This window comes from Molossus molossus, unplaced genomic scaffold (assembly GCF_014108415.1).
Source record: "Molossus molossus isolate mMolMol1 unplaced genomic scaffold, mMolMol1.p scaffold_m16_p_18, whole genome shotgun sequence".
In the NCBI taxonomy this organism is placed as follows: domain Eukaryota; kingdom Metazoa; phylum Chordata; class Mammalia; order Chiroptera; family Molossidae; genus Molossus; species Molossus molossus.
The window spans coordinates 7122938-7411295 of NW_023425353.1; positions in this window are offsets into that span (position 1 = coordinate 7122938).

A 288358-nucleotide genomic window follows, 5' to 3' on the forward strand; every position below is an offset into this window, starting at 1 on the left:
ATACCCTGTTTATGGATTGAAAAAATTAACATCATTAAAATGTCCATATTACCCAAAGCAATCTATAGATTAAATGCAATCCCCATCAAAATACCAACGGCATACTTCACAGAATTAGAACAAGTACTTCAAAAGTTCATATGGAACCAAAAAAGACCTCAAAAAAGTCCTCAAATAGCCACGGCAATCTTGAAAAAGAAGAACAAAGTAGGAGGGATAACATTACCAGATTTCAGGTTATACTACAAAGCCACTGTAATCAAAATAGCCTGATACTGGCACATGAACAGGCATATAGACCAGTGGAACAAACAAAGAACTCAGAAATGGACCCAAGGCAATATGCTCCATTAATATTTGACAAAGGTGGGAAGAGCATACAGTGGAGTAAGGACAGCCTCTTTAATAAACTGTGTTGGGTAAATTGCACAGCTACATGCAGAAAAATGAAACTAGACCATCAACTTACACTACACAAGAATAAACTCAAAATGGAATAAAGACTTAAATGTGACTCATGAATCCATAAAAGTCTTAGAAGAGATTGTAGGCAACAAAATTTCAGACATCATACGCAGCAGAATTTTCACTGACACATCACCTAAGGCAATAGAAACAAAGGAGAAAATGAATACATGAGACTACATCAAACTCAAAAGCTTCTGCACAGCGAAAGATACAATCATCAAACGGAAAGGCCACCCACTGTATGGGAGAGCATAATTGCCAATGATATATCAGATAAGGGGTTAATTTCCAATATATATAGAGTGCTCATACAACTCAACAAAAGGAAAACAAAGAACCTAATTAAAAAATGGGCAGAGGAACTAAATAGACACCTCTCAAAGCAGGACATACAAATGGCTAAGAAACATATGAAGAAATGCTCAACATCACTAATCATCAGAGAGATGCAAATCGAAACAACAATGAGGTACCACCTTACACCTGTCAGAATGGCCGCCATCAACAAATCATCAAACAACAAGTGTTGGCGAGTGTGTGGAGAAAAGGGGACTCTAGTGCACTGCTGGTGGGAATGCAGACTGGTGTAGCCGCTATGGAAAACAATATGGTGTTACCTCAAAAAATTAAAAGTTGGACTTCCATTTGACCTAATGATCCCACTTCTAGGAATATACCCTAAGAAGCCTGAAACACCAATCAGCAAGAATGTATGTACCCCCATGTTTGTAGCAGCACTATTTACAATAGCTAAGATCTGGAAACAGCCCAAGTATCCATCAATAGAGGAGTGGATAAAAAAGCTGTGGTACATATACACAATGGAGTACTACGCAGCTGTAAGAAAGAAAGATCTCTTATCTTTTAAGACTACCTTGAGGGACCTGGAAAGTATCATCCTAAGTGAAACAAGCCAAACAGAAAGACAAGTATTATATGATCTCACTTATTTATGGAATATAATGAACATAACAGTCTGAGGAATGGGGTAGTCCCAGAGACATGGAAGTGAGGTACAGACTGACAATCTTCAGAAGAGGGGTGGTGGGGGAGAGATAAATCACAGAACTTATATGCATGTATGCATGAGCAATGGACATGGACAACAAAGCGGGGGACAGGGCAAGGAGGGAAGGGGAGGGGGGAATCAGTGGAGGAAAAAGGAGAAACATCTGTAACAAAAATTAATAAAAAAAACAACAACAACAACAAAAAAACACAGAAGATGTCTAAATGCTAAGGGGAAGGAAAGAGTTCATAAACCACCCCCCAAAAAATAAGAAGAAGAAAATGCTTAGGAATATACTTACCAAAAGGAGTATAAAACTTACAAACTAAAGGTATAAAACAACATTCAAAGAAATTAAGAAAGATATCAATAAATTCTAGGTTTACAGATCAAAAAACTTAATAGTATTAAGATAGTAATCTTTCCCCACACTGTCTATGAACTCAGTGGAATTCCTGTTAAAAGTTAGCTGCCATTGTTGCAAAGGCTCATTCTCAAATTTGTCTAAAGTGCAAGAACCCAGAGTAGCCAAAACAATCTTTAAAAAGATCAATGCCAGAGAACTTACACTTCCCAATTTCAGAACTTACTGTAAAGCTACCATATTCAAGACAGTACATGTGCTATTTCATAAGGATTAAAATAGGGATCAATAAAATAGAATCAGAAGTCTGGAAACAAACCCTTTCATTTATCATCAATTGATTTTTGACAAGTGTGCCAAGAAAATTCAATGGGGAAAAGATAATCTTTTCAAAAAATTGTCCTGGGAAAATTGGATATCCACTTACAAAAGAATAAAGTTGAACCCCTTTCTCACACCATACACTAAATTAATTGAACATGTATGATATACCTACATTTAAGAACTCAAATTATAAAAGTTTAGGAAAAAAAACATAGGAGTAAATCTTTATGATATTGGATCAGGCAATGATTTCTTAGAGATGACATAAAAAACATAAGTAACAAAAGAAAAGAGTTCATTGAACTTCATCAACATGGAAACCATTTAGGCTTCAAAGGACACCATCCATATAACCCATCAAATGAAAAAATATTTGCCAATTATATATTTAATGAGGAACTTGTATCAAGAATACATAAAGAAATCTTACAACTCAATAATAAAACTATAAATAGCCCAGTGGGTAAAGAATTAGAAAAAAAAATTTCTCCAAAGAAGACATACAAATGAACAATAAGCACATGAAAACAATGCTTAACATTATTAATTATTAGAGTAATGCAAACCAAAACTACAATGAGATGCCACTTGACACCGACAGAGGTCTAAAACACACATACAAACATAGCAAGAGTTCGCAAGGATGTGGAACATTGGAATACCGCACACACTGTTCGCAGGATTGTAAAATGCAGCCACCACTGCGGACAAGAGTCTGGCAGATCATCAAAGGTTAGCATAGAAAACTTTGCTTAAACTGGTGGAGAAGGTAAACCCCGTGCTGGCCTATCCCATGATCACGTCTTCATTACAGCCCAATTGTCGAACAACAGACCTGGAGAGTTATGTGAAGACTAGCTAAACAGAAGTTCAATAACTAAGCATATAAAGAAGAAACCACGTTGATACTGGTCCAAGAGGTAGAGACAAAAATGGTTTGGCCCCAAACCATGTGTGACAGTTGAGAATTCGGGGGAATATCTCCGCTGCAGAGGTCCCTTCAGAGGAGTGAGGGACCCATCCACACACTGGGCTCCCCAGCCCAGAACAGCAGTGCAGGGAAGAGGTGTCCCCACAACAGCTGTCTGAGGAAATCAACAGGGATTCCGCCGTGGTCAGTGTGGCTCAGTGGTTTGAGCGTTGTCCGGTACACCAGAATGTCGCCAGTTTGATTCCTGGTCAGGGCACCTGCCCATGTTTCGGGCTCGATCCCCAGTGGGGGGGGGGGGGTGCAGGAGGCAGCCAATGGATATTGGATGTTTCTCATTCTCTCTCTCAAATCAATACAAACATATTTTTAAAATAAAAGAAAATCTCCAGGGATTCTGTCCATCTGGGTGAGACAGAGGCTGTTGGAAACCAGGCTTCCTTTTAAAGGGCTCATGCATAGACTCATTTGCTCACAGGCATTCACCCTGGGCCCTGGTGGGGGATGTCAGAGACATACAGGTAGAAACCGAGTCATGTGGCTTCGGGGTGGGGACTGGAAAGACAGCTGCCATTGTTCCTGTGTTTAGCCTTCCCCACCCCCTCCTTGACCAAATCTGAATCTGCTTTAATCTGACGAATGCCACTTGGCCCACTCTGGTGATTCTCTAAAACCCTGCCTTAACCAACTCACATACTACCCAACGCTCTTTCAGGCTGAGCTGCACAGGAAGCTGGATGGTGGCAGCCGACCTCAAGGTGCCCTTTCGCTGAGTGTCCCAGGCCCCATGCTGGTAGCAACTGGCCTTGATTTGCAGTGTGGCCTCCCCCACCTGCTTCCAGGCCAGCACAGCTAGCTACCAACCATAGATCACTTTGTAGCGTTCCTTCAGGTAGGATTTCCACATATAAAATTTCACCTACATGTGGAATCTAAAGAACAGTATAAGCAAACAGAACAGAAACAGACTCATAGATACAGAAACCAAACTGATGGTTGTCAAAGGGGTGGGGGTTGGTGGACGGGTGAAAAAGGTGAAGAGATTGAGAAGTAGAAATTGGTGGCTGCAGAACAGTCATGGGAATGTAAAGTCAGCACAGAGAGTATAGTTAATTATATTATAATAACTATGTGTGATGTCAGATGGGTACAAGACTTATTGAAAGATCACTTTGTAAATTATATAAATGTCTACATTAAGCTATACATCTGAAACTAATATAAAATATAATTGAATTTAACTATAGTTGCAAGATTTTTTTAATTTTTGAAAAAAGTTAATCAGTTTTTATATGACCCAGCAACTCCATTTCTAGATATATACACATGATAAATGAAAACTATCACCTGTAGCTGAATTTTCATACAGCATTATTCCTAATAGTCAAAAAGCGGAAACAACCCAAATAATCAAGTAATAAATGAATAAATAAAATGTAGAATACTCATAGAATAAAATATTATATGACCATAAAAGGAATTAAGCATTAATATATGCTCTAACCCAGATGCACCTTGAAAACGTTGGGCTAAATGAAAGAAGCCAAATGCCAAAGGCTGTGTTGCGTGAGTCCATTAACATAGACTCTCTGGAATAGGCAAATCCATCCAGACCGAAAGCAGACGAGCGGTTGCCAGGCGCTGGGAGGGCAGAATGACGAGTGACTGCTGAAGGTACCACATTTCTTTCGGGGATGCCGAGACAGTCCTGGATAGTGATCATGATTGCATAACTCTGTGACTATGCCAAACATCGCCGAATTATACAGGCTTAAAAATAAATGTTATGGTATGTGAATTATATTTCCATAAAGCTCTCTTTTAAAAATCGCACTCACAAGACTATACTTTTAGAACACAAAGGTGAAAATTAAAAAAACAGCCTCGCGCCCAGCCAGCGTGGCTCAGTGGTTGAGCGTCGTCCCAGGCACCGGGAGGTTCTGGCTCCATTCCCGGTCAGCGCACCTGCCCAGGATGCAGGCTTGATACCCAGTAGAGGGTGTGCAGGAGGCAGCTGATCAATGTTTCTCTCTCGTTGATGTTTCTCTCTCCCTTTCTCTCTCTTTAAAAAAAGGAAAAAAAAATCAATAAAAAAATATTCTTAAAAAAAAAAAGAAAAGACTTACAACTACCTCATAATTTAAAAACTCTCCTAGGAACAATTTACTATGCTCTTGTTTGTATTTTATTATGTGTATTTATTATTAGTTATAATTTACATAAACATTTCACTTTTTATTCTGATTTTTTCACTTTACATTAGTTCTAAGTGACTTTGTTCCTTTTTCTACCTTTTACTTAACAGTTCCTCTATTTGCAGTTTGATCTGTTTCCATTTCTTTGCTATTATAAAAATGCAGCAATAAATATCTTTATGTATATAGTTTTTCTCAGTAAATTGATTATTTCCTTAAAGTAGTTTTTTTTTAAGTAAAGTGTTAATGCTATGTCAAAGGCTTTGAACATTTCCTGATGCTGGTGGATATTGCCAAATTTCCTTCCCAATGAGTTTCTCTGTCATTTCATTAAGTATCGTGTAGCCAAGTTACTGTTTGTTACCACTAATATTATTCCCAGGATTTTCTGCAGCCCCACATGTGCAAATGCGTGCCAGGCGTTCAGGAAATTGGCCATGTGCCACTAAGAGGGTGAGAGCAAGCATGGAATTGGTTATGAACAGGTGCGTTGCACAATTGATTATCCAAGCCTCCGTCTCTTCTGTAATGAGTCACAGGCTCTTCACAACAGTCACGTTGCAGAAAGCGCAGCACTTAGAGCCAGGAAGGCATGGGGTGCCAGGATTTAGGAGAGGATGGAAGTTAGGAATGAGCAGAGGTGGAGAAAACAGGTCAGAATGTCATTTTGGAGCAAGTCTGTTCCTGTGCTGGGGACTTCACACCATGGCAATTCCCTGAATCTCTTCCTGCGTAAGAATTTAAATCATCCGAGTACAAGCCTATTCTTTTAAGGGGCTCTGTAGTTACTGAGAGAACCTGGTTCCTTTGTGCCAGCTGCCCATGGACTTTGGAAGTCACCTTTGGAAGACACCCATGCCACCCCTAGCCAAGAGTTCCCTATAAGCTGCTTTCATAAAGGAGAGTTTGGCTATTGACCTAAGTTTTCCTGGCCATGCATATCTTCTGATGGTCCACAGGCTTCTTCAAGGCTAATAAATACGCCATTTCCTTACTTCTTTCAATGCAGAACTGAGTCTCAGACCCCGTTCTAGGTGGTCCACCAAAAACAAATGGTGGTGTCAAACTGAACAACTGGCATCTTTTGCAACATGAGCTTTCAGGGAGAGAAACTTAAGGCAAATCACCAGCTGGCACAGCCCTCTAATTTCTGACAGATGTATTCATCAGTTTTTCATTTCCACACACCCACACCCTCGCTTCGGTCTTGCTTACATAATTTATGTGCTTCGTTCATAGTTCACATTGGTTGAATCTCCAGGGTGGATTCAGTTAGAGTTTTGATTGACTGATATCCAAAGTAAAACTCAGTCTAGGACAAGTCTACATTTCTACCATAAATGAGATATTTTGCCTGTCCCTGCTTTCATTCACTTATAATTTGAAAACCTATGGTTCATATTTTTATTACCATCACAGCTTTTTGGGAAGGTGTTATAATTCATCCATTAATTCCCTTTGTTGATAATGTACTCATCTGGCATTCTTCATGTTTTTATTATTATTATTATTTTTTTTATCCTCACCCGAGGACATTTTTCCATTTTTTGTTCAGGTAGAGTGGGAGGGAGAGAGAGGAACAGAGGGAGAGAGAGAAACATCGATGTGAAAGGAACACATCGAGTGGCTGCCACCCACACGACCGACCAGGGCCGGGGACAAACTGCAACCAAGGTACATGCCCTTAGCGGGAACCGAACCCGGGTCTCTCTGGACCGCAGGCCGACGCTCTAACCGCTGAGCCAAACCAGCCAGGGCTTCTTCATGTTTTTAGAATCCACATCTCATTCACTTCAAACTTTTCATATTTTTCTGCTAACAAAAAATCATTTTCAAACTCTAATATAATAATAATAATAATTATAGTCATATTATTTTTCATGGTACCTCAACTTGTTTTTCATTCATTCAACAATTTTTTATTAGGTGGCTACTACGTTCCCTGCACTGTGCTGAGCACTGGGGAGCCAGTGGTGAGCAGAAATAAATCATATTGCTCCTTCCATGGCACTGAGAGTGTAGTAGAAGTGCCAGTGAAGTATATAAGAATGAGATCTTTAGAAATTGTGGACAGCCCTAAGTGCCGTGCGGAGGAGGTATGTGGTGTTAAGAAGGTGTACGAGAGGAGGGTATGACCTGATTAGGGAGGTCAAGGAAGTGACATTTTCTGAGGATAAATAGGAGTTATTCATGTGAATAGGGGAAGAAGATTAGAATGTCCCAGGCAGAGGGAACAGTCTGTGCAAACTCCGTCATAGGAGCAGGTGTTCAAGTGGCTGAAGTACATGGAGGAGTGTGCAGGAGGAGGTTAGTGAAGAAAGCAGTGGCCATATTAACGTTTGTTTTCATCCTAGGAGCAGTTACACTGATTTGTCTTAGAGTGGTGAATATTGATAATGTGTAACTGTTAGACTCATTATCTCAGCTATTGATTTTGCAATATCCAATAGCAAGTATGAATTTTAAAACTCACATGGCTTAAAGTAGTTACCCGTATTATTCTTGCTGTATGCATGTGATGTTTCTTGTGTTTGCTATTGAAAGAACTATTTTAAAATACCCAGTGATGCTTTAAGATTCTGTTTCTCTACCTAATCGGTCCTCCTGGTGCCCCTCACAAAGCTTCATGCAGAATGGCGAGTGAGAAAGAGAGTTTGAGGGTGCCGGAGGCCACTCCTGGGAAGGAGTCATTACGAGAGCCACAAATTCACCCACAACTTCACTTCTGATGCAACAAAAGAAAAAGAGTGGAGCTATGAGCATGTTTCAAACAGAAATATATTTTCCTCTGTGAATCATTACTGCTGCTTCAGCTGACTTCTGCCTTTTTTAAATGACTCCTCCCTTTCACATGCGCTCTGTTGGTGTTACCTGGGTCAGGTACAGAGAATGTAATGAGAGTAGCCAGTATGCCCACCTGTTTTGAACATCTCTCCTGCCACAGGAATGTGAGAGTGTGAAACATCAAAGCATTGTGATAGACCCTTCACCCTGTGTTAAGAGCTAATTGTTTTCCCAGAGTACTGGGAGGCTTTATAGTAAGTTGGCTAAAACCTGAGAAGGTAGGTAAGCTCATTTCAGCTCTGCAAACCTTTACAGGATAGTTTCTATGTTCAAGACGCTGTCCTGTGTGAGCCGAGAGATGCAGAGATGGATGAATGTGCTACAGCTCCAGTCCTTTTGAGGAACTTTCAATTTCCTGCATAATCTACCTAATTCACAACAGATGTGATATTTACTGTAGACATCAGACATGTGGAGAGCTTTGGGAATGAATGACTGAATGAAAGAACTCTGTTTGTAGATATGGTTAATAGTCAGGTGTCTTAGTCCCAAACCACTTATATTTTGACCAAATTTGCTTGACAATATCTGTTGAGTGCCACGTTCTGTGCTACGTGCTGAAAATAGGAAGGTGAGACATCTTGAGGAGCTCACGGCCCAGTGATGAAAACATAAATAGATTACTATCATAAAATGTGGCAACTATAACATCAGAAGTACATGTATTATTTTAAAGAAGCACAAGGAAAAAGCCTCAAGCCTAGGGTAGACCTGAGGTCATTTCTTAATAGAGTTTGTAGGAATGGATCTGAAGAAGGAGTCGGCAAGAGACACGTTGATAAGGACCTTGAGTGGGAAGAGAGTGTGCAAAGACACAAAGAAGTAGAGTGCATCTTGTCTGTGCAATGAACAGTCATTCCTGATTCCATAACTGTCTTCTTCTGGAGGAGATGCTCAACAAGTTGCTTATAGGAAGATTGTAAGCTGACTTAAAGACTTTGGATATTGTCTTGTTGGGCAGCTATGAGTTGATCAATCCACATTTTAGAGGAAGTGTAGAAGGGAGGGATCTGGAGGCAGAAGACCAAGATGCAGGCGAATGCACCCACCAAGCAAGAAGACGTGAGGGCAGGACTAGAGTAGCGATATCAATGTTGCTGCCCATCTTTTTTACTATCCAGGGCAAGCATAAGAAGAAAGGTTTTGTTGTTTTTCTTTTTCTAAACTGACTGTCATAATACACACAAATAAACTATAGCATGTGTTAGATTCTTCAGAGATTTGCTCAGTGTAGTTAAATTTGAGTGAGTTAATTCTCTAAGGGAACCAGGATCACACTCAGCTAGTTATAAGCACTGACAAGGTTTTTACTTCCCATCTGCAAAATGGGGATAATAACAGTATCTTCCTCACAGGGTTGGTCTGACAGTTAAATGACATGATGTCTGCAAAGCATTTGACACTGCACTGGCCCATAACAGACATATATTAGGTGTTAGTTATCTTTATTGGTTCAATGGATAGTTAATAAGCATCTAGTCTGAGCCACCAAACCTTAAGGCAGCCAATAATGTCATGAAGAGAACAGACACCCAGCTCCCCTTAGTCTCATGGTCATTTGGGAGAAAGCAACAGAGAAAAAAATGATTATAAAAATGGGACAAGTGTTGCCCTGGCCAGTTTGGCTCAGCGGTTAGAGCGTCGGCCTGTGGTCTGGAGAGACCCGGGTTCGGTTCCCGCTAAGGGCACGTACTTCGGTTGCAGTTTGTCCCCGGCCCTGGTTGGTCGTGCGGGTGGCAGCCACTCGATGTGTCCCTTCACATCGATGTTTCTCTCTCTCTCCCTTCCTCTCTCTCCCTCCCACTCTATCTGTACAAAAAAAAAAAGGAAAAATATCCTCGGGTGAGGATAAAAAAAAAAAAAAAAAAAGAATGGGACAAGTGTAAATAAATGGTATGAGGAGGATGCTAGAGGTAATAGAAAAGGGACGAGGGCAGATTTTTCAGGGAAAGGGCCATGTGCACCTAATCACAAAGAATCAGTAGGAAGAGCTCTGGCCAGTTTGGCTCAGCGGTTACAGCGTTGGCCTGTGGTCCAGAGAGACCAGGGTTTGGTTCCTGCTAAGGGCATGTACCTTGGTTGCAGTTTGTCCCCGGCCCTGGTTGGGTCGTGTGGGTGGCGACCACTCGATGTGTCCCTTTCACATCGATGTTTCTCTCTCTCTCTCTTCCACTCTATCTGAACAAAATATCAAAAAATGTCCTCGAGTGAGGATAAAAAAAAAAAAAAAAAAGAATCAGTAGGAAGAGCATTCCAAGCACTTGCATAGAGCCTTCCTACCCAAAGTGCTCTCTGAATCAGCAGGGCACCTGTTAGCAACATAGAATCTTGGGGCCCATACCAGACCTACAGAATCTGTGTTTTAGCAAAGTCCCAGGTGACTTGGACCCATAGTGAAAACTTGAGGACCAGTGCAAAGATGTAGTTGTGAAAATTTAGATGACAAATACAGAATGTGTTTACTTGGTGCATCTAAATAACACATCTCTAAAACCAAAATAAAATAGGTGAGAAATTGGTATTTTTCCCTTCCATAATTAATGTAATGAGCCAAATTACACTTCAAAATGAACCTATATAATTAACCAATGAATCAAAGAAGTTACAAATAAAATTGAAAAATACTTTGACATGAATAAAAAATGAAACATACATATCAAGCTTATAAAATGCAGCTAATGGAGTTCTCAGAGGAAATTTTATTGCTGTAAATGCTGATAATAAAAGGGAAGGAATGTCTCAAGTCAATAGCCTAACTTTCCATATTAAGACACTAAGAAAAGAAGAGCTAACTAAATCTAAAACAAACAAAAAGAAGAAAATAAAGATCAGAGAAGAAATTAATAAAGTAAATAATAAAAAACAACAACAAAAATTAATAAAACTAAAAGTTGTTTCTTTGAAAATATCAGCAAAATTGACGAGCCTCTGGCTAGAATAATAAGGGGAAAAAGTGAAGACAAATTATTAAAATTAGAATGCTCAGAAAAGTACAGGGAACATAGTAAGCGCACACAAAAATTGTTGAATAAATGAATAAAAACTAATTTGAGTTATCATAAAAATACTATTGTAATGATTACCATCATATTAAAGTTTCAAAACGATTCTATGTTAGCAGATGAATATGACAAGTTTGAAGTTAATGAAAGAAAAATGCTGTGAGACAGGATTGTTGGAGCAGAATGTCAAACAATATATTCAGGAATGCAGATCCTTGTTTATGGGCAGAAGACTTAATATTCTTAGGATGGCAGTACTCCCCAAATTGATCTTTAGATTCAACAGAATTTCTATCAAAATCCTCAGTGGACTTTTTTTTTTTTTTTTTTTTTACAGAAATTGGCAGACTCATTCTAAATTCCTATGGAAATGAAAAGGACTCAGAATAATCCAAACAATCTGGGGGAAGAAGAACAATGCTGTAAAAATCATACTTTCCCATTTCACAGCTCACTACAAAGCACACACAGTAGGGTGGTATTGGCCTAAGGGTAGACATAGATTAATAGAACAGAACTGAGAGTCTAGAAAGAAACTTATATATACAGTAAATTGATTTTTGACAAGGGTGCCAAGATAATTCAACAGGAAAAATATAGTCTTTTCAAGCAAGGATTCTGAGACAATTGGGTGTGCACCTGAGAAAGAATGCACCTGGATCCCTTCCTTACACCATACATAAAAATAAACTTAGAGTGAATCCTGGACAAAATGTAAGAGCTATATATATAAAACATGTAAGAAAACATTGGAGTAAATCTTCATAACCTTTGGATCAGACAGTGCTTTCTTTGATATGACATCAAAATCACAGCTGACAAAATAAAAGAAAAAGTGCATTTCATTAATTCAAATATTCTTCAAAGGGCACCATAAAAGAGTAAAAAGGCAATCCAGAGAATGCGAGAATATATTTACAAATAATATGTATATGTGATCATGGACTTGTCCAGAATATATAAAGAACTCTTGCAACTCAACAATAAAAAGACAGCCCAAATGATAAATAAAAGATCTGAACAGATATTTTTCTAAAGAAAACATACAGATGGCCAAAACGCACGTGAAAAGACACTCAGCATCACTAGCTACTGGGGACATACAAACCAAAACTACAATAAGATACTATTTTACCCCACTGGGATGGCTAAAATTAAAAAAGGTAGGTAATAACAAGTGTTTGTAAAGATGTGGAGAAATTGGAGCCCTCATACTTTCCTTTTGGGAAAATAAAATGGTATAGCCACTCAGAAAAACACTTCAGCAGTTTCTCAAAATGGTATAGATGGCCCTTGACCAGGAACCCAAGACCCTCCAGTGTGTGAGCCGACGCTCTAACCACCGAGCAACACTGGTCAGGGCATGACTCTGTAAATTTAAATAAATTAAATTGAAAATTCAGTTTCTCCTTTGTACCTGTCAAATTGCAGCTGCTCGATGGCCATTGGGTTCAGGACTCCCATGCTGGGCGGTGCGGACACAGGGCCAGCGGTCAGGAAGTTCTCAGCTCACTTAGAGCACACGCTGTAAAACTCTCACTGGGAACCTGAACGGTGCACACAGCTCGGAGCACCTGCATCTTACTGTGCCTGGTTTCATGAGGTTCTCGGGGAGGTTAAGTACCTGTGTGGACACAGCATTTTCTCAAACCACAAAGCTGAACTATTAAATATCAAAGTAATGTCCTGCCAGTCCCTCACTGAACTGAACTGGATTTTCATTGTATTTGACGGCTTGATTTACGACCTACCAAAAAGTAAGTAGCACTGGTTTTTGTTGGCTCTGCACTGCTTTCACCTGAGAAATAAAAGATTCCATAAAAAGCTCTTAAAAAGTCCTAGTTCTTTCTTAATTACATCAGAACAAACAAATGATTATGACCCGACATAGTAATAGTTAAGCCATAGCCAGCACTTGTGAGGCTCAGGAGGACACTGACCCCGAAGGACAGGGAAAGCTAATGTCACGTTGAATTCGAATGGACGGGAAGGCGGGCAGGGGGCCGAGGACGCTGAGGGCAGGCCCGGGCGCCTGGCGCAGGGACAGCGGGGGTCTGCCGCCTGCAGGAGGTGCAGCCACGTTTGACGCAGCCGCCTCGGGACAAAGGCCAGTTCCTGGGAAGCCCTCCCAGAAAGGTCACCACACGCGGTGGAGGGGCAGAGACTTCGCCCGAGACACGCGGCCTTCATCGGGCCACACGCCATCACAGCTGGGCTGCGAACATCGAAATCTGCCACCCCAGCTGTCACCGCCGCTGTGTTTCTAACATACCAACACCTGGCACCTCCCAGGTGCTCTCCGACTACGAGGTATTGCCTCGGCTATAGCGGCAAAGCGAGGCAGCAGCGAGCGCATCCCACGTGGCTGACAAATGGCTAGTGTCAGTTCCTTGGGACATTACCATGTGCCCCTCCTGAGGGGACCGCGCAGGCGGATCCCCTTACAAAAGCAGCCCTGGTCAAAGCCAACAGTGCTTGCTGTCGCCAGAGACCTCCGCTCCGGTCACACCACCTCCAGCTTTGACCTCTCAGCAACAAGGAGCCAACATTATTGATGGAACCTCCCTTCCCCTCTCCACCAGGAAGATTCCAGACGACTGGGTCCAGGACAGGATCCACAGGTGCGCTGGTGGCACTTGGACAAGACAGCAGATGTCGTATATACATACACAGCAGCACTGGTAATCACTAACAATGCCATTTGAAGGGGGAAATGCCTTTCTGCCTTGTATTGTAATATTCAGTTAATTTTTCACAAATCCAAAGTCTGCTTTCTTTTTCCTTCATATTCTCCTTGAATTTGTTAACATGGCAGAGTCACGAAAATAGCGAACCTTTATTGGTTTCCACGTGAACACAAGCTCTGCCACGCCCTGGCTGTGTGACCTTGGCACACACTGTATTACTCTGACCCCAGTTTGATGTAGTCCCATGTGTTCATTTTTTCCTTTGTTTTTGTTGCCTTAGGTGATGTATCAGTGAAAATTCTGCTGTGTATGATGTCTGAAATTTTGTTGCCTACATTTTCTTCTAGGATTTTTATGGATTCACAAATCACATCTAAATCTTTTATCCATTTTGACTTTATTTTTGTTTATGGTGGAAGTTGATGGTCTAGTTTCATTTTTTTTTCATGTAGCTCTCCAATTTTTCCAACACAATTTATTAAAGAGGCTGTCTTTACACCACTGTATGCTCTTGCCAACTGTGTCAAATATTAATTGAGCATAATGTCTTGTGTCAATTTCCAGGTTCTCTGTTCTGTTCCATTGGTCTATATGACTGTTCTTATGCCAGTACCAGGCTGTTTTGATTACAGTAGCTTTGTAGTGTAATGTGATATTCGGTATTGTGATCCCACCTACTTTGTCCTTATTTGTCAAGGTTGCTGTGGCTATTCAAGATCTTTTTTGGTTACATATAAACTTTTGAAATATTTGTTCTAGTTCTGTTAAGTATGCCATTGGTATTTTGATGGGGACTGCATTGAATCTATAGATTGCTTTGGTTAGTGTGGACATTTTAATGATGTTAATTCTTCCAATCCATGAACAAGGTATATGCTTCCACTTTTTTATATCTTCCTGTATTTCTTTTTTTTCAATTCCTGTTGTTTTCTGCAAATAGATCCTTTACTTCTTTGGTTAAGTTTATACCTAGGTATCTTAATTTTTTTTTTTTTTTTTTTTTTTTTTTGCCATAATGGTAAACAAGATTGTTTTTTTAGTTTCTCTTTCTGTGAGTTCATCATTGGTATATATGGATGCCATCAATTTCCTGATGTTAATTTTGTATCCTGCTACTTTGCCAAATTCAGTTACTAAGACTTGTAGATTTTTTATGGAGTCTTTAGGATTTTCTATGTACAATATCTTGTCATCTGAAAATAATGATAGTTTCACTTTCTCCTTTCCGATTTGGATCCCTTTTATTTTTTTCATGGCTGATTGCTGTGGCTAAGACTTCCAGTACTATGTTAAATAAGAGAGGTGAAAGTGGGCATCCCTGTGTTGTTCCTGTTCTTAAGGAAAATGTTTTTAGTTTTTGCCCATTCAGTATGATGTTGGCTGTAGGTTTTTCATATATGGCCTTTATTATGTTGAGATATGATCCCTCTATGGGTGCTGGATTTTGTCGATTGCTTTTTCAGCGTCTATTGATATGATCATATGGTTTTTATCTTTCATTTTGTTTATGAGGTATATCACATTTATTGATTTGTGAATATTGCACCAGCCTTGCCTTGCATCCCTAGGATGAATCCCACTTGGTCATGGTGAATAATGTTTTTAATGTATGGCTGGATTCGATTTGTTAGTATTTTGTTTGGGATATTGGCATCTATGTTCATCAGGAATATTGGCCTGTAGTTTTCTTTCTTTGTAGTGTCTTTATCTGGCTTGGGAATTAGAGTTATGCTAGCTTCATAAAACAAGTTTGGGAATCTTACTTCTTCTTGGATTTTTTGGAATAGTTTGAGGAGAATGGGTGTTAGTCCTTTGAGTGTTCAGTAAAACTCCCCCATGAAGACATTGGGGCCTTTTTTTGGGGGGGGGGGAGTCTTACATCTTCAATTTCCTTAGTTGTTATTGGCCTGTTCAAGCTTTCTGTCTCTTCCTGGTTCAATGTTGGTAGACTGTGTGTATTTACAAATATGTCCATTTCGCTTACATTGTCCAATTTGTTGCCGTATAATTGTTCATAGTATTTCCTAATGATCCTTTGTATTTCTGTAGTGTCAGTTGTTACTTCTCCTCTTTCATTTCTGATTTTGTGTATTTGGGTTCTCTCTCTCTTTGTCTTTTGGTGAGTCTAGCTAAGGGGTCATCAATATGTGTATCTTTTAAAGAACCAGATCTCTGTTTTATTGATACTTTGAATTGTTTTTTTTTTTGTCTCTATGTCGTTTATTTCTGCTCTGATCTTTACTATTTCCTTCCTTCTACTTGCTCTGAGGTTTTCTTTTTGTTTGCTTTCTAGTTCTTAAAGTTGTGAGGTTAGATAGTCTATTAGAAACATTTCTTGTTTCTTGAGGTAGGCCTGCAGTGCTATGAACTTCCCTCTCAGAACTGCTTTCACTGCATCTCATAGATTTTGTGTTGTTGTGTCTTCATTTAAATTGGTTTCAGGAAGTTTTTAATTTCTTCTTTGATTTCCATGGTAACCCATTCATTATTCAATAACATGCTATTTAGCATGAATGTGTTCTAATGTCTTTGCATGTTCTTGTTGCAATTGATTTCTAGTTTCATGCCATTGTGATCTGAGAAGATGCTTGATATGATTTCAGTCTTCTTGAACTTGTAGAGACTTAGTTTGTGCCCTAACATGTGGTCTATCTTTGAGAATGTTCCATGTGAACCTGAGAAGAATGTAAATTCTGCAGTTTTGGGGTGTAATTCTCTGTAGATATCTATGAAATCCATTTGGTCTAGTGTTTCATTTAGAGTCTCTGTTTCCTTGTTAGTTTTTTGTCTAGAGGTTCTATCCAGTGATGTGAGCCGGGTGTTGAAGTCCCCTGCTATGATTGTATTGCTATTGATTTCTCCTTTGAAGTCCTCCAGAAGATTTTTAATATATTTTGGTGCTCCTATATTGGGTGCATATATGTTTACCAAGGTTATATCTTCCTGTTGGATAGATCCTTTTAATATTATGTAGTGGCCTTCTTTATCTCTAGCTATGGCCTTCATTTTGAAATCTATTTTATCAGATATCAGTATTGCTACCCCAGCTTTTTTTCCCTTTTTGTTTGCTTGAAAGATTATTTTCCATCCCTTCACTTTCAACTTTTGTGAGTCTTTTGTTATGAGGTGGGTGTCTTGTAAACAACATATATATGAGTCATGCTCTCTTATCCAATCAGCAACTCTGTGTCTTTTGATTGGCGCATTCATTCATTTACATTTAAGGTGATTATTGATATGTACTTATTTATTGCCATTTTTGTTTAGTGTGGTTATATTTTTCTTCCTATTTCTTCTGCTAATTACAGTAGCCCTTTTAACATTTCTTGTAGTGATGGTTTGGTGTTAATATATTCCCTTAGCCTTTTTTTTTGTCTGGGAAGCTCTATATTTGACCTTCTATTTTGAATGATAGCCTTGCTGGATAGAGTAATCTTGGATTCAGATCCTTATTTTTTATGACCTTGACTACCTCATGCCATTCCCTTCTGGCCCGTAGTATTTCTGTTGAGAAGTCAGGTGAGAGCCTTATGGGGGTTCCTTAGTAGGTAACCTGTTGCTTATCTCTTGCTGCCTTTAGTATTCTCTCTTTGTCTTTAATTTTTGGCATTTTTATTACTGTGTGTCTTGGTGTGGACCTGTTTGGGTTCTTCTTACTTGGGATTCTCTGTGCTTCTTGAACTTGAACGCCTTCTTCCTTCACCAAGTTAGGGAAGTTTTCAGTCACTTTTTTCAATTCTAACCCTTGCTCATTTTATTCTTCTTTGGGAACTCCTATGATGCAAATGTTATGTTTTCAGTTGTCTCACAATTGTCTTAAGCTATCTTCCTGTTTTTAAATTGTTTTTTCCTTTTGGTTGTCTGAGTGGTTGATTTTTTTCTACCCTGTCTTCTATTTGCTGATCCACTCCTCAGGTTTGTCTACTCTGCTAGTTACTCCTTCCAATGTGTTCTTTATTTCTGCTATGTCATTCTTTCTTTCCTCTTGGTGGATTTTCATTTCCAGATGGTTGATTTTCAATGTTTTTATATTTTTACTCATGGTGTTGATATTCCTACTCATGCTGTTGAGCTTCCTCAAGATCATGGCTCTGAACTCTACCTCTGATAACTTGCTTAACTGCATTTCATTTATCTCATCTTCAGTAGAGTTCTCGTCTTTCTTCATTTGGGATTTGTTTCTTTGTTTCACCATTTTGGCTATCTCAATGGGTTTTGGAGCCTGCCAAATATTCCCTGTGGGTGTTGGTGTTCTGCTGTTTGTGGCTCCCTCTACTGGGTTTGGATGGGCCTGGGTGGGCCTACGTTAAACACTACCGTCAGGTCTTACTTTCCTGGGTAGATTTTTAAGCCCAGAAAAGGTTCAGTTATCCTCTAGCTTTCTGCCTGGAGGCTATTGGTCTCAGTTACTTGATGAGCCTTGGGATGTAGCCCTCAGCTCACTAAAAAAAAAAATCTCTCAGGTGTTCAGCATATGAGGATTTCCAGAGGGTGTGGCAGTTTGTTGGTTGTTAATGAGCCTCAATTTGCATTTCTTTGGCCCAGCTGGGTGAGGTTAAACCTCCAAGGGAGGGGCTGTTGCTTCTCCCCAGAGCTCCAGGAAGAAGCAAAATGGCCACCATCTTGTGTGGTCATGACTCAGCAAAAACTCTGAGCGCCCTCCAAATCTGAGTGTCCCCACTCAGTTCAAGTCCACTGTGCTCTCCTTCTGTCAGAGCCCAAGGGGAATGGCTTTAGCTAATTTAGTGCTCTGTCCTGGCCCTCTGTGCTGTGGAGCTGGCTTGGAATTTTAACCCCAAGGGAGCTGCTCACAGCTAAAACAGCTATATTCCATGGGCTCCCAGCCCTCTCTCTCGTGCCTCTGCAGACCTATCAGAGAGCTCACAGTTTGATAACTGTAGGTAAAGCCCAGGTGTGCTGTGAATTTCCACAATCTTAGTCAACCTTTGTCTTAATCTTGATGCCAATGGACTAAATCAGAAAAAAGTCACAGTTGGGGAAAGTATGTCTTCTGAGATTATTTTGGAAAGAAAAACTACATTGATATAAGAACATATGTCAGTAATATTTATGTTTTATAAGATTATGTATATAAGTTTTCATAATACTTGGAAGAGGTAAACTTTGCCATCAAGTAGGTTCTCTCATCCTGTCTGGTGTATTTAGCTCTAGATGGAATTGATCTGAATCCTTTGATATTTAGCCTTTCACCATATGAACTGACCATTTTGCACAGCTAAGGCCACTGACCACAGGCTTGGAAGTGACATCATCAAGTTGCAAAAGGAATGAACCCTAGAACAAACAGAAATAGGCCAGGAGTAAGTTTAAAGAATGTGGTTTGGTGGCTTTTTGAGATCCAAGGAGTATAAGATGAGGAAATGTGGTGAAAATATAAATACATTTCAGGACTCAAACTGTGTATTTCAAATAAGGAATGTAATTTTTTTGTTCTTCTGTAGTGATAGGCCTGCAACTAGAGACTATAAAATTTGATTAGTTGCCAACAAAATAATCCAATAAGCTTTATGATAAATTTTGATGCAACAAAGTTCCTTTGAAGATTTAAATTAATCTAAAATTCTTTTATTAATAGGTAAGAATTACATTACATTTGTTGCTGACCTCCTTGGGGTTGGTCTGTAACTAGATTTCAGTTAAATAACAGAAGAGCTGTTTAATAATCCTGACCTTTGGAGTCTTCTATTGGATGGTAAGGTCCTTACAGGCACAAAAGAGATGCTGGATCCTCTACAACATGCATGCTACAAGTCTCTCTTCAAGGAGTTGAGTTGAAACTCAACTCTGTCTTAAAAATTTATATGAGGGAAATGTGTTTTCAGGAAAAGGAGGTCTTAAGAAGCATCTACCCAATTTCTCAGTGATTTCTAAAACATATCTTTATTATTTAGAACCTTAGAAACTCTGACACAAATAAAATACTCAAGGACCCTCCAGCCTTAATTTTACGGATATGAAATAAGGTCATCGAGAGGAAGTAACTTGTCCTAGTCATGGTACTTTTTGTGGTTAAGCTGAATCTAGCCGTAAGGTCTTTTGATTCTTGATTCACTGCTCAGTTCAGTTAATGAAATGAACAAATGAAGCTTGGGGGACATATTTAATATGCTATGTTTCTTTAAAAAAATATGACCATATTGACTTTCATCAGCAAATTTATCTAAATCCTATCTGATCAGTTCCCTTTGTGACCAACAGAGTGCTTCTGCAAAGTGACTTGAAATGTGTGTAGTTCAGTACTGACTTGTCTAGAGAATAACTGGACATGTGATTTTGGTGGACACGTTAGGGTAATATGGTGACAAGCAGCTGGAACTGGACAACTTAGGCCCAAAGTGAGTTTGTTGAGAAATATCGCTCACACAGAATCCAAGCAACAGTTAAGAACAAGACCCATTTTTCCTTCTGAAAAAAGATGGCGGCAGGCAGGACCAGAGGGAGGGTGAGTGTGTGAGAGAGTGAACTAGTGTGTGAGAGAGTGTGAGTGAACGTGAAGGTGGATGACCAAACTCAAGCAGTGCAGAGACTCAGAGCAGAAGGTTCCTGTGCTGTAGATGGGAGCAGCCAGCTACCTGCAGTAAGTGGCTCTTCAGGGCACTTCTCCCTGCACCACAGGGAGGTCCCACCATTTTGGAAGATCCCGGGTCTTCCCTGGGAGGAGGCAGTGGAAGCGACTAGGGCCCAACAACCTGAGCCCACCAGCGTACCTGGCACCATCTGACCAATGGACACTGTGTCAACACAGACCAGTGCACAGTAGTGGAGCTGCCACGGTGCCAGTCATGGAAGCCTCAGACAGCTGGGATCCCAGCACCATCCCCCATAGTAGCAGCCCTATCGGAGTTGAGATATACCCCCAGCAACAGAGGCTAGGGAGCAGTCATCTATCCCCAGGCAAAAGAAGCACAGACCAGCAGCTGAGAACCATCCCCAAAAACTACAGCAAAAGCTGAGTAGGAGTTAAGCCCCACGGGGCAGTAGCACTCTCCAGAACCAGTGGCGGGACCTGGGGCTCCACAGAGGCCTGTGTGGTCTAGCAGCTCACAAGAGCAGTGGGAAGCCGGAGCCTGAGAGGTGTGATCCAGCTGCCTGCCCACAGGACCTGCAGGATGCGGGGGCACCAGAGAGGCCTGTGTGACCCAGCAGGGACTGTGCAATCTAGTTACCCACAGGACCTTCATGGTGCTGAAACACCAGAGGACTGCGCAACCCAGCAGGGACTGTGTGATCTAGTTACTGGCGGGACCTGCAGGGTGCGGAAGCACCAGAGAGGCCTGTGTGACCCAGCAGCCCATAACATAAGCATAGAGCCGGGTCCCCAAAGGGACTGTGCGATCCAGTTACCCGTGGGACATGCAGAGTGTGAGGGCACCAGAGATGCCTGTGTGACCCAGCTTCGCACAAGAGAGGTGTAGAGGATGTGAAAAAGGAGGCAGAATGAATAGAAGCTACACAGACGATCTCCCAGGACCAAACGGGAAATACAACTAAAATAAAGACAAATCCTCAGAAAAAAAGCAACATAAAAGCACCAGGACAGGACCATATAACCAGAGACACTGGTAGAATATGCGGAGGCGTGAGAGGGTGACGGGCTGGGAGCCCAGGGACAGCAGCAGTCTTAGCTGTGAGCAGCACTCTTGGGGAATAAAGACCAAGCGCACTCCACAGCGCAGAGACCCAGGACAGAACTCTAAAATAGCCACAGCCACTCATATAGGGGCTACCGCAGAGGGAGGGCAGACTGAGCTGGAACTCTGTGGGGACAACTGGGATTTGGAGGGCCTCAGAGTTTTTGCTGAGTTGGGCACAAAGGACATTGGCCAGTGTGCTCCTTCCCAGAGCTGTGGGGAAAAGCAGCAGCAGCAAACCGCCCCCCCCTTCCCTAGGGAGATTCAGCCTTTCCCAGGTGAAGGAAGGAAAAGAAAATTGAGGCTTATTAACAACCAGCATCTATCCCACCCTCTGGAAATCTTCTTATGCAGAACACGAGGGCTACATTCCAAAGCACTGAGTAAATGAGACTACTGGCCTCCAGGAAAAAGCTAGAGGATAACTGAACCTTTCCTGGGCTTGCAAATCTACCCAGGAAAAAAGACTTGACAGTAGTGTTTAATGTGGGCCCACCCAGGCCCATCCAAATCCAGTAGAGGGAACCACAAACAGCAGAACACCAACACCCACAGGGAAAATTTGGCAGGCTCCAAAACCCACTGAGAGAGCAAAAATGGTGAAACAACTAAACAAATTCCAAATGTAAGAACAACAGAACTCTATCAAAGATGAGATAAATGAAATGCAGCTAAGCAAATTAGTAGAGGTAGAGTTCAGAGCCATGATCTTGACAAAGCTCAACAGCATGAGTAAGAATATCAACACCATGAGTAAAAATATAAAAACATTGAAAATCAACCATCTGGAAATGAAAATCCACCAAGAGGAAAGGAAGAATGACATAGCAGAAATAAAGAACACAATGGAAGGACTAACCAGAAGAGTAGAGGAAGCTGAGTACCGGATCAGCAAATTAGAAGACAAGATAGAAAAAAATCAACCAATCAGAAAACCAAAAGGAAAAAAACAATTAAAAAACAGGAAGACAGCTTAAGAGAACTGTGGGACAACTGGAAACATAACACACTTGCATCATAGGAGTTCCCAAAGAAGAATGAAATGAGCAAGGGTTAGAGAATATATTTGAAGAAAGTGACTGAAAACTTCCCTAACTTGGTGAAGGAAGAAGGCATTCAAATTCAAGAAGCACAGAGAGCCCCAAGTAAGAAGAACCCAAACAGGCCCCCACCAAGACTCATAGTAATTAAAATGCCAAAAATTAAAGACAAAGAGAGAATCCTAAAGGCAACAAGAGATAAGCAACAGGTTACCTACAAAGGAACCCCATAAGCCTCTCAGCTGACTTCTCTACAGAAACCCTATAGACCAGAAGAGAGTGATATGAGGTAATCAAGATCATGAAAAACGAGGATCTCAAACCAAGACTACTCTATCCAGTAAGGCTATCATTCAAAATAGAAGGTCAAATAAAGAGCTTCCCAGACAAAAAAAAAAAAAAAAGGCTAAGGGAATGTGAATATATTAGCACCAAACCAGCACTGCAAGATATGCTAAAAGGACTGCTGTAATTAGTAAAAGAAACAGGAAGAAAAATATAACCACACTAAACAAAAATGGCAATAAATAAGTACATATCAATTATCACCTTAAATGTGAATGGTTTGAATGTTCCTGTAAAAAGACACAGAGTAGCTGACCGGATAAGAAAACATGACTCACATATATGTTGTTTACAAGTAATCCACCTCACAACAAAAGACTCACATAGGTTGAAAGTGAAGGGATGGAAAAAAATCTTCCAAGAAAATGGAAAGGAAAAAATACCTGGGGTAGCAATATTCATATCTGATAAAGTAGATTTCAAAATGAAGGCCATAACTAGAGACAAAGAGGCCACTACATAATATTGAAAAGATCTATCCAACAGGAAGATATAACCTTGAAAAACATATATGCACCCAATATGGGAGCACCAACATATATTAAAAATCTTCTGGCCGACTTCAAGGAAGAAATCAACAGCAATACAATCATAGCAGGGGACTTCAACACCCGGCTCACATCACTGGATCGATCATCTAGGTGAAAAATTAACAAGGAAACACAGACTCTAAATGAAGCACTAGATCAAATGGATTTAATAGATATCTACAGAGAATTACACCCCAAAACTGCAGAATTTACATTCTTCTCAAGTGCACATCGGACATTCTCAAAGATAGACAATATAATAGGACACAAACTAAGTCTCTACAAGTTCAAGAAGATTGAAATTATATCAAGCATCTTCTCAGATCACAATGGCATGAAATTAGAAATCAATTGCAACAAGAACAAGCAAAGATATTTGAACACATGGAGGCTAAATAGCATGTTATTGAACAATGAATGGGTTACCATGGAGATCAAGGAAGAAATTAAAAACTTCCTGAAACCAATGAAAATGAATACACAACAACACAAAATCTATGGGATGCAGCGAAAACAGTTATGAGACAGAAGTTCATAGCACTACAGGCCTAGCTTAAGAAATAAGAAACATTTCAAATACATTATATAACCTTGCAACTTAAAGAACTAGAAAGCAAACAAAAAGAAAACCTCAGAGCAAGTAGAAGGAAGGAAAAAGTAAAGATCAGAGCAAAAATAAATGACATGGAGTCAAAAAAAAAAAAACAATTCAAAGGATCAATGAAACAAAGATCTGGTTCTTTGAAAAGAAAAACAAGATTGATGAACCCTTAGCTAGACTCACCAAGAAACAAAGAGAGAGAACCCAAATACACAAAATCAGAAAAGAAAGAGGAGAAATAATAACTGACACCACAGAAATACAAAGAATTGTTAAGAAATATTATAAACAATTATATGGCAACAAATTCGACAATCTAAGCAAAATGGACAAATTCCTAGAAACACATAGTCTCCCAAAACTGAAGAAATAGAAAACTTGAACAGACCAATAACAACAGTAGAAATTGAAGATGTAATCAAGACTCTCTCAGCAAACAATAGCCCAGGCCCGGACGGCTTCACGGGGGAATTTTACCGAACATTCAAAGATAACTAATACCCATTCTTCTCAAACTATTTCAGAAAATTGAAAAAGAAGGAAGACTTCCAAACTCATTTATGAGGCCAGCATAATTCTAATTCCAAAACCAGAAAAAGACACTACAAAGAAAGAAAACTACAGATCAATATCCCTGATGTACATAGATGCCAAAATCCTGTACAAAATACTAGCAAATCGAATCAAGCAATACATCAAAAAAATTATTCACCATGACCAAGTGGGATTCATCCCAGGGATGCAAGGCTAGTACAATATTTGTAAATCAATAAATGTCATACTCCACATAAACAAAATGAAAGATAAAAACCATATGATCATATCAATAGATGCCAAAAAAGCATTTGACAAAATCCAGCACCCATTTCTGATAAAAATGCTCAGCAATGTGGGAATAGAGGGATCATATCTCGACATAATAAAGGCCATATATGAAAGACCTACAGGCAAAATCATACTGAATGGGCAAAAACTAAAAACATTTTCCTTAAGAACAGGAACAACACAGGGATGCCCACTTTCGCCACTGTTATTTAACATAGTACTGGAAGTCTTAGCCACAGCAATCAGACATGAAGAAAAAATAAAAGGGATCCAAATTGGAAAGGAGGGAGTGAAACTGTCATTATTTGCAGATGACATGATACTATATGTAGAAAACCCCAAAGACTTAGTAAATGAATTTGGCAAAGTAGCAGGGTACAAAATTAATATCAAGAAATTGATGGCATTTTTATACACAATGATGAACTCACTGAAAAAGAAATGAAGAAAACAATCCCATTTACCATTGTCACAAAAACATTAAGATACCTAGGACTAAACTTAACCAAAGAAATGAAGGACCTATTTGCAGAAAACTACAGGTCATTGAACAAAGAAATAGAGAAAGATATAAAAAAGTGGAAGCACATACCTTGTTCATGGATTGGAAGAATTAACATCATTAAAATGTCCATACTACCCAAAGCAATCTATGGATTCCATGCAATCCTCATCAAAATACCAACGACATACTTCACAGAACTAGAACAAATGCTTCAAAATTTCATGTGGAACCAAAAAAGACCCCAGTAACTACACCAATCTTGAAAAAGAAGTGCAAAGTTGGAGGGCTCACATTACCAGTTTTCAAGTTATATTACAAAGCCACTGTAATCAAAACAGCCTGGTACTGGCACAAGAACAGGCAGATAGATCAATAGAACAGAATAGTGAACCCAGAAATGGACCCAAGACAATGTGCTCAATTAATATTTAACAAAGGGAACAAGAGCATACAGTGGAGTAAGGACAGCCTCTTTAATAAATGGTGTTGGGAAAATTGGACAGCTACATGCAAAAAATGAAACCAGACCATCAAATTACAAGAATAAACTCAAAATGGATAAAAGACTTAAATGTGACTCATTTTTATAAAAATCCTACAAGAAACTGTAGGCAACAAAATTTCAGACATCATACACAGCAGAATTTTTACTGATACATCACCTAAGGCAACAGAAACAAAGGCGAAAATGAACACATAGGACTACATCAAACTCAAAAGCTTCTGCACAGCAAAAGAAACAACCACCAAAATGGAAAAGCAACCCACTGTATGGGAGAGCATAATTGCCAATGATATATCAGATAAGGGGTTAATTTCTAATATATATAGAGTGCTCATACAAGTTAACAAAAGGAAGGCAAAGAACCCAATTAAAAAATGGGCAGAGGAACTAAATAGACACCTCTCCAAACAGGACATACAAATGGCTACAAGACATATGAAGAAATGCTCAAAGTCACAAATCATCAGAGAGATGCAAATTAAAACAACAATGAGGTATCACCTCACACCTGTCAGAATGGCTGCCATCAACAAATCATTAAACAAGTGCTGGCAAGGGTGTAGAGAAAAGGGGAACCTAGTACCCTGCTGGTGGGAATGCAGACTGGTGTAGTCACTATGGAAAACAATATTGTGTTACCTCAAAAAATTAAAAATTGAACTGCCAGTTGACCCAGTGATCCCACTTCTAGGAATATACCCTAAGAAGCCTGAAACACCAATCAGAAAGGATATATGTACCCCCATGTTTGTAGCAGCACTATTTCCAATAGCTAAGATCTGGAAACAGCCCAAGTGTCCATCAGCAGACGAATGGATAAAAAAGCTGTGGTACATATACACAATGGAGTACTATGCAGTGTAAGAAAGAAAGATCTCTTATCCTTTAAGATGACAGAAAGGGACCTGTAAAGTATTATCCTAAGTGAAACAAGCCAAGCAGTGAAAGACAAATATCACATGATCTCTCTTATTTGTGGAATATAATGAACATAACAGTATGAGGAACGGGGTTGTCCTAGCGACATGGAAGTGGGGTACAGACTGACAATCCCCAGAAGAGGATGTGGGGGGGAGAGATAAACCAGAGAACTTATATGCATGTGTGCATGAACAATGGACATAGACAACAAAGCTGGGGTAAGGGTGGGGAGGGATGGAGTGGGGGTATCAGTGGGGGGGGAAAGGAGAAACATCTGTAACAAAAATAAATGAATTAAGTAAAAAAGAAAAAGAAAGAAAGAAAGAGAGAGAGAGAGAGAAAGAAAGAAAGAAAGAAAGAAAGAAAGAAAGAAAGAAAGAAAGAAAGAAAGAAAGAAAGAACAAGACCCAGAAGGGGACACGCCAGGCTAGCTCTAGGATCTAGAGATCTGGGTAATAATCAAACCAACACCTTCTCCAAGTGATATGCAGTTTGTGTTAATGTTAATATTTTGGTGTTTTTTTTTTTTTGGGGGGGGGTGTTGTTTTGTTTTGTTTTGTCCTTGTATTACTCTGCTCAGATTTGAATTTCCAAGGGGATGACTCCAAGTGACATAGTTCCAGTCATCTGTCTGCCCCATGACGTCAAAACAAAAAGGTACATCTTGGGAGAATGGGAGGTTAGAGGCTTCAAATGGAGTTTGCGGTGCTGTTAACAATGGAAGGGCTAAAGGGTGCTGGGCCACAGGGAGCACCACCTCTGTCCTTGGCGTTCCTTCCTGGTGGTCATACATCCTCGTGGTAAGGCCTCTCAAGGTTCAAGCGTCCTCAGTTCAAACACATCTTTTAGTAGATAGGGCATGAGGACAGAAAGTAGGGCATGTCTTTATGTCCTTTCCATCACCCTCTGTCCTCTCTGGTGCCACAACATGGACTTACGAGGCACTCATTATTTCATTGACTTGGACTGAACCACTTCAACTAAACTCATCCGTCTGTTAAAGCATTGGTTAGCTCATAGTCCTATGGATTATTAGGGCTGAGAGAGATACTTCATAGGTGGTTGAAGTAAATACTGTAGACTCCATGTAATGCCATGCAATGCCGTGTAAGCAGAGCATGTAGTGTGGTAGCATCACCTTTATCATTGTTAGGAGGAATTAAAGTACATGTTCATGGAAGCATTGCTCACAACAGCCAAGATATGGAAGCAACACATGTCAATCAATGAATGCACGCACACACACACACACACACACACACACAATGGAATATTATGCAGCCATGAGAAAAATAAATAAAATCCTGTTATTTTCAACAAGGATGGACCTAGAGAGTATTAGGCCAGAAAGAGAAAGACAAATACTGTATGATCTCATTTGTATATGGAATCTAAAAAACCAAACTGGTATAAGCAGTGTGTAGAATGGTGGTTTCCAGGAACTATGGATGGGGAAACTTGGGAGATGTTGGTTAAAAAGAACAAACTCCCACTTATTAGATGAATAAGTTCTAGAGATCCTATGCATGGCACGGTGATCATAGTTGACACAGTATTTTATGCTTGAAAGTTGCTAAGAGTATATTTTACATGTTTTCACACACACACACACACACACACAAAAGGCCTGTAATTATGAGATGTGATAGAGGCATTAGTTAATGCTACGGTGGTAATTGTACTGATGCTTCAAATCAATACATTTTACACCTTAAATGTACACAATGTTAGATGTCAATAATATCTCAATAAAGCTGGGCATGGTAGAAGCAGATGTCCTTGGCCCAGACTCCCCAAGTTTGAGTAAATTGCTTCACTAACCAGCTGTGTAACTTTAAGAAAGTTATTTAAACTCAGATTCCTCATCTGTAAAAATGAAGGTTAAGTAATCAATTTTCTTGTCATGTGGGATCAACAATTTAATATATGAAGAATGCTTAGAGTGCCCAGTTGATGGCAACTTAGTTGTGATCATCACACAAACATTCAGACTGCATTGAAGTTTTGATAAAGAGGGGTTGCTTTTTCCAGCTACTGTGGTCCTTGTTGGGGTGGTGGCAGAAATGCACTGTGACAGTCAAGACCATGTTCAGTACACTAACTGCATTGAGGACATGTGCTAAAGGCCTGCTCTCCTTGTGTCTCTTAAGCCCTTCTTCAAATATTGCTTTTGCAATTTTTACCTTCTTTAAAAATATGAAACATACAAGCAGACTCAACCAAACTCAAAAAGGGTCTGCATGTCTTTCTTTCTAAGGGTTTGAATCTGCATGTACAATGGCTACACACTTAATCAGGAATTTTCTTAAGATTATTCACTGCCCATTGATCAGTTTTCCCCCTTAAAAAGTGACAAATGGTGATTCCTTTTAAGTTTGGAAGAGGCCAGCTTAGTCTGGGCCTTCAGTCACTGTGCTCCGGAACGCGAACGCCCAGAATGGGCTTCAGCTGCCTCGTGTTGCTCCAAGGTCGTGGGAAAGTCGATGTGGAGGCCCCGGGTGATTCGTCATCACCTGAGAAGCAGTGTGACATCGGGCCCAGCGTTCCCACCCAGGGCACTCGAATCCTCTGTCTGTGGCATGATCCGCTCACAGGTAAGAGCAGCAGGGACTGCAGGGACCATAATAGGTGGTCACGCCTGGGGTCACGGCTGTCTCCAGCTGGTGTAGTCTAAGTGATAGAGTTGTTTGGGCTTCTCAACCCCGTTTTGTGTCTGTGTCCATGAAGCACCTTCCTAAGACCTTCCTCCTTCTTCCTTAGCCTCTCCTTCCCATGCATTAGCAGTCAGGGCTGCAGGAACTGCCCAACGAATCCCGTATCCCGGGTCCAAGAACAGCCCATTCTAAAAGAAGGTGTGCAAATGGCTTTGGGCGTGTCCATGTCCTGTAGACTTGTATGCCTATGGCAGATTTTACATGATGAATTTCATCACACAGTAAATGTTCTTATTCTCTCAGAATTGGTGTTTGACGGATTTAAGTGTCTTCATTAGTGGTTGGCATGGTGACTTCTATTTCCTCCCCTTTGTCTAGCTCAAAAGAGAGAGCCTTCCTGGAGCCCCAGAGAGGAAGGAAATTTTCAACTTTCAAGGCAGAAAAGTACCAGGCAAGTATCTGAAAAAATTCCCTGGAAAAGGTACCTAGAAAAACACCTTCATGCCTTCAGAGAAAAGGCCCTGCTCTTCTTGTGTGGGTCTCTCTCCCTCTCTCCTCCCTCTCTCCCTCCCTCCCCCCCTCCCTCCCTCCCTCACTCCCTTCCTTCCTTCCTTCCTTCCTTCCTTCCTTCCTTCCTTCCTTCCTTCCTTCCTTCCTTTTATTCGCTTAATAAGTACTTACTTTCAACTTCTATGTGTCCTCCCTGTACTAAGCGCCTGGTAAATAGAATCAAATAATGTCCAGTCCCTGCCTTCAGTTTGCCTAAGGGCAGGCAAGTATACTGATAGTTACAACATGAAGAGATTAAAGCCTTGATATTCCAAGTGTGGTCCCTGGGAACTTGTTATAAATACGGAATCTCAGTCCCAGCAGGACCTACTAAATGAGAGGCAGCGTTTGGACAACATCCCTGAGTAATTTGCAGGCAAATTGACATGCTGTTTGAGGCAGCGCGATGTACCCTGTAGAGCTAGGGCACAGAGGGCACGTGGGCAGAGCGAGGCAGAGCCTCTGGACTCGGTGCCCTGGCCCCGCTCCTCACATGCACAGCAGCTGGGCCCTGGGACACCCAGCGGCAGCTGCGTCGTGCTGAGGTCAGGGCAGAGCGGCCAGTGGTGCTGACCGCAGGTCACAGCTGCAGGGATGTGCGTTGTGCCGCTTTAGGTCCGGTGCCGTGGCCCTGAGACCAAGGACAAGCATTTTGCTCGTCCGCAGAGGGAAAGGGAAATGGAGGCCAGGGATCGGGCTCTCTGAGTAGCCCATGAAGCAGGATCGATCCCATCATGTGTGTTTCTCTGATTTGTTTTCTGGTGTAGCCTTCACTTCTAACTTTGGGAACTGGATGCAAGCCATGTACCTGGCTCCCAAACACTCACTGAGGGGAGACATGAACCTGCACAACACTTAGGGAACCACAGCTCCCCTCAAGCCCAGTTCATGGCCCCCTAAGGTTCACATTCCCCAGTTAAGAATCTCTGACTCACAGAATTGCTGGATAAAAGGATAAGTATGTTTCTGTACATAGTGAAAGGTTTTATTTTATGGCAGAAGCTATGCTGAGTAAATTGCATACATTATGTTGCTTACTCTTTGCAGCAACACTGCCTGGTAGGTCTATCATCACCATTTTACAGACGAGGAAACTGAAATATAGAGGGGTCATCAAATTGTCCAAGGTCGTACACTAGCAGCGGAAACCAAATGCCGACCGGCGTGACTCCAGCACCCGTGCCCTTAATCACGATGCCTGCTGTCTCCCCAGAATGAAAATACTAACCTTAAAAAGAAGGCAGCAGAGCCCTGGCTGGTTTGGTCGATTGGTTGGGCATCACCCCATGCACTGAAAGGTTGCAGATTAGATTCTCAGTCAGGGAATATGCCTGGGTTGCTGGTTCGATCCCAGGTAGGGGGCATGTAGGAAGCAGCCAGTCAATGTTTCTCTGTCATTGAAGTTTCTCTCTCTCTAAGAATCAATAAAAAATCTTTTTTAAAAAAATAAGGCAACAGATGTATTTAATACCACTATATCATATATTTAAAAATGGTTAAAATGGTAAATATTATGTATCTTGACCACAGTAAAAATAAAACGGCAGCAATCAAGAATATACCTCACAAAGAACAAGATATTTAGAAATGTTCAATGTTTCCAAGTCTCTCTAGACTCTTTGATTCCTCATCCCTTTTTCTAGAAATGAAATACAATAACCAAGCCAAAATGTAGGCAGTTCTGCCCCTTGGTAGCCACAGACGGAAACGCGCTGTAGGCTGCGCAGGCTGCGCCAACACGGCCCCGTGGAGCCCCTGGGCAGTGCTGTCAGGAGAGACCCTCAGCTGGTGGTTACTTTCCGCGGTCTGGGACTTCACGTATTCATGCAGGCCTTGCAAGGTATAGAAGTTTTTAACAAATATCATTGTTCTTTATTCCATCCTTTTGTACCAATATGACAAATCCTGTAGAATAGCAAACTGTAAGGCTCCCGGAGCTAGGAGCTCTCCGAGCAGTGGTTTAAGGACACAGCCTCTGGTCAAACCCTGCATCTGCTTCTTACTCGTTCAATAATCCGGGGCATGTTTTAGCTTTGCTATGGCTTTGTTTCTCTACATCTGTAAAATGGGAATATAGTAATATAACCTTTCTGTGGTGGGAGGATTTGAACAAGATAATACAGGTAAACTATCTGTAGAATGCCTGCTCTATGCAGAGTGAACTCTTAAATGCTGATGTTGGTGATGATGATATTCAGATGCTACTCAGAGTCTGAGGAGTCTCCTGAATTACCTTGGCATGGCATCTCACGCCATCCCTCTGGCCGTGACCTCTGTGGTATCTTTGTTATTGACAGAAGTCCCTTTTCGGTGTTTGGAGGTGTAATTGAAGTGCATTGAAATGTACATATTTAAGATGAATAATTTGATGAATTTTGAAATATGTATATACCCATGAAACTATTGCCACAATCAAGATAATAAACATACCCACCACCCCTAAGAGTTCCTGGCACCCCTTGGTCATCCCTCCTGCCCTCTCTCCACCCATGATTCTCTCCAGGCCACCACCGACCTGCTTCCTCAAAGAGTAATCATAAGGCATATTGAAGCATACTGCAGTTTCTCTCGCAATTTCTACCTGACCGAGCGTATCATTTTGCTCTCCTCTTGAATTTAATTACATATTTAGCTTCTCTTGAAAATGGGAGAGGTTTTTGATGGATAGGGGTTCTGCACAATAACCTTTTAAGATCAATAAATCAAACATGTCAACCTCTCCTCACTTTGAACTCCTTTGAGTCATCCTGTCAAATTTAGCAGATTCTACTGCCGTTAATTGGGTTGCTTACTATGTTGAAAATAGTCCTTTACTTACCCAATACATTTTTGTTTCAGTATTGCAATACAGTATTATCATTTTAGAAGACATTTTAGGCAACTATTAAGTGTCCAAGTTTCAGGTAAGAGGCAAATGACAATACACAAGCGAGGATAATTATGTCATAATTTATTCCTCTTCCTGGAGGGTTTCTTTCAACATCGGTTGTAATTCACATAACAATTTCTAAAACAGTAAATGTGTAAAGAAAGATTTGTATCTTACAGCCCAAGAAAGGTGCTAATCATAAATTCTCACTTGATATTGTTATTTAGCTTTTGTATTGTTTAAATTATTTTCTTCCTGTTTGAGAAGAAGGACTATGTTATATTTCTTTGTGCTCCCTGGATGGCCGAACGTATTGCTCAGATACGTATGGACCCCAGACTTGCGTACTGCCTCAGCGAGAAAGGAAGGCAGGCCTTACGTCGTCTAGTCCTCTCGCACAGCTCATGCAGAGGCGGGCAGAAGAGAGGGCTCTTGCCCTGGTTCATGTAGTCTTTCCAGAGTCAGGACTTGATTCCTGGTCTTCATTCCCACTGAGCGCCCCCTTGTCAGAGGCGGGAATGGACGTTTAAAAATCTCCCCTTGAAATTCTTACATGCACTAAAGTTTGACTTGCTACACGCAGGATTCTCAGAATTTACACCCTTGATCTCTCCAGTTTCAAAAATTCAAAAGATGCAGCAGACATATGAATATAATTGCTTATAATCTTGCTGAGCCACTGAGTGCAATGGTAATACAGGCCACAGAACTAGTATTTGGACACGAGTCAATTACCTAGTGACTGAGGCTTACTGATCACTCTAAACCACATTTATACCTGCTGCCTTCTCTCCTGTTCATTCATCCAGTCATTTATTTAAGGCCCTCCTTTCAGCAGGCACAGTTCTGATGCAGACACTGTAACGAGGATGTGGTGCTAGACGAGACGGGTAAACTTCCTGGCTCCGGCTGCAGAGGAGAAAAAAGAACCAAGTAAACAGGTAGTTCATAGCACAGACAAGCAATACTACAATCCAGACTTCAGTAAAGATCGTGAAGGAAAATCATGAAAGTTGTATTTATCCTGAAACTTGAAGGATAAGCAGAAATCATAGGTGAAGAATAACTTCCATCTGATGATGTAATCTCAATATTTAATTTGGACACAAACCCAATGTTTACTAGCAATATTTAATATTGACTCATACCACATGCTTCTGAAAATGAATTCATCTAATGCATATATTCCAGATATTGCATTCTTGATGCATAAAAGACTCCAAATAAATATTTCACGGGTGCCTTGGGAAGGAATTAATTGTTCATGATCTAAAGCCCTGATTGTGTCCTCTGTATCCCCAGCCCCACCTCAGCACTGGCCCAGGTACTGGAAGTCCAGGAACTTGTTAGTGTCAGCAGAAGCCGTGAATGCTGTCCCCTGACGCCAGGCAAGCTGCGGTGCCCTCCAGAACAGAGGCTTTGGGAGACTCCGATTCCTACTCCTTGTGAAGGCTGAGGGTCAGCCCAGTACTCCCCCGCCTCTCACAGAATTTCTTTGAGTTTCTTCCCAAGGAAACTGATTTCTTTTATTTCTGCCTCCTTCACGTATTTCGCCTAAGTTTTGTTATTCTTCTAACCTCTCCCTTTGAGGAAAGTGTTAGTTTACTTCTCGAGTAAATATTTGGATGGAGGAATTTAAATTACATACTTGTTTTCTAGGCTACTGGACTTGCAATGCACTTTAGTCTTTAAAATTTGAGGTAGAACATTCTTAAATGTACAAAGACATGAATGTCAGAGGTACAATGTTCTTCAGAGTCCCCTCTAACTGCTGGTATTGCTGTCACCCCAGGTTCTGGAGCCAGTTTCCTGGATTCAAATCCTGCCTCTGACATTGTATCTGCTCTGTGACCTTGGGCAAAGCACTTAACTTCTCTATGCCTCACTTTCTTCATCTGTACAATGAGCATGATAGCAGTAGGGTTGTGAGAAGGAAGCGGATGGGATGAGGTGGTTTATGTGAAGTGCTCAGATAGTTCCTGGTGAAGAGTAAGCCCTCAGTAGGTTAGCCGCTGTAGCTGATTCGGTGCTCGGCCCTCTGCACTGTGGAGCCAGCTTAGGATGTTAACCCGAGGGTGCTGCGCACAGCTAAGACCGCTGCTGTCCGTGGGCGCCCAGCCCCCCGCTTGTACCTCTGCAGACCTACCAGGCTTGATTTAGTGTCCTTTTTCTGTCCCTTGTTGTATGGTCGTCTCCAGCTGATTTTCTGTTGCTTTTTCCCGATGATTTGTCTTTGTTTTAGTAATTCCAGTTTGGTCCTGGGAGATGGTCTGTATAGATTCCATTCACTCTGCCGCTATTCTTAAAATATTATTTTAAAAGACTAAATTTTAGCTGTGCCATACAATAATTCGTGCACAAATAATTTCAGATTCTTTAGACATGATTGTTAGATTTGCCAAGAGTGCACCTAGACTTTGAACAAGAGGCAGTTCCTTCATGTACATATTATTTAAAACTTAACAATAGCAATAATAATAAAACTCATAGCTTTTATTCTGTTTACATTTTACTTTATTGGTTTTGCCTCTTCTCCCAATTCCCCACTAAGAATATATGACAAACATCTCTTTAGGACAATCTATAGAGATCAAATGCAATCTTTTTTATTTTTTAAGTTTTAGAGAGAGAAGATGGGGGAGGGAGAGAGAGAGAAACATCGATTTGTTGTTCCACTTATTTATGCATTCATCGGTTGGTTCTTGTATGTGTCCTGACTGGGGATCAAACCCTCAACCTTGGCATATGGAGAGGACACTCTAACCAACTGAGCTACCACCCAGGGCTCAAATGCAATCTTTTTAATGACTATGTGAAGTTTGCTTAGATTAACCACCTCACCTAACTCTGAATTACAATATTGATTTTTTTTTTTTAATGTTAAACCAACCTTGCCTTTCTGGAATAACCTGCTAGACCATGATATAGAATTCATTTTATGTGTTGCTGGACTCACTTTGCTGGGATTCTGTTCAGGATTTTACATCTATGTCCATGAGGTATATTTCTCTGTAATTCTCTATCTTTGCAATATCTTTGTAGGTTTTAATAACAGGGTTGCGCTAGCCTTATGCATTGGGAAGTATTTTTTCTACTCTATTTTCTAAACTAATTTGTATAGGGATTGGTTTGTAAGAGGCCACTTAACTCTGAGTTAGACCCAAGATGCTAATGAGACATGCGTTACCTGAAGGAGGTATAGCTCCTCCGTGCCTTCCTGTTCAGTGCCAGCCCGCCCGGAGGACAGTGAAACGCAGTGTGTGTAAGCCAGAGCCCAGCAGCAGTGCAGGGGACCATACTCTCCTCTGGTGTGTGCTTCCTTAATGCATCAAGCTTCCTTCCTGTTCCTAATAAACCTGTTCTTTCTGGAAACTGTTTTTTGATCTCTATCCTGAGAGGAACAAGAAACCGCCTACTGTCACCAGTATTCTTTCTTTCTTAAATCGTTGATAAAAATTATTAATAAAACTATCTGGGCTTGAAGTTTTCTGACAATGAATTCAATTTCTGTAGTAGAAATAAAGATATTCAGATTTTGTTTCATCTTGTATTACTTTTAGTAAGTTGTATTTTTTTTTAATCCTCACCCGAGGACATTTTTTCATTTTTTGTTCAGATAGAGTGGGAGGGGGAGAGAGGAAGAGAGAGAGAGATAGAAACATCGATGTGAAAGGGACACATCAAGTGGCTGCCTCCCACATGGCCCTAACCCAACCAGGGCCAGGGACAAACTGCAACCAAGGTACATGCCCTTAGCGGGAACCAAACCCGGGTTTCTCTGGACTGCAGGCCAACCCTCTAACTGCTGAGCCAAACCGGCCAGAGTAGTACATTATATTTTTAAGGAACTTGTCTATTTCCCAAAGTTGTTAAATTTTATGAATTTAAAATATGTTTATAATATTCCATAAACATTCCTTTAATGCCTAGGATCACACACACACCCCAGTCAAGTTAATGATATGGCTTTGTTAATTTTCCCTATTGTGTGTGTTTTCTATTTCATTGATTTCTAATTTTTATTAATCTCTTTCTCCTATTTACTTTGGGATTATTTTCTCTTCTTTTTCTAGTTTATTAACTAGAAGTTTAGAGCATTGATTTTAAGCCTGCATTCCTTTCTAATACAATCATATAAAGCTATAAATTGTCATTGAAGCATCCCTTCAGGAGGACTCCACATATTTTGATAATATTGGACTTTTATTATCATTTAGCAGAATTTTTCCAGTTTTCTTTATGATTTCTTCTTTAATAATTGAATTATATAGAAGTGTTGTATTTAATTTCAAATATTTGGGTTTTATATAGTTTTTAAAACTAATTTCTAATTTAATCAATTTGGTCCGAGCAAACATTATGAATGATTACAATCCTTTTAAATTGGTTGAGACTTGTTGCTATGGCTCAGCAAATGGCTGTGGCATGTGGGTAAACACATGCGCTAAAGAAAAAGAGTGTCCTGCTGTTGTGAGGCATGTTCTAAACTGTCAACTAGTTTGCCCTGGCCTGGTGGCTCAGTTGGTTAGAGTGCCGTCCTGTGCACCAGAAGGTTGCTGGTTGGATTCCAAGTCAGGGCACGTACCTAGGTTGTGGGTTCCATCCTGGGTCATGCTAGAGGCAACTCAATGTATCTCTCCCAAATGGATATTTCTCTCTCTTTCTCTCCTCTCTCTCTCTTTCTCTCTCTCCCCTCCTCCCTCTCCCCCTACCACTCTCTTTCTCCTTCTCTAAAATCAATTTTGAGAAAGTGTCACCTAGTTCATTGGGTTAATATTATGTTCAGATCTTGCACATCTCTACCAAATTTCTAATGTAATTGTTTTATCAGTTGCTAAAAGAGGAGTGTTCAAATATCCAACAACAACAGTGGATATGGCTAGTTCTCTTTGATTCTGTCTATTTGCTTCTTGTATTTAGATACTCTTATTAGGCATATTTACATGTGTGAGTGTTATGTCTTCCTGATGAGTATACCCTTATATCATCATCATCTGTTCTTATTTATTGCTGATAACTCTCCTCTTGAAGTCTACTTTGTCTAATGTTAATATGTTAACTCTAACCTTCTTATGCTTATTCTTTATATGATATATCTTTTCTATCCATTTATTTTACCCTATCTTTTTAATTTTAAAAGGTGTCTATTGTACACAGCATATGGGTGGATTGGTTTTCTCTTTTTATCCATGTTGACAAATTCTGCCCCTTTATTGAATTGTTTGGTCTATTTAAATTTAATTGCAGATATAGTTAAATTTACATCTACCATTTTACCATTATTTTCTCTTTGTTCTCTTTGGTTTTTTCCCTCTCTACCGTCTTTCCTGCCTTCTTTTGCATTAATTGAATATTGTTTTATAATTCTATACTAATTTGTCTATTGGCATATTAGCTATAGCTCTTTGTATTTTTTAGGGTTGCTTCCAGGATTACAATATACATTTTTAACTTTCCACAGTTACTTAGAGTTAATATTGTATCATTCCACATAAAATGTAAGGTAAGAATAATGCAATATTTATCACCCAATCCTCATCATTTATACTATAATTGTTATATGTACACACATTATAAACCCTGTTCTAATTTTTTATTTTTATTAAATGAATATATGTATTTTGAAGAAAGTATAAAGAAAAAAATAGTATTTTACAGAAATTAATAGAAAAAAAGATGATCTCAAGTGCTCTTCAGTCCCTCTTGACCTAAATTACCATCTAATATCATTTCTTTCGATCTGAAGAACTTCTTTGGCATTTCTTGTGGTGTAGGTCTGATGACATCAAGTTCTTTTTCATTCATTTGAAATGCCCTTACTTTACCATCAATCTTGAGGAATATTTTGGTTGACTCTAGAATTCTGGATTTTTAAGAACTTTTTAGTACTTTGAAGAGTTGTCCTATGGCCTCTATTGTTTGTGATGAGAAGTCAACAACAAGTTAAATTATTCATCTATAGGTAATGCATTGTCTTTCTCTGGCTGCCTTTAAGATTTTCTCCTTATTTTTAGTTTTCAGAAGTTTGACTGTAATATGCCTAAGTATGGTTTTCTTTGTATTTATACTACTTTTTGTTTGCTGACATTCTTGAATCTGTATACTTGTGCCAAATTTGGGGAAATTTTAATAATTATTTCTTTTAAAATGCTTGCCCTGTTCTTTCTTCTTTAGGGACTCAAATTACACATATGTTAAATAATTTCATATTGCCCCACATATCCTAAAGATTTGTTTTTATATTTTTTCCAGTTACTTTTCTCTCTCTCTTTTTTAGCTTGAACAATTTCTACTGATCAGTTCCAAGTTCACTTACTTCTTCTTCTGTCATCTCCAATATGCAATTAAGCCCTAACAGTAAATTTTTATTTTAAATATTGCATCAGTAATAGAATTTATATTTCATTCCTTTTAGCTTTTTTGAGGTATAATAGACAAAACTGTAAGATATTTAAAGTATACAGCACTATGACTTGATATATGTACATGGTATGAAAGAAATCTGCCCCACAGAGTTTATCAACATATCTCTCCCCTCACCTAGTTACCTTTTTTGGTTTTTTAGGGAGAACATTTAATTTCTATTCTCTTAGAAAATTTCAATTGCACAATCCAGTGTTATCAACTATGGTCACCATGTTGTACATTAGCTGCTCAGACCTACTCACCTTATAATTGAAAGTTTCTGGCCTTGTATCAACCTCCCCCCATTTCCTTCCCCCCAGCACCTGGAAAACACTTTGTTATCCTTTGTTTTTATGTATTTGACTTTTTAAAAATTTAAGATGCCATGTATAAGAGATATCATGTAGTATTTGTCCTTGTCTGGCTCATTTCACTTGGCACAATGCCCTCTAGGTTTATCCATATTGTCACAAATTGCAGGATTTTTTTTTTTTCTAAGAGTGGATAATATTCCACTATATACATCACATTTGCTTGACCCATTAACGAGTTGACAGACATTTAGATTGTTTCCCTATCTTGGCTATTGCAAATAAAGTTGCAGTGAACATGGGAATACAGATATGTCTTCAAGGTAATTGTTTTGTTTCCTTTGGATGTATATCTAGAAGTGGGATTGCTGGACTATATGATCATTCTATTTTTAATTTCTTAAGGAAATTTCAGACTGTTTTCCATAGTAGCTGTATCAGTTTACATTCCCAACAAGTGTGTACAGTGTTCCACATCCTTGCCAACATTTGGTACCTCTTGATTTTTTTTCTTTTTCTTTTTTTTTTTTTTTCTTTTTTTTTGGTTAACCCTCACCTGAGGATATTTTTCCATTGATTTTCAGAAAGAGTGGAAGGGAGGTAGAGGAGGGGGGGAGAGAGAGAGAAACATCGATGTGAGAGAGGCACCTGGATTGGTTGCCTCCCACATGCATCCCCATAGTAGCCAGGGATCAACCTGCAGCCCAGGTATATATCCTTGACAGGGAATCCAGCCCAAGACTCTGGTGCACAGGCCAAACCTCTAACAACTGAGCAACACTGGCCAGGGCTCTCTTGTTTTCTTGATGATAGCCAACCTAATAGGTGTGAGGTAATATTGCACCTCTAATTTGTATTTCCCTGATGATTATTGATGTTGAACATCTTTTTATGTTCCTGTTGGCCATCTGTATGTCTTCTTTACAAAAACATCCACTTAGGTCCTTTGCCCATTTTTAAATTGGGTTATGTAATTTTTCTTGTTTTGTTTTGTTTTTGGTTTGTTCGTTTTTCCTATGGAGTTGTATGGTTTTCTTGCATATTGTGGGTATTAATCCCTCATCAGATATGTAGTTTGGAAATATTTTCTCCCATTCTATAGGCCACCTTTTCATTCTATTAATGGTTTTCTTTGCTGAGCAGAAGCTTTATAGTTTGGTGTAATCTTGCTTTTTTGTCTTTGCTGCCTTTGCTTTTGGTATCAAATCCCAAAAAAAGCATTGCCAAGACCAATTTGAAGGAGTTAATCCCTTATGTTTTTTTATATGAATTTTAGTTTCAGGTCTTATAAGGAAGTCTTTAATCCATTATGAATTGATGTCTGGGTATGGTGTAAGATACTGGCCCAATTTTATTCTTTTAAATATGCCAATCCAGTTTTCCAAACACCATTATTGAAGAGATGATCCTTTCCTCATTGTATATTCTTGGCTCCTTTGTTGTAAATTAATTGAGCATTGATGCATGGATTTATTCCTGGGCTCTCTATAGATTGTTTTTCTCTTGAGTAGATCATGTTTTCTCATTTTTTCAAATGTTAAGAGATTTTAGCTAGCACTGTAAACACTGTAAACTATATTCAGAGAGACTGTGCTTTCTGTTACGTTCCTCTAGATAGTATTGAACTTTTTTTCCTAAAGTGGTCTTCAACCTGACTGAATTGCTCCTGCAGTGGCTGTCTGCTCTGCAGTGCGTTGTGGCTGAAACCCTCATGAGCTCTTCTGCAGCCTCACCTGGGCTTCTTGGAGTCTGCCCACATACGCAGAGTTCAGGCGTCAGCCAGAGATGTGGGCAGAATTTATACACAGTAATTGGTGCTCTCCCTCTTTGAATCTCTCCTTTCAAAATTTTCATCATTTTCCATCACCTGTAGCTGCTCTGAACTTTGTCCTCTGGTCCTTCAAGCCAAAAGGACTACAAATGTTCTATCTGAATTTTAACCACTTAGAAAAGCACAGACTAATGCCTGCCATCACGCTGAAAGATATAAAAGATCAGGAAATCCACTGGGTACAATTCCCTTCTTCCAAGTGATGATTCTCTGTGAATGTATCCCTGCATTTTGTCACTCTCCATTGCCTCCAGATTCCTGCTTTTTATGTTTATATTTATGACTGAGGACTGGTCTGTTAGGAGCTACCTGGTCATTAGTAGAATTAGAATCTGTGTATTTACTCTTGATACTTTTTAAAGTTTATCTTCTGTTATCTATTCACTTATCTCTATGTTGAAAATCTATATATAACATAGTCACATTTCCACCCTGGCCATTTTGGCTCAGCTGTTAGAGCATCGGCCCGTGGTCCGGAGAGACCCAGGTTCGGTTCCCGCTAAGGGCAAGTACCTTTGTTACAGTTTGTCCCCAGACCTGGTTGGGGTCGTGTGGGTGGCAGCCAGTCGATGTGTCTCTCTCACATCGATGTTTCTCTCTCTCTCTTCCTCCCTCTCTCCCTCTTGCTCTTTCTGAACATGAATGCAGAAGTGTCCTCGGGTAAGGAAAAAAGAAATAAAAATAAATTAATATATTCACATTTCCCCCTTGTTGTGGCACATTCTTTAATTTTATTTCTCTAATCATAACAACATCCATGGAACAACTGCCAAACTCCCAACAGCCCAGTGAAATGATGATATTCTCACCAGTGGAAACTTAGAAATAGATATTCAGATAGTGTTTGGTTCAGATAATGTATTCAGTGCATGAGTGGTCTTGTTCTGTTGGCCAGCTGGAGGGTAGGATCACTTAGTCTATTCTTATAGAAACACATATCTTTCTGTGTCAGGCAGTCAAGTTCCCAAAAATCATTGTAAAGAGTAGTATGAAATACACATGAAGATAATGTTAATCTTTATTGAGTTCTGTCTCTACAACTTGTAAGTTGTGTGATCTTGATCAAGTGGTCCTCAGTTTCCTCATCTGCAAAAGGGGAAACATTTTATGGTTTTTAGCACTTAGTATACTATTATTAAATGTTAACTGTGTGTGGATATATATGTATGTACGCATACACATTTTATTATGTAGCTTGATTACACTGGTGGATTTGGCATAGTGAGGATAACTGAATTCTGTGATAATCTGAGTTCAGACTCTGCCACACACTGCACTCTTGACTGCTGGTCCACTAGAAGAGAGTTGATGTTATATTATGGTATAATATATAATGTGATCTGATGATACAGTATTACAAAGGAGAAAATAAATTGTTTCCTCCCTTTGGAAGTGAATTAATGTAACCTGTCACTGGGGACCAGAAGAAAGGGATTCATGGGCTCTTTGATCTCCCCTCTCACTGGTGCTGGGCCAAAGCAGTGGGTGAAGAAGTTCCATCTGTTTGGTTTGGGTTGCAGAGCCCAGAGGAATTCTGGGAGGCTGGAGAAGACACTGGCTTGGGGCCTCTCTGGAAGCTGAAGACTCCTGTTGGCGCTGTCACAGAATACAGAATACCTGGAGTTACCTTACACGCTTTCCCACACCATGGTCAATATTTTCATAAAATATTTAACTACTAAATTAAATCACTAATTTCTGGCTGTATATAGTATTAATCAGTATACATTTCACATTGCCTCTTTTAAAGGGAACAAAGCAAGACCAAGATCTCTTAGTTCTTATAACCTTAACAATTTAGGAAAATAGAAGTCATTCTGCCAAAACATCTAAAAAACTTCTATTATAAAATAATTTCTGATATTAGCTTACATGGTTAGAATAGGCTGCATGTCTACTAAGCAATAATAATACTACATTTTTATTGCAACCTATTTCTTAAATGATCATCAATAATTATGTCTTACCTTTTATTATACTTTTCAAAGGAGCTTCTTAAGTTAGCTCCTCCTTACAACCTTGAAAAAAAAGATAGGACAGGTACTATTAGGATGGAAACTGGCAGGTAAGGAGACAGGTTTCCTCCTAATTCAGAGAGGACTCAGTAGCTATGCCAGATCTGGGACACTGTCTCCTTCAGGTCACATAAATTAAGCACAGTGTTTTGTCTCCTGGAGAGATCCTTGTCATCTACATTATTTGTTACTCTTTATAAATTTTATGGTCTAGCATTCCCTTTTTCTTATGGGAATGGAAATAAATACTATATAGAAAATACAAACAGACACAAGAATAAAATAACCTTCTTAATATTCAAGATATATGTCAGTTTTCTACATTTTTCTTCTGTACATAAATAGAGGGACATAAATTTATTTTAGCAAATTGGAATATTCTGTAATACTACCTCTTTCCACTTACTGTATTGAGAAAACTTTTCCAAGTCATTATAAGTTCTAAAACATGACTCTTAGTGGCTCTTTAATATTCCATCATATGAATGCACTAAAATTAATGTATTTAATCTCTATTGTACTTTTATTCACTATAGTTTATGCTATTACTGGTAATGCAGTATTGAACATTCTCAATGCACAGCTCTGATATTTCCTCAGAATAATTTTATCAAAGTCAGTTCACCATATCAAGAGTTGTCTGTGCAATTTTAAACACTATCTTATATGGCGTTATTAATAGACAAAGGTTTGAAGAGTTTACCAGCTACAAGATCCGGGCCTTCCTAAGCTCTTACAAAGCACATTGACTCCAACGCTGTCTTTCTGGTTCTCAGATTCACGGGACAGGGGTAAAGACTTACATGACCTAACCCCCAAAGTATCATCTATACATTACAAATGTACATTAAAATGATTAAATTGATCAAACAACAAGTGTTGGCAAGGGTATGGAGAAAAGGGGACTCTAGTACCCTGCTGGTGGGAATGCAGACTGGTGCAGCCACCATGGAAAACAATATGGTGTTACCTCAAACAATTAAAAATTGAACTTCCATTTGACCCAGTGATCCCACTTCTAGGAATATGCCCTAAGAAGCCTGAAACACCAATAAGAAAGGATATATGTACCCCTATGTTCATAGCAGCACTATTTACAATAGCTAAAATCTGGACAAAGCCCAAGTGTCCACCAGTAGACGAATGGATAAAAAAGCTGTGGTCCATATACACAATGGAGTACTATGCAGCTGTAAGAAAGAAAGATCTCTTATCTTTTATCTTTTGAGACTACATGGAGGGACCTGGGAAGTATTATCCTAAGTGAAACAAGCCAAGCAGAAAAAGACAAATATCACATGGTCTCACTTATTTATGGAATATAATGAACATAACAGTCTGAGGAATAGGGTAGACCCAGAAACATGGAAGTAGGGTACAGACTGACAATTCCCAGAAGAAGGGGCGGTGGTGGGAGGGAAGAGATAAACCACAGAACTTATATACATGTGTGCATAATCAATGGACATGGACAATAAAGCTGGGGACAGGGTGGGGGGGATGGGGAGGAGGGTGTCAATGGGGTAAAAAAGGAGAAACATCTTTTATTTTATCTGTAAAATAAAATTTAAAAAATAAAAATATAATAAAATGATTAAATTGAACTTGAATGTGTTTTGAAAATGTTTTGATATCCTTTGAGATAACTGGTGAGCAACGTGCCAAAACCAAGTTTGAGAATTTCTGTCCTCGGGCCCCAATGTCACCAAGGGTTTGGGCTTGTGATTTTGCTAAATTTCTGAAAGGATTCACTTTATCTTGCTAATTTCCAAAGTGTCGCATTTGGGTGAACTGTGCCAGCAGAGGTGAGCACGCACCCCCTGCTCAGTGCACAGTCCAACGCCGGTTCTCAGGGCCTCGGCACTGCTGCTACAATTCGGGTGCTTTAACATGATAAGAGAGCCAAAAGCTTGACGTGGCCAGGCAGGTTCACAAGATAGATGATGACCATTAAAACATTGTGTGGTTTGTTTCACTTGAGATAAAAACGAGAGATTAACTGAGCACGGAGTGACAGAGGTGACATCGAAATGACCCCCGTCCTCCCCACAAGAGCAGGTTCAGTTTGTGGCATGCCGGTCGTGTGTTTTGGGGACCTTTCGTGGAGGATGGCAGAAATGCACTGGCATTAGCTGAAGCAAGAACGAAGGATTGTGATGAAGGACTGAGAGGAAGCTGGCCTGAAACTTGAGCTAAAATGAGAGCCTCCAGCTCCAGAAGAAATCTGGGAGCCTTCTCCAGCTCTCATTTCTGTGTCAGCTTTGTGTTTTAGGATTATGTGGTGCCTTTTGTATTTCTGCTACAAAGCAAACAATGGCCACTAACACTAGCTAGATTTACATGTCTGCCATTCAAGAGACTAGATGAACTGAGGCTGAGATTGCTTAATCCTTATTTTAAGTTTCAAACATGCTGTAATTTATAATAGCAAGAATAAAATAACAAGAATAAAATACTTAAGAATAAATTTAATAAAAGATGTACAAACTTGTCCTCTGAAAACTATAAAACATTATAAAAATAATTTAAAAAGATCAAAATAAATGGAAAAACATCTCATCTTTCTCCATTTTATCATAGATCTGAGGCAATATTTGTCAAGATGGTAGTCTCCAAGTGAATCTACAGATTCAACACAATCCCTGTCAAAATCCTAGATGCTAGCCTAGCAGTGTTGCTCAGTGGTTGAGTGTTGACCCATTCACCAAGAGGTCGCCTGTTTGATTCCCAGTCAGGGCACATGCCTAGGTTGCAAGCTCGGTCCCCAGTGGGGGGCATGTAGGAGGTGGCTGATTGATGTTCTTTCTCATGAATGTTTCTGTTTCTCTCTCCTTCTCCCTTCCTCTCTCTCCTAAACCAGTAAAAAGTATTTTTTTTTAAATCCCATATGCTATCTTTGCAGAAATTGACAAGCTTATCCTAAAATTCATAAGGGAATACAATGGACCCATTATAGTAAAAAACAATCTTGAAATAGGAAAACAAAGTCAGAGGACTACCTTTCCTGATTTCAGATCTTATTACAAAGCTATAATAATAAAGACTGTGGTATTGGCATAAGGCAGACATGTAGATCAATGCAATATAATTGAAAATTCAGAAATAAACCCTTACATTTATAGTTAGTTGGCTTTCTACAAAGGTGCCAAAGCAATTTGATGGGAAAAGAAGAGTCTTTCAACAAATGGTACTGGGACACTCACATACAAAAGAATGATGTTAGATCCCTACATCACACACACACACAAATTAACTCAAAATGAATCAAAGCCCTAAGAGCTAAAATTATGGAATTCTTAGAAACAAATATGTGAGTATATCTTTGTGATATTTAGGGATTGATTTCTTTATGAGACACAAAAAGTACAGGTGACAAAAGAAAAAAATGGATAAATCAAAACAGACTTTTCTGCTGAAAGAAAATGAAAAGACAACCTACTGAATGAGAGAGAATACCTGCACATTATATACCTGATAAGAGACTGGTATGAAGAATATATAAATAACTCTTACAATTCAATAATAAAAAGACCCAATCAAAAAATGTGCAAATAATTTAAATAAACATTTATCCGAAGAAGATAAGCAAGTGGCCAGTAAACACATGAAAAGTGATCCACATCCTTAGCTGTTGGGGCAATGCAGATGTAAACCACAGTTAGAAGCCGCACCACACCCCGGGAGAGCTGAAATGGAAAGAGGAGCAATAACAAGCGACGGTGAGAAACCCTCGTGCTTTCGCGATGGCCGTGGACAATGGTGCTGCCACTTTCCAAGCAGCTTGGCAGTTCCTCAGAACATATGATTCACCAAGTCTACCCCTCAGGTAAGTACCCGACAAATAAAAATGCACGCCCACACAAAAACGTATATGTGAATGTTCATAGCAAGTAGCATTACTCACAATAGCTCAAAAGTGGAAACAACCTACATGTTCATCAACTGCTGAATAGATAAACAAGATACAGTAAGGATTCAGCCATAAAAACAAATGAAATGTTAATATATGCTACATCATGGATAAACCTCAAAAACATTATGCTAAATGAAAGAAAGCAATCACAAAAGACCACCTACCGTATAGCATGATTACATTTTAATGAAATGTCCAAAATAGGAAAATCTGTAGAAACAGAAGGTAGCATAGCAATTGCCTATGCCTGGGGGTGGGGGAGGAACAGGGAGTAAGGGGAGGGACTGCTCATGGGTATGGGGCTGGGTTTTGTGATTGGTTTTGTTTTGTTTGAGTGATAAAAACGTTCTAAAATTGATTATGGTGATGGTTGTACACTCTGTGAATATACAAAAAAACATTGAGTGGAAAAAAATTTCCTAGGGAAGAATTCTGAATGCCTTAGTTTGGTCTATGTATCTACCCCTAAACCCTTCAGCCATGGCCAGAGGAGAGAAGTAATGTTTTGTGAATATGTCTACTTTCATAAGTACATGGATGGAAGGACAGGGAGGGGAAGGGGCAGTTTTCTAAAGGAGCTGCCTGTCTGGGTGGAGAAAACAACAGATGACTCATAGCTACATCCCCTCAAACACAGCACACTGGCAAATAAATGTGATACATAAAAATACTTGTAATTTTATTTTTAAATTAAAGTTTACATTCAATATTATTCTGTATTAGTTTCAGATGTACACCATAGTAGTTAGACAATCATGTACTTGACAGAGTAGTGCCCCTGATATCTCCAGTACCCACCTGGCACCTTACATAGTCGTTACAATATTATTGACTGTATTCCCTTGCTCTATTTTACATCCTGTGACTATTCGGTAACTACCAATTTGTACATCTTAATCTCTTCACCTTTTGTACCCAGCTCCCCAAACCTTCTCTCTTCTGATATGAATTTCTTTTATTATTTATTTATTTAAGTCCTCACCCGAAGATTTGTTTTCATTGATATTTTAGAGAGAGAAGAAGGGGGAGAGAGAGAGAGAGATATCAATGTCAGAGAGAAACATCAATCGGTTGCCTCCTGTAGGCACCCTGACCAGGAGTCAAACCCACAACCTAGGCATGTGCCCTGACTTGGAATTTAACCCTCATCCTTTTGGTGCATGGGATGATACATTCCAACCAATTGAGCCACCTAGCCAGGGCTGAATTCCTTTTATTAAACTCTCTGATTTGGTCCATTTGCAAGGTAGTTAGAACTTGATTCTTAAAAACATTATCAGATATAATAAGCAATACCTTGACTTACAGACAAGTTTGACTCCCTTTTATTTTCTTTAGTCTCTGAAGAGACATTTTAACCAAAAGTTGTAAGTAAAGAGACAACTGACATTTGCTTTACTTGCCTGTCCTCTCAAACATAAATATTCCTATGTAAAATGCCACCTGTAGACTGTGACCATGGCCCATAAATTTAATTACTAACCTTTAATTCATACCTGGCAAAATCAGTTCTTGAAGTATCTAAGCTAACCAGGCTTTTCTGACAATGCTAATGAATTGTTCAGCAGTTACCTTTGCCTTAATTACTCTTGCACTACATTACATTTTCCAAATGTCAAGAATCCTCTTCTGGAAAAGCAATAAATCATTCCTACATGGTGTTAGTTGAGAGCCTGCTTTTCCCTCTGCCATTAAGTTGAAATTGATCATTTATAACTGCAGTGGTACAACATCATGAAGAAAGTACGTTCAGTGAAAATCATAGCACACAAACAATAAGGAAACTTTTCAGCACTTTCTTTCTTCACCTGAAATGAGCCAGGTGCTGTCAGATGCTGATTTTAAGGGCTTGCTTGTCCATGATAGCATTTTCTGAAACAGGAGCTCTGAGGTGTCTACACTTCTAAATTTCTGTGATCTAAGCAGCATAAAACCACCATCTTATCAGAAATCCAATTAATCATGTGCTGTAGAGTCAAATCCCCCAAATGACTACTTTTTTCCTGATACTTTTCTCCAAATTAATATATATATATATATATATATATATATATATATATATATCCACAAATACTTCTGAGAAAATCGAAACTAAAACAAAAGAAGAAAGCACAATGCTGAGATTCAGTAGCAGGTGGAGACGTATACCTAAATTCAAAAGATGACTGTACCACTCACTGTTTGCATGAGGCTGGGTGAGAAATTTAACCTCTGTAAACCTTACTTTCCTTATTTGTGCTCTGGACATAATAATGGGTTAATGCCACTAGAGCAATGGTTCTCAACTAGGGGCAGTTTTGCCCCCAAGGGGACATTTTTCAATCTCTGGAGACAGTTTTAATGGTCACAACTGGGGAGGGATATTTCAAATGGGAAGAAGCCGGGAATGATGCCAACATGTTACACTGCACAGGACAGCCCTCATTGCAAGGAAGCATCCAGCCCAAAGTGTCCACTGTAGGAGTGGAGAAACTGTTCTAGAGTAGTCCGCCAGCTCCTACACATGGGAAACCCTCACTGACTCATTGCCAGGGTCGTTTTGGCTGGTTTGCCACTCTCATCACAGATACAAACGTCCTCTCTCTCCTTAGCAGATTGCTCACAATCCTTAAATGCAATAAATATTCTACCTGTAAATAATATTGAAATTATTTTCTTAATAATTATAGTAGGTCTTTTTCTTTCTAGACTGTTCAGTTTCTTTGGATGATCTCATCTCAAATAGTGATTGCTTCTCAGTTTTAAAATTGTCCACCACATGCCCTGGCCGGTTTGGCTCAGCGGTTAGAGCGTCGGCCTGCGGTCCAGAGAGACCCGGGTTCGGTTCCCGCTAAGGGCATGTCCCTCGGTTGCAGTTTGTCCCCGGCCCTGGTTGGTCGTGCGGGTGGCAGCCACTCGATGTGCTCCTTTCACGTCGATGTCTCTCTCTCTCTCTCTCTGTTCCTCTCTCTCCCTCCCACTCTACCTGAACAAAAAATGGAAAAATGTCCTCGGGTGAGGATAAAATTGTCCACCACAGATAAACATATGAATCGGTTTTTTAAATCTCATTTAGTCTTTTGAGGGTAAATTTTTCTTCAATTCATAGAAGCTTTGAGCTGAATCACAGGATGATAAAAATCTTATATGCCATTTATCTAATCTGACACATGAACTAGAACATGGTTGGTTTTAAAATAATTATTCAATGACAACAAATCAGCAGCTGCATTTGTTGACTCCGGCTTAGAGGGTCTCTCACACTTGGTTGGAAGCTAGAAAAGCCAGTGTCCCTGGGTCCCCCTGTTCAGTTGGCTTTCCCTGTCACCGTCAGTGAGCTGGCCTGGACCGAGCAGGTCCACACTCGCACGCCTGCTCTGTGCCGCGGGGCCGCTGCCTCTGCACACCGCCTTCGCCAGGCTCCCTTCCAACTGGCCGCGGGCTGCATTAGCCCCTAATAGGTGCCGACAAGGGAGAAAACAAGAGAAAGGGAGACACCAGGGTCTCTCTTTCTCCTTCTCCCTCTTCCTCGTCCACGGTCCCACCTCCAGCCAGGTGGGTTCCTGGATTCCGGCAGTGCCTCCTCACCTGGCCCTTCAGCCCTACGGGCAGTGCAGTCTGTGCTTCCAATTTCACTAACCCCGGCTTCTTACCATCCTAGAGTCAGGTCTTCCAACATCTTTTTTATAAATTAATTTTTCCCATGTTGGATGTCTTTCATTGTGCTTATATTATTCCAGCCTAGCCCCCAAAAAAGATTAGTTTAATGAAGTCAAGAACACACCTAACATGTGCCCAGCTCTGTACTGGGCACTTTGTATAATTACCTCCCTTAATCCTTAAATAATCTCATGGGTAGAATAACAATCTCTGTTTTACAGATAAGGCATGGGGAGCGGGCAGAGCAGTACAGACTATGGGCGCAGAGGACGGAGGTGGCATTCAGCAGCAGGTGGCAACTATGTTGGAACTATGTGTCTGAGTTCAAGTCCCAGCTCTGCCACTCTGCAGGTGGGTGACCGTGGCTGCTTTACTTGATCTCTTTGTTTCTTTATTTACAAAGTGGAGCTAATCAGAGTTTCTACTTTAGATTGTTGCCATGAAGACTCAGTGAGTTCATCGTACTCAAGAACATATAACAGTCCCTAATCTAGAGTCCCTAATAAAGAGTGTTGGTTAAAATGTTACACCCAGTCTGCTTGATCACAAGCCCGGCACAGCTGCTCCAGCTGTCTGGAGCTCTCCAGACTTGCTTCTCCGAGTGTGGCCTGCAGGTGTCTGAGGCAGGGATCCTGGAGGCAGGGTGAAGGCATGGATGTGGGGGTGCAGGGCAGCATTCCCCGGAGAGGCTCTCACGGAAGAGAGAGAAGCAGGTGTGGACGAGAAAGGGGCCTCATCCTAAATCTCGCAAGCTCAGGGGAGGCCTGCATGGTGGTCTTACCAACCCAGAGACTGAAAGTAACCACATAGGAGGGTCTGAACATGAACTTCCTGACTACAAGTGAGTCGTGAGGGTGGTCACGTCCTCGGCCTGTGGCTCCCTTGACAAAGGTCAGTCTTTATCATAAGTGAGCCTGTCAATTGTCTTTCTGTATCTAAGGTAACATACCTTTCAAATGTCAGAGCAGAGACCACTCCCTACATTGTTACCTTGTTCCCCAAACACCATCTTCACGTGCTGTCAATGTTCATTATATATCCTGTACCCACCAATGTGAAAGAAGTATGTGTCTATTTGTTTTATTTCATTTTATTTTTTGGTTAATTCTCACCCAAGGATATTTTTCCACTGATTTTTTTTTTTTTTTAAGATAGAATGGAAGGGAAGGAGGGAGGGGCAGAGAGAGAAACTTCAATGTGAGAGAGACACATCATTTGGCTACCTCTCCCATGACAACCCTGACCAGGGCCAAGGACTGAACCCGCAACACAGGTATGTGCCCTTGGCTGGGAATCGAATCTGCAATTCTTTGGTCTGAGGGCCGATGCTCTAACTTCTGAGCCAAACCGGCCAGGGCATATTTGTTTTACTTTTCATCCAATCCCAGAGATTTCTCCAGTTTGCTTTCTCTCACCCCTTTAATCCACCACCAGTGGATTTCTCCTTAACCCCCTTACACCTCCTCCTTTGATTCTCATGTGTCAAATAAACTGCAAAACTGCCATTCTTTGGAACATTTTCTCAATCTGTTGAGATTTTGCTTCCTGGCAATTGTCGTCAGCTTGACTCAGATAAACTCATAAAAATCCTCTACAGGCCTGGACGTTTCTTACGCCAACAGAGGACAAGGTTAGGATGTGGATTTTCAGGTCAAGTCTGGCCTCAGCCCGACCCCATTCTTCAGAGGCGCTCTGAGGCAGAAATTGCACCCAATTCTGCCTTGGCTTTCAGCCACGTGTGAGTCACTGGACGCCGCCTGCGGGGAGTGGGGTAGGCAGACCTAACCCGTGCGGGGCAATCCTTCCGAGACTTGAACACCCAACACAGAACCGATTCGCTGAGAAGGAAAGCATAGGCCTGCGGGAGTCACTCCAGCGAGGTGACCCGCTGGAGGGTCTACAGCCCCGGCATCTCCTGCCAGCTTGCTGAAGACACACAGGACCCATGTCAGACCTTCAGGAGCAGAGTCTGCAATTAACTAACCCTGAGTTTGCACGATCAAGACTGAGAAGCTCCATTTGAAGGCAGTTGAGAGTGTGTATGAATGAAAGTCTTCAATATCATAACCAACTCAAAAAGTTGCAATTCCTGTTCTAGTTATAGTGTTTGGTAAACCACAATTACAGTGTTCCTTTTAACAAAGTGGATGAGGCAGCAACATGTGTCTGAAGAACCACAAATAGGAAACCAAGAAGCAGATGAACAGCTACAGTAACTCAGGGCTAACATTGCAGAGTTTTCTAGAAAGTGTCCGGGGGCTCCCTGGACCATGTGAATACAACATGCGAGGTGTCAGCAAAGCTTCCTGGGTCTGGACTCTGGTCGAGCCTTGGAGCAGCTGTCCTTGAGCTTCACAAAGACTTGAATCCATCTTGTTGAAGATATAACTCTCCCTGATGTGGGGCCAACTAAAAGCTACAAAATGCCCTGGAAAGAGAGATCTAATTCAGAGTGGTGATGCATAGAATTTTACAGAGAAAGCAGGTGGCCAACATTTTGGATCATGATGTTTGTGAGGTCTAAGCCATCAGTATCGCTTGCCAGGCCTTCATACTTCAATAAGAATTTAGTGGAGGGAATATTTGTCTTACTCTTACCTCCTAATCAGCCAGAATGTCTCCGTACTTTTTATAGTAATATTTCTCTACTGTGTGCTTTTTGGAAAATGGTTATGCATGTGTGGAAGAAGTTACATGTGCTCATCCATGTCAGTTTCTCATCTCCTTCCTGGGCACATGGTTTAGATGGGGGCATATGACTAATTCTAGCCAATGAAATGTGAATGGAAGTAATGCATAAAATGTGCTCACAGAAACGCTTAAGAATTGGTGTGATAATCCACATTTTTCGCTGATGTGGTGACTTAAAGCCACCTGTTGATATCGTAGTGGTTCAAGTTGAAGAGCATCTGCTGCCCCAGCTCACTGCACAGCTTCCCCTTCACGGGAATGTTGTTTGCTGAACCACCAAGTTTTCGGAGTTGGTTTTTTGTAGGATCTTATAGTAATTACCCTGATTAATACAGCATAAGCAATCAATCTGAAGGAAGAGTGGGAGCTAAAATATTAAGATAGTCTAAGATTGGTGTATTTGGAGTCAGAAGACCCAGACTCAAGTCTTGGCTCCAACACTTACTAGATGTGTGACATTAGGAAAGCCATTAACTCTCTCTAGTTTTAAGTCGAGTTAGATTGAGCTACATAATTGCTACGATCCTTTTTTTCAACTCCAGCATTCTGTAGTTCTCTGAAGCGCATCACATGTTTTCTCTTGTCAGTGTACAGCTCCTCCTCTTCCACACTCTGCTGAATTGTTGTGAGGATAAACTCGTGTAGATCCAAGTACACGCACTCCGCAAGCCCTGCAGATCTTCTTCATCAGGAGCCATGGCATCAGTTCCTACCGGTACAAACTGTACGGAGAAGTTCTGTCAGTTCCTAAGCCTGATTTAGTCATCTGCCCCATTCACAATGGAGTCTTTCAGAGAAGCCATCATTGTCACATTGAGGGGTCTGCCCAAAAAAAACAGTCCTAAGAAACTATTTTTGCTACCAGTAAATAGATAATTTCCATCTGGGTTTGACCTCAGTGTAGAATCTACCTGCAATACTGGAGACCAAAGTAGACAGAAGCTGAGAAATGTATTCTCTCTGCAATTTCAGGAGTTACAGTGACCTGGAAAATTGCTGCTTAGTAAATTACTTGTGTGTAGATTTATCTGGGGGCATCAAGTTTCTCCAGACCCTCCCTATTGCTATTGCTATGACATCCAGTCTCCTCTGTCCACATACATGCTCTCTGCTTTTTCTTTCTGCTCTTGCCTCTGACATGTAGAGTTCAGGACAAAGCTCAGGCTGCAGTGGACAGCGGTGCCCCCTCCTTTGAGAGGGAAGGCGCACATTTGCGATGTTTGGAGTGAAACCTAGGTTAGTGTAGGTTTTTTAAACACTGAGCCCTGAATATTGATCTGAGGAAAAAATATCAGGGGACTGGAGTACTACAAGGGAGAAAACTGGGGTGAGGAAGATGTACACTGTTTGTGAAATGACTATATAGTCCCAACTTGGGCCATCTTTTCAGAGTTCTTCTGAAAACAGGGTGCATTTTCTTTCTCGCTGCTGCCTGTCTGCTTCTGCTTTTCCTCCCTGGGGCAGTTCCCCCAGCTGCCCCTGCTCCCCTGCTGCTTTGAGATGAATTGTGCAGGGCCTGCTGTTTGTTAGGCACCTTTTCAGAGGAAAAGTCCTTTGTCACAGCCTCTGGGCTTCACTGCTCACATGCATATTCAGCAGCACCAGAGAACAACCCTCCATCTTACGAGGAAATGCAGTTGCTACTGCAGGGCAGACAGAAAATAGATTCTTCTCATCTTTTTCACAGTGGGTGAAAGTCTGTGAAAAATGGAGGAGGCAGCACAAAGTACTGGTGGAAAATAGAAACAGACTGATGGTTGCCAGAGGAGAGGGAGGCTGGGGACGGGATGACAGGCAAAGGGACTGGGCAGTGCACACTGATGGTTACAGAACAGTCAGGAACGTAAAGCACAGCACAGGGAATGTGGTCCATGGTGTGATGACGGTGCATGGGGCCGGTGGGTACTGGAAGTATCAGGAGGACCACTGTAAAGAGTGTGATTGTCTAACCATTATGCGCTACACCTGAAACTAATAGAGAATGACACTGAACGTAAACTGTAATTTTAAAAAATACTGCTGAAATGATTGGTGGGTGTTGTTTGCTTTTGGTCCTTCTGTTTTGCCTTTCAAAATTGAATTGGAACCTAGGTGCTTCTCTGTTGTTCCTTCTCAAGCGTAGAAAAATAATAATAATAATAATAATAACTACTAAAGTAAAACCGAACATTTTTCCTACTAAGTCACACTGAAGGAAACATTACTCAAATTTTATTTCTATATTTTGCATCAATTTGTTCTATACTCTCTGAGTTCCTTGGAGAGAATTGTAACATCTATTGAAATAGTTAGAACTAAAGTTTAATCTTATTTTTCTTCTTTGGCTTCAAGGACACATTTTTCCTGATTTCTTCTTTTCCCATATTCAACAGACGTTGAAATTATTTTTCTGTCACTACTGCTTCCTACCATTGTTTGTCTCCTAATGTGAGTTTGCTGCCTTCCTGTTCTTTCTAGGGACATCTCGGTTTCTTTCTTCTTTGAAACAAATTGCTTTGTTCTGCCTTCCTTTTCTGTATAACTCTATTTCCCAATTCCTTATTTTTCTTTACTTTTTTCTTCCCAATTTCTATCAGAATCCCAATCAATTCTACTTGCTTTGACCCCACTGGCAGTCGTCAAGAATAACAATAGAGTACAGAATAACAAAACAGTTGGTTTGTTGACTAAGTAAAATGTATATTTCTTGAGGGTGACATTTTCCCTGTTCCTTGGTAGCACTGGGGAAGATAAATGTCATTCCCTGAAACCACCCATCATGATCTTATTCTTGGTAAAATATTACAAATTTCACTTGATGATAAATTAATGAAAGCCAAAATTGCTTGAAAATTCTTCCATCTGGAAAGCGGCAGCTCCCGTCTGACCTGAGGGCCTGCGGCTGCCTTGACCAGCAGACGCTGGCGAAGGCTCGGCTGTGCCAGCCTGAAGGCTCCGGCCGAGCAGACTGGCGACTCTGCGTGTTTTCTCTTGGAACACCCACTTTGGGGGCCATAAGTCACCCTGAAAAGGTCTGACTGCCCTCGAGCATGCTGAGAAGCCATGTGCAGGTGTGGCTCAGCCTTCCGGACGGTCCAGGCACACGAAGTGAAGCCAGCGTGGACCGCCGACCAGCCTGGCTGCCAGCCAGCAGCATGCAGTGACCTCAGTCAATGCCATGAACAGCAGAAGAACCATCCTGTCAACCAGCCCACATTCCTGACCCATAAAATTCTGGAATATAATAGAATGCTTGTTGCTATGGGACTGTGTTTGGAGTGATTGGTCACATAGCAGTCAATAACTGGAACGCTCTTCGTTCTGCCAGACCTCACCATGGACTGGTGGGCCTGAGGGACCTCCAACAAAACACAGCTCTTCCCTCGGGCCGACATGGTGCCAGACAAGCAGCCAACCAGCCAACCACATTTCCTCCTGGTCACTGGAGCCAAAGGAATATACTCTGCTTAGCCTGAAGCTACTCTGCCTAATTTGAACCTCAATCCATAAATTCAATCTGCAAATAATTAAAATTTCCTTATTTTTCGCAATCAGCTTTAAGGTTTTAGTCCACTACATGTGTCGTCAGGGAATCCTTGCCTTTCCCTGGGACCAGTGCACTACAGCCTGGCTGTCTGTTCTGCATGTCCTACAAGCTTAGAATGTTTTTTACATAATTTGTTTGTTTGTTTGTTTGTTTACAGCCCCACCTGAGGATATTTTCCATTGGTTTTCAGAGAGAGAGAGAGAGAGAGAGAGACATTGAAGTGAGAGAGATACATCGATTGGTTGCCTACCACACCACTCTGACCGGGGCCAGGAAGAGACCTACAACCAAGGTACATACCCTTGACCAAAATTGAACCCTCAGCTCTTTGGTCCATGGGGGCCAATGCTCCAACGGCTGAGCAAAACCATCCAGGGCTGTTTTTTACATCTTTAAAGGGCTGGTTTAAGAAAGCAACAAAGAAGAATATGCAACAGAGACAAAATGTGGTCTGCAAAGTCTAAACTATTTGGTGTCTGAACCTTGACAGAAAAAGTTGGCCAGCCTTTGGTAAAGGCAGGGGTTGAAGCAGCCTAGAATCTTCAGTTACCATCCTTTACGTTTACAGCCTCTGAGCTACTGACCCTCCTGCGTAGGTAACAGGTGCCAGCGCACACACCACATACCACTTTCCCACCTGGACGTTCCCCTGGGTCTTGCAGCTGTTTCTGCTGCTGCTGCCCACATGGCCAATCATCCAGCTCCTCTTGTTCCGCACACGGGAAACTGTGGATAAAGCCCTTCTCAGACTCACAGGCATTATTCCCAGAAACTCCATGCACTACATCACACACTCTCCACCCAGACGTTGTATTTCTTTTCTAGAATACGCTGCCAATACCATGTCCTAGTTGGGAAAGGGGACATAGGTCCCTCTGCACATACTCTCCCAGTCCTACCTGCCAGTCCTACTTTCCCCCTCGACTCCCTGAGCGAGAAAGGGAAGAGGTTCAGAATGCCATCACTGTTCACTGCGACCCTATCAAACGGCAGGCATTGTGCTAGGCACTCCAAATACACCAGGGAATACAACAAAGATCCCTTCCACAGTTTTAAAAGGAGGCAGACAATAAACAATAGGAAAAAAAATGAATAACTAAAGTATCTGTATACTAAAAGTACATAATAAAAGTGTGTATTAAAAATGGAATAGAAAAAGAACATATCCACAGAATAAGAGCATTAGGTTGGGGATAGGGAGTCCCCGGTCAGGACTTATTGAAAATGTGATTTGGAATAAACCCTAAAGGAGGAGCATGAAGGAGCCATGTATATGCTGGGGAAGCGTATGCTGACATACTCGGTCAACAAGGGGAGCCTAGCAGAAGTGGACAGGAGTATGATCAGATTGAGAGCACATGTGTGTCACATCTTGCGGCCATTGCTAAGGACTCCTTTGGCTTCTGTGGGGAAACTGTGCAGGGTTTGGAGCAGAGGGGGCAGCCTGACCTGGCACAGGCTGCAGGAGGAATCACTTCGCTCTGGTGGCAGCACATGGACGGGCAGGGGTGAGGAAGAGCAAGAGCAGAAGCAGATACTCCTGTTGGGAAGCGATTGCATTAATCTAAGCAACATATTTGGACTCAAGTTGACAGCAGTAGAGATGATGAGAAGTGCTAAGTCTCACTATTTCCGACGTTTCCGAGATTCCACTATTTCCCCCTTCGAAGTTTCTCTCTTCTCAGCTCAAATATTATTTTATAGACTGGAGGTCTTGCTCTTAAATGATGGTTTAGTCCCTCAGATCTGTGACCTAGGCCCTGAATTATTGTCCTTCCCCTCAAGACCCAGGTTTTTACGTCTCAAAGCCTGGAAAGAATCGCCCTTTTCACTGCCTTCCAGGGAACAGACCCCTTCCCTGCCGCAAGAGCCCAGAACAGCCTCACTGCAGCTGGACCGATGAAAGCGGCGAGGCCGAGCGCAAAGCAGGAGCGGCGAGGGGCAAGCCACTGATTACAGTGTCGGAAATATTGCCAGCCCTCTCCTTCGCTACAGTACAAAGAGACATGATTGTCTCAAGATATGCTTGCTGTGAGGGGACTTGGCTTGTGAAACAATCTCGCTTTGCGGGAACACCTAGTCTTTGGTGACCCACAGCACCTGAGGAGGCCACAGAATAACTAAGCCTCTTTGGACAGGGGAGAACCCGCCAGCACTGGTGACGAGGGTATGTTGGCTCAGTCTTTGGATCCCGAGTTAGCAGTAAGCATAGGTTAACTAATCTCTCTTTGATTTCTACCACTTCTTTTATCCTACCGTCCCATTCTCTCTGCCCCCCCTTCTAATGCTTAATCCTTAACTTCTCACGTCCTCTATGAGCCCCACATCTGCTCAGTACTTAGGCATCAGCCCAAGGTCAGGGGACCTGAAGGCAGCAGAAGCCAGCTCCACGGCAAGCCTCTCTGACTCGGAGTCTGCTCAGAGTGTTGGGGTACGTACCTCTTCTTATATATAATCAGCCGTTCTACTGTAACGTGCTCAAGTGCGATTGTCTTGCATTTACCTGTCTTGAAACTCACCGGCTTCATGAATCTGTATCTTATGTCTTTCACCAGATTTAGAAAATGTTGGGCCATTGTTTCTTCAGATATATTTTCTGCTTCATTCTCTCAGTCCTCTCCTTCCAATTATACACGTGGTATCTCTTTGGATTATTGCTAATTTTTTTAATCCTCAGATAAATTACTTTCTATTAATCTATCTTCACGTTGGCTGATTTTTCTGTCATTTCCAATCTGCTGTTAAGACCACCCAATGAATTTCCTATTTTAGATGCTATATTTTTCAGTTCTAGAATTTTCTTTTTTTTTAAAAAAAAAGTTTTATTTTGCTGCTGATATTCCCTTTTTTTTTTTTTAATGAAGAGCATATATTCCTTTGTGTCCTTGAATATAGTTATTGAGATGCTTTAAAATTCTTGTCTGCTATTTCCAGTACCTGATTCATCTCAAGTTTGGTCTTAGTTGATACTCTTTTCTCTTGAATATGAGTCACATTTTTCTGTTTCTTATTATTATAGGAAAATTTGGATTTATAGATAAAAAAGGGGGGGGGTTCTACAGAAAGAAACCTCATAGGGTGATCTGATCATAAAATCCTAAATGGGCAGGTTACACTCAGGCATATAACTTCTTTAGTAAAAAGCTTGTCTTTGTCTCCAGCAAGCCCTGTTCATGTTTTCGTGCATCTAGGTTAACACCCCTTTGAAATAAGCATAGCCAGCCTCTAGGAAGTACATAATCTTGTTCACCCTCCACGTTGCTTTCTCCCACCTTCATGAAATATTAAATTTCCTCCTTAATTTCAAATGCATAAAATAAATCCCAAACTGTTGTTCTCTGGAGCATTTGAAATCTTGCTTCCCAGCAATTGTCATCAGTTTGGCTCAAATAAATTCTTATAAAAATTTTCTACAGGCATGAACATTTCTTAGGCTAACAGATTGTTTGCTGGATTTTGAGAATGATTCATTAAAGAGGCTCTGGATTCTGTTATATTCCTTTGAAAACTATTGATTATGTCTATAAGCAGAAAGTTAACTTTGCTGACCTCATAAACTGCAATTTTTTCCCCCTGCATGAGCAGCAGCTGAAATCTTTTCAGTCTTTTTAGCTTTAGCAGGATTGCTTGGAGTCTTTCCCATTAAGTGACTAGGGGGTCAGCCTAAAATTGTGAAAGTATTTATACTCAAAATTTGGGACTCCTTCTCTGTATCTCTCTCCTTTCTGTGATATCTCTCCCTCATTTTCTAGCTGTTGTTCTTATCCTGAACTCTGACATCTGATTTTTAAACCATTCACTGCAGGGCTTTCTCTCTGAGTTTGAGTTGACTCACATAGCAAACTAGGGACTGCCCTTAGGCTGAGAACCATAAAAAATGGGAACCCCAGTAGTTCCATTCCCTTCTTTATCAAGTGTCAGCTCCCATACAGGATCTGCTTTCTTCTTGTTCTCCCATGCCTTTAGACACAGTTTTCTTTGGTTTGGTCAGGGGTTATAGTTGTTACTTCCAGGAATGGAGAATCACTCGAACATTACCAAAGTGGAGCCCTACCACTATTTTTGTAAGTCCTCAGTTACTTCTCTCTCTTCCATTTACTCCAGAGCCCATTGCCAGGAGCTTTGCTACTCATTGTGTGATTCCTGGACCAGCACCATTGGCCTCACCTGCATTAGAAATGCAAATTCTCAGACTCCATCCGTGATCTACTGAACTAGAATCTGTGCTATCACAATATCCCAGGTGATTCATATGCACATTGAATTTGAAAAGCACCTGCATAGGGCACACTGAGGGGCACATCATGGGTACTTGGCAAATGCTAATTGAAAGAATAAATAACTAAATTGTTCAGCTAACATTTACTAAGTGAGTATATGTGCATTAAGAAATCTTTTTCCTCTCTGATTTCAATATGAAAATATGGTTCTTGTATATTTTCCTCCTAAGAATATTCTTCCTAAACTGGTGAGAGATTTGGTTGGCAAATATGCATCTGAACAGTAAAAAAGATATTTTCAAGTTCCATCAAAAAAGGGAAGATATGATCAATGTCAGTCAATGCATTTATAGGAGAACTAGTATCATGTGCGATGTAACAGAAATGAGAAATTTTATGAATCAAATCTTGTCTACTTTAAAAATTTCCCCCAGCCTCCAGGCAGTAGATGAAATTCTCCCTGAAAAAAATAATCTTCTGCCCCGATCCATGCATAAATTCTTCCCGATGAAAGCATTCTTCTTCATTGGCAAGGAAAGCTGATGATAATTATGGGCCCTGGCAAAGCAAATTGTGTCATAAAAATATTTCTGATAAATGTTTATGATTTAGAAACTTTCAAAATAATTTTCAAATATAGAACATAAGGAAAGCTTGACACAAACCAAATGAATGTATTCCCTTTATATTTAAAAGTAATTCTACATGATTAAATATTTTTCACTCTTCTTCAGCTAATGGTAACTCTTGAGGTAATCTTATATATGGCATTCTTTAAAGAAAAATCATAAATTCGAAACATGCAAATGGAAAACAATACTAGTAAACAAAAGTACTATCAAATAGTAAAAAGTTGCAAATAAAGTAGGAAAAAAATTATCAAGAATAATTTGAAACACATACTCAGAAAAGCAACAAAAACAAATTTGTGCACCTAGACTATGATAATTATTTTGTCCACAGACATAAAAATATATCAAAGTTCTTATCCATAATGGAATTAATTAGTTTAACATCTTCCCTCTGTTTAAGTGATCAGTAATTCCTCCTACCACATAGTAGGGAAAAGCTAAAGTGTTTATTTTTTCACCTATTCTGGGCATATAATGATATTAAGTAAGTGCTGATTTGTGAAAATGACCCTTCTAAATAAAAATAAAACAACACATTTAATAACAAACCCTTTGGGAAAAAAATGTCATTTTTATTTGAATGTCAAAATAAATTCTCTTCTTGATAAATAGATGGAGTAGCTATCAATATTTGAAATCAGCTAATAATTGGCAGCTATGAATTCTCAGATCGAGGGGGGAGCAGAAATGGAATTACTACAATAATGGAGAAATAAATGTCAACATTAACAGGATATTTTTTCAGTTTTTAATTGAAGTGTGCATTAGGATTGGCCAAGAATATTAGTTACCTAATTGTCCCAATTTGTGCAAGCTTCAGCCAGATCCCAGGAGACCGAGTGCTGCCAGTGAACTCGTGTTCTTTCACAGTCAGAGAAAAGCATTTCGGGAGACTCACATGTGGGAGACGAGGGTTAGTGGTAAGATTCATCAGGGTGGAAATGGAGGGCTGCCCCTGGGTGCCCAATGCCTCATCTCCATCCATCCAGCCATGGACAAAATCCAGTCTTGTCTTCATCGAGCCCCCAACCAAGGCCAGTGTCCGAAGGTTCTGTGCCAAAGGTCCAGCACCAGCAGTCTCAGTCCCCATCCTTGTAGCTTAGCGCTACCCTGCGCTGTGCTGCTGTACCCAGGCTCCCACTTGGAGCCTGCATTTGGAGTCCCTGCGGCTGCCAGCTGCTAGGGCCACATGGTTGCTATGGAGAGAGAACCGGCAAAGGAACACGGGCAGTGCATATTATGGGAGAGAGAGAGCTTCTTTGTTAAGCTGGGATTGTATAATCTCAGGCTTGGGAAGGACCAGGTACTCTCTTCAAACTAATTAATCAACTTCCCAAGCTTTCATGGGCTTCTAATGGGTCCACTCCCTAACCAATCTCTTTCTTAGATGTTCAGGACTGTGTCTCTTGCCCAGTAGGATCATTTTCCCGGGCTAGACTGACAGACCTCTGTGGTCACCATCTTGGCTCCTATTGCACAGTGCTTACCTCCCTCATGGTCTAGGCAAGTGAACCCAGAAAACTGAAAAGCTGGTCCTTCCTCCCTGTATGGGAGAGGAAAGGGTGTTAATCCCCTGGCGGGGGGGGGATTGGGGGGTAATGCTACCCATACCCTGGAGTGTGTGAAGCTGAGCTCCTGGTTAGCAGCTTAATGCTCTCTAGTTGGTTATGCTTAATAATGTCTGATTCCCTTTGCTCCTTCCTTTACTAGGATTTAGCTACCTGTGCTAACACAGGGGTACCATATCCCTTCGGCTTCTCAGTGGGATCACTGCTAATGGAGATACAACCCATTTCTATGGACTCTGCATGGCAATGGGGTGTTCTGAGCCAGACACTCCTTGGTTTCAATCCTGGCTCTACCATATATTAATGATGTGAACTTCAGCAATTTAATTAACCCTTAAGCCTCTGTTTCTTCATCATTAGAACCAGGAGAAGTTATAATCTCCCTCATGTCATAGGACTGTTGAAAGAATTAAATGAGACAATTCATGCAATGTCCTTATTATCGCACTTGACAGAGAATAACTTTCTACAAACGGTTCCTGCTCCTCCTCTTCCTCCTCCTCCTTCTCCTGCCCCTTCTTTCTCACCATAATAGGAGTTTCAGGGTGTCAAATCTGCTGCATCTAAATTCGGTTGGGTAAGTGGTGCCAGCCACGACTCTGTCCCACAGACTCCGTTTAAGGACGGGAGTGTTCTAAGCCGTGCTGCCCAGTATGAGAACCACTAACCACACGTGGCTAAGGGCACTTGAAGTGTGGCTAGGAGAGCCGAGGAGCTCAATTTTAAATTTAAGTAATTTAAATACAAATTTAACTAGTCACATGTGGTTAGTGGGCACCGTGTTGAAAGTGCAAATCTAGAGTAAGGATTACAAACTCAAGTGCAGAGAGGCGACACAGATGGGTGAAGGGAGTCGAGTCGGCGGGAGGGTGCGGGGGAACCTAAGGGAGTCAGCCAACAGTAGCCTCAGCCAGGGCTGCGGGCAGGGTGTCCGGCTGTTCTGATGATTCAGAGGAAGCCAGAGGTGCAACTTTTCACTCATCTCACTATTCTTTAAAGTATCAATTCATCCTAACAATCTTGAGCACTTCAGGCCAAACAAACGTATGTGCTAACCAGATGCAGGGCACAGAACATCAGTATTCAATCTCTAGTTTAGAGCACACCCTAAAGACATGGCGAGGTCTCCAAATTAGACTGTCCAGAGGCAGAGCAGGAGCATCGGCTGGCTGCATGCAGGTCCGCGGTGCAGGGAGTGAGGCTTCCTGAGAACCCCCTCCAAGAGGGCCTCCCTGCCTCCATCAATCTTCAGAAGCTGCCTCAGTTCGGGCACCTCCCTTCCACATGTTTATAAGCTGAAATCAGCTGGTCTCAGAAGAACTTTGCAAAGACATTGGTGTTTCCTGGTCCCGCTTATCCCCTACACTGGCTGTCCACTGGTGTTAGCACCTCCCCTAGAGAAGAGAGTGACAGGGACAGGTCAGGCATTACGTTTCAATCCTTAGAACTGTGGCATCTCCCACCGATGGGAAATGAAGAGGATCCTGTTCTGCTGGAACACGAAGCTCCTGGAAGCTGGTAATGGGGTGAAGCCACCGGAGTCTTCACCGCCAGTGTGTTTCTTCATTCACTCACTCACCACACAAATGTCTGTTAGAGCCTCTTATGTCCGACTCACCAGGGTCACCTCCCTGCTCGCCACTCGGTGTGGAACATGGGTCAGCGCTCAGCCTGGGCTCCGCGTGGGGGCTAGAGAGGCAAAGGCAACAGAGCACAGGAAAGAGAATCTCTGCAGCCGGGCCTAGGATTCCGATCATCCACCTCCTGTCTGTGCGGCCTTAAGCAAGAGACCCCGCAATTCTTAGTACTTTATTATAAAGTGGGAAAATAGGATTACCTTCCTTATAAGTTGGTGGGAGGGTTAAGTGAGAAGCGCATGCAAAGGCTGTGGCATAACTACAGCAAGGCCTCGATGGAAACAAAGCAAACAATGAGAACACCCCGCCTGACAAGGGGAGGGTGCAGCGGGGGCGCCTCCCAGCCAGGCACTTTACTTTGGTTGTACGGAGAATTGCTTGTGCAGGCTGGTAATTAAAAGCTTGCTGGCTTTTAGTCAGTAATATATTGTTTTAAAATTCTCTGCAGACACTGCCCTCTGTCTGACGCTCGCTCCCAGCCCGGACCAGCAGCCGCTCTGACTTACCCCTCGGGAGGCCTGCTTTCTGAATACCCATAACCTTGGCTTCCGTCCTTCCTGGACTCACAGGCCAGTCGTGCACATACTGGTGAGTTGAAAATAGACTCCATACAAGTATTGTCTTCTACGACACAGGGTGACCGTCTTGTACCAGTTTGCCCAGGTCTTTTCCCAAGAAAGTCCTATGCCCCCTCAGTCCTGTATAATGGGGACAGCTGGTTGCACACTCACGCACACCCGTGCACAGCCACACACAGCCACGCACACCTGCACACAGCCACGCACACCCACGCACACCCGTGCACAGCCACACACAGCCACGCACGCGCACACACTGTTTCCAAGTGTGGCTGTCATAGGCCTTACCCAGGGCTCCTGGCATCAGCATCACACAAATAGCTCCTCCGCCCACGGCCCAGCTCTGTCTGCCCAGACTCACTGAACTACACCTGGAAGTGCAGAGCCAGCAACCATCGCTCACGCCCTTTCTCTTCTCCTGTGCTTTGATGTGCCTGCTAAGGGAATGTTCAACACTCCAAAGGAGGCCCAGGCCAAACCGATCACTGAATAATTGATAACAGGCCTTTGTACTCACATTCTATTTAGATTACTGTATGAAGCAGGTGACAGGTGTTCAGAGAACATTACCCAAGCTGCCTGTTGCCAAGAACATCCTGAGACCAGCTGGGTAAGGAGCCCAGAGGAAATCCCCGTTGTAATTTAATAGTTCACAGGGCTCTGGGTTTGTGAGGATTGCAATGACGAATTAAAGTGATAGTGACCACCCAGTTAAGAAGGGCCTTGTGCTTTTCCCGTGATATTTCTGCACTTACTATTTTGTTCCCAAGGAAACTGCCTCGGGGTGATCGAAATGAAAACTTTTTTTGCAAGGGGTGTCTGTCGCCAGTTACCAGGAGAAACACACAGAAGGGAGAAGCCTGCTTTGAAACACCCACTGGAGGTTGTGCTGGTTTAGGAGTGGATTTGCTCCACATCCAGATGTTTAAGGAAAATCTTAAAATGCAACTTTCAGCGTCACAAGTGGACACTGGCCCAGAGCGGCAGAACGTTCTCCTGACTCCTCAGGGTCCATGCTGCAGGTTCACAGCTCAGCTCTGCAGAGGCGACGGAGACACCACCTTGCTCTAGGTTCTGAAAGTCACTTTCAGTTGGCCTCATTCTTTGAGTATTTCTCCCCTGCTTTCTCAGAACAAGATGGGGTCAGAATGTATGCATTGGCTCATTCAACCGACATTTATTGTGTCCCTACTGTATACAGCACACTGTGAGACCCAGTTCATTTAGTCTTCCTCCCATGGTGCTTCTGCAGCATCCACTGTGCGCGAGTCCTAAGCGAGGCAGTGGGGACATGTGCTGCTCCCGGAGCGCCTTCCACGGGGGCCGAAAGCCCTCCGGGAGATACTTGCTCCGGAGGACATCACGTAGGTAAGGGAAGTGTGAGAAGTGCTCAAGTAGGGCAGTGAAAGAAAACGTTTGAGCAAAACCTTAAAAATGCCGAGTGAGCCCGGCTGCTGTGGCTCAGTGGTTGAGCATCGGCCCTGCACCAAGGGGTCACCAGTTTGATTCCCGGTCAGGACACATGCCCAGGTTGTGGGCCCGATCCCCAGCGGGGGGGGGGGGGTGCAGGAGGCGGCCAATTGATGTTCTCTCTCATCGATGTTTCTCTCTCTCTCTCTCTTTTCCTCTCTCTAAAATCAACAAAGAAAAAATATTTTAAAAATAGAATGCTGAGTGAATTGAGCAGTGGGAATTGGGGCGAGGGTGTTCCTGGCAGGAAAGGGGCTGTGCAAGGCCTCCCTGCAGACAGAACTGCGCTGCTGAGGCCGCCGTGAGGACTCGGCTTCGCGCCCCGTGAGATGGGAAGCCTTGAGGCTCTGAGTGAGGACGATGTGGTCCGAGCCAGGTTTTCCCGGGATCTCAGGCTGCGGAAGTGCCCGCAGGGAGAGGCAATGCCAGGGAGGACGACACCCTTCGAGCCGTGCAAGCATGTGATTGGGGAAAGCAGACCTGTGCGGTATTGGGTTTAAAACACAGCAGAATGGAATAATGAAAAGCAAGCTGAGGAAAAAGGGGTCAACTCTATTAGGGAAGACTACTTGGAGGAGGTGGCCGTAAAAAAGACATTTTCTGCTCATTCTTTTCAGACTTCTTCATTCCCTCCTCTTCCTGGTCTTCCCTCTCTCCATGTGTCTCCTTTCTGTCTGTCTGTCCTTCGATGACATCACTTTCTTCGCCTCAGGGAAAGTCAGCAGTTCGTGGAACACCGACGTCTGTGTCAGCTTCACAGCCGGACTTTCCACCCTCAGATCTGCCGGGACTGGTTTCCCCTCACACAGCAGAGCTCAGTGCTCTGGGGGATGTTTTAAAGAAGGTTGTAAGCACTAGAAGATGAATTTTGGTGTCCAAATTATGACAGTTCGTTACACTGATTGAAACACACTTGAAATGAGGGGTTTGGAGTGGAGCAGGAGTGTGGATAGACAGAGGCGCAGAACGTGACGGTGTGTGGGCTGGGCAGTGGGCCCGGAGGGGGGGCCCTTCTCTCCACTTCTGGGGGAGACCGTCTCTTAAAAAGGTTTGAAACTTATTAGACCATTCTCATGAAAAACTGCCATCCATTGTACTGTTTGGTATCTTTTAGAAATTATATTTTGAAAGTCTTTTTGTTGGGAGTTGACCTCTGAATAGAATGGTTGGTAAGCGTGAACATTTCAGGAAACAACTCTTTCGAACATTCGAACAGGATGGTGCAAGTTCTCCTTGCCTCTGGGTTTCCTTCGTGATGCCCCAGCTCCTGCTTTGCCCACGTAGCTCCACACACCGCCTTGCAGTTTGACCGTGTGTATCTCACGGAGGCCGTGGCAAGTGGCTGGCACTGTTCGAAGCAGTTCTAGAATCAGGGGGACCGTCACCGGGGTCAGCCCGTGGTGCGTGTGTAACAACTGTTTGTGGAATTGATCTCTGAAGCAATTTGTGTTCAAGTGTCTGCTCACAACCAGACTTAGTCTATTGGTCCTTAAAAGAATGGAACACTAGAGGTCAGTCTTCACATTGAGAAAGAACAGAAAGTTCCTGACACTCTGAAATAGCCTTTTCTATTGAATAGCGAGGAAGTCATATTAGAATAACCTTCAAATATATTATCTAATTTCTATTATTAATGCAGCTCAGGAGTGTTAAAGTCATCTCGATATGCAGTATATAAGTATACGTGTGTGCATTTCCATACAGTGTATGGTAAGGATTATATCACAAATTTGACTTTATTTTTAAAGAATACCTAGTAAGATATCGTTTAGCAATTTTGAACTCAAATTAGGAGATAGGTAATTGAAATCCAAACCTAAATAGGTTAATTACACTCTCTGCAACACCCCCCCCCCCCCCCCCCCCCCCAGTCCAGAGCACTTTAAATGCTCCAGCAGGGACTGGCTTCTCCTGCTTCATAGGAACCCTCCTTCCTCTCCAAGGAATGGCCGTGATGGACTGAGGTCCTGGATGCCTCAGCTTCTAGATAACCAGCCCTTTACCACTGTTTGCCCCCCAACAGTTCTCTCTCCCTGAGTACTGTATTTGGACTTGCATTACCCAGCAATGCACTGTCTTCTCTTCACACAGACGACACCTACCAGCATCCCACGGTCTCAGACATGCATATTTTACCTGCTGAAATTACCTGCTGAGAAGAATGTTTATGGTTAGTTCTGCTAAAGCCGAGACAGCATACTAAATTCACCCAAAGATATTTCTTATTCTCTTCTAAAACTATTTCAACAATCTCCCTTGAAGAAACATAATTATCTCTATTCTATAAGTACAGATCAGAAAGAGAAACAAAGAGTACTGTAAACAGCAATGTTACTTAGGACAAGAAAAAAGTAGCGTAATAGTTACTTTAATTGCTCAGAAAGATGCTTTTAGAATATAAGGCAAACTGTGCTTGCTAATGCTCTGCAAGCTACAGACGGGGAAACACCTGACAAAGCGCTGATATCTAGAATATATAAAGATCTGTCAAAACACACGGGTCAAAAAATAAACAATTCAATTACAAAATGGGCCAAGATATGAACAAACATTTCACGGAAGAGGACCCCTTGAAAGCATACAAAACCATGTTCAACACCATTAGCCATCAAAGGAATGCAAAATACAATCACGTCTACAGCACTGCACACCTGTCAGAATGGCTGAAAGAAAAGACAGCGACGAGGGCAGCTGCCAGAGCAGGAGAGGAAAGGCGTCAGCGCACTCTGCTGGCTGCCGTGGGCCGCTCCCTCTGCGAACGAGCGTGGCCGTGGCCGTGGCCGTGGCCGTGGCCTTGCCGAGGTAAGGAAACACGTGGCCCCAACACTGAACTCCTAGGCACTCATCCCGAAGCAATGAAACTTCTTATGGGCTCAATGTTCGTGTCCCCTGAAATTCATATGTTCAAGTGCTACTCTGCACTGGTATGGGGCGGGGGGGGGTCTTTGGAAGGCAATGGGATTAAGGTGAGTTAATGTTCCTCTGTGCTGTCCACCTGTGGGCACAGAGAGAAGGTATCTTGGCAGTCGCAACCCGGAAGACAGCCCTTACCCAACCACCCTGACTCCACAACTGTGAGAAATAAGTATTTGTTGTTTATAAACCACCCAGTCCATAGCACTTTGTTATAGCAGCCTGGACAAACTAAGACCTTACCTTCACGCAAAAACCTGTGCATGTGTGCTCGTGGCAACTTGATTCGCAACAGCCCAGACGTCCTTCAGCAGGTGGGTGGAGAGACAACCCGGGTCCGAGCCTGCTGGGGAATTCTAGCCCGCAGTACAAAGGAACAAATGATTGATACAACAACACCTGGGGTGAATTTTCTAGGGGTTATGCTAAGTGGAAAAACATCAATCCCTAAAGTTTATACACTGATGATTCTATTTATAGAACATTTCTGAAATGGCTAAACTTTAGAAACTGAGAACATATTAGTGGGTTTCAGGGAGATTGGGAACCACAGGAGGAAGGGCGGAGAAAGGTGAAAGTAGTTGTAAAAAGACACCGGGGGGTCTTTGTGGTGATGGAGCAGTTTGATATCTTGACTGTTGTGGTGGACACAGGAACCTACACAGGTGGTAAAACTGTACGGAACTGAGTGCACACATAGAGAAACACGTGAGGCCCAGTAAAACTGGAGAAATCTGAGTGTGACGGGGGATTAGCTCCACCTCAGGGGGATTGTACCAGAGTTTTGAAAAGTGTAACATTGGGGGAAATTGGTAAAGAATACATGGAATTGGTATCATTGTATTATTTCTTATAGCCAAATATGAATCTTTATTTATCCCAAAATAAAATTTCAATGAAAAACATATATGAAACATTGGTGAAACAATTCAAACAGTGCAGCTTAATCCTTGGAAATGTAAGTCTATCTTTTTTTTCCGCTTCTTCAGACTTAAATTTCCTATGATAATACGTGCACTACGGCAGCTGAAGAGGGACTCGAATAATCCGAGATAACAGTTTCCTAAAGCAAAGAAAAAACAAGTAATTTCCAAAGTAGAAATTGGTTATTTGAACAACTGCCACCAAAACAAATGACAGTGTTGGAGAAGGAAAATGATAACGCGGGGCAAGAACAAACCTCTCGACCGTCCTGCTCTCGGGCTCGCCAGGCCGTCGGGTGAGCCGTGAGGAGCGCTGCTCAGCGTGTCCGTTCGTTTCCAGGAGGGGCACAGCGCTGATTTTCATTCCGCCCTTTGCACACCAAGTGCTTGCATGCACGGCTACCGCTTTTCCTCTCACGTTACTACTGGGTGCAGAGAAACGCAAAGACGTGTAACTGGGTAGAAAGAAGCTACTTCTCTACATAACATTTTATTGTTGGTTTTTAAATTAAAGACGACTAGCCTGGCCGGTGTGGCTCAGTGGTTGAGCATCGACCCACGCACCAAGAGGTCTCCAGTTCGATTCCCGGTCAGGGCACATGCCCAGGTGTGGGCCACATTCCAGTGGGGGTATGTGGGAGGCAGCCGATCAATGTTCTCTCTCACTGATGTTTCTCTCTCCCTCTCCCTCTCCCTTCCTCTCTCTTTCTAAAAAATAAATACAGAAAAAAATTTTTAATTAATGAAGACTAGGACTCATTCTGGGTGGGGGACAATCTCAGAGCTCACTAAGGATCTTTCCGGTTGATGGAGTGCCGTCTTCGTACAAGGCAGCAGTGACCGTCCAGTCCTGGAGGGAAAAGGACGGCTTGTCCACCGTCACAGTGCACGAGGGGCACCGAGCTGAGCGCTGGGATTGCCCAGCAATGTGTCACGTTCTCGAGGCTGCGGCAGGGAGCGGCTGACCCCAGGCCTTCTGCTAGGATGACATTCACAAAGCTTCATCCCATGCGCTCTCGCTGCGTTTCATCAAAGGCTCACACAAAAACCTATCTAATCTGTCAGGAGGGCCAATCTAATCTGCCCTATTAACTGTGTTTATGGAGGAAAATGTCTTGCAACATTAGATATCATAAAACTCAACGCATGAGGCAGATGTAAAATGTTCCTGAAATTGCAAATATTGACCAATCTCTTTTCCTTCCCAAGCAGATAACTCGGGACACCAGAAACACAGCAGCTGTCATCAGTGAAGAACAGAGAAGCACATGGTGGGACTGTCCCCCCACCACCCCCACGTACTCTGCAGTGCCCATCACAAAACTGAAGCTGCCTGGGAACATTTTATAATACAGCATATGCCTGTTTAAATGTGTTTTCAAATTTATATTGGCCACTTCAAATTCACATGTAGGTGAGTCATATCTAAAGCCTCAGTCAGACACCTCCCATACCTCATGTTGTTTCTTAACTCCCAACCAAATTTCTCTCAAAGTGGTGCCCTTGCATCCAAAGGACCTGGGCACTTGTTAAAGATGCAGGTTCCCAGGCCTCGCCCCAGACCCCCTGAATCAGAATCTCTGGGTCTGGGGCCCAGGACATGACACTGTTAACCAATCCTCCAGGTGGCTTTTGAATTGCTGCCGCCCTACCAAATCTTTAATAATGTATTAATAATTATGGTCCAAATACCATAAAGCCATATATATATATATATATATATATATATATATATATATATATTAAAATTTAATCCTTACCCGAGAATATTTTTTTCATTGATATTTTAGAGAGAGTAGAAGGGAAGAGGGAGAGGGAAGAAAGGGGAGAGAAACATCAATGTGGGAGAGACACATCAATTGGTTGCCTTTCAAATGACCCCAACCAGGGCCAGGGATCTAACCTGCAAACCAGAAACGTGCCCTTGACCAGAAATTGAACCTGAGATCCTTCAGTCCAAGGACTGATGCTCTAACCACTTTATATTTTCATAAAGAAAAATAACTACATTATCAAAAATTAAGGTTTTTGTGACCCCTATTAAGCCTAATAAGAACATGTATTTTTGAAATACAAGGGATTAATGGGGTTGTTGTTAATTTTACTTGTTTTGGATTTTTTTCCACTTCTGTTTTGCTTTACTTAAGATCTTTTCTCTAATGAGCAACAGGGCAGTTTCAAAACTCTTAAAGTACTAAAGAAAAGAAGTTTCTTCAGCTCTGGCCAGTGTGGCTCAGCGGTTAGAGCGTCAGCCTGCAGACCAAAGGATCTTGGGTCCCTTTCCCAGTCAAAGGCACATACCTGGGTTGCAGGTTCAATCCTGGCCCTGGTTGGGGCCATGCGAAGGCAACCAATCGATGTGTCTCTCACGTGGATGTTTCTCTCTCTTCCTCTCTCCCTTCCACTCTCTCTAAAAATCAATGGAAAAAGATCCCTGGGTGAGGATTAACAACAACAATAAAGTTTCTTCAGATCAAAATGCAAGTCTCAGGAGAGAATGCAAGCATCACCGTCACGTCTGCTCTAAATGATAGCTCAAGCCCCATGACCACATAGTCCTGAGCCAATGTTTTCCCGGACATTTTCCAAGAACGCCAGCCACTGGGCGTGCACCACCGGGGAAAGGTCTCATTTTCCCAAATATGTTTGCAAATTGCTCCACTCTCTCTCCCGCCCCCACCCCAGTGCTTCCGAAACTACATGTGCAGACAAAGACTCTGAGGAGTCCTGGGGAAAGAAGCTGGCTTGACATTGGTCAGCAAAGCAGTTTGCAAGCTTATCTGTCCCCAGGCTTCCCCTGAGCAGCTCCTCGGCGCAGGCACAGTTCAAGTTTATAATACGCAATCCTGAATGCTCTAGAGTTAAGTTCAATTTCTCTACCTGTCAGTGAGGTAAGATTGCCCTTCACCCTCATCTTTTTTTTCTTTTTTAATCCTCAACCGAGGACATTTTTCTATTTCTTGTTCAGATAGAGTGGGAGGGGGAGAGAGAGAGAGAGAGAAACATCGACGTGAAAGGGACACATCGAGTGGTTGCCACCCGCACGACCCAACCAGGGCTGGGGACAAACTGCAACCGAGGTACGCGCCCTTAGCGGGAACCGAACCTGGGTCTCTCTGGACCGCAGGCCGATGCTCTAACTGCTGAGCCAAACCGGCCAGGGCTTTCACCCTCATCTTTTAAAGTCAGGCCCTTGGTCCTCAGTGGCAGGAGCTCAAGAGCTCCCCATCCCACGGTCAGAGAGCAAGCTCGGCGCCCATGCCACTGGCCAACAGCCTGGCAGAAGCAGATGTCAGTGTGCTGGTTCCAGACTGGAATCTGTTCTCTCTCAGGACCCCAGGGCACAGGAGACTTCCCAGTCTCCCTTTCTAGAAGATGTTAGCTCGTCTTTCTAATAAGTCAGAGACTTCTGTCGAACGTGCTCCCTGTTCCACGTGGTCACGCAGGGCAAGCCTTTGCAAAGCCCCACAGTGGCAGTTCTGGAAGCTGACCTGTGAAACGCTGCACATCGGCAGTCTTTCAACACGTCAGCGCAGAATAATATTTCTCCTTAAGTGACTAAGCTGCTCTGGGGTCCAAGAGCAAGACCTTCCCCACTGACACCCCCTTGGGTTTCCAGCTTTTGTCAGTACCTCTCGGTCACACGGTCCTGCTGCCTGGAAGATGATGCAGCCCCGAGGGGCACACGGTGGGCACTTGTTGGATTGATGCTGGAGGAGCGAATGGGCAGAAAGCGACAACGACCCACTCACAAGCTGCTCAGTGCAGATCATCTCTGTGGCCCGTCGAGACCATGCCTGTGCCGCTCCTTACCCTTTCATTCCTGGGCCGGCCAGCCTCCCGAAACCGGGGCCATATTCCAAGGCCCAGTTGCTCTAGGGCAGGGGCAATGGCAAGATCTTCTCCAAGGACCCCTAGAAAACTGTGTGTGGGCACCTAACTGAGGCCTGTGGCCAAAAAAACTGGTTCTTGGCCCGTCAGTCACTAACGCAAAACCAGTACGCAGAAAAGCGAGTTATCAGAAGAGGGCAAAGGAGGACGCAGAGGAGAGAAATGTCCACGGAGCTGCCAAGATCTCCAGTCTTCACGCAGCCAGGCTCTCTCTGGTGCCTGGGTCGTGCCCACGCCCTCGGTGGGGTCCCAACCTGGTGAGGCCTGGCTGGCAAACTCAGGAAGCAGCCCCACATTTCCTTGGAATCTGGGCTTTTTAGCTACGACCAAGAGGACTTTTGTCAGAGTAAAGGGGAAAGTGGCAGAACCAAGTCGCCCGTGGACAAGAAGACTCCAGGGAGGGTGTGTGTCTGGAGGAGCCTCCAAGCGCAAGTCCAGGTCCCAGAGAGAGGGGCTCTGAGTGAACACCGAGGGTGTGATCTCACTAAATGTTGGGTCGAACGAGTGGTTGAGCATCCCTGCTCGGCGGCCCCTGGTACCAGCAGAGCATCACCAGTGAGCAAAGGTGTCTGTCTCCTCACCCAGGCTCCTGCACAGCCTTTGTGTGTGGAGGGCTCCGTGTGGCTCTCGTGGGAGAATAGGGAGAGAGCCTGTCCCCGAGGAGCTGGCCAGACTCCTCACAGGGCAGGAGGTAAGGCAGCCGCCGCCTCCCAAGAGCTCCCTGCTCAGGAGACTAGTGCTTAAAGCTACTCACACAGCACGGCAGTGAAAGTGTCTCCTTGGACTCTTGTGGGGAGGATTCTGGGGGAGCTGGAGGTTCTGGTGAATGAAAGTGAGGCCCAGAGGCTGAGTCGTGTGTATTGCAAAAGAGACATTGACTACAGGTGACAGGACCTAGGGCCAGTCCGCTTGGGCTTCAGGGCCTGCTGCTCTGTGTCCTGGGCAGGTCCACACAGGTGGGGAAATTAGCATTTTAGAGAAAATACTTTGAGAGGGGAGATGGGGACTCTGATTATAAAATCAAAGAAATTCGGAAGTAAGATGGAATGAAGGAGACTTTGTTTAAATCTGCCCTTTTACAAATAAGGAAACGGATGACGAACAACTGTGTCTTTTCCCAAGCAATAGCACCGGGTCCCAGCCCGTATCAGCGAACCTGCCTTCGCCCCGGAATTTCACCTGGGCTCCAGGTTTCGAGGAGGCCCATCGTGGAGTGGAATAGCAACACTGGAAAGCCCACCACCAGGACAAGAGCCTGTTGCTCTGGAAGTGTCAAAGCCCAGAGTCACTGGCCTCCAGAACGCGGTGCCTGTTCCAGACACAGCCAGAAACCACCTGCCAACCCACGGCCAGGACTCTGCCAGAAAACCGCCTGGGCCTGCAGTGCTGGCCAGGGGGCTCATGACGCACCCTTGAAGTCCATGCCTCTGCTCAGACTCTGAGCTGCCCACCTTAAAACCTCACCTGGGTTACATCAGCACAAGCATAGCCCCTCTTCCCCGTGTGAGCTGCTCCACGGTAGTCAGTTGGAACGAGAACCACCTTTGGTAGTCAGCAGCAGGGATTGAAGAGTCTGGCACAGAGGACCTTCAAGGACTCATGCTAGAAGGGCAGGGCAGTCACCTTGGTCTCAGTCTCTGGAGCCTCCCCAAGCTCCTGCAGCCACGTGGGAAGGGGCAGTGGGAGGCCGTGGAAACCTGCCTGCTACTTGGAGCCTTGAAAGTCGCCACGGCGTCCTGTTATCAGGGGGAGACATTTGTACAGTCCTCGTTCTTTGATAGTCTGTGTCTGAAACATTGTGTTAACCCTGGAGAAGGGCAAACACTTAGTTGTGATTGCGTGGTCCCTGTAAGAACTTCCAATGTTTGATGAACGGAATACAAATATTGATTGGAACTTGTCAAAGTTGTGGTGTGTAGAATAAGAAGCAATGATTACCAAGGTTCTTCGATTTCTCCTACTCAGAGTAGGTGCGTAGCAGTGTTTTGGCTAGATGTAAATATGTATTAGCCTTACTATTAATGTTTGTTACAGGGGACTTGTTACTGTTTGAGTTCCAAAAACCTAGTTATAGTCTAGGTTCCCAGTGTGTCCACTTCAACTCATGGGATGTGTTCCCTGTGTAAGTGATTCTCTTCCAATTTGAAACAGCATCTGTGGCAAATGTCAGTCAAGGTAAAACCATATTATCACATCAAAACATGCTGTAATCAAGGTCATAGACCAAACACATGCTTTATCTTTCATCTACTAAGGTCTTGGTGCCACTTAGAACAACTGTTGTGACTACTGGCAGACACAGCTTAAGGTCAAACAGAATAAGTACATGGAGTACTTACTTGGTCCATAAATCATCGATTTGATAATTGATTCCATTTTCAAAGAAAGCTCCTTCTGTGGTTAAATGAACATGAGATAGGTCCCCTTTGCATAGTTACAACCCACAGTATTTTAAACTGCATACAAGACCCATTTAAAATACATGGGTAATGCCCGACCAGTGTGGCTCAGTGATTGAGCATCGACCCATGCACCAAGAGATCACCGGTTCGATTCCAGGTTAGGGCACATGCGCAGGTTATGGGCCCGATCCCCAGAGGGGCATGCAGGAGGCTGCCAATCAATGTTCCCTCTCATCAATGTTTCTCTCTCTCTCTCCCTCTCCCTCCCTCTCACTCTAAAATCAATAAAGAAAAAAAAAATACATGGGTAAGACTGCATTAAAAGAAATAAAGAAGTTGAGTTTGGGGGTTAGAGCTTGGTTTTGTGAAACAGTCAAGCTCTTGAGCAGGCACCCCACCTGCTGCAGACAGCACGTGACACTTCCCATTCATTCGCCCCAAGCAGAGCGGTGACCAGTGAAAGATATTCATGAGGTGGAAGAATTTCAAAGCAATAGAACTTAAAAAGAGCCAGTATAAGAGTTGCCTCCAAAGACTAAAAGTCCGAGGAGGCCATATGTGCTATTTGGAACAGGCATCCCCCTTCTTCAGTTTGGGAGGCTCCAATAGTCATCTCCAGACCATATGTGCTCAATGCACCCTACCCCCCCCCCCACTTCCTATGATAGCAGCTCCAGAAATCACCCCAAGGGGAAACACTGACCAAGCCCCAGCAGGCAGTATCAGGCGGACCATAGCTTGGATGTTACTGGGGCAGGTCATAAAGCTGACCATTTACAGCAAAACTCCCCCATTCGCATGCTCAGCACTTACCACGTTGGAAGCTAGCCCTCCCACACCGGGTCAATGTGGGCGCAAGTGCCTACCACCTTTTAAAATCCCAACTAACCTCTCATCCCACATGTCACACCAGGCCCCTCCTGAACATCGGAGTGTGCTGCGTCCGCGCCTGGGGGTCTGCCTGAATGCCTGCGGAGAAGCCATGTCCCCTCCCCATGCTGACCAGGCAACTCCCCAAGATCATCTCTGTAGAGCAAGGACACTGAACCTCGTTTTAACCATTCCTAGGCATCTGCCAAAATCCATTCTAGAAATCCTAAATGGAAAACTCTAATTTTCCCATTTATGGTTCGTGTGAAGGGAGTGCATTTCTGCTGGAAATAAGTTCAGGGTGCAGTGTGGTATTTCCACTTGTTTCTGGAAGAGGACAGGCTGAAGAAAGAGGAAGAAACCAGTTGATGCAGAATATAGCTGTTAGCACCTCCTCCCGGCCGTGCCTGCGCCTCCCCATGAGGCTCTGTAGCAGGAATGCTTACAACATGCATGGAGTCTGCACCCCGCCAATGTGCCCTTTGCTTGGGCAGCCGTGTCCCTGGCCACAGGTATCCCGGCATTCTGCAGCTTTTGGATATTAATGTGGCATTTTTCTTTTAGTTTTAGAATCGTATTTTTGGCATCTGAAGTCTTAGGTCCTTGATGCTAAGGAAGGTCACTGCAATTCATTTTTGTGTAGAAAGTTACACTGATCCTAACAATTCACTTTTACTAAGTTGGCCAAAGAGGAAGAAAAAGAAAGCACATCAGTGTGTAATATACTCATTTTGGAAAATGAGGATAAGTTAAGCATCTGGTTAAAGATTATGATCCCCTCCTCACCATCCTAAGAGGTACTATTACTGATATTATTGCAGTCACCTTAAAGCAGATAATTTAACCCAACGATCAAGAAGCCTCACAAAGGGATTCCATAGCCTAACAAGGAGATTAAAACAAAAAGAAAGATCCTAACTTACTGCTCGACCCTCCTCCCCCAAATCTTCTAGGAAAACATTGTCCATATAAGAATGGTAGTGATAATGAGCATTTCTAGTCCTGAAACTCTGTAATCAATTACCTTTGCAGACATACTGTTGTGAGTTTCACAACAGCCCTGAGAAACAGGCTCGGGGACAGTAATTTTTTACAAATGAGGAAAGTTTAGTCGTCATGTTTAGGATCATCAGATAATTGGCAGGATCAGAACTCAAATCCAGACCTTTCCATGTGTGATTTCAGTGCTTTGTCCTATTCTTGTTACTGCTGTTTAAGAAGCAGAACACGGGCCCACTAAATCGTGAGTCTTCGAGAAGAATTATATGTGAGGCGAAGAGCACCTTCGAAACGCCTGCCTGTCGGGAGGTCATGAAACAGGCTTGTTCTCCTCACTGTGCCTGTCAGCTGCGAGCCTTCAAATTTGACAATGTCGTAAAGGAAGGAGTAAGTTAGACTTGTGATGCTGTGGGCCTTTTCAATACCCCATTGTCCCTCGGGGGACAGGCCAGGCTTTGTCCGGCGGGGCGTTGCTCGTCCGCCCAGGCCCTGCAAGGCCCCGCTCCTCCCAAGGGCTGTGGTCTTGTTCCTCCACAATCAGGGCGACAGATCTCACACTCAGGACGGCTGCCCACTCAGTCCCCATGCGCGGATTCTTCTGGAAATGAATGTCGGCTCACCACCACCCCCTCAGGAAAAGAGCAGCTCAGGCTTTGTCGGGGGAGAGGCTGGAAACGGGGCTTGTGGAAACCGCACTGTGCACTGAGCCCAGACAATCATGTTCTGTGGCACTGCTGTTTGATGTGTACCGACAGGAATTAATCATTTTAGTGAACAGAATTGCTCTTTGTTATGTAAACTGTGTAAAGTCCGCTTCATATGACCTTTGCGTTGAGAAATCCGCTGTTCAGAACTGTCCGCTTTCTGTGGGCATCAAGAGTCCTGTGGAAACTTCTGGACCCACACGGCCACTTGACCTTAGAGTTTGTACCGCCGCTGGGTTGAACGCCAAGCCAAGCGATGATGAAAATGCTGTAAAATATGTACACACACAAGTCCCAGTCCCCAAGAATTGTTTAAGTGGAATGAGTGTTTGTTTTCCATTCCTCCCTTTCATTTGCTGGCATCTTAGATAGCCAACCCCTATCAATGACCACAACCCTGAAAACACACCATTTCTAGATTAATACGCTCTATTTACATTATATCTATCTGGTTCTGGCGTGTGTATAAATCTCGTCCGTTGGAGAAGATAGTTTGGCCTGGGACTGTGTGCTTTTAGATCAGATATTTACAGAGCAAATAAAGTGGAGTCCCACCAATATCACCACCTCCCAGACCCCTGAAGAAAGGGTTTCCTCTCCCTGTGGCTCCCCAGCATCTCTGACGTGGCCTGAGCTGGCTCCTCTAGTCTTAGCCAATAGATCTATATTTACAAAAATCAGCTCACCACCATTACAGAGAGACCAGGAGGCTCCATTTTCTCAGAACTCATTTTTTAGTCTCTTTCTGCCCCTGGGAATCTTGAACAACATAACCATCGCAAAGACCCACCACAACTGGAGTTAAACAAATTTGTCTCCTAGTCTGTCCACCTCCTAAAGTTGGCTGTGAATTAGTCAGCTCCTATGCTTCCCACAAGTATGCACTTAATAAGCCCATTGTTAGCTCCAAACTGTTTAGCTACAAATCTTCCAAGGCGGCAAGGGCGAGCACAGTACATGAGGATCTCACGTGAAAGAAAGGCACTCAGAATCACACCTCTGCTACTTCCGTGCCATCTGTGTGTCCCTGGGCAGGTGTCAAGGTCTCAGGGCCCTTTCCCGTCTTGCAGCAGAATGAAGTGGGGTGGAAAGGAGAAGCCCCCACGCACAGGTCGGCAGAGTTTCAGCACGTGGCACGGACAGGTGCTCAGCAAACGGTGCTAACATTACGATTGTTATTGTAACCACTGTCCCTCCTTTTTATCGTTAATATAAAGTTCATTTCCCACATAGTTTTCCAGAGAAAATTAGGAAATCAGGCCAGGAAATAGGTCATTATTCTTTTTAGGATAAGTAGATCTATAAGTGCACTTCGGAAAGCCCATTGTCATCAGTAAGAACACATGTCAGAATGTAATCAGTTGTTTCTTTAAAGGAAAGGATAACAGAGTGAAAAATTACAAAAGCAAGGTATTTAGCCCCTGATACTCCTTTCTTTGGGCTGATAGAAAAAGCCCTTGCTAGTTTCACACAAACTTATCTGCCATCTGAGTGCAACAAGATTAAAGTTCTGACCTGTACATTTAGCACAGTTGATAACAGCACGAAGGCAAAGGGACACCGGGCGGTGGTGCGATGTTTGTCAAGCGCACGGCCCCCTGGTAACCCTAGCTGGGTCTTCAGTGTTCCTCACTTATCAGAAGCTGATAGGGACCCAGAGCACGTGCTCCCCAGCGCAGGGGAGCCTGTGGCAGTTCCAAGTAAAGGGCACGGCAGGCACTGTCTTTTGAAAACGTATCTGTCCGAGTATCTGCAAGCCCATCGCATGTTCGCTGGTGACCAGGTAATCTGAACTGGTGGCTTCCCGCAGACAGGAGGTAACTGCAACTCCCTGGCCTGGGAGGGGAGAGCTTCTCTGATTCAGTGTGGTCACTGTGCCCACTGGTCCCTGAGCGGCCTCCCGTTACGGAACACAGAAGTCTGCCTTGCCCGTGGACAGCCTGCGCGCGGGCAGAGCCCTGCAGGGGTCCCCGCCGGAACCCGAGTGCGGCCTGCACAGCGCCTCCCGGGGCGGGGAGCACCTGCCAGTGTGACGGAGACTCTTCAGTGCCGAGTTTCTCCTGAGTCCACTGACGGCAACAACGTGCAAGCAGATGTGTTTGAAACACAGTTAGAAAAAAGAATCAAAATTGAATTTCTTTTCATTGATTTTGAAAACATTTGTTTGTTTAACACAGGGAACAAAAAGAAAAATAGTATATAATCTAACTTCCCAAGAATTCCTCTGGGCATGATTTCTGAAGATTTCATCCAGCTGAATGCACATTCAGGGAAGTGTACAAATCAGAAATATACAGTTTGATGAATTTTCACAAACTGAACACGCCTTTGTTGTTGGTACCAGCGCCCAGGTGCTGAAACACTGTCAGCCTCCCAGAGGTCTCCCCCACTCCTTGGCATGACCCACGCCCAGGGCCAGTCTGAGCCTGGGATCTCCCAGCATAGATTAGCTTTGACTGGGCATTTTTTCTTTAATTAACAAAAATAATGTAGCTATATTGGTAGAAAAGATTTTAAGAACAAAAACATAAAATGAAAAGCAAAATCCTCTCTCCCTACCCTTCTCCCTAAACATAACTTCCACAAGTAGATCTTTGTTTTGTTTTTTATTTCTTTCAGGAAAATGTTTGTGCTGTTTGCTAGAATCATTTCCCCTGCTCCCTCTCCGTGTTCCTTCAGTTTCCACGCACAGATCATATGCACACACATCGTCCGTGTGCTGCCTACCTTCTTCGTACCATTTCCCCAGAAGTGTGGTGCAGATTTCATGCCACTGTGTTAAAGGTACTTTGGTGGCAGAGGAAAGTGAGGTCCAGGCTGAGAAGGGACATGTTATAATTTGTAATCAAGTAACTTGTGTTAATTAGTAGGAGGGAAGAAAAAAAAGGGGGGCACTTTTTTCTTTCCGTAAAAAAGTAGATAAAGTCCCCAGTGGTGAAATCTGCCTCTTTTCCAGCCGTCTGGGCCCTGCCAGAGCAGCTCAGAACAAGCCTCCAGTCCGCGCGAAGAGCGTGATGCCTGCGCAGCAGGAAACCCCCCTTCACTGGGGGGACCGTGTGACCGCTTGTGGAAAAGCCTATTCCTGAATTATGGTATTTGTTGGTCTCGTATTTCATTATTATTTAATATTTTCTTTGCTATCAAGTTGAAAAATGAAAGCCTTTTTCCCCAAAAACAAAATACCTACAGCTCACCTAAGTTTCCTTCATGAGATGGCTTAACATCATTTTTCTTCAGCAGGAAAATTACCATCTAGGGGGACATTTTCCAATAATGCAGACTTTAAGCCTGTAACTTTATTTGTATTAAATTATATTTTTCCAATAGGTGTCACTGGTGTGTTTAGCTAGAGTTAACACATCCCCAGCGAGGGGAAATTGTAGGCTTTGAAATAGCTGCGCTTGCCAGTCACCAGCCACTTCCTCGCACACCCTGAGGCCGCACCTCCCACAGGCTTGCCTGGTACCTGACTAGCGGTTCAGAAACGAGCCCTGGCGTCCAGGTAAGGAACAAAAGATGACACAAAGAGAAACTAGATTACCAAGGAAGAGCCTTTCCTTTGTCCTTTAGTTTGTTCAAAATAAGATTGATATCTGAAATTTAAAAGCTCGGGTTGTTTTATATACAACTAAATGCAGCAAAAATCTAACTGGCACACGGGTCACCTTCCTGAAACGCAGGTTTGACGTGAGTGTCCAGAAAAAGCCACGCACTTTGCTTGGTCCAGGTTTCATTTGCCAGCTGCAGGTGCCCGGCCTTCTCCCAGAGGGCAATGTGTCGGATGATGTCTCAAGAGAAAAGATTGCCCTCCATTCCAGGCCACTGTATGTCATGCTCTCAGGAAGACTAATTTCCACCACTTTCAGTGATGTTGTAAACAGGAACTTAGAGCTCCTCTTGCATATCAGGGAATCTGAGACGTCTGCGGACACTTGAATTGTGTGCAATATAATCCCAGTTCCTTCCCTATCTCACCACGGAAGTGTCATCTAAACTCTGCTAATTAATCCATCTGCAAAATGGAATTCAATATAACTTCTGCTCCTTTATTACTTAAGGGTAAACAAAAACCCCAATATTTTTTTGACTTTATTTTTATCATTGACACTATTACAGATCCCCATTTCCCCTCTTTGCCCACCTCCACCCAGCCTCCACACCCCTTCCCTCTGACCATCACCACACTGATGTCTGTGTCTGTGGGGTATACATACATGTTCTTTGGCTAATTCCTTCACCTTCTTTTATCCTATCCCCCATCCCTCCCCTCTGACAGCTGTCAGTCTGTTCCATGAATCCAGGCCTCTGGTTCTATTTTGTTCATCAGTTTGTTTTGTTCATTAGATTCCACAAATAAGTGAGATCATGTGATCTTTGTCTTTCTCTGACTGCCCTATCTCACTTAGCATAATACTCTCCAGGTCAATCCATGCTGTTGAAAAGGTAAGGGTTCCTTCTTTCTTATAGCCACATAGTACTCCATTGTGTAAATGTACCACAGCTTTTGTATCCACTCGTCTACTGATGGGCACTTGGGCTGTTTCCAGATCTTAGAGATTGTAAATAAAACTGCTATGAACATAGGGGTACATATATTCTTTCTGATTGGTGTTTTGGGATTCTTAGGATATATTCCTAGAAGTGAGATCATTGAATACGAAGCCAATTCTATTTTTAATTTTTTGAGGAAAATCCATACTGTTTCCACAGTGGCTGTACCATTCTGTAGTCCTACCAACAGTGCACAAGTGTCCTCTTTTCTCCACATCCTCACCAGCACTTGTTGTTTGTTGACAAGCCCCGATATTTTTAAAGCACCAGGCTTGAGCTGTGAATAGTTTTATTTTTCATTCTGTTTTTTATGCTTGAAATATTTGATAACTAGACATTAAATAATTAATTTTTAATAAGCATCACTAAGTTTGGAAGGAAAGGCCAATATATAAATTTAAGATAACTTTATTAGACTTTTACTCATCATAAGAGTCATATCTGATAACTATAGAAAAACTGGAAAATTATGTAAAGTGGAAATGGAGGGGCGAAATTGCCCACCACGGGAGAGACACCCACAGCGGCACTAAGCCTTAACCCTTCTGAGCACTGTGACTGGCCCTCCACAAAGGTAGCTATTAGAGTGCAGCAAATAAATCAAATACAGTAGATTGCAGAAGCCAAGGAACAGGCTCAGCACCTTTTTAATCCACTTAAATTGTTGAGAGTGTTGCATTCGGTGAAAGATTCAACTAGATAAACTGTTAGGATACTTTCCAAAAACTGATTCTGTGATGTTATGCCTTCATTCAACAACTACTTAGTAACACCTATTACCTGGAAGACATTGTGCTGGGTCTGAGGATACCCATGATGAACAAAAGCAGCAAGAAGACAGGCATTGAATTCATTCCTTAATTACAAATATAATAAGGACTGTTATGTTGTTGTGAGAGAGCAGGCAGGGTATCTGACATAGTTCAGAGAGCCAGGAAGCTGAGCTTTGAACGCTGGAAGAGCTTTGAACTATATAAATGGAGATAAGAGAAATGGAGAAGAGAAAACAGTCTGTGCAAAGGCCCTGTGGCAGAAAAGAGCCTCATGTCATCTGAAAAGAAAGCACCATAACTGGAGTGAAAAGAGCACAGAGGATGTTACAGATGACATTAGAGAGTAATCAGGGTCCTCTGGATTATGAGTGAACTCTCCAGGTTAGCTTTTATTCCAAATAAGGTGGGATTCACTGAGTATGAGCAGGGTGTGCCTGCTGTTCAGATTGGGCTTCCACGCTGAGGCTGAATTAGATGATGACGGAGTGGATGTGTGGAGACTAACAGTCTGCTGAAATAGTTAAGGCAAGAAATGATGGTGGTGGTGATAGGACTTGATGCAATTGAATATTGCTAAGGGGGAAGGTAGTAGAAAAGATCATTTCCAGCCCAAATGTATTAAATCAGGTGGTTGATGTGTATATTAATTTCCAGGGAACGTGTCTTTCTTCAGTCAGCAAACATCAAGCCCTTGTTATTTCAGACACTGTTCTAGGCACAAGCAATACCGCAGTGAACAAAGCAGGCAGATTCCCAAAGTACCTATGAAATAATATCAAGAAAAAAATTAAACCTGGTGTCAATAAACTACAGCCATGGCCAAATCTAGTGTGCTGCCCGTTTCTGTAAGTTACGTTTTACTGTAATACAGCCGCACCCATTTGTTCATATATGGTTTATAGCTGCTTTCACCCCGCGATGGCAGAGCTGAGCCATTGGGACAGAAAGTGTGACCCCCAAAGCTTAAAATAAAGGGTTTGCTGCTGGGCCCATGACAGGAAGTTTGCCAGCCACCAACAGAAATCATCTGTGCACTGATCTTACCTTTGTGTCTGATTTGTTACCTGTGAGAAAACGAGCCAGCCTCCCTGACTCGGTTTTCCCAGGTGCAGAGTAGATGGTACGCCTGTGGGCAAACGCAGAAACTGTCAGTGAGGGTTTCAGATGACAAGGCGCAAGAGACCTGATAGAGGACACGTCATGAGAATGTGCTATTTTCATTCTAGTCTCGACCTAGTTTTCCAACCCGATCTCACTCCAGCTTCTAAGAGCATTTTCTACTCCAGCAACTGAAACCTTCCTCACGTCTGTGACCTCGTTTTTGCTGTTCCCTTTCTCTTTAAGTCTCTTTCCAGAGTTTACTGAAGTCCTGCCCAGCAAGGTCTTGAATGAAATCTTTCCCAGTTGACTCAGCCAAATTCCTCTCCTTTGTCCGATGCACCTCGTGCTAGGTCTGCCCTCCCTTGGAGGCTCACCCCAGTTTGCCCTGCAGTTCTACTTCTGTGTCTGGTTATTACGCACGAGCAGAAGGGACGAGGGAGTGTAACCCGCTGGTGCCTGCAGCACCTAGTGCTTCACACAACACCTTGTCCCAGCAAATGTTCAACAACTAGCCATTGAGCTCAACTAAATATATACCTAACAGTGGTTTCACGTTTTATAGTTTATTCCTAAAACTAACCCCTCCATAGGAAGGAGGCTGTGGAAGGTGAGGCTTCCCAGCACCCTGAAGACCAATGTACCAACGGCTTGGGAAGATTCTCCACCAGGATGCAGAGGTCACACCTGGTGACCCACAGGTTGAGCCCAGACTGCAGATCTGTTCTCCATGGCTTGAGCTCTGTAGACGCAAGCAGGAGTATGTTTCTTTTAACTGAGTTACCAACATCTTAAAGTGAAAACATTTTACAAAAAAAAATCTGAATTTCTTTTTACTTTTAGAAGAAGCCTGCATTCCCTTATGGTAACAATCTGCGCTATATTTTAGTTTTTAAATTAAATTTCTTGGGGTGACATTGGTTAATAGAATTATATAGGTTTTAAGGGTACAAGTCTGTAATGCATCATCTGTATATTGCATTGTGTGCCCACCTCCCAAAGTCAAATCATCTGTCACCCTGTGTTTGACCCCTTTGCCCTTTACTCTCCCCCATCCTTCTTCCCTCTGCTAAGTGTGATCTGTGTCTATGAGTTTTTGTTTGTTTGTTTTTCTTATTTGTTCATTTGTTACTTTCAGTTTTATATCCCACATATGAGTGAAACCATATGATTCTCAACCCTTTCTCTGATTTATTTCACTTAGCATGATAGTCTCCATGTCCATCCATGTCACCTCAAACGGCAGTATTTCGTCTTCCCCTATGGCCCAGGAGTGTGCAGTGAAACCCACCCTCTTTACGTGGAACACAGGCCTCAAACTAACCAGGGTCCCCACTGCTCCTTGCGCATGTCTGACGTGTGGCTCAGCACACTGACCGTCTCTCATGCTACTTACTCCACTCAGGTCTGTTCACTGTCAAAAACAGCTGAGAGAAAAATGAAGTATCTCTTTTACCCACATTTTAAATAAAACAATTGAAAATAACCTGAGAAGCAGAGTAGCTTATGATTAAGCTTCTGGACTTGGGAGCCAGACTATCTGGGTTCAGATTCTTGTGGCCCCTCTTCCGTAGGGATGCCAGATAAAATACAGGAAACCCAATTGAATCTCTATTTCAGATAAACATGGAATAGCTTTTAGTATAACATGTCCCATGTATTGCTGTTTGTCAAGTCCGCCAACCCTTCCCCAGCTTGCTGTGTGGCATGTGCGAGTTCGCTTCTCGGCACCTCTGTGTCCTCACTGGAAAGATGCCGATAATAAGCAATGTTGTGGTAACAAAATGAATGCTATCTGCTATCACTATTAGTTTTGTGAATTTTTTTAATTGAAATTTAATTAACATATAATATATAATAAATATTGTATAAGTTTAATATATACAATGTGTTGATTTGACATGTACAGGGTGGGGCAAAGCAGGTTTATAGTTGTGAATATGTGAAAGAGTTTACTCTTGTATTATTACTTATTAATTATTGTATTATTTTTCATACAAACAGCTGTATATATTGCAATATGATCATCACCGTAGCATCAGCTAACACCTCTATCACATCACAATAATTATCATTTCCTTTGTGTGGTGAGAGCATTTAAGATCCTGTCTCTTGGCAACTTGGAAGTTTATAATACAGTATTATTGGCTATAATCATTGTGCTGCACATTATAGCTCCAGAACTTCTTTACCTATATGTTATAAGTTTGTGCTATTAAACAACATCTCCCCAATTCCCCCACCCCCAGCCCCTAGTGCCCACCATTCCACTGTTTTTACGAGTTCAACATTTTAATTTATTTTATTTTTTCATTTGTCAATTACAGTTGACATTCATCATTATTTTATATTAGTTTCAGGAGTACAGCATAAAGGTCAGACATTTATATAATTTTCAAACTGATTCCCCTGATAAGTCTAATACCCACCTAGCACCGTACATAGTTATTAAAAATATTATTGACTATATTCCCTGTGCTTTAATTTATATCCCTGTGACTGTTTTGTAATTACTAATTTGTACTTCTTAACCTTTTCACCTAACCCCTCAACCACCCTCTCCTCTGGCAACCATCAGTCTGTTCTCTGTATCTATGAGTCTGTTTCTGTTTTATTTGTTCATTTCTTTTGTTCCATATAAGTGAAATCAAAAGGGATTTGTCTTTCTCTGCATGAATTATTTTACTTAACATAATACCCTTTAGGTCTACCATGCAGATGCAAATGGTAAAATGCCATTCATTTTTATGGCCGAGTAATATTCCATTATATATATATGCATCACTTCTTTATCCACTCCTCTATTAATGAGCACTTAGGTTGCTCCCATATCTTGACTATTGTAAATAACTCCATTGAATTCATGTTTTGAGTTTCTTCAGATAAATACCCAGAAATGGAATTGCTGGGTCATAAAATAGTTCTATTTTTAATTTTTTGAGGAACCTCCATACTGTTTTCCAAAGTGGCTGCACCAATTTGCAATCCCACCAACAAGCGTGAGGGTTCCCTTCCCTCCACATCCTCACCAACACTTGTATGTTGATTTATTGATGATAGCTATTCTGACGAGTGTGAAGAGATATATCATTGTGGTTTTAATTGGCATTCTCTGATTATTGGTGGTATTGAGCATCTTTTCATATGTCTGTTGGCCATCTGTATGTCCTCTTTAGAGAAATGTCTATTCAGGTCCTCTGCCCATTTTCTAATTGTATTGTTTTTTTGTTTTTGTTTTTAGTATTAAGTTGTGTGAGTTCTTCATAAATTCTGGATATTAATTCCTAATTAGATGTATTATTGAAGAATATCTTCTCACCGTTAATAGGTTGTCTTTGCATTTTATTGGTGGTTTCCTTTGCTGTGCAAAAATATTTTAATTGTAGGTAGTCCCATTTGTTGATTTTTTCCTTTTGTTTCCATTGCCCAAGGAGTTATATCAGAAAATAATATTACTAAGAGCAATGTTAGAGAGTTTACTGCCTATTTTTCTTGTAGGAGTTTTATGGTTTCAGGTCTTGCATTTAAGTATTTAATTCATTTTGAGTTAATTCTTGTATACGGTGTAAGTCTAGTTTCTTTTTTTTTTTTTTTTTTTTTTTTGCATGTATCTGTCCAGTTTTCCCAACATCATTTATTGAAGAAACTGTCTTTAGCCCATTGTATAGTTTTTGCCTTCTTTGTCATGAATTAATTTGACCATATAGGCATCAGTTTATTTCTGGATTCTCTATTCTGTTCCAATGATTTTTGTGTCTGTTATTATGCCAGTACCATGCTGTTTTGATTACTATAGCCTTGCACTATAATTTGATATCAAGTAGCATGATACCTTTAACTTGATTCTTCTTTCACAAGATTGCTTTATCTATTCAGGGAGTTTTTGGTTCCATATAAGTTTCAGGATTATTTGTTCAAGTTCTGTGAAAAATGCCATTGGTGTTTTGATAGAAATTGCATTGAACCTATAGATTGCTTTGGGCATATAGATAATTTCAATGTTAATTCTTTCTATCCATGAGCATGGTACATACTTACATTTATTTGTATCTTTAATTTCTTTTTTCAATGATATTACTTTCCAAATACAAGTCTTTTACCTTCCTAATTAAGTTTATTCTTAGGTATTATTTTGGATGCGATTATAAATGGGATTGTTTTCTTAATTTCTCTTTCTGATAGTTCATTATAGGTATGTAAAATGCAATCAATTTCTGAATATTAATTTTGTATCCTGCTACTTTATTGAATTCATTTATCAGTTCTAATAGTTTTTTTTGTGGAATCTTTAGGGTTCCCTTTATATAGTATCATGTCATCTGCAAATAATGACAGTTTTACTTCTTCCTTTCCAATGTGGATGCTTTTCATTTGTTTTTCTTATTGGATTGATTTGCCTAGGATTTCTAAGGCTATGTTTAATAAGAGTGGTGACAGTGAACATGCTTGTCTTGTTCCTGACCTTAAGAAAAGTGCTTTTAGCTTTTCTCCATTGAATATAATGTTAGCTGTTGTTTGTCATATATGGCCTTTATTATGTTGAGGTATGTTCCTTCTATGCCCACTTTGCTGAAAGTTTTTATCATAAATGGATGCTTTCGTGCATTTATAAATTTGATCATATGATTTTTATCCTTTATTTTGTTTATGTGGTGTATTGCACTAATTGATTTGTGGATATTGAACCAAGATTTCATCCCAGGAATAAGTCCCACTCCTTCCTACTAGTCTTGACATGGTTTCTTTTTTATATCCTTAAGTACAGAACTTTAATTCAACTAGTCTTTGGATGGTTCTCCAGGTTATTTTTCTATAATTTAGTTGTAATTTTCAGGTGATCATAGAAGGAAGCAAGCACAACGTTTACCTGCCATCTTAATTGTAACAGTGAGTTTAACTTTTTTAGATTCCACATATAAATAAAATCAAACAATATTTATCTTTCTCTGTCTTATCTAACTTAGCATAATGCCTACAAGGGCCACCCATGTTGTTGCAAATGGCAGGATTTCCTTCTTTCTCATGGCTGAACAATATTTCATTGACTATATGCACCACATCTTCTTCATCCATTTATCCATTGACAGACACTTCTGTTATTTTCATATCTTGGGTGTTGAGAACAATACTGTAATGAACACGAAAGTGCCAATATCTCTCTGAGATCCTGTTTCATTTACCTTGGAGATATACCAGAAGTGGAATTGCTAGATCATAAGGTCATTCTATTTTTAATTCTTTGAGGACCCTTCATACTGTTTTTCATAGTGGCGGTACTAATTCACATTCTCACCAACAGTGCACTAGTGTTCCCTTTCCTTCACATCCTTGCTAACATTGTTATCGCCTGTCCTCTTGAAGACAGCCATTATAATGGGTGTGAGGTAATACTTCATTGTGGTTTTGATTTATATTTCCCTGATGATTAATGATGTTGAGCATCTTTTCATGTACCTCTTGGCCATTTGGATGTCTTTAGAAAAATGCCTATTTAGTTTCTTGCCCATTTTTTAATTTGACTTTTTGGGCTTTTTGTTGTTGTTATTGAGCTGCATGAGTTCTTTATGTATTTAGGATATTAACCTCTTATCTAATATATGGTTTACGAAAATTAGTTTTTTTCTAAAAAGCCTATTTCATTGGGATAATGAGGAACATGTCTATATATTTAATAATCAAAGTATGTCTGTGTTTAAATATATAACTTCAGGTGTTTATTCGGGTAATTAACATCAGCTGCCACTCTGGGCAAAACTTAAAAAATCTCAGTGGCCCAACAATAAAAATGTCTGTCTACTTTGCATGCTGTCAGCATAGATCAGGAGCCATGTCTCTCTCAGACGGAAGATGTGACCTCCAAAGTCACCACAGCTGAGGAAGAGGAAACAGAGGTGGGCCACCAGCTTTAACAACCTCGACCTAAAAATGATACAACAGCTTTCCTGCATAGCCTGTTGGCCAGAACCAGTCACATGGTCCTGACCTAACTGTAAGAGACCTGAGAAATATAAGGGAGCACACAGACTATCTGGTGAGCAGGGGCTGTTTTGGCCATAGGTGCCATTATAAGGCAAATGTTCTCTGCCTGACTTTTTATATTACCCATCTGCCTGCTGGAGACAGTTGGATTTTCAACTCTAGCATATGCAATAGAGTCAACGTCAGAAGACCTGTGTTCTAAATCTGTTCTTCCTCAAGCCAGGGAAATGTACCCAGAAGATTTTCTTTCCTTTGGAGAGCCATCTCCTCCTACTATTGCTGGAGAAGCAAGGCGATTGTTTTCTCTTCCTATCAGGAGCAGGAAGTTGTTCTAAGTTGAGTTGCTTATGTTGTTGATTTGGAAACTTTGAAACAGTATGTAAAGTCAAGCAGAAGAGAAGGGGACAGTAAAAACTCAATTATTCTGATTAGGGATCTACAGGTAGGAGAAGTAGTAAGGCCTTTTAAATGTGTAGTGTGTAAACCACATCTCATTTTTCATTTTGGATTTGGAACTACCCTGATTTGAAGAATAATCTCAGAAGACAGACAATTGTCTACATAGATCCAATCAGTGGAATGAATCCAGGTATTTGCCCAAAATGGAATTTCACCCAAATCAATTCAGGCCACAGTTTTATATTCAAAAGAATGTCAGGTCAACTAATATAGCCAAGCATTGGCTGGTCTAAGGGGCCCAAGGCCAGTGTCAGCTCCTGGCTGCCAAGGTTAATGAGGCTAATCTCATCTTAAATGGAGCCATGCACAGGGAGGGGAAGAGAGACGAGCCTGTGATGAGCGACGAGGCTTTGCCAGTTACATCCAACGTGCACAGCTCATAAATCAGAGAATATTTTCTGATCTGAAAATCTGGATTTGCAGCTTGGTGATTACTTTTAGATAGGTTCTGAGAGGTTACAAGTAGAGACTTGAAAACACAATCAAACCCGCAGAGCAGATAAGCCATCTGTGTGTGCTCAAAAAAACTGAGAAGTGAATTTAATCTTTACACTCTTTGAAAAAGGAGAAAGGTGCTGTTGGCAGGTCCATAAAATATGTATGACGGCCAGGGTGGCAGAGACGCACAGCTGGGAAGAGAATCGTTTACCCTACATGGCAGTCTGCCTGGGGCATCTTCCAGCGTTTCATGAGCCAGTGTTAATCCTATGTGCCTATGTCCCGGTGACGAATAATCTCTGTAAAGAAAAAATTATTTTCCACAAAGATCACAGATTTGTTCTATGACTTGTCATTATCAATATTAGGAGGCATTTGCTAGATATTTGGTAAAGTCGGGGAGACTCACAGTTTCAGAAGACTATGACCGTCCTTCACCTATCCTGTGATTTACATGTTTCCCAAAACCCAGAGCGCTCTGACAGTCCATGATAATAACACAGCATCCCAGTTATCCTCCTAACAACCTCAAGTGAGATTCAGCCAGACCCTTGTAATTCCTTTTTATTCTCAATCACACTACAGTTAAGAAACTTTAAAACTATATTCAGTGAAGTTAAACACTGGCTACTAGGTATCTAACAAACTAAGACTTTCCTCACATTTTCAGCTCTTTGCTTCTTTCAAAATTAGATGTTGTTATATCTGGTTAAGGGAAGATTCTGTGATGAGTATCTCGCTTTCAGATAGTCTCACTTAGGCTATCCCACTTTTGAACGCTAGTTATCAGTCTTTCCAGTGATTCTGTGATGTTATCAACATCCTTGCTGCCTAAATCAGAGTTAGTTTCTGTTGCTTGCCACCGGAATTTCTGCTTGGCACATTATCTGTCCAGCCTAGAACTGGGGTTGTTTGGGTCTACGTGTGCCTCCCCAGTGAGACAGTAACATCTTTCAGGATGGGTTAGCTTAATGTGTGGCATGTGTCATAATGCCCAGCACAGAGCCTCAACTTAAAATTTAACAGTTAAAAATGTGTATTCACATCACCTTGGTTAAAATGCAAGCTTCTTCCCTGGCCAGGTGGCTCAGTTGCTTGAAGCATAGTCCTGTGCACCAGAGGGTTGTGGGTTCAATTCCCTAGGGCACATCCCCAGGTTTCAGGTTTGCTCTCCAGTTGGGGTGCATAGCGGAGGCAACCAATCGATGTTTTTCTCTCTCTCTCCTCCCCCCTTCCTCTCTCTGTAAAAATAAATAAAAACATACACTCAGATGAGTATTAAAAAATAAAGCCAGCTTTTCCCTTTACTAACTACATGACCTTAGACAAGTTCACAACCTTTCTAAGTCTTGGTTTCCTCCTGTAAACTTATGAACACTTACCGGTTTTAATGCTGAAAACAGGGCCTGGCATAGAGAAAGCATTTCTAAGTATTAGCTATTACGAGTACAGCAATATTCCATTATATTACTCCCTGTTATGTTCATATTATGTATTATATATACATAGATGGTATAATTATATACTTTATTATATATTAGGTGTCTGTGATATAAATTACATGTTTGTACTCTATGTATCATGATAACATAGTTATTATTATAAGTATTCAATAAAATAACTGTTTAATGGAATTTAGTTGTTTCTCAAATTGTAAGCTCAATTCCAGTTTACACTATAATGTGGTTTGCTTGTTTGTTTTTAAGAAAAATTTTCCTACCCTTGGTTTCTTTTAAAATCTATGCTTAAAAAAAACTTTATTTTGGAGGGAGGTAATGATTTTTAATATGCAGGTTATTAAAATGCCAGCATGGAGTTTTCCATAAGATGCTAAACTTTTCATCCTTTACCCAAGCATTCTTTACCTAGTTGAAATGTTGTTGAACTTTTCTTACTATCAGGGTGTTTTCATGAAGAATCCGTGTATTTCATTGGCCTGGATATGCTTCTGTGGACCGGTTGCATTTTCCATGAAGTTGTAAGAGCGATAAAGTCATCGTTTTACCCAGACCTTTCTACTTGATCTCAGCGTGCCGCCGACACTGAGATTATTCTCCTCTTGCATTTCTGAAGGACTCTGTGCTTTTCTTCCGCAGAGCCCTTCGTTTGATCCCTGAACCTACTCTCTGCCACGGGGTGGTGTTGCCACCACCCTCCTTCCTCCTTGGCATTGCAAAGGGTTCCTTAGAACTTCATCTCCACCGCCTTCTCAGTGCTGATGTCAGAAATGTTCTTCTGTTGTATTGAGAAGTTTGCATCCCTAGATTGAAGTGATAACACCTCAACTTTCATATCATCACAAAGGCAACCAGAGACTGGTTTTGTTTTTATTATATTCTGGAAACGCCCTGGTCCCCAAAAGAGTCTCATCCTGGAACTGCTATCATTGAAGGAGATTCGATTTATCTGTTCAGTGGTTAAGAGGGGACGTATACTGGGTAAGATTTGCTCGGAATGCTGGCCTCGGTCAGAGATAAATTTAACACATCCCCCCATGAGTAGAAGCCAACAGTCGCAGAGGGTGAGATTCTCCGCAGAAGATCAGTGCTCTTCGTTATTTCAAACTCACTGCACCAGTCCTTGTGCAGGTATCAACACAGTAAGTTTCCCAGAGACCTCTGACGATTGAAGAATATTGTGACAGGAGGGAGGGAGGGAGAAGTTGTAGGGGAAGAAGTTGGTTAAGCTGTATCTGCTACCTCAGTGTCCTAGAAGTTTTCTCACCCAGTTCCATAAATAAGGAAACAAAAGCTCAAAGAAGCCCAGTACCATTCCCTTGGTCACACAGCCGGATTGTGCCAGAGCCATTTGGTGGCCTGTGAAACCTGTGCCCTTCCCGCTCATCTACCCACCGTCCCTCAGACGGGAGACGGGGCGGGGTAGCCAACCAGGGAGCACGCTGTTCTGACCAGTCGAAAGACCCCTTTCTGCTGTTGTTCACATCTGAGACAATATGTGAAGGTGTCTGTCCATCTACCCAGGTGGTCCACATCTCAGTGTCTGCCCCGGAGAACTATTTGCACAGCGGTAGAAAGAAACAGGCATTGCGCTAATTGTGAGATTTTATGTAATGTGCAGAAACTGGACACAACACAAATGTTCACTAATAATGGAATATATCAATAAATTCTGATAAATCTATACTATCAAAGGCTATGCAGATAAGGTAAATCTATATAGAGAACTAAAAATATCTTAAAACACATTACACGAAAAAAATCAAGTAGCAGAAACATGTGTGTAGAATGATCACATATCTAGTAAAGAAAAAAAGATGAATTTAAAAAATTTTTTAATATATGAAAGATAGCCAAACCCTATAACTCAATTATGGGGAAATTCAGAAGAAGGATTAATGATTCAAGAGGAGAGATGCGTTACTGCCGGCTGGGGCTCGGAGACGTACTAGACAAAACGTGGTAGAAACAGAACACGGAACAGTGACTCACACCATAAGGCTTAATTTCTTAGCAAGAAGTCTGAAGCGAGCTAGTCCTAAGCTGATTCAGCATCTCAACAGTGTCAGTAAGGACACCAGCTCTCTGTCCTCCCCAGCACACCTCCACCTCCGGGCAGATCGCATACTGTCCAGTGCGGCAGCAACAGCTCCGAGCATCCCAGCCATATTCAAGATCAGGAAGCAGGAGGGACCCAGGGCAGCCAAGAAAAGGAAGAGGCTTCTAATGAGGAGCAGTCTTCGCATCTCTGAACAGACTTTTAGCAAGACATCTCCTCTAGAAATTTCTTCTTTTAGTTCATTGGCCAGAGTTAGGTCTTAAGTACACACCCTCTGTGCCCCCGACCCAGGGGAGCACTTTGAGTAGGGTTCTGGCTTTCCCATCGTCCTTCATGGAACCCTGGCTAGGAGTAAGGACCTGTGTGATACAGGGAGCATCAGAGGGTCTGCCACAGCAGGTTGCATGGAAGAAACAGGACTCAGGTTGGATTTGAAACAATGGGGAAAAGAAGATTTATTGGATTGTCTATCCAACATCACTTTTCTAAGAATTGTCCCTCATCAGCTTCATGTAGGAGTTGCCAAAATTATACAATATCCCTCTCCAGAGGCATTTCTCACTGTCTTCCTCTTATTGAAGCTCATGTGTAAGCATCTTACTCCTGGTTGGCTGTCAGTCTGATGCTGTAAATTGTCTGTGCTCAGTTTTCAGCATCAGTCAAGATCCCAGTGGTTTTATCAGAAAGAATTTAACAGCAAACATTATTAACCATGTGTAAGAAAACAGAACGGCCGAAGGGGACACTAGGCTGGGAGCTTGCTACCTCCCCAAGTGTTGGGAGGCGGAGGAGGTTTAGAGGAAAGAGCTAAGAAAGAGAGGGGAGGGGAGAACAGGGAAGGGAGGGAACATAAGAGGCTGGGGGAGGAGCCCCACATCACTGGAACTAGTCTTTTGAGGAGGGGGCACTGCTGGTGCAGGTGTCTCTGAGAGAGTTTGACACACCTGGTTCTGGCTGTGGAAAAAACCGCAACCTAGAACCAGCTCCTGCTGCTGGAACCAATGGGCTCTGCCAAGTTGAAAGTCGTTGCTAGAGATCTGTGCAAGGCAACAGCAACAGCAATCAAAACCAACAGGAACAAGGCCTTCTCCCTCCTCCTTCTTCCCATCTTCCTCTAGTGCCCCCTACTGGTGAACCTGATAAAAAGCTGCTGGCCAAACAGTGGTGGGACTTGCAGCCCAGCCTCCTCACCACAGCAGAGTAGAGAAGACTTGGAGCTTAGATAGCTTAAAAATCAGCACATCCTTTATTATTATTTTTAGCACATCCTTATTAAATGTAGACAATAATAGAACGTACTGTTCGCATTATTTTGAGGTGTGAGTGACATCAATCATGAGAAGTCATTAGCAGGGTGCCTGGAGCCTCGTAGGCGCGCAGGAAGCATTGCTGGGTGCAACTGCTACTCATTTAACAAGTGTGTGCTGTGTGCCTCACGTGTCAGGCACAGATCCGAGACCGGTACATACAGCGGTGACTCGGGCCAGTTCCCTGTCCCTGTGGCACTTGCATTCTAGTGAGCAGCGCCCCGTAATGGGCAAGATCATTTCAGATAGTGGTATGTGGTGTGGACATAGTAAAATCGTCCTGCAGTTGAAAGTTAAAGGGAAGAAGTTACCAAAGATTCGGTGGTCGGCCGATAAGAAAATGAAAAACAAGCCACAGACAGGGACAAAGTACTCACAACATCCACCTCTGATAAAAACTTGTATTCAGAATATAGAAAGACCTCTCAAAACCCATCACACACACACCAAAAAAAAGTGACCCATTTTTATATGGACAAATAATTTGAACAGACAGTACATCAAAGATGTGCAGATGGTGAATAAGCACAAGAAAAGATGCTCAGAAGGAAAGATAACCAATAGTTATCAAGGAAATAAAATGAAAACCTCAATGAGATTCTATAACACGGGTGTTAAAATGCCTTTTTAAAAACTGAGAAGATGGCTGATGAGAATATAGAATGACGAACTCACACACAGTGCTGATGGGATGCAAAATGGCACAATCTGGAAAATATTTTGACAGTTTCTTATGCAATTAAACATACACTAACTTGCCCTGGCCGGTTTGGCTTAGCGGTTAGAGCGTCAGCCTGCGGTCCACAGAGACCCGGGTTCGGTTCCCGCTAAGGGCACGTACCTCGGTTGCAGTTTGTCCCCGGCCCTGGTTGGGTCATGTGGGTGGAGGCCACTCGATGTGTCCCTTCACATCAATGTTTCTCTCTCTTCCTCTCTCTCCTTCCTGCTCTATCTGAGTAAAAAATGGAAAAATGTCCTCGGGTGAGGATAAAAAAACAAAAAACAAAAAACATACACTAACTTTCTGAACCAGCAATTCTGCTCTTAGGTACTTAGGAAAACAAAAACTGGGACTCACACAAAAACCTATATGCAAACACATATATATTGTATTCATTTGCTTTATTCATAAAATTGGAAATAACCCCAAATTTTATCCATCTGTTGAACAGATAAACAAGCAGTGGTATAGCCACCCAGCGAAGAGTCCTCAGCATAAAAAGGAACTAAGTGCCGTAGAAGCCACGGCACGGCCGAACCTCGCGTGCACGATGCTAAATGCGAGAAGCAGGTTCAAGAGGCTCTATCCTGAACGGTCATTCTGGTGACATTCCTGAAAAGGCAAAGCTGGAGGGACAAGCAGGCGAAGTGGCTGGCAGGTTGAGAGTAGGGGCGAAGGTTGACTTCACAGGGGCTGAAGAAACTGGTCCGTGCCTTGATTGTGGTGACGGTTACACGGCTGTATGCATTTGTTAAAGCCCATAGAACTGTACACGGAACAGGATGAATTTTACTGTATATCAAGGCCATGACTGAATGTTTGCGCGTCCGGAAAATTCACACATTAAAACCGAATTCCCAAAGTGGTAGTTGTTGGAGGTGGGACTTTGGGAGGTAACTGAGTCCTGAGAGTGGAGCCCGCATAGATGGGATTAGCGCCCCTGTCCCAGAGGCCCAGGAATGCTCCCCGTTCCTTCCATCACCTGAGGACACAGCAAGAAGACCGGCGGAGGAAGCAGGCCCTCACCAGACACGGAGTTGCTGGCACCTCGGACTGCCAGCCTGAGGAATTGTGACAAGTACATTTCTGTTGATAAGCCACCCAGGCTATGCTTTCTTGCTGTAGCAGCCAGAGTTCACTAAGACAATCAATTACACTTCAGTAAACCTGACTGAAATAAAAACAAGAAAATCCCCTCCCCCACTCTTCAAATGAAGGGCGAGTAGTAGGTAAGGCCTTTCTGAGGGCATGACATTTGAGGGAAGGCCTGGATGACAAATGCAGCAGAAGGAACAGCAAGGACGAGCCCTTCGGACAGGAGGAGGAAGGGATGTGGAGGAGAGCCTGTGGCTGGGCAGTGAGCAGAGGCTCCTCAGGAGGGCTACAGGTTTGGAAACAAATAATAATACATTCCGGACGCTCGGTTAAATTGCAATTTCAGGTGAGCAGTGAGTAATCTGTAGTAGTGTAAATATGTTCCATGCAATATTTGGGTTACGCTTAGAAGAAACACTTACTCTGTTTTCCTGGAATTCAGGTTTAACCGGGAGTCCTGTTTTTACCTGGCAACTCTTCACCTAGGACGCGGTAAGAAGTCTGGATTTGCTTCTGTCTACAATGGAAGCCAAGGGGAGGGTTTTCAAAGGCGCAATGGGATGATCTATGCTTTACTGAGCTGATCTGACGACTGTGGAGAGCGGCTAAGGAGAGGAAAGCGCAGCGTAGCTGTCCGGGAGGGGGAGGCGCAGGCCCAGCCGAGCTGTGCTAGACCTGGAAAAAGTGATGGATTGGGAGACACACTTTGGAGATAAAGATCCGAGGACTTGCTGCTGGGTTGTGTGTGGCTGGCAGGGAGGAAAGGGAAAGAGAAAAATGAAAGATGCTCCTAAGGTTTTGGCCTCAGAAACATCTATTAGCTCATTTGATATTTAACTGATTCAATCCTCACTATAATTTAGGGACTTGAGAATAATGGGGAGAGGTATCCCCATTTTACAGATGAGAAAACTAAGGCACTAAAGGGCTAAGTCGGGTGCCCAAGGTCATTCAGATAATAAAATGCAAAGCCGGGTTTCTAGTCCAAGCAGCCTGGCTTGAGTCCATGCTCTTGATCGCCATGCTCTGCTGTCTCTCAAGTATTGAGCACATCACAGGTGCTTGGTAAAGAATTGTTGAATCAGTAAATGAATGAATGACAGGACGGGTCTATAAATGCGCGTTCCAATACTTCTCTGTTCACTTTTATACAGACGGCCACAGTGTCCTTACGCACGCCAGGCACATGCTTTCCCCATTCTCTGCACAAATGTTCATCTTCCCTCCATTCTTCTGGACATCTCTTACACTGATGTCGGGAGTCATTGAAAGAATTCCTGAGGCCCTGGCCAGGTGGCCAGGTGGTTGGAGTGTCATCCTGTATATCAAAGAGGTTGCAGGTTCGATTCTCAGTCAGAGACATACCTAGGTTAAGGTATGTCCCCTCGGTCGGGGAGTGTACAGGAGGCAACAGATCGATGTTTCTCTCTCTTTCTCTAAAAATCAATAAACATATCCCCGGGTAAGAATTTTTTTTAAAAAAAGAACTCCTGGGGGGTGTTTTTAAGACTTAAACTGTTATTAAGTGGAATTGAGAAATACTCTTTCGCAATGCCCCAAGCAAATTGGCACATGCAGTTAAGTCTCAAGTCCAAGGAGGCCAAATAGTACCAAATTCACGTTGAGTCTGTCATCAGCTGACTTTGTCACTGGATGTTCTCCTCACTGGAGAGTGCACTGTGCAGGTGAACGTCTCCTGCTGCGGCCCGGGCACCTGGTGGGAGGCCTCCTGCATGGTGGGGAAGGCTGCTGCCCGGGTAGTCAGAGACCTGGATCCCAGAACGGCTCTGCTCTGGGACCTCAGCAAGTACCAACTCCTTTGTGCTTATCTTCCCCGTCTGCAAGATGGGTATAGCAACAGCGTCGACCTATGCACCAAGAGGTCGCTGGTTTGATTCCTGGTCAGGGCACATGCCCATGTTGTGGGCCAAATCCCTATTGCAGGGCATGCAGGAGGCGGCCAATCGATGTTCTCTCTCATCAATGTTTCTATATCTCCTTCTCCCTTCCTGTCTCTAAAATCAATAAAGAAAAAAAAATTTCTTTTTAAGTTCCTTGCCTGGACTTTGCCCTGGTTCTCACTGTCCAGTGTGGAGAAGGGGCAATGAAACTATTCTTAGTGCCATCCATTACCTCTCTCCTTCTTCCCTTGGCTTCGGAAGCCCTGTCATAGAATCCTTCCCACTTCTCAAGACAGTGGACAAGGTTCATCTTGATGTGTTTAATGATATTCACAAGATCTCTCAGCTCTGTGGTGTCCCCCACCTTAGATTCTTCCTCAGAGGAAGTGCACGCCCAAGGACTTGTATGCTGACCGCCACTCTCAGCAGCAAGTAAGTCCACCTTTCTACTCAGTTCACTGAACTTGTAAGTGAATCAAATGTGATTAATTAAAGAATATTCAGATATTAAATGTCAAGCTAGGACAGGGGGTGGGTTTATAATGTTGATCTTATTGCTGAGATATGCTGGCATCTGGGTGGTGAAACCACCAAGAAAATAACTCCCCAGAGAGACATGTCTCAGCATCTGCTTGCACCATCGGCGGGGCACAGATTCTTCCTTGGGGCAGCATTATTGAGGAAAACAATCTCAAAGAGTAAGTTATAGCCAACACAGACCATTCCTTAGGAAACAAATGAGCCTACTTTGAAGAAATCCCTCAGACCTAAATCTAAACACATGAGACAGGTAGAGTGGGGATGTTTGTTTAATCGACAAAAGGGTTTTCATTTTTAATTTAAAAGCATTTTTTCTCCTGGAATTTGTTAAAGTGTGAACTACTGAGACCTATTTAAATATGATCTTATCCACATGAAAAATTTCCCTCTATATCCTGCCTTTTGTACTGACCAGCTCAATTACTTTGTCTCATGGTTTGCAAAATAAGGGGCTTGGGAGAAATAATTTCAGAATCTCGTCCAGGAGCAAAATCCTACCTTTGTGGGGCTGCAGAATGAGCAGTGTGACATGTTCATTTTCTCCATATACAATTTTCCTTCACCCCCTTTCTCATCTAAGCAGATAGCAGTGGTGGGCTTCTGAGCTCTCAACAACAGTTTGTGGCAAGACAGAAGGCAGATAGAGCCTCTCTTTCTTGAGGGCAGAGGCAAAGAGGGAAGGGGTCGAGAGGGGCTTGGAGAGGCATGAAGGAAATGGGTCCTGTGGGGCCAGCAGCAACAAGAGCCAGGGTTCCACTTCCTGGCAGTGCCCTGAGGAACGGCAGAGGCCCAGAGAGCATGGCTCAGCAGAGCATCTTAAGCAGGCCAGCACATGAGCCCTATTTCCCAAGCTGCACAATGAAGCAGCCACAAGCTTCGGAACCAACCTGTGTGGATGGGGCAATGATATCCCCCAGACCACCAAAGGTACCCCGACTAAGGCTCAAGGGTGAGGAACCCCCAGAATGACTGAGATAAAGACTCCTCCCAGTATGACAAGACAGGGGCTCAAAATCAAAACCGAATGAGCTTAGTTATATCAAGATAGGTGATACTTCAGGAACACCAAATATATGCGCCGAGTTCGTACTCACTATATATCTGTATCACAATATTTACAATCTTTCATTCTTTCTAAATCTTCTTCATTAAAATTTCCCCATTTTCTGGTCCAATAATTTTATTTCTCTTTTTTCAAAACTACACTGCATGAAAGAATGTTGAAATTATTCCCTCCAGATCTTTTGTAAAATGTTTTTTAATTGATTGATTTTGAGAAAGAGTGAGAGAGAGTAACATCGATTTGTTGTTCCACTTATTTATGCATTCATTGGTTGTCTCGCGTATGTGCCCTGACCGGGGATGGAACCTGAAACCTTGGCATATCAGGACGATGCTCAAACCACTGAGATACCCGGGCAGGACAGGGCCTCGTTCTTTTTATCTGAGAACTTAAGGGTTTACAAGAACACTATGGGGCTTCTGTAGATGCTGCTGTCTGGGAGGCTTGGGCATCCACTGCTACTTGTTTAGTTCAAGGTGCACTGTGGGAGCTGTTGGGACTCCATTCACCCTAAAGTTTTGTAACTGCTGTATGACTTTGGAGAGATCAGTTGATATTTCTGAGCCTCCATTTTTAAGATTAAAAGAGGGAGTAGGGTAGAAGAGAGGTGAACCCTCTCCAGGGTTCCCATGAATGGCTGGGCAGACTGTGCCTTGCTCAACGATGCCCAGCTAAGAAGGCGAGTAAAGAACTAAGTGCCACCCGCCAATCGCTCATCAGCCCTGTGCCCTGTGTCCTGGTGGTAACTGCCTTTTCCTTCCCACACAGAGAACAGCAGGAGCAAGCTGGGCCTGAGTCTGGCTGCACAGCCCAGCTCCCATGTGTCTGTGATTCCCATTTGCTAAGCCTTTTCTTCTAAACGACTACTTCTAGTAATTGGGGGGGGTGGGGGGAGGTTCTTCTCAGAACCACATTTATTAAAATGTTTTTATTGACTTTTTTTTTTTAGAGAAAGAGGAAGGGAGAGAGAGAGAAACATCAATGTGAGAGCGATTCATCGATTGGCTGCCTCCTGCACGCTCCTTCTGGGGATGGACCCTCAACCTGGGCATGAGCCACGACTGGGGATGGAAAGAGACTTCTTAGTCCAGGGACCAGCTCAATCCACTGAGCCACACCAGCGGGGCTCCAAAGCACGCTTTAATATATAGAGAGAGAATATCTACATTCATAAGAAATGTGTTTCCATGTCAGGCAGAGCTTCCAAGGACCCCAAAGATATCTGCAGAATAGATGTTTCTTTATTTCACCCTAATTAATTGATATGAAAAGTGAACAGAGAAGTTTGTTCAGCAAGTATGACACATAATCCTTGTCAGGTCTCTGGTTAGCAGGGATTAAAAGGAGAACCGAGATGGCAGGAATTTCGGCCAGCTAACGTCTCGGGGAGAACGCCCTTGTGGGGAGAACGCCCCTGTAGCGGTGTCTGAAACGCACACTGTCCCGCCACGGGCTGGGGCGCGGTGCTGCCTCCAAAGGCCTCGTGCCTCCCCCTCGCCCCTCGCCCCTCGCCCCTCGCCCCTCGCCCCTCATCCTGCAGCAGCTCGGCCCAGCCGGGGTTGCTCCGAGCCCTGCAGTCACTCACCCATGACCAGTGTGGCCGAGGTCCTGGTGGGGGGCGAGCACCTCCAGCGGCCACCGGCTTGAAGGCGGTCTGCCATCGGGTGCAGCAGGCGCTGGCTGGCCCTTTCCCCGGAACCGGGCGCCTGCGCCAGCACCTCCGCGCCTCTCTGTGCGGGGCCAGGAGAGGCAGCCTGGGCCCCGAGACCGCAGCCGCCAGGGTCCCGGACCGAGGGCACTCGGGGTTCGGCAGCGAGCCGGGAGGAGAGGCCCTTCCCTGCGGTCCCGCCGGGAACCTTTCGGTGCTCTGGCTGGAAGTACATTGAATTAGAATCATGATTATCATTTAATTTCTCCAACCTCAGAGCTATTTTCTTTTCAAATATATCAGGGGCCAGAAAACGTTCAAAGAACTGGGGAAGCCCATTCCAAAAGCAGGAAGGTTAAAGAGAAAGTCACGGGGTGAATACTACTACTACTATAGTTCATAATCATTACATCATGTACGATGTAATGTGTTACATACCTTCACACAGAATGAAGTATGTGCTCTCATATTCTCAGAGTAATACTAAGTTATGATAATATTCAAGATGTTCACAAATCATTTTAATAATGTTAAAAAATGGAGGGACATTCCAAAATCAGAATGTTCTGCAAGGAGAAGACAGGATGAAAATAATTACTTAATAATTATTTTATGATATTTTATATTTAACATAATTACATATAATATTCTGTATCAATTATTATTTTATATGATAATACTATATATGATAGAAACACATTAATTATTATTGTTCATATTGTTATATTATTGAAGATAGTATTTATTGATTGCTTACCAGACATTGTGCTAAACTCTCTGTAAGCATTATAGTATTTAATTTTCACAATAACCCTATAATGTAGACAGTGCGGTTTTTTCATCTTTAAATTACAGTTTCATTGAAGTATAATTCAACATACCATATATTTTAGTCATTGAAAGTGCATAATTTGGTGGTTTTTAGTATATTCACAGAGTTTGCAACCATAACCACAATCAATTTTAGAACATTTTCTTCACCCCAAAAGGAAACTCCATACCATTAGCAGTGACTCCTCACCACCTCCCCGCCCCCGCACTAAACAGCATGAATCTACTTTCTGTTTCTATATAGTCTGGACATTTCACATGAATGGAATCATACCATATATGATCTTTTGTGACTGGCTTCTTTAACTGAGCCAGTTTTTAAGGGCCATCCATGTCGGAGCATGTATCAGTACTTTGTTTTTATTATTGTATTCGTTGTATGGATAGACCACATTTTGTCTATTCATTCATCAGTTGATAGACATTTGGGTTGCTTCTACTTTGGGTCAGTTATAAATAATGTTGTTCTGGGAATTCATGTCCACGTTTTTTATATCCATGCTTTTATTTCCCTTGAAGGTACTGTGTTTTTACCCCATTTTACAGGTGAAGAAACTGAAGCACAGAAATGTTAAGTACCTTGACCACAGACAGTAACATGGCTCTGAGACTCAAACTCAGTGCTGGCTGATGTTCTGTTGCCCTCAAGTTTATCAAAGGTGAATATGTGTAGAGTGGGGACTCGTGTCCTGTGGGGAATCTGGAGAGACACTGAAGAGAAAGGCAGCAGGAAGAATGTCTGTGCAAGCTGAGGATGAGCTTTCTCCGCTCAGCCCGCTCAGCTAAGCCTGGAGCAATTGCCAAGAGAGGGGTGGATTGCCCTTTGGAGATGAAGGAGCCTCTGTGGGGATTTTTAAGACAGAGCAGGGATGGATGTCTCACTCCTGGGAATGGGATTTGGTTTAAGGCTGTCCAAATGGCAGCCCTCATTCTGCATCTGGTGTCCAAATGGTGTGAAAGGGGCCAGGCCAAAATTCAGACCTCCTTTACCCCTTTTCAGCCCTGACCCCACCCCAGCCATCCTAGCCTGTTTCCAGACCCCTGCCCCACACAGCAGGACCTCCCAGATCTCCTCCCTGTTCAACCCAGTCCCTAACCTACCCCTCCCTCTGGCTCCCACTTGGATTTCTGCAGAAGGAGCTGGCTAAGGCCAGCTGAACCAGGGCTGGCAAGTTGGGTGGGGAGAAAGGTGATGGAGTTCAGGGAGGGAGGGAGAGGAAAGGGCCAGAGAGTCATTTCAAAACACCGAGGGAAGGGTAGGGTGTTGGGAAGAGGATCCACAAAGCCTCCCCAGGGGAGGTGATGTTAATCAGAACATGTGACTATAAAATGAGACCTCAGCACTGGTGTGACTTATGGAACCAGTGTCATTTGATATATTTCTACAAGCTATGGGCTTTCTTCTTAAACAATGCTACCAAAGAACAGATCCTGACTCTTGCAAATGTTATTTTACCAGTCATAGAAAAAAACAAAATCCACAGGCTCTTTTTGGGGAGCTTTAGTTATGCAATGTAGTGGAAACAGATGACCCTGAACAATTTTCTTAACCTTTCATAAACTCAATTTTTTTTATGTATAAAGTGAGACTATAACTAACAATACCTCCTTTGCACAGCTATTGGCAGGATGAAATGATACAGTGTGGCACTTCTCAGTATATATTCTTAGCAACCACACTTCTGCAGGTTGTTGTATGTGGGAGCAAAGTGGCTTTACCAAAGCTGAACAGGGTCCATTCTCACACTGCTTCTCAGAGCATTTAATATGCTGACCTGCATTATGACTATCTAAGAAGAGCTCCTTTCTATTGCATTTTGCAAATTTATTTAACCATGGACATTTCTGGATATAACATTAAGGGTAAAGTTTGCAAGCTGGCGGTCCAAATCTGGCCAACAGATGTAGTTTTTTGGCCAACACTGTGTTGCTCTAAAAAGTTTTCTATATTTAAGTATGGTGAGATTTCACTCATAAATTGCAAGATTTCACATAAAAATTAACTTTTCAGCTTCTCTTGAAAAGTACATAAATCAGGCCAAGCTGGGTCCTCCTTTCTACATGGTAACACTTGGCCAGAATGGGTGGTGGAAGTTCTGCGGAGCCGTCCACTTTAGGAGGGACATGTGCCCTTCGCTTAGTCATTGCCCCTGAGGCATTCCAGTTTGAGACCCCTGAGAGTCTAGCGCTACATAAATGCTAGGATAAACAATGTAACATGGTGAGTTTTGCCCACACGCACCTTCATTACAAAGTTGTAGAACATCTGCTTATTATTCATATTCATGCATTACTGGGTAACATAGTATGTGCATTATGAAGCATATACCAAGAATAATTGAACAGAATGAAATTAAAAGTAAACATAAGTGAGAAGTGTCACTCTTCCCTTCTCATCATGTGAAGGCCACAGCTCCTCACATGGGGTTGGCACAAAGTTGTGGCTCCGTCATGGTCATTCACTGTCATTCATGGTCATAATTATCAGTTGATGGATGTTAAACTCCCTTGTTAAAGAAAAGTTGAACATGGAACCACCGTCTTTAGCCAAACATTGAGCTAAATGTCTTGTGTATCTGAGTGCATCAATTCTCATAAGGAGATTGTGAATTAAGTGCTATTTTTCTTTTACGATGCCCTTAAGAGTTATTTTTTCTTTCTTTTAATTATGCCCACTACCGTAAACAACAGTCTTTTGAACCTAGGCTGTGCCTGAAATACTAATGTAGGTAAAGAGAGAGATAGGTGTACATTTGTTTCAAATGTTGATGTAGGGCTTGCTTTAGCCAGAAGAAGCAGAAAAAATTGTACAACTTAAAGGGACTCTTCAAGTCTCGAAGCAGCCACACTCCATTGGTCCCCAAGAAAATAATAGTAACTGCTTGTAAAGTCAGCTGAGACTTTTAGATGAAAAAAACATTTTTATAAAGTGTTATTTATTATGCCGATTTGGGGTTAACTTTTCGATGTATCAACCAACCTCATCTTCCAAAAAACTTTCAAGATAGCAAAAAGCATTCGGTTTTCTTCTTCATAAGATCTAGCAATGAGCAGAGGGAAGCAATTACCACTGGGCAGGGACGGCCTCCCCTCCCCACCGCCCACCAGTGCATTTTCAGGGACCCATTGAAGACCAAAGGAAACCAAATGTCCTGTGCACCGCAGTGTTGCCAGTCAGAACTGAGGCTTTGGGCGCTGTTGATCGGGGCAGTTGCGGAAGCAGCCATTCCTAGGCCATCTTAGGACATGGACCCGGTCGGCACGATGACCTCATGGTCAAGACCGTGGCTTGTAAAATCACTCCCTGGGTTCTATTTCCCACCCTATCACTTACTAGCTGGATAGCCAGGGCAATGACTCAACATCTCTGGTCTTCGATTTGCTCCACTCTGCAATGGGAATCATAATCGGCACCTCCTTCATAGACTTCCGAATGTAGAATGTACAGAAAGTGTTGGAGGCAGTGGTCAGACCCCCAGAAAGTGCGTGTTACTTATGGCATTGCAAACAACCAGCTATTTCTCTTGCTTGCACCCATGACTCCATTATGTAAAGTTGGGGTTGGAAACCTCTTTCTGTAAAGGGCCAGGTAGAAAATAAGCTCAGCTTTACAGGCCATGAAGTCTCTGTCGCCACTGCACAACTCCACCTTTGCAGCTAGAAAGCCTCCGTAGACCATCAGTAAGTAAATGGGTGTGACTAAGCAGCAGGAGGCCACTAGGAGAACCAAGTGTTTAGCATGTGTCCTTCAGAAGGACCGAGGTAAAGGAGCCCAGGTTTGTATGGATTTAAAGGAAATGGGAGAAACTGAGCATCCACACACACACACACACCAAAAAATGTGCAAATTTTTGCAGAACAGACAGCCTCAGGCTGCTGGGGTGGGGAGGGGCTTGAACCCGTGTTGATGCAGCATCACATACCGAAGGTGGACTCTGCTCAGAGTGCCACACTCCTGCTACCTGTTGCTGCTATTCCCAGTGCTCAAAAGGCCTAGCCTCGCAGGAGCCGGCAAACATCTGCCCCAACCAGAACTTGGATGGTTCCCTAACCATCCCCTCTAGGTACTCTAGGTTGTGCACGCAGAGAAGGCTACGTTCTCAGAAGCTTGCTGAAATCTTCAAGGAAGGGCACTGGAGAATACCTTCTAGCTTTCTTCTACCAACATTCTCTGCTGTGGTTTCCACCCATGGCACGAATTCGATTTCCCCAGCACCTCCTGTGGGGGGAAATTACCTTCTCAAATGGTCACTTCCTCTTGATGGTGACCAGCCTGTCTGCATCGTGCCCGTCCTCTTTGTCTCCATCTTTCTCTGGAAGGAGAAAACCTCTCTTCTCCCCACAGTAAAGCTCTTCAGTAGACAGCAGCATACTTTCCCAGAGTGAGCCCAGCAACAGCAGCTTAGAAAATGCCCTACCCATGATGTCCCTCTTTCTGCGCAGTCTGCCTACGTCCGCAACAAGGACACCGAAGGCCCTGGACGTCTAGCGGGGAACAGTCTCTTTGTGTCAGGAAAGGGCCACCAAAATGGACTGAGGCTTCTTGTGGTAAGATGTCCCTGCCGTCCACCCTTGGGCCTTCCTGCTTCCCCCCAGCTGACACTCACCATCTGGCATATCTCAGGTTTGAGGACTCTCTCTTGATACTTGAAAATATATCTTCATAGTGGGATGCTGGACACAGGCTATCGGTGGTTTGCTTACCGATGGTGAGAGTTTGGTTTTTGTTCTTTCCGCTTTGGCTGCTGGGAGGGTCCCGCAGTGCCGGGCTGACGACGGAACTGGAAGCCCACCATGAGTGGGGATGGCAGAAGGTTACAGGGGCCCGTGGAGCATGGATTCTGGTTCACTGGATGTGAGCTCAGGTAACAGTTACACTGAGAAATGTCCAAGAGATCATCTGCCCATCCTCCCCGCTGCCCAGACAAAAGCTCTCCTTCTCCAAGCAAAAATAATAATAAAAGAGATGCACTTTTCTTTAAGCAGAGGTTCTCAGACTGAGTGTGCCTTCGAAGTATCCAGAATGCATTTGACAACAAAGAGAGGACCAGCCGAGCCCCCGGTTCAGCTGCAGGGCCTGAAAGCTCTGTCTGGGACAGTACGTGGCCCGCCCGGCCCTCCTGGGTCGTTCTGTGGGGGAGTTAGAGCCACACCGAGAGACACACTTGCTTAACCTGAGGATGGAAATATCATGGACTAACTCTGAGACGTGATCATTCAGGCCTCGGTGGATGTTAATGACCTGTGTTCAAAGGGTCGTTCTCCCCCAACCAACTCCCAACCAAACAACCTCTACAAAATTCTCCAAGGAAACCAACATAGAAAAAATCTAAAGATTCAAGAAACTTGAACCTGTGTGACTTTCTTTTTTTTCTTGTGGCAAGAGGAAGGCAGGAGGAGGTAATATTTCTCCATCTTCCAGATGCATCAATCCACACAGTCTACAAAGCATTTTCACACATATTATCTTACTTATTTTTATCAGAGCTTCTAGATCTGAAGTCCATGCACACCCATGAATATGCAGATATATTTCCCAGTGAATATGAACTTGAATGGAAAATTTTTCTGCTAACTGAAATTTAGCATTTTCTCTAACTATGAATGAGAGCAACAAACCACAGCCCCAGTAGTACCTGTGATTTTATCCCCTAATGAAGTCACAGGTGTTTTCATGTCACATCACTGCTGCTACCAATATCTGAACATGGCATGTCACTAGTTTGAAATCATCATAGTCTTTAGGTCTAGTGTTAAATCTTGTTATTATGCAAGAAGAAAAATACTTTTCTTTCTATATTAATTAATTTTAATACTTCGATCATTATATTTTAACATGGTTGGATTTATTTTCCATTTGATGTATTTTATACATGTAAAGACACAATTCTAAGACGGGATCTGGCGCTTCCTGCACTGCCAAGAGCTCTGTGGCGAAAATGGAGAGAAGGTTAAGTCCCCAGTCAGGTCATCGCAATGATCCCTTGAAGCTGGCAAGGCAGTTACTATTATCCTCTTTCCAGGGAAGAGGACGCTTAGGGGAGTCAGGTGATGTGTCCAAGGTGGCAAAGCTTCTGGACAACCAGACTGGATTAAATCGGATGTGCGGGGTTCCTTACTGACCACAGTCAGCGGCGTGCAGAGAACCAGAGGCCCCCTCTGTGTGGTAGCCAGCACGAGTTGGAGCTCTGGGTTGGAAAAAAACATTGAGAAATTCTTGCATCTGGGGAAGACTTTAGAGTAATAACTGGAACAGCCAGGGGATGAGCAGCAGCAAAGAGCTGGGCCTGTCAGGCTGGGGCCTGGTGATTAATTGGTGCAGGGAACACAGCCAAGAGCAGAGAAGCCACACCAGGCCGCCATCCATTTGTCCATGCCCTGGGGTCAGAGATGGAGCAACTGGAACCTTTTATAAAAGAGGAGAGGGTGGAATGTAGCCTTCTGGGGAGTTCTGCAAGGAATTCACAGGTGTTTTCTTATTGTACTTCCCCCTCCCTAGGGACCTCTGGGTGTGTGGTTAGCAGCAGGGGGTGTGGCTTGGCTGCGCGCTTGGCTGAGCTCTGCGCTCTTTCACACACTCCTCCCTGACTCTGTATGTGTTATGGGCTGCAGTGGCTTCCACTGACAATTCAGAAGCCACATTCAAGTCTAGGAGCTGGGTCCCTGGGAAACTCGGTGGGTTCTTCATCCAGCGTCAACAGGTGAATGTGGAGGGGCTTGGTCTTGAGGGGTCAGTCAGTAGGGTCACTCCAATCTGGATCGTGAAGCTGACCTCTTCACTAATCCGTAGGTCACTGCATCTGAGCAATTCTGAGCTCTGGCTTCCGGAGAAGTTCAGAAAACTCTCTCACCCAAGGAAAGGAAGCTCTGGAGCTTCGTTCAGCCCTTCTTCCCAGTGCAGTGGCGGTGTGAGTGTGCTGGGCATGGCTCTCATCAGTGCTACTGATGTGGAAACACGGCTGGTGGGGAGTCATTTTCCCCAACAGTCATTTGAATTATGAAATGATAGAAAATTTGGGAAAGTTATTTTTTTTTTTTTAGATTTTTTTTTAAATTGGTTTTGAGAGAGAGAGGGAGGGAGAGGGAGATAGAGAGAGAAACATCAATGAGAGAAAAGAACATGGATCGGCTGCCTCCTGCACACCCCCTATCAGGGACTGAGCCTGCAACCTGGGTATGGGCCCTGACCCGGAATCGAACTGGCAACCTTTCGGTACATGGGACAATGCCCAACCAACTGAGCCACACAGCCAGGGCGGAAAGGGTTTTTTGAAAAACAAAATAAGAGTTTCTTTTAGCCTCACCACTTAGGAAAACCAGTATTAATATTTGGGTGTCTTTTCTTCTGGACAGAGAAGGGAACAAATAGGCAACTTTCCTATGTCCATGGTGTCTAGGAAGCATGAAATGCAATGATTGGGTCCATGAAAATCCCAACTGATTAGTAGGATATTATGAACACAGGGTTCTACTGCATCGCCATTTGGTACATGCAAAATCAGATTCAGAAATACAGAAAGTCTTCCTTCTTTCTGTTTCCCCTCTGCCGTTCTCCTCCTGGGATCTCAGCTTCATCTTCCATCCTGCAAGCTGCCACGGTCGCACACTTAGTAAGTGGCAGAGCATGAATTCGAACTCAGGCCGTCTAACCTGAAGTCCATCTGGGCAGGCTGTATTTCCCAAAGATGACAGCACCAATATATATCTCATCTCACATGGTTTCTTACAACATATAATGATACTCCTCCATCAAGCAGTAGGGACCTGTGTTCCTCACCTTGAACCTGAGTGAACCCTTATAACTGTCTGGACCAACAGAATGTGCTGAATGCAACATTGTGTGATTTCAAGGCAAGATTATAAAACACAATACAAATTCTGCCTAGCTCTCTTTCTGTCTTGAGACATTTCCTCTTAGAATCCAGACATCGTGCCTCAAGGAAGCCCATGCCACATGGACAGGCCTTGTGTGGTGTTCTGGCTGACGACCCCAGACAGGCCCCGAGTCAAGAGCCAGCATTCGCCGTCAGACAGGTGAGGCATGAGACAAATGGGCCTTTAGATGATTTCAGTGCCCACCTTCCAGTCCTCCCTCCGAGGCTCTAGACCTCGAAGCAAAGATGGTCTGTGCTTTCTGTGCCCTGTCGGAATTCCTGACCTACAGAAATTATGAGCAATAATAAATGATTACCATTGTTTGAAACCACTAAGATGTGAGGTGATCTGTTGTGTGTCCAGAGGAACTGGAACACTGCTCGTAACTCCTACCACAGGCCTAGGACGCGCTCTCGGCGACGCTCCGTCCCCACCTCGGTCCTGGCCTGCGGCTCGTCGCCAGCTTGAGTTTGCCCCGAGGGAAACTCCCGCAGGTTTTTCTTGGTCCAACTCCATCAGAAGTATTCCCAGTAGGCATTCTGTTGTAGCTTACATTTTCACATTTTCCTCTGTTTTTCATAAGTCTTTTGTTGGGGAATCAGAAGGGGCTGCCTCGGAGCCTGCAAGCTAAATGCCATTTTAAGCCAGATGTTGAATTGGACTCTTTGAGGAAAGATGTAGCCAGTTCTTCCAAAACAGTTGACTCAGACCAGCACTGAGCTGTGTCCAGATGAGTGTGCCCAGTGAAGAGATCCTGTACAATTTTCAGGGGGAGCGGAAATGTGCCACGGACTAGAAGTCTTGACCGTATGATTGTCTCTTTAAAAAGAAAGTGAAAGGGGTGGGGGAATCAGAAAGCCAAGGGAAGAATGTGAAGGCTCAGGACTAGGTGAGAAAAATCTTCGAACATCAAATGTGATTGCAGGAGAGATCCGGGCGTTGAAGGGTTTAAACTATGGCCTGTGGAGCTGTCTCTACCTCAGACTTTTGGACATGTTTTTAGAGCTTTTTCCTCAGATACAAGCATGGCTCCCTCCTTTTTGTCCTTTGCTCAACTTCCTTGTACAATATCCATGGGTGCGAGTACAGCTGAAACAACTTGGTGGGGCAGTGGAGAGCAGAGATGGTGCCAGGTAAGTTCACCACTAGCCCATCAGAAGAAAAATGCAGGCGCCAGGTTCTCGTGGACTTTAAAGCCCAAATAGATACTGTAGGTGAGCATCTACAGGGTGTCCCAAAAACTGCTCGCAGGTGTCTGTAGATTCTACTACATTTTGAAAATGAAATGTCTTTTAATAAACACTAGCTTTGTGATTATTCAAAGTTGTGTATATATTTTTTGGGATACCCTACATTCGTTTATGTTATATTCAAGGTTGAAAGGGTGTATTTCTCAGTCAACTGCCTCCTAAAATTCTGTATACATTTTTATCCATATTTTATACTCCCGTTGGCCATAGGCTGGGAGAAAGAAAGAGGGGGAAATAGAGGAGATCGGAAGATCACAATTAAACATATAAGTAACTTAGTTTGATTTTTAGAAAATTAAATATTACACTACTGGTTCAGGGTTGTCCCCCCCCCCCAAAAAAAAAAAAAACCAACCAGACGGCACATGCAGAATAAGACTGTTTGAGGAGGTTTTACTTGCGAAGGGCTGACTTCCAAGGTGGCAGTGGGGGACAGCAAGGAGCAGTGTGAGAACAGCAGGGGAGAAGTCCTCCACCAGAGCCCGACGGGGGCGGGGAGGTTCTGGAACTGAAAAGAGAGTCACATGGAACATCTTCCTTGAGAGAAGCTGTGACCAGTTGAGGAATTCTGCTATAGGGGCCGAGAATGAACAGCCTTTTGTCTGCTGGAACTTTCCATTGGCTCCACCCACCTGGAAGTCAGAGGTTCAGGAGACTACAGAACCGGTCCATAGAGACCAGCTGGTGGGGTAGACAGCAGAGCAGAGGGGGCAGGGGATCTGGGAGCAAAAAGAACAGACCCAGCATACTTGCCACCCTTAACTGTGAGCTTCCAAAATCAGAACATGCTTGGTTAGACACAGTAAGGCCTAAAAAGTCTATATCCAACTTTAAACCAAATACAGATTTTAGAAAGGCATTTACAAGAGCCTAAGGTTTATCATTCATCTTCTTGGCTCAAATGTAATTGGGTGTGTAGCAATAAACTCTATTCCTATTTGTCCCTGTGTGGCCGGTCTTCATGGTAATAGCAAATACACATTAAACTCCTGGGCATTGTGCCTTAATAACTGATCCTTTTAAAACTTAAGTTCAATAATGTCTCTCATCTGCTAACCATGCCCTTCCCCATAGCTGGGGGTAAAAGCTAGAATCTTTGCAATGGCCCACAAGATTCTAGATAAGCTATTCCTCTGAATTTATAGCTACTCCTCCAAATTTATACCTACTGCCCTTTCCTTTGCCCACCTGGCTTCAGCCAAACTCATTCAAATACAGCCATCATAATCTGCCGCAGGACCTTTGCACTTATTTTCACTGCTTTTCTCCAAATATAAACATGACTCATTCCTTCATGTTTATAGATATATGTTCAAATGTTTCATTTAGAGAAGCCTGCCTATAATGCTGTAAAACAGTAACTACAGCAAAATGTGCTTTCCAAAAATGCCCACACCAATATTTCCAGTCCCATATGAACTTCCAGAAACTCGCCACTGCCCAACAATAAGTGGAGTCTTTTTCCCTCCCCTGGGGTGGCACTTGGGACTGCCTCAACAAATAGAATGTAGTGGAAATAATGCTGTGGATGTCTAAGACTAGGTCCTAAAAGGTTATACAGCTTCCTTCTGAAGGTTTCTCTTTCCTGGGGCCTTTGCCCTTGGAACTCAGCCACCATTCTGTAAAGAAGCAGAGGCCACATGAACACACCACATGAAGGTGTTCCATTCAACTTCTCCAGCTGAGATTTCGGACCCTAGTCAGCATCAGTCACCAGATCTGGGAGTGAGTAAGCTATCAGATGGTTCTAGCGCACGGCCTTCAAGCTGCCCAGCTAATGCCAGGAGCTGTGTATAGAAGCTATTTCTGCCAGACCTACCCACATTGCAGATTCATGTGCAAAATAAATGGTTGCTTATGCAACTGGTTTTTTGTGTTGTTTTTTTTTTAGTAACTTTTTATACAGGCATAAACTTAGAACACATTTTTGGTGCCAGAAGTGAGATATGGTAGCGACGAGAAACCTCAAACATGTGGGAAGGGTGGTGGGTAAAAACGAAACAACCTTAAAGAGAGTTGTAAAAGCTGAAGGATCTTGAGGCGGCCGTTAAAGGGAGCCCGATAACCTTCATAAAGCTATCAGCGAGGCGGAAAGGAAGGTAAAGAAAATGTTATGGGAAGCTGGGGAAAGAAAATTCTTATTATGTAGTGAGAAAAATTTTAGCAACACTGTTCTTGCAGCAATACAGAAAATTAAAGATGTACCTAATTAGCTGGATGATCTAACTAAAAAGAATTCAGGCAGAATATTTTCATTTTTTGTCTTTATTGATTTTAGAGAGAGAAGAAGGGAGAGGGAGGGGGAGAGAGAGCAAGAGAGACAGAAACAGCGATGAGAGAGAACACTGAATGGCCGCCTCCTGCAGCCCCCCCCCCCCCCCCCCCCCCCCCCCAGGCATCAGGCCCACAGACTGGGCATGTGCCCTGACCAGGAGTCCAACCGGTGACCTCTTGGTGCATGGGTCAACCACTGAGCCGCACCAGCGGGGCTCGGGCAGAATATTTAAAGTGCTTTATGGCCCTGGCCTGTTTTCTCCGTGGTTAGAGTGTCGGCCTGCAGACCAGTGAGTCTCAGGTTCGATTCCAGTCAAGGGCGTGTGGCTCAGATTCAGTTCATTGCCAGCCTTGGTGGGGGTTGTGCAGAACACAACCAGTTGATGTGTCTCTCTCACATAGATATTTCTCTCTCTCTCTCTCTCTCTCTCTCTCTCTCATAGATATTTCTCTCTCTCTCTCTCTCTCACACACATAGATATCTCTCTCTCTCTCACACATAGATATTTCTCTCTCTCCCCTCCCCCCCCCCACTCTATCTGAAGATAAATAGAAAAATATCCTCAGGGGAGGATTAAAAATAAATAAATAAATAAGAGTGCTTTATGGCTTCTTCCCATTGTCTATGATAAAATAAGAAAATAGGGAGATGACTTAAAAAAAAAAAAAGAATTAGGAAATATAAAGAATCCAGAACTTGATGGGTTCAAAAATAAAATATTTTCTAATTTCTAACATCTCCAGTATTCTCAAATTAAGAGAGAGCTTCATAGCAAAAATTAAACCCAGGGTCAGATCATAAGATCCTTTGTTAAAACATCAAAAATATCCAAGGCAATGCCTCAGGAATTATTTTGCTGAGACGAAAGATCTCTAACTCTGCTTCCCAGGTCCTGTTAACCAATCGAAGTTTTAAGAATCTAATAAGTGCTGTCTTTCGGCAGTTTTATAGGAAACCCACTGTAAAGAAGGGCTTTTTTGACAATGTTTGTGGGTGTAGCTATGTCTAGTGGAATGCTTTCAGAATGTATTAACTCATCAGAAAAGCACAAGGTTTTTAAAATAATTATACCAGCTTAGATGGAAAGAAAGATTTCATCAACATTTAACATGCAGAAAGAAGACTGAGAAAACCATTCAGCTAAACAATGGGCCACGTTTTGGGGAAGAGGAAAGACGATCTGGAGGACATACCAAGCGCCGTGACGAACCCTGGCCAGGCAGTAGCACCGCATCTAGTCAAGGCAGCGGCCATACGATCCCCGCGGGATTTCCGAATTGCTGCGCATCCCTGTGTGCTTCTCATCTTCTTCATTCAAAGACAAGGGTCTACAGCAGTTACTCTGCACATGTCTCACCATTATGTGTTGTGGGTGTGTAGATGTATGTATATAAACAAATATACATTAGATATGTATCTATCTATGCCGAATTGTTTCTTTTAAGATCTAATATGCTTTATTAAGTAATCATGAATAAGGCAGCATCCCTTCTAGCAATTAGAAGGTGCTACCCCAAATTTTTTCTTAAATTCACAAGTCTTAAGATCACTGGGAAGTGTCTGTGGAAGCTCTACTTAAGGATAAACCCAAGGAGCTTCGGTTGTATGTGAACATGACCTCCATGGCAAGGGCCTGCACTGTAAGCCTGACCTTCAGGCCATAATGAGGTTCGATTTTGCAGATCCCAGAGAAGAGAGTAGGCTTTTATGCATATGACAGGAATATGATTTACTGTAGCCAGAAGGCAGACTATGGCAAAGAGTATTTTCCTAAAATGACCATAGCAGGGTTTCTGGCCCCATAAGCTCTCTCATAACCTTGCCACTTCCCATCAAGAAGTGAGGCTTACTTACCTCGCTCTGGGTGAGCCTGAGAAGTGACACGCTCATACATAAGTAATTCTAAAATGTTGAAACACTTGAAAGCAAACCAAAATAAATAAGGATATGTTTATAGATAGAAAGACTTAATGTCATAAAAGGATTAATTGTCCCTAAATTAATCTATAAATTAAAAAATGTATAATTGTCATTTTAATAGGCAGGACTTTTCTTGGAAATGTCCAAGCTGATCCTAAAATTCACATATAAGAGGAAACAGCTATAAAAAGACACAGTAACTAATTATGAATAAGAATCAAGTGAAATGTAGAGAGAAATATTTGCACTGACATATATCAACATTAAAACGTTATAACAATGAAACATTGTGGTCTTAGTACACAGACAAATGGATAGACCAACAGAACAGATGAGAGAATCAAGAGGTACCCTCCCGTATATATGAATCCTTGATTTATGATAAAGGTGGCCATACAGTGCAATGGAGAGATGACTATCTTTTCAAATGGTGCTTGGACATCTGTATCCATATGGAAAAAATTAAATCATATCTCTTCTCCATTCCAAAACCTAATTGTTTAGGTAAAACTATAAAACTTTCACAATAAATGGAGGATATCTGAATGACTTCAGGATAAGGAAATGATTTCCTAAATAAAACACACAAAACACTAACTGTAAAAAAAAAAAAAAAAAAAAGATGGATAAAGTTGACTACATTAAAATCGAACTTCCATTCACCCAAGGACACCAAAAACAAGGTGCAAGAAACTCACCCTTAGGGAAAATATTTGTAATGCATGCAAACCCACAAAGGGTTAGCATCCAAAATACATAAATAACTTCTTCCTATTACTAGTAATTAGGAAAATGCAAATTAAAACCAGAATGAGATACTATTCACAGACCTCAAATTGGCAACAATTTAATCTGTTAATATTGAACGTGACTGAGGATCTGGCGGTGGGGGGCGGGGGCCGGATTCGAATGTGCCGATGGTATTGCAAACTGGTCTGTACAGAGCAATTTGGCAGTATGCAATAAAATTGAAACCACACATCATATATAACTCAGCTTTTCGACTTCATATACACAACTGACTATGTCCTGAAATATTTTAGGAGACATTATTTGTTATTTGAAAACAACTTAAATGTTTATCAGCTGGAAAACAGAAAAACCAATTGTGGCTTATTCATACAATGGAGTGTTTTTTAGCAGTTAAAATGAGGAAGCTAAAGTACACATACAACCAAGGATGAATTTCTAAACTCCAATTTTCAGAAAAAAATTAAGTTGTAGATGAGGCAAGCAGAATGATTCACTTATAGAAATTTTAAACATGAAAAACAACACCATAATTTATGATACTGCATGTGTAGTGAAATATGTTTAAACAGCCTTGGGAATGATAAAAACAAAATGCATCTAGAGAAGGAAGGGACTAGGAACAGAGGTGTGAAGAATTTCAAGGGTATTTGTGATGTTTTATTTCTTTAAAAGGAAAAAGGGGTTTGTGGCAAGTCGTTAAGATTTCGTAAGTTATGTGTGGTGAGTGGGCGCTTGAAATATGGTCTCTACCCTTTTCTGTTGACAAACTTTTAAAAAGCTTAATGGGAACCACAAGCCTCAGTGAGTTCATTTGGTTTGCTGCCTTATTTGTGGACCGCGTAACGCATTTGGTACACAACTCCGGCTGAGAATGTTCTAAGGTATGTGTGGCATTCTGTTCGTGTTGCTCCCCGGAGTCAAGCCTACACAGCATCAGTAACTCTTCAGTTGTAAATAAAATGAGCAGTCTGGCTGTTCTCCCCTTCCTGGCAAAGGGGTTTCTTTTCACTCTGTCACCAGAAAATTTACTGGCAACCAGTCTAATCTACAAAAGGAAGATACAATGTAATCAAATTATCTGAAGACCACAAAGAAAAGGAAAAGGCAGCGTACCCACTATGGTTACTGCGATCATATTAAACAGCAAATTTCAGTTTTCCAGAATGAGAAGGGAGGTTGAATTATCAGAGAGGACCATCAAGCCCTGAGTGAGGCTCTGGAAACTTGACTATGAAAAGTCTCTAAGAGATCTGTCTTCTCCAAGCCCGCCTCTGTTCCTGGGCTCAGCGCTCGGTTCTAAGAGGAAGGGTGATATGCATCAGGGTTGGGCCTGGTTGTCTGGAAATAACAGCAAGCAGACAGCATTGTTTTGCCTTATTTATTTATTTGTTTATTTTTAGATGGACAGCCATAGATATACTCTTGGGTTATAGTCCCTAAAAGCAGACCCTAGAAAAGGGTTTATGGAACAGTAATTAATTTGGGGAGGAAATCCAAGGCAGCACAGGGAAGGAGAAGGGGAGAGAGACAGAAAATGTGGAAAAGATACGAAAGGGTGTGCTGTTCTGGGCAATCGGGTCTTAATTATGCTGGAGACTGAGGAACTGTGCAGAACAACCCTTGAAACTGGTCTACAAAGCACAAGGAAGCAGGAGCATGTACCCGCCAACTCCCCACTGCGGGGTGTGCTTGGGGAAATGATGCCTCGTGCTCAGGGCTGTCCTTCCTGTGACGAGCCAAGCAGGCTCCTGTGGGCCACAGGAAACCCTCGGCCAAGTTCAGAAGCCAGCTGCGAGCCAGGGACTGCACCCCAATCCCATGGGCAAGGGGATCTGCCAACAGCATCTGCAAAGATCTCTCCGATAGAGCACACCGTGTCACATTTTCCAAAGCACCGGACAAGCACCACCACTTGCTCGGGAGCCGGTTTTAGTTGGTTCTGGTTCGTGGAGCTAAATAGCCCTGAATCAAGTGGTGAGAGGATTCTGCCTATGTCACTTCTGTGCCCACCCTATAATTATCCCAAGGAGAAAGTCGCATTTAGGTACTAATTGTTGTGGGCTGGAATGTGTCCCCCTCCCCCATTCATATGTTGAAGTCCTGGCCCCCAGTACCTCAGAATGTGATTGAATTTGGAAATAAGGTCTTTCAAAAGGTAATTAAGTTAAAAAGAGGTAATTAGAATGGGCCCTAATCCAATATGATTTGTGTCCTTATAAGAGGAGGTTTGGACACACACAGAGGGGACCACGTGGAAACAACCGCAGAGAGATGGCCATCTACAAGCCAAGGTAAGCCTCAGAAGGCACCACCACGCCAACACCTTGTCTTAGACTTCTAGCCTCCAGAATTGTGAAAGAATACATTTCTGTTGTTTAAGCCACCTAAGCTTTGATACTTCGTTATGCAGCCCTAGGAAACTAATACCCTATGTATGGCTTCATTACAACTCCAACACTTGCTAGCTCCCTGGCCAGCAAAGATAGCCTCAGGCTCAAAACGTTTACTGAGGACCTCAATTGGCTAAAAAGTACTAACATTGTCCTGTTTTTATTGCATTTATTTTTTACATTTACCCTCAAACTACAGCAAGTCGTACTATCTGTTATCAGCAACAATGCAAAGTTTTCTTTTTAGATAAATGTATTTAATCTTTTAAGCCAACCAATTTAAAGAATGGCATGAAGCAAATAATAGAACCATAAAGATGGGTGAAGGCTGGGTCACTCCATGAGCTCTAGAGCAGCATGTTATGATGGATGAAAAGAGTGTGACCTTGGGCAAATCACCTAAACGCTCTGAGCTTCAACTCCCCTATATTGACCTTGTAGGATAATTCAAATGGGATAATATTTGTCAAGTAACAAGCATTCTGCCTAGAGTTAATTTTAAAATGTTAGTCTCTCTCTGAAATATTTAAAAGAAAATATATTTTTTAGAGTTGACATTCAATATTGTATACAACATCATGTTTAGACATTTATATAACTTATGAGTGATCCTCCCAAATAATTCAGGTACCTACCTGGCACCACACATAGTTATTACAATATTATTGACTGTATTTCCTATGCTATATTTACATCCCCATGACTATTCTGTAACTACCAATTTATACTTAATTCCTTCACTTTTTCACCAAGTCCCCATCCCCCCTCATCTGGAAACAGTTTGTTCTCTGTTTTTATGAGTTTGTTTCTGTTTTGGTTATTTATTTATTTTGTTGTTGTTGTTTTAGATTCCACATATAAGTGAAATCATACCATATTTGTCTTTCTCTGTCTGACTCATTTAGCATAATACCCTCTGGGTCCACCCATGTTGTCACAAATGGTAAGATTTCATTCTTTTCCATAAACAAGTAATGTTACTATATACATATATATACATATATGTATATACGTGTATACATACACGTATATACATGTATATCACTTTTTCTTTTTTTATTAATTAATTTATTTATTTTTGTTACAGATGTTTCTCCTTCCTCCCCCCCCCACTGATTCCCCCCTCCCCCTCCCTCCCTGCCCTGTCCCCAGCTTTGTTGTCCATGTCCATTATTCATGCATACATGCATATAAGTTCTGTGATTTATCTCTCCCCCACCACCCCCTCTTATGGGGATTGTCAGTCTGTACCCCACTTCCGCATCTCTGGGACTACCCCATTCCTCAGACTGTTAGGTTCATTATATTCCACAAATAAGTGAGATCATATGATACTTGTCTTTCTCTGTTGCTTAGGTATATCACTTTTTCTTTATTCTCTCATCTATTGGTGGTCATGTAGGGTGCTTGCATATCTTGGCCATTGTATATAATGCTGCAATAAACATAGGGATGCATGTATCTTTTCAAATTAGTATTTTGGATTTTTTCAGAAGTGGAATTGCTGGGTTATATGGTAGTTTTATTTTTAATTTCTTGAGTAATCTTCATATTGTTTTTCATAATAGCTGCACCAACTTGCAATCCCATCAGCAATGCACAAGGGTTCCCTTTTTCTGGTATCATTGATCTTTTTTATTGTTGTTGTTTAAGACTCTATTTTGTTTATGTTCGTTCTGGACTTAATTTTTTTTTTCTTTTTTCTTTTATTCTCTTTGGACTTTGTTTGTTGTTCTTTTTCTAGCTTATTTAGGTGTATGTGTAGTTATTTATGTGACATTTTTTATGTTTCTTTTTTTTTTTTTTTTTGGTACGTGCCCCTAGCAGGAACCAAACCAAACCTGAGACTCTCTGGTCTGCAGGCCGACGCTTCAACCGCTGAGCCAAACTGGCCAGGGCATGTTTCATGAAAGCCTGTATTGCTATGAATTTCCTTCTTAGATCTATTTTGGCTGTGTCTCATAGATCTGGGATCATTGTGTTTTTATTTTAATTTGTCTCAAGGTACCTTTTGATCTTTTCATCTTATTGTTGATCCATTTATTGTTTAGTAGTATATTATTTTGCCTCCACATGTTTGTGTGCTTTTCAGTTTTCTTCTTGTAGTTGATGTCTAGTTTCATAGAGTTGTGGTTGGAGAAGATGCTTGATATGATTGCAATCTTTTAAAATTTACTGAGACTTACTTTGTGGCCCAACACTGGAAAAGTGTTCCATGTGCACTTGAAAAGCTTACTGCTTTGGGGTGAAATGCTCTAAAAAAATCAATTCAATCTATTTGGAATAATGTATTATTTAAGGCCACTGTTTGTTGGGTTTTTTTATCTGAATGATCTAACCATTGAGGTCAATGAGATAATAAAATTCCCTACTATTACTGTATTACTGTTGATCTTGTCCTTTATGTCCATCAGTACTTGCTTTATACTTAGGTGCTCCTATCTTGGGTATATAAATGGATTGATCTCTTTATCATTATGAAATGTCCTTCTTTGTCTCTTGTTATAGCCTTTATTTTAAAGTCTATTTTGTCTGATATAAGTATTGCTACCATAGCTTTTCTTTTGTTTCCCTTTGTAAGAAATATCTTTTTTCACCCATTTACTTCCAATCTGTGTGTGTTGTTTGATTTGAATTGGGTCCTTTGTTGGCAGCAGTTTTATGAGTCTTGTTTTCTTATCAATTCAGCCACCCTATGTCTTTTGATCAGAGGATTTAATTAATTTACATTTTAAATAATTATTGATAGGCATGTAGCTATTGCGATATTTTTGACAGACACTTCTTATAATACTGGTTTGGTGGTGATGAATTCCTTTGGCTTTTTCTTGTCTGGGAAATGCTTTATTTCTCCTTCAATTCTAAATGATAGCCTTGCTGGGTAGAGTACTCTTGGCTATAAGTCTTTGTTTTTTGTCACTTTGAATATTTCTTTCCAATCCCTTCTGGACTACAAAGTTTTTGTTGAGAAATCAGCTGACAGTCTTATGGGAGCTCCCTGTGTGTAACTAACTGCTTTTTTCTTGCTGCTTTTAAGATTCTCTCTTTGTCTTTAAACTTTGGCATTATAATTATGATGTGTCTTGGTGTGGGCCTCTTAAGATTTTTACACTCTCTGTGCTTCTTGGACTTGTATGTCTGTTTGTCAAGTTAAGAAAGTTTACTGTCATTTTTTTTCTTCAGAGAGGTTGTTGCTCCCTTGCTCTCTCCCTTCTCCTTCTGGTACTCCTAATGATGCAAATGTTGTTGTGCTTGATGTTGTCCCAGATTTTCTTAAACTATCCTCATTAATTTAAATTATTTTTTCTTTTTCTGCACCAATTGGGTGTTTTCTGCTACCTTGTCTTTCAAATTGCTGAGTTGGTCCTCTGCTTCATATAATCTGCCATTAATGTCTTCTATTGTATTCTTCATTTCAGTTATTGCATTCTTTATTTCTGACTGGTTCTTTTTTTATGGTTTCCATCTTTTTGTGATCATTTATTCTTTCCCTATGTTCATTGAACATCCTTATAACCAGTGTTTTGAACTCTGTATATGGTGGATTGCTCCTCCATTTTATTTAGTTCTTTTTCTGGAGCTTTGTCTTGTTCTTTCATTTGAGACATGTTCTTTTGTCTACTCATTTTGGTTATCTCCCTCTATTTGTTTCTATGTATTAGGTAGATCTTTTATATCTCCCAGTCTTTGGAGGGTGGTCTTATGTAGTGGTGCACTACATAAGTGGTGCACTGTTCCTGATCAACTAAGTAGATGATCCAGGGTTGTTCCTTGTGTGGGTTGTGTGTACCCTTCTGTTGTAGTTGAGCTTTGATTGATATTGGCACATTAGTGAGTGAAATTGACCCTCTTTTTGACTGGATATGAGGACTGGCTGTGACTACAGCTGTTGTATGAGGGTTGACCCCACAGAGAAAAATTCACTTAAGCAGGGCTCAGGTGCCTACTGAGTCCACCCTTTGGGTATGTCATTTGTGAAGCTGATTAGAAGTGTTTTGGTGAGGTCTGGAGCTAGCAGTAGGTGTATTGATTCTGGGGCCTCTTGGGAGGGGCTCCAATTAACATCAAGGTCAGCTGCCACCTGTGCCCAGTCTGGGGATACGTGGTAGGAGCTACAACATCATCTGTGGTTGTTAGCTGTCTGTGCTGAGCTGGAAGGCACCTGGAAGAGGCTATTCTGTGAACTGAGGCCAGCTGCCACTAGTGCCAGGTTTGGAGTTGCTTAGAGAGAGGTATGGGGCACCCAAGGCCAGCTGCTGCTTGTTTTGGGTTTGTGGACCTTTGAGTGATTCTAGAAAATTCTGCAGCATGAGCAAAGACAGGCAGCTTGTGAGGAATAGCCACTGAAATAAGTTAGGGCTAGTAGAGTGGAGTCTCAGGGGATCACCAGGATAAGGAAAGCAATATTATCCAGGCTGGTGAAAACTTAGATTTGACACTCACCTGCACCTGCAAGCCAAGGGATAGGGAAGGAAGGAAGAGCTCAACAATGAAACAAAGGCACCTGACAACATTCCTATCCCAGAGAGAGCTGCCTCTCTAGCCGTCTCCTTGAATCCAGACATTCAGTTCCTCCCCATATGTTTCTAGCACTTTTTGAGCTGCTGTCCCTTTGCCGGAGCTTGGGTAGAATGTTTGTGAGCAAGTGAATCTTTGCTTGGGTCCTTTAAGAAGACACCTGGGTTTACAGGAGCTCTTCATCTCACCTGGGTGAAATTCTCACTGATTTTCACAACCAGATGTTGTGGGGACTCCTCTTCCTGGTACTGGTGGTTCAGGCTGGAGGCCTGATGTGGGACTGGGGCCCCTCACTCTTCAGAGGGGACCTCTACAGCCAAGATATTCCTCTCAATTCTTAATGTCACACATATGTGTGAAACCAGCCTTTTCAAGTCTCTACCCCTCCTACCAGTCTCTATATGGCTTCCTTATATCTTTAGTTATAGGATTTCTGTTCAGCTAGTCTTTAGGTGATTCTGGTCATTGTTCTATAATTTAGTTATAATTTTGATGTGGTCATGGGAGGAGGTGAGCACAGTGTTTACCAACTCTGTCATCTTGACTGGAACTTTGGATATATAATTTTTTAATGAACCTTACGAAATCTATTAATCCAATATTAGAACACTTCTAATCAGATATTAATCAAATTTAGTTTGATTTTCTTTACTAAAGTCCCTTTCCCATCATTTAGTCCCATCAAAAGAAAGTTGGTGCTTTTGATGTCTTTGGAACTGCTCAGCCAGTGTCTTCTGGATGTTGGGAAGATCAAATGAGGAAGCGAGGCATGGAGGGCTATGAGAAAGTTTGCAACACAGATGGAATGCTGAGTTACCACTTATGGCCTGTGTAGCTGTGTTAATTGATTTGTGTATCTTAGTTATATTCCTTGAAATGAACCACAGTGCTTAAAACTACAATTTTTCTATGGCTTTTTCTCTTAATATGGATAAGTGGTCACAAGTTTCTTATCCAAACAGTAGAGCAATGGGGGTCCTGAGTGGCATTCTCTGGTGCCAGAGATTATCAGAAAAGAAAAATTCTTCATCTCAGAATTCTTAAGACCTAAATGAAAGAAGGTAGTTTGATTCGGTGTTTTTAAAACAGTGAAAAATGCCAATTCTGAATACAATGTCGTGTTTCTTTCATGGAGAAAAGAAAGAAATCCCCCAAAGTATGAGTTATTAGTGGGTTTCTTTATTGTTAGGATATTTTGTTAAGTTCTTCTTTTCCTCTCTTAATGCTGCTACTTCCTTCACGGGCGATACCGAAGGTCTGGCGCTGTGTCCTGAGAAACCCTTACCCGCTAGTAGCATCTTCAGGAACATTGTTTCCATTTCTACCAGGGAGGCAGCTCCTTTCTGACTATGCCGCCTGGACTGAGGCCCTCAGGAAAAGGAAAGGGTGGATACCAAGGTGAGGAGAGGATACAATATCAATAACAAAGTTCTATCTGGCCTTAGGTTATTTATTTATTTATTTTTAATTAATCAAATCCTGCCAAGTGGTAGATTCCTAAAGAACAACAACAACAAATGAACAATTGCAATGAAAAAAGGAAGTCTATACCCTCTTGAAGATTCTATCCTAGCACATGATGTTAACCTCTTCTTATGCTGTGGACCCCATGGCAGTTTCATGAAGTCCACGGATCCTTCTCACAATAGTGTCCTTAAATGCTTAAAATAAAATACCTAGGATCTAAAGAAAAACAATTACAACTTGTAATACTGGGTTCAGCCCGTATTACTGCACAGTCTATTAGCAATAAGTAACTTTAAATAACACAGTTTAATAATTATCTCAATTATCATATGTATTTGAACTTATCTTGTCTTTATTCATAGACTAGATGCCTATCCTTGTTAAAAAGGTCATGCAGACTTGTAGAGAATAAAGAATTCTCATTTGAACTGTTCAGTCTTTTTTTTTTTTTAATAGAAACAACTCACTCCTTCTGTGTATTGATTAACATAGTAAGTAGGATTAGAAAGCAATGAGATGTCTGAGTCACCAACCTAAGAAATCCTAGTTTCAGCCCTGGCTGGTGTGGCTCAGTGGCTAGAGTGTCAGCCCATGGACCAAAGGATCATGGGTTTGATTTCTGGTCAAGGGCCCATACCTAGGTTGCAGGTTTGATCCCCGGTCCTGGCCAGGTACATGCAGGGGGCAACAAATTAATATCTCTCTCTCTCTCTCTCTCTCCACTCCCTCTCTCCCTTCCACTCTCTCTATAAATCAATGGGAAAAATATCCTTGGGTGAAACTAAATAAATAAATAAATAAATCCTGGTTTCACCATTTGGCTGAATGCCCACCATGCGTAGAGCTGATATCTGATTGGCCAGCTCTCTGCGAGCATCTCTAAACAGAAAGGCGTCTATCACGTGCCATCTATTTGTAAGCTTATGATGAGTATAAACAATATTTCAAAATATTGTGAACAACTGTACTGTGATAGGAAACACATTTCTGATTTCTAATTATTCCTAGCAAGTGGCACATACTTCTAAATCACGTGGGTCACTGTCTGTACTCAGTTGAAAGGAATGCTTCGTTTCAGTTAGATGGTAGTAAAAATAGGATAGGGTTATTTTCCTACACAAGGACCTCTGGACTTCCATGTTGACCTGAGGTAAGAACCTCTTGTGGGAAGGCAGGAAGTAAGTAAATAAATAACATGCCAAGTAGGAAGAGGTATAATTTAAAAAGTGACACAGGTAAGTAGAGAGAACCAAGCATGGGGTGGGGAAGACCTATTATTTTACATCAGGAATACCACTCTAGGCTGATATCTGAACAATGATCTGAAGGACCAAAAAAAGTGAGTTCCACGACTATCTGCAGAAAGAACGTTCTAGGCAGGGTAAGCACCAAGTCCCACCTCTTAGACCTTGTAGATTGTGTCAGTCAAGGTTCAGTCATGGAAGCAGAACCTCTATGAGTATTTTGGAATAAGCACTTTATTATAGGAATTAAACTTTACACATTCATGGGAGGAGCAGAGGAGGTAACAGTCTGGAAATGGGTATTGGCTGTCAGAAGAGTCACCAACCAGCCCTGCTGTGTGTAAACAATCCAAAGATGGCAAGAAAGGGGTCTGCGATCCGCCTCATCCAGCTACTGTGGTGGGTCCGGAACGAGGACCTGGAAGAGGAGTCTATGAGAAGCTGTAGCCTAGACATAGCCACCACCTCTATGTCCACGGACAGGCATCGGGAAGTGAACCTGGGGCAGTTGTTGATCAATAGCCAGGAAGAACTAGACATGGAGCAGAGGAAAGGGAAGAACACCTGGAATCTACTGGACACATCTGTGTTTGTCCTTCACAGTCTATGACTGCAAAGACCTTCAAAGAGTAATGGCCACTGTTGTGCTCTCCCTTCCAAATCATGTACAAATTTCTCTTTGTCCAACTCTGGCCCAGAACCATTCGGGAAAGAGGATTCCAGAAAAAGTAGTTACAGCTTAACCAAGGTGACAAAGTGCAAACTAGCACGTATGTCCAGGTAAGGGCTTGGCTTTTAATGGGGAGATGGGAAGCCACTGGATGGTTTTGAGCAGAGAAATGTATGATCTCAGTTACAAGAATCTCTCTAGCTCCAGTACTGGGCACAGTACTAACAACAATAATTACTATATGTTTTTGCAACTGATCACAATTCTCTTGACAAATGCAAAAGGTTTTTCTTTTCTTTCTTTTTTTGAACCAGGATAACCCCAACTGACACAAGCAACTGTATCTGCACAAAATCTCTGGAGTTCTGAATTTTACTATCATTATAGTAGCATGGAGGGTGCTTTAAGGTAAAAGACCTACAGCTTGAAGAAACTGAAATAGTACAAAAAGAATTAACTGGTACAACCACTGTGGATGCAGCACTTCCATTACTGGGAATGTTCCAAGGGGAGTGAAGTCACTATGTCAAAGAGATACCAGCACAGCCAAGTTCATTGCAGCATGGTTTACAATAGCCAAGACATGGAAGCAACCGAAATGTCTACTGATGAACGGTTCAAGAAAATATGATATGTATTTGTAATGGAATACCATTCAGCCATAAAAAAGAAGGAAATCCAAACATGTACAACAATATGGAGAGACCTCGAGGGTGAAATAAGACAGGCACAGAAAGACCAATACTGTCACTTGTAGAATCTAAAAAAATCCCCAATGAATAACAAATTAAAATATTTATTTATTATTTAGTACTTTTTTTTTCCTTGGTATGTGCCCCTAGCAGGAGCCGAACCCGGGACTCTCTGGTCCTCGGGCCAATCACTGAGCCAAACCGGCCAGGGCTATTTAGTACTTTCTATGTATTCAGTACTAGGGCACTATCCTAGGCACGTAATGTTTGAGCAAAGCAGACAGATTTGCTGCCCTTATGGAGATTACTTTGCAGTAGAGGAGACAATAACAATACTTTGGTTACACAGTAGTTCTAAGTGCTTTGGGAAAATAACCGAAGCAGAGTAGGGCACTCAGAAGTCCCAAGGAAGGAGAGGAGAAATACTGCAGGATCAAACCAGGTAGTCGGGGAGGGAACCCTGGAGGAAGTGGGACTGGCAGAGGCTCGGAGGAGACCAGAAGTGAGCCATGGGGTACCTGGGGGGGAGGGAACAGCTACAGCACGGGTTCCACAGCTGGCACCTGCCTGGCAGGTTCTCAGCGAGGAGCGAGCGACGGGAAAGCACAGGGATGAGGTAGCAGCACACTGGGGCCAGAGCCTGAGGCTGCAGCGCGGTCAGAACCACGCTTTCCCCGGTGTGACATCCTGAGTCACTGCAGGACTCAGAGCAGAGAAATAACAGCACATAAAATTGTTGACACGTTTTAGGAATTTTTACCCTGTGAATTCACTTTCATATGTTAAATTTTGGAACTAAAATGCAGAGGTACCCTAAGCTCGTCATTGTTTCCAAATTTAAATAAGAAGACCCAAACCTCCCCTAAAGGAGTAATAAGAATCGAAAAGGAAAACAGGACTGTGAGCAAGTCAGCGATATGGATCTCGGCGCCGCATGCCCAGGAACCGGAGCCGGCTCACCTGAGGCCTTCTTCACCTACGAAAAGGACCTCAAACGGGCTGAAGCGACCTTGCGGCAGGGTCTTCTGAGGTTTGTAATTAGGCCTGACTTGGATCTGTGGGCCCAGAAATACTAAGTGGGACTTCCCAAAGTACACTTGTTGATTAATGATAAAAGGCCTCCCCGTTCTGTTCTTTGGTAATAGGAAAACCCCCATCTCTAGATGCTCTAATCTGCTGGTTGGAAGAAGTGTCCTTTATCACACTGGAAAAGCCCAAGGAGAAAGACAACAGCCCTTGTGAACCCTTGGATTGGATGCATCTAACTGGAGTCAGCCTATAACGTTGACTCCGCCAGGTCTGTAACCATGACTCCAGCCACTCAGTTGCCGTGTTTCCTTCTTCCTTCTTCGAATGGTCACAACACTAGACTCTTCAGGATGGAACCAACCCAAACGATGTCCTGAAGGAAGAAATAAACCTTTCCAGAGAGTTACTTTCCAGCCCTCAAACTACATCTCAATTCAGAGCTAGAAAAAAAATTCAGCACAAACTTCATTTATGTGCAAGGGAGGCAAAACCTGCCATTAAAAGTAGGTAAAAAAATAATAATAATATAAATAAAAGTACCATTTTGGAAAGAGGTGGAAGAGAGATTGCCCAATACTTGGAATACACAGCCAGCCTACGTCCCACCACAGATACAGAACACTGCATGCGGTCCTCCCCCGGGCACTGTGATGAAATTCCCTGTGGAGTAAACACAAAGAGAATGAGCATCAAGACCCAACAGGACTGACTCGGCTGGAGTCAGAAAAGGACTGGCAAGCTCACAGCAACATCATAATACTGGTCACAAAATACTCCCTACGGCTGCCAGTTTCCAAAAGTGTAGCCAGAGCAAATCAGCATGTTGAAAGGCAAGCACGAGAGCCTCAGACAATGGGACTGTTTTGAAGGCTCAGCACGTTCCCCAGCTCACCTCCAGAGGTGTCGCGATGGTGAGAAAAACGAGGGTCCTCCACGGGGGGAGCGACAAACCAGAAAGGTGGCAAACCTCAGGGTAATTGAAAATAGCACTCATTATCTTTCCAATTTTTTAAAAGAAGTACTGAACTAGGCCCCTGTTAGCTAACGATTTACAAATCCAGGCCAACATCCAACATCCAACTCCCAGCCAGCTCCAGGAAGCTGCTCTGCTAATTTTGGGAGAGGAGCCTAAAGAGCTGGAACCACCTGGTTTCAGGGTTACTTGGGGGCAGCGAGTGTGCTTGACCTGGTTCTTTCAGGGCCGTAAAATAATAAGCAGCCCTCACTCACCTGGGCCGTATTGCTGGATGATAAACTCCCCACAGTATCCCTGCCCTGGGGAAGGAAAGCTGTGTTTTCCTCGTTAATCCCTGAAGTGAGAATTGCCTCCTTACTGATTCGGTCCAGAGGCTGATCGAAACACTGTCCGGGCAGACAATAAGCTTTGTTCCGCTGGCAAAACCTTTCCAGGGGACTCGCAGTGAGGACGCGAGGACCAAGGCTTCGGAAGCCAGCGGAGGGGCCACAAACCCAGGGCCCTCACAGCTACCCCCCTCTCGAGCCGCGGGGGCCAGGGCAAGCTGCTCCTGGCAGCGACATTGCCCAGCACCCAGCGAGGGCCCTGCCGTCACCTTCAGCAGAGGAACAGCGGCAGCATCTCTCTTCCTGGATTTGGTAGTCAGATTGGAATCTCCCTAGAACTTCGGTCAAGTTGGAGAACTGAGTCTCTCCAAAAAAAAACTTACGCACAAGAAGTCTGTGAGTGGAAGTGGCTGACTTCGATTTGAGGCCCCTCATAAACCACAGGATTATCCCAGGCCTAAGCACAGACACCAACACCGGGAGAAAACAACGATTTCCACAGAACACCTCCATGCTGCCTACAAGCTCTACCCCTGTTGGCTCGGATTGACACAGCTCCTTACAAAGAGGCTGCCAAGTGCCTGTCTGGTCGTGGTAGGGGTGTGGCCCAGCACCCCCAGTGCCATTCTAATAGGTCTCACCTGTAAGAAAGAGCAGCCTCGACCACGAGCTGAATAAACTAAGATAGGGGCCCAACCTCTGGCCTTTATGTATGAACACCCAGCTTTTTTCTTTATACATTTTCATTGACTTGCATTGTAGCACTTGACCCAGAAACAGAAGCTCGTGTGGCCCAGTGCCGTCAGTCTGCTTTGCGAGACGAGTGGCCTCCTGTTCATTGCAGTAAGAACTTGGTGTGTGAACCCGAGCAGAGGACAGAAAGTGTGAGGAGGAGGAGGGGGAGGGGGAGGGGTCATCCTGAACACTTCTTAATCACCGTAAGCATAATTTCTCCTGTCAACATGTGATTCACCGGATTCCATAAGTCACCTAATCCACCTTTCTCAGTTTACCTGGGAGGAGATTAAAGGACAAAGAGGGAAAATAACTTGTCTAAGGTCACACAAGTTTATGAGTGTGAACATCATGCAAAATTATTCCCAGCTACTAATTTGCTTATTATTATTTAATTTCCTGTTTATTTTTTCTATGGGAGTTGATTGACAACCCAAAATCTGTGTTTAAGGAAAAACCTGGCATGTTATAGTAAAAAATATAAGTGGAGGGCGGGGGCTTAATCAAATCAGCTGCTTCCTATCTGTCATGGCCTGAAACACTGCTGCACCAAGCCCTGGTGACCAGCTCCGCCCTGGGTGACCAGACAGCCCTGGGGTTCAGTTGCAAGGCCCAGGACAACGGCCTTACTCCCACTCCTCTCTCGCTGTTTGGGAAAGAAAACTCCGGAGTCAGCTCTCTACTGTCTTACTGAGATGTCATTTCTACCTATGAGGATTCTTTACTGTAATAGAAATCAGACTTTTAAATTAGAAAGTCACTTTCCAGAGTATGTGATGGTGGGGCTTCCGTTCCGTGGAGAGGGAGGGCCCCGGGTGTCTGCACGCGCCATCCTCATTCTCCTGTGGTCAGGCTGCCGGGGAACCCACAGGGACATGACGAGAAAACACCGTCCAGCCTCGGGGTCGCTGTTGTTGCAGCAGTTCATCAACATTGTGTGCAGCTGGAAAAACTTTCCCTCACGCTTTCTCAATTCGTTTTTTTCTTTTTTTGTGGTTAATCCTCACCTGAGGATATTATTCCATTAATTTTTAGAGAGAGTGGAAGGTAAGGAGGGAGGGGGGGGAGAGAGAGAGAGACATCCGTGTGAGAGGGACACATTGATCGGTCAACTCCTGCATGCACCCCAACTGGGGACAGGGATTGAACCTGCAACCCAGGTTCGTGCCCTTGACCAGGAATCAAACCTGAGACCCCTTGGTCTGTGGGCCAATGTTCTAACCATGGAGCCACACCAGCCAGGGCTCTCAATGTTTTTAACATCTTTCTTTTGGAGAAATCTCTTCAACTTCCTGTCCAAGTTCATGAAACATTGTCGCTTAAGGGAGCCTCCATCATGTGCATTTGGGGTTCCTTATTTAAAATAAATTTTAAATTCTATATTTTATACACATGTTGAAGAAAACAGTTGATGTACATCAGGGTTGCTCAACCGCAGCACTACTGACATTTGGACCAGATAATCCTTTGTGGTGGACAATGTCCTGTGGACTGTAGGATGTTTGCAGCACCCCTGGCCTCTGGCCTCCTGACTAGATGCCAGTAGCACCCTCTCTTCCCAGCTGCAATAATCAGAAGCATCTCCAGGCAAGTGCCCCCTGAAGGCCCTGGTTGAGAACCACTGATGTGACGTGTTTCAGAAAGATACCCAGGACAAGGCGAGCTCCACAGAGCATGGACCGTGTCTGTTTTGTCAACCACTGTATTTTTCACATAACAGATGTTTACATATGTAAAAAATACATTTGTTGATTGAATGAAGAATGTGTGGTGTGAGGAGAAAGCCTTGGGCGCAGGGCATTCAAACATTCGTTTGTCCCTCCCAAGCTATGTCATTTGTCCAAGTCACTTTACCTCGTGAAATCTTAGGATCGCAATAGGTGGTGCTGAAAAAATCTTTACCTTGACTCCACTATCTGGTGAATTTCAGTCATTTGTGCGAAGATATTTCTAACCTGTGAAGTGACCTTCAGACCTGCAAGATAATGAAGGACAAATGCCTTGAAGTAGATGCTGAACTCCAGAGTAAGACCCAGATCAACCTAGAATAATGGTTCCTACTCACCGTGTCACCAGGACCTGTAAGCCAAGTTCGGTTTGGTCGTAAAGTAAGATAAGGACAGAGGAAGGAATGGAGCCAGATTGCACAGCTCTGGAAAACCAGACGGATGCATCGAGCTGAGTAGGACAGTGCCTACTTGTGGTTTCTTCACACAACACAGATGGTCTACATTGACCCAGGTGCTAAAGGAAAACTGTGGGTTCCCAAATAAAAGGATTCAGTAGCAGTCAGGAATTAAGACACTTAGAAGCTTTTACATTGAAAGACTATCATTACCCCACTCCCCCTACACAAGTCAATTAAAAATGATATACTTGTGTACATGTGTAAAACACAAAGTCTGCATTCTCATTCTCTCCCTGAAGCAGCCAGCTTTGCTGGAGGCCTCAGGGCATGACCAGTCCACCTGCAGGAGAGCCCAGCAGGACTTGGTAAACATTGCACAAAGCACAGTCAGGGACAGGTTCTCCTGGGAAGGAGAGATGCTGGGTCACATGTGTGGCGGTTGTCGGAAGTTCTCAGTGGAGAGTTTGATGTCCTTCTGTGTGAGGTCCCTTTAATAACACACTTGGTGATCCCAGAGCCACCTAGAGTCAGACACCGATGAGCAAAAGGATGAGACGCCATATTGCAAGTTCTGCAGCAGCAAGGTTGGGCTGCGGGAGGGCCTGGCCCACTGTGTTATGAGTAGCCTCTCTGGCTATGTGAGATGAAGAAGGGGGCCCTTGGCTTTTATGCCTCAGCTTCCTCCCCAAGGAGGAAAACAGTGCTGCTGATCCAGCCTAACCGGACAGCTGTCATAGGAGGCAAAGACAATGGGAACCTAGCATCCGTTTGTTTGTCTACATTTATTAATTGGTTGTTGTATTAGTCAGGGTTCTCCAGAGGAATATAACCAATAGGATGTGTATGTGTGTGTGTGTGTGTGTGTATACTGATTTTTCTGTTTAAACGTGTAATGCATGCTCATTGCAAAAATTCAAAAATTAAGTAGTTACCACTAGGTTACTACTGTGAAGGGTTTGAAGATGTATCTGCAGATTTATTCTATGACTGTATTACTATGCATGTGAAAAGCACGAATCATCATCCAGTTGCAGATTAGCAATCGTCATATCGCTAAGATTGCCCAAGAGGGGTGATGAAGGCAAGGTTTTGCAATGGTGTCTAATTATGCTAAGTGAAATGAGCCAGTCAGAGAAAGACAAACATCACATGATCTCACTTATGTGTGGAATCTAATGAACAAAATAAACTAACAAACAAAATAGGTCCAGAGGCCTGGGTGCATGTAACAAACAGATCTCGGGGGGGGGGGGGCATGAAGAGATTAACCAAAGAACTTATATACATATATGCATAGCCCATGAACACAGACAATAGTGTGGTGACAGCCTGGGGTGGGTCACAGGCCGGGCGGAGGTAGGCAAAGAGGGGAGGATGGGGGACATCTGGAATACTGTCAACAATAAAAAATATACATATCAAAACAAAACAGAAAGCAGTCCTAGACAGCAGCGGCAGCGTGCCCCGACGTCATCAGAGCCCGCCTTCTGGCTCAGTGCTTCTCCATGTCTCCCTACCCATACAGTCAAGACCTGTCACATTCATCATTATGTAGTCTTTCCAAATGAAATATAACACTCCTACCTAAATCCTTTGCTTTCCAAGTCAAACTTCTAATAGTCCACAGTCTCTCTCTCTCTCTTTTTTAAAGTCCTTATATGCTTCTTCTTTTTCCTGTGCATTTTGTCTGGAACCAAATTCAGCAGTGCGGGGGAATTACTGCCATGCCGAGGAATGATTGACACAGGAGTGGTCCCTTGTGATCAGCCCACACAGCCAGCCCCAGGCATGAATAACCAGGTTAAAAAGAAACCACAGAAATATGTGTGTTGCAATGGCATTTTATCTTTCTTTGTCTTATTGAGTATTTCCAAAATTTTGGTCTTTTATCCACCATCTTCACGATTTTAGCCATGCTTTCATACCACTGATACTATTATTTACTTAATATTCTAAAAATCAATTCACTGTTTTAACTTAAAGTTGCCTTAAAACTTTTATCATTGGCATAAATGAAAGGCTAGTATGATGATGTATGTGGAAGAAAACTGCAAAATAAAAATATGACTATTAATTTTTTAAGTGTATTAATATAACATCTTTTCCCCAGTTTAGGAAAACTGTTTTTATTTTATTTTTTTTAATCCTCACCCAAGGATATTTTTCCATTTATTTTCAGATAAAGTGGGAGGGAGGGAGAGAGAGAGAAACATCGATGTGAGAGAGACACACGGGCTGGCTGCCTCCTGCACGACCCTGACAAGGGTGGGGGACTGAACCGCAACCAAAGTACGTGCCCTTGACTGGAATCGAACCTGACACTCTTCGGTCCGCGGGCCGATGCTCTAACCTCTGAGCCAAACTGGCCAGGGCAGGAAATATTGTTTCATTTAGTAATACTAGATTATTAATGGGATTCTAGATATCCATAAGAAAACTAATTTTAAAGAGAAGTTATCAGAAATATGGGCTCTTCAAGGCTTCCTGAACCCAAGTTCGGTGATTCGGAAAAATCGACCCACAGCACTAACCATGCTTCCTGCTGCATAGACGTAGGTGTGTGCACATCTGCAGTCATAGACTCTCAGAACTGGGAGCAACTCTGATCTAACCTCCGTCACAGAGGGGCCTGAGGAGAGACTGCCGCTGTTTCCCTCCCAGGTCACTGGCAGGAGGAAGAGGCCAATTCCCCTGCCCTCTACCCTCTAGTCTTCCCGTCAACTACCAGGTGTTGGTGTCAAGCCCACCTAGTGTTTCACTTGTTCACTGCTGTGTAATGAACTATCCCCAGAGCCTAGTGGCTTAAAACAGCAGCCATTTCATTTCCTCCCAATCCTGTGGGTGAGAAATGTGGGCAGTGCTTGGCAGGATGAAGCTACTGGTCCACAGGGCATTGACTAGGGTCGTTCGTTCAGCTAGAGATAGAGTTGGGCTGGAAGACCAAGAAGGCTCATGCACACTTCTGACACCTCACTGCTCCTGCACATGGCCTCTCTCCCCACGTGGTTAGCTTGTGCTTCCTCGCAGTATGGAAGGCTTAGGACAATCAAACTTCTCACATGACATCTCGTTGCCATGAGCGTGAGAGAACATTCCAAGACAAGCAAACGTGGAGACTGCAGATCTTTTAAGACCTCCCTCATTCTTATCGGTCAAAACTAGTCATGGAACCAACCAAAGTTCAAGGTCAAGAGAAATCAACCCTACCTCTCAAAGCCTTCTTGACTCCACCCTTGGGTTCAAACCCCAGCTCCACCACATGCCAGCTATTTCTCCTTAGACAAATTGTTTCACCTCAGTTCCCTTGTTAGGAACAATGGACATAATAATCATTATTTACCCAATTGGATTGCAGTGAAGATTAAGTAAGATAGGCATATAAAGAGATTAGCACGATGCCAGGAAGACAGTAAGTGTTCAACAAAATTTTAACTGTGTCCTTCCCTACTTACCAAGAGCTGACTTTCTTCCAATGTTATGAAGTCTAGTAACCTCAGTGTGTTGAGAATTGTGATCTTAGGATGGAATATTCCAGCATAATAAAAACACTATCTACCAAAATGTTAAGCAAAAAGGAATTGTCCTCCGATATCACTCTTCCGGCCATCCCAGACTAAACCTGTGTCCAAGCCAACACCAAGGCTATGAATTGAAAGGTTTATCTTCAAAAGCTGACCTTCAAACATTCCAAAGGTCTGTATAAGAAAACAGAACCATGGGGCAGGCCTCAGCTGTTTGAGTGTGATCTCCAAATGATAATTTCATTGGTCGGTATGTTTATTCCAGCTCCTAAATCTGCTTTGTGTCCTAAGGAGAATGGACCCTGCAGATATTCCCTCTGCTTGCATTCAAAGCCCAGTGATTTTATTAAGCTGAGCTAATTATTAATAGAAGAATAATTGAAATTTTGCTTGATAAAGAAGTGTGTCCTATACACCAGAAGAGTAGTTCTCCACTGGGGATGCTTTTCCCCACCCCCCAGGAACATCTGGCAATGTCTGAAGACATTTTTGGTTGTCCCAAAAATGGGAGAGGGAGTGGCTTTACTGGCATCTAGTGGGTAGAGGTCAGGGGTGCTGCTACATGTCCTACAGTGCACAGAACAGCTCCACACAGAGAATTCAATGGCCCTAAATGTCAGTGGTGCTGAGGTTGAGACACCATTGCAATGCAATTTGCTTTAGGAATGGAGATCACATGTGTATGGTGGCAGGCTAACTTGGAATCCCCTCTCGCCATTTACTGACTGAAGGACCAAATGAACTTAATTTTTGCTTGATCAGGTAAAATCCACTGTATGGACTCAGAAGCATGTGTCCAAGGGCACGAGGTATATTGTGGGAAGCTGTGTTTCTCCCTAAGCACATACTCCAAAAGGGTGGTCTTTTCAACAATTTTAAGATGGCTTGTAGATGATGATGAAAAGATGCGAGAGGAGACAGTATGAAAGCAAACCCAGGCAACAAGCTGAGAAGGTAAATGAGGGTAGCATTGTTTCCACACTCTTACTGCCCCACCCCAGCCCCACTCTGTTCCAAAGCAGGATGTCCTCCATCCCAGGACCTGCGTGGACTTCTGCTGGCGCCCAAAGAAGAGTGCCAGAGTGGAAGTTCCCTACTGGTCTCTGCACCCTCCGGCATCTATAGGATCGTGGCAGGAAATGGCTACTTATTGGTTATTGAATGAATAAAAATTTTAAAAAGTGAATCAGCCACTCAGCCAAATAAGCAAACAAGCAATGTATTAATTGCTTAATAAACCAGTACTTCCCCTTTCTTACACTGCCTAAAGCAAATGTATATAATTCAGATTGGAAAATTTGGAAAAGCAAGTATATTTTGAAAAATACAATCAAGGGGGTATCAGGGGGTAAAAACAACTTTTTAAAAACTGAGTGAGGGTCCAGCTGGTGTGGCTCAGTGGACTGAGTGTCATCTCATGGACTGAGAAGTCCCAATTCAATTCCAGGTCAGGGCACGGGCCCGGATTGTGGGCTCGATCCCCAGCAGGGGGCATGCAGGAGGCAGCCAATCTATGTTTCTATCTCACATCGATGTTTCTATCTCTCCCTTCCTCTTTCTCTAAAAAAATTAACAAAAACATTTCAAAAGTAAAATAAAAAGTGAGTGAGGGAATGCCTTGCAGCGATGAGCACGGATGCACTACTGACACATGTGACACACGGATGCATTTCACAGAAATCCCGGTGAACGAAAGAAGCCAGACACAAAAGCATATTATACAGTTCAATTCATAAAGCAGGTTTTCTCAGCCTAGGTGTTAGTGACATTTGGGACCAGGTAATTCTTTGAGGTAGGGGAGCTGTGCTGTGCATTGTGGGATGTCCCCAGCATCCCTGAGGGACTTGATGCCTGCAGCGCCCACTCCTCAGTTGTGACAGCAACAATGTCTCCAGGCAGTGCCAAATGCCCTGAGAGGAGGACCCCCTCCTTGAGTGCCCTGATTCAAAGTAACCTGTGTTAGAAGAGGGTAGTGCCAGGGTGGGGGCCCAACAGGTGATTCCTGGGGGGCGCTAGTAATACTTTTTTGTCTTGGTGCTGGCTAATTTTGTGTTTTCACTTTGTTAAAAAATTTTTATTGAGCCAAATATTTATGTCTTTTGCACTTTTCTGTATGTGTAAAGTTTGCTTGGGAAACAATGAACAAAGCTTTGAGGATAAAGAAATTTTAGCTGCTGAGGGTTTGGGCTGATGGAAGACTGTGCGACACTCTAGCATTTTCTGACAATATGTTTACTTCTCAACATTTGTTGCTATGTCCAAAGTTTAAGTAAGGTTTTATAAAATGTAACTTGAATAAGAAACTTCCCGGCTCATCTGTGGAGGCAGAAAGCGGGTGGGAAAATGAAAGTGTGTGACCCCCAGAGTTGCGGGTCAGCACGTCCTCTGGGCAGCCCCGAAGCCTGGCACCCAGCCTCCGAGGTGGAGCCTCACACACATTCACTGATTACATTGTTGAGATTATCATGAAAGCCTTCCGTTTGTCAGATTTCCCTTCCTTGCTGTGCTAACTGTCAGGTTCTTGGGCTGCTATTGTCCCCCTTGTTCTCACAGTGAGTCATTGCTGGGACGAAAATAAAATCCTTCTTTGAAATGTCTCTCTTGATACACTGGGTCCCTTTAGACTTGTTAGGGCCCAGAACTCCTATTGAAATGACCTCTGAGGACCTTGTCAAATCCTTTTCTTGTTCAGGAATTTCGCTTTATCTAGTATTGTTTTAAATAAATAGACCAATGGCTGGAGCCTGAACACATTTTCGCTCTTTAGGGATTATCTTTGTAAACATGGTGATTTTAATTTATCTGATATCGAAGTCGTTCTGGTTAAACATCTTTGCTGAGGAAAAAGCAAAGGCCGGCCCCGCCGGAGTGGCTCGGCTGGCTGAGCATTGTCCTGTGCACTGAAAGTTTGCAGGTTCAACCCCCAGTCGGGGCACGTATGGAAGGCAACTGGCTAATGTTTCTCTCTCTCCCTTCCTCTCTCTGACCATGTCCTTGGGAGAGAATTTTTAAAAAGAACAAGAAAAACAAAGACCAGAGTGGTTTGGAATACTCAGTGCTCTCTTTTTCGGAAATTCCCTAAGGGAAATTCTCTAAATGTTCCCACCCTTTATTTTATCCATTGGCAAACTAGGTTTTGTGACTCAGTGCCTGACCCAGAATTTCACTGAGCTCAAGACATACACAAGCATAACTATACAAACCAAGTGTTCTTTGAAGGTTTTGATTCCCAGTGAGATACTGACAAGCCACAGGATGAGCTATTCTTGCAGGGAAAGTAGCCCATGCGTCCTCTGGGCTTGTATCTCAGCTGTGTTCCCGGAAAAGGACCATCCGTGTGGCCACACTGTCCTTGCTCTGGGTTTACAAGAGATGGCACAAAATCTACTCTTTCATTCTCTTGAGGCACAAAGTTACCTCCCTTCTGTAAAGATATACAAAATCCAAATTTATGGAACAAGTGAGAAGTTGGAGAAAAGAATCATGCCTCCAAGTTTCCCATCTCAAAGTGAAAACGTGAAATTTCCTGACTTAACACAAAATGTGGCCTATTAACAATGGAAAGGTGATGGGAACGTGTCCCAAGACCACATCTTCTTTTGAACCAAAGACTTATTGGACTAGTGAAATAGCAGTTACTATTTTAGCAGCCAGCAGGAGTTCACAAATTACTATCAGCAGGCCGAATGCAGCCATGCTCATTTATTTATGTGATGTCTGTGGCTGCTTTCGAGATGCAATGTCACAGTTGAGTGGTTGTGACAGAAACCACAAGGTCATAAAGCCAAAACTATTTACCATCTGCCCTTCACAGAAAAAGATGTGCCCATCCTGTGCTATGCCTAAAAAGTTTTACTTGAGCTCAGAATTGTATTATTTTTTTAATTGTCAGAATTACGTTGTCCTTGTTTTTAGTTTTATTCTTAAATAATAAAACTCCTGAGATGTGTCTGTTTACAAGGTTCCCAGGTGGTAAAACAGCAAAACAAAATAAAGACAACGGTAACATCATAATACATCAATATGTTTCTGTAAAAGATGATCCTTCTTGCTCTTGGATATATTTGTCCTAAAAGATGCTCCGTTCTACAAAATCAGAAACACTCAGGACATTAGAATCTTCAATTTTCGCAAACCCATTATGGTTTGAGACTTCCTCAGAGGTTAGACTAGGTCCCCAAACTCCTCTGTCTTTTGGACAATTTTCTGTTTCCCTCTCTCTGCTTGTGATGCCAACAGGGCTTGTGTTTGGAGGTCAAGACAACACATTCTTCCCATCAACTGTCTTAAATCTCCCCTGTTCTGACCACCAGCTTCTCCAGGGACATAGACCCTTCCCAGGCCCAGAGCACCTTCATGGGATTAGGAAGAGGGGCTGTTCTGAATGGGTGAAAACGGAACACCAAGCTTAGACGTGCTTTCTGCTGAGCTATGCAAGGAATGGGAGGCTGGGGCGCGTGTGTGCAAGGGCCTAATACCTGGAGGCAATTAAGACCATGATTGTGCTAGACAGCTGCATTAAACTCTGCAAACAACCCACCCACTTTTATGAGGAAAAGCTCAAGGCAAACAAGCTATTTCCTTGAGACCTGTCTCGTAACTGATAGGTGTTTGAGCACTTCGTCCGCCAGTGGCCTCTCCTCTGGTACCAGTTCCTCTTCTGGGCCAGGCTCAGTACTAATCCCCTCCAGGGTGCCCAGAAACCAAAGGCCCTCCTCTTAACAAGTCACCAGGAAACTTAAACAGATTTACTCTTCTTGTGCACGTGTCAACAATTATTTGAATCTACATTCCCTGGGCACTTATCAAAACTGTGACACAGTCACATGTTGACAATCCCTGTCACTGGCAGGATCTGGGACTTCCTGGAGGACAACCACTTCCTCACCTGGGAAGGTCGCCTCATCCTACACAAAGCCTGGTGCGTGCCGGTGGGTGGAGAAGGGGCGCATCAGTTCGTCCACTAACCAGAGCACGAAGAGCAGCCGCCCTTTGTTCTGTGGGCTGGGGCAGAGGCTGGGGCGGAGGCTGGGGGAGGCTGGGACGGAGGCTGGGGGAGGCTGGGGGAGGCTGGGGCGGAGGCTGGGGGAGGCTGGGGGAGGCTGGGGCGGAGGCTGGGGGAGGCTGGGGCGGAGGCTGGGGGAGGCTGGGGTGGAGGCTGGGGCGGAGGCTGGGGGAGGCTGGGGGAGGCTGGGGGAGGCTGGGGCAGAGGCTGGGGGAGGCTGGGGGAGGCTGGGGCGGAGGCTAGGGGAGGCTGGGGGAGGCTGGGGGAGGCTGGGGCGGAGGCTGGGGGAGGCTGGGGTGGAGGCTGGGGGAGGCTGGGGCGGAGGCTGGGGGAGGCTGGGGGAGGCTGGGGCAGAGGCTGGGGGAGGCTGGGGGAGGCTGGGGCGGAGGCTAGGGGAGGCTGGGGGAGGCTGGGGGAGGCTGGGGCGGAGGCTGGGGGAGGCTGGGGTGGAGGCTGGGGGAGGCTGGGATGGAGGCTGGGGGAGGCTGGGGTGGAGGCTGGGGCGGAGGCTGGGGCACAGGCTGGGGGAGGCTGGGGCACAGGCTGGGGGAGGCTGGGGGAGGCTGGGGGAGGCTGGGGCGGAGGCTGGGGGCGCTCACCAGCTCTGGCAGAAGTGTGTTGGGCCGAGCGGTCCTCTCCGCCGAGGGGCAGTGCAGGTGGGGGCACCACGCACAGCTGCTCTGAATTTTGCTTGTGTGGCAGTGGTTTGGGGCCAAACTATTGCACTTTTTGCAGACTTGGCCCCATATATGGACATTTTTTGGACGTTTTTTGGACCAAAGCTCTCTGCTCAGATCTTTCCCGCCACTCTGGCTGCGTTTGTCCCAGTCATGTCACTGTGGGTTGAAGAAAATGCAAGACCTTGGGGGAGATGAAAGGACATCTTCAGGCAAGATGGCCCGTGTGGCAGCCCCACAACTGCGGCCCAGGCCCGCGATCCTCGCCAGGGCTGCGAGCCCCCCCCCCCCCCCCGAGTCACACGGAGTTATGTTGGTATAGTGGCGGTGATCTTTAAAGAAAATGTTATTTTCAAACGAACACATGGGAGAAAGCATTCTTTCCTTTGGAGCCCGGCCCCTCCCCGCCGGTGGCAGCGTGACTGAGCCGCACTCCACCCCATCTGTTCCGCAGCTGCCGAGCGCAGAGCAGAGCGGCTGGGACACTTCCTCGCATTTGGCTGCGCCAGGCCCGGGTTGCTTATACGTTGTTTTTGGCACTCAGTTCTCTAAGCTCTCAGCCTGTTTTCAAGTAAGCCCCTGAGATTTCCCTTTTCAAAGAAAAACATTCTCTACATTCCCATCTTCATTTGGGCATAAAGAGGCGAGTGTTGTTCCCTTTGTCTCCAGCTAGTGTTTTTGTTCAATTTCACAGATGTCTACTGGGCACCTACCACATGACCCTGTGGGCCGCGGGAGTCGGTGCCGAATGCAGCACAACCCTGCCTTCGAGGACCGCATGAGCTGTCAAGGGACATCCCAGTGAACAGCTCATTATAACCAAATAAAATAAGTATCTGTAATGCATAAGTACCCAGGTGCTGACAGAATAATTAATTCTATTTGGGGGTGACAGAGAAGGCTGAACTCAAATGGAGGTTTTAGGGGATAAATAGAAGTTTGCCAAGCAAAGGCAAGAAGGAGGAGGAGGAGGAGGAGGAGGAGGAGGAGGAGGAGGAGGAGGAGGAGGAGGAGAAGAAGAAGAAGAAGAAGAAGAAGAAGAAGAAGAAGAAGAAGAAGAAGAAGAAGAAGAAGAAATTCATATGTTGTATTTTATAACTTATAATAATGTATATCTATATCCACTCCCATTTATTGAGCACATATTATGTGGCAGGCATTCTGCTGAAGGATGTACACATGTCATGTCATCTATTTTTCACAGTAATCATTATAATAACAGCAAACATATTTCTAACACTTGCTGTATAACAGGCACTGACCCAAGCACTTTATCTATAGACAGAGATGGAATGGGATGGTATCTCTGGACTTTTCTTCATAACTGTGAATTACTACTTTGAGAATCATCAAGAGGAAAATATTCGACATTTTTCAGTGGTCCCAAATTTTTACTATGTCTAAACCATGCTTAATATACAGAAGAGAAAAATGAATGAAAAAAAGAGGAAGGGAGGAAGGAAGGGAGGGAGGGAGGAAGGGAGGGAGGGAGGAAGGGAGGGAGGAAGGAAGGAAGGAAGGAAGGAAGGAAGGAAGGAAGGAAGGAAGGAAGGAAAGAAGAGGGAGGGGAGGGAGGGAGAGAGGAAGGAAAGGGAACGGAAGCAAAGGGAAGGAAAGGAAAGAAAAAGTAAAAACAAAAGAAAAAGAAAAGGATGTCCTCTTTTCTGCCCTTGGTAAGATGCTATAATGAGCTTTCTCATGATCTTTACCCAAACTTCATAGACTCTTCCTGGGAAGGGTCTGCTAGCATCAGGTTGTATTCACCCCTGGCTAAAGCCAACCCTCCTTGGCGACCATCTGGAGTGAAGTACTGGAACCAATATTGTTCTGTAGTTGATCTACAAGACAGTCTGTGACTTGGCTTTGGACCTAGCTGTCCTTGTATATTGGTGACTGTCACCACTAAATCTGAGAAGTCTGTGTGGTACTTGTATGACACACATTGGAAGGATGCCCTGGAATGATGAAACGAGGGAAATGTTTCACGTAGTGACAGCCATTTATTTTCTGTATATAAACCATTTTCCTAGGTTTTTCTCTTCTTCATCCAACTCCAGAGTATAAAAATGAAGTAAAATAAGACTGCCTTCATGTCACAGAAAAGGACAATTCCATGGGAGACAATAGTCACTCAACTGGTAGCTTGATGTCATATGCCCGTCAGTTGATTAGTCCCAACTTGGGAACCACCAAGTTAAATATCCAGTGGCCAAACCAAGCAAGCAGGGCACTCTTTAGAGAAATCTCATGGCACCCTCAGCAAAACCCTCTAAAATTCAGTGAAGTGTCGCCAGGTAGACCCACTGGACCAACTATTCTTCTGAGAGAGTTTGCCAACCTATTTCTTTGGAGAAGCGGCAACCTGTAGGATTAAAAATGACTGACCTATTTTCAAAAGCCTGTGCAATGAAGTCAGAAATTTCCATAGTGTCCGTAGCCACAAAAGAATAGGCCTTGAACAGAGAGTCCTGCCTCCAGATAACCTAAACAGAGACCAAGTCAATCTCTAGACTCAATCAAAATGTTTTACTGGCTTGGTTGGATAAGAAATATCAGTCCAGCATACCCTGTTTCCTGTGCTTCCTTTATTGTGCTTCACAGATGTTGCATTTTAAATTTTTATTTATTTAGTTAGTTAGTTAGTTAGTTAAAAGAGTTTTTTATTGATTTTTTAGAGCAAGAGTAAGGGAGAGGGAGAGAGAGAGAAACCTCAATGTGAGAGCAACATCATTCAGCTACCTTGTGCACATCCCCTGCTGGGGATACAGCTCACGACCCAGGTGTGTGCCCTGACTGGGAACTGAAGCAGCAACCTTTCTGTGCATGGGACAACACAACCATCTGAGCCACACCAGTCAGGGCACAGGTGTTGCATTTTTTTTAATTGAAGGCTAGACCCTCTGTCAGCAAAAAGATTACCACTCTCTTTATCGCGATACTGACTTTATCGTGGTGTCTGTAACACCGTAATTCTGAGGTCTGCCTGTACACAGATCTGCCCCTTGCCTCTTTTCATCAGAAAATCTTCCCATGTCTCCACAGAGGGCAAACAAGGAGCTGGGGATGGGAGGAATCGATTTTCAAAAGAAAAAGCAAATATTATTTTTAAAACTTGTTTTGTTTGCTTGTGGTTATATTCTGGGCAATACTATCTTGGCTTTGGGTTTTTTCTCCACATTTTAGCTTTTTATACTGTTCTTTGTTACCATTTCACTCTACTTTATAGGATTATGATGTACCTCGGATGAACAATCCCACGAATCTGAGTTGCTCGAGGGCCCACAGGCTCACCGCGAACCCGGGCTCACCGCCGCACGCAGTGCTCTGGCTCCCAGGGAAGCAGATGCGTCCCCGAGAAGAGGCCCGCAGCTCTGGGAACGAAGTCTCTAAATATTAATTGAGGTTCTCAAATGTGAGCTCTCACTGCAGGCTCCAGACTCCCCCAGAATGAAATTACATTGAACATTAAACATTTTCCAGAGTTCACCTTCCACTTTAAAGAAGAGGAAGAAAATTGTTTTGGCAATGCAGATGTCTATTAGTACACACATCAAGAATAATAAAGGCACGTCTTAAAAAAAAAAAAAAAGAGGATGTAGAAAACAGCTCCCAGAGAAGTAATTTTTCAATTTCCTTGATTTGTTTAGTGGGAAATTGCCCTCCAATTTATTATAATTTGAAAAGACAATGAATTCTTCATTTGGAATTAATATAAAAATGACTAAAATGCATCTTGCTTGTTTCAAAATTTACAACCTGTTTGGATAAAGCATTTTGAGTCATGGATCACTGTGAAAACCTAAGACTTAGTGAAGGCTGGTAATGCTTTCCATATGGTTTTCCCTAAATGATAATTATAGCTCATTCTGAACTACAAATTATATACACTAAAAATGTTAATTTAATTTAGGGTTATTGACTGGATATTTTTTTTCTGAAAGCAGGTGTAATAGGAATTACATTGTCTGAATATTGTTAGTAATGCTAGACATGATGAATTGGTGTAACCAGATTATTCCTGAATTTGACTTTATTTTGCAGATTCTGCTTGCAAATGTTCAGCCTGGTATGCATTCTCAGTGATTTATCCTGAACGAATACAACATTAATGAGGAAAATGAAAACAAATGCCTCCCATGGACTGCCCAATACGGCTGTTTGAAATGGAGCATCTAGGAGAGCAGACGAGTGTGGAAAACTGCACGCAGTCTCCCTGTGACTGCTTGGAATACCGTGATCAATCAGCATTAACGCAGAGACATTAATAAGTATCAAAGTTGAAATTAATTGCAACCTCTGACTGAAAAGTACTCACTTATAACCTTTCAGTGAGTTTCTGTAATGAAATATGGCAATGAATTAGCCATGAGAGCCTGGACAAAGGTGCTTAATAAGAAAAACCGCTCGTGTTTAAAACCCAAGTTCTTCTCATGTTTACTTTAGTGAGTCCGCCTCTTCCTTCGCCTGCACCTCCCCAAATTGCCTTTTCATGGATCCATCACTGCTTGAAATTTGCAAGGTGTCAGGAGCCTTAGGAATCGTTAGAGTCTAGAGGCTCTACAAAGTCAGTGTTCTGCAACCAGACTGCTTGGACTGGCACCTGGCTCCCCAAACTTGTACCTGAGACCTTGAGAAAGTCCCTTAATCAGTATAAACCTCGGCTTCTTCATCTCTCAAATGGGTATAATAATAAAATATTATAGGTAGATATTGTGATAACAAAAAAACTCATCATAGAATCTGATACCTAAAAATAATCTCTAAATGTTTACTTCCTTATTGTAGAACATTTTAGGGTGCATTTTAAAAATGTAGATTTCTGGGTCCCTGCTTTGAGAGATTTCAATTCTTTAAATGTTAATCAGGGTCCAGATATCTGCATTTTGGGAAATATATGTGTAAGGTGGTCCTGAACCACACTTCAAGAAACACTGATTTGGTTCAAGCCCGTTGTAGAAGATGAGAAAATGAGTCCTAGAGGGTGAAATGCTTTTGTCAAGGTCACATGGCTAGTTAGTGATCCGCCTAATAGTGCTCCCAGGTCTCTGATCTTCTTCTCCAACAGGCTCTCCAATGTAGCCAATCCATGTACTGAACCTGGAATGTGGAGATCTTAACCAGAGCGCACATCAGAAATGCCTAAATAATCTTTTCAAACACTCATGCCTGAGGTCCAGTCCAGACCTGCTGAATCTGATAAGTGGCAGATCTCAGACCTGAACCCTACGGTCCCTAACTGTTTCATAGTACCAGGTGGTCATCTCGTATTAGCTTCTCATGCTCATGTCAGGTTGGAGCTCAGAGCACGTAATTTAACTCATATTTGACTCACTTTTCTTTCCTGATCACATGGGTAAATCATGGTATGATAATAGAAACACAAGTTATTGAATGTAAATATATATTCAGTTTATTTCCCTTTCCCTCCCACTAAGGAAAACGCTGGCATTGGCCCCTGCCCAGGCAAAGCATTTTGCCACTCCGCAGTCTCCTGTGGTCTATAATGTACACACTGGGATAATCCGGTGGTTCTCAAGCGGGTTGCTTTTCTCTTTACTGTTGACAGTTATTCCGATGTCCCCCGTTTTCCTCCTGTTGCCCTCTTCCACCCAGCCCGCGGCCCACCCGAGGCCTTCACCACAGTATTGTCTATGTCCACGAGCTATGCATATATGTTCTTTGGTTAATCTCTTCACCTGCAAACCCCTCTCCTCTGAGATCTGTAATCCTGTTCCATGCATCTACGCCTCTGGACCTATTCTGTTCATCAGTTTATTTTGTTCATTAGATTCCACATCTAATTGAGATCATGTGATATTGGTCTTTCTCTAACTGGTCTAACTGGCTTATTTTGCTTAGCATAATAGTCTCCAGGTCCATCCATGCTGTTGCAAAGAGTAAGAAATTCTTATTTTTTACAGCTGCATAGTATTCCATTGTGTAAATGTACCATAGCTTTTTTTTATCATCTCATCTACTGATGTGCACTTGGGCTGTTTCCAGATCTTGTCTATTGTAAATAATACTGCCATGAACGTAAGAGTGCATATATTCTTTTTGATTTGTGTTTCAGGATTCTTAGTATATATTCCCAGAATTGGAATTGCTGGGTCATAAGGCAGTTCCATTTATAATTTTTTGAGGAAACTCCATACTGCTTTCCACAGTGGCTGTACCAGTTTGCATTCCCACCAGCAGTGTATTAGGGTTCCCTTTTCTCCACATCCTTGCCAGCACCTGTTGTTTGTTGATTAATTGATAGTAGCCATTCAGGTGATATCTCATTGTAGTTTTCATTTGCATCTTTCTGATTAGTGATATTGAACATTGTTTTATATATCTACTGGCCAACTGTATGTCCTCTTTGGAGAAGTGTCTATTCAGGTTCTTTGCCCATTGTTTAATAAGATTGTTTGTCTTCCTGTATGAGTTATTTGCATATTTTGGAAATTAACCCCTTGTCAGATGTATCATTGGCAAATATGTTCTCCCGTACAGTGGGCTCCTTTTTCACTTTGTTGGTGGTTTCTTTTGCTGTGCAGAAGCTTTTTAATTTGATGTATTCCCATTTGTTTATTTTTTTCCTTTGTTTCTCTTACCTTAGATGTGTCAGCAAAAATACTATTACATGAGATGTCTGAGATTTTGCTGCCTACATTTTCTTCTAGAATTTTTATGGTTATGCAACTTATACTTACGTCTTTTATCCATTTTGAGTTTATTCTTGTTTGTGGTGTAAGTTGGTGGTCTATTTTCATTTTTTTGCATGTAACTGTCCAATTTTCCCAACATCATTTATTAAGACTGTCTTTATTGTATGTTCTTGCTTCCTTTGTCAAATATTAATTGACCATATTGGCATGCGTAATTTTTGGGGTCTCTGTTCTGTTCCATTGATCGAGATGCCTGTTTTTGTGCCAGTATCAGACTGTTTTGATTACAATGGCTTTGTAGTTTGATATCCAGTACTGTGATCCTTCCAACAATGTTCTTCTTTCTCAAGATTGTAAAGCTATTTGGGGTCTTTTTTGGTTCCCTATAAATTTGGGGAATATTTGTTCTAAGTCTGTGAAATATGCCATTGGAATTTTAATAGAGATTGTGTTTAATCTATAGATTGCTTTGGGTAGTGAGGGCATTTTAATGATGTTAGTTCTTCCTATCCATGAACACAGTATGTACATCCACTTGTTTATATCTTCCTCTATTTCCTTTTTCAATGTCCTATAGTTTTCCAAGTACAGGTCTTTTTTTAAATGTTTTAATTGATTTTTTAGAGAGAGAGGAAGGGAGAGAGAGATAGAATGTAAGAGGGAAACATCCATCAGCTGCCTCCTGCACGCCCCCTATTACAGATGGAGCCTGCAACCCAGGCATGTGCCTTCTATGTGTCCACAGTCCTCTTTGTTTTGTCTCCATCTGTGTGATGACACAGAGGTGTGTGTGAATGCTTAGTCAGGCTCTGCAGGGCCTTTGAGAAAACTGTATAAATATCATCATGGATATTCCTAACTTGTATACATTTTTACCTATAGTTTGACTATTTTAAGATACCTCATCCAGCACTACCTAAGGGTCTGTATGTCATGTGTTGTGATTTAGGAACTCAATTATCCAAAAATATCTTAGGACATCTCAGGGCACAGAAATTTGCCTCGAGGAATTTGCCTATTTAATGAGAAAGGTAGCAAGCGGATTCCTCCCAACTGCAAGCTCCTCTGAAATCAAAGTTTTCATAGTGTTTGAATTGAGTCATATGTCAAGAAAAACACATTGCATTCCTTTGCTGTAAGACAAACACCATATGTTAAGTTTATTTTTCAGTGGTGGATAAGAACAGGGATACCATGTTCCAGTCTGAGAAAATATTGATGCCAGGGTGTCAGTGAGGCAGGTTAGGGTTTAATTCATACCTGCGGATTAAAGAATGAAAAATGAACCCACATCCACAGCCTGACATCTGTGTAAATTGTGCACAGGGATGGAGGCCTGTCTACCTTCCTTAATGTTCTCGGGATAAAGTAAATACTGAAGGGCTTGACGTCGTTCCTAAGCCTAACAAAGCTGGCACAGCTGGCTCCCAGATGCTCCATTGGGTGGGTGGAAGGTCCTGGGGCAGGGGAGACAGAGCAGATGCCTTAGAGTTTAGGGGACTTAGGAAAAATAGTGGAAAATTCTGGCTTTTACCCAAGATTGCCCTCATGCACAACTAAAAGTGGATGAAGTTGGAACCTGGGGTGTCCCATCACTTGTCCCCTTTCTGGCTATTTTTCCAGCCAATTCCCCCTTGCATGTCCCATCCTTCTCTCAGTGTTCACGGTTTCTTTTGGTAAGATCATCAAATGCAGTTTAGAAGCACCTCTAAACCGAAAAATGCATGTTCCTTACTCCTCAGCTCTTCCCTGTCTCATACCCATCCTAACCACATCTGGGAGAGGAGATTTGGTAGCATGTGTGTCATAGCAAACAACTGAAAACATTTAAATGTCCAGCAGTAGATAAAAGAAAGCATAATATTTTCATATTGATTCTGAGGTTTCTCATTTGCAAAAATGGGACCAAAATTGGCTGCTTGTTTTATGGAGTTCCATGAGGATTAAGTAAGAACAATTCTTAGCAAATAGTCGGCAATCCATAAATCATAGCTATTATGATTTTATTAGTATTACATGGAATACTATGCAGCTGTTAAAAAGAATGATCGATGTTTTTCTGTAACAACTAATATTAATGGCAAAAAAAAAAAAAGTGCAAAACTGTGTTTATTGCAGAGTATGCCATTAAATTTTTAGTTTTATATTCATAACAGCATCAATTACCTACCAAGAATATACTTGATCGGATTTCAACTCTCATTTTGACAAGCCTCTCAGACATTTGGTGGACCTGGAAAATAAAAATGTACAGAAACAGCATATATATATATATATATATATATATATATATATATATATATATATATTTAACCTCACAAAACAGTATTACACCATTTCTTTGGATATACGTCAAGAAAAGTACAGAACAAACTCCCAAAGAAGTGAAGTAAATATGGTTTGAGGGGTTTTGTGTCTCTTTGATCTCAAAAAACTGAGCCGATCTGCATTGGGGTTGTAGAAAGGAACAACTGGAGTCTTATCTCTAATGTTTTCATTCCGTGTAGGAATAAATACTCATGTTACTTGTGCCATTAAAAAATACTTTAAAGTACAAAGCGTATCCCATTCCCAGTGCTCACTTTGGCCAAGTCACGTGTGTTTTCCCTGAGTGGCCGTGGTCAGAACCTTTCGACCTCAGAATAGGAGCACGGTCAGAGACAGGTGCCTCATCTGCAGCTGAGGGACCCGGGGCAGAGGACGGGAGGTGACTTGCTCAAGGTCACATAGCAGGGGCAGGTGCGTGAGAGGGAGCAGCCCCGGGTGGGGTGGGGATAGTAGTTGGAAAGAAACCAGTGAAACTGCAATCAGCTAAGATTAACGGGCGTGTGCGGATGTTGGAGGAAGAGGGGAGGAGTGTGAAGGATGTTGGTAAGTTTGTAGCAGAGATCCACAAAACTAAAAATTTGTCGTGCACGTTCCTTCCCACTGCTTCCTGGGGGGTTTGCATGGGTCTGCTCACCTTCTAGGGCCTCAGGTAGTGTGAACACTGAAAATAGCAAAAGGAGAATTGAAAAATAGCCAGAAATTCAGAAATCTTTACATTAAAAAAGACTAAAATTCTCTTGAAATAAAACAGCAGCTCCAGCCCTTGCCGGTTTGGCTCAGCAGTTAGAGCGTCGGCCTGCGGTCCAGAGAGGCCCTGGGTTCGGTTCCAGCTAAGGGCACGAACCTCAGTTGCAGTTTGGTTCTTGGTGCAACCACTCGATGTGTCCCTTTCACATCGATGTTTCTTTCTTCTCTCTCCCTCCCACTCCATCTGAACAAAATATGTCCTCGGGTGAGGATAAAAAAAAAACAGCAGCTCCAGACGCAGGGCAGGCATCGAGAGGGGCCAGCCTGAGGGAGTGGGGCAGAGCGGCGGGGTGCATGTCTTGGGGGACACAGCGAGAGCTGGGTGCCCTCAGAGACAATGGACGAAGGGGGAAAGAGGACTTGATAAGGTTCCTGTGGGTTGGGGATGTAATGGCCTCTGTGCAACATTTCAGGACACGTCAGTAAGAATCTAAACTGCCCTTCAGTAGTCCCATGGTGTTGTGTGGGAAGGACAGTAGCCAGACCTGAAGCGCAGGCTGGAAGTTACACTGCCGCTGGAGAGGGAGGAGACAGGACACTCCAGTATGTCAGTTGTTTTCCAGCGGACCGGAGCCCTCCTCCAAATGGTGCCTCTCAACCATCCCTACTTTGCTCGCAGGCAACTGTCAAACGAAGGTGGTGCTCACACAAAGCCCCAGAGGAAACCACTTATTTTCCCAGTGCGACGAGAAAGGGATTTCGTAACAGCACCAATGGCCAACCAAGGACACACTTGCCTGGCTTTTGATTCTCATCTCAAAGAGCCTCTAAGACTTTCCATAAAATTAGAAAAGGAAAATGAGCAGAAACAGCATATGTCAAATCACCATGACTTGAAGGATCACACACACACACACACACACACACACACACACACACACGAGAAACAAAGACACACGGTCTGGGTTTGTGCTGGCAGAGTACCAGATGGGGGACTGAGGGACTTACTACATTTGGTCCCTGTTGAAAGAAAGTTGAGGGGTTTTCTGCTTTGTTATAAGTACCCACCACAGAATTTTGGTTTTTCTGTTTGGGCTACGTCGGCCCTATGAATGGGTTACTTATGCTGCATTTTCTAGACTGATCAGAATATGCATTTGCCAAAGATTACCTGGGTGGCACCTTCCTATAAGAATGGAAGTGATTCCCCTGAATCCCGCACACGTTGAATGAAGAATAAACAGCCTTGTTGAAATTTGTCTGTATGGCCTGGAATGCTAAAGCCGTTGGTTTGCTTGCTGTAGCGAAAAAATATGAGAAATATTTAATCTTTAAAAATACACAATGGTATCGTAATTTTGCTACAGGTTCAAAGAAAGCACAATATAACTCAGTATATTTAAAATGTAATGTCATTGTATATTTTCAAAATGCAAACAGAGAGTCTGATGAATAGCTAAAGAGCACCAGACCATAGCTTATCCTTATAAAAGTATCTCCCATGAAAGTTAACCATATCTCTCAGAACATTCTTAATATGCTCCATGGCTAAATGTGTAGACAACAATTCTGTAGAAATGCATGTGCCTACCTGGTGTGTGGTCTGTCAAGTCAAAGTGAGGGTTACATAGACTTTAGGTGTCCAGCCTTTCATTTCTGAACAAGGAAACAAATCTATAGGTTCAGTTTTTCCAGATCTCTTATATACCTGTGGTTTTAAAAAACCTATTTTTTTATATAATATTTCTTTATTTTTAAAATAACTAAACCAGATTATTTATAGTGTATCTTTATCTGTTCTCATCTATGCCAGATGCTAGTTTTAAAAACTAATGTAGAATTTGTACAGTGTGTGTTTAATGCAGATACAAGTACCAAAGGCACACCTGGGGGGATTTTTCCTCTTGTAGAGTCTGGAAGCGAGCAGCTGAGCCCCACCCAACAGAACTTTCTGGGATGCTGGACATGCTCTGCTATCTGGGCTGTTCGATTCGGTAGTCACTAGTAGCTAGTGAGCACTTACAAATGGAGCTGGTGGGGCTAAGGAACTGAATTTTTATTTTATTTTCATGAATTTAAATTACAATGTCCATATGTGGCTCCTGGCCCCCACAACAGAGTACTAGCGGGTTGGCCTGGAGAAGATTCGTGTTCTTTCACCCTACTGTTTCCTTGGTATGGCTTCTATGCTCCAGGTCGCCTCATGGCCCAAGATGGCTGCGAGAGCCACAGCATGAATCCACATTCCAGACAGCATAAAGGAACGTGGACAGAAAGCTAGTCCTGTCCCTCTTAACTGTTCTGCACAACACTTGTCATTTCTAGCTTGCCCAGAACTTAGTCATGTGGCTACACTGAGCCACAAGGAGTATGGGAATGTTCTGTTTTGTGTTTTGACTGAGAAGGAATTTGAAGACAGGTGGTTGGCAATCCCTGACACAAAATTGTATGAAGTCCACCATTCCTATCCATCCCCTATCCCCAACTCAAATTCATTTTTAGTCCTTGAAGATAACTGCCATTAATAACATTGTGTATAACCATCTGGCAAATTCATTTGTATGCAAACATACATACTTTTATTTTTTTACATTTTTCTCTTTCTATGTACTCTTCTACAAATTACATTTTGCATTTTTTACAACATATCTTGGATGACTTTGAAATATATATATATATATTTCTGCTTTCTCTGATATGCAAAAAATTCTATGAGAACAGGAACTGTGTCTACTGTGTTCATTCTGTGCCCTACATACGTAGTAGACATTGAAAAAATTCAGCAGCATAATGTCTTCTTTTGGGGTATAACCATAATTTAGTATTCTTTCCTCCTAACCCAAAATAGCAAACACCCCCATGCCACACCCCAAGAAAAAATTAGCTTTGTACTCTGAGAAAGTTGGATAGGTAACTAAAGTAGCTACATTGCCGCTAATCCAGTTTCTTAACTGTCTTCTCAGTCAACTGCAAAAATAGATGGTCTCTACTCTTGTGATTTGATTCAGTTGTTATAACAACTTAAAACTATGTCTGGATGTCTGTTACTCCACCCAGTCAGGTATGCATGGCCTCAGAGCACCAGTTAAGAGGAAAGTCAAACTAGAGAAAAATTCTCTTAGGAAGAGAAAGAAATCACTTCTTTGTGTTTCCAGACATTCTGAGTCCAGATACATGCTGCAGCTGGAGAAAAATGGTTAGGGGTGCGGCTTACAACAGGAGTGCCGTGAGTGGCTGTTCTGGAAGGCTCTAACCATCCCCAGCTGTGCCAGTCCCTGGCGATTTGGTGTGGAAAGTGTAGTTGAAGAAACAGAGACAGTTTGACAAACAGGAAGGAAGCAACAGCTTAGGAATCAGACCAACCAGGGTTTCACTCGTGGCTCAGCCCCTTCCTAATCCTGTGACACCTAGTAAGTTACAAAATGTCCCTGAGGCCTGGTTTCCTTATCATTAAAGGGCCGTAGTGCCCCTTGCCTCCCCATGTTATACGGGATATCCCACATTTCCTGGTACACAGCAGCACTCATGCAGTCAGAGATGGACATGTGGAAAGTAGTCATGTGTTCGCAGAGCACGGGAATGGGTCCTAAGAGCCAGTAGGTTGGCGTCAGGAGAGAGAACTTCCCAGCTGTGGAGTCTGGTATCAGTACTGGATACTCAGGCTGTTACATGGCCTGAGATGGAATGCGTTTCCACTTCCCTCTAACAGTGTCCTCTCTGGAACACAGTCCAAACCTGGGTGGCTTTGTCCTCACAGATTTGGTCACAGTTGGTGTCAGAAGCATGTGGAGACCAGTATAATAGTATAGTAGCAGCCCTCTAGACCAGAAACTCAACATCCCAGACTCCAATCTAGAAATATTTCTAAATCAGAGTTTTACATTGATCATCTCTATCAGAGATACTAAGGGATGCTATTTAAAGATGCAAATTCCTGGGGCCCAACTAAGCAAGAAGAATAAAAAAATCTATAGGAGGATGGGGTCCACAGTCCCCAAATTTAACAAGCTTAGCAGGTGATTTTAGTGCACAGGAAAATTTAAAAACTAATGTCCAATAGGGATTTAAATTGAACAATAATTAAATTGAATAATTAAATACTTTTTAGAACCTAGCTTGTTGACACAGTTGACTGACACTAGAATACAAAGATGGCCCTCCCCTCAAGGACATGTGAACAATACATTGTCATGAGCAGGATAGAGCTAAGTAGGAGGTCAGAGAAATAGCAGAGAGGAAGGAGTAATTAACTGTCGGGAATTGCTAAAGGAGGATTAAAATAAAACAAAAAGTGATATCTGAACTGGACTTTGAAGGATGAATAGAATTTGACCAAGTTGCCAAGATGACACAATACAAATTATAGGGCAATGCCTCTCAGGCTTGACTGCATATATGAATTGCTTGGGGATCCTGTTAAAATGTGAGTTCTCACCCATTCTCCTCAAACAATTTCAAAAAATTCAGGAAGAAGGAAGACTTCCAAACTCGTTTCATGAAGCCAGCATAATTCTAATTCCAAAACCAGAAAAAGACACTACAAAGAAAGAAAACTACAAGCCAATATCACTGATGAACATAGATGCCAAAATCCTGAACAAAATACTAGCAAATCGGATCCAGCAATACACCAAAAAAAGTATTCACCATGACCAAGTGGGATTCATCCCAGGGATGCAAGGCTGGTACAATATTCGCAAATCAATAAATGTGATACACCACATAAATAAAATGAAGAATAAAACCCACATGATCATATCAATAGATGCCGAAAAAGCCTTCGACAAAATCCAGCATCCATTTCTGATAAAAATACTCAGCAATGTGGGAATAGAGAGATCATATCTTGACATAATAAAAGCCATATATGAAAGACCTACAGCCAACATCATACTCAATGGGCAAAAACTATAAGCATTTACCTTAAGAACAGGAACAAGGCAAGGATGCCCACTTTCACCACTCTTATTTAACATACTACTAGAAGTCTTAGCCACAGCAATCAGACAGGAAGAAAAAATAAAAGGTATCCAAATTGGAAAGGAGAAAGTGAAACTGTCATTATTAGCAAATGACATGATACTATATGTAGAAAACCCCAAAGACTCCATCAAAAATTTACTAGACTTAATAAATGAATTTGGAAAAGTAGCAGGATACAAAATTAACGTCAAGAAATCAATGGCATTCTTATACACCAATGATGAACTCACAGAAAGAGAAACTAAGAAAACAATCCCATTTACCATTGTGGCAAAAAAATTAAGATACTTAGGAATAAACTTAACCAAAGAAATAAAGGACCTATTCGCAGAAAACTACAGGTCATTGGAAAAAGAAATAGAGGAAGATATAAAAAAGTGGAAGCACATACCCTGTTCATGTATTGGAAAAATTAACATCATTAAAACGTCCATACTACCCAAAGTAATCTATAGATTCAATGCAATCCCCATCAAAATACCAACAGCATACTTCACAGAATTAGAACAAATACTTCAAAAGTTCATATGGAACCAAAAAAGACCTCAAATAGCCACAGCAATCTTGAAAAAGAGGAACAAAGTTGAAGGGATCACATTACCAGATTTCAGGTTATACTAGAAAGCCACTGTAATCAAAACAGCCTGGTACTGGCACAAGAACAGGCATATAGACCAGTGGAACAGAACAGAGAACCCAGAAATGGACCCAAGGCAATATGCTCAATTAATATTTCACAAAGGTGGCAAGAGCATACAGTGGAGTAAGGACAGCCTCTTTAATAAATGGTGTTGGGAAAATTGGACAGCTACATGCTAAAAAATGTACACCTTACACAAGAATAAACTCAAAATGGATAAAAGACTTAAATGTGACTCATGAAACCATAAAAATCCTAGAAGAAACTGTAGGCAACAAAGTTTCAGACATCATACGCAGCAGAATTTTCACTGATACATCACCTAAGGCAACAGAAACAAAGGAGAAAATGAACACATGGGACTACATCAAACTCAAAAGCTTCTGCACAGCGAAAGATACAATCATCAAAACGGAAAGGCTACCCACTGTATGGGAGAGCATAATTGCCAATGATATATCAGATAAAGGATTAATTTCCAATATATATAGAGTGCTCATAAAACTCAACAAAAGGAAGACAAAGAACCCAATTAAAAAATGGGCAGAGGAACTAAAGAGACACCTCTCTAAACAGGACATACAAATGGCTAAAAGACATGTGAAGAAATGCTCAACATCACTATTCATCAGAGAGATGCAAATTAAAAAAACAATGAGGTATCAGCTCACACCTGTCAGAAGGGCTCCATCAACAAATCATCAAACAACAAGTGTTGGCGAGGGTGTGGAGAAAAGGGGACTCTAGTACACTGCTGGTGGGAATGCAGACTGGTGCAGCCACTATGGAAAACAATATGGTGTTACCTCAAAAAATTAAAAATTGAACTTCCATTTGACCCAGTGATCCCACTTCTAGGAATATACCCTAAGAAGCCTGAAACACCAATCAGAAAGGATATATGTACCCCCATGTTTGTAGCAGCACTATTTACAATAGCTAAGATCTGGAAACAGCCCAAGTGTCCATCAGTAGACGAATGGATAAAAAAGCTGTGGTACATATACACAATGGAGTACTATGCAGCTGTAAGAAAGAAATATCTCTTATCCTTTGAGACAACATGGAGGGACCTGGAAAGTATCATCCTAAGTGAAACAAGCCAAACAGAGAAAGACAAGTATCATATGATCTCACTTATTTGTGAAATATAATGAACATAACAGTCTGAGGAATGGGGTGATCCCAGAGATGTGGAAGTGGGGTAAAGACTGACAATCCCCATAATAGGGGGTGGTGGGGGAGAGATAAACCACAGAACTTATATGCATGTATGCATGAACAATGGACATGGACAACAATGCTGGGGACAGGGTGGGGTGGGAGGGGGGGAGGGGAATCAGTGGGGGAAAAAGGAGAAACATCTGTAACAAAAATAAATTAATTAATTAAAAAAAAAATTTTTTTAATGTAAGTTCTGTTTCAATGAATCTGGTGTGATGCTGATGGTTCATGGATCTTGCAAAACTCTACAGGAGAAATGCCATTAGTAATAATACATCAGACAAGATTTCTGTTCTATCTATAGTGAAACATAAATTACACAATATGTTGATGTCTATTGACTCCTATTTTATGGAGAATAAGCTGACCTCTTTCCATCTGCTCAGACATATCATTAACCATCGTTAAATAAATACATTCCTTAAACGTTCCACCCTGGACCCTGCTATATGGAGTTGCCCATGTAAGAAACAAGTCAATCCAAATCCCAACATCAGCAAATCTAAGCACTTGGTAAACTCATCAGTAAATTTTAGTAGTTACTGTTTTTTGCGCTTTTCTATATCTTTTACCCTTATTTCTTTCACATTAGCCTCAGATTTACTTTTTTCTTTTTCTTTTATTCTGTCCCCAAGTTAGGGAACAACAGAACGTACTTTTTCACATACAAAGTCACAGTGTTCTTTAGGTCTCTCCTTTATGATAAATCTTTGTGGAGCTGCCAGAAATTGACTCCTTGTTTTCTTTCTCTTCCAAGCAATTTCTCCTGTAATTGTAGCTTACACTCTCTCAGGCTCCAGACTACCCTGCCAACTGCAGGCAGAGTGTGGACACTGTTAATGAGCCCAGACTTTGAGGTACACAATCCTAGATTAAAGTCCTGGCTCTGCACTAACTGTGTAACTTTATGCAAATTACTTCAGCTCTCTGAGCCTCCATATCTTCACATGTAAAATGGGGAGAATAGAGTGCCTGTCTCATAATCTTTCTGAAAGGATTAAATCAGCAATTCTAAGTAAAGGGCATAATGCCTGGTTCATGACAGTTATTCAAAAAAAGGTAGCTACAAAATCATCAGACTCACCTGCCCTACTACTATGCCCCCCCCCCACTCCATTTTAGTTCAATCCCTTTGCCGACCCAGATGCCCTAAACACCCTGAGCGCCCTGCCCCAGCCTCCTTCACCGACCACTGCTTCTCTTACCCAGACAGGTCTGCCCTGTTCTGCCTGAAGCCACTCCTGCCTGTGTATTTCTTCCAAAAAACTCCATCTTCTCCGCACAGAAAAACAAATACACCCACACACACCACATGTTTGCTGTCTCACCATGTTTCATCAGAAGCTTTGAGGACAGTCACAACAGGGGAGAGGAAAAAGCCTAGAGAGAAAATGTGCTTCGAAGCCCTTGCTAAGGAAAGTGTGGTCATGACAAACCATGTACACGCAGGGGTATAACTGAGAGTTTTCTCTTTGGGGTTTGGCTTTGGGGAATAAGGTAAACTACTGATACCTTACTCGCCTCATATATACGAAGCAACTACTGTTCTGTGTCCTGTAGTGCCTTTGCAGTGCTATCCTGATGGCCATTCCAACCTTCGGAGAGGTTTGACACGTTTGTTCAGGTGGACTGAGGACGCTTAAACTGTGTCCTGAAAACATGTAAGTAATTAACCAGTTTACTCCCAAATCAGCTAACACACTCAACACTTACCTCCACCAGTGTCTGGATCCATCGTACTCGAGGTTCAATGTAGCACACATGTCTGAAGGCAGGTTGTTTGTCCGTTGTGCTGTCCTTTGTCCTGGAATAGACTAACGGGGGATGAGGAGGGGAGGGAAGACTGGCCACCCGCTACTTCTCTTGCTCATATTGATCTGGGGGAGCTGAACCTATTTCCTTGTCTGATGTTTTTCAAACGTTCAAAGATGTATTGATTCATTGAAAAATATGTCCTGAGTGCCTCATGTGCATGGGGATGGGATCCATTAGGGTTGTGCTGACCCAGGGCAGCTCGGGGATTGCTCTGCGGCAAGGGGCCAGGGCCAGCCTCTGGCTGGGAGGAGGGCGGGCACTACCCGAGAAGCCACCTGCGCACAGCCGAGGTGCTGCTTCTCCTTCCACTGCTCATTTATTCTGGGGTTTGAAGGGGGGCTGAAACCACCCTTGGCCCTGCTGCAAAGTGTTAGCACCGCAGATGGGATCCCTTCTGCAAGGAAGTCACAACCTCATGGTGGGAGAAAGAGGCCCCAAGTGAGACGGCAGACAGACAGTTGGGGACGATGGCAAGGAGCGCTCTGAAGTGGTGGCGTGAGAGAGCATAGCAAGGAGGAGCAGGGAGGTGGCATTTAAGAAGGAAGTCGGAAATGAGGAGTCAGGACACAAAGAACAAAGGAGCAGGTGTGCTGGCAGGTGAAGCAGCGTGTGGGCCAGAGGCGGGGGCAGAGGGAGTCGCACCCGGCGTGGGAAACCGGGATGAGCAGCCCTGCCCGAGGCCAGCGAGGGACAGCCACCTCCCGGAGACGCCATTCTGAGGGCTGTGCTCCATACCCAGTGCAACGGACAGCCGCCAAAGGTGTAGAGCAGGACCCCTGCCCCTTTTTTTTATTAAATAAAATCTTATCTGGAAGACCAATATTGAAAATAATTCAAGCAGGCCTTCTCTGATCGAGTGGGCACGGGGACTCAGAGCATGCCTGAGGAGATTCCAGAGCGACTCCCCAGGCACCGCCCTGGGACCTTAGCCCTACACAGCAGTTACCTCACCTCCCAGACCAAGGGAAGCCACTGCCCATTGATATTGGATGTGGGATAATATTGAAGACATTGGTATTAAAAGCTAGAAATGATTTCAACTAGGAATGTGTGAAAAGACATGACAGAGCCTACAGCAGTTGCTTTAGAGACAATGAATTTGAAGTGATGCAGATCAGGAAAGTTACGTGATTTATGTTAGCAATGAGCCACATCCTAGGCCAGGATTAGCAAAAAAAATGGATGATTGGAATTAGGTAAGATGTGTGTGACCAAAGCTCTAAAGTCTCAAACAGGTCAAGAAAGAAGAAAATAATTCAGGAGAGGATTGGAAGAATAAAATAGGTTAAGAAAATTGAGCCCACCAGGGGGTCAAAGTGAAGATTAGCTGGACAAGAAGAAGAGGAAGAGAAAGAAGAAGAAAAGGAAGAAGAAGGAGATGGAGGAGAACAACAACAAAAAAAGAACAAGAAGGGAAAGGGGAAAAGGAAGAAGAAGAAAATAAGGTGGGGTATTGGACAGAGATCCAAATATTGGTGACAAGATTTCAAATAACCTGTGAGTAAGTAGGGCAAGGGATGTCCAAGATTACAGGAGCATAGGAGAACAGGAGCCATGGATGGGGTCATTGGATGTCTGAGCTGCTAGAACCTGCAAGTGATGGTAGGAGGAGTGGAGAGGAAAATTGCAGGCTGGGTACAGGTGTGAGCTCATCAACAGATGATCGTGACGAGAGAGAAGAGGGTGAGATAACTGAGTTAGGTGGTCTTTGTATCTATCACTCACCTTAAAACAAAGCTCTAGACCAAAATGATTGCAGCCCTCTGTGTAAATCCTCATAGATTCATCCTCTCTCCTGCTTCTATCCAAATAACTACTGTCCTAAATATGATGCTTATCAATGCCATGTATTCTTTTTTTCCTTTTTTAATCCTCACCTGAGGATATTTTTCTATTTATCTTCAGACAGAGTGGGAGGGAGAGAAAGGGAGAGAGAGAGAAACATCGACACGAGAGGGACACATCGACTGGTTGCCTCCCGCATGACCCCGACTGGGGTCAGGGACGAACCACAGCCGAGGTATGTGATCTTGGCCGGAATCAAACCTACGACTCATTGGTTCACGGGCCAACCATCCGACATTCCACCGGCCAGGGCAATGCCATGTATTCTTAAATAAAGCTTTGTTTTCCATGTTTTTAAACTTTATATAAATAATATGCTACATATTTTTCTACAATTTGTTTTTATTAATATAACATTAAATTGTAAAATTTATCCAAGTTCAGATATATAAATAAAAATATAGGCTGGCTGGCGTGGTTCAGTGGATTGAGCTTCATCCCATGGACTGAGAGGTCCTCATTTGATTCCCGGTTAGGACACTTGCCTGGGTTGCAGGCTCAATCCCCAGCAGGGGGCGTACAGAAGGCAATTGATCCATGTATCTCTCTCATTTTGAAGTTTCTATTTCTCTTTCCCTTCCTCTCTTTCTAAAAAAAATCAATTACAAATGCAGTTCTGCCTAAAATACACTCACACACGTACACACACACACACCGATTTCAAGTTCATTGACATGCCACTGCTGCACCGTTTTTCACTCTATGAATATAGAATGTATCCTTCTTCTTCGTGATGAACATTCAGTTGTTTCTAATTTTTATCATTTCAAACTTTGTTCCATTGACATTTTTGTACGTATCTTCTTGAGCATCCAGATGAGAGCTGCTCCAGACCCACCTAGCAATAAAAGTGCTGGGTCATTGGGTGAGGGCTTCTTCAGCTTGGCCAGATACTGCCAAGTCACTGTGCGCTGGGGTCATAAACACTCACACCCCATCCAGGAGCCTGTTCCCGTCACTCCACAGCATCATCCCTGCTTGACACTGTCCAAGTATTTAATTGGGTTGAAATGGCACTGGCTAGGGTTTGGGCGTGCATTTCCCTAATTAGTAGTGTCGTTGGGCATCTTCTCGTTCCTCGTGCAGGAGAGTCATGGTTCCCGTCTGCGGACTGCCTCACTGTGTCACACTTCCATTCCCCTTACATTGGACTTTCTTATTTTTTATTGCTATATAGTATTTTATTATATGTTTTAAACACTAATCCTGAGTGGGCTATGCATTTAAAAACTGGTTTGTCATTTTGCTTTTGCTGTCATTTGTTAAATCGAAATTCTTCATTTTATGTATGTATTTATTTATTTATTTAATCCTCACCTAAGGATATTTTTCTGTTTATCTTCAAATAGAGTAGGAGGGAGAAAGAGGGAGAGAAAAGGAGAGAAAGGGAAACATCGATGTGAGAGGGACACATGGACTGGTTGCCTCCCGGACCACCCAACCAGGGCCGGGGACAAATGGCAACTGAGGTACATGCCCTTGACTGGGATCAAACCCGCGACTCATTGGTCCACAGGCCGACGCTCTAACTGCTGAACCAAACCGGCCAGGACTAAATTCTTAATTTTAATATAGACAAGTTATCAAGCATTTCTGTGGTGTATTTATGAAATCCTCAGAAGAAAATTCTAGAATGAATGTGATCTGGAAGCATCCATAATCAGTGAGGGGAAACCCGACTCTTACTTTTTGTCCTGAGTTACAGAAAGTAAGGAAGAGTGAGTGGCCTCTATTTGGAAAAGAGACTTCTGTTATTAAGGAATGAGAAGTTTCTAGAAAATTACTACAATATATAATAGTATTTCATGTCAAACAAATAAGACTCTAAAGAGTTCAGTGGAAGGGGGTTGGCAGTGAACAGGTAGGACAAGGAAACTGAAAGAGAAGGAAAGGGATGAGCCAGGCAGAGGTGGGAAAGAAAAAGACATAGCTGGAGAGGGCTTCTGATCCAGTGACCTTGGATCACAGGCATGGGGGGGTGGGGAGCAGGATTATAGAGGGACCCTTGTGGATTTCTCCAGCCCCAGGACTCTTCTCAAACTGCAATGGGCACGTGCGTCACCTGGGAGCTTATTAGAAGTCACATTCTAGCCCAGCCGATGTGGCTCGGTAGTTGAACATAAACCCATGTACCAAGAGGTCGCCGGTTCGATTCCCAGTCAGGGCACATGCCCAGGTTGTGGACTCAATCCCCAGTGAGGGGCATGCAGGAGGCAGCCGATCAATGTTTCTATCGTTCCCTTTCCATTCCTCTCTCTAAAATCAACAAAGAAAAATATTTTCTAAAAAGTCACATTCTAGTTCAGTGGGTGTGGGACCCAGGATCCTGCATTCCTGACGAGATCCCAGGTGATGCTGCAGCTGCCAGGGGTATGTTCATCAGCGAGCTAGCACACCAAGCTTCATGTCAGAACTTTCAGTGTTCCTAAGACCGAATAAATGGTCTGAGAGAGAGTATTCACAAACCAAGGAATCTGGAAAGGTTTTATTTGACCCAGAACGTCCCTATCGTTCCGTCCAGACTGATCCTCCACTCCCACAGCCCATGACTCCCAGATCATGGGACTAAAGCACACGAGGAACTGCTCTGACAGGAGAGAGCTGGTTCACTTCCCGGCCCACACAGGTGCCTGGGCCACGTGGTGAGAACTGGGCTGATCTCCAGGGTCCTGGTGGCTGGGGAAGCTGAGTGACTTCAGGCAGAGAACACACAAGTCTCTTTAAAGAAAATGTAAGAAAACTGTCTGAAAGGTAAGACTGGGCTCCAACAGGGAGGGTGGAAGAGCTGATCTGACTTGCCAAGGAAGCTGGACAGGCTGCAGAGTTGCTCCAGAACAGATATTCGGACAAAGTTGCGCTGCAGGTATCAAACTGAACAGCCACTTGAACAGGTATCAGCTCATTCAAGCACCTGGACTAGCTGAATCAGTATTGTTATCCTTAGGAGACGTTATCATGAATGGCTCAGAAAAAAATCATGAGTACAATAATAATTTTTCAGAGTTTATTTTTCCCAAAAATGTAACTGAGACAGGTTAGTAATCCAGGACAGGTGACTGAAGACAGAGAGTTAAACAGCCAAGCAGCTCACAGCCACCTAGTAAATCACAAAGTCCTATCTTCCTGACCTAGGACACTTCAGAGCAAATGGTTTACTCCCCAACCAGAGGGTAGACAGCTTCAACCACCCTACTCAGGGAGACAGAGGACAGAAATCCAAATACTGCCAGTGCCAACCACGCCCAAGGACGGGTGAAATCAGGGGAATAAATCTCATACTGAGGCATCAGCATAAAGCTCATGAATAGTCTATTGAGATCCTCCCCTAAGACCTCCTCTGAAATCGCAGCCTTTAGGAAACAGTTCAGAGCCCTCAGCACAGAGGCCCAGCGCAGGCTCTGGAGCACACCCGGGCTCTCTCCCTGTCAGTGTGCATCCTTCCTTTCCTCCGCTAAACTCCAAGGGACCCCATGAGACTTGCAGCCAGGGGAGCAGTCTGTCTCCAAGTGAATCTGTCTCCAAGGCCCCCTTTCTCTCCCTTTCAGTGAGTTGACGCTCCCCCAGCAAGCTCGCTGCTTTCTGTGGTGCTTCTAGGGAGCCTAGCAGAGCCCACCTAGGCTCCCCTGCTGCTTCCTCTACCCTACGCCCTTCCTTCACTTCACTGTCCCCAGCTGCAACGAGCCTTCTCTGAAAACCACCTGGACTCACCCGGAAACCTTCCCTGCACGAAGTCAAGAGCCCTCACACTGCTGGCTCCCAAGGCCGATCCCCTCTGGCCCCAGCCCCTTTCCAGTGACAATCACTATGAGCCACTGGTTTGTTTTAAACAGTCGCTGGTTCTGAAACAGTTTGTCTCCATAGGGTATACTAACGTATAAATTTAGAGTTAGAAGTAAGCAGTGACTTCAAGGCTTCAAAGAGTCGAGTCCTCGTTGAGTTGGTCATTACCGAGCTATACGGTCTGCAGCAGACTCTTCACTTCTCGAGACCTCAGTTTTTCATCCACAAAATGAGAAAAGTAATGTTAACTCCGTCTAAAGACACAGCGGTGGCTTCCCTTTCATCCGGTTATGTTTCATTTGTTCCAGTGGAAACTTCTGAGGAGGAAGTGAGCTTCCAGGTGCTCAGCAAACGCCTGTGCCGAGTCTGACCGTCTGTGGAGCCGCAGGGAACGGGGACCGTCTCCGGAAGGAGCGGGGAATATTCTGGCTTGAACCAGAATGTCGTGGTTCTTTTGGTTTGTGAATACTCTGTCCAAGGCCATGTTGGCTCATCTTGATAAGCACAGTAACTAGCGCCAGGACTCCTACCTAGAATGCCGTTAGAGGCACCAGACGGTCCCAAGGTGACTTCGTTTTCCTCCATGAAATCCATTTACTTTACTCTGACTGGGCTCAGCCAACGAACTGATTTTCTTGCTGTGTTCACTACAAAGGCAACTTTCCATTTGTAGGGTATTTGTTGTGTTAGGCCCGATTCTTTATTCCTGGATATGTCCGATGGTGGTTGTTTTCCCACTTATTTATGTATTATTTCTAATAGTCTTTAGTGTTTGTAGAACAATGAAGATCAAAAGACTTGCAAAGTGTCTTAAATTCAGTACTAGGTTTTTGAAAACCAGACCTTGGCATCAAGAGCATCTGGGTTTCTTCCTCTTTGTTGCTGCCTCTTATACACAAAGGGAGACCAAGGCGAGCCCTTGGGAAACGCTGACCCTCATAGCGCGGACATGTTTATGGTCCTGCGGGATCCTCCCCGGGTTTCAGAACTTTGAGATGAGGACAGGAATCTGAGTGGCCTCAAAAAACTATATGTAGGGAGACGCTTGTGTTCATCTGGGAGGCAAGGCTGACCGAGTTTTGGACAGCGAGAGCAGGCCCTCTCGCTTGCTACCAATGAGATTTCAGAACTGCTCTTTGCCAAGGGGGAGAAGGGGGGCATTCTCTCAACAATGACCACCAGTGCTAGAATAATGAGCTGTTATTACAGTTCAAGGAGATGTCCAGCTGGAAATATTTGAGAGGGTTTTGATACCCAGTGGAAAACTCTGGAAGGGGTTCCAGGGTTCGGGGTCACGTGTGTAGCCTCAAAGGCTATGTATGACAAAGTTGTTTTTCTATCAGCACTTGACAGGTGAGTCATCGGCATCACATCTGAGCCCTCGGGGGAGCTGACAAGATGTCGAGACTTTATGCCCAGCTCAGTTCAGCTGTCAGTCACTTCAGGTCCTTGTGCAAACAGTTATGAGTCTCCAGCCCCTTCCTTTCCATTCAGCCTTTTTTAAAGTTAAACAAAGTCACTGACCATCACAAAGAAAATATTCAAAGCATTGTATGGGGAAAAAGGGGGTGCAGAATGACACTGTTTACCTTGCTGTGTTTGGATTATAAACAAATATTCACACCTGTGCTGTGATGAATAACCCAGCCAACTCTTTGAAACAAACACATTTTCATACTTTTCATAACTCGAAGGCATTTTAGCACACGTTGCCAAGACTGAAAATTAAAACATGAAAAAGAAAAAGAGCAAAGTAGTCTGTGGGTGATTACCACAGGAGAAATAATGTTAAATTGGTTGCATTTCACAACCAATCTTGATATTTTTATTTCTATGTTCAATCTTGCTGCAGGTAGACCATCCTTAAAGTAGCATTTAAAGAATTGGTGGTGCCGAAAGACCCCTCCCACACATGAAGAGAAAGAGCGGTGAGTGCATTTCCTCACGTTGGAATAAAAACCAAAGTCAGGAAAACTAACATGATCGATCTAGTGAAACCTGACATGATCGATCTGGTCAGGTCAGCCTCACTAGAGCTAACTTCTTATTTCTAACTATGGCCAGTCTAGTGGCGTAGTAACTCCATAGTACCCAAATATTGATTGGGTTTCCAACACTCCGAAGTCTGCTGACTACATAGAGACAGCTCCTCTCAACAAACAAACTGCTTTGCTCTCTGCAGTTCAGTGTATCTTCTTCAAAGATCTTCAAAGGTAATTTCCTGGCTATTTTTAGAGCCACTGAGGAGCTGTGTCCTTGCCCAATTCCCTCACAGATCTGTGTAGAGTTATTTGCTGGATTTTGATTTCCTGGAATTCAGGGTTGGCTCGGGGACTGGGTTTGCTCAAAGGTGTCAACTGATAGCCAGATACTACAGCAAACACAGCCAACGAGGTTCCTGGTGTGACGGTGGAGCTCCCTGGGTGGTCCTTGTGTTCACACAGCTGACTCGCCTACAGACACCCCAGCAGGTCCAGAAGCAACTGTAATATTTGATGAATGTTGAAAAAATATATATGGAGAGCCTTTTCTTAGATCAGCGGTTCTCAACCTGTGGGTTGCGACCCCTTTGGGGGTCAAACGACCCTTTCACAGGGGTCGCCTAAGACATAACAGTAGCAAAATTACAGTTATGAAGTAGCAACGAAATAATGTTATGGTTGGGGGTCACCACAACATGAGGAACTGTATTAAAGGGTCACAGCATTAGGAAGGTTGAGAACCACTCCCTGTCTTAGATGAAGACTGGAAGATTTGTATTAAACTATAAACTAAAAATTAGGCTCTTGGGTTTTCCTTCTCCCTGGAGACACTCGTTGTGGTTACCAGTCACAAAGCCATTTTGTGGTCACTCCCAGAGTATTGTAAATGGACATTGATGGAGTGAGGACGGATGCCGGAGGAGGGTGAGGCCACACTCAGAAAGGAATAAAGCAGATCCTGGCCTACACAAAGTTTTATTCTATCAGGGCGATGACCACACACATAAAGATGATTTTTAACATGAGAAAGAACTATAGAAGTTCTAGAAAGGGTGATGCCTTTCTTTGAGGCTAGCAGAGGATGAACTTGATTCAGAAGAGATGTTAATCTAGGACTGGGTTTCTCAACCTCAGCACTATTCACACTGGGCCAGATAACTCTTTGTCGTGGGGCTGACCTGTGCTGTGTAAGGTGTGGAGCAGATCCCTGGCCTCTACTCACGAGGTAGCTGTAGCACTCACCCCAGTTGTGACTATCAGCAATGTCTCCAGACATAGCCAAATGTCCCGTGAAGGCAAGAAACAAACGAGGAAAACAAAACCAAAAAATGACCCTAGTTAACAAGCACTGGTCTAAGGCATTGTTTCTCCAAGTTGGACCAACAGCAAGTTGGATCTGAATCACCTAGATGTATGTTAAAAATAGTTCCCCTGGCCCTTCTCAATCAGTAATACCTAGAAGTAGGGCCCAGGATTCTGCCTTTTAACAAAATCACCAAGTAATTCTTATGCTCACACAGCCGGGAAGACCATTGCACAAATTTTACCTGTTCAATAAAGTTGCCTTTCTACTCAAAGAACAGAAGATAACTAATGCCTAAGGGCAGCAGCTCATATGAACGTGAAATAATGTATTTCTATAGCTATAACTCAGGGCTCACTTCCCTGTATTGAACTTGCCCTGTTTCAAATTCTGCCAGAGAGGCTCCGACCTGGGCAGTACAGTCTTGACTGCACATCAGAATCACCTGAGAAGCTTTAAAATTATGGATACTAGATGCGCTCTGCCTCTCTCTGTGTCTCTCTCTGTCTCTCTCTGTCTCTCTCTCTGTCTCTCTCTCTCTCTCTCTCTCTCACACACACACACACACACACACACACACACATATGTTGAGTCTAATTTGACTGGGTAACTAGCCAAAATTTTAAAAATCTAATTGGGTAACTAATATTTTTCCAAGGTTGAGAATCAGAGATTCTAAACGAGAGATTCTCAGACTCGAATACAAACACATAGATAATACAAAGATGAACCAAATAAGCCCCTGCTCCGAGGAGGTTGTCTAAGTGGATCATAAATCCCTGGCCGCAAATTTGCGGACCGCAGAAGCCCCTCCCTGAAAGAGGAGAAGAGCAAAGAAAATGGGGCGCTTCTAAACTGATGAGATTGTGTGCAGGTTTTGCTCTTTGAGACAGTAAGGTCATGAACTAAAGAAAGCAGATCATGAAAACTCCCCAAACGCAGCCAGTCTTCCTTGGAAATGTTCCTCTTAAAGAGATGGATATTAAATGTGAGGTTTGGGAACCCAAAGTAGTTATTTACAGTGACGCAAATGAAAGGTGCCAAACCCACCAAGAGCCAGGTTCGAGCATTGGCCACTTGGGGGTTGGCCCGGCCCTGCTTCATGGACTCTGGCCATCCCCTGTCCTCCGACTGGGCAAGCCCTTTGGATGATCATCCAAATGTCAGCTCACTTCCCCTTTTCAAATGTATTTCACCCAGGCTGGTCACACCTGCAGTAATAAACTTTGAGATTCCATGTCCCAAATCACCTATCGTCCCCATTTCCCATCCCCCACACCTTACGGCAGCCAGGCTCATTGTGATCTCCTGAGAGAGACGTCTGTGAACACACTGACTATCATTATTCCTGACACAGGAGGACTCGGTGAACATGGGCACAGTATCTGCATCGAAACCCTACCATGGGGAAGTTACCTAGCCTCTCCGAACCTTGCCTTTCTCCTCTTTGAAACAGGGTCGATAGGGTTATCATGAGGGTTACATGGTGTCCCCTCACCCCCAGTGAAGTAGAACTTTCTTTCATTAAGATTTCAGTTTCAATATACTCTCAGCAGAGCACTGACTCTCTTTTGTTTATTAACTTGTTGACTGTCTCCTCTTACTAGCATGGAAACTTTAAAGAAGCAGGAACTCTGGGTATCTCTTCACTGCTCTATATTTAGCACCTAGAACAATGCCTGGCACATATTAAGCTCTCAGTAAATATTAATTGAGCAAAGGACCTAATACAGTGCCAGACACTCAGTAAAAGGTAGTCATAATTATTATTTATAACTAATTGCATTCAGATGACACAAGATTTTGATTCAGAAAGTCTCACTATGTTAACGAAGAAGGAGATGGAGACTTTGTGTGGGAGGTGCCATGGCTGTTATTGTTTGGAGGTAAGGAAAGCACCAGGCAAACATCTTTGTATTATTATTTCTAGTATTTCTAGTATCAAATTTAATGCTACCTGCTCTATTTTCTTTAATGCTAATGAAACATGATTACTTATCATTTTTAAATGAATTCTGTCACAGACACAGATGAGAGAAAGTTCTCTCTTTTCATCCAGTTTCTTTTTTTCCTGCTTTATTAATCTTAGATCATTGAAAACTGGCTCTTGTTACTGGCTTCTAGCAGCCTCAACTAACCTCAATGACTTTGCTGCCATCTCCCCTTAGGGCAAAGAACAGACCCATAACTCTGAGCCTAGACCTAGAGCAAATGTTTCCCTCTGGAGTTGATGTTCCAAGTCATAGCAGACCCAGGAGGCACGCATGTTCTCACAAAAACCATGGTAGGTTTGGGCCGAAGCAAGTTGGTATTATTTGTTGTTTGGGGTTTTTGTTTTTTGTTTTTGTTTGACTGGTTGTTTTGTTTTGTTTTGTTTTTTACAACAGTCTTGTAATTAAAGAGGATAAAGCAGACAGTAGCATTATTATAGCTGCCACTGAATGTGTGGTCTGCGTGTCACTGTTGTAGCTCCTTCACTGTGCACCTAAAGAGGATGGTTAGAGAACTGCATTCTCAGGTTGACCGTTTGTTTCTAAAACTCACAATTATTTACAGCCAGAGCCAGAAACCTTTAAGGAGTGGAAAACTGCTTCTCTGTGCATGTTCTGTGGTTCAGGCCACCCTGTGTCATGCACAGATCTTCTTCAGCAAAGAGACATGGACCCGAACAAAAGAAACAACAACGACAGTGATAACACCGACAGTTGTTACTTATGGAGCGCGTGTTCTGTGCAAGGCTCTGCGCTGCAGGTGTCACACCTGTGACCTCACAGGCCACCTCCTCCCCTGTTCTCTAACGGACGTATTGGACTTAAAATTCTCAAGGTTCTCTGCCTAGAAGTGCACTTTGTATAAAGGACTACCTCGTACAATGTGTATTAAGTACACATGACTCAGAACCTCTCCCAAGATGTGGGGTGGACTGGAAAATACACAGATTCCAAAACAATTGTGATAGAAAGATAAATACTGTATGATCTCACTTATATGTGTGATCTAAAACAAACAAATAACAACAACAAAAACAAAACCCCACCAAACTCATAGATGCAGAAAACAGATTGGTGGTTGCCAGAGGTAGGTAGTGGGGGTGGGCGAAATGGGTGAAGGGGGTCAAAAAGTATAAACTTCAACTTATAAAAGAAATAAGCCTGGGGATGGTGACTATAATTAACAATACTGTATTGTGTACTTGAAAGTTGCTAAGAGAGATTTTTGCATTCTCATTGCAAGGAAACAGTTTGTAATTGTGTATGTTAACGGATACTAACCAAACTCATTGTGGTGATCATTTTGCAGTACAAATACTGAATCATTATGTTGTACACCTGAAACTAATGTAATGTTATATGTCAATCATATCTCAGTAAAAAGTAGCAAGAAATATTGTAATAGGCAAAAGTTATTTTAGCTATTGTTATTATGGGGAGAAGGGGGGGACATCTATAATACTTTCAACAATAAAGATAGATTTTTTTAAAGAAATATTTACTGGAATATTATTTGTGTGAGCAAAACAATCTTAAATGACTATCAAGTAAGAGACTGACTGGGTAAGTTATGGCGTATTCCTATCTGCAGTACCATGCAGCTATTAAAAATTATATACATCCATATTAATTGATAGGAAAGCATTTAAGTAGAACACAAATACACACACATCCATCCTTACTTATGGAAGTTTGTACAATAGAGGTGTGGTCAGGGAAATGCCTAGAGGAATGGTCACTAAGTCATTAACCTTACTCATCTCACATTAGGAACAGAAGGATGCTAAGAGATTTACCTTCCTCTGTACTTTTCTACAATTTTGACAAGTTTTTCTAATGAATGTGTATGATTTTTTTAACGGAATTTATTTGTTAGAGCAGTTTGAGATTCATAGGAAAATTTAGCTGTAAGTTCCCATATCCCCCTACACACACGCGCGCGTGCACACACACATACAGACACACACACACACACTCCATGTGCAGCTGCTCACTATCAACACCTGCACCAGAGTGGCCCATTTGTTACAACTGGTGAACCAGCACCGACACAGGTTATTACATAGTTTGCATTAGAGTTCACTCTTGGTGATGTGCAGTCTATGGGCATGTATAATTTTTTTTTAAGCAGTAAAAGTATTTTAAAGGTTTTCAAGAATGGATTGATGAAGTATTCTGAGTTATTAATGGAAACCAGAATGTTATACTACCACCACATTTCCACCTACTGATTTCCTTGGGATCCCCAAATGAGAATGAGTCATTAGAAGGGAGAATGTAGCTTTAACTCACTCTAGCAATACTTCATATGTCCAGCTTCTCCCTGGCCTGGGGTTTCTTGGAAAACGAAAATAAACCAGCTACTGCTGCCTCTCCTTAGTCTCTATCCCTGTGGATCAAAGAAGCTGAAGCGGTTGTGGATGTAGGGGCTGAACGAGCAGCAGTGAGGCCGAGAGCTGTCCACAGGCGGTCCCAGGACGGACCCTGCAGCGGCAGGGGCAAGCTTCCGGGCACGTGCCATGACACCCTGTGCCCAGAAATGCTCTGGATTGCATCTCAACAGCATCCCCTCATTCTCCACCCGCGCATGTGGAGAGAGTGGTTTCAACATGAAACCCTGAGGTCACGATTCTGGACAGCAGGGTGCGTGTCGGTGTGTCTTCTCAGCCCCGAGATCCTGCACGAAGCCAGGCCTTTAGTTGTCACCCAGTGAATGTGTGAACGGATGTGAGAAGAGGAAAAGAAAAGGCGAAAGCCAAGGGGTCGAAGGACAGGAAAGACTGTATATTGTAAAGCAGTTATCACTGACCTTTTGTTGAAATCCACTACATTTTAACAAATTCTCCATTGCTGAAAGAATGTGTGTGCTCTTAAGCTGACTTGGACTACATTTCACCTCGTAACACAGATTTGGCCTCTTCCTCCACAATGGTTCTCCAGTGGAAACCCAGTTTAATTTATTCCTTCATCCCTATTCCCCCACCACTTCCAGATGCCCATCATCTGCATTTGCACTTAAAATGACAAACAAAAATAATTGTTCACTGCATACTGGTTAAGATTATGCAACCCATCCTGGCCAGTGTGGCCCAGCTGGAGCATTGAGCTGTACAACAAAAGGTGGCGGGTTTGATGCCTGGTCAGGCCACATACCCAGGCTGCAGATTCCATCTCCAGTAGAAGCACATAGGTGAGGCAACCGACTGATGTTTCTCTCTCTCTCTCCTTTCCTCTCTCTAAAATCAATAAAAAATATATCCTCAGGTGAGGATTAAAAACAAATTTTTGCCCAGCCAGTGTGGCTCAGTGGATTGGGTGTTGTCCCATGGACTGAGAGGTCCTGGTTAGATTTCCAGTCAGGGCACATGCCTGGGTTGCGGGCTCCATCCCTGGGGTCATGCGAGGGCAGCTGATCAATGTTTCTCTCTCACATCGATGTTTCTCTCTCTCTATCCCTTCTCTCTAAAAAATCAATGAAAACATATCTTTTTAAATAATAAATGTTTTAAAAGATTATGTAAACCAACATTCATGTATTATAAAGTTCTCCAAACTTCTGGCTACAGGATATCAAGTAGGCATTGCTCACGAGAACTCTGTCCCAGCCCTGGCGCAGCTTCGGTTGGGAAGAACCACAGAGAGAGCGCGGGGTAAATCCTGCTCTGGGCTCAGCAGCGGGTGCCCCGGGTTCAGCGAGTGGGGCCCCGGGGGTCAGTTCCCTCAGTTGTGAAAGGGTGAAAAGAGCTCCATGGGGTTGTGAGGGTCATGTTCCATGTATATCTGGAGACTTCTGCTCCAGTTCTCGCCAGCAAGGCTTCAACACCATTTTTCCGTTCTGCTTTGCACTGAGAAGAGCAAGTGGGCAAACCTGCAACCCTTCTTTGAAAATATTTATTTTCAATTTTTAAAAGTCAGGGTGGGGTTTTAAGGAATGCCTAGGAGGTCTGAATGCTTGGGTCTGATGAACTCACTGAGAGACACCTGGCTGCAGATTTTTACCCAGGGAGTCAACTTTACAAACAAAGAGGCATACCACCTGCTGATTTCTTTGTTGGGAAATCACGAATTATGTAACTCAAAATCATAAACAATCCTCCTGCAAAATGAGAAGGCATAGAAGGGACAAGTTTAATCAAGTTAGGAGCCTTTTGAGGCCTGTAACCACAGAACAGGCACAGGTGAGGAACTCCCGGTTGCAAGGCTGCTGTTGCGCCAAGTCAGCCTCGGGACAAACACGAGGTGACAGGATCGCTTTCTTCGGCTCTGGCAGGAGAGAGGAGGCAGTGCAGCGGGAACCCAGACTGAAAATACTTCCATTGCTCAACGATTTTGTTTATGGAAAATTATCTCAGGTCATTCATTTAGTGGCCATATTGCAGAAAGAGTTCCAGAGAACATAATCTATTGGGGGTTGATGATGTAATCATGTGAATGTTGGCTGCCTTTCACTGATAGGAAAGGCAGGTGTGTAAACATCAGTGAGCCATGTTTTCTTTTAAAGGAGCTGACTTGGCATCAGCACATCTTTCCTTTAGACCAGGGGTCAGCAAACGTCTTCAGTAAATGGCCAGATACTGAATGAGTTTTGTTTTGCCAGCCATACAGTCCCTGTTGAAACTGCTCAGTTCTACTGCTGTAGTATGAATATAACAACAGTTCACGAACGAATGAGTATGACTTCCTTCCAATAAAATTTATTTATATAAACAGGTTATGAGCCAAACTTGGTCTATGGTTTATAGTTTGCTGACCCCGGCTTTATACCAATATACTCTATTTTAATCATCCCAGACCCCCAACAATTCTGCTGACATTATCTTCTTCATGTTCAAGAAGAATTTAGTTGTGTTTTTTCAATAGAATGGATTTGTGTTGTGTATTTTGAATTGGTGACTTAGTCCAAGAAACATTCCTATCATAAAAATATCTTAGTAAGATTATATCTTCTCTTCTTACGTTTTTCCCTTGGGCGATTTTCAGGACATTGCTATAAACTGCCTAGTTCAACTTGTATCTCTAGTTTAATCCCATCTTTCAACAAATTCTCCAAACACCAATAAACTTCATCCTTCACACAGTAGAAGTTCCTGTTTGTTTGTTTCTTCAAACACACTGGATGAGCAAAGACAAATGTGTTCAAGACTGTGTCTTAGCATCGTACACTGCAGGCTGCATTGTTACGTATGTGTTCAGTAAATATTAGATGAGCCAACGAAAGAAGGAAGGGGGGAGGGGAACATTACTGAGCATAACTGAGTCAATGAGTTAACATGTCTTTCAGGACAATATGTCTGGTCTTTTGGAAGCGTATTTGTAGTCAAGGCTTTCTGAGTAAACGTATTTAAAATGTGAGATTCCTCAATAAGAAGGGAGTAGTTCTTTATTCATTTACTCAATATATACTCATTAAGGAGTGTCTTTGTACCATCATTTGGGGATATGTTGATGAACAAACAAGACAAAACTCCTGCCCTCATGGAGCTTGTAGTCTATTGGTGGAAGCAGAAAACAAACAAGTCAGCCTAGTCATGGGCTTCTCGGCTCGGCTACAGTCATCAGCAGTTGGCACTCCTCACCCTCAGCAAGTTTTGCTAGAGAACCCTCCAGGTCTGTGAGCTGTCCCTCTCTTCCTCTGTTTCCCTCCTTCAGAATAGATCTGCACCATGATCACAGGGTGCAGTGGGCACCGTAGGAGCGATGAGAACAGTAATCTATTCCCACACACTGCAAAGAGCCCTCTCGCATCAGGCTGGGGGAAAAGAGGTGTTCTCCTGAGTGATTTGCACTATTCCAGGCTTGTAGCTGGCAGGGGACTCTAAAATGTTGGTGGCAGCTTCTGTGACTGGAGCCAGTGGGCAGTCCGTGACACCCTGAAGCACGTGCCATCTCAGGGCCATATCAATAGCAGCAGCATAAACGTGGCTGGTGGCAGCACAGCCCTGGGAACATCTGCTTCCCTCTCTCAAAGCTCCATGCGACAGGCCTCGAGCCCCAGCTCCTGACCGATAAACAGAGAAGCAGCCAACAACGAGAACAAGCACCACGGACGGTTGCTGCTGTGTAGCCAGACCAGCCGCTGCTTGTCCAGACAAAGCCACCTCGGCTGCCAAGTCTGTGAAGAAGTGGACCAGTGTCAGGAGGCTCTGCAGGCTGAGACCTAAAGAATAGACCTCCCCCACCCTCCAAGCCCCACCCTCCACAGGCCAGGACAGCATGCTTGTCACCCCAAAAGGCTGCAAAGGGAGAAGAGGTCCATACAGCCATGTCCTATCGAGAGAGAGCACGGGGCAGGGTATATCTATTACCTTATTTCATCATTTGACCACTCTGTAAGAGATACTTATCATAAAACCCACTTTCAGATAGGGAAACTGAGGCTCTGAGAGGTTAGGTAAACTTACTGAAGGTCACAAAGATAGAGAGAAATGGAGCTGGGATTTAAAGCGGGTTATCTGACTTGGTCACGTAATACAGCCAACTATTTCTATCCTTTATCATGTATCCCTCACCGCAACCCATAGACAAACAGACTGAGAATAATTTTCCTGATTATATAGTCAACAAATGTGCTGTCCTATACATAGTCATTAGCCCCATGTGGTTATTTAAATAGAAACCCATTACAATTAAATAAAACTTAAAAATCAGTTCCTTTGTCACACTAACCAACTTTCAACTGCCCTGTAGGCACCTGTGACAGCACAAATAGCAAGCATTTCCGTCTCTGCAGAAGGGTCTGAAAAGTGGCACCTAGAGCTCGGAGACGCAGCACAGCTGTTTCTGAGCTCTCTGCCAGGTGCCAGAAGGTACAGTGATGAAAATGCCATTGTCGTTTCCGTAAGAAGGTGACAAACCTTGGAGGTGGTGAGAGATGAAAGAAGTTTCAGTGGGCACAGAAAGGGACAGAACCCTGCTCACCCCTGGCTCCTCGACCTCATTGACCTTCAGGCCTCCTGAGAGAGGAGAATAGGACTCCGAGGGCCCCAGCCCTGGTCTCCCTGGATGCCTCTTGCCCAGGCTTGTGATTAGCTGGGCTGTTCTCTGAGAACGTCTGTGTGAGAGGCAGGAGCGAAGGGAAGCGAAGCGCACCAGGCGGACAGGTGGGCACGGCACACCACGGCTGTCCGAGGCATGTTCTCGCACTTCCAGCAGCCCAAGAAGATATAAACCTACCTCTTCTTTTGTGGACCCTGTCTCTGATGGGGGCAAGTACTCTTGAAAATTTTACAAAACTAATTGTTGCCCAACAAATCAACAGAAATGGTAGTACAGAGAGCACAGATCCTTAGTTCAAATTCTAGTTACCCCTCTTACTAGCTGTGCAACCTTAGGCAAATTACTGAACTTCTCTGAGCTTCAAGTTCTCTGTCCATAAAATGGAAACAATAATAGTCCCTGTGTCTTCGGTTCCTTGTGAGAATTAAGCGTAGGATTCATCACTGTTGTGCCGCACCCACACATGCCAGAAACCTGCAGAGCAGTGTATAAATGGTAGCCATGGACTGCTAAAAACTATTTCACCCAAATGAAGCAACAAATTTTATTTTTCTAGACCTGTAAATATTAAATTTGTTTTACTTTTCTTTCTATTTGATATTTAATAAAAATGTTAATTTAATACAATCATAGCAGGGGACTTAAACACCCCGTTGACAGCACTGGATAGATCCTCTAGACAAAAAATTAGCAAGGAAACAGAGACTCTAAATGAAGCACTAGACCAAATGGATTTAATAGATATCTACAGAGAATTACACCCCAAAACTACAGAATACACATTCTTCTCAAGTGCACATGGGACATTTTCTAAGATAGATCACATGATAGGACACAAACTAAATCTCTACAAGTTCAAGAAGATTGAAATCATATCAAGCATCTTCTCAGATCACAATGGCATGAAACTAGAAATCAATTGCAACAAGAACATGCAAAGACATTTCAACACATGGAGGCTAAATAGCATGTTATAAAACAATGAATGGGTCACCGAGGAGATCAAGGAAGAAATTAAAAACTTCCGGGAAACCAATGAAAATGAAGACACAGCAACACAAAATCTATGGGATGCAGCGAAAGCAGTTCTGAGAGGGAAGTTCATAGCACTACAGGCCTACCTCAAGAAACAAGAAAAGCCCTGGCCAGTTTGGCTCAGCGGTTAGAGCGTCGACCTGCGGTCCCGAGAGGCGCGGGTTTGGTTCCCGCTAAAGGCGCGTACCTCGGTTGCAGTTTGTCCCCGGCCCTGGTTGGTCGTGCGGGTGGCAGCCACTCGATGTGTCCCTTTCACATCGATATTTCTCTCTCTCTCTCTCTCTCTCTCTCTCTCTCTCTCTCTCTCTCTCTCATCCTGTCTCTCCCTCCCACTATACCAGAACAAAAAAGGAAAAATGTCCTCGGGTGAGGATAAAAAAAAAAAAGAAACAAGAAAAATTTCTAATTGACTGTCTAACCTCACAACTTAAAGAATTAGAAAGCAAACAAAAAGAAAACCCCAGAGCAAGTACAGTGATACCTCGGTTCTCGAACGCCTCGGATTTCGACCAAATCGGTATTCGACCAGGAGATTCGAGAAACTTTTGTCTTGGAATCCGAACAAATATTTGGAACTCGAACTTCCGAGATGAGCCGAGTTGAGCCGAATGGCGTTCATTCGGCCCAGCGCGCCTTGCTCGTGTCGTCAGTGTGAGTGCAGAGAGAGAGTCACGCTTTGTGGAGAGAGTCACGCTTTACACTGAATTTAGCCCTTAGACATACTGTACACTTTTATTTCTTGTTGAGACTTATGTTTTTCTACATATTATATACAAATTAGGCCAGTAAAAAGGCATTTTCTGGGGCTTGGAACGAATTAATCCAGTTTCCATTATTTCCTATTGGTTTCATTGCTTCGGTTCTCGAACAATTTGGTTCTCGACCGTCCTCCTGGAACGAATTATGTTCGAGAACCGAGGTATCACTGTAGAAGGAAGGAAATAGTAAAGATCAGAGCAGAAATAAATGACATAGAGACCAAAAAAACAACTCAAAGGATCAATGAAACAAAGACTTGGTTTTTTGAAAAGATAAACAAGATCAATGGACCCTTAGCTAGACTCACCAAGAAACAAAGAGAGAGAACCCAAATACACAAAATCAAAAATGAAAGAGGAGAAGTAACAACTGACACCACAGAAATACAAAAGATCGTTAACAGCTACTATGAACAACCATATGGCAACAAATTCGACAATCTAAGCGAAATGGACAAATTTCTAGAAACACACAGTCTCCCAAAACTGGACCGGGAAGAGATAGAAAACTTGAAAAGACCAATAACAACTAAGGAAATTGAAGAGGTAATCAAGACTCTCCCAGCAAACAAAAGCCCAGGCCCAGATGGCTTCACAGGGGAGTTTTACCGAACATTCAAAAAAGAACTAACACCCATTCTCCTCAAACTATTTCAAAAAATTCAAGAAGAAGAAAGACTTCCAAACTCATTCTATGAGGCCAGCATAATTCTAATTCCAAAACCAGAAAAAGACACTACGAAGAAAGAAAACTACAGGCCAATATCCCTGATGAACATAGACGCCAAAATCCTGAACAAAATATTAGCAAATCGGATCCAGAAATACATCAAAAAAATTATTCACCATGACCAAGTGGGATTCATTCCAGGGATGCAAGGCTGGTACAATATTCACAAATCCATAAATGTGATACACCACATAAACAAAATGAAGAATAAAAACCACATGATCATATCAATAGATGCCGAAAAAGCCTTCGACAAATTCCAGCATCCATTTCTGATAAAAACGCTCAGCAATGTGGGAATAGAGGGATCATATCTCGACATAATAAAGGCCATATATGAAAGACCTACAGCCAACATCATACTCAATGGACAGAAACTAAAAACATTTCCGTTAAGAACAGGAACCAGACTGGGATGTCCAATTTTGCCACTCTTATTTAACATTGTACTGGAAGTCTTAGCCACAGCAATCAGGAGGAAAAAATAAAAGGGATCCAAATTGGAAAGGAGGAAGTGAAACTGTCATTATTTGCAGATGACATGATAATATACATAGAAAACCCTAAAGACTCCATCAAAAATCTACTAGACTTAATAAATGAATTTTGCAAAGTGGCAGGATACAAAATTAACATCAAGAAATCGACGGCATTCTTGTACACCAATGATGAACTCACAGAAAGAGAAACTGAAAAAACAATCCCATTTACCATCGCACCAAAAAAATTAAGATACCTAGGAATAAACTTAACCAAAGAAGTAAAGGACCTATTTGCAGAAAACTACGGGACATTGAAAAAAGAAATAGAGGAAGTTCAAAGCAATCTATAGATTCAATGCAATCCCCATCAAAATACCAATGACATATTTCACAGAACTAGAACAAATACTTCAAAAGTTCATATGGAACCAAAAAAGACCCCGAATAGCCACTGCAATCTTGAAAAAGAAGGACAAAGTAGGTGGGATCACAATACCAGATATCAGATTATACTACAAAGCCACTATAAACAAAACAGCCTGGTACTGGCACAAGAACAGGCATATAGACCAGTGGAACAGAACTGAAAACCCAGAAATGGACCCAAGGCAATATGCTCAATTAATATTTGACAGAGGTGGCAAGAGCATACAGTGGAGTAAGGACAGCCTCTTTAATAAATGGTGTTGGGAAAATTGGACAGCTACATGCAAAAAAATGAAACTAGTCCATCAATTTACACCATACACAAAAATAAACTCAAAATGGATAAAAGACTTAAATGTGACCCGTGAATCCATAAAAATTCTAGGAGAAAATGTAGGCAACAAAATTTCGGACATCATACGGAGCAGAATTTTCACTGATACAATACCTAAGGCAACAGAAACAAAGGAAAAAATGAACACATGGGACTGTATCAAACTTAAAAGCTTCTGCACAGCAAAAGAAACAATCATCAAAATGGAAAGGCAACCCACTGTATGGGGAACATCATTGCCAATGATGTATCAGATAAGGGTTAATTTCCAATATATATAGAGTGCTCATACAACTCAACAAAAGGAAGACAAAGAACCCAATTAAAAAATGGGCAGAGGAGCTGAATAGACACCTCTCCAAACAGGACATACAAATGGCCAAGAGACATATGAAGAAATGCTCAACATCACTAATCATCAGAGAGATGCAAATTAAAACAACAATGAGGTATCACCTCACACCTGTCAGAATGGCCGCCATCAACAAATCATCAAACAACAAGTGTTGGCGAGGGTGTGGAGAAAAGGGGACTCGAGTACACTGCTGGTGGGAATGCAGACTGGTGCAGCCACTATGGAAAACAATATGGTGTTACCTCAAAAAATTAAAAATTGAATTTCCGTTTGACCCAGTGATCCCACTTCTAGGAATATACTCTAAGAAGCCTGAAACACCAATCAGGAAGAATATATGTACCCCCATGTTCATAGCTGCACTATTTACAATAGCTAAGATCTGGAAACAGCCTAAGTGTCCATCAGTAGATGAATGGATAAAAAAGCAGTGGTACATATACACAATGGAGTACTATGCAGCGGTAAGAAAGATCTCTTATTCTTTGAGACTACATGGAGGGACCTGGAAAGTATTATCCTAAGTGAAATAAGCCAAGCAGAAAAAGACAAATACCACATGATCTCACTTATATACGGAATATAATGAACATAACAGTCTGAGGAATACGGTAGACCCAGAAACATGGAAGTAGCGCACAGACTGACATCCATCAGAAGAGGGGGTGGGGGGTGGGGTGGGAAGAGATAAACCACAGAACTTACATGCACGTATGCATGACCAACGGACATGGACAACTATGCCGGGGATGGGGATGGGGTAGGGGAGGGGGGTGCCAATGGGTAAAAAAGGAGAAATATCTGTAACAAAGAAATAAATATAAAAATTTTTAAAAAGACAAAAAAATGTTAATTTAATAAAATTTAAATTAATTAATTTAATTAAATGCTAACTTAATAAAATATAGTGAATTGTGTTCATTCAATTATTTTATTCCTATACCAGCAGACCTCAGAGATATTGCAGGTTCAGGTCCAGACCACGCAATAAACCGAGTATCACAATAAAGCAAGTTGTAATCTCATTGCTGGGTGAGGGTCTTGCCTTCCAATGGTGAAAGAACACAACATATGTGAAGTGCAATAAAACAAGGCATGACTGCAGTTTATTTATGCAGTTGGATGATAAAATTTTCACTGGAGAGAGGGTAAGAAACGGTGTAGCAAATCATGGTAAGGTAACTCAGGTTAGGGAGGCTCAGCCATGAGAGCAAATACATTGGCTCAGCAAACGTTTATTCAGCTCTCTTCCAATGCCGGGAAAAGGTGATCAAGGTACAGCCCCAACCTAAAGGAGTGTGCCATCTAGTAAGAAATCGCAGGAACATACATACACAAGTAGCTCTAGTGCCACCAAAGAGATAGGACAGTCTGGTGAGGACCCCAAAGGAAAGCCAAGTCACATTTAGTTATTTAGATACAAAAGCATTTTCCTGAAACAGGCAAGTTTCAAACTGGGCTCTGACAGAGGACTGAACACTTGACCCAAGGAGGGGACCCTGCGAGGTGGATGCAGAGGCGAAGGCTGGGTCAGCTGAGCAGTTGGATGAGGCACAAGGCCAGTGCTGGGAAGGGCAGCGGTGGAAGGACCGAGCCCACTGTCAGGGAAGAAGGGAGAATCTGAACACAGCTGAAGGGGCCTGGACTTGATTCGACAGGGCAGTGGTAGATGGTACTGTAGGAAGATGAACTTTGGTCCGTGTAAGACAAGGCGAGCACCGAGGGCAAGGAGGTTCAGTAAAGACCTTTGGCAGTGTTGCAGCTAAGATGTGGTGGCATGCAGGGAGGAAGTGAGGCAGGATGGAGGGGTGGGTGGTGGCATGCAGGGAGGAAGTGAGGCAGGGTGGAGGGGTGGGAGACCAGAGACGGGGGTGGAAACCATTTGAAACAGTATCAGCAGACCCGGATGTCGTTATGACAGGCACTGGAGGCTGTGTGACTGGGAGCCTGGGTCAGTGGGAGAACAGTGGTTCCACTGAGAGAAGGTGGAGGTCAGGAGGAAGCCGTGGAGGAGGAGGACTGTGAGTTCACAGTGCCTGTGCAGTGACAACATCACTACCAGCTCAGCCACCAAAGCATGGTGCCATCGCAGAGGTCTTCTTCTTTCCACTGTTCCTTAAGACACTGCATTAGTTAGCTACTGCTGCATAACAAATCATCCCAAAACTTAAGCAGCATGGAAAAAAAAACACCATTTATTATCACACAATTTCTGAGGGTCAGGCATGCAGTCCTGACTTCGCAGTGGTTTTGGCTCAGGGTGTCTCATGAGGCAACAGTGGAGCTGTCAGCAGGGGTCCAGGCATCTCAAGGCTCAGAGAGCACTGGGGAATCCATTCCCCAACTCACTCACGTTGTTGGCAGGCCTCACTTCCACGCCAGCTGCTGGCTGGAGGGTCCAGCCCCTGCTCCAGAGGCCTCCCCAAAGGTCAGCTCACACCTTACAGCTGGTTTTCCCCAGAGGGAGTGATCCCAGAGACAGAGCTCAAGAGGGAAGGCCCAGTTTATTGTAACCTGAACCAGGATGACCTATAGCCACGCCCACCACGTGCGGTTGGTCACACTGACCACGCCAGGCGCCAGGCTCGAGGGAGAGCATACCCATCAGGGCAGGGCCTTCGGGAGCCGGCTCCAAGGCTGCGCAGCAGCTCCGAGGCCTGCCCATCAGCCTCCAGGATTCTCCCCGCGCTTCCCGTTTGCGGGTCCCTCCCACTGCTCCGGGGCAGAGTATCCACGTCCTGTAACCCGCTGCTGTTTCAGTCGAACACACGCTATGTTCAGCTTCTCTGGCGACAGCCTCATCCTTCTGTCACTGTGAGCGTGACCTCTCAAAGCTGGAGGTCTGCCTATCTCCACACACACCTCCTGCACCCTCCGCTTGAATCCCGTGTCCCAAACGGTGGAGGTCACGCTCCTTAGCATGGGTGAGTCCCTCCTAACGCTCCGCTGCACCCTGGCAGCTGGGGCTCTGTCTCCAGCTCCATCATGCTATTGCACCATCTATGCACCAGCTCCACCTATGCCTTTGCCACACTCTTCATTCTGTCTGCCGCACCCTTCGCCTCTCCCGGCAGAGTGTTGTGAGGCCAGCACAGCCTTGAGACCTCCCAGGGGATTCATGCCCTGCTCCACGCTCACTCCGCGTCCTGCCCAGCCAGCATTGACATCCCACACACTGGGCATTGGTCAAAGTATTGGTTTGTGTATAGAAACTTATATATCCACACAACGACCTAAAAGTAGGTGAAGATGATGACCACCATTGTGCAAATGAGGAAACTAAGGCCCGTACAGTGGGAGCTGTGACGCGTTTGCAGTTATAAGTTCCTTGCTCAGGAAGCCATGTCCTCCAGTAAACCTCGTTCTTAAAGACAGGCCCCTCCGGCTTCCCACCCTGGCCGGAGCGCCAGCTTGGCACGTACCAGTTTTGAAAGGACTTGTTTTGGGGCTGCTCTTTAGCATTCTGCTGTTTGAGGGCAGGGAGCTCGCCTCCGTCAGCTGTGCGGGTTCACAGTCCCGCTGGTTGAGCTGAGCTGGGCGCCGTGCCTGCTGAATGTCCTGGTGAAGCGACAGGCACCTGCCAGGTAAGGAAGAGAAAGGAGAGACGCTGGAGACAGGACCTTGAGCAGAAAGAAAGAAGAGGCAGAGAAAAGAGCGGCTTTGTTTTTAAGAGGAAACTTCATGTTTTCCTGAATAAAACTAAAACAATGTCTCTAAACCACTAATCTGAAACGCTTATTTGAAATAGCTATGAATAGTCCCATCTAGTAGATGGAATCAAACTGAGAACCAACTCTAGGGGTGACCCTCCCACGGGCTTTTCTCCAGGAAGAACAGTCACGTGCGCGCAGGCTCCGCCCACCCACGGTGGCAGGCCCACTGGACCGTCTGCTTCCGCCACCGAGCCCCGGGCCATCCCTGGGCTGCGTGCAGGCAGGCTGCTCTGTGCCACCAGGAATAGTCACATTTAACTACAAAGTCAGCCAACGGAAGAAGTTTAGCAAAGTAGTAAGCTTTTATTATGATTTTTTCCCCCAGGGTTGCCTTTATGAGAAAAAGATCAAAACAGAGAGCCTTCAGACTACTGTGAGCTTTACAAAACTTTACTTGGGTCCTTTGCAAATGGTGCTTGAGACCCAAAAGGCCCATTCAAACCATAATCGGAAATAATATGGGAATTACGGTAATTTATCTTTGGTGATCTAATCTCTGACCAGACTTGCATCTCAGACACACCTTCTGTTTTGTTATGTGTTAAGTCTAAGTGAAAAAAAAATAAATCCTCCAAATTGGTCCTGTCAGGTGTTTCTAAAAAATAGTTTCCATATGATAGCAGCTCTTGTCAATATCTTGCTAAAGAATAAAACATTTTTTAAAAGTTTCTACAGCCCTGACTTTGTCTAGGGAGTCCAGTTTCCCTGCCTCCAATGATATCATTTTAAACATTCTCTTTCTCCAAATGACTTATGTGTTCTATCTATATAACTCTACTTGTGATGCATCTTGGCATGTTACTGTGGAAATAGTAAATCATTCCACATGTGTATGTAATTGCCCCTCCAGGTAATCTTGGAATTTACTTGAGAACCATGATTGAGTCTCCTCATCCTCCACCTCCTCTTTCTCTCTTTCTCACTCTCTTTTTCCCTAAGAATCTCAATAGTGTTCACCAAACAAGTATTCAATCATTCTTGACTGATCGATCTCCTAGTTAAAAAATAAAAACTGCCATTTATTGGCTACAGTGTGTCATGCAAAGAATAAAGCACTTTACATATGTTCTTTCTTTGGTCCTCACAACAGCTCTATGGGTGTTATCCCTACTTTCCAGCTGTGGAAACTGAGGCTTAGCAAGAGAAGGCGACTTTCCCAAAGGGATGGCTAATGAGTGAGAGGCAGAGCTGGGAGGCAGATCTGGGCTGTCTGTCTCCAGAGCCCGTATTCCCTGTAAGCACCCACATTTTCCATCCTTGTGACTGGCACATTTGCATATTAGAAAGGTAAGAGTGTTCTTTGGGCTAATGAACCTGACCTTTCTGACAAGAGACATTGGGCAGGATGCTTGTTGTGAAGTCTACCGAATTCCTTCTCTAGTATTCATTTCTAGAGGGTTCTCGTTTCCATCGCCTTCAGAACAATGCATGTGCTTCATTGTTGCACCCAGGTCTATGCAACCATTCATTAAGTGGTCCACCATCTAATACCTACTTGCTGCTCAAAGTGTGATCCTTGGACCAGGAGAATCAGCGTCGCCTAGAATGTTAGAAATGCAGAATCACAGGTTCCCTCAGATTGCTGAGTCAGAATCTGCATTTAGTACTATGTATTTCTAGGTGGTTTGTGTGTATGCGTGAACTTGTGAAAAGCACTGTCCTACTTGTCAGTTTCACATAAAATGGAATTTCTCTCTCCTGACTCTAGAGAAGTCAAGATGGGTCAGCAGACCCTGATTCGGGTGAGTAGAGCAATGCCACCACATAGATCCAGCCAATAGGGTTGGCTTCTCTCATGAACACATAACCACTGTCACCAGGTGTTCTGGTCTCCTGTCTCAACATCACTATTTCAAACTAGTTGAAAATTCTCTAAATAGAGAGTCATGCTTTAGGATTAAAATATAGAAACTGTCTGATGGTTTTTAAATTCATTGTACTTTCTAGAGTTTGCCCCTAATGCCCATCTTTATTATATCCAAAGTTCAGCTACTAAATTCATGTGAAATTTTAATCTAGCCTAATGTCCAAGCATAGCATGAGTTTAGGATTACATACAGCCCCTTTTAAAATCTGCTTTGAGAAGTGTTCACATAGAGAACAGACTGACAGCTGTCAAAGGGGAGCGGGTTGTGGGGTTGGGCGAAAAAAGTGAAGGGAACATGAAAAAAAAAAAAACTCATGGACACAGACAACAGCATGGTGATTACCAGAGGGAATGGGAGTGGGGGGAGGTAGAAGAGGATAAAGGGGGATAAATGGTGATGGAAGGAGACTTGACTTGGGGTGGTGAACACACAATATACTATACAGATGATGTATGATAGAATTGTACTTCTGAAACCTATATAATTTTATTATTATCACCCCAATAAATTCAATTAAAAAATTTTTTATAAAAATAAAAAACAATATAAAAAAAGAAGAAATGTTCATACCACCAGTCTCCAGGGTATGCCAAGCTGTGTTGCTGCCTTGGGGAGTCGACTAGAACGGCCTCGGGGTTGCTCTCTCCGACCTGCTCCCAGCTGTCCAGCCCGAGCAAGCTTTGTGCTTGCACTGTTTCAATGCACCATTACTTTGTAAACAGGACCAGTGATTATTCTGCAAGGACTGAACATGTTTTGTGTCACAATTTAGATCCTGCTTCTTTTCAAAGAATACGGTTAAATTTAGTGCATTTCTCCGTGCTTCTATTCAGGTCTTTATCAGGTGTGTGGCAGGCACAAGACAAGTCGGACATGAATAACTGCTCCCAAGGAGAGTCTATTCTGACTGGTAGGATAAGATTGTAGACAGGAAAAAATAGGAAAGAGTATAAATTAAACTATGCTATTTATCCAAAAGGTAGTGTGTTCAGGGAAACAAGAGCATGCTCTGGTCTGCAATGGCGTCGAGCAGAGGAGAGACTGAGGGCTGGAGAGGCAAAGAGTGAAAAGAGGCTATTCCAGAGTGAAAATAATCTGAGCAAAGAGATTAGCACTAATGAGGGTGGCACCTGGTTCCTCACCTCCCTGCCTGGAGCTGAGACACACGGACTAACACATCCAGGGCTACTGTGTGCTTCTTTAGCAACAGCTCTAGACTAAAAGATGCATTTAGTAAACACATTCTCTGGAGGTTAAATAATAATTATATATAATTGTATATAGTATATTCATATGTAATAATATAATTAATAATTACATATTTATTAACATTCTAAATCACAATTAATGATTACATAATTAATAAATAATATAATTAGCATTAATAATGTATTGATTAATATTAATATGTAATTATATGATATAATTATACATAAGTTTATAATTATATAGTATAGGTATGTACATAATAATTTATAATTAGCATTTTTAAGGCCTCATTATATACCATGGCTGAATGCTTTGTATTTAACACACACAGCAACTGTATGGGAGCATTTTGATCTTCACTTTATTGATAAGGCAGCAGCAGACATTTTAGGAACTTGAGCAAAGTCCCACGGTAAGTAGCAATGCTTGTACATGAACAAAAATGCTGAATGCAAAACCTGCCATGCCGTACTCTCCAAATACTCTACGCACGCTACATCCTGGAATATTGTATCCTCAAGCCCAACACAACGTGAGGCTGTTAGGACAGAAAAAACAATCCCTCTAAGTAAAATCCCTTCCTAGGAAAGAGAAGGTATGATGTACAGAGCTGAAACTGTTGGAACATAATCTTATGGCCATAACCTCTTTCTCAACTCATAAAAGTACATAGAAAAGGCACGAGCCTGGCCAATGTGGCTCAGTGGTTGAGCGTCGACCCATGCACCAAGAGATCGCTGGTTGGATTCCCAGTGGGGTACATGCCCAAGTTGTGGGCCCAATCCCCAGTGGGAGGCATTCAGGAGGCATCCAACTGATGTTCTCTCTCATTGATGTTTCTATCTCTCTCTCTCCCTCTCCCTTCCTCTCTCTCTAAAATCAATAAAGAAAAAAATTGGGGAAAAAGGGAAAAGGCATGAGGGTGAGCTGACTTGGGTAAGACTTTCTAGAATTGATCATTTGAAGGATCTATTAGATCGTTTGTGTGGCTGTGTGACATTTGGGAAATATCATACATAGAATTTTTTTTACAGGATTTCCTGAGTGTGTTTGAATGCCTCTCACATTTTGGGGAGCTCATGGTAGGCAGATCATCGAAAACGATGACAAGAATAGATCAAGAGGCACGTACTGGAACCTGGGCTTGGGAACTGGTGAGGCCACGGTGCTCCCGAGACAGGAGCTGTCCTTCAGCGCTCGGCCGCGGGCGCTCTCGGTGTGGCCGGCCAGCTGCTGCTGTGCCACCTGAGAACTCGTTGGCATGCAGAACTGCAGGCCCCACCGGGACTGGCTGACGAGGAATCTCCAGGGCAGGGACCAAGATCTATGTAGTGTGGTTTTTTTTCATCCTTACCTGAGGACAGTTTCCCATTGACTTTACAGACAGAGTGGGAGGGAGGGAGAGAAAAAGGGAGAGAGAAACATCGATGTGAGAGAGACACACCAACTGGCTGCCTCCTGCATGACCCTGACGGGGGCGGGGACTGAATGCAACCGAGGTACATGCCCTTGACCGGAGTGGAACCGACAACCCCCTAGTCCATGGGCCGACACTCCAATCGCTGAGCCAAACCGGCCAGGGCCCAAGATCTGTGTTTTAACCAGCTCTCCAGGTCTGAGAATGACCGTGCCGGTCCTCGCCGCCTCATCTATGAAAAGGAGATAATGCAGTAATAGTGTCCTCTTCACAGCTGTGTGAAGATTGAGCGATGTACATAGAGGACTTGATTATTGTCTAAAGAAAGAGTGCTTAGCCCTGGCCAGTTTGGCTCAGCGGTTAGAGCGTCGGCCTGCGGTCCGGAGAGACCTGGGTTCGGTTCCCGCTAAGGGCACGTACTTCGGTTGCAGTTTGTCCCCGGCCCTGGTTGGTCGTGCAGGTGGCAGCCACTCGATGTGTCCCTTCACATCGATGTTTCTCTCTCTCTCCCTTCCTCTCTCTCCCTCCCACTCTATCTGTTCAAAAAATGGAAAAATATCCTTGGGTGAGGATAAGAAAAAAAAAAAAAAGAAAGAAAGAGTGCTTAATAATTATTATCTTCCACGACTTTATTTAATTTGTTTGTTTTCGGTTAAATAAAGATGAGAAACCAGAACCCTAAGCAGCTCTCTGTGAGCCGTAGGTTTCAGCAGAAATCAATTCTTAGGGTTAGTGATGAAGACTTGTTTGACGCCTGCCTGATGTTACTAAGAAAACCTGGGTTGTGTAAACAGGTTCCTGCCGTGGTGGTTCTTGGCTCCTGTCTGCAAACCAAGGAGTCTGTGGCTGAGGGTTTACCGTCCAGAGGCTCCGCAGAGCAGCTCTGATGGATGCGTGGGGATTGAGCGACCCCGACGCAGCCGTTAGACTGGACGCTTTGGAAAACCACCCCCTGCTTTCCCACTTGGGGACACAAACACTTGTGAAGTGGACTGCTGCTCCCCGGAGCGTAGCCCCGCTGCAGCTCCCTGTGAAGGGTCCTGACTCGCCAGGGCCGAGCAGTCCCGGTGAGGCCTGGCGTACCCGGGTACCGTCCGAACCACTGGAGCCCAGCCTGCCTTCTGTACAGCTGCCGCTTAGCGCGTATTCACATGAGTTTGGGCACCTCGCTGGCTTATAAGCTTCTTGCTTCTCACTTGCTCTTTCCCTCTTGGAAAAACATCAGCAAATGTTTCTGCAAAGGGCCACAGAGTAAACATTACAGGCTTTGCTGACCATAGGGTCCCTGCCACAACTGCTCAGCTCTGCCATTGTGACTCAGAAGCAGCCACAGACGATGCGTAACCAAATGAGCATGGCTGTGTCCCAATAAAGCTTTATTTACAATAAAGGATGGCAGGCCTGATTTGCTGGCCACTTACTTAGATTCTCAAAATATCTAATACGAAGGACCCAGAGGACCAGGCAAAAAATAATTCAGCGTCCACAGGTAAATTCTGGCTCAAAAGTAGACCCTGTCTGCCCTGGCCAGTTTGGCTCAGCGGTTAGAGCATTGGCCCATGGGCCTGAGAGTCCCAGGTTCGGTTCCTGCTAAGGGCACGTACCTCAGTTGCGGTTTGTCCTCAGCCCTGGTAGGAGTCGTGTGGGTGGCAAACACTCGATGTGTCTCTCTCATGTCGATGTTTCTCTCTCTTCCTCCTTCCCCCTCCCACTCTATCTGAGCTTTTTAAAAAAGTAGACCCTGGCCTGAGCTCAGCCTTGTCTTGGGTAAAGGAAGACAAATGACACTAACTGCCCCTGCAGACCAGCTGGACCAAGACCCACTCTGAAACTGTTCTGCTACCGCTGGTGGGAAAACACCTTCTCTTGGTTTAAAAACTTTTAATGCAGGTGTTGCCTCACAGTTTGGGACAAAGGAAAGCAAGTTCCGAATTGGAAACAGGTCTCGCTCTAAGTGATGGAACAGAAATGGAGACGCTGCTCAGACAGCAGTGAAGTCAGAGGTCAGGGCCCAGACTTCAACCAGAACAGTAAGATCAGTGCCAGGCCTTGTTGTTCTGGAATCATCCAGGGTACATACCTCCTGGTGTTTAGAAAGGACTGAATGAATGGTCCCTCTGCAAAGAAGTAACCCAGAGGGTTTGCATGTAATAAATTACTTCGTGTCCGTGATCTAGAAATTCTAGGTGATGATCTGACTTCCGACAGGAGACCACCGCAGAAGACCCCAGTTGCAAGCAGTGTGACCTGGGCTGTCTGTCATCGGAAGGGTTTCTGCACTGCCAGGCGCGGTTTGAGACGCAGCCTTGTCAGACCGACTGATCCCAAAGTTGGAATTTGCTTTGTCCCAAGGTAGCCATTTGTAACACATCATTGGCCACTTGTCCAACAGCCATTCCAATTCCTTGAAGAAGAGCCTCATTTTGATGAGGTGTCCACGTGGAACAGGCAACCCTCCCTAGGTGCCATTCAATCATGAGCACCCATACCAGCCAGCGATTGGTTTATGGATGAGCATGTAACCCTTCGCCACCTCATGAAAAATAAAGAGAAAGTGTACTGGAAGGCTTCTGGAAAGGTATTCTGAACCTTAAAGAGAGGAAGAGGGGACACTGCGCCTTCTGTGGACATCGCGAACACAGACCTGGGACCTGGTGGCCTCTTGCAGCTCCGGGAGGCAGAGCTTGGGCAACAGCGGAGTAAACCCTGGCACGGCCTTACCTTGAGACTTAGCCTTGAGAGAGTGTTTCTTATTGTGTTAACTAACTTTAATTTCCTGTTTCTTGCAACCAAAACAATCTCATATGATACATTGGAGATTCAAATGCCTGTTTCATCTCCACCAGGCCAGCTCAGGTCCCTCTGCTCGCACCAGCTCTCACGTTGTCTGCTGGCACGATCCCCACCTCATTGTACCACCTGGTAGAGATTTAGGAATTGGGCTTTGTTTTGTTTGTTCATAATTGGCAGCCCTTGAGGTTGAGCTCTTTCTTACCTTTTAGGATTTCACTAGGGAGCCACTGGTCAATTTGTTGTTTTGTTATTAGTAATTAGTTATTAATAGTAATGGCCTATTTTCTTTTTCATTCATTCAGCAAATCGCCCTTCCTTAACACAGAGTGCAGCTAGTGGATACAGCCAAGTAAGAATTACATACAATGTAACGATGGACCACAGGGGGATGGGGCAGTGGAAGTCCAGAGGGAGGCGCTGTGGTTGGCTTTCCCGACAGTCACGCCCTTTGCATTTCTTCCACGCTTGCAGAGCCTCTTCCCCTGGACACACCAGACCCTCACTTTCCAGCCTCCAGTGCAGCTGGGTGGTGCATGTATGCCCCTTCTGGCCAGGAGAAGGAAGGGAAAGCCTGCACAAACTCCTGGGAAGATCCTCACAGAGAGATGTGTTCTTTCCTTTCTGCTCTTGGTTGTGTCATGAGAGGGCCTGGTTTGGAGCTGTCTGGTGGCCACAAGGCAAAAGCCAAGAGAATTGCAGGAAAGTTGAATCCAAGTCTTGACATTTCTATAGCATAGAATTAATCCTGTATCTGTATATCTCCCAATTTCTTGTTATGTGATAATATCAATATATTTCAGTATCACTTACTAATAATCAACAGCCTGTTAACTGGTACAAAGGGTGTCTAACCTGGACTGGGCAACTCAAGGAAGGCTTCCTGGAGGAAGTGACTCAAGAGCTAAAGCATAAAGTATATATACATATTATGTAATAGAAGGAAAGATGATAAAGGGGGCGGAGGTCCAAAGACTTGAGGGAGAGAACATGGCAAGTCTAAAAACTAAAAATAGCCCAGCCAGTGTGGCTCAGTGGTTAAGCATTGACCCATGCACCAATGGGTTGCCGGTTTGATTCCCGGTCAGGGCACATACCCAGGTTGTGGGCCAAATCCCCAGTCAGGGGCATGCAGGAGGCGGCCAATCGATGTTCTCTCTCATCGATGTTGCTATCTCTCTCTCCCTCTCTCTTCCTCTCTCTCTAAAATCAATTTTAAAAAATGTTTTTTCAAAACTAAAAATAGTTGGCTATGGCTGAAGCTTAGCATATTGTTTATGAAGTGGCAGGAGATAAGGCTAAAGCAGTATTGGGGGTGTGGTAAATCATACATGACCTTGTAGGTTGTTTAAAAAATTTGCGCTTTTTCTTTGGAACATTAGGAACACTGTAGAAAGCCTTTGTCATTTTCAAGATCAAAGTGAACCACTTCTTCACACACCTAGATCACATTGCTGATGGTTTGTTGTCACTTGGTCTTATGAGAAGCTATAGTTTGGTGTTCAGGTATCGATATCCTCCAGTACACTGGAGGGTACAGGAATTATGACATCTCATATATAATGAATCCTCTCCAATGAATCCTAATCAAGGTTTATTGAGTCAAATTGCCTGTCTCATTACAGTGAACAGAACATGAACCTATTTTAAAGTAGTGTCTTCTCGAATCCTTTCAATAGCCCCATGAAGCTAGAAAGGTTAAGAGAAGGGCCACAGCTTCTCACAGCTGGTTAGGGCAGCAGCGCTGGGCTGGGTATAGGAACAAAGCTGCATTTCTCTTTGTACAAAAAGTGCTTTTCGCTATAGTATAAAGGTTTGCCCCGTATCAAGTGCTTCCATCACGAGAAGTTTGTACATGTGTTCGTTTGCAGTGAGGTCCCAGTTTGGTGGAACTTGGACAGCATCCCATGTAGTACTGCCAGAAGCTCGCCGTGGGGGACACATTCTGCCACACTTTCCTTTCCTGCGAGAGCTCAGAGGGCCCCTTGGAGTCAGCACATGTGAGGCAAGTAAGACCTGTCTGTTGAGGCTAGCAGTCCTGTGTCTTCTGGTCTGCAAAGCCCATAGCATACTTCAGGCGGGAGGACAGATTTGTGTGGGAACTGTATTAATTAGCGTAACTACCTGCAATAACAGATAAACCTGAACATCTCAGTGGCTCAACTCCATAATTTTATTTCTTACTCACGCAAAGATTAATGTTCAGAGGGGCCGTATCAGAGATCCCGGCTCTTTCTCTCTTGTGGATCCATCCTCCCCCCTGGCCTCTGTCAGACCTTCGAGTCTAGTAGACAGGAAGAGAGAGGAGCTAACTTCTGCCTACATCCACTGGGCAGGACTCAGTCACATGAGCACGCTTACCTGCAGGTGAGGATGGCAAATGTGGTCTCCCTGTGTGCCCAGAAAGATAGCTAAATGAGCTCAGTAGACCAGTGGTCATCTCTGACTTAGGAACCGAGGAAGCTCAAGAAACAGTAGTGATACCCTTAACCTTCTGAGGTTCTACTTTGTACAGTATTTCTGATGAACTAGGAGAAATCAGAGGAGGCTGGGTACCCAGAGGAGAATTTACCACAAAGGATGGGATAAACTTGGCTGTCAATTCACCTCAAAGCCAGGATCAAGTTTTTCATGGGGAAGATCTGTTCCAAACATGATACATGGCTGAAGTCAGAAATCCTCCTTATTCAAATGGCTGAGTGCCCATAGACTAAAAGAGCTAGGTACTAAAGAATCATGTATATTATTGGGAACCCATGCCCTAATATAATACTGTACAATACTCTTCATTCATTCAATAAAACTTATTGAGTACGTGCTTCATGTCCAGCACATTTTAGATGCTGGGATACAGCTATCTCTGCCCTCATAGAGCTTAGTTCCCAGAGAATAAAAGAAAAAATAAATAATAAATAAATATAATTTCAAGTAATCATAATGGCTAGTGCTTTTCTAGATTGGATAGAACAGGATATGATGAATGTAACTAAGGCAGAGAAGGGCTTCGTTTCCCCATTTCTAAGTCCAAACAAGACTGCACTGGGCCAGTTATGGTATGTGCCTTGACAATCAAAAAACGGTCTTCAGTGATCCAAGATGACTACATTTCTGCTTCCAAGAGCCACACTGTGTGGTAACAATGGCAAAAACATGAGCTTCTTGTGCAGACTAATGACATTCTCCGGATTTTTCCCTGTAGGGGACACCAATCAAGAATAACCCCATATGCCGGCAAACACCTTGGGATACCAAGGCTCACCCAGGGAGGAGGGCTCCTCAGAAATACTCTGATGAGGGGTGGGCCCTCGGAACTGTGCAATGTCACTGGTGGAAGAAAGTAGCCTCACAAGTGAAGGAAGGCATGTCTATTCCCCCTTGATGCTACAAGAATTTATTAACCCCAGTCTGTGTCAGGTGGTGCATTCGGGCAAGACCTGAAGAGGACAAATGTAGTATAGCCTCTAAAGAGACATTGAGAGCATGGGACAGAACAATCAAAACTGGCCACATGCAAGGTTCAGTGCTCTGACTACGTACGAAGCGCTTTGCCCAATTCTGTAACCTGGGTGTAGGTGTGGAGCCTCTCGTGCTGCCTGTGTGTCTCTCACCCATACATGGGGACATTGTGTTCCCGCCACACTCCTCCCTGGAGGGACGCTGACGTTCTCTTCCTCTTAACGAGTCTGCAGCTGCTGCCCTCAGAGTAGACTCAGACTCACTCTGCTTCGTGATCAGGCAGCGTGGGGGTCTCACTGGCAGCACCCTGACATTTTCCTGGGATCCAGCCCTAACATGTGTGTTCTGATCCTGCCCCTCCTGGGTCACCCTGCAGCTGCTGGAAACCACCAGTCCCCAGTGCATGTCATTCCTCCAAAGTCAGCCCTGTCACTACACAGATGCTTCAGGGCCACGTCCGAACAGCCTGCCGAGAGAACGAATCCAGGACAGTTCAGTCAGTCTGGGTTGTCAGGAGCCAAAGCACGAGACCTTCGTTTGATTGAGTTCATGTAAGAGTTGGCTGGCTTTACTTTCAGCCAGATTCGTCTTGTTAGTTCACGGACGAGGCACACTTCTCATCTTCTAGGGTTACAAGAACTCACAGCGTCAATAGCTACCACAACAAAAAGGGGTCTGTTGGCCCCCAAGATCTTCATCTAATCTCCATGACCATCCTGGAAAACCCGCGAGGCCAAGAACGGGGTCGTCCTCTCCACCGCACGGGGCAAGCGTGTAATATTTTTTCAGTCAGGATCTAGCCAGGGAAGGGATGTCTACTCAGATGGAGTCACTTGAGGAGAGTCAAACAGGGGGACAGTTTGCAAAGGTGCAGGCAGGTGTGAGAAATGGCAGGAGACAGGACAGTGACAAGAGAATTATCAGTAGGCCTGAGAGGACATGAGGACAAAGTGGATGGGAGAGCCAGACAGCTACCTTTGTACAAGGAATGCATCCCCTGTGTGTCAAACGCACAGCGTGAGGGCTTGGGGAATAGACTGACCTCAGTCTCCTCCCTCCCTCTGAGCCCCTTCCTGGGGGTCCTAGGAATCCAGAGGGTACGGAAGCCTGTGAACAGTAACGCATATCCGTCAGCGTCCTAGAACACAGAAGACTCTAGAAGGGTGAACAGTAGAGCTGGGGGGACAGATGGAAGTTATCCAGCTCAGTGCTGTGTTAACTGGTTTCCAAAAAGGTTTGATTCCACGCTGCCCCCGAGTCAGCACCATACTTTTCAAGTTAAGCAGACTCTCGAGCTTGGGGAACTTTGAAAGCACCAAACCCTCTGACATGCATAAAACTTTCCTCAAGTATCCTCAGCAAGTGAGTGTTAACCTCTTCTTGAATGCTTCTGTTGACAGGGAGATCACTACATGTCAGGGCACTTTCTAATTAGAAGCCTTCACTATCCAGCTCCCTTTAAGCTCCTAGTTTTGTCCTCATAGGTGACCAGTAAGTCAAAATCCCCAATTCCATTCACAAGGAGGAATCCTGGAACCTCAAAATTCTACATTTTGTACATGGAGAGCCACCTCCTTAAAAGGTGGTGGGGTTGAGGGGAGAAGCTTCAAACCTATCTCCCAAGCAAAGGTAGAAGGGAACTCAAGCTGTGGCGAGAGAGGGGCAAGCACCTTTCTCCTTGTATCCCACCACAACACAGCTAAAATTCAGAGCACCCTAAAATTGAAGACATGACTGTGACGTCCCTGAGAACCGGCGTTGCGACCCTGCAGGCAGATTTAATTCTATTTCAAAATCACATACTCCCCTCAGCAAGACAGAGACAGAAAGAGCAGTCGGTGGCATTAGTGAAAATACCCTCTGGCAGCTCCGAGGACCACACTGGGGCCAGTCACATTTCATCTTTTTTAAAATCCAGCCTGCAGAAAGCATTCTGCGTGCAAAGGGCCGGCTCATTTGCAGGAATCAGTGTAAATCTCGGACAGAAGTTTATTTGTTAGCCGGTAACACATGAGAAACGGAGGAGAGATTTATTTTCTGCAGCTCCAGGCAGATTAATCCAGCTGGCAGTACGCCCGCAACCAATAACCAAGAGACAGCTAGGTCTGTGCGAGGCGTGGTGAGAAGGTGTGGCGTTGGTGGTCCAGGGAGGGGCTCCCACAGAGAATGGGCACACAGGGGGGACAGAGGTTCTGGAGCTCCTGCTGGTAAACTCGCAGCACAGAAGCACATGGGGGTGGCTCCTGACTCCAACTCTCACCACACCAGCTCTCCAACAGGAGCCCGGACTGGGTCCTACTTCTCTTTCACCAGTTTTAAGAGTTGAAATTAAATGTTGTTGGTTACTTTTATTATACTTCTAGGTAGCAGCTGCAAACCCAGAGATATCAAGTTAGGAATATGAAGAGGTAGGTCTCAGTTGTTACTACTCTGCTTACTGTATGGATTCAGATGCCACAGCAATCCTGTGAGAGACATTTTCATCAGCCCAGTGGTCTTGAACCATGTAAGTATTTTCAGATTTACATTCAGTAAAATTCACCTGTTTTCCATACAGTTGGTTTGAGTTTTTCTAAATGCATCGAGTTGTGTAGCCACCATAATGAAAATACAGAAGGGTTCTGCCACCCCAAAACTTTCCCTTTTGCTAAAGTTTTGCAGTCAAACCCTCCCCCGACTCAGCCCTAGCCCCCGGAAACCACTGTTTCTCTGTGCCTGTAGTTTTGTCTTTTCTAAAATGCCACGTAAATCGTGAGAGTATAGCCTTTTGGGTCTGTATCAGCCACACTTGACGAATAAGCCAAAGCAAGCTAGAGAAGTTCCGTAAGGTTGCAGGGTCACCCCGTTAGAAAAGCAAAGCAGAAATTGAAATGCAAGCCCACTGATGCCAACCCTTTCTCTTTCTCCCCAGCACTGGGCTGGGTCCCTGCCTGGCCTCAGTTCCCTCCTTTCCCCGCTGGAGATTGGGGAGGGTGGCGCTATGAACTCACGATGTCATGGGAGCACTGCTTATTTTTTCTGCCGGTGTTCGTGCCCTGGAGGGGACTGGGCCCTCCAAATCACCCCACTGAACTTGGTGGCATACCTCTGAACCTGGCCATAATCAATCTGTTTAAAGAAACACACACACACTTCTGCTAATGCTAGAAGCATCTCAGGAGAGTAAAGGACCTCCTGGAAAAAAATCACTGCTTTCCTCAAAAGAGGCAAAGCCACAGATTTATTTAATGGGATTCGGGTTGTGCAGGGGAGTTTTGGTCATCTGAAGGGATTTTTCTTCCTCGGGACATGAAAGTAACTGCTATGAAATAAAATTTGACTTGACTACTATGTCACAAGAAGTAAACATCGTCTGCTGGCCTGATGGTTTGGAAGCCTCTCTCTAAACTGCTTCTTGCCAAAGGCTTTGAAATGTTTGCTTTCAGGCTGGATTCAGCCATCAGAGTATTTAGAGAAGCACATGCCACAGCCCCGCAAAGCAGATCCTCCCTGGTGAAGAGAAATCTGCAGAGCTGTGGTTGGCTGGCTGACTTTCTTTCTCTCTTTTTTTTCTTTCTTTTTTTCTTTCTTTCTTTCTCTTTCTTTCTTTCTTTCTTTCTTTCTTTCTTTCTTTCTTTCCCTCTCTCTCTCTTTCTCTTTGTTTCTTTATTTCTCTATTTCTTTCTTTCTCTCTCTTTCTCTCTTTCTTTCTTTCTCTCTCTCTGTTTCTTTACTTCTCTCGTTCTCTCTTTCTTTCTTTCTTTCTTTCTCTCTCTTTCTTTCTTTCTCTCTTTCTTTCTTCCTCTTTCTCTCTTTCTTTCTCTCTCTCTCTACCTCTCTGTCTCTCTCTCTCCTCTTTCTTTGTTTCTCCCTTCCTTCCTCCCTCCCTCCCTTCCTTCCTTCCTTCTTCCTTCCTTCTTTCTTTTTCTTTCTTTCTTCTCTCCCTCCCTCAATTTCTTCATTCCTTCCTTCTTCCCTTCTTTCCTTCCTTCCTTCTTTCTTTTTATGTTAATCCTTACCCAAGGATATTTTTTCCAGTGATTTTTAGAGAGAGTGGAAAGGTGGAAGGGAGAGAGAGAGAAACATGGATGTGAAAGAGGCACATTGACAGGTCACCTCCCACACACGCCCCTAGCTGGGAATTGAACCTGCAACCCAAGTAGGTGCCCCTGACCCGGAATTGAACCCGAAATCCCTCAGCGTGTGGGCTAACCCTCTAACCACTGAGCACACGGGCCGCACAAGTACAGCTTTGGTTCCTGCCTCCACCCTGCACTCTGTGAATGGCATTGAAGTCTTGTTTTTGTTACTGCTGGTGGGGGGGGCGCTTTCAGAAATCTGCCCAGCAAAGGCTTGAGAGGGACGTGCAGGCCCTTGCTCCTCTCCAGTGCTGCCCATGGACAGATAGGCACCGTCTGTGCAGTTTTAAACCTTCTAGTAATGAGATTTCAAAAGTAAAATGAATAGTTGAAATTCATTTTAATAAGAGATTTTTAAACCAATATATCCAAAATATGTAATCAATATATCATTTTAATGACATATTTTTATTCTTTTTCTTCACATTAAGTCTTCAAAACCCAGTGTGTGTGGCACACCTCAGCACACCTCGGCTTGGCCCAGCCACACCTGAGTGCCGTGTCCTGTGCGTCGTGACTGGGGTTCAAGCAGCAAGGCAGGCCTCAGCCCAGAGCCCAGCCTCGCCTCTTCCGCAAGAAAATGACAATGATGTCCACTCAGAGTGCGTGTGAGGATTAAGCAAAATGAGCCAAGCTAAGTGCCCAGCAGGTGGGCAGTGGTCAATGAACGCGAGCTGTTATTACAGTGTCATGATTACTGTATTTACTGGTATCAGCATCACTGTTACCATTGCTGTTGAGAAGTCAGACTGCACCATCTGTCCTTGGGCTTCTCATGGAGATCAACATCGAAACCAGAAGCAGATGCACCGGCTCCAAGGTCGAGGGGAATTAGGAAAAAGACAATGGAAGGTATAAGTCATAGTTCTATAGCTCTTAAGAGTTTAAAAGAATCCTTTCCTCCACACTGTTTCTCTGATGTCACGATTCATCTGTAACTTAGAAACTGTTCTGTCCTCCCCGTGGATGAGGAAGCAAAGCTCAGAGAGGTAGGTAAGGTGCTCGAAGTCACCCAATCAGAGCAGGAGAGCCGGGGCTTGACCACAAGGTTCCATCTCCAAAGCTATGTCTCTGATCGCAAAACCATGAAAGCCTTGGGCGGAGTCCCAGGCCTGTCCGTGTGCTCACGGCTGCCCGGGGCCAGCTGCCCGGCCACCTGCGCGGGCCTTCCTGGTCTGTGCAGAGCGCGTGCGCGTCCTGGGGTCAGTGTGGCTTCGCAGGCTGACTGGGCACTCCGCAAGGTCAACACTCACCCTGAGTTGGTTACCTAAACTAATACTCCTATACTCTCAAGTCCGATGTTGAGTGGATAGGATGTTGGTATAGCTTTGGATAGAAACTATCAGTGGCCAGTAGTCTTAAAGAGACACTTACCGAGATCAGAAAAGTCACTGAGGGTTGGGGAGAGCATGAGCATCATGCCTTCTCCGCACGTTGATTGACTTCAAATAGCCCACCTGGCTTCACGTGCTTCTCTTTTGCTGCAAAGCATCCGTACCTCCAAGGTCCCGTAAAGAGGCCTCATCTTGAAGCCCACTCTGCCGCTGGGCTAGCAGACAGCATGCTTAGCTCTTCAGGGAAGGCATGAGGGGAAAACACCTTACCCCCCAAGAGAAGTGAGGCTTGGGTTCTCGGCAGGACATACAAAGTCCCCTCCCACGGACAGTGGAGCAGAATTGAGTAAAAGCACAGCCTTGTTTCTAGAAGCGTGGGTAGGGTTAAGGGAAACCAGCAAGGGGTGTGCAGAACCTGTGCTCAGCTGCCGAGGGACCAGATCAGCCCAAGCTGGAAAGGGCAAGGGACAGAACCAGACGTCACCTGGAGGAAAAGCTTTAGCTGTACCTGAGGGCAGCCTGGGGGAGGTGTGGCCTTCGGTAGAAAGACACAACCAAGTGTAGCAGAAGGAACAGGGGAGGAACCAGGAAGGAAGAAGGAAGGAAGCATCATGACCTCATCTGCAGATCTCTGGGCAAGGTCCCTGACCGGCTGCATTCATTGGAAAGTCAGAGGGCGAGGGAGGCCATTGAGGAGGCCGTGCAGAACAGCCTCCTGGGAGCACAGGGCTCCGGGGAGAAGCAGGGGGAGCACCTCTGGAGGGGCCAACGAAAGCTACCCAGCACAAAAATGTCATTTAGTTTGGATCTTGGAAACTTTCCTAATGCCTGACTCTCCAGCTCCTATATTTGGAAGGTGTTATGGAAGAAAGCATGCCCCTGAAGTTCTACCCTGATAAATTTCAACAGGCTCATTAACTTACAGTCCTCTTTGTTTCCAAAAAAATCTTTCTTTCTGAATGACATCTGTCCAACCAGCATGGCACAGAAGCTCTGTAAAAGCGTGCTCAGTGTGTGACTTTAGAAAGCAGTGCAGGAGAGCTAACATTTACTAAGTCCCATGATAAACCAGGCACTGTACTAGGCAGTAACACAGGTTAAACCTCTGTCTGTGACCTCAGGAATTCTACCATCTGATAGGAAACAGGAAAACTAAGCTTGAAGTGTACCACTTTAAATACTAACATAAATGCTACAAAGGCACATTATAATGGAAGACGCAGTTGGGCTTTGCATTAGAAGGTTCAAAAATGAGTTAACACTCATCTGAAAGAAGTGATTCAGACCAAGAAAAGGGATTTGATATGATGGAAATCGATTCAGACCAAGAAAAGGGATTTGATATGATGGAAATCGATGGAGGTGACATGGTATTTATGGTGAGCAAAATGAAAGACTGTATTTCACACAAACCAAAGTATCGGCCAAAAAGTCTTCGTCCCCCTGATTCTTTTCTGAGGCTCTGCCTGATTTATTTCAAGCTTTTAAGGTGAGGAGCGGATAATCAAAATACAGAAGCCACCCCACAGAAGCAGCCTAGAGGACCTACATAGCCGCATCCCTGACCCTAACTTGATCAGGCGAAAACCAAAGTAGCCCGTAGATGCAGCGGTTGTGATTCACAAGGCAGAGAAGGAGAGGAGAAGGGAGGAAATTGTCGTGGCTTTTTTATAATGCCAACAAAGATAGCTATCTTCTTACTTTTCCACTGACTCTGAACACAACACATTTTGCCACGATGACAAGAATACTCAGTGTAGTAGAAGCTGGTATTTGGGTAATCTCTAGTTTTAAAATGGGAATCCCCTCTTCTTCAAAAAAAATTCATTAACCAGTTTACTTACTAAGTTTTATATCAAATTTTTGCTGATTATATAGCTAACACTCATATGGAAAACTTGAAGTAACACACAAGAAAATAGTGAAATATCTGTCAGGTGCTGATACCTTTTCAGTAAATCTCTGTTTATATTTGGTTGGTGTGCATATTTTCTTTTTCCTTTGACACATTTGAGATTATACTGTAATTATGGTTTCCACTCAGTTCCTTTCTTAAAGATTGCCTTTAATCTAAAAGAGTAGCTCTTACTCAGGGCATGCATTAAAGTTCATTATAGATCTTATTTTTTTAAATAAAATAAAATCAAGCCTTCCAATGAAAATGATGATTCAGTAAATCTGAAGCTGATGGACCTTGGCATCTTTGGATTCTTTTCAGCTCCTCTGAGGATTCTGATCCATATCACCAGTTGTGAATCAGAACATTCTAATGGGGGAAAAAACCAACAATGGATTCCTTTTAATATGTGTACAAACATCTTTATTTTTAGCATAGCATCATTTCTTATTCAAAATATTTTCCTACATTACAAAATGATTTTTTTTACTGTGGTGAAATATATATAACATAAAATTTACTAGTTTAATCATTTTTAAGTGTACAATTCACAATCTATTTCCACTGTCTATTTCTAAAACTTTTTCATGCCAAACAGAAACTCTGGACCCATTTCTTCCCTAGCCCAAGGCCCTGGGGACAAAGAACACTTTTGAACATCATTTCATATAGACTATAAAATATTCTTTGTGTGATATGCTATTATTTATTGAACCATTATGATAACTTTAGACAATTATGTCATTTTCAGGTTTTTTTTCTGAGACTGCAGCAAACATCTGAGTGTGTGTGTGTGTGTGTGTGTGTGCACGTGCTTCTATATGGTTTTGCTTTGTAGTTTTCATTTCTGAGATCTATGTTTTCAATTATTTCAAGTGTATTTGCAATTGCCTATTGGAACACTTGTATAATAACTGCTATAAAGTTTTTATCACATAATTCCTTACCTATATTCATATGTATAATTCATATATATATAATATATAATTTATATAATATCCTTAAACTCCTAGAAGTGAATTTACTGGATCAAATGTATTTTGAAAGCTCTTGACAAAATAGTTTGGTTAAATCTTTATTTTTTTAAGTGTTTGAACTTTTTTAAAATTTTTATTATTAAAAAAGATTGTTTCACCACATTCTCTCTAAAACTTTATCATATATGGTAGATAAATAATATCTAATAGTTCTAATTTCTCTTAAATAATTTATTAATGAGTGCATTCTTACATGTTTATTGGACATTTCTTATTTTGTAAATTATCAAAATATTTGCTGTTTATCTGCTTCAGTCTTATGTTCATTCTATCCATTTATTTAGTTTAAAGTTGATATAGAATGTTTATCTTTTATCAGTAATATTTGTTGTAAATATTATTTCTAGTTTGTTTTTGGATTATTGTGTTTCTATTTTAAAAATACAAAATGTGAAACATTTATGTGATAAAATCTTTAATCTTTGGGATTGCTGTCTTTTCTTTTTACTCTTAAAAGTTCATCCCCAAATAAAGAGTTAATAATCACTTATTTTTAAAATATTTATGATTTAATTTATTTTTCCATTTAACTCTTAATTTTATCTAGAATTTACTTTGAAGTTTTGTATCCAGGGAAAAGTGAACGTTTTTTTCCACAAATAACTAACCCATTGCCAAGTATCTGTCTGTTAAAATCTTCCCCACTGATTTACGGTTTCATCTTCAACACGCGTGTCAGAGTTCAGTGCGCTAGGCCTGCTTCAAGACTACCTATTCTAGTGCAGTGATTACCTTTTTATTCTTGTACCAGTGGCACATAGTCATTTCATTTATTTTTCTAACTTTTTTTTATACATTTACTAGTTTTGCCAAAAGACCCTAAATATCTTTTGTTAGAGTTATTACTCAGTAATGGATAGTTGATGCAATTTTAAATGATTTAATATTCTTAAAATTTTTCTGTTTCTCACTGATATTTACAATATAATTACTGTGACAATATATGTAAGTCAAGAAATTATGCTGTACAACCCAAACCCATACAGTGTTGTATGTCAACCATATCTCAACAAAACTGGATAAAAAAACTTTTTTAAGAATGCAATTAATGAATTTATAATAATGTTTGTTTTTTGCAGCCTTATTCAACTCTTTGCAATTTTAGTAATGTAACTGTAGATTTATTTGGATATTTAACATACATAATCATATTATCAAAAAATAACAGTTTTACTTGGTCTTTTCTAATTTTTACACCATTTTCATGTTTGCTGATTGGCTGGCCGGGACTCCAGTGCACTGTGGGGAGACGAGTGAAAGAAGACACTGGTGCTTGATACAGGCGACAGAAGGAACGCTGCAGCATTCCACTGCTCGGTGTTAAGTCTGACTTACTCTCTGGTAGATACCTGTTATTAATAATTAATTTCAATCTTCTTATCAAACTATTTTTTTGCCTATGTTGAGATGAGTATATGACTTTTATATTTTATGTTCACTAATTTTCTAAATTAAGCAAACCTTACATTTCTGGAATAACCTCAACTTGATCATGACTAGTAACCATTTGCTGTGTTGCTAGATCCAAAAAATGTGCACATGTGTTGGCAGTTCTGCTTTTTATTCCGTTACAGTCAGAATATTCTTAGTATAATTTTAATTATTTTAATTTTTTCAACTTTTATTAATTAATTTTTTTTACTAATTTATTTTTGTTACAAATGTTTCTCCTTTTTTTTCCCCATTGACACCCTCCTCCCCATCCCCCCACCCCATCCCTAGCTTTGTTGTCCATGTCCATTGGTTATGCATACATGCATGTAAGTTCTGTGGGTTATCTCTCCCCCCCACCCCCTCTTCTGAGAGTTGTCAGTCTGTACCCTACTTCCACGTCTCTGGGTCTACCCTGTTCCTCAGACTCTTATGTTCATTATATTCCACAAATAAGTGAGATCATGTGATATTTGTCTTTCTCTGCTTGGCTTGTTTTGTTTAGGACAATACTCTCTAGGTCCCTCCATGTTGTCTCAAAGGAAAAGAGATCTTTCTTTCTTACAGCTGCATAGTACTCCATTGTGTACCTGTACCCAGCTGTTTTTTATTCATTTGTCTACTGATGGACACTTGGGCTGTGTCCAGACCTTAGCTATTGTAAATAGTGCTGCTATGAACATGGGGGTATATATATTATTTCTGATCGATGTTTCAGACTTCTTAGGGCATATTCCTAGAAGTGGGATCACTGGGTCAAATGGAAGTTCAATTTTTAATTTTTTGAGGTAACATCATATTGTTTTCCATAGAGGCTGCACCAGTCTGCATTCCCACCAGCAGTGCACTAGAGTCCCCTTTTCTCCACACCCTCGCCAACACTTGTTGTTTGATGATTTGTTGATGGCAACCATTCTGGCAGGTGTGAGGTGATACCTCATTGCTGTTTTTATTTGCATCTCTGATGATTAGTGATGTTGAGCATTTCTTCATATGTCTCTTAGTCATTTGTATATCCTGTTTGGAGAGGTGTCTATTTAGTTCCTCTGCCCATTTTTTAATTGGGTTCTTTGTCCTCCTTTTGTTGAGTTGTGTGAGCACTCTATATATATTGGAAATTAACCCCTTCTCTGATGTATCATTGGCAATTATGCTCTCCCATACAGCAGGTTCCCTTTCCATTTTGGTGGTTGTTTGTTTTGCTGTGCAGAAGCTTTTTAGTTTGATGTAGTCCCATGTGTTCATTTCTCCTTTGTTTCTGTTGCCTTAGGTGATGTATCAGTGAAAATTCTGCTGCATATGATATCACAAATTTTGTAGCTTACATTTTCTTCTAAGATTTTTATGGATTCATGAGTCACATTTAAGTCTTTTATCCATTTTGAGTTTATTCTTATGTATGGTGTAAGTTGATGGTCTAGTTTCATTTTTTTGCATGTAGTTGTCCAATTTTCCCAACACCATTTATTAAAGAGGCTGTCTTTACTCCATTGTATGCTCTTGCCACTTTTGTCAAATACTAATTGAGCATAATGTTTTGGGTCAATTTGGGGTTCTCTGTTCTGTTCCACTGGTCTATATGCCTCCAAATCCTGAGTGTCCCCACACAGTTCCAGTCCTGTCCACCTTCCCTCTGCCGGAGCCCAAGGTGAGTGGCTGTGGCTATTTTAGGCTCTGCACTGTGGAGCCGCTAGGGATTTTAACCCCAAGGGCACTGCTCACAGCTAAGACTGCTGCTCTCTGTGGGCTCTCAGCCCCCCTCTCGTGCCTCCACAATCCTACCAGGATCAATTCAGTGTCCCTGGTTATATGGTCCTTGCAAGCTGCTTTTCTGTTGCTTTTTCCTGACGATTTGTCTTTATTTTAATTGTAATTCAAGTTTGGTCCTGGGAGAATCTGTGTAGCTTCCATTCACTCCACTACCATTTTGGAATGAGGAGCAGATTTCTTGAAAGAACGTGAAAATTTAATTCCAATTAGAAGACAAAATCAGATGTCACCATCTAATGCATTTCTGTAAAATAGCTACAGTTTTGTTCCTTAAAACTCTTCCTATGTGGACACTATGACAACAGAATGCCTATAAAATTGTGTTTCTCACCCTGGCCAGTTTGACTCAGTGGTTAGAGTGTTGGCCCTCAGACCAAGGGGTCTTGGGTTTGATTCCTGGTCAGGGGCACGTACCTGGGTTGAAGGTTCGATCCCCGGCCCTGGTCAGGGTCATGTGGGAGGCAACCAGTTGATCTCTCTCTCTCTCTCTCTCTCTCTCTCTCTCTCTCTCCCCCTCTTTCCCTCCCTCCCTTCATCCCTCCCACTCTATCTGAAAAGCAATGGAAAAATATCCTCAAGGGAGAATTAACAAAAAAAAAAATTGTGTTTCACAGAATAAAAAAGTAGCCTTTTGGTTTCTATCATGGTAAGTTTCAAGTTTTTGAAGGAGTGATTTGTGGTTTGTAAGCTAATTAGGGCCATATATTCGTTTTATGAATGGGAGAGGAGGAAGTCCAGCTAGATCACAGGGACTGTCACAGAACCGCCGAGTGTGGGAATGGCAATGTTAGAACTGCAACTCCGAGCACCTGCGTCTTTCCACTGACTGCCCTGTGCTGGAAAGGCAGGGGTGATGGCTGCTTTTATAGATCAGCTGTACGGGGCTGAGGGATGTCTGGATAGCTGGGGAAACATTACTTCTGGGTGTATGTGGGAGGGCGCGGCCCGGAGAGATTAGCACTCGGGTCTGCAGACTGAGCGAAGCTCTCCCTCAGTGTGGGCAGGCGTCATCCAGCTTGTTGAGGGCCTGAGCAGAACGAAAAGGTGGAGGAGGGCAAACTTGCCCTTTTTGCTTGAGCTGGGATGTCCACCTGCTGTCCTTCGACATTGGCGCTCCTGGTTCTCGGGCCTTTGGACTCAGACAGGAGCTTCCATCATCGGCTTCCCTGGTTCTTGTGCTTTGAACTCGGGTTGACTTCCACCACCTCGGATGGCAGTGCATGAGACTCTCTGTCTCCAGAAGTGCACGAGCCAATTTCTGTAATGAATCTCCTTTTACATATATCTACACGTGGCCTGTTGGTTCTGTTTCTCTGGAGAACCCTAACACCACAGGGGTAGCTCAGGCTCTGGGGTCATACAGGCCTCACTGGAAGCCTGGATCCCTTCGACACCTTATTTGCCTCATCTGGAGAATGGGATCACAGTAGTTATTACCACTGTCCTGCGGTGGTTTTGATGGTTAAATGAGGAAATGCATGCGAAGTCCCACCCAGTGCTTGACACGTGCTAGTTACCCAACAAACATCAGCTGCCTTAACAACCCAGACCCAGAGCTGGCTGTGGCCTTGCTGCCAATCCTGAAACATGATTGGTCTACACAAAACTATGATCTGTTTGTTCTTCAGACAGTGGCTGCAGGTCAGTTTCAACTCAGATCCAGTCATAACCGTGTTGGAACCTCAAAGGCATGTGGGTGCGAACATACTCCCTTTTTTGTTGTTTTCTACTTTGTGTATCTGTCAATGAATCGGTCAACTGCTACCTTCTGGGATCCTGTTGAGGCGAAACCTGTGGAGGTTGTAGAATAATTAGGAGTGTTGTGTTTCCGTTCTACTGTCTAAACACTCTGGGAAAATTACGCAACCTTTCTGTGCCTCTCTGTCTCCTCATCTACAAAATGGGGATAAAAGAGGAACTACTTCTTGGGTTTAAGATACAGTGAGATGTTGCACATAAAGTGTTTAGCCAAAGAGAGCTCATCCGATGTCCTGTCACTGTTCCTATGTCCTCTGCCATTTCCACCATCTCATTGTGAAGCCTCATTCTAACCTGGAACAGGACATGCAAATGCCACCTGTAACTAGGTTTGTGAGGCTGTGCTAACAGCATCAGGCAGGCTGAAAGGAGGCCCAGCTTTCTCTACTGCATCTGTGCATCTGCGTCTATGCAGGGGCTGGAGCCGCATGGGGTGAGCAGTCTGCAGCTGAGGTTTCGAGCTAAGGAGTTGATGGGTTTGGATTTCTAACACAGAACCAATATGGGGGATTAGAGCATGAGGGAGATACGGCCTCCCCTGCTGTAATTCCTCATTCTCTCTGTCCTCAGTCTTGCTTTGACTGGTGGTAAGAGATTTCCTTTTGTCTGATCGCTTATGTGTGAAAATCTCCATTAGGATTCTGGGTGCTTGTTCTAAAGATAATGAGGATGAGGAAAAGATAATGAGGATGCAAACGTAAAGCAACAGTTTCGACGTGTGCTGTGCAGGTGGATCACAAGGTGCCTTGTCACCCACCAGCATGTGTTCACACCGCATGCACTCACCACTTGGGGTCTGGAACGTCTTTGAGAAGTTGTTTCCCAGTGGTAATAAGGGAGTGGTAAACATTAGTGATAATGTATATAACTTGCTTAGCCCAGTTATTAGTATTAGTCATGACCATTGCTATGGTCATTTATCTTCTCTTACTTTCAATCAATAAGATGGGGAATATAATGGTATTATAACTTTGTTGTAAGGATTATTAAATTAGATAATTAATAGGCTATGCACTTAGTTATGATGGGCCAGGTACAATTCTAAGTACCTTACATACATTAACTCTCCCATTCTTACAACTCTATGAGGTTCTCCCCATTTTACAGATGAAGAAACTGAGGCTCAGAGATAGTAAGTACATTACCCAAGGTTACATAGCTAGAAGCCCAGTGCAAAGACTTTTGATGCACAAGAGCTCAGCTCAGTGCCTGGAACACAGCAGTGTCGGTAATGGGTGGTATTCATTGAGTTGTGTAGAGAGGACTGTTCTGAGGTACTGCCTTGGGGGTGTCAGAATTATGGCCAGCGTGTTAGTAATGGTGGAAGTGCATTGCTTCATGGAAGATGGGTTGTCTTGTCCTGCCTGACAAAAGTAAGGATCTCTGATCCATGAGTTGCAAACAACAGTGCACATATTGTTAAATGGGGGTTAAATTCATTGCATGTGATCACCAAATTAATGATACCTGTCTGCAAAGAAACTGAGTAATTGTCATATTTATAAGCTTTCCCTTTTAGTCCTAAGAGGATGATTATACTGGGGGGAAGGGGAGTTCTTAAGATGGGCTAGGAAAACAAAACAAAACACAAAACCACTCTTGTAAGTTATATTTTGATGGGCCAATATTAGACACAACAAAGGCAGTGATATTTAAGTTGATCAGGGACAGATGTTTAACATATTTATGTAAGAACTGTAGTCACAGTTAACTGCCAAACACACTGTTTCCTGAAACACTGGACACATGGGACCAAGAAGATGAACTCTTGAGGAGTCTGAGCTCCTCAAAGTGACCCTTATTTAGAAAAAGTAATTAGCTTTTATCAAAATGCTTCATTGATTTTTAATTCTTTTGTTTCTGTACTGTGTTCACTTTGTCATGGCTACAAAGGTATTTGGGATGTAAAATTCCCCTTTCTCCCTGTGTGCGTGAGTGTGTTACACATGTGTGAGTATTCCTGGTTTCAAAAGCATACTTTGTTTTATTTTCTTTCTATCATTCACTGTGGGAACATTGAGTGTGCTCTACACATTGTTGGCTGTCTCCCCAGCATCTGCTCCCCTCCCTACTTTCCAGCAGGGCCTGATTTCCATTTGGGGATCTGGGGGTGCAGGGGTGTTGACTCCACGCCCAGCTCCATATCTTGTCACTGCTCTGCAGGGAGGCCTCTGGTGCGGCCTGGCTTATTCTGCCCCTGGGCTGCAAGGCCCTGTTACCCTAACTTCATCTCCAGCAGCTCCCACCCCCTCTGCTCCTTACACTGGCCCCTTGCCCTTCTTAAATATGCCAGGCATGTGCCCACCTCCAGGCCACTGAGTGCAATGGAAGACTTTGACTGAGTTGAACAGTTTTCTCCAAATCCCTCATTTCTGCCTATAGAAAAAACAAAACAAAACAATAAAATCAGATTTATCTTAAGCATTCACCATTAAATGTTTCAAGAGGAGTTTGCACCAACATTCTGCCCTGGTAAGAGTCATAGAGGCTGTGTATGAAGTCTTTCTTCTTGTGTTCGTAGAGAACAATGTGCAGTTCAGCTGTGGAGAGAGGGCTGTCTTGAAAGCAATTGAGAGAGTTATTTACAGGGTGAAGTTTCAGCCTTGCTGCTTTTTCATAGCACTGGCTCTTCTGTTGGTATTCATATAATGAAACTTAAAAATAACAACATCTGGAAAGTGTGCCCACCTATGCCGCTGCACCGGTTCCGCTTTCTGGCTTGCCTCGCGTAATTTTAATAAAGTATGTTAACTCCACCAGGGTCTTGAAAGAATTCCTGTTCCATAGTCTGACCTTCTCCACTGCTGCAAGAGTCTTGGAAATAGGCCCGTGCATTTAATGAAATACTTAAAATAAGACTCCAAGAGACTTAAATCTTGATAATTATGCAAGGAGTTGTAGTTCAGGTATATTATATGTTTCTAAAATGACACATTTTGCCTAGAATTCTGATTGTTGCACTTGAAAGGAGCTATAGTTACCAGGATCAAATTTAAATAGAGTTTTCAAATCACAGATTACTCAAAATAAAATTCATGCCACTAGCAGTAAAGAGGGATGGTGCTACCAGTCTCTTGAGTTTGCCTTATAATGACTCTGTTTAATTTCCTGTTTTAAAGAAAGAACTTGAATGGAATTTCTTCTTAAGGGATTGTTTGGTTTAAACCTGATCCTCTCAAATGCTTTCCTAAATCCTCCTTTGAGGATTTGGACTCTGGACTCACCTGAAGGTATCATTTCAGCTCTTGGATGAGAGACACACTCTGCATCACTCCAAAGCAATCCGAGAAAGGTCTTCTCTGCCACAAATAGCACCAGCAAGTGCACAAAGCCCACTTTGTCTCGAGGAAAAGGAAAAAATAGTTTTGACAGTGCATCCGTGGACTCAAATAGGAAGAGCCTCCACCTGAACATTAATGAAGTCAGAATCGTTAGTGTTTGTAACAACAGTTACCATTGCACTTGGTGTTCAACGTATCTGGGTCTTGTTTCATCCAATAACACAATAGCTGCACTTGCTAACAACTCCAATCTGAACTCTTTGCTGTTAACTCAGCTAGAAGAATTAGTAGTCAAACCGGAGAGTCTAAGGTCAAGTTCTTCTTTTTCCATTGGCAGTTAGTGGAGCAAAAGACCTCAAAATCCATCCACCCAAGCTCCTCCTAGGTTCCAATGGAAAGATAATTAATTCAGTGATAACAATGAAGAGTCAGGGTTCAAGCAAATCCCCCTGGGATTCTGCATATACTGGCTTTAGCAATATAGGTGAGGATGAGTCATTCTGAAGCCCAACACAAAAGATACCCAAAAATCAAGTTGCTGGGAAGTTACTGGGTAGATATACTGCTCACATAAATAGGAATTTCTACATATTATCAAGTAAGCCAACAACCCTAACAAAACTCTGGGTTCTACATTTAGTTTCACTGATGTATGTTTGTGTCCCTTCAGACAAGTACCACACAGTCTTGATTTAGTCACTGTGAGGCTACTAAGCATAATTTAAGATTAACAACAACAACAAAAATAAACAAACACCTGTAGGAGGAATTGAAAATTGCAGTCAAGGCCTGGTCAGTTTGGCTCAGCAGTTAAGAGTGTCGGCCCCACAGACTGAAGGGTTGCAGGTTCGAATCCAGTCAAGGGCATGTACCTGGGTTGCAGGTTGGATCCCCAGCCCTGGTCAGGGTCTTGCGGGAGGCAACCCATCGATGTGTCTCTCTCATATTGATGCTTCTCTCTCTCTCTCTCTCTCTCTCTCTCTCTCCCCCCCCCCCCTTCCCACTCTCTCTAAAAATCAGTGGAAAAATATCCTTGGGTGTTTTTCCCAAGGATAAACAACTGCCAAATTGTTTTCCGGAGTGACCGTGCCATTTGACATGCTCTGCAGAAATGCATGAGTTATTGCTTCTTCACATGTTCACCTGCATTTAGTATTGTGTCTATTTTTAATTAGCTGTTCTGATAGGTGTGTAGTGATATCTTCTTGTGCTTTTATTTGCATTTCCTTAGTGACGGAAGATGCTGAACAACTTTTCCTGTGCTTACTGCTACCAGTATGTCCTCTTCAGGGAACTGTGTTCTGTCCATTTCCTGATTGGCTTGTTTGTTGTTGTTTTTACTGTTGAATTTAAGAATTCTTTTATAGTCTAGATACCAGCCCTTTGTTGGATGTGTTTTGCAAATATATTTTTTCTCAGTCTGTTATTTGTCTTTTCATTCTCATACAGGTATTTTGCAGAGCAAAGCTTTTTATTTTGATGAAGTCTAATTTATAATTTTTTTCTTTTATTAATACTTTTGGTGTCAATCTAAGCTAAGAACTCTTTGGCTGGCCTTATATCCCCAAGATTTATCTTATTTTATATTGTATTATAGTTTTATGTTTATTTATTTTATCCTCACCCTAGGGCATTTTTCCATTTTTTGTTCAAATAGAGTGGGAGGGAGAGAGAGAGAGAGAAACATCGATGTGAAAGGGACACATCGAGTGGCTGCCACCTGCATGATCAACCAGGGCCGGGGACAAACTGCAACCAAAGCACGTGCCCTTAGCGGGAACCGAACCCGGGTCTCTCTGGACCACAGGCCAATGCTCTAACCACTGAGCCCAACCCACCAGGGCTAGTTTTACGTTTAATTCTGGGATCCATATTGAGTTGGTTTTTGTGTAAGATGTGTTTAGGTTGAAGTTAATTTTTTGCCTATGGATATCCACTTTCTCCAGAATAATTTGTTGAGAAGAATATCTTTCCTCCAATAAATTGTTTTTCTACCTAAAATCAATCGGGAATATTTGTGTGGATCTGAGTTTGGGTTCTACATTTAGTTTCATTGATCTCTGTGTTTGAGAAGAATATCTTTCCTCCAATAAATTGTTTTTCTACCTAAAAGCAATCGGGAATATTTGGGTGGATCTGGGTCTGGGTTCTACATTTAGGTTCATTGATCTCTGTGTTTGTCCCTCCAGACAAGTGCCACATAGTCTTGATTACTGTGGCTACATAATACGTTTCAAAATTGGGTAGATCGATTCCTCCCACAATTCTTTTCCAAAATTATTTTATCTATTCTAGTTCCTTTGCCTTTTAATATAAATTTTAGAATAATCATTTCTGTACATATAAAACGTGCTGGGATTTTGATAAGAATAGCATTAAACCTACATAAAACTTGGTAAGAACTGACATCTTTACTGTGTTGAGTTTTCTGACCCATGTGCACAGTGTGTCTCTATTCAGATCTTTGCTTTTTGTTCATCAGCATTTTGTGCTTGTCACATGTTTTAAACAATATTTTTATATTTGAGTGATTTAAAATGCTATTATATTTTTTATTTTAGTGTCCACATGTTCATTGTTAGTATATAGAAATAAAATTAATTTTAAAATGTTTATTTTGTATCCTATGACCTTGCTAAACTCATTTATTATTTTCTAGAATTTTTTTGGTAGAGATCCTGAGTTTTTTTAAGTAGATAATGGTGTCACCTGCAGAAAGAGAGAAAGATACTGTGTTTCTTTCTTCCTTTTTGATCTCTATTCTTTTTTTCCCTTATTGCACTGACCAGAACTCCCAGCTCCACGGGGGGAAAGGCGGTGAGTGTGAGTGCCCTCGCCTTGTTCCTCAGCTTAGAAAATACTCAGTCATTCACTAGGTATGATGTTAGTTGTTACTTATTTTGTTTTTGTTTTTGTAGATATTCTCTGTTCCTATTTCTCTGAGAGTTTTTCTCATGATAGATGTTAAATTTTGTTTGCACCTTTTCTGCATCAATTGATGTAACCATGTGTTTTTTCTACTTTAACATGTTAATATTTCAGATTACAATGGTCGATTTTTGAGGATTGAACCAAACTTGCATTCTGGGAATCGTCGCCACTTGACTGTGGCATATGTGCTTGAAAGATTTTTATGTTAAAAATCCAGTTTTCTTAAATTATGTGGATGGCCAAATGATCTATTTCATATTGAGTGAATTGTAGTTTGTGCTTTTTGGGAAATTGGTCTATTTTATATAAGTTGTCATATTTGTGAGTGTAGAGTTTTTTATACTATTTGTTTATTATTCTTTTAAGGTCTGCAGAGTCTATAGCAATGCCCCTATTTCATTCCTGATGTTGGTAATTCATATCTTCTCTCTTTCTTGTATGTCTATCTTGTTCATGGTTTGCCAATTTTATTTTTCCTTTCAAAAAGTAGCTCTTTTTTTCATCGATTTTGCCCCCATAGAATTGTTTGTCTATTTTCAATTTCATTGATTACCACTTTTATTTTTATTATTTCCTTCCTTCTGCTTGCTTTGAGTTTATTTTGTTTTCTTTCTAGGTTCTTGGGGTGGGAAAATAGGTTGAGATTTTCCTTGTTTACATACATTTAGTGCTACAAATTTATGTCTCTGCATTGCATTAGCTATGTCTAACAAATTTTTATATGTTGTATTTTCATTTAGTTCTATGTGTTTTTAAATTTCTCTTGTGACTTCTTGACCAATGAAGTATTTAAAGGTATATTCCTTAGTTTGCAAGTTTTGGAGATATTGCTGTTAACTTTCTTTTTTAGTTTAATTTCATTGTGGTTATATAACATGCTTTGTGGGATTTTAATTCTTTTTAATTTATTGGTTTTTATTTTTTAATTAAAAAAATTTTTTTATTGATTTTTGGAGAGAGGAAAAGGAAGAGGGAGAGGAAGATAGAAACATTGATAAGAGAGAACATCAATTTGCTGCCTCCTGTATGTCCCCCACTGGGAGTCAGGCTCACAACCTGGGCATGTGCCCTCTTGGTGCGTGGGTTGACGCTCAACCACTGGGCCACACTGGCCAGGCATATTGGTTTTTATTTTTCTGGCACAAGATAGGCTACATCTTGGTATATGTTCTGTGAGCACTCCAATGTCTATTCTGCTATTATTGGGTGAAGTGTTCTATAAATTTTTTTTTAAATTGTTTTCATTTTTATTGGGATGACACTGGTTAAGAAAATTACACAGGTTTCAGATACATAATTCTACAACACATCATCTGCACACAGTATTGTGTGTTCACCACCCCAAGGCAATTGTCTGTCCATCACATTTATACCCCTTTATACTCCTCCACTCCCCACTCACCGCCCCCCCCCCCCCCGCCCTGGGCAATCACTACATTGTTGTCCCTCTCCATGAATTTTTTAATTTTAATTTTTTCTCTTTTTTTCTATTTTGCTCAATCCCTCAACTCTTCTCCCAAGCCCCCTGCCCCCCCAACCGCTGTCAGCCTACTTTCTATTCATGAGTCTGTCTCTATTTTGCTTGTTAGTTCATTTTGGTCATTAGATTCCACACATGAGTGATCATACAGTACTTGTCTTTCTCTGACTGGCTTATTTCACTTAGCACAATGCTCTCCAGATTCATCCATGCTGTTATAAAGAGTAAGATTTCCTTCTTTTTATATGGCTGAGTAGTATTCTGCTGTGTAAATGGACCACAGCATTTTAATTCACTCATCTACTGATGGACACTTGGGCTGCTTCCAAATCTGGGCTATTGTAAATAACACTGCAATTAACATAGGGGTATATATATTCTTTCAGATTAGTGTTCCAGGATTCTTCGGATAAATTCCCAGAAGTGGAATCTCTGCGTCATAAGGCAGTTCTATTTATAAATGTTGAATTGATCCTGCTGATTGATGATACTGTTGAGTTCTTCTGTATCCTTGCTGATTTTATGTCAGTCTTATTAATTGTTGTGAGAGAAATGTTGAAGTCCCCAAATATTATCTTAGGTTTGTCCATTTATCCTTCAGTTTTAGCAGGTTCTGCTTCCTGTGTCTTGCAGCTCTGTTGTTTGGTGTATACATACTTAGGGTTATTATGTATCAGATAATTCTAACATCACTGTCATCTTGGTGTTAATATATATGGATTGTCTTTTTTTATTGTTTGAGATCACCCTGGTTCTTGGTATGATGGCTGGTTTATCATTAAGCACAGATATCTGGGTATTACATTATGAGAGACTGGGTCTTATTTAAACCTTCTGTTTTAGCTGGTTTCCTCTGACACTATAGCACCTGCCCTTCTCCTTCTACAAAGCCTTTGAGATTCATCTATGTTATTGTGTGTATCAATAGTTCATTCATTTGTTTAATTACTCAGTAATATTCAATTATATATACGTATCACAATTTGTTTATCCATTTACTATTTAAGGACACTTACATTGCTTTACATTTTTGGTGATTATGAATACAGCTGCTATAAAAGTCAATATTTTGTAGCTTTCAGTGTACAAATCTTATTCATGTCTTATATAATTATTTTGGAGCTATTATAAATGATATTGTTTAAAACATTTTTTTTAGTTTAAAATTTTGCATTGTAAGTATATAGTTTGATTTTCTTATGTCCATGTATTCCCCAGCCTGGTTAAACTCATTTAATAGTTCCAGTTTGGGGGTAGATTCCTTGGAATTTTCTACATAGATAATCATGCCATTTGCAAATAAGTACGGTTTTATGTTTTCCTTTCCAGTGGGTATGCCTTTTCCTTTTTATTGTCTTATTACACTGTCAAGACATTCAGTATGGTGTTGAATAGGGGTGGTAAGAGTGACCATCCTTGCCCTGTTCCTAATTTTAGAGGAAACAGGCTTTCACCATTAAGTATAATGTTAGTTATTGTTTTGTTTTTGTTTTTGTTTGTTTTTTTGTAGATTTATAAGATTGAGAAATTTCTTTTTATTTTCAAATTGTTTTCACAATGTTGAACTTCTTGCATCAGTCAAAATGATTATATATATGGTTTTTCTTCTTTAGGCTGCTAATACAGTGGGTTATAGTGACTGATTGATTTTTCAGATACTAAACCAGTGTTGCATTCCTGGAATAAACTCCATTTGGTCATGACATATTACCACTTTATACAGTGTTGGATAGATTTGCTAATACTTTGTTGAGGATTTTTGCATTTATGTTCTTGATAATGGTCTGTAATTTTCTGTTTTTGAAATTTTTGGTATTAGGTTAATGTTGGTCTGATTAAATAAATGAGGAAGTGTTCTCTTCTCTTCTAACTTCTGGGAGAAATTGTACAGAATTAGTCTTATATTCTTAAATGTTTGATAGAATCTGCCAGTCAAACCGTATGGCCCAGGATAGTTCCTTTTTGTAAACTGTTTTAAATACAAATTCAATTTCTTCAGTAGTTTTAGGACTAATCACATTATTTCATCTTAGATGAGTTTGGTAGTTGTTATTTTCAAGGAATTGGTCTATTTCTTGTAAGCTATTGAATGTATATGTGTAGAGATATTTTTTTGTAGCATTACTTTAGTATCTTTCCAGTGTTTGTTGCATCTGTAAGGATATTGCCCCTCTCATTGTTGATATTGCTAATTTTTCTTCTCTCCTTATTTTCTTTATCAGTCTTGCTATATAATTATTATTATTATTTTAAAATGTTTTTATTGAACTTTTTTTTAGGGAGAGGAAGGGAGAGGGAAAGAGAGAAAGGAACATTGACGTGAGAACGGGGCATGGATCGGCTGCCTCCTGCGCGCCCCCTGCCAGGGGTGGGCCTGCACCTGGCATGTCTCTGACCAGGAATTGACCCAGAAACATTCCGGTGCCTGGGACGATGCCCAACCACTGAGCCACACTAGCCAGGGCCAGAATAATTATTTTTATTACTCTTTTAAGAGAACCAGCTTTTGGTTTAATTGATTTTCAGTATCATTTTTATATTCTCAGTTTCATTGATTTCTGCTCTTTATCAAATCTTTTCCTTATATTTGTTTTGTCCTCCTTTTTAAAGTTTCTGTAGTAGAAACTTAGATAATTGATTAAGTATTTAATGCTACAGATTTCCCTCTAAAGACTGTTTTAACTGCATCACTCAACATTTTTAATGTTTCATTTTCTTTTTCTGTCAGTTTGAAATATTTTCTAATATCCCTTGAAACTTCTTTTGAGCTATAGGTTATTTAGAAGTGGGTTGTTTAATATTCAATGTTTGGAGAATTTATTTTGTTATCTTTTTTTTATTGATTTCTTGTTTAGTTTCATCATTGTCTGACAACATACTTTGCATTTTAGTTCTTTTGAAGGATAAGGTTTGATTTATGACTACAAGTCAGAGTTTGGGACCTTGGCCGTGGTTTCTCTGTTGGTTCAATTTTCACAGTCTGGGTTGCTGATTAGAATCAGACGCCCACATGTATAGATCAGGATGAGCCCACATGTTTATAAACAACTTCGTGGAATTGCTTTCTCAAGCCCCTCCTTTGCATTCTCCCTGGTCCTTTTCAGCTCCCTGGGGCTCCTCATTTTGGCCCTCTGGCCTGAGAGCTCAGATTACAGTGACCCTTCTGTGGTGCATCTCTACGACAGCACCCATTCTGGGACCAAGCAGTGAGAGGACAGACAAAGGATGAAGTGCAGGGGAGGGTCACCCCACTCTCCAAGGGTCACACTTCCCGCTACCAGACAGGAAGGCTCCCTCCCCTCCATCTTGGTTTCTGATAGATCCAGGTGCAGTTCAGTCTCTGCCACTACTACATTGCTTGTAAACAGGGTAGGGAACACCAAGGGAAAGGAAAAAAGGGTAAAAGAGTGGGCTTTCCACACTGTCTCCAAGTGTTAGGAATTCCCTCTCCCCTCTTGTCAAGCAGAAGGAGTCTCCTGGAGCACTGTCTACAACCCCATGTTCACTTTGAGGTTTTATGCTGCACTGTGTTTAGACCAGAGGATGTTGGAAAGGACAAAAGCTAATATACTGATAACCATTTTAGTGGTACTTGAAATTCTAGTCTTCCCCAATTCACCTGCTACTAATTACTTTTCCAAGCCCTCCAATAACAGCTCTATGCACTCTGTCCAGATTTTGTTCAATGGGAATTACAAGGTGGAGTGTGCTGTTCCATCTTGCCTGAACAAGGACTTTAAAACATGCATTTGAAAAAATAATGTATACTTTTTAAAAAATACATTTTTATTAATTTTAGAGAGAAAGGAAGAGAGAGAGAAAGAGAAAAAACCGTCTATGTGAGAGAGAAACATTGATTGGCTGCCTCCTACACACCCCCTCCTGAGGTTTGAGCCTGAAATCTGGGCATGTGCCCTGACTGGGAATTGAACTGGCAACCTTATGGTGCATGGGATGATGCCTAACCAACTGAGCTTCACTGGCCAGGGCAAAACATGCATTTTTTAATTTATTTAACACCTATGATAAAAAGTTTTACACCATACTATGAGAATCACTGGTCAAAAGCAAGGTAGTTCAGTCTCCCATTTTTTAATAAGAGAATGATGACATGTTTATTTGTCTTTTAGTCATGACACAGTGAGCATTAATTAAAAATTAAAAATGTTTTACTTAAGGTCTTAGATTTTCTAAGCATCTTTAAAAAAAAACTTTATACCTGGATGATATTATTTTAGCTCTTGGTTGAAATGTACTCAAGGCAGTGATTAAAAACAGACTTTGGTTTTTATCCAAAGTTGAAAAAACAAAAAGTAATCTAAAGTTTGCTTTGTTATCTTTTGCAACTCTGCTTTGGAAGACATTGTCCATTTTGTTCAACATTGTTTAAATAAAACATTCCTCTAAGAATTTCATGTAAAGAAAAGGTTCATCACGTCTTATGAACTCATATGCTTCCTAAGTGACTTAGCTTTTCTTTTTGTACTACCTTTCAAGAATATCAGAGCCTCATATGTTTGTTTGTTTTTTTGCTCAGTTACCCTGGCTCTTCTTAGCTAGGTTTTCTGGAACAACTGGTTTTCCTCTATCATGTTACATGACCTTATTATTTTACACTTATTTTATTGATAAAGACTAAGTCATAAATGAATAAGATACAGTTTCCTCTCTACCTTTTCTTTGCCATTTCTTTTGTGTTTTAAAAAAAAATAGTGTTGTCCAGCCAGTGTGGCTCAGTGGTTAAGCATTGACCCATGCACCAGGAGGTCACTGGTTTGATTCCCGGTCAGGGCACATGCTCAGGTAGTGGACCTGATCCCCCAGTGTGGAGCATGCAGGAGGCAGCCAATCGATGTTCTTTCTCATTGATGTTTCTATCTCTTTATCCCCCTCTCTTTCTCTCTCTCTGTCAAATCAATAAAGAAAAAAAAATAGTGTTGAACTTAGGTGATGCGTTCATAGGATTTTATGATGTAATCATATCTATTTTGTATATTCTTGAAATTCTCCAAAAAAATCAATGAAAGTTAAATAAAATACTAATTTGAATTATTTTTAAGTTTGCATAGAATATTAATCAAGATAAATTACATTTGAGGACATAAAACAAATAAAAAAATTAAAATATGGGGAGGAGGGTGACTAGAAGAACAAAAGGAGAAACATCTGTAACAAAAATAAATTAATAGAGATTCCAAAAAGGTGGCGGAGTGAATGGAAGCTACACAGACCACTTCCCAGGACCAAACTGGAATTACAACTAAAATAAAGACAAATTGTCAGGAAAATACAACAAAAAAGCAGCTTGCAAGAACCATATAACCAGGGACACTGAATCAATCCTGGTAGGATTGCAGAGGTGCGAGAGGGGGCCTGGAAGCCCACGCACAGCAGCGGTCTTAGCTGTGAGCAGTGAGCTCGGGGTTAAAATCTGTAGTGGCTCCACAGCACAAAGAGCCAGGACAGAGTGCCAAAATAGCCACAGGCACTTACCTTGGGCTCCGGGAGGGCAGACTGGACTAAAACTGTGTGGGGAAACTCAGGATTTGGAGGGAGCTCAGAGCTTTAGCTGAGTTGCGGCCATGCAAGACAGTCTGTCATCTTACTCCTTCCCAGGATTCTGGGGAGAGGTGGCAGCCCCTTCCTCAGATATTCAACCCCACCCAGGTGGGCCACTGAAATGCAAATTGAGGCCCATTAACAACCAGCATCTGCCCCACCTTCAGGAAATCCTCTTACTCAAAATACCTGAGGGAGGTTTTCATTCATCTGAAAAACCAAGGCTCAAGTAATCGTGACTAATAGGCTCCAGGCAAAAAGCTAGAGGATAACTAAAACTTTCCTGGGCTTGCAAATCTACCCAGGAAAGTAAGACTTGACAATGGTGTTTAATATGGGTCCTCCCATGATCATACAAACCCAGTAGAGGGAGCCACAAACAACAGAACACCAACACCCACAGGAAAAATTTGGTAGGCTCCAAAATCGACTAAGATAACCAAAATGATGACACACAGAAAAAAATCCTAAATGAAAGAACAAGAGACCTCTACTGAAAATGAGATAAATAAATGCAGTTAAGCAAGTTATCAGAGGTAGAATTCGGAGCTATGATCCTGAGGAAGCTCAACAGCAGAAGTAAGCACATCAACACCATGAGTAAAGACACAGAAACATTGAAAATCAACCAATTGGAAATGAAAAACCACCAAAAAGAAATCAAGAATGACATAGCAGAAATACAGAACACACTGGAAGGCCTAAACAGCAGACTAGAGGAAGCTGAGGACCAGATCAGTGAATTAGAAGACAGGGAGGAAAAAATCAACCAATCAGAAAACAAAAAGGAAATAATTTCAAAACAGGAAGACAGCTTAAGAGAACTGTGGGACAACTGGAAACGGAATAATATTCACATCATAGGAGTCCCCGAAGAAGATGGAAATGAGCAAGGGTTTGAGAATATATTTGAAGAAATAGTAACAGAAAACTTCCCTAATATGGTGAAGGAAGAAGGCATTCAAGTTCAAGAAGCACAGAGAGCCCCAAGTAAGAAGAACCCAAACAGGCCCACACCAAGACACATAGTAATTAAAATGCCAAAAAATAAAGACAAAGCGAGAATCCTAAAGGAGCAAGAGATTAGCAATAGGTTACCTACAAAGGAACCCCCATAAGGCTCTAAGCTGAATTCTCAACAGAAACACTCCAGGCCAGAAGGAAATGGCATGAGGTAATCAAGGTCATGAAAAACAAGGATCTGAATCCCAGACTACTCTACCCAGCAAGGCTATCATTCAAAATAGAAGGTCAAATAAAGAGCTTCCCAGACAAAAAAAAAGTCTAAGAGAATACATTAGCACCAAACCAGCACTGCAAGAAATGTTAAAAAGGACTGTTGTAATTAGTAGAAGAAATAGGAAGAAAAATAGAACCACACTAAACAAAAAATGGCAATAAATAAGTACATATCAATAATCACTTTAAATGTAAATGGGTTAAATGCTCCAATAAAAAGACACAGAGTAGCTGATTGGATAAGAATGCATGGCTCATATATATGTTGTTTACAAGAGACCCACCTCACAACAAAAGACTCACATAGGTTGAAAGTGAAGAGATGGAAAAAAATCTTCCAAGCAAACAGAAAGAGAAAAAAAGCTGGGGTAGTAATACTTATATCTGATAAAGTAGATTTCAAAATGAAGACCATAACTAGAGACAAAGAAGGTCACTATATAATATGGAAAAGATCTATCCAACAGGAAGATATAAACTTGGTAAACATATATACACCCAATATAGGAGCACCAACATATATTTAAAATCTTCTGGAGGACTTCAAAGGAGTAATCAACAGCAATGCAATCATAGCAGGGAACTTTAACACCCCGCTGACATCACTGGATAGATCCTCTAGACAAAAAATTAACAAGAAAACAGAGACTCTAAATGAAACACTAGACCAAATGGATTTAATAGATATCTATAGAGAATTACACCCCAAAACAACAGAATTCACATTCTTCTCAAGTGCACATGGGACATTCTCAAAGATAGACCACATGTTAGGACACAAACTAAGTCTCTACAAGTTCAAGAAGATTGAAAACATATCAAGCATCTTCTCAGATCACAATGGCATGAAACTAAAAATCAATTGCAACAAGAACATGCAAAGATATTTTAACACATGGAGGCTAAATAGCATGTTATTAAACAATGAATGGGTTACCGAGGAGATCAAGGAAGAGATTAAAAACTTCCTGGAAACCAATGAAAATGAAGACACAACAACACAAAATCTATGGGATGCAGTGAAAGCAGTTCTGAGAGGGACGTTCATAGCACTACAAGCCTAATTCAAGTAAAAAGAAAAATTTATAATAGACTATTTAACCTCACAACTTAAAGTATTAAAAAGCAAACAAAAAGAAACCCCCAGAGCAAGTAGAAGGAAGGAAATAATAAAGATCAGAGCAGGAATAAATGACATAGAAACCAAAAAATAAATTCAAAAGATCAATGAAACAAAGAGCTGGTTTTTTGAAAAGATAAACAAGATGGATGGACCCTTACCTAGACTCACCAAAAAACAAAGACAGAGAACCCAAATACACAAAATCAGAAATGAAAGAAGAGAAGTAACAACTGACACAACAAAAATAAAAAGGATCATTAACAAATACTATGAACAATTAAATGGCAACAAATCTGGCTATCTATGCAAAAGAGACAAATTTCTAGAAACACACAGTCTCCTAAAACTGGACCGGGAAGAGATAGAAAACTTGAACAAACCAATAACAAGTAAGAAAATTGAAGATGTAATCAAGATACTCCCAGCAAACAAAAGCGCAGGCCTAGACGGCTTCATGGAGGAGTTTTACCGAACATTCAAAGAAGACATAACACCATTCTCCTCAAACTATTTCAAAAAATTCAAGAAAAAGGAAGACTTCCAAACTTGTTTTATGAGGCCAGCATAATTCTAATTCCCAAACCAGAAAAAGATACTATGAAGAGCCCTGGCCAGTTTTGCTCAGCAGTTAGAGTATCGGCCTGCAGTCCAGAGAGACCCGGGTTTGGTTCCTGCTATGGGCGCGTACCTCAGTTGCAGTTTGTCCCCGGCCCTGGTTGGTTGTGCGGGTGGCAGCCACTCGATGTGTCCCTTTCACATCGATGTCTCTCTCTCTCTCTCTCTCTCTCTCTCTCTCTCTCTCTCTCCCCCTCCCACTCTATCTGAACAAAATATGGAAAAATGTCCTCAGGTGAGGCTTTAAAAAAAAGAAAAAGATACTACGAAGAAAGAAAACTACAGGCCAATACCCCTGATGAACATAGATGCCAAAATCCTGAACAGAATAGTAGTAAAGTGGATTCAGCAATACATCAAAAAAATTATTCACCATGACCAAGTGGAATTCATCCCAGGGATGCAAGGCTGGTACAATATTCACAAATCAATAAATGTGATACACCACATAAACAAAATGAAACATAAAAACCACATGATCATATTAATAGATGCTGAAAAAGCATTCAACAGAATCCAGCACCAATTTCTGATAAAAACACTCAACAATGTGGAAATAGATCATATCTCGACATAATAAAGGCAATATATGAAAGACCTACAGCCAACATCATACTCAATGGGCAAAAACTAAAAGCATTTCCCTTAAGAACAGGAATAAGACAAGGATGCCCACTTTCACTACTCTTATTTAATATAGTACTGGAAGTTTTAGCCACAGCAATCAAACATGAAGAAAAATAAAAGGGATCCAAATTGGAAAGGAGGAAGTGAAACTGTCATTATTCGCAGATGACATGATATTGTACATAGAAAATCCTAAAGACTCCATTAAAAACCTATTAGACTTAATAAATGAATTTGGCAAAGTAGCAGGATACAAAATTAATGTCAAGAAATCAGTGGCATTCTTATACACCAATGATGAACTCAGAGAAAGAGAAATTAAAAAAACAATCCCATTTACCATTGTGGCACAAAAATTAAGATACCTAGGAATAAACTTAACCAATGAAGTAAAGGACCTATTTGCAGAAAACTACAGGACATTGAAAAAAGAAATAGAGGAAGATATAAAAAGTGGAGGTACATACCTTGTTCATGGATTGGAGAAATTAACATCATTAAAATGTCCATATTACCCAAAGCAATCTATATATTCAATACAATCCCCATCAAAATACTGACAACATATTTCACAGAACTAGAACAAATGCTTCAAAAGTTCATATGGAACCAAAAAAGACCCCGAATAGCCACAGCAATCTTGAAAAAGAAGGACAAAGTAGGTGGGATCACAATACTGGATATCAGGTTATACTACAAAGCCACTATAATCAAAACAGCCTGGTACTGGCACAAGAACAGGCATATAGACCAGTGGAACAGAACAGAGAACCCAGAAATGGACCTAAGGCAATATGCTCAATTAATATTTGACAAAGGTGGCAAGAACATACAATAGAGTAAAGACAGCCTCTTTAATAAATGACGTTGGGAAAATTGGACAGCTGCATGCAAAAAATTGAAACTAGACCATCAACTTACACCCTACACATGAATAAACTCAAAATGGATAAAAGACTTAAATGTGACTCGTGAATCCATAAAAATCCTAGAAGAAAATGTAGGCAACAAAATTTCAGACATCGTACACAGCAGAATTTTTACTGATACATCACCTAAGGCAAGAAAAACAAAGGAAAAAAATGAACACATGGGACTACATTAAACTAAAAAGTTTCTGCACAGAAAAAGAAACAATCATCAAAATGGAAAGGGAACTCACCATATGGGAGATCATAATTGCCAATGATGCATCAGATAAAGGATTAATTTCCAAAATGTATAGAGTACTCATACAACTCAACAGAAGGAAGACAAAGAACCCAATTAAGAAATGGGTAGAGGACCTAAATAGACACCTCTCCCAACAGGACATATAAATGGCCAAGAGACATATGAAGAAATGCTCAATATCACCTATCACCAGAGAAAAGCAAATTAAACCAACTATGACGTATCACTTCGCACTTGTAAGAATGGCTGCCATCAACAAATCATCAAACAACAAGTGTTGGCGAGGTTGTGGAGAAAAGGGGACTCTAGTACATTGCTGGTGGGAATGGAGACTGGTGCAGCCACTATGGAAAACAATATGGTGTTACTTCAAAAAATTAAAAGTTGGCCCTGGCTGGTTTGGCTCAGTGGTTAGAGCGTCGGCCTGCAGTCTGGAGAGACCCGGGTTCGGTTCCCGCTGAGGGCGTGTACCTCGGTTGCACTTTGGCTCTGGCCCTGGCTGGGTCGCGTGGGTGGCAGCCACTCAATGTGTTCCTTTCACGTCGATGTTTCTCTCTCTCTCTCTCCCTCCCACTCTATCTGAACAAAATATATTTTAAAAATGTCCTTGGGTGAGGATAAAAAAATAAAAAATAAAAATTGAACTGCCATTTGACCCAGTGATCCCACTTCTAGGAATATACCCAAAGAAGCCTACAACACCAATCAGAAAGTATATATGTACCCCCATGTTCATAGCAGCACTATTTATGATAGCTACAATCTGGAAACAACCTAAGTGTCCATCAGTAGATGAACAGATAAAAAAGCTGTGATAAATATATACAATGAAGTACTATGCAGCTGTAAGAAAGATCTCTTATCATTTGAGATGACATGGAGGGACCTGGAGAGTATTAGCCTAAGCGAAACTACCCAAGCAGAGAAAACAAATATCACATGCTCTCACTTATTTGTGGAATATAATGAACTAAACAAACTGATGAACAAAACTGACCCAGAGACATAGAGATAGGGTACAGACTGACAAACCCCAGAAGTGAGGTTGGGGGGAAAGAGATAAACTACAGAACTTACATGCATGTATGCATAACCAATGGACATAGACAATAAAGCTGGGGAAAGGGCAGGGGGGATGGGAATGAGTGTGTCATGGGGGTGAAAAGAAGAAACATTTGTAACAAAAACAAATTAATAAAAAAAAAAAAGAAAAAAAAATTGAATTGCCATTTGACTCAGTGATTCCACTTCTAGGAATATACCCTAAGAAGCCTGAAACACCAATCAGAAAGGATATATGTACCCCCATGTTTGTAGCAGCACTATTTACAATAACTAAGATATGGACACAGCCCAAGTGTCCATCAGTAGACGAATGGCTAAAAAAGCTGTGGTATATATACACAATGGAGTACTATGCAGCTGTAAGAAAGAAAGATCTCTTATCCTTTGAGACGATAGGGAGGGACCTGGAAAGTGTATCCTAAGCGAAACAAGCCAAGCAGAGACAGACAAACATCACATGATATCACTTATTTGTGGAATATAAAGAACATAAAAGTCTAAGGAACAGGGTAGACCCAGAGAAGTGGAAGTACGGTACAGACTGACAATCCTCAGAAGAGGGGCAGGGAGGGATGGAAGAGATAAACCGCAGGACTTATATGCATGTACGCATAACCAATGGGCGTAGACAACAAAGCTGTGGATGGGGAGAGGGGTATGGGGATGGGGGGCATGGGGAGGAGGGAGTCAATGGGGTAAAAAGGAGAAACATCTGTAACAAAAATAAATTAATGAAAAGAAAAGAAATCTGTACCCAACTCCCGGGGTGAGACTGCTCCTCTTAGGATTTGACCAGTCTATGACTGTTTTTCAGTGAAAGAACAATTTGCACGTGATGTTCCATTAATCTGTTGCCTTTTTAATACAAACAAAATCTTGGCTGGTAAGGACACCGGGAAGATAGAGAAAGCACTGTAAGACATTTAAACAAGAGCACTACTGATCATTAATAAAGCATGCCATTGAATAAAACAGGTAATTAGCCATGACAATGGAAATATAAACAGCACCTAATTAGAGAACTTTCATGACTATCTCTTGGTGTGGATAGTAAACAGTTGGTATATTGCTATTACACTTGCGTGCATCATTTCTCAACTGGTTTTGGCCCAATTAACTGGGCAGTAGTGAAGATGTCTAAAACAGTTGGCAGTCAGAGTGCTGATGTTTTTGCATTCATACCGTTTCCAATGAGCCAAAGACAATGTAAATACCACTCAGAGACAGAGATTTCCAAACCAAAAGAAATAGACAGCAAAGACACACAATCCATTAAGGATTTTAGGCAATAAAACAGAGAAGTTAGGATCAATTCTGGTCTGCTGTGTGGTCTTGGAGTCAGTTTTCCTCCTCTGTAAAATAGGAAAAATTGGGATATTGTGAGGAAAAATTAATGAGTATGTTTTAAAGCCCTGCCCTGATGTGTAGACATGAATCACTGTTGCTATGACTAGCTACAAATGTTAGGTTGAACAAAAGTCACCGGATAGAAACCAGATTCAAAATGTAGATCTGACGCTTTTGCCAGCCCAGCCGATGACCGTTTGCTCAGTGTTGGCCTCGCGAAGGCAGGAGGGGACCGTCTGGCTCCCCATTGCATCCTCCATGCCTCGCTCAGCACCTGACACAGGCCAGGTGCTCAGGAAACAGTCCTTGAATTAAATGAGTGAATGACCTGAAGGGAGCAAGCAGATAAACTGATGCAAGATGTTTCGGTACGTCAAGCAGAGACTGCATCAGAGAGTCTTGCACCGAGCGACAGGAGGCTCTGAAGGAACAGTCTGCGGGCCGGGCCGGGGAGGAAGGGCTCACAGCACATTTGGCACTGGTCAATATTTGGCAAAATGGTGATTATTTTTTATACAACCTTGGGAGTTGGACCTTTTTCTATTTTGAATTTGCGTTTTTTAAATGTTTATTTTTACTTTTCAATTACAATTTGAACTCAGGATTTTAACATTCCTATTTGATACTTTATAAGTCAGGGTGGAATGAACATTTAAACTGGTGCTGATCTGATTAATCGGTCAAACAAAAACAAACAAAAAATAAATAAATAAATAAACCTGTTACATGGATTCTTGTTAAATGACACACATGAAGAAATAAAAGCCCCGTGAGCTATTGGCAGCTTCCTCTGGCCCAGATTGTTTTTCCCTTAAATTAAACAAATCTAAATGTTTGTAAAATTCTTGAGAAAATATGGCGACCACATGAATAACATCGGTAACAGCTTTCGTTTCACACGCAGTGGCCCTCTGGTGACAAAAGATGTGCAATGTCAGTTCATCACTGCAGACTTGTCACAAGACATGAATGTCCACCTGGACACAGCAGCATGTGGCCTTTGGAATATGCAAGTATCTCTCACCGGCAATAGCCAATGCTGGACTAAGACCGTATAATTCTTTTATTTATTTTTTTACTCGATAAGAAAGTCATATACATTTGTCACGAAATGTCCTTTTTTCTCTCACATACAACTGGACCCACCTTTATATTAACTAGCTGCACCTTAGTAATCATTAAAACAAAGAGTGAATTTCAATCCATGACTCAGGTATTCAAGAAATATAACTTGTCTTTTCGATACCTTGCTTTCATTACTATTCCACGTCCCCTTTCAACAAAGATGACCTTCCTCTTTCCCCAGGGTTCTGCTAAGTTCTGAGGATGAGAACTGTACTATGCCAGGACCTTGAAAGAGGTTCATCTGCTCCCCTGCTGTTGCCTGTCCACGGCGGACGCTCTGGGTGCCGCTCCGTGACCACCTGGGCTTCTCCCAGAGCAGGGTCCCCACTGTGAGGGCCTCGTGGCACCGTGCTGGCCCGCATAAGTCCATGCCGTGAGACTTCCTGCCATTCCTTTGTTTCTCATTTTTAAAACACAAAATCCAGAAGAGCATCCTTCTCATCTGCTTTTCTGCTAGCTCATCTGTTCTCTGATACAGTGAACACGGAACGAACAGCTTCCCAAATGGGGAGCGTGGTTATGGGAGAAAAAGAAATACTGGCAGAGGGGGAACAAAAATTAGCAATCCACAGATACTTTTCTGCCAATTTTATTGATCAATTATTTTGTATTTATAATAAATTTATCATTTTCTGTTTTACTATATTATTATATTTTATTACATTAATATAAACTATAATATATTGTCACATATTAATTAATAAACATTATTTACTATAAATGCTATCCTACTACTATTTATTAAGTTCCACCCACATGTTCTTTATAGAATATATTTTTAGGACTGAAAACAACCCTACACAGAAGTAATATTCAAATTTATCCACTGAAGACACAAGCGCATAGAGGTGAAGGAATTGAACATGATCGGGGAAGACAGTGCAGAATCCAAACCAAATCTTTCTGGTGACCCCCAAATCCTCTGCCCCTTCCACTGGGCCATCCAACTACTTCCTCTTCTTGCTTGAACCAGTTTTGTTTCTTCCTCCCTCGCGGTGAGTCTAGCAGAGCATACGTGAAAGGCTGCTTGATGCCCTTCGTGACCTTGGCCGAGTCAGCTCCGAGCCAGCCCACAAAGGGCCTGGCATGGCCGTGACGCCGCTGCTGGATGGCTGCTCGACCAGTGACGGCCCTGCCTTCGGTGCCGTCTCAGGAGGGCCCATCGCTGCTCTCATGTCGAGAGAACCTTCATTTCTGATCAGTTATGGTGGCCGGGGTTGGAAAACTCATGCCAGCCTTTGGCAGCAGCTACAGGTTCACGCCCTCAAACTGACCACCTCAGGGTCACAGGCATAATTGGATGTGAGTACTGGGTTCCCGGCCATCACTGGGGCACAACAGAGACCTGGCGTGCAGTTTAATCCTAGCTTAATCTTTTCTATAATAATTTTCATTCTTTATCTGAAGACATGTTCTTCTTTCTATTTGGCTCTGTGCTATACAGATCGAATTTTCTTGTTTCCTTTTTGAGAGAGGGCAGTCCACAAGGGTCAAGGGGCTGCTTGAATAACCTGCTTCAGTTCCAGTTAACATTTAGGTTGGTTTTCAACGTTTGGATTTGATTTTCTCCTTCTTATTAACCATCCTGGGTTGGATCACTTTTCATTTACCTACTACTATATAAATCATTATTTAAACATCTATCTCATTCCTTTTTAGCAACTTGAGGGAAGAGATTTTGTCTTAGCAGTTTTGTTTTCCTCTGCTTCGATGTGTTCGTTCAGCATATATTTAACAAGTACCTACAGTATCCCAGGAAAAGTCAGCCAAAAAAAGATACAAAGCAGAATGCCCAGACTGTGTGGCTCAGTGGTTGAGTGTCCACCCATGCACCAAGAGGTCACTGGTTCAATTCCCAGTCAGGGCACCTGCCCAGGTTGTGGGCCCGATCCCCAGTGGGGGACATGCAGGAGGCGGCCAATCGATGTTCTCTTTCATTGATGTTTCTCTCTCTCTCTTTCCTTCTCTCTTCCCCTCTCTCTAAAATATTTTTTATTTATAAAAAAGATACAAGGAAGAACACAATTTGGTCCTTACCCCAAGGAGCTTAGAGCAGTGTTTCTGACCGTGGACTGTTAATCAATTTTATAGGGAAAAAAGATTCGTTGGGCAAGTAAATTTGAAAAATGCTGTATTAACTTCACCTTTGCCCCTTGCAATACAGGACTTCTCAGAGCCTTTAATATGCTAATGTGCACCATGAGTCCCAAGAAGGAGGATAAGAGTGTAGTGTTTCCTGAAATGTTTTGACCATAGAACTGTTTTACATGGCATAATCTTCTGGGAGAAGTGTTTCGTGAGACCTGCTTTTGGAATGGTGGTTTAGAGGCTAGTAGAAGAGAGAAACATGGAAAAGTAATTAAGATAATGCCAACTAACGGTTACAGAGTTCCTACTCTGTGCCAGGCCCTGTGTGGATGCCGAGGAAAGAGAACCCTCCTGAGGGAGGTAGAGAAGAGATCAAGAAGAGCCTCTTCAGCTCATGATTGAAAGATTGGGCAAGGACTCACATATAGGTCTTTAAGAATATTTGCTGACAAAATGAGTAAAATAATATATATCTGCATTCAACTTGATATATACTATTGTTAGGAAATTTAATTGTTTTATTCTGTTTGTATGTTAAGGATCCAATCTGTGAATTTCTCTAGATGGAACTGTAGGCTGACTGAAGGGATCCACGTCCTAGCACACAGAAACCTCGAATGGGTTATCTTATATGGCAGAAGGGACTTTGCAGTTGTGATTAAATTAAGGGTCTTGAGCTGGAGAGGTTATTTCCCGGATTATCCAGGGGGACCAGTGCAACTACAAGGGTCCTCATAAGAGGGAGGCAGGAGATCGGAGAGACAAGACGATGTGACCACAAAGGCACAGAGAGATTTAAAGAGACTCCACCGTTGCTCTGGAAGATGCAGGAGGGAGGCACGGCCACGGGAGGCAGGCAGTCTCAGACGGTGGGAAGGGCAGGAAGCAGGTTCTCCGCTGGACCTCCAGAAGGAGCACAGTCCTGGGGACCTGTCTCAGACTTCGGACCTCCAACACATGTGGATAACAAATGTGTGCTATCTTTTAAGACACTGTGTGCTGTTTTGTTACAGCACTTGGGTAGTAATAGGAAACTCATGCAGGAATAGACTTTTTTTTCTTTATTTTTAAAACCCCACTCTTAAAAATTATTGACCGCTCCAAATAGTTTTTGTTTATGTGAGTCAGAGCCTCTGTTATTTGCCATACTTGAAATTCAAACTAATAATGTTAATTATTCATGTATTTAAAATAGCAATAAGCTGCCCTGGCATTGTGGCTCGGTGGCTGAGCGTTGTCCTATGCACCGAGAGGTCCCAGGTTGGATTCCCAGTCAGGGCCACACCTGGGCTGCAGGCTCGATCCCTGCTCAGGGGCATGCAGGAGACAGCCTATCGATGATGTTTCTCTCTCCATCTCTCTAAAAATAAAAAATAATAATAAATACAAAATTAATAAAGTAATAAAATAGGAATAAGCTTATTACATGTTAACCAACAATGCATATTTTATGAAAAATAACTATATTTTCAAAAAAAATGAGAGAGAAGATTAGCATTATTTTAATAACTGCTTCTGCATTCAATCTGCAACAATATCACACATTACATAGCCTCTGGAAAACTCCACTGTATGCTCACGAGAGAATAAGATTGACAGGGCAGGTGATTTCTGAGTATCATCATGAAAACAGTTTTGACCTCGCAGACGCCCTGACAGACTCCCCAGGGGTCCCAGGCCATGTGTGGACCCCTGACAGAGGATGCGTGTGTTCCAGGCACTCTGTGCCAGGGGGCTGTCTGTTTCAGTCCCCACAGCAAGGCTCTCTGGAGGGACCAAGGCTAAACCCACTGTTAACGAGGTCCCCGAGATTTAGAAACGATAAATTACTTGTCTCAGGCTACATAGTGGTAGAGGCAGAATTCAAAACTCCATACGCTGTGCTGTTTCCTGCCCCTCCACTGTCCCCAGTTACCCCGACACTGCTCGTGGGCAGCCTTCACCCACGTGCATAGGACTCTCTCCTTTCTGCCCTTTTCTCTTTCAGATTAAACCACTTGCCAAGCACTTCAGCCCACCTATCCCATTTTATCTGGATATTTGCTTTTAAACTAGTAACGAACTATAACGCCATAGAGCTGAAGGCAATGAAAACCTTTCCTCCTTCATTGTCCCCATGGAGAAACTGAGACCCCGAGGGGAAAGGTCAGGTGCCCATGGTCACATGGCACAGCAGAGCCAGATTAACAACTTGACTCTCCTGGCGGTAGAACTGTGACTCTCTCATGTATGTTGAGTCCTGCAATTCAGAAGAAAATTTTTAAATATGACAGAATGTTATATTTATATCTAGCATGCTCACATAGCATCTCTACCTTAACAGCTATTCTCCAAAAGGGGCAAGAAATGGTTGAAATTATGAAGCTTTTGATGTCAACTAGTAAAGGAGATATCTTGGATCTCTTGCAGAGATTGTGTCAAACTCCATTATGGCAGTAAGCTTAGCCCCCAGTACCAAGGGGGTACTTAAGCATTTAGGGAACGTGTACGTCAGTGAATCGCCCTGCCCCCCCGCACCTCCTCGTGGTGTTTTCAAGCCGTGTCTGCAGCAATGTCGGTGACTGCGCACCTGCACGGGTGGGAGCAGCCAGGAGTTTCTCACCAGCACAACCGCCACGAGGTTCCAGGCGGGAAGGCAGCTCCAGGTCTGCCTCTTGTTTCCCTCACCAATTCCAGCTCCTGCCAAAGCCTCCACCCTCCCTGCCAGAAAAGAGGGAGGGGAATTTGTTTTTAATAAAATAATTTTTTTAAAGAGGAAAAGTGAAGATAAAGTGCCTTTGTGACGGCTCGGACTTATCGACAGCTTCCTCTGCAGCCACCCAGCCCTTCCCTTAGGCTGCAGTCACCGGGCCCTTTCTCAGTTTTCCTTATCAAGGGGAAAATAAGAAAATAAAGGCCTCCTCACAGGCTCTCAGAAGTCCTCAGATTGCATCTCTGGAGGGGGCGATGTTCAGACATTCAGGGAGTCAGGCCGCGGAAGGGCTCCCCCTGGCTAAGGCACACCAGCTCCCAGAGAAGGTTCTGGCTCTCGTGTCCGGGGACGGGTTTACTGGGTCTGGCGGTACAGCTGTTTGCTTTAGGAAAATAGCTTACACTGTAAACACTCCAAGGTATTGTGCCTGGTGTACAGAAATCTTGGTTCCAGAGCAAATACATAAATCTGACCCTGACCGAGGAGCTTGGCGGGCCACATGTTCGGAAATGCTCAGCGTTCTCTCTGGGAGAGCATGCTGCCTGCTGTGGACTCGGGGCCTGTCTTCCTTCTGCATTGCAAACCCACAGGCTCTCAGAAGGACTGAAAGCGAGCAGGCTACACCAGGTGCTGCCAGGACAAAGGAAAAACTGCTGCTGATCTAAAAGCACTAGTAATGTAAGGAATTTTTCCCTCTTTCTCAAATGAGACCTGGTGGAATTAGAAGCTCAGAGCAGTCATTACAATTTATCTGGACCAAGTGATTTCTCAGGCAATGGCTTTAATGGACCAAGTTGAGTGGGTGTTGTCAAAAATCTGATTTGTTTCATGAAAAAAGGAAATAGCCAAGCAGATAACAGAGTTCTCCAAAAAGAAGGGGAAAAAAATCGGTTAAGTTGTTCAATTGCAGTAAAATCTCTCTGACAAGCTTTTCCACACTTAAAATCACAATCTTTGCTGGAGATGGAGATCAAAATAGAGCCTCTTTGTCCCAAGAAATACTCCAAACCCAAATTAGTGCTAAAATCAGTCAACCCTAAACCAAGGACCCAACAAATGACTCAAACATTTGCTATTCTGACAGTTCTGTTCTTTATGGCCACCTCCCTTTGTTACTTTAATTTCTTTCCCCTCCAAAAAGAACGGTTAAGATTTATGGCTGGGAGAAATAACATTACCGCTGGCAAGCCAACTGAAGGGACCGATTGTTCCATACGGTGAGAATCAGAAGGCGAGGGGGCCTTTCACCAGGAAGCTGGTGTGCGAAAGGGCAGAGCGATGTCCCTTTCTGCGTGATGAAGGGTTGCATGTGTGCCTCCAGTTCCTGGGGCAGCCTGGTGTGCAGCGGCTCCCATCAGGAAGGCATGCAGAGCTGAAAGCATGTGCTCCACACAGGATCAGGTCAGCTTCCGGGGACAAAGGTTTCCTGTTCACTACTGTTAGGGTGGTTGAGACCTTTTGTGCAATTGTCAAGACAGGAGCAACAAAACGACCATTTGCTGTTTTCACATGTAACTTGAATGGCCTCAGGCCTCTTCAGACTCTGGCTGGGAATAAGGTCAGAGAGACCGTTGAGACACACACACACACACACACACACACACACACACACTCCGAAGTGTTTCTAAAGACCCAGGGGAGCTCACCTGTGCTTAAGTTAATTTACCTGGACGCTGCTACTACAGGCAACTGCTGTGTGTTGCCAAACCTCCTCTGCCATCTCCTCCCAGACAACAGAATCTCAGCCACGTTGTCCCAGTTTCTCCAGACGCTATCACCAACGTGTAAGGACTGCCCTGTGGCCCAGGCATAGCTTGGTTCCACCCAGAGGTGGGAGAAGGTTCTGCCTCACATGTCGCCATCTGACCCTGAGCAGTAGTGAATGTGCCCGTGTCCCCAGAGCCTGCCTCGAAGACCCCTGAGACTTCTCCATGGCCCTGCTGCCGGTTATTCCCCTCCTGCCCCCAGGTGCCTGCTCACAAAACTTCCTTCTTAGTCAATCACTTTTCTGTCAAAGTCTGTCCATTCATGGAAATGACAGCCAGCCATACTCTGTACCCCACTGAAGATCGGCCTGCTGCACCCAGTACATCCAAGTGAGACCTCAACTACAAAAGGGGTCCATTTGAGGGGAGCTCCCTCTCTGACATGGCCCTTTACTATTTTACTAGTCATTTGATGAATGTGTTACTGAGAATGAAGAAGTCATAAAATAAAAAATGTTATAAATAAATAGGAGCAGCCATGAGATGACCGCGTCCAGCCCACTGTGGGAAGGAGAAACCTCAAAACTTCTGTCCTCTGCGTGGGCGTAACAACAATAGCAGCTCTAATCACTAACAGGCTCCGATGGCTTCCGAATTTACGAAGCATTTTACATACATTATTTAATTTAAATAATGAACTGAACCCAACCCTTGGACCCCTAGTTGTTAAGTAGCAATGAAATGGAACTTTCTGTTTCTGAGCAGGGAGGCTTTTAAAAAAAATCTTATTAAAAATAACTCCAAAGGCAATTTGAACATCAAAGAGCTTTTTATGAAACAGCATTTTGATGAGTTAAGTGTAAATGAATCAGAAACATATGGATTAAATTTATTTAAAATAAACAAGGGTTTAAAAATTAAGAGGCAAAGTAGTTTGAAAACACATCTGACTTCTTGCAAAGTGTCTGAGCACAGAAAGGGCCTGGATGTTTGTAAACCAAGGAGGTGAAAGTGACAACCTTGTTACCTGGAGTTTTTGTCAAGGTTCTAGATGGAGTGAAACTCTATAAACCTTAACTGGTGACCTAGAAGTTATTTTAAAATTTTACCTTTAAGTTATGGAATTATTGTATCAGTACCAGATGGCGAAAGCCATGAATTAAGCTATCCACAATTGGGAATGTCACTGAGCTTCCTTTTTCTAAAATAATTTTAACTCTTCCATGGGGTAGCTCTTAGGAGCAAGGTACTAAGCTTTCAAAGGTGTCCTCAAGGTTTAGATCTCTTTCTCTCTCTTTTTAACATCCAAACATTTATTTTGAGATAAATATTATTTATCTCATTTTTTTTCCTCCAAAATTAACAGACAGTCCACAGACTATGAAATTTTTGTTTCCATTTTATTCATCAAGACTGAGGGCTGTGGACTGAGCAGATAGTTTAAGGTCTACAGCCATAAAAGTGCAGCCTGCGGGGGACCAGAGTTGCTTTGCAGTCACGGGCAAGTCCTTGGTTCCAGCCCAAACCAAAACTGACCAAAGTTTTGGTTTGCACGAGATTTCTTCTTGTGAGAAATGTATGCCTTAGTGACAGTCCTCTATTTGTCTTTAGTGAGCATTACAGCCTGGAATATCTGGCAAATGTCCCTGTGCTGGACGATCAGCTCCCTTCCAGAAGCAGACTCCACCGCCAGCCTCAGCCTCCACGTGCGAAGAGTCTGTCCCTCCCCCGGTGGTGAAATCCCCAAGCAGTCGCCTGTCTCAGTCCAGCCCCGGCAGCTACTAAATACGTACTGCTCATTGAGTCACGACACTTGACAGATTTCTAGGAAAACTTTTAGGCGATGTCTGGGTGTCTGCAGTAAAATTGGACTGAGACAGGGAGTTCTGTAGTACCAATTATCTTCTGTCCATCCATGTCATCTGTTCTTAACTGGGTTCCAGAGACCAGGGCAGCTGGGGGCAAACTGTCAAATTGTCAAAATTTGTCTTGGCAGCCTTCTGGTTTCTCATTAGTCTACGACTTCTGTGCCCATACACAGACCTGGTGCCCTCCTGAGGCAGGATGGAAAACACTGTACTTGAAGTCACTCAGACCGGATTTTAAAACCCTCATTGACCACTTTCTGGTAAATTCATTAAAAACGTGTGCCTGAAAACATGGCATTTCCATTTCCTGGGCCAAGAGCAAAGGTGCTGTCACACGATCCCCTTTGACGCCTCCCATCAGGATGCTGAACATCTGAACGGCACGCCTGTTGCCTTCAGAAGATGCGGTATTCTTGTCTTATGACCTGACATTCATCATTCAAACAAGAGCTCCTCTGCCCCTGCCTACACCTTTGTCCACATGCTGCCTCTGCCTAGAAGTTACCTCCCCACTCACAGGCCCCGGTCCCTGCTCTCAGAAGTCTGTGCGCCCTGCAGGCCCACCTCTGCCAGGGTCTCTTCCATGAAGTTCTTGATTAAAAGTGATGCCTTTCTCCCTTCATGTCTGTGCCACAGCTGTACCCTCAACACACACACACACACGCATGCATGAATGCCCACATGCATACATACATAGATATACATATACACTCATACACACATGTACACACATACATGTGCACATGCACATGTGCACACATACATGTGCATACAAATGTGCACACGTGCATGCACACATGCATATGCATGCACATATGTGCACATGCACGGGCACACACATACACAAACACATGTGCGCGTATGTACACACATGCACATGCACACACATGCACTCACACACATGTATACACACATACACATGCATACACATACATACACACATTGTCAATATTTGGTTTCCATCTATTTCATTTCCTCTCCTAAACCTACTCTGTCAATATGGAATCATTAGCCGTGTGCAGTATCTTAATTTTAAGTAATTACAATTAAATAAAATTTAAACTCAGTTCCTTGGTTGCAGTAGCAACATTTCCAGCACTCAGTAGCCACACGTAGCCAGTAGCTTTTGTAGTGGACAATGCTAGTTGGGATCATGCCACCAGGGCAGGAAGTTCTCGGGAACTGCACCGTTCTGGATGCGACAAGACTTGAGGCCGCAGATTTATGCTCTTTCTCTTCCACAGTCTCTGCCCCACCATCTACCACGCAGTCTGCAGCGCCTGACACCTGAGGTTCCATCCCACCTGTTAGCTCCCTGTCTCTCCTGGGGCCAATTCAGCACCTTGTACAGAACAACAGTAAAATCTTACAATCTTTGGTGCCTGGTCCTATACTGAGCACTCCTGGGGTAGTATTAGTGGAGCTCTTTCACAAATGAGGGAATTAAGTGCTTTGCCTAGGCCACTCCGGCCGTGGGTGATGAAGCCAGGGTCTGAACCCTGGCTTTTCTGACCCCAGTGCCCTGTGACTGACCACAGAACCTGACGCAGGGCTTCTCAGTTTTCACTCAACTGGTTGTTTTGTGTTGGATGATTCTTTGTTGTGGGGACACTTTGTGCACTGTCAGCTGTTTAGCAGCATCCCCCGCTTCCACCTTCTAGATGCCAATACTGCTGCCCACCCACCACCCTATTGGTGACACCGTAAATGTCCCCAGACATTGCCCAATGTCTCTGAGCAGGGTGCAGGGGGCAACCTCCTCCCTGGTTGAGACCCACAGCTCCAGATGGGCATTTAAAGTTGATCATACTTTTGAGAATTTTGAGAATACTGACTTTTACTTTTAGCAAATGAGAAGCAAGTTCACACCTATTCTTCAGGGAAACCAAACATCATTCTTTTACCCTCCTGTGTAATCCACCAGGCCAACCCCCACCTGGGAAACGTTCCGCGCCGCTTCCCTTCTCGTCGGCGGAGACGGTCTTGGTGGCTGACAGCCCAGAGGCGGCTCACGCCCACGCCCCTGCTCCAGCTTTGCCTGAGACCACCTGGTTCAGGCCTGTCAGCAGCCGGCACCCCTGCGGGAGGGCGGGCAGCGCTGAGGGGACCTGGGGAGGAAGAAGAGCGAGCTGGTGTCTGGCCATTCAGTGCAGCCGAAGGCGCAGACCTCGGAGGAGGGCAAGCTGCTCTGAGCCGTCACAGAGGGCCCGGGACCTACCAAATCGCTCCAAAGCCAGAACGAGCCACCCACGGATGATCTTTCAGCCTTTGTAACAATCACGAGATGAATAAGGCAAATAAAATGATCTTTCAAAATTCATGAAATCTCCCCGAAGCAGCTCAGTCCACTCAGTCCTATCACACCCCAACTCCCCCGGCTTTTTCTTTGACTGTTTGTTAGCGTGGTGACTGCACACAGCCCCTCGGGAGAACGTTCCTTGCTAAAGTGTTTATGTACAGCAGCATTTCCCCACCAGCCCTCTGAGAAAAGCTACAGATAAGAAGTGAGTCAGGCAGTCTGAGAAACGCTCACTGCTCTTTCCCCTCTCTGGGGTTCCCGACGCCCATCAGCAGAGAGAGGCTCTAGAAGCCCTGCGGCCAAGAAAAGCTGATTGCAAGCAACAGACACCTTCTCCAGCCAGCTCACGCCAAGGGTGATTATACCTACCCTACAAGCCCTGCAGGGAAAAGCAAGCTGGTAGAGATAGTAGATAGGAAAGTACTTTTGGATGCTGAGGGTATAAACACGAATGCCTGGTAGAACCTAGGAAGATGGCTTTTTGCAAAGAAGCAGGAAAACTCTGAGTTATGGAACCATTGGGTTCAGAACAAACTTCACAGGCTCAGCATTTTTTAGAAGATGATTTTTTCCCCATGAGGATACAAAGCTTTATTCTTTCTTACAAAAATAATCTGTTTAAAGAGTTATTTAAGGTTCAGAATTTCAGATGGTCTCCATGTCTTTCTTATGCGTCCAACTCCTGACTTTAATTAAGGACATTTTACACTCAGCTCTTAACTAGCAATAAAACCTAGAGAATGAGCAGTTAGAATTTATGACTTATGGTCTCGTTAGGCAGAAGTGGTAACCAGCAAGACTGTCCTGAAGCTGTTCCCCCTGTGCCCTCTGCCTTCCTAGCTCTCTGTCACTTCCAGGAGAGGCGCGTGGCAAGGCTGTCTGCCCTGCGGTAAAGAAAATAAGATCTTCACGACTACCCGTGCCACCTCTCAAAATGCTGGCAATAACCATAGCAAAACAACCATGAAAACTGCCTTGTGCCAAGTGTCATTGGAAGTGCTTTTTCAAGAACAGTGCTGCTATAAACCAAATGCTCGTCTCTCTCTTAAAATTCATAAATTGAAACCTAATCCCCAGTGTGATGGTGTTGGGAGGTGAAGCCTTTAGAAGATGATTAGGTCATGAGGGTGGAGCCTTCATGAATGGAATTGGTGTCCTTATGAAACAGACCGCACAGAGATCCCTCACCCCTTCCTCCATGTGAGGACAAGGGGAAGGCAGCCATCTGTGAACCAGACACCAAGTCTCTGACACCTTGACCTTGGGGTTCCCAGTCTCCATAATTGTGAGAAATAAATGTCTTGTTTCTTAGACACCTACTCTATGATACTCTGTTATAGCCACGTGAACTGACTAAGACAAGGGATTTTTATTCTAGGATGCGACCTCATCCAACGGATTAGTAGTTAGAATTTAGAGTCCTACAACTTGGAAGAGGGGGAAAATATGTAATTTAATATTAAATCTATAACTGAACAATGTTTTTTAAATATGTTTTTATTGACTTTTTTAGAGAAAGAGGATGGGAAAGAGATAGAAACATCGATGTGAGACAGAATATCAATCAGCTGCCTCCTGCACGCCCCCTCCTGGGGACTGAGCCTGAAACCCAGGCATGTACCCTGACCAGGAATGGAACCAGGACCTCTCAGCCCATGGGACAGCACTCAATCCACTAAGCCACATCGGCCGGGTGGGATTCTGTTATTTTTTTATCTTCAGCCTAAGCCAAGGTTGAAGCAGGCACCATACCCCTGGAGTCCTCCTCGTGGCCAGCGTTTGGTTTTACTTGTTCTTTTTAGTACACTCCTAAGACCATTGCCCACTGGTCTCCTGGCCTCGTGTGGAGGTTCATCCAACCAGACCTCTGCTCAGGCTCAGGCTCTGCCTCTTGTGTCCTACAAAGGGCCAGTTAAAATCTAGGATATAGGCTGCCAGAGATAAAATTTACCCAGGGCAAATGATGACTCCAGTTACCTCTCCCCTGATGATTCTTGCTTTCTGGTCATTTCTAACCTCCACAGAATTCCCTTTCTCTCCTGCCTATTGAGCCACGCACCTTTTTTTGTTTGTTTGTTTTTGTTTTTTGTCTTTAGTATTTTATTTAGCATTTCTATTGTGCTTTACCGAGTGGGATATCTGCAAACATCCAGTCCAATTTATGGCCAAAAACTGAAATCCCTTCCTACTCCTCCCTTTCTTAATCCTTCATTTATTTCCTTCAAAACATACAACTTCTCATTATTTGTTTACTTATTTTTTTTCTTCCTCGCTAGAATGTTATCAGTCACGCGGGTAGCAACCCTGTTCTCTTCTTTACCATTGTAACTTCACCACGTAGCTAGCATTACTAGGCTCTGAGCACATTTTTATTAAATGTATATGTGAATGAATGAATGAATGAATGAATGAATGAATGAATGAATGTTCAGCAAGCAAGGGGACTAGTATGTAGTGATAAAGAGAAGGCAGGTCCTTGGAGAAGGTATTTACTCCACACCTTACATTTGAGAGGAAGGTGTAGAGGGCTACACACAGCTGATGCATTTAGCAGGAGCTGTGGAAGAAATAAGTTCAGGTCATCTGCAGAACTGCCAGATGAAAGAAACCTGCAGTCCAACTCTCCGGGGGTCACAACGCAGTGAGGAAAGGGGTTTTAGAGGCTGAAATTGTCCACAGATATTGACTGTCTTTAAACAGTCTACAGATGCAAATTTGAGGGCCATGTTTCAGCTCTTTTGTCTTAATTCACATTTGTTAAAGGCTGGGTGCACCAACCGAGATGAGGGAAGGGCTGGGGGCCCCAAGGAAACCACGTGCAACGCGTGAACAAAGTACTCACAGTACTGCCCACCCTTTGACCTTCCATTCTCAGTTTCTGCTCCAACAGGTTTTATTTCTCTTAAGATTAAAGCAAATCACCAGTGGACATATAGTTATTGCTTTACGGTGAAATGCAAACATGTAAGCCAGCGGCAGCGTTAGATTCTGTCATCTTTGAAAAATGATTCGTTTTTTGTATGGACTTTGTTTTTTACTCACAGAAAACCTGATAATATTTCAGAGCCAAAATCCTTCCCTAAGCTAAAATAACCTGTTGAAAGCAAATAAAAACCAAATGAAGACTAGAAGAGCGAGATTTAATTTTTTTATTTTATTTTTAATTACAGTTTACATTCAACATTATTTTGTATTAGTTTCAAGTGTACAGCATAGTGGTTAGACAGTCATATACTTTGCAAAGTGTCCTCCCTGATATTACAACACTGTTGACTATATTCCCTAAGCTGCACTTTACATCCTCATGACTATTTTGTGACTACTTATTTGTACTTCTTAATCCCTTCACCTTTTTCACCCAGCCCCCACAAACCCCTCTCCCATCTGGCAACCATCTGTCTGTTCTCTGTATCTATGAGTTTGTTTCTATTTTATTTGTTTGTTTATTTTGCTCTTTAGATTCCACATATAAGTGAAATCATATGGTATTTGTCTTTCTCTGTCTCTCGTTTCACTTAGCATAATACCCTCCATGCTGTCACAAATGGTAAGATTTTATTCTTTTGTATGGCCAAGTAATATTCTATTGTATGTATGTGCCACCAGTGTTTTATCCACTCGTCTATTGATGGGCACTTGGGTTGTTTCCATAGCTTGGCCATTGTAAATAATGCTGCAATGAGCATAGGTATGTATATTTTTTTTTGAGTTAGTGTTTTGGGTTCCTTAAGATATATTCTCAGAAGTGGAATTGCTGGGTCATACGGCAGTTCCATTTTTAAGAAACCTCCATACTGTTTTATATAATGGCTGCACCAATCTGCATTCCCACCAACAGTGCACAAGGGCTCCCTTTTCTCCACATCCCACCAACACTTGTAATTTGTTGATTTATTCATGATAGTCATTCTGAAGGTGTGAGGTGATAGCTCATTTTAATTTTTAATTTTAATTTCCTTCATCTCTCTGATTATTAGTGATATTTGTATGTCCTCTTGGGAAAAGAGTTTATTCAGGTCCTCTGCCCATTTTTAATTGTATTGTTTAGGTTTTTTGGTGTTGAGTTATGTGAATTCAATATAAATTGTGGATGTTAACTTGAATCTGGAAACATGTCTGGTCATACTATTGCAAATAAGGAAAATAAATTATGGTTAGATTTCACCGCATTGCAATTTACCCTGAAATTAGTTAATTGTATTACATTAGAAAAATCTAAGACCCATAAATACACTGATTAATGTATCTGCCCTAAACTCTGTGCTGTCATTGATCACGGACAGCTCCTCCGCTGGGCCTCAGAGTCCTTCTCAACACGGAGCAGTGGCAGAAGAAGCCTACGGGCCATTGCTGGTTCTCAGTGAGTAAAAGCATCACCACCACCTGCTATTTTGCCAGCCAAGCGAATGCTTAACTCTCCTCCTTGGTGTAGATTCTGGATGTTATGTTGGTTAATTTATACTTGGCAGTCCAGCATTGATTTCAGAAGTTTGGTGATACTTGCACTCTATGTTTCTTTTTCACATAAATAATCTATTTTTATTTATTCTGTCTCCATCCTTCCATAACTTCCTTCCCTCTCTTTATAATAGTTCAAAACAATATATATATTTTGCAAAGTGAAGACATTATTAGCAGCAGAGACGTCATACAAATGAAATAGGCTTCTTGTCCATAAAATGAGCTCAGTGGCACACCCCATGAAAACGCCGGGAGGAAACAGCTCTGCACAGCAGCGACAAAGGTGATAACAATCAGCAAGCGATTTTTCCACAGCGAAGAGATTTTCCGTCAGATTTCATTTGACCTTGAACACTGTGTTAGCAATGAATAATTAATGGTACTTATTACAGTAATGCCCCATTTAACTGACATTATCAGGGAATTAGATGCCCTAAATAAGTGAATTTGCCAGATACTAAAACTTGGTTCCTTTACACACACACTCACACACACAAATCTTTATTATGACCATTTCTGTTGCTTATTTTTCTAAAATGTGTGGCAATATTTTGTGACATTGACATTCACTGAAACATAAACATTTTATTCACTGAATAAATACTTACTGAAGCCTATGATGTGCCAGGCACTGTGGCTGCTACGGGCAAAGCCACGGTGAGTGACAGGGAGACAGAGACCCTATCCTTATTAAACCTGTGTTTTGGTGGAGAAGAGAGATACACAAGGGATCACACCGAAGTGCTAAGAGAAGTATAGACTGCTGTGAACCACACTGAACTGAGCAGCAAAACAGGTGAGTTCAGACTTGGCTGACTTCTCCAGCCTGTTTGCCTCTCCAATAAAAGTCCTCTGATTGCCGTGTCTTGAGTTCTTATGATTGATCTTGTTTGGTTATCTTCTCCTTTAAAGTCAGCTCTAGTTTCTTTCTCCTTCCTAAGTGTGTGTGCTGCTCCTACTTCTTTTCTGTTACACAATAATGTGCATAAAGTGATTAAACTAAGGATGGCAAATACCTGGTGTACTAGTTGCGTATTGCTGCATAACAAATTACCCCGAAACTTACCAGCTTACAAGAACATACATTTATTTCTTTTTTAATATGTTTTTATTGATTTTATTAAGAGAGAGAGATATAAATATTGATGTGAGAGAGATGCATCCATTGGCTGCCTCCTGCACACCCCCTACTGGGGATCAAGCCTGCAACCCAGGCATGTGCCCAGATCAGGAATCGAATGGGGACCTCTCAGTCCATGGTACGACGTTTAATACACTGAGTCACAGCGGCTGGGCATGAACACACATTCGTTATCATATAGTTTCTGTGAGTCCGGAGTCCAGCATGTCTAGCTGGATCCTATCCTCTACCTTGGGGTCTCCGACATGACTACATGCGATCGAAGTGTCAGCCAGGTCTGGGGTCTCCTCTAAAGGCGGGACTTGGTTCCTCAAGGACTGCTGGATGGAGAGCCTCCATTTTTCGCCACCTCAGTTCCTCGTTACATGAACCTCTCCATCAAGGCGACTTCTTTCATCAAAACCAGCAGGAGAGCATCTGCTAGCAAGATGGACCTCACAATCTTTTGTAACCAATCACAGCAGTGACATTCCGTCACCTTTCCTATATTCTGTTGATCCCAATCAAGTCACTGGGCCCTGCCCACACTCAAGGGGAAGAGTACCAGGGGGGTCACTGGGGGCCCTCAGGGAGGCTGCCTACCCTGCGTATCAAGTGTGTCATAATTTTCATAGCAACATGACTATCGTTCATGGTGCTCTCCCACGCCGTCCAGAAGGGTAGAGGAGTCCAAGCAGTCTCCCAGTTGGTGAGATAAAGCTAGTTTTCCTTCTCTTATTTAAACAGTAACCATTCCAAATAATTGCTGTGGGGAAATATTTAGGTCTAGAGTCTGGACAGAAACAGTGGTTCTGGCTGGTAACAGAGCCCCAACATGGCCATCTCTTGCCAAGTCAATGGGAAAGAAGCACAGCCTATAGCAGAAATAAGTTGATATTGTCTCAAAGACAAATACCTCATTGTAAGGACCAAGAATCGAGAAATGCACATCACAGCATGCAAGAGCTTATGTAAGATCAGGTCATATCACAGCTGGACATCCACTAGAAGAATCCAGTCCTACCCGGGACAGAGATGATCCCCTTGGCTACATTTATCATCATTTTACTCAATGAAAAATACCAAAAAATGGACATCAGATGCCATGGCCTATACTGTATCCATATTTCACGCCTGTCTCAGATTTACAGGTTTCCTGTTAATATGTGTATCAATGTTTCTCAGCCTTTCTTCACCTACTCTCTCTTTGCATGAATATAAAAATTTCATTACCTATCTGCACAGGAACTTCTCCACACCCCCTCCTTTGAAAATCACTCAAATATCTCTGCATGTTTTATTCCTATTACACACTGAGGACCTTCTCATTCTTAACAAATTTTTTTGTGTTTGTCCACACCAGCTTTGGACTCCTAAAGGCTTCATCTCTTCCCCAGGGCCCCTAAAAATAGAGTGATCTTCAAACTGGGGGATCACAGTGCCCCCTCCCCCAGGAGAATATGGTTTTCAATGTTTTATTTTAAAATAACTTCAAACTTTCAGAAAATTTTCACTAATAGAACACTGAGTTCCTGGATACTTTTTATCCAGATTGCTGACATTTCCCTATCACTCTCTCAATTTATATACTTATGTTTGTTTTCTTGAACCACACAAAAGAAACTTACAGAGATGATACCCCTTGCCCCTAAGCATCGAGTGTGTATTTCCTACAACTAAGGTCCCTCTCCTACATAGCCATAGTACAGCCACGGCCATGAAATTCTGATGCCTCTTTTGCATTTCACTGTTCATCCCAGTAATGTCTTTCACAGGTCCAGCTCCAACTCAATCACATGCTGCATTCGGTTGTCAAGTCCCTTTAGCTCCTTCCCATTTGGATCGGTCCCTCATGATTTCCTCACCTTTGTGACTAAACATTCTTGAAGAGTACAGGCCATTACTTTGTAGAACATACTGAAATTAGGTTTGTCTAAATGTTTCCCCAAGATTAGACTCAGGTTATGCTTTTCAGGTAGAAATATCAGAGAAATGATGCTGTGTCTTTCTCGGTGCATCTTATCTGTAGGGACCCATTGGTAGTGTCTCTCAGTTTCTCTACTGTAAAGCTAATTTATAAGTATTTTGTATTTAGTAGTAATTACTGAGTAATTAAGTCATGCTTTGTGGGGAAATACTTTGAGACTCTAGAACTGTCCTGTTCCTCATCAGACTTTCCCCAAACAGTTCTAGCCTTCGTTGATGATTCTTGCCTACATCTGTTATTATTCTGGTAGTTGCCACAAAGATTTTTAAGGGCAACTTTGGCATGAATGGTTTTAAAGGAATAATTTCCAGATTGTCAGCTCCTCTCTAGATGCTTCTAAAACTGTTCTCAGAGCATGCTGGTTCTCCTCCAGCGCCCCCAGCAGACACCCCTGCAGACAGCATAAAGGGGAAGATTGCCCAAGAGTTGCTCCATGGACCTCAGCTGGTGCCCTCTCCCGCTTCCCCTCTCACAGCTGCCTTTGCCCCCATTTTCCAAAGACAGACCCACCCCTCACGCATGGGAGTCACTGTGGTGCATTCCACCAGGCAAAAGAAGCAGGACTCTAAAGAAAGGAGTGATTCAAAACCTAGCGCTTAGTGTGGAGAAAGTGAATTATTCTAATGATTGGGTTACAAATCCTCTTCAGTTCTTTGCTGTCAACAAAACTGAAGAGGGATTTGATGGAGTTGGTAGATCATTAAAAATAATTTGTGATGATAGATCACCGTATAATTTTTGGTAAATAACTTGAAAACGTTTATAAAGAACTGAGTGATATTGTTATAACAAAATTCTTTTCATTCTCATCTACTTATGTGAACAAAGTTTTTCAGTTCTTAAAATTATGATTAAAATAAAAAGAGGGGGGATAAAATTTATGCTGAACTCTATCTCATTTGGACAACAGGAAATAATCAGGAGTTACTAGGGAGGAAAAGTCTCATTCATCTCATTTAAGACATATATTTCCAATAAAATGTTACTTCTCATGTTTCATAATTGTTTACCAAGATTTATAACATATTTGTTGTTTTGAGCAGTCAAATACAAGTAAAAATAATTGATGATTCAACACATAAAAATTGTTTAACATTTAACATTAAATTCACAAAAAATATTAAAGATCTTAAAGTTTAAGTTTGTATATAATCTGGAACCAGAAAAGTATCACAGAGTGATTAATAAAAAGCCTTTAAAACATTAAAATATATCACATTGTAGCCCTGGCCAGTTTGGCTCAGCAGTTAGAGCGTCGACCTGTGGTCCAGAGAGACCCGGGTTCGGTTCCTGCTAAGGGCACGTACCTCAGTTGCAGTTTGTCCCCAGCCCTGGTTGGTCATGCGGGTGGCAGCCACTCGGTGTGTCCCTTTCACGTTGATGTTTCTCTCTTCCTGTCTCTCCCTCCCACTTTATCTGAACAAAAAATGGAAAAATGTCCTCGGGTGAGGATAAAAATTATATATATATATAATATATATAAATTATATATTGTATATATATATATATAGTAGTAAATTCTATGCAGAGAGTGGCATGGAAACAGAAAAAGGAGCAATGTGTCCAATCCCTTGATATTTAGCTGCCCCTGGATGAATTTAAGAGTGATATTTTGCAGCATCAACATTTTAACACGTGCTAGAAATTGCACAACTCTTTAACCTTATGATGAAATATTTTAGCCCTCAGTGTTCAAATGTGAGGGATAAATGATTTTTCAAAACACTTTTGGGGCCACATCAGCAACAATATTTGAAGAACAAACAAGGACACTTGCCCTATGAATGTATCACTCACAGTATCTCTCCGTGGCTTCACCTCCTGTGTTCTACGGCACACCTTTTGCTTCCCATCCAGGGTGTGTCTCCACCTTGTTTCATGAGCCCCCCACACCCTCACACCCCACTCCTACCCCAGCCCCCAGTGGGGCTGCACCCCCAAGTCAAAGACCAGCCTGTCCATTGGCAGCAGAGGCACCCAGATCATCGTTATAGATTCTCACATTAAAGACCATCCTCCAGGGATTGTATTTATTCTATACATACCCCTAGAACACATGGCCTTGCTCTCAGTATAGTCAAGATCTCATATCCAAAGAGGAAAAACTTGCCCTGTGACAAATCCCCTCTTGTTACGATTCTATCTGAATGAAGGCCATCTTCCTTGGGATATGCACACCATATCAGACCCACTGGACTGTGCGCAAAGCACAATAGAATCAGCAGGAAGAAGGACGCCAATAGCAATTCCTACATTGCAGGATCTTTGTTAAAGTGCATATTCCCAGGCCTCGCCAACAAGATAACCTGATTTGGTGTGTGGAATAAGACCCAACAGCCCAAGCACAGCACTGCCCAGGTGACTCTGTTGGGTTCTGTTCTTGTACCATACCTGGAGGATCTCTGCCTTAGAGTGTGGTCTTTGACTCTAATTTAGGCTTCTCAAAGCCATTCTTTTGGGTCTATTTAGATACTCAATATTCTAGTTAAAATGGATTAGTAAATCAGCCAAGGGTAAGTAAGCTGTTAATGTACAACATTTTTATTTTTACAGTTTATTCCAGCTTGATTACTTGCATCAAGTGACCCTGAATTTATTTATTTTTTTGTCCTCACCCAAGGACATTTTTGCATTTATCTTCAGACAGAGCAGGAGGAGAGAGGAAGGAAGAGAGAGAGAGAAACATCGATGCGAGAGACACATCGACTGGTCGCCACCCACACGACCCCAACCAGGACCGGGGACAAACTGCAACCGAGGTACGTGCCCGGAACTCTCAGTTCTGTGGGCCCACGCTCTAACCACTGAGCACCGGCCAGGGCATGACCCTGAATTTTATATTTAAAATATTACTTTTAATTGGCAGTATAATCAAGCACGTAGATTATGTCAATAATTATTTAAGTTTAATTGAATTTTAGAATACTTAAGCTCCAAAAGTAGTATGTGAATTAGGAAAAATAAATTCCTTGTAAAAGAAAGATAAATGATAAACATATTTTAATTGGTCTTTTCTAATTAAATATAGAAGTATTATGTGACAATAATGTGGTAGTATTGGTGAAAGCCCATGATTAGGGTATGGAAAAATGGGTACAAATAAGGTTAGGACCCTGCATCTATATTCCTACACAGTTAATATTAGCACACCTATGAGCAATATCTCAAAATTCTATACTCTTTTAGCCAATAATGCCACCTTAATAAATCTACTTAAAGGAAATTCAATTACTTAATTTATTCATTGTAGAATTGTATGTTAGTTATAGAATCATAGTAGCAATGAAGACAAAACAACTAATATAAGAAATTTGACTAATCCATTGGAACAGTATAGTACAGTTCTTTACAATCTTGTTGCCAAAACACATTTAATGATAAGAGGTAATATTTAGGATAAAATGCTAAATGGACCCCAAATGTGTTAAAGAGAAAGAAAGAAAGAAAAGGAAGAAAGGAAGAAAGGAAGAAAGGAAGAAAGGAAGAAAGGAAGAAAGGAAGAAAGAAAGAAAGAAAGAAAGAAAGAAAGAAAGAAAGAAAGAGAATTTAACACACATATAGGTGAGAAAAAATAAATAACCATGATGGTGAGATGAATGGTAATTTCTTATTAAATTTTCTTTAGCTTTTAAATTCTTTGCAATGCGTGCATCAATTTTATAACCCAAAAGAGTATTGCTTTAAAAACCATATTCAATAAGTATTCCAACTTCTGAACTGCTAGTTGTGGGAAGAACAGATTTCACGGCCCACTGACAGCGTATCTGCACATAGGTGGTCCGTTCCCTGTTCCCCTAGCCTGTGGACAGCACCTTGGTTTAGAGTTAGGCCTGCTACAGACTGACGTCTCTCTATCTTTCTCTCTCTCTCTCTCTCTCTCTCTCTCTCTCTCACACACACACACACACACACAACAGAGAGAGAGAGAGAGAGAAGGATATTCTAGCATGTCCCTTGAGATCCTACTTCCTTTCCTTTATCCTGAATAATTTAAATGCAGCTGAAGGACGCTATTCTTTTCCATAAGCTGATATTAATGGGTGGGGAGAGCCATGCCATTTCATTTATCAGTATTATCATGATTAAATGTCCTCTCTTACATTATTCATTAATTCAACAAATAGTTTTAAGTGCCTAGTAGACACTCGGGTAGCCACTCTGATGAAGACAAAGGTGTATTCATTCATTCATCTGTTTAGTCAGTCCCTCAATAGTGTTTCCTACAGTAGTTACCCTGGTAGTCGACACTGTTCCAGACATTGCAGACACAGTGGGAAACTAGGCATCTCCCTACCCTCAAGGAGCTCATGGTCTAGTAGGAGAGAGAGACAATTCAACAAATAAATGAAAATAACTTCAGTTTGCAATGTGGGCCCCTCGGGGACACTGCAGCGGGGAGAAACTAGCAGGGGGACCTCTGCGGTAAGTGCTCAGGGAGCGCCTCTCCAAGATGCGGACTCGGGGCATGACACGGAGAACAAGAAGACATCGGCCAGGGAAGAGCTGATCTCCAGGTGCAGATGGACGGCAAACTCCAGCCCGAGACGGGAAAGGATGCTGGAAAACGGCAAGGTGCCCCGTGGGCGACCCGCAGCCTGCCCTGCAGATGCCGAGGCGGCCTTTTTTGCCAGGGTAATGAGTTTGGCTGGATCCAACACAGAGTTTGTATCCAAGTTTATGTCCCAATGAGCAGAATAGTCAATAGATATAATTATGACATGAATCAGACAGAGGTCAACAGCTTTTTCTCTAAAGGGCCGGAAGTAAATATACTTGGGGTTTTCGGGCCTTTAAGGTCTCTGTTGGGACTACTCAACTCTGCCGTTTTCAGGGCGAACAGCCAGAAGCAATCCGTACACGAATGGGCATCTTCATTTCCAGAAACAGGCGTGGGCCTGACATAAAGGGGAAAGTAATAATAACCCTCAGGAGTGCTATAAAAAAAACAGAGAAGGAGAAGATGGCTTCCTGAGATAAGATCTGAGCTGGGTCTTGAAAGATAAGGAGATTTCAAAAATGAGATAATAGGGGGAAAGGAAATTCGGGTGGGACCAGTGGGGCCAAGGCCCAGAAGCAGGAAAGGCCAGAGCCCATGGGGGAGGCAGCTACTAGTTCAGTCTGGCTGCGGAGTGACGAGGACCTCAACTTTTGTCCTCAGGTATTCCGAGGGCCTTGGAAGTAGCGGGCATGGTGCTAGACAGTGTGGGGCAGCAGGGAGGGCTGAGGGAGGGACGCCCCCTGATCTCTAGGTCCTCAGATACACAGGCAAGCCAGCACACAATCAGCTCAGTATGACAGTCAGGGGAGGCTCCCCGGCCAGGGTGAGAATTGTTTTACTTATTGTTTAACTAGGTAGATATGTTCATATGTTAGAAAACTGCAAAGATAGGGGTGGAGAATGAAAATTCTCTCTCCCAACCTCTATCCCTCAGACCTACCCCTTCCAGAGACAACCAATGTCCTGGGTTCTTCTGGGCCCTTCCCGAGATGGTCTATGCAGATGTAAATACAGTGTGTGTTTGGGTTCTTTGTTTATCCTCTTACTCACAGGTGATCTGAGCTGGATCTTTACGTAGGAATTTTCCAAAGAAGTGGGTTTGGAGAACGAAAGGACGAGAAAGCGGTGGCGGCCAGGAGAACGCACGTCTGGGTGCCAGACGGGCTGTTCTGTGCCAGGGAGCCTAGTCCCCATGCTGTGGGACACAGGTCAACCTGGATCAGTGGGTTCCAACAGAGGCCTTAACACACATAACATATGCTGATTGGTGTTCTGTATGATTGTTCTAGCAGCTGGTGGAAGACAGATATCCAGGTGAGCCTTGAAAGCCAAATGAAAAAGTAGAACTTCTTTCCTTCCGTCAGTAGAAGCCAATAAAAAAGTTTTAAATAGTGGAGGGGCACTATCAGAGGTGTGTGTTAGACAGATCGATCTATCAGACTGTGTTATCCTTAAGTGCAGCACAGTGTTAGATAAAGAAAAACGGAGAGAAAATCAAGTAAGTGACAGTCTAATCACAAACATTCAGCAGAAATCTACTTTCATTTACTTTTAACTTTAAGAAAGAAATCTGTATTAGAATCTATTGCTGTGCAACAAATCACTCCGAAGCCTAGTGGCTTACAACAGCCCACGTTGTTATGTCACAGCTGTGTGGTCTGGGGACCTGGGCATGCCTTAGTGGGTCCTCTGCTTCAGGGCTGCTCCAAGCTAGTACCAAGATGTTAGAACTAGGGTTTCAGCTGAAGGCTCGAGTGGGGAGGCATTCCACACTCATTTACACCATTGTTGGCAGAATTCGGTACATCGAGGGTTATTGGGCTTAGTTCCTTAATATATGGCTCTCTCCCAAGAAAATGTTTCAATAAAATGGACAAGTTGAGAAGGCAATGGAGAGAGTTGCTAGCAAGACAGATGTCAGACACGTTTGTAACCTAATCGTGGACATGGCATCATGACCTTTGCCCTTTTCTGTTGGTTAGAAGTAAGTCTGTAGGCCCAGCCCATACTCATGGGCAGGGGATTACACAGAGTCAGGAGTATAAGGAGGTGGCATCTTCCCGAGTCGATTCAGAAGCTGCCTACTAGAGGGGCTTACCAAGAACTGTTCCTGCAAATGTGAGAACCGGGACCAGGTCTGGAGGAATAAAGCCAGCATCGTTCCTCACCCATGATGTGGTCAGGAAATTGACTTGCTCTTCCCTGGCGGCTGATTACCACCCCCATGATCACCATGATCACCATGAGCACCGCCACACGGCCGTCCTATCTGTACACTCCTCCGGATGACAAAATGCCTCCTTCTTGAAGGCAGAGCATCTGGAAATATTTACAGCAAGTTGTGCTGGGCTAACTCTGCCTGCTGGAGTCAGATTGTTGTGAAAAGTTTCCTCACTGCTGCTGCAGGTGGTTATGACCCAACTGACCACAGGAAACACCTTGCAAAGGGAAGATAAATTCCTTTTTTTTTTTATCCTCACCCCAGGACATTTTTCCATTTTTTGTTCAGATACAGTGGGAGGGAGAGGGAGGAAAAGAGAGAAACATCGACGTGAAAGGGACACATCAAGTGGCTGCCACTCACACCACCCAACCAGGGCCAGGGACAAACTGTAACCAAGGTACATGCCCTTAGCGGGAACCGAACCCGGGTCTCTCTGGACCGCAGGCCGATGCTCCAACCACTGAGCCAAACTGGCCAGGACAGGAAGATAAATTCTTAATGCACCCCCTTACCTTTCAAACAGAGCAGACTGGTGGGATTGCTAAAGGACTTGCCTCCACTTCTAACAGAGCTTTTTAAACCATAGTGCACGAGAGGGTCTTACGGCGAGCACCTCAGGGAAGGCCCCAGGGAACTCGAGCTCAGGACCCAGGCTGCATACACGGCCATTCCAAACCAAACAGGAAACACCACGCTACCGTGTGGTGTGTGTGTGTGTGTGTGTGTGTGTGTGTGTGTGTGTGTGTGTGTGTGCTGCATGCCAGAGACTGAGGGGAGAGCCTGACCTTTACTTGTTTCAGTTCACTAATGGGGCTGGGTTAACGCTGCTATTCCCAGTTGACAGAGGAGGAACCTGAGACCCAGAGAGGTTAAGTAGCCAGGAGGGAGCAGCACGGGGGTTCAGGCACTATCAGTCTGGCTCCTTGCACTCTGACACTGGAGCCAGCAGTAATTTCTCTTCATAAACAGTCATGTTTTGTCCTGAATTACAGGGAGGCTTCATCAACTAAGGGTAATTTGGGGAGGAAGAAAGGGGCATACGTCACCTAGAATAAATCAACCTAAAATGGAAATCTAAATGGCAATGTAAATAATGGAGGGGAAAATTTTATTAGAACTGTATTTTTAAAAAAGAAAAAAGAAAAGTTCATTTATTTATGTTTTAATGTTAGGTCAGGAGTTGCAGACTTTCTGTAAAGGGCCGGATAGTAAATACTTTTGGCTTCGTGGGCCACGAGGTCTCTGCTGCAACCACGTCTTCCGCGGCCCCACGGAAGCGCCGACGAGCAACACGTGGGCGGAGCTGTTCTACCAGGGAGTTATTTACAAAGCAGGTGGCCGGCCAGATTCGGTTTTGGATCGTTATTGTAATATATGCTAATTCTTAGGAAAAGCAAGAATCGTGTGGTTTTTAACGTAATGTTTTCGACAAAATGTGTGCTAATGTAATACAATATCATATCTTGCTATTTGACGTCAGCAGTTTTATCAAAGAGACTCAATTATGCAAAAATATTTGAGGGCTTCATCACGTTCCTCGGGTTCCCGCACAGGCCCTTGATAGCCAAATACATAGTTTCTGAAACTGTTACAATATCATCCGTCTGGATTTTCTCTTCTTTGGGTATAAATTGATCTAACTGTGAGGTCCCTAGTCCCTGTGGCTTGAACAGTTCTCTAACAACTTTTATTTATAGATGTAAATGCAGTGTTAGAAGCAAGAAGAAGGGAGAGGAGGACTGGAAGTGTGGGAGGGGGGTTAATTTTTAAAGTTTTTTTTTAATTACTGATTTTTAGAGAGAGAGTAAGAGGCAGAAAGAGAGAAACATCAATGCAGGAGTGAAACGTTGATTAGCTGCCTCCTGCACACCCCCACTGACCCAGAACCTGAGCCCCACTTCCCTCGCCTGTGTCCCAACTGGGAATCCAACTGGCAACCCCCCCGCCCCCCGGGCACACGACGGTGCCCAACCAATGGAGCCACACCAGCCAGAACAGTTCTCTGACACCTTTTCACCAACTTTATGAAACCCTGTGTCATGTGTTAGATTTGCTGTTCACCTTCAAGTAGATTTTCATCATGACTGTTTGTTTGCTATGTGGGCATCCAGTGGACAGCAAGAGAGGAGAACCAACGATGACTGTGACCTAATGAGCAAAGTAGACCTGAGCAAGGAAGGACTTGAGCAGGAGCTAAATCTGAAATGGTCCTGTCCTTGGTGACTATTTTCCATGCTGCTGCGACCCCACAACTTGCTACCTGTAGGTTCTCAAATAATGAATATTCCCAGCGAAGCTCTTGCCACGTGACTTATCCACATTTCTTAGTGCTGTGGGGCAGGGGGACTGGGGGGGGGGGGTTGTAATTTTTTAAAGTTTTTTTTTTTATTTTGATTTTTCCTGGTATATCTATCATTTATTGAGCATCTGCTCTGTGAACAGTCACTTTTCCTGCACAGATACCCTTCTCTATCCAAACTCTTACTAAGTTCAGTAACTGAATAAATTGAGCTAAGTTTTTCAATAAAACCCTCATGACATAAAATTCAAGAGCTCAATAGCTTTAGAAAACACTACATCCTTTGCTATACAAAATCAATATTTTTAATCTTATAAGCTAATTAACTAATCTTTGGCTGGCAAGAGATACATTTTGCTTTTAATTTTCCTTCTCACAACTGAGAGAAGGGTCCTCCACTGTCCCGTCTTTCGGTGGAGACTGAGCGCAAGTGGCTTGCTCCGCGTTCCCCGCCCCTCCGCTCAGCGGTGGAGTGAGGTTCAAAGGCACGTCTCGTGGCTCCACAGCCCGTGATCTTTCTTCCACGTGTGAATATGGAGTTCACAGTGATGAAAATCTGTCTGTTTATCCACCCAAGGTCGCACATAGATGCAGATTCCTAAGTTCTTTAAGTCACACTTTAACTAATAATGCTGATTTTACAGCATACACAGTAATGCTGCCACTTTGAGCCTGTTAACAGAAATGCATTCATAGCACAATTCCTCTGTTATACACTGTTTCTCAGACTGGTCATAGAACAGCGACATCCGCATCCCCTGGAAATGTGTTTGAAGTTCAGCACTCAAGGCCCACCCCTGATGAACTGAAACGGAACTTGGAACAGGGCTCACCAGCCTGATTTTAACAAATTTTCCAGGTGATTCTAAGGCACACTCAAAGTTGAAAAAACACTAGATTCATGACAACGGTCATCAGTCTCTCTGGTGAGTCTTCAATAAAAATCAGCACATACGGGCGCCAAACTAACTGGTGACTTTCTGACAGCCATCCAGCTCCGGTGGATACTCCTGCTCTCTCTCATTCCTACATTCATTCATTCATCTAACAAATGCTACTGAGTCCCTGCCCTGGGTCAGGCACTAAGCCAGGCACTGGGGACACTAGGGAAGAGACAAATATGGCCCTAGTCCCCTTGGGTTTACAATCTATTTTGGGTAACAGCAGAAAGCAGTTGTTTCTAGTACAGCACAGTCGATGTCATGAGAGGGCAACACAAGGTGCTGAAGGCAAGAGGCCCTCCTAACCCAGGCCTGCAGGTCAGGGAAGACTTTCAGAACAAACAGCTAAAAAGGGTAGGAGCACAGCACTTCCTGAGAAGGCCTAATGTGGGGGAGGTCATTCTGTCCGCCTCTCGGGTCCACAGCGGTGAGGCGGCTTCGGAAGGATGAGGAGCTCAGCACTCCACCTGTCGCCTCCCACGCACTGGAACACACCTCCCGCGCACTGAGAACACGCGGCGGTCAGCGCTCCTGCGCTCCCTTGGTCGGGGAGCAGAACGCTGGAAAAGCAAACATGCATACCTCCCGGGCCCAACTGTTGGACTCTTATTGCCAATTTACGTAATTTCCTGTGCTGATTTCAAAATCGTCAGGAGGCTGAGAGACATTGTGAACGCTGGAACTAGGCCACTCAGGCCAGCAGCTGCTGCCGCAGCCCCTCTTTCTTGATTAAAAAAAAAACTCCAGGGGAATTTGAGAGGACAGCATCTTTGGGGAAAGGAATGAATCGTCTCTCCTCTAGGGCAGCCAGTGTGGTCAACAAGCTACCCACAAACAGAGCCCGCCTCTTCGCTCAGCTGAAGTGCCTGTGTGCCTACTGCTGCCGACACGGAGCGAGGTGCTGGCCGGCGCCTGCCTCCAGGACATCAGAGGACAGACCTTGGGCTCACTGTTGTCGGCACCTGAGGGGGTTCTCGGGACCACCTGGGAAGCCCGGCCCCCACATGGATGCTCCACCTGAATGTGCAGGTAGCACCCCTAGCTGTAACAAAGCTGCCAGGTCCCTCATGACAGTCCACATAATGGGGAAGTTGTTGGGAAAATGTTGATACAGTTTCCTGTGTCAAATAAGGACCCAGAAGGGACACATGTAGCCTGTGACAGCCACATCAAAGAAAACACAGCCACTATTTTTAAAATTAAGGTTACATATTGTGTGATTTGAAAATACAGATTACATACTATATGATTGCACTGATATTACATTTTCAAAATGTCAAAATTACAAAGCTGGTAAACAAAGTAGTCCTTGCAATAGATGGGGGCAGGGTGGTGGGAGCGGCAAGGAGATGGATGTAGTCTTATTGTAGAAGGGTGGCACCAGGGATCTTCATGGTGACAGAACAGCCTGTACATGACTGTGGTGGTGGTTACATGGGTCTACACATGTGATACAATTGCAGAGCTACACACACCACCCACATCATATACACACACACCACCAACATGATATACACACACACCACACACTACACACACAACGTACACACACACCAACCACACCATATACACACATACCACACACTACACACACACCACACACACACACACCACCCACACCACCCACACACACACACCACACACACCACCCATACCATACACCCATACACACCATACACACTCACACCATACACACCATACACACACACACCACACACACCACCACACCATACACCCACACACACCATACACACTCACACCATACACACCATATGCACACACACCACACACACCACCACATCACACACACACCACCCACACCATACACACACACCACACACACCATACACACACACCACCCACACCACATACACACACCACACACACCATATACACTCACACCACACACTACACACACCACCACCATTATATACATACCACCACCAGACACATACACCACACACAACACACACACACACCACCACACACACATCACACACCACACACCACACATATGTGTACCACACATATGTATACCACACACACATATATACCATACTCATCTTTCTCTCACACACACACACACACATACACCACCACACACAAATGTGAAGTGCACGGAAAGTTGTTGAAACCCAGATAAGATCTGTGGATTGTACCAATACCAAGGTCCTGGTTTTGATATCTCTATAGTTACATAAAATTTTACTATTGGAAAAAACTCAGTGAAGGGGATATGGGGCCTCTCTGTATTATTTTTGAAACTTCCTATGAATCTATAATTATTTCAAAATAAATAGGTCTTATAAAGTAATTTGGACATTATTATACTGATTCAATGAACAATTTACACTGCAACACACCACGCACTGAGCAGGTTTATTGAACATTAATTTGTGTAGAGAATTAAAGGATGCTAGAGTCTGCATTGTGCCCCCCTCAGAATTCACATGTTGAAGCCCTAACCCCCAATGTGATGGTGTTTGGAGGTGGGGTCTTTCGGGGGTAATTAAATTGAGATGAAGTCATGAGGGTGGAGCCCATGATTGGGTTAGTGTCCCTGTAAGAAGAAACCAGAGGGCTTGCTCCCACTTCCTCCACTGCATGAGGACACAGTGACAAGGCAGCTGTCTGCAAGCCAGGAAGAGGGTCCTCACTGGAACCCGGCCATGGGCACCCTGACCTCAGATGTCCAGCCTCCAGAACTGATAACATAAATGTGTGTTTTCTAAGTCACCCGGTGCGCTATTTTGTTATGGCATCGCCCGCTGACTAAAACAAGACAGATTATTCATTCATGCATCCATGTGTTTGTTCACTCATAGGACACAGCAGTGATTTCATATTTTGGTTTTCGCCCTGGTCCTTGGGATCATGAAACAAGAGGTCCAGTATGGTGGTGGGAGCCATGGAGAGCTTCACTGGGCAGAGCAGGGCGATGAGGGAAGACAAATGGTCACTAACCAGGCGAGGCAGACAAGGAAGAACACACCGCGCAGGATGGACCCAGGCCCTACGGTGGGATAGTGCACAGAGAACAAAAACCCAGCTTGGATGGAGCAGAACAGAGGGACCAGGGCGATGAGAAGAGGCTGCAGAGGTGGGGGCAGGTGGCGCAGAGCCTAGGGCTAGCGACCAGCTCTGCATCCGTGCGCTGCCCAGCGTCACTTTCACTTTCAGTAACGCCCTTCCTTCAGCGGTAATTCAAACAGTCTCCAAGGTTTGCGCCATGGCGAGAACTGCACTGTCTCCCAAGGATGGTGCGCAGTCTTTGACAGGGTTTGCAGCTCATGTTAGGTTCTCATTTTTTATTTTTCAAAGACCTTGCTAACTTCAGGTATTAGATCTTGCTGAAAGAGGAAAAGCCGACTTGAGGGTATTGCTTATTTTCCACAAAGGGAAGGAACAAAATGGGTTTGGGGAGAGGGCTACCAAGAACTTCAAAACCTCACAGCATCTTTGTGCACAACTCCAGGCCATCACACTAAGGTTGCAATTGGGGTGGCCTCACCCAGCACCTCAGTCCTTTGTTTACTTTGCACCCTGCACCCTCCCAGGCCCCATCTCCTAACCTCTCCCTGCCTTCCCACCTCCCACACTCACCCCTAGATAAAAAGCCAGCTAACAGAGGACAACATTGGAGGGGGTGGGCCACTCACAGTTTTGCAGGGCAGGTCCAGGCTTCTTGGCCTTCAGAGGCCTTGCTCAGTACTCAGACCTGATACTTTTTACTGTCTGTTTTCAGTGCCTACAGATACCCTTACTGCAGGACCCAAGCAGCAATGCCATCCTGAGCCTGAATTTTCCTCCGCTACATGCAAGAACACAGTGTTTGGGGATAAGTATACCAATGCTTGAAATTATCATTTGAGCCCTGGCCGGTTTTGCTCATCGGTTAGAGCGTCGGCCTGCAGTCCAGAGAGACCCGGGTTTGGTTCCTGCTAAGGGCACGTACCTCGGTTGCAGTTTGTCCCTGGCCCTGGTGGGGTCATGTGGGTGGCAACCACTTGATGTGTCCGTTTCACGTCGATCTCTCTCTCTCTCTCTTTCTCTCTCACTCTCTCTCTCTTTCTCTCTCTCTCTTCCTCCCACTCTACCTGAACAAAAAAAATGGAAAAATGTCCTCGGGTGAGGATAAAAAAAGAGAAATTATCATTTGAGTAGAAGTTTCCTGCAGGGTTCACCAATCAGACTTGCAGTTTCTCCTGTGCGCTCCAACCCACCCCGCTGCTCCAACAGTGCTTTGCTCTCATTGTTTCAGAACTTTCTAAAGATCAGTGAGATTTATCTACGAAATTCTTCTGTTTCTTCTTTATCTTCTGTCCTCTATCCCCACCCCTATTGTCCTTTTTACTTGCCAACCATAAGATACGTTATCTAGTTGGTGATATTTTAACTTTCCCCCAAATTGCTCCCTGTAACCATAGCCACGAATTCTTCAGAATCGGTTACCGTGCAACATACTCATTGTTGTGCCAAGCACTGGCAAGAAGGAAACAATACTTACTTTCTCTCCTTAATTTAATCTTTAAATTAAATCCTTTTTTCCTTTTTTTTTTTTTTTTTTTTTTAAGTGTAAAACCAAAGTGGTATCTGTCCCTTTAAGTCAGATGATCCCAAATGTGAACTGGAGTTTGTATTGGCATGATCTTGAAAAGAGTATTATTTCCCGACCTTGCTGGAGATAAAAAAAAAAAAAAAAAAAAACTTTCTGGCTATTCGTTAGAGAGGGCATTTTTGATGTAAACTGACATTTCTCAGATGCCCTTCTTGGGAATATTCAATTGAAACCCAAAATTTCTGGCAGCTGAAACTCCAGCCCACTGCCAGGCCCTGGGCACAGATAAAAGAATGTGGATGAGCAGCAGGCAGATGGAGTTACAACAAGAAGCCTTTTCTCTGAGCCCAGTGAGATGAGCTGGGGTCAGGGTCGGAGAGGAAGGGGTGCAGCACTTCACAGTGAGGGAATCAACAAAAAGGCACTTTTCCGGCTTTTCACTGAGGGCTCCTTTCCCCTGTTTCCCAGCCCATGTTGAGGACCATTCATTGAGGGGCCTTTCTTCCCAAGCCTTTCATCCCGGAGGCTGAAGCCATTGCCAAGTGTTCCTCCAGAAGGGCCCTGCCACAGGCCGCGCAGCACCCCCACCCCTACCCCCACCCCCGCCCGGCCCTTCAGTGCCCCCGCCCAGCTCCCAGAGCACCTCTGCCTTGGTTTCTCCTCCTTCCATTCCTAAGACCAGACATTGAAAAGTTTGAAAGATAATCTCAAAAGTAGGGACACATAAAGGGCTTTTCTCCCTTTTTCTTTCTTCTTTTGCTCTTTGAGAGAGGATATGTTTTAATTCACTCTTGATTGTTTGCTCTTCTTATATCATCCAAATGCTCTAAGACTTGTACTTGTCTTCTTTTAATGCTAAAAAATCAAAAAGATAGCCATCACTTTCCCTTGCTATCAGGTTTGCAGAATTTCCGACATGATACGATTTCTTTAAATTTGGGCTTGACAAACAAGCCTGGAATGAGTAACGGCAACATAGCATAGCGCTCAGACTCCTTCTCTGCACCCAGCTGTCCGGGTCCAAATTCTAGTTCTGCTGCCCCCTAGCTGTGTGACCTTGGCCAAGTTACTTAACCTCTCTGTAAGTCAGCTTTCTCCATCAATAAAACTGGATAAGAATAGCACACATTTCAAGGAATGATGAGGATTAATGAGGGCATGGTGCTACTAGATACTCAAGGAATATAAGTGAACTTGCATTTCCTACATAACTATACATTTATTATGTATGAACATATGTGTGTTTTGACTGAGGCATTCCCTTCTGGGCAAGGACTGATTACCCTCCATTTTTCTCACAAACAGAAAGTGGAGACCCTTGCATTCTAGGCCAGTTCACTTCTTTATTTTAGTGTTTGCTTCACCTGAGGCCTTTTGGCAAGAATAAGCCCAGACAGCCTGGCTCACAGGACCAAATTCCAGGGCAATGGGTTTTGGGAATTGGTCACTTAAATAAATATGAGTCTCTAGATTATTTTTATTTTCTCTTTCAAGGAAATTTCCATAGTAAAAACAGAAGATCCTGGCTAAAAGAAAAGTCCCCGAGCCCTTGCCTATACTTCCATCACTGCAAAGAATGGTTGGGTGGGAGACCCCAGCCATCGTGCCCCTGGAGCTCTTCCCCCTCCTTTTAGGATCCCAAAGTCATTCAAGGTTGGGTGGGCCCCCAAGAAGCTCATGGTCCTCTGCACCCAAATCCAAATACTTGTTCTGAGGGAGATTGGATTTTCCAAAGCCCGGCCATGGGTTTTCCAGAGTCCCAATCCTATGCTTGTTGTTATGACTTATAAAAGCTTGCTGGGTTTGTTTTGAAGACAAGGGGAAAAATAACATTATGCTATTTTAAACACTTGCAAATATTTGAAACATGATTCAAGGCAGTAAAAATGCTGTATTTCCCAAACCATAAATCCCACTCCTTGTTAAAATCCAATTGGCACCTGTGTGTGGGATGAGTGGCCATGATGCCCAGTCCTGAGCATCTTTTGTGGGTGACGGTGAAACACTGCTTTCTCTGCCACTCTCATCCCTGTGTTTCACAGCCTTCGTTCATAAAACTGTTGAAAACCATGTCCCAGATGCACAGTTTCTAGGTCTCATCACAGCTGGCTTTGGGGGAACAGAGCTTGGTGGAGGATGAAAAGGAATGCAAATTATTTCTCATATCTCTGTTTTGAGATGTTAGAGATAGAAAAGCATAGGTCAGTGTAGAAGTGGCCCCACTGTTTCCTACTGCTTCCCCATGAGGCCAGAGCACAAGGACTGGTCTGGTTCCTTTTAGGGTGCGCTGTGCAAGCACGGAGCCTGACACTGTGCGTTCAGCGGCCATTTGTTGAATGAATGATCTATTTAAAGAATGAGGCCTTCAAAGGAAACAAAATTGGCATACCTAGCTTGATTTTTACTATATTTAAGTAAGTGGACTGTTTTATGTTAACTGTATAGTTTAAAATTTAAACACAATATTTGTGCCGACATAAATAGTTGGAAAAGGTAAAATGTCATAACATTGGGTATTTGTTATTAAAGTTGGAGCTTGCCTTAGGATTATGACAACTTGATTTAAAACAAGGAATGAATTGTTCCTTACTCCGCTTACTCTAAATTTCAGCGTCTTATAACATCGAATCTTTCTTTGGGATATAAACAGATGGTGGCAAAGGGTGGGTGCCTTGTTGAGTCATTGCATCTGACCATTGACAGTTCTGGGTGATTGAAGGTAGGGCAGAGAAAGCGAACCCCTGGCCCAGCAGAGAGCCGTTCTGACAGAAAACCCACCCAATCTGCAGTGTCCCAGAGAAAAACCAGCTACTTCTCTTAAACTTCCAGTGGTGGAAGTCTTGAACTTGATTAGGCAGCTACAGGGAAAGAGAGGTGACTACTTCCTCCCTGACTTTTTAATTAAACATTCAAGAATACGTGTACAGAAATTGTGTGACCTTTACCTCAACATGAAAGAATAGTTTTCCTTCCTATCCTCAGCACTCTACCAACACACACACACACACACACACACACACACACGCACATGCATGAGCGACCTGACCTGTCTAGTTTTATCTTCTGTAATCATCACTGAGCAATAAGGTTTGGGTGTGATGCACGTTGTCTGCTACTCCAGAGGTCTGAGAAGTCAAAGGAAGACCACACTGTGTTTATGGTCACATTCTACCTCATCTTGGCCTCTAGTTCACAAGCTGCTTCTGCCTGTGCTGACTGTCTGTTGGTCAATGTCCCTGAGATATGCTATATCCTTAAAATTAAGAAAGCTCTATTGAAGGAACAGAATAGAAAGCCCAGAAATAAACCCACACTTTCATGGTCAATTAATCTATGACAAAGGAAGCAGGAATAAACAATGGGGAAAAGAAGGTCTCTTCAATAAATGGTGTTGGGAAAAGAGGGTGTACTCCACTTTCTTACATCATATACAAGAATAAACTCAAAAGGAATTACAGACTTAAATATAAGACCTAAAACCATGAAACTTCTAAAAGAAAATACAGGCAGTAAACTTCTTGACATCAGCCTAAGAAATATATTTTTTGATATATCTCTAAGACTTAAATGTGACTCATAAATCCATAAAAATCCTAGAAGAAACAGTAGGCAACAAAATTTCAGACATCATACGCAGCAAAATTTTCACTGACACATCACCTAAGGCAACAGAAACAAAGGAGAAAATGAACACATGGAACTACATCAAGCTAAAAAGCTTCTGTACAGCAAAATATACAATCATCAAAATGGAAAGGCTACCCACTGTATGGGAGAGCATCATTGCCAATGATATATCAGATGAGGGGTTAATTTCCAATTCATATAAAGTGCTCATACAACTCAACAAAAGGAAGACAAAGAACCCAATTAAAAAATGGGCAGACAAACTAAATAGACACCTCTCCAAACAGGACATACAAATGGCTAAAAGACATATGAAGAAATGCTCATCATCACTAATCATCAGAGAGATGCAAATTAAAACAACAATGAGGTATCACCTCACACCTGTCAGAATGGCCGCCATCAACAAATCATCAAACAACAAATGTTGGCAAAGGTGTGGAGAAAAGGGGACTCTAGTACACTGCTGGTGGGAATGCAGACACTATGGAAAACAATATGGTGTTACCTCATAAAATTAAAAATTGAACTGCCATTTGACCCAGTGATCCCACTTCTAGGAATATACCCTAAGAAGCCTGAAACACCAATCAGAAAGGATATATTTACCCCCATGTTTATAGCAGCCCTATTTACAATAGCTAAGGTCTGGAAACAGCCCAAGTGTCCATCAGTAGACGAACGGCTAAAAAAGCTGTGGTACATATACACGATGGAGTACTATGCAGCTATAAGAAAGAAAGATCTCTTATCCTTTGAGACAATAGGGAGGAACCTGGAAAGTGTCATCCTAAGCAAAACAAGCCAGAGAAAGACAAGTATCATATGATTTCACTTATTTGTGGAATATAATGAACATAACAGTCTGAGGAATGGGGTAGTCCCAGAGATGTGGAAGTGGGGTACAGACTGACAATCCCCATAAGAGGTGGTGGTGGGGAAGAGACAAACCACAGAACTTATATGCATGTGTGCATGAACAACAAAGCTAGGGAGAGGGCAAGGAGGGAGGGGGAGGGGGAATCAATGGGGGGGAAAGGAGAAACATCTGTAACAAAAATAAATTAATTAATTAAAATAAAAAAATAAAATAAAATCAGCTGATTAGGAAAAAAAGAAGGAAAGAGAAAAAAAAACAAAAGCAAAAATAAACAAGTGGGATGATATCAAACTAAAAACTTAGCATGGCAAAGGAAATTATCAATAAAATGAAAAGGCAACCCACTAAATGGGAGAAGATATTCACAAATGATATATCCAAGAAGGGGTTGATACCCAAAATATATAAAGAGATCATACAACTCAACATAAAAAATGATAAACAATTTAATTTAAAAATGGACAAAAGAACTCAATAGACATTTTCCCAAAGAAAACATATGGGTGGCCAACAGACACATGAAAAGATGATCAACATCACTAGTCACCAGGGCAGTGTAAATCAAAACCACAATGAGATACCATCTCACACCTGTCAGATTAGCTATTATCAAAAAGACAACAAATAACAAGAGCTGGGAGGATATAGAGAAAAAGGAACCTCTGTGCACTGTTGGTGGGAATCCAAACTGATGCAACCACTATGAAAAACAATATAAAGGTTCCTCAAAGAACTAAAAATAGAGCTGGCTTACGACCCAGCAATTCCACTTCTGAGTATCTATCTGAGGAAAACAAAAACAAGAATTCAAAAAGATACATGCAACCCTACATTTATTGCAGCATTATTCACAATAGCCAAGATATGGAAGCAATTAAGTGTCCATCAGTAGATGAATGGATAAAAAGATGGATGTGAGATATATGTAATGGAATACTACTCAGCCATAAAAAATGAAGTCTTGCTTTTTGTGACAGCACAGATGGACCTAGAGGGTACTGTGCTAAGTAAAATAAGTCAAACAAAGGACAAATACCACATGAATTTGCTTAATGCAGAATCTAAGAAACAAAACAAGTGAACAAAACAAAAACAGACACATAGATTTAGAAAACAAGCAGATGGTGCCAGAGGGAAGTGAGAGGATGGATGGAAGTGAGAGATACAAACTCCTAATTATAAAATAAGTAAGTTGCAATGATGTAATGTACAGTCTAGGATATACAGTTAAAAGAATTGCAATGATTTGTATGGTGACACATAATTACTAGATTTATTATAGTGATCACTTTGTAAGGTATATAAATGTTGAATATTTATGTCATATACCTGCTGACATTCACATAATATTGTACATCAACCATAATAAAAAGAAAGAGAGAGAGAGAAGGAAGGAAGGAAGGGAGGGAGGGAGGGAGGGAGGGAGGGAGGGAGGGAGGGAGGAAGATTGGAAAAATAAAATAAAATGTTAGTGCTCAACATGCCTAACTTTAGAAGGGATCCTCGTTTTTTTCTCAATGGGCAGTGTTCTTGGTTATTGGTCTTCCTTCTAGGGAGAGATAGGCTAATAAAATGGCATTGATGTTCTCTGAGCTTGATACAGCGAGTCATACATACAATACATACAAGGCACAGAGCAAGAGAAAACAAACCCATGAAATGATCTGTAAGCCTCTAGATCTTGTCCTACGTTATGGGAAACCATACCTGCTTATGCTTCTGTAACAACACACACTAGAGGAGGAGAAAACCCAACTCTCAGGGCCACAATTAAGATTGGAAAGGTTCAAATTTGATTTTATCTTTTTTTTTTCTTTTTTCCTTTATTGATTTTAGAGGGAGAGGAAAGGAGAGGGGGAGAGAGATAGAAACATCGATGAGAGAACATCGAGTGGCCACCTCCTGCATGCCCCACATTGGGGATTTGGCCAACAACCTGGGCACATGCCCTGACAGGGAATCGAACTGGCAACCTCTTGGTACATGGGTCGATACTAAAACCACTGAGCCACACCAGCTGTGCTTGATTTTATCTTTATCAATCACTTCATTGACTAAGGAGTGAGTAGGTCATCTTGACCCTGGAGGAGCAGTAACCCCAAGGCAGGATCATGGGTCAACCTGTCTAATGCACCCCTGAGGGAGATAGGCTCTCCCAGGGACAGAAATTTCATCAGCAGAGAGCTGAGAAACCAGTAGTATGGACAACATTTGATTATTTAATATTATATTACATAGAAAATAAAAGTGGCTTACTAACAAAAACAATTCTATTGAATAAAAAAAAAAATGGCCAAAAAGTTTAAAAAGAAGAGACTTTCTGAAGAGTCTGATCAAGTTCAGCTCCTAGCCCATCACTGGCTGCCTGTATGGATTTGAGGATGTTACATGCTCTTTTGAGGCTCCTCTATTGCCTCACACATAAAAATAGAAATAATGAGCACCTTCCCCAGGGGGTTCTCATGATGCCTGAATGAGATGATGTAGGCAGAGCGCTTAGCAAGCTGCATGGCATACAAGAAGTGCTCAATTAAAACAAATAAGAAATGAGACATGTAAAAATAGAAGTCAGGTGTACTCCAGGACCACAGCCATGGAATTTCCTGCAGAAAAGCGTGGCAAAGGGAGGCACTCAGCCTGTTTCCACCCAGGAGGAGGGGCTGATGTTCTGTCAACAGCCAAACCACAAGAAAACACCCAGTGCAACCTGTCTGGGCTTCCCCTCCAGCTGCTGGTTCCCAATTAACACCTCATTAGGCTACACACCTGGGGTGTGATAGTCACCTCTACCAGCCGGTCTTTAACCCTGCCCTGGGCTCTCTCAGTGGACAAAGCTGAGCCAGCGCCCTCCTTGTTTGGGGGTGAGGCTGAGGAAAGGAACGGTACACGCAGCGTGCAGCTCTTCACCTTTCCTCTGCCCTGGCCCTTTGACCGTGTGCTGGAGCCTGAGAACCACGTCTCAGAATGAGGTTTTGAAATGCATGAAACAAAATACATAAGATTATACAAGGAAAATTATATTAAAACTATTTAAATTTTAAAATTGTGATATAATATGTAAGCTTATTTAGTAACACATTAAGTAGCACAGTCTAGTGTCTGGTCTCATAACCACCATGATTTTGAAGAAGTGATGAGGGAAAATACTATTTCAAGACATTTGTCACAACTATAGTGTGATCTCAAAATATCTGTAATTTCTACTGCTGTCAAAGTAGCTGGGACTGCTGTGGGGGGACTGTCTGATGGCTAGAGTAATAATGGAAGAAAATATGAACTTTCAGTTAGACGCTGTTGAAAATTAAGACACAATTTTTCCCATCCCAGTTGACATAGGTTAGGAACCCCTGACCCAGATGCTTCAGATCACCCTCTTCTCCCAGCATCTCTTTCAAGCCCTGGAATCAGGGCCACATGCCCATTGGGCACAGTAGGCGCAGTGCCTAGGACCAACTGATAAGTGCTCATATGTTTTCATTTTAATTTATTTTGAAAACCAGTAGCAAAAAGGAGTGTAATAATAATGGACAGATACTAATGACCACAACCAGGTTGTACTGGTACAAATGCAGTGTTAAATATAATTTTTAATTTTTCCTTAAGGAGGAAGAGGCCCGCAAAGGCAAGAGCCTGAAGCCAGTGGAGGTCACAATGCAGCCCTGCCTGAAACGGACGGTTTTCCTCGTGCTCAGTCGGTGAGCTTGAAGTGCTAAACAAGCAGTGCCAGGGAGATAAGGCATGTCCTTGCTTTGCCAATCCCCTCATCCGCCTGAGGAGTGGCCAGCTGGGACTCTGTCCCCAACCCACCCCCACCCCAGGAGCTCTGTGGGTTTCCAAAAAGGGCTCGGCTTTTTCCCACCCTCAAGTAGGGTCGTTAACTGACTCAGTTTGCCTGGGACTTTCCCAGTTAGCAGTGAAAGTCCATGTCCCAGGAAAGCCCCCAGTCCTGGGCAAACCTGCACAGGGCATCACCCCACTTCGAAGGTCCCCAGTTCAGGAACCGCTGTGTGACCCACTGTGGCTGTCATGCACAAAGTCACCTTTCTTCATCTTGAAACAATTTGACTGCTTTAATACAGAAAGTTTGAAAACAATTCAAAGGACCACAACCGAACAGCAGGATTTTTTTCTCTCTAAAAGCTACGCATGTACTGGTAACTTTTTAAATATGATATACATATAAATAAAGACAAAGGAACGGAGCTCCTCCACCCCCACCTCAGCCCCAGCGCTTCTTGGTGAAACGGCCAACTTTACACTTCCTTATAGATCCCGTCCCCAAAACGATTCTGAGTCAGTATCACAATACATATGCCCAATTCCTAAGTCTATGTTTCTAACCACTGAAGAACCCCGCTCCAAGGTGCACTGTTGGGTGACTCTGGATAACCTCTCAGACCCTGTTTCTGCATCTGTAAGCCAGTATGATGGCTGGACCTACCCAGCGCAGCTGGTCCACGTGAAGTGCTCAGGAAAGTACAGGTTGTATACTGAGTGCCCATGAAGGTTGCTAATTATCGTGGCAGTAATAGTAGGACAGTCATCGTCAGCATTGTTGTTGCCTCTCTCTTTCTCTCCCCTCACAAGGTTCCTGGTGGCCCAGGAAGATGACAGGGTCCAGAGCAGGGCAGTGTTTAGCCTGCCTGGCAGGTGAACCCAGCGGGGAGTGAGCAATCTCTGCGTCACCCCCTCCGCTGAGAGCGGTGAGCCCACCCGCTCCGGTGCGCCCTGGAGGCCTGAGTCTAGCGACACGCGGTTCCCTCCGGACCTGCGCCGCCCGACGTGGTGGGCACTGGCCACATGTGGCCATTTAAACGTCATCTCCTGTCACGCTAGCCACAGTTCAGCTTCTCACAGCTTCCTGCGGCTGGCGACCACCGTAGGGACAGTGAGTGCAGGCTCCCGCCCCTGCAGAGCCCCGTGCGGCACTCAGGTGGGCAGGGCTCTGGGGCGGGCTGCTGTGTGGCTCCAGCCCTCGCCCGTGAGTGAACTCACGAGTCTGTGAGTGGAGGAGGAGATGCTGTGCTGTTAGCCACGCTTCGGTCCTGCCGAAGCACAAGCAGGCAGGCTTTCTCCGGGCCACCTGCCACCAGCAGCGAGAGGCGTCAGGCTCACACTTCCAAGTTGCGCGTGTAGATCCCCTTGCACATCGCTGGGGTTTTGTGTGGACCCTCCCCTCCACCCCGCTTCCACCCGAGGCTCTGGACCGAGCCGGGGCTCCAGGCCCCGGCGCGCAGGCCCGTTGCTAGGCGCACGCTTTCCTCCCCCCTTCTTCCTGAGTTCAGTCTTTGTTGTGTACTGAGCAACCATCACGAATGAAAAATGAAAAGGCCTGGACTCTGCCCTCAAAGAGTATACAGTCTAGGAGGAAGAAGGAAATAATAGTGATGATTATGATAATAACAGCTTACATTGACTGAGAGACTTCTATGTACCAGAGTATGCTACCTGCTTATATACATACATATATTGACTTATTTAATCTTCATAAAAACCCCACTAGGTAGGTATTATCATCATCCCCATTGTACAGAACAGGAAACAGGCCCAGAGAGGTTCAACAATGGCCTAAAGTTACAAAGCAAATAAATGGTAGATCCAGAATTTGGACAAAGACAAGCCTGGCTGGAAACCTGTGCTTTAACCAGTACATCCCACTTCCCCTTCCATAGACTGGTAGCTCCCATCTGTGACTGATTTTACACCCCAAGGAACATTTGGCACAGTCCAAAAATAGTTTTGGTGTCACAGTTTGGAAGGAGAAAGGAGCTACTGGCATCTAGTGGGTGAGGCCAGGGATGCTGCTAAACATCCTACAAAGCACAGGACAGAGCCCACAACAGATATTATGCAGCCCCAAAATGCCCAAGTGCCAAGGTCAAGAGACCCTGATGTCAACTAATCACTGAACACAGAAAATTTGATAAAAGGTTGTATGTGTACACCCTCCAACAAAGAATTCATGATTGATATTCTAATTCTTATTTTTATTAGTTCCATTTTTAATAAACAAGAGAATGATAAAATATTCAAGCATTTCTCTCAAATATATGTAACCTGAACCCCAAAATCCCAGAACCCAAATGCTGTTTCTTAAAGGCAAGCCTTTGAAAACAAGAAGATGACCTGGCTGCTGGTCACCCCATCCCCTCCCACCAACCAGCCCCTCTGGGAGGCTGCAAAGTGCAGGCCCCAGGCTCCACGCCCATCCTCCTGACCTTGCAATGGCTGGGTCTCCAGAGTGCCCTTCTGGGCAACACAATAGGAAATAATTATCCCCTCTGGACTCCTGCCAATTAAATTCTCCCATGGCTACTTGTTAGCAGAAGAGTGCGGGGAGGCAGGCTGGTTGGCATCCATTTCCTGCTCATTCGTCCAGGCTCCTGCGTCATCAGCAAGTGGAGCATTTTCTCAGGACGTCCACAGCTGTATTCCCAGCCCAGTCAGCCAAACATTCCTGCCCCACCAGCAGGTTGACGGTCCCATTTATAAGAAAAATGGACAGGGATGGCTTCCGGACAGGCTTTGCCTAAGGTTCTGCTGGCTGGCACTGAGAAAGCCCCACCAGGGAGCCTGTTTGCCTGTTGGCTCCACGCCAGGAATGGCAGCTGAGGCCCTGGATCCACCCGCCAGTACAAGCAGGGAGAATCGAAGTGAGGAGGAGGATCCTGGAGATTACACAGACCAGCGTTTCTCAAAGCATATTCCATGGACACTTGTTCTAGGGAAACTTAAAAGATCTTAAGAGTAAAAACTTCCGTGGCAATGAGTTTGGGAGACTTGGAGTTGAAGAGAGGTGGGTGGGTTACTTTGCAGCAGGACTTCTCAGAGCTTTGAATACGTTCATGTGCACTTTGGATGTCTGAGAACAGAAACATAGCATGTGGTGTTTTCTCAAATTATTTGACCATACGCCTTAGTTTGACTTCTCCCGAACACAGAGAGAGAGATTTGCGTGCAGGTACAGCCTATTTGGGAGTTGATTCCAGTGATCACAAGTGGAGTGGGGAGAAGGACACCGGGAAAGAACAAGACAATATAAGTGCATTAATGAACTGGATTACGCGTGTGAGCAATTGGAGTTCAATATTGCTAGATCTCTGAGTAACCCTATGATGTGTGCTTCACAGTTGTCCCAGGAAAGACTGAAGCTACCAGGGCTCCATTCCCCATCGGCCGAGGGCTGCCCCTAGGGCAGGTGCCTGCACTTGCCAGTTGCACCTGTGGCTGGCAGAGCCCTCCAGGGCTTCAGAGACAGCGCTGAGGCAGCAGAGCAAGAGAAGTGAGGGAAGCACTTGGCACCGACTCTGGCGAGAGAGTGGAAGTTTCCACATGGCTGCACTGAGCTGAGGTGGCCAAAGGGTGTGGGTGAGCACAGGTCTGCTCGCCACCAAACTTTTATTTCCCTCTAGAGTATCTCAGACTCGCAGTTGTCACAGGAGGAAAGTTTTCCCAAGACGACCTGTTGATTTTACGAATGAGGGACAGGGATTCAGAGGGACTGTGACTTGCCCAAGATAAGTCACCAAGTCCCAAGAGACGCCTGCTCTATTTCTGTTTTCTCGCCTAGAAAATGGGCCCTATTACAGCGCCTCCCTCCACAGTGAAGGAGCGAGCCTGTGCTCAGAGCAGTGCCTGGCACGGACGATAGCTCAATACAACGGACTTTTATTATGGGCTCGCAATGTGAGTGGTCGCACACATGTGAGGTGCTGTCAGCACCACACAACGTATCTGTGGAAAGATGCAGTCCTTCCGCTCACGACGCTTACACTCTGGAATGAGCAAGGTCAGGAGTCACTCCCTCACCAAGGCGACGTGCACACCTGCCTGTGGAGGATGGCGAGGGTGTGATGGTGGATAAAGGACAGGGCTCCCTTCCTTCACGGATCCCGCAGCCTACTGGAGAAGAGAGAACTGAAACCAATGATCCAGCAACTGATCACTTACTTCGAGTGTGGTGAGAGTTTCCATAGAAAATGATCTGCACTCTGAATCTAACCCCTGGACTCCTGGTAGCAAGCCTCTCTCTTCTGTTCCCCCTGCAGACCCAAATGCCCGTCCAGCTGCACCCGCAGGGCTGTTGGCTGGCACAGAGCTAACAGATGAAGAGCCTGTGGCTGTATCTCCATAACACCCACAATCCCACCTCAACTTGCTAAGAAAAAGAATCAAGCTTGTTACCTAATGTTATTCCCAACCCTCATCCCGTATAACATGCCCAAAAGCAAGTCACTTGTCTTTTTCTCTTTTTTTTGGACAATATCAGCAGAAGAAATAACAGAAGAGCCTGGGGGGAAAACAGTCTTGATTCTGGCATAAAAATATTTAATATTATCTTTATAATAGCTGCCATTTGTTCCACTTCATAGGGTACTTTATATGTTATTCATTTGTTATTCAACTAGTATTTATCAAGTGTTTACTATCTGCCAGACCCTGTCCTAGACACAGGACAACACTCTTAACAAAACAGATAAAAATCCCTAACCTTTTGAGGCTCACGGTCTACTTGGGAGAGAGAGATAGTACACCCAGCAAGTAAATAAATTAATGGTATGTTAGTGTATCAGTAGCCTTTGCTGCATAACAAACCACCCCGAGTCACAGTTGCTTAGAACTATGACCATTTCTTTAGCTCCTGATTCTGCAGATTAGCATTTAAGCTGGTGGCTACTCTGGTCTCAGCTGGGCTTGCTCACTGGTTTGGTTGCAGCTAAGGAGTCAGTCATCCAGGGTCAGCTGGAGCAACAGGTCATTCTGGTCTGTGTGTCTCACATCCCTCCAGCAGACAAGCCCAGGAATGTTCTTGGGGCCTCACAGAGATGCAAAGGTGAACAGTCCAATCCTGCAAGACTGCAAATGAAAATGCATGTTCTGCTCGCATCATAGTTACTAGTATCTCATTGACCAAAGGAAGTACATGGTGGAGCCCAGACTCAGTCTAAACCACACATTATCAATTATTATCCCTATTTTACAGAGGGATATTGCAACTCAGGTTGGTTAAGTAACTCCAAGATCTCATAACCAGTAACAGGACTCTTTCTAATACAAGCCATAGAAAATCCAACCCAAACCCACATAGGCAAAAAAGAAAAAAAAAAAATGGAAGGGGACTGAATGGCTTGCAAAATTGAAAAGGTCATCAATAGACACATCAGTAGAAAGACACATTGACAGAAAGTGTGGCGTTCAGAGACTCTTGGAGTCAGGCCTCAGACGCCGTCACGGGGCCTCATTTCTCTCTGTCTGTGTTCCGGAGCCAGCTTCCTCTGCACGGCCCGCTCTGGGACAGCCACCCCTGCCGCGGCAGGATGGCCACCGGCAGCTGCTTCCGATGTTAAGTCCGGGAGGAAACAGTGAGCCTCCTTTCTGGCAGCTTCCCCCAAAGTTTAGAGATTCACTCCAACTGGACCAGTTTTGATCCTCAGCGTCCCCTGAACATTCAGTGCCTGGCAGAACGTGAATGTGAAAGCTGTCTGTGCCCCACGCAGGGGCAGCCCGTCTCACGCACAACTAGGTGGCATAGCAGGTGCCCGACGCATGTAGAGGGAGTAAGTGCACAGCCAAGCACAGCTCAGGGAGGGCCAGAAACTTGGCAGGCACGAGGAGCACGGCCTGCTCAAGCCTGCCTTCTTACCACATGCCAAAGCCCCGCACGCCTCTAGAATGAGTGACATCACTACTACAGTGCCTTCCCCCCCTCAGCACATGCCTGCCACCTCTATGGACATTGAGCAGCTTCACAAAGATGAACTGATTTAACTCTGGCTGATGGAGCACTCACGGCACAGAGAAGGCAATCACTTTGTCTGCAGTCACCCAGCAGGCCGGTCCTGGAATAAGAAACCAGACAGGTCTGGTTTCCAAAGGCTACCAAGCTATGGCCAAAACTCAATTGTTCTTCTGTGGAGGAAAATACAAGTGAACTGTCAAAGAGGTCTTTCAGAAGATATCAAGGATGATATACTAAAAAAAAAAAAATAGTGCCAGTATGAAAAATTTTGCATGATCATCTTAAGGAAAGGCCTCTTATAAAGGTATTGGATGTCTTCAACTGCTTTTCAGTATGTCATTACTACTAGTTCTATAGAATGTATACTTTAAAAAATTGTTTTGCATTGCATTTTAAGATATATAATAAACATTTTTTTAATCCTCACCAGAGGACATTTTTCCATTTCTCTTCAGATAGAGTGGGAAGGGGTGAGAGAGAGAGAAAGAGCGAGTGAGAGAGAGAGAGAGAAACATTGATGTGAGAGAGACACTTCAATTGGCTGCCTCCCGCACGACCCAATCAGAGCTGGGACAGAACCACAACTGAGGCATGTGCCCTTGACTGGAATCAAACCCAAAACTCTTTGATCTGTGGGCCGACACTCTAACTGCTGAGCCAAACCAGCCAGGGCAAGATATATCAGAAAATCCGAGATCCCAGTGTGACCCAGAGGGAGCTATGCATCTCGGATTAACTCGGTGCCGTGATCATGCATTGAACTCCGCTACAGCCGCGCTATTCCGAGGTGCCACAGAGCTACCTGAAGCTCAGGTGATCCTGAGAGCCAGACATGGGCAGTGTCTGACCGTGGGCAGCCTCCTCACAGCTGCACCAGGCACTGCTCTAGGCCAGCCTCCCAGGCAATTCCCAGAACAGCCCTGGAGGTGGGCGTCATTGTCCCTCCGTTTCAGAGCAGGGAACCAAGTCACAGAGAGGTTAGGTAACTCCTCCAGGGTCCCTCAGCTGGGCCATGACTCCTGAGCCGGTCCTCCCACCCACCTACCAAGCACAGGAGATGGTGGCGAAGTGGCACTGACTGAGCGCTCTCTGCACCCATGCCCCTGCTGGGGTCCCTCCTCCGGCCAGGCAGGACCACGCGAGGGTAGTTCCGTCCGTCAGCCCATTTCCTCTGCAAAGCCACTCTCAAGTTAGTATTAGTACCCCCACTTTTCAGTTAACGAAACTGAGGTTCAGACCAGTTGCATAAGGACTGAATGACAAAAGCTTGATGAGGTGATCAGAGAAAGGGCAATTTGACCAGGACCTCCCCCCACTGCCCCCAAAGAGACAAGCTACCATTTTTCTGTGCACTTATTATTTGACAGTCCTTGTGCTAAATACTTCATATGAGTTTTCTCTAGTTCCATTGCTAAGGAAAGAGTCATAGTATGTCACTAAGTTTCTCAAAGTTCACACAGCTAGGAAGTGTCAGGCCTAGAATTCAATCTGATGTCCAGCTGACCCCAAAGGGTACTCTCGGCCACTGTGAGAGCATCTTTTCCATATAAGGAGAGAAGAGGTGGTCCCCCAGGCAGGGATGGATAAACAAACTGCTGCACCCACACAATGAAGCCCAGCCCAGCCCTGGGAGGAGTGGTAAATGGTGGGACTCGGTGGATCCCGAATGCTTTATACTAAGTGTGCAAGGAGCCAGATGCACAGGGCAGACGTCAGATTAATGGTTGCCAGGGGCAAGGGGCGGGGCAGGTAGGGTAGGGGTCGGGTGGAGTAAGGTTAACTACTAAGTAGCAAGCAAGGGGAATTTGGGGGTGATAAAACCATTCTACGTCTTGACTATGTCAAGTGGTTACATGACTAGAGGCATTTGTCAAAACTTGCAAAACTGTACCCTAAGAAAGATGCATTTTACTGTTCGTAATGTATACCTTAATTTTTTTAATGGAAAAAAAATAGAAGAGGTGAGGGGTAGAACATCATTCAAAAGCTCAGCTGGTGTTGTCTTCAGGGAGCCCTGACCTCCCTCCTAGAAAGTGTGTCAGATAGAAATGTGTCGATTTATTCATCAAGTGTTTACTGTGCACCTACCACGTGCCAAATACTATGTTAGGCAGAGAGAAGACTACGGTGAACAGAACAGAGGACCTCAGAACCTCTCAGCTTCTGTTGTGGTTTAAGTAAAAAACATTTTTAATTAAATAAGATCATTGCAGCTAGTAGTTATAAAATAAGAATAAAACCGGTGACAAGCGACAGTGAATATTCTCTAGATCAGGGAGTGCAGCTGTGTGGTTAGGAGGGTGAAGGGCATGGAAGCTACACCAGAAGTATCGACAGACAATAGTGGATTCAAAGGTTTTTATACTAAAAAAAAAAAAAAAAAAAAAGTCCTAGCCCTGACCGGTTTGGCTCAGCGGTTGGAGCGTCGGCCTGCGGTACAGAGAGACCCGGGTTCGGTTCCCGCTAAGGGCACGTGCCTCGGTTGCAGTTTGTCCCCGGCCCTGGTTGGTCGTGCGGGTGGCAGCCACTCGATGTGTCCCTTTCACATCGATGTTTCTCTCTCTCTCTCTTCCTCTCTCTCCCTCTCGCTCTATCTGAACAAAAAATGGAAAAATGTCCTCGGGTGAGGATAAAAAAAAAAAAAAAAAAAAAGTCCTAGACACAAGCACATCCAGTCAACTCTCACTGATGCCCGGATAAGTTACCTGCAGGGAAGTTTTGACCCCAGGGAGGTTCTGCCCAACATGCAGGTCGCCCTTCTCCACCGCTCAGGGAATGCTCATTCATTTTAACGGTGAATGACAGGGAACGTGTTCAGAACAGAAACACACGGGGCAGGACATCACATTACTCACGTCAGGACTTGGAGCAATGCTTTCTGGCTGCTCCTGTTTTCATTTGTTCTTTTGCACAGTGTTAAAACACTATAACTCCTTTCCGACCTGCGCTGTTTGCTTAGCTTTGTGTTTTATGAACAAAGCACTTTCCTTCCCTGCTCTGTCCTGTGCTCCATGCCTGGGAAAACCGTGCGACTCTAAATGCTTTGGGATTGGGTGGCTTCTTCTTGCATCTCAGCCCTTTATGTCCTGAGAACATGATGTCAGGAGTCCCCCCCCGACACACACACACAAACACACATTTACAAGGTATGTTCCAGATGTGACCAGAGCACATCCTCCCTCCCGTGTCCTGTGCTCACCTGGAGAATGCTTTAAGTTCAAAGCGACAACACAGAGTCAAGCAATTGCCAAAGTTGAGAGTGGGGATGATTTGGGTATCTTTACAAATATACCATATTATCTCCAACACCTTTATTCCAATCCTGGCTTTCTTCTCACCAGCCCCCCAAATCTAACCTGGTGTGGGCTGACTCCATGGCCATCTGTGGCTTTCAGGCCAAAGAAATAAGGAATTAAGGAATAAGATGTTGTGATACCCAAACTCATATGAAGTTTGCAAAATCTAACACAAGCTGTTCCCCAATATTCAGTGCTCAGGAAAGAAAACCTCATCTTCTGTCTCCTTAAGCTCTTTACTTAGGGCTTTGCCCAGGCTCCCCACTTTCACACACAGAAAGGATGACTTCCTGCCGGTTGACATTTGCTGTCTTAGTTTGTCTGTGAGGACATCTTTTTCTTCTTTAAGAAACTTCTGTCAAGCATCTTCACTGGGGACCCAGGAAGAAGTTGAGAGGTTTTGGAAGCCTCTGGCAGAGAGATTATGAAGTTGCTCCCTGCTGAAGGCTGGCCTGCCCCAGCAGGTCTGACGATGTGAAAACCAAGTCCTCAGTGAGAACTGGCTGCCCTGTCTCCGTGTTTCACACCGTTGGCTCGCCCACCGATGCTGTTAGGAGAGGGCCAACACCTGTACTTTTCACTGGCAATGTTTGCGGGTTTGCTGATGGCCATGTGATCTCACTCACAGTCAGTGGCACAAGGAGATTTCCAGAGCAGGTGGGGGCCAAGTGCATTCTGAAGAAGTCATCAGGGACGAGGGTAAATGTTAAGCCACAAATATGTCCATGATGGTATTATTTATGATAGCAAAAAGGGAAAGAAAACAAAAAAGTGGATAAGGAACAATATAAATGTCCAACAATAGACTATGGGTTGAACAAATTATGACACAGCCATTTGATGTCAATGACATCCAGTCATGGAAATATGATGCTGTAGAAAGTTATGTGATGGCATGACAGGACGCTGCTCTCCTGTGTACCTGAACACTGGAAGGAAACTAGTCATGTAGATAAAAGAATAAATAAACACTGAGAAATCACTTTTAACTCACAAAAGCAAGTGATGAAAAGTATATGTATAATGTGATCTCATTTTTACTTTAAAAATGTAAATAAATATAGGACATGTTTTTCAACCTTGCACAGGTGACATTTGGGGTCAGATCATTTTTGTTATGGAGACTGTCCTGAGCATTGTAGGACATCTAGCAGCATCCCTGACCTAGTCATGGTAATAGCACCCCCCTCCAGCGGTGACAACCAAAAATGTCTCCAAACATAGATGTATTTCCCCAGGGACGCTAACTTACCCCCCGATGAGAACCACTGGTCTAGTACAAAATGATAAAATGCAACAACTCTTACAAAGGAGAGGGGCTTTGTGGGCATGCTTGGAGGTGGCTGTGGTCCAGCCTGTGGGGTCGGGGAAGGCCTAAGGCCTTCTTATGGAAGTGATACACATCAGAGCTCAGATCTTTTTTTTTCCCTCACCCGAGGACATTTTTCCATTTTTTGTTTAGATAGAGTGGGAGGGAGAGAGAGAGAGAGAGAGAGAAACATCGACATGAAAGGGACACATCGACAGGCTGCCACCCACACAACCCCAACCAGGGCCGGAGACAAACTGCAACCAAGGTACGCACCTTTAGCGGGAACTGAACCCGGGGCTCTCTGGACCACAGGCCGATGTAGAGCTGAGATCTCAAGGTACCCAAAGAAGTGGGTAGGGGAACTCAGAAGAGAGCATCCCTGGATAAGAGACCATGACTGGAGCACTGGGGTCCATTTTGGCCCCATTTTGAAAGACTCAGCAGGCCAGAATCCCAACCTGTTGCCCTGATTCTCTTTCAAAGAAGAAGCTGAAGAATTATGACCTCTTCACCATGGATGGGGCTTAAAACATCAAAAGGTTCAGTGGACGAGATTTAGGTCCAAGAGCTCTGTATTTTAATCCTGACCCCTTCACTAACTAGTTGCACAAACTTAGGCAAGTAATTGAACTTCAAGTCTCAGTTTCCCCATCCAGAAAACGGGTACAATTGCAACCTCCCAGGGTTGCTGTGAAGATTAATCCCAGAAAGCCCCCCACCCCCACCCCGTGCAACCCGGCATGTGCTGTGTCCGCACCAATCCATTCCACACCATGTATCATGTTAAGAACTTGACTCTTTTTTTATTTAATCTTTATAACATTCTTTTAATATTATCTATTGTTAATCTCTTTTTAATTGGAAACTGAGGAAACTGAGACTTGGAGCGTTTAGGTGAGCCGTTCAAACCACACCATGAGTAGGGGTGGAGGCAGGGTCCTCAGAGGCGTTCGAACAGCGAGCGCCTTCCCTTGGGCCCAGCTACACTGCCTTTCGGCTCTGACTCTGTGGGCTTACACATCGCCGTTCTGTTGCTGAGTAACAAGCTATCAGAAATTCAGCAGGTTAAAACAGCACGAACTTACTCCCTCAGAGTGTCTGTATGTGAGACGTCCGGGCACAGCTGGATTCTCTGTGCAGGGCCTCAGCGCTGAAATCAAGATGCCAGCCAGGACTGCAGTCCACATCTGGCTGGGGCTCCTCTCCACAGCACCCCGCTGGTCGGAGAACTCATTTCCCTGAAGTTGTAAGACCGAGGTCCCCATTTCTGCCACCTGTCGGCTAGGGACCACTCAGCTCCTACAGGGCACCCACGGGTCCTGGCCACGTGGCCTCCGCAGGCATTTCGGAAACATTGGCATTTGCTTTCCTCCAGGTGAGCAGAAACACAGCTCTCTGGCTGCCATCTCTGCCACTCTCTGTTTTTAAAGAACTCGTGTGATAAGGTCAGGTCCACCTGGAGCAACCCTAGCTTAAGGTCAACTGATTTGGGATCTTAATTGCATTTGCAAAATTTCACAGCTGTGCCTAGAATAGTGATGGATTGGATAACTGAAAGAAAGTGTATACAGTAGTCCTCCCTTATGTACGGTTTCGTTCCTCGGTCAACCACAGTCCAAAATATTAAATAGAAAAAACGCCCTGGTCAGTTTGGCTCAGCGGTTAGAGCGTCGGCCTGCGGTCCGGAGAGACCCGGGTTCGGTTCCCGCTAAGGGCGCGTACCTCGG